Source organism: Molothrus aeneus, chromosome 1 (assembly GCF_037042795.1).
Source record: "Molothrus aeneus isolate 106 chromosome 1, BPBGC_Maene_1.0, whole genome shotgun sequence".
Taxonomy (NCBI): domain Eukaryota; kingdom Metazoa; phylum Chordata; class Aves; order Passeriformes; family Icteridae; genus Molothrus; species Molothrus aeneus.
This window is the reverse complement of record NC_089646.1, coordinates 79,346,950-79,635,307: the sequence shown is the minus strand read 5'-3', so window position 1 is coordinate 79,635,307 and position 288,358 is coordinate 79,346,950. Positions and strand designations below refer to the sequence as shown.

The window sequence follows — 288,358 nt, the reverse complement described above, 5'->3', positions numbered from 1 at the left end:
CAAGGTCCTTGGGATTTTCACTCAACAGACTGCTTCAACAGTCACTTCCCATTACTCCTAAAGCTGTATCAGACTTTCATCCTGGCCTGTTGCTAGATTAAGAGATTAATTAACCTTTCTGTTTATTTCTCTGTGTCTCATTCTTTTAGATGTGACGCAGCACTTCTCACTCAAAGTCAAAAAGAAAATTTTGGTTTATTTCTACAGGTGCAGGCATTTTAAGATAGCTCTTTGGCCACATATTTCTCACTAAAGAAAGACTGGAAGCTTGGTTCTCTGCCTTTGGTAATCTCCAAGACAATACTCAGCTGTATCCACATTATCTGTGAAACTGTAAAAGCCCCACAAAATTCCAATGGAAAGTCAGGGAGCATCCTGCTGGAGCTTTTATGTTTACCATGCCCAGCATGTGGGTCCTGAAAATGCCTTTGGACTGTTTACCTGTTTTCCCACCAGAATTTCAGTAGTCTCAGTTCCACTTAAAAACTATATGGCAATAATCATGATCCATCAAAACAGGAATTCAAGATCCTCAGCTAGATCCTTTCTGGTAATGTAACTGCAAAGAATATAGAAATTCAGAGAATAAATAAATGCTTTATCAAAGACAGTGAGTCCACACCAAATTAGTCTTCTAGCCCAGTTTTTCTTATCTTCTGTGGTTCTTTACATATTTGATTTTTGTTTTAGAAGAAGACAGAAAGGATAGTCCATGTAAGCCATGTACACACACACTGAGCAGTAGAACACAAAACACTTGGCTGTTTTATCTACATCAAAATCCTTCTTTTCTCAATTGTCAAATCACACCTAGAACTACTATAGAAATGTGTAATCTGTCGGTAGAATCTCACACTACCTATTTGTAAGTAATGTTTCATTCTAGATTTATTACATCTTGGAAATTATACTCTGCTATTAATTTCAGATTTCTCAAAGGCTCGGGCTTGCTTGCAATGCTCTGAATACATTCTCAGGGGTCTGCTTCTCCTGAGCTTGTATATGTACATGCCCTGCTAAGAAGCTCAATAAAGAGACTAAACTCTTTTTTACATGAATCTGTGCTAGTGGTCCACAGGAGCTACAAAATAAAATGAAAGCATGTATTATACCATTATATTTAAACATTTACACAGTAGTCCAGCACTGGGGTACAATGCACAAGATAGATGTATTGCTTGAAGGATTTCATAGACATCACTACTAAAATGCGCTATTTGACATTACTCATCAAACTGTGTTTGAGTAAGGTGCTTTTTAGCAATATAGCTGCACTCAGGATAAATTAATAATTCTGTCTCTAATTCTGCTGAAACTTTCTGTTTCTAAGCATCTATATTGCTGCCTTGCCGAGATGTACTGCTCAAGTAATGTCATACTCTGAAAATGAAAAGCTTGGTCCTAAGGCCATTCTCAACAATGGACCCCATAAATTTCCCTTTTGATTTAAAAGCATACCAGGGAAAGATATTTCTTTGGGTGTCTTTCTTTTTATGGATCTGAATTACTAGTATGAGTCTGGTTGAACTTAATAAACTGATCTAGGAGTCTCATAATTACCAGCTACTCTTATAAAGTAATGAATTTTGTCACCCTTGCAGATAATTTAATGGTGTGACATGGGAAGTCTGCATGCAGTGGGTTAAGATATTACTTACTGCTGTTAGCTGGTTGACTTGGCCCTCTGTCAGAGTTGCCAAGACCTAACTGAGACTTGAGCCATGGCCTCTGCATCTCCCAGCCTGTTGTCTTGTAGCAGAACCAGCTGCACTGATGGCATGTGACTGCCTGGAGCTGGCACATGAGTCCCTGTCTGTTGACTGTGGGAAATTGCAATTGCCGTGAGAGCAGCTAAAAGAAAAGTTGATCCTTGCAGTTCCTGAAACTGTCTCTGCTAGTTTTGCCATTGAATATTAGATTAATCATATGTAAAATGCCAAAAAGAAGCTTCTTGTTTACTGCTGTCTGCACTATATCAGGTGTTGTACAGAAAATCCTGCTACAATGAATTAAGACTTTCATCTGTTTCTTCTAGAAAATAAAAAAAAAAAATCCAAACCCAAACAACTGTAAAGTGAATTGCTTTCATAACATATTACATCAAAAAAGGGGTTAATGATAGTAATGCTGATTTCTGCCATCCCACCACCCACAGGTTTCTATTACATATATTTATACTATAAAGCTGCCATTCACTTCTCTAAAATAGAGATCTCTCAGTTTTACCCTCCACCAGGATCTAAGTATTCCACCTCCAGGGTTCCAAGGTATAGAATCTCCCTCTCTTTTGAAACTGGTGTCTTATCTGGCAAGAGAAGAGCTTGAGAAGTGCAATGTCTTATTTAGCCAACAGATGATCAGCTAAATATGCCTTTTCATGTATGCCTTCTGTGTCCAAAGCATAGTGAACCCACAACATTCCTAGCTCAAGGCAGTACAGTACTATAAATAAATTCCAAAATTCAATTTGTGACTTTTCTTCAAGCTAACCCACTTTGAATATTTTAATATTAGGCTAGACAGAGATAGAGAGAAAATAGATTTCAGGTTTCAGTTGTAAAATAAGTGATTTTTAGATCTTTAAAGACAAAAGAGGTGCTGGAAGTGAGGACTTTGAAAACAGAATTCATACTGAGTCTCTAGTGCCTTATAAACTTAGTTTGAAGTACCAGACTCAGAAAGCAGAAAAAAACCCCAAAGAACATGTGTGTTAAAACAAGCAAAATCTAGAATACCTTTTCTTAAAATTTGCTACTTCTTGTAGCTGTGAATATGTGACATTTTCAAGGAGTCATTATTCTTTGTATTTCTACATTTGCTTTTCATGGATAAGAAATAAATGTACATAGTTGATCTCTTCTTTCTATATATACCACACCATTTCTCTCAATTTCAATTCATGTCACCAAATTTTTCTTCTTGTTAACACCTTTTTCCATTTGAAATTTATGCACAGCTTGGTAGAACATTTTCCTGCATAAATTTACTTTTGCACTAAGGCATACAGATCATTTATGGTCTACATAGAACAAGATTTCATACAGATTTTTTAACCATCTATTCTCTGATTTTTTTTACTTTTTCACAGGTCCTATGTCTCCCTTCTATTAAATACTGTGCTGCATCTGACCCCATTGCTAAGCTTTTCCATTTCCTTGTGACAACGGCCAGGATCTCAGCCTTTGCTGTATGTGAACTATATCACCCAAGCTGAGAACCATGCTGAGAATTTGATGGAGTGGAAAGAGTAAAGGTATGAACTATACATCTGAAGCATATTTGACCCAGTGGAAACACCAGCAATAATCACTTTTAGGTGCCCTGTCCTCATGCCTCTCTCAGCTGGGGATGTTCTGTTCTGTTGCTGGAACTCCTTCTGGAGTTGGTCATAGCCAAGTCCTTCACCTTCCATCACCTTCAACTTTATCATCTCCACTGTCCTCAGCCTCACTTCCCTTGAAAAAAAAAATAGTATTTGAAAGCCATCTCTCAAATCAAACTGGAATAAGGGGTGCAGGTGGGGGGAGAGGGGGGGAGGTGGTTCTTTGACTTTTTTCTTACTATTTTTATTTCTCATTAGGAAGACCTGAAACTAATTTCAGAGATATTGGCATGGGCATGTTTGCTACACAAAAATAGCTTAAACAATTAAAATGTGCTGTTAGTCAGATCTGGATAGGACAAATACTTGATTGAACTTTCATACCATAAGAGTAGTCATGCTGGCTGACAGAGAATATCTCCTGAGGTGATAGACATTGTTTAAGTTAGATGGAGGTGTTGCAATATCTGAAAATGTTGAGTTCTTCAATTTCCATTAATATTTATGTGTCTAATAGGAAGAAAGATCAATAGCTTTTTCTCCGAAGGCAATCACTATAGAACTAAAATTAATTACTGAAAATAAAATAATTACAGACAATCTTATTTGTGTTCTGGACAGCTAATGAGAAAGATCAAGACATAAGTCAACAATGTTTTCTTGTTTCTGCATTGACTTTAAAGGCTCTGATTGTGGCTCACAGATACATGGGATATATTTTAACTATTAGTACCTATATCCTATTCTGCATTACATCATTACTTTTTATAACTAGCCATTCACTTCTTCTCTCTCTCCTTTCTCCACTCCTTTCTTCTTCAGTTCCTCACTTTCCTCCACTCTCCCTCCCTCTTTCCCTGCCCCCATTCATTCTTTCTCTTCTCTTAAATTTTTAATACATTTCCCCATAGATATTTAATTTATACCCATTATATGTACTATATTTGCTTGGCTGATAAATGGTCTTTTTTACTTCTGCTTGTGGAGATGGGGGAAAAGAAGAAATGAGTGCTTTTCCCTGCACCTTCTCTGTTGGTGAATATTGAACTTGCAAGGACTTTTGATTGTTTTTGTGATCAGCAGTAATCACATTTGCAAATAAAAGCTCCCTGAAAAACAACTTACTAGTGTTAAGTAGGCTGTACATTGACCTCCTCTATCTTTAGATCCACATTTATCAATAACAAATCACAAAGAAACCTAGATTGAAGCATTTTCCCTTCAGGAAAGAGAGGAGATAATGATTTGCCTATAAAATTTATGTATCAGACCTAACCATCTCAATAAATTTATCTTTCCTTCAGAGGAATTGTCAATTTTAATCAAATAATTTGAGGCATCTCTGATAGATATTCTACCTCTTTTTTTAACTACAATGCAAATTAAGTGTTTCTCATAACACAGGGGAAGGAAAGATAAAGGTGAAATGGACAGAGACTTCTAGCATGATATTTCAGTCTGAATATCATAATTGCTTGGGGCTTTCTTTTTAACATAAGTCAGCAATTCTTGCAGAAGATTGTTTGAGGAAAAAGCCTTGACATAGTAATAGGAGGAAATTTAAAATCTAGTTTATAATAGGAGGCTGGTCCCGATAGCCTCGAAAACTTCAACCTGGTACTTGATATAGATTGAAAGTTACATAATATTGTAAACTGTACATGAACAATCATTGTGACAAGGAGAGGGAAATTAAACTGGTATATTTAGGACTTATAAAGATTTTAACACTTAGCCTCAATTTATTTGATGGACACTGAAGGGAACGGTGTCCTCTTTAGCTGTGTCTGTTCTGAAAAGAAATACCAACATGTCTATTGTACTAATTGTGTGATTCCTGCTGTTTCTTAGCCTTTGCCAGCACACTCCTGAATATATAAGGTAAAAAGACATGAATTACTGAAGAGAAGGAATGAATAGAACAATGACAGCAGAATTGCTGGGTTATAAACATAGCCACTTGAAAGCTACCGTCCCAATTTTATTTGTCTAGAAAAGAGGACCAATGATTCTTTAAATCATTCCCATAAGTCTCCATGTTATTTTCAAATTGTTTTCCTTATTGATTATCTTACATAAATCACCGCAGTGAATTTTTTTTTAAAAACCTGTCAAATATGTAGTTGGTTTTCACCCTGTTGTGGGTGTATTTTTAGTTGAACTTAATTTCTTTGTGAGACATGATGTTAAAATAATAATTGCTAAAGTCTACATAGGTAAAAACAGTAGGAGTTTACAAGCTGGCAAATGATTTATAGAAATTTGAGCATTTGTTCTAATTGACTATCAAATGTTCTTGTGGTTACTTAATATATTTTATCTAGTTAAAAAATGGCATCATGGTATTCTGCGATTTATTGTAATATAAATAAAATTCTTTAGTACAAACTTTTTCCTATTACAGAGACAGAAAACATTTCATACACTAGCAAATAAAATGTTGCTTTAAAAAGAAGCTGAGGCCAAAAAATAAAATCAGTATTTTTTGACGTTGTGATAGCAGATTTCAATATTTTTTAAGGTACCATTCCAAATACAAAAGGTGGTTTACCATGAGCTTGTACAGTGACAATTTTAAGCTTGGCAGTTTGGAAAGACATTAGTTTTAAAAGGTCTTAAATCAAACACAAGCTTTTTCTGGATTATTGTAGCTCAAACATTGTTTCTAAAATTTGACGGCTTGAAGGAATTGTAAAATCAAAGTATCTCCTTAATCTTTGCAAGTTTATATACATTTTTCATGAGTATTTTCCCTAGTGTCAAGTGAATTTCAGTGTAATATTATCACACAGATGAAAGCTTTATATAACAGGATACATTGATGCTAATGCTCATGAAAAGCTCCCAACACCCTGTTTGCCCACGCTGGTCATGCTGCTTCTGGTCATTCTCACTGCCCCAGGGATGATCCTATTTGGGGGGGGGGGGTTGGCCACCATTATTCCTTACCCAGCCCATGCTTCATCAGCCTCATGCTGCCAGCTCCTGGCAGGTCTCAGAGCTTCCCCCACCCAGTACACTGCAATCCTCCACAGGTGGAATGTACCTGCACCGGAGATGATCACCTGGGCAAGGTATGTGTGTTCAAATGAGTCCTTTTAGATTGGACATTAGGAAGAATTTCTTCACAGAAAGGATGACTGGGCTTTGGGATGGGCTGCCCAGGGAGGTGGTGGAGTCACTGTCACTGGGGGTTTTTAAGAAAAGGCTAGATGTAGCACTCAGTGATTGACAAGGGCAGTGTTTGATCATAGGTTGTACTCAACCACATTAAAGACCTTTTCCAATCCAGTTGATTCTGTGATTCTGTGACTCTTTACATTCCCTGTGATTATTGTCCTGTTTTAATTGTGCTGTTGTGAATCATAAATAATGCCTTTTAGCTTTACACTAGTGCTTGCAGTTGGTATTTAATAAAGATAAAGCCTTTTCAAGAGGTTAGGCATCTGATACTAGGTTTTGTGCAGCCACATTGCCTGCTGATTTAAGCTACAAGCAAAAAAATGCCTATTGTATAACTGTTGAACTGAGTGACTTCTACATTTACATGATAATAATTTTTGAAGTTAAGATGATTTTATGCTCTCTGATTTGTTTCCAATCAATTGTTTTTAAAGAAAGAGGAATAGTTTTTGAATCATGAATAAAAGTCAATAAGTATCCCAGTCTGTGCACAAAAATACATTTAAAAGACAGAAAATTACTTTATCTTCTCAAAACAAGAGAAACTGTTTAAATGTCCCAAAGACAAAGAAAAAAATCACTTTTTAAAATTTTTTTTCTAAGAAAATTCTTACGTGAAAACGCTGACATTATAAAAGCATTGATTTCTGTTTGAGGAACTCTAGTTTTGATTCCACTTTTTTGAGAGACAGGGAAAAAAGAAATCTTCATTTGTACTCATCAGAAAACATTATTATATGAATTTTACTCTCACTGTTGTTTAAAATAGCAGTGTATCTGCTCTTAAAGCAAATTCAGATTTACACCCTAAGAATTCTGTATTAAAAAATCCTTTTTAAGGTCTCAGTACTGCAAAATTGCTATCTTGGTGGTTTTAAATAGATGTAGTTATATGTAACATTATCAGCAGAATTATGACAAGAGTTTATATCAGAAACAACTAGTTTTATTAAGTGATGATATATAGCATAGAAAACGTCTTTCTAGAATAGCTTTGACTGTAAAAGATTAAATACTCTTTTTAAAATAAAAGGTCTAAAATTAATGTTTTCCTGCATGTATGCTAGGTTTGCAATGAAGTCTTCCATGGGATTTGAAGCAGGTAACTTAGTTTCCTTGACATATTTATACTCAAAGATTAACAATCATTTTTGCATCATTTTTTTAACCCCAGGAGCAACTTAGAGACAGTTTAGATCTATTATAGTGCTTATAACGAAGAGATTTGTTTCTAAGCACACATCAGAGAGTATCCCACCTCTACAGGCTATTGGTAGTGTTTCTGCTTTCCTGGCACTTTTTTTCAGTCCCAAAACACCATGACCAAATTAACCACCACTGACAAGATAATTTTGTGTATTTTAATAGCACTAAACAGACTCAGTGGTGATCAATTTGCAATAGTATCAGTGGGCCCAAGATTGCAAAAAGTATCTAAGTTTTGGGTATGAAAAAAATCTCTCATTTTAATTGATGGTATGCTAGAGGCAGATAAGTATCTCCCTATAATGTCTATGAAAGTTGGGAATGCACTTTTTTATCCAGAATATATATATATTAAGTATCAAAACCAGAGTGAAAATAATTTCTTTTTTAAATCTTTGTGAAGTTATTAATTATCTTTATGTGTTTTTCTCTTGGTAAAATAGATTGTAGCTTGATTATCTGAGAATATTTACAGTTATATCCAAATCATCATTACTGACATTTTAAAGCATCTTCTCCAAAAGGTTAATTATATTCTGAGAGCTTTTTAATATTTCTGTCACTTTTGTTGTTTTTGACCAGAATGCTACTTGAAGTAGTTGGCCTAAAACTGTGGAATTGTCACATAAAAAAGAACTTCATTATTTTGAATGAAATCTGAGTGATGATGTAACATATTGTGTAGACATTATTCACACACTCCCAAATTTGGAGAAAAAATGCATAACTATTCTTGGTGGAGCACAAATCTACTTTTATTTACATTTGTTTAACACAGCTTTTTCTGCAGCAATATACATATATACATGTAAAGTCTGTCTTAAACTTGATAATTGCAAACCTTACCTATTTTCTGTCAGCATGACAGTGTGTTTTCTCCACTATTAGGATATGGATTTGAAACGTACTCAGATAAAAGAAAATCCTTCCAGAAATATTTTCTTTCTTGTAGAAGAGGAAGCTGAAATACAAAGTTTAAGTGACAAGGATGAGAGTAGGAAGAAGAAGGAAAACCTATATGCTTTAGGGGAGAAGTAGAAAGTGCAGGTTCAAACCACCTTTTTCTTTTCTGATTTGGCCCCTGATGTGACTCAGAAGAAACCAGAGTTCTTACTTTAGAAGTTGAATCAGAGTTCAACTTTTAGAAGTCTTCTTTAAATATTGGTGTCCATATTGAGACAGTAAGGTCACTCATAGTTTTTGAAAATAAGGCCTTATGTGTTCCAGAAGCAGTGCTGACCTGAATCATGAAGTCCTTTGAAAATATTCTGGTTATTCTGATGCATTTTTTGTGCAATTTGCTTTACTGAAAAATAACTTGAATTTACACTTCCCTTTATTGATAAAAAATCACTGAAATACTGAAATTCAAACAAAAATTTGTGGTAATTCTTCAAAGAAAGTCAGGAAAAAGACGAGGAAGACATGTTTCTGTATGATGAAAAATGTATATCAGATCAGAAGTAGAGTGTGAGTGTAAATTTTGCAGGTCTGTTTGTATGCATCAATGCACAAGACAGCCTGGATGGCATTTACCCCAAACAGATCATGTTAAAGTCAATTAAATCATCATCCAACAGTAACTTGGAAATTACAAAGAAGCTTTTTAATTTAAAAAAATACTCAGATGGAAAAGTATAAAAATTTATATCAGGAAATAGAGCCTTCAGAGTGGAAACAGCACTGGTCAATACTTGGTATGACATTGCCAGAAGACCCCACATTATTCTGCCTTATCCAGAGAGAGACAGTTCCCATTGGAAGCCATGAGCTCCCACAAAGACTGCACTCTGCTATTTACTTTTCTCATTCCCTTCATCTCTGCTGCTTGCTGGCCACTGCCACCAAGGGTGTAATCAAATATCACATCCCCAACTAGTTCTTCCTTTCTAGGTATGGAGTTATTCCTCGCACTCTCAGTATTCTTGATTGTTGGCATTCCACCATGTATTCCCTTTAGAAGATATTGGAAGGATTAAAACACCTCATAAGAATAAGAGTTATAGGTGATTCTTGAAAAACCAATGAAGAGAAGGAAAAACAAGCAAATAAATAGCTGGCTTCTCTTAAAGATGTAATGACTAAAATTTCTTTGGGTCAATTTCCTGATCTGAACAGTTACCTATTTTCTGTTCCATCAAATCTCCAGTACTTGGAGCAGAGATTTGGGCATTGGCTTCTAAGAATATTGTGGCAAAATGTCTTAATCATCCCTTCTTCTTTAACCAGCTTTTTTTCTGAGATTCCATAGCAAAAATGAAGGCACTCTCATAGACAGCTCACCTAAGACATGTTACACTTTCATCCAAGGCTATGATGGGCCCCAAGAGGTCATAGAGGCAGAGCATACTGGCAGGACACTGAAACTGTCAACAGGTTATCTGGGCATCTCAAGGCACAGCAAACTGTCCTGCTGAAATAGCAGTCAGTTCTGTGACTGTGAGCATAATATGGGAAAAGAATAAACTGAAGCTGAGCAGAAAAACTTTAGTACAGTGTTAGAGATTTCTCTAAAGACAGAATAGGAACAGAAGGGACAAGAAGGAATAAGTCTGAGGAGAAGTATAGAAGTTTTCTTGCTATTGTAGTTTACTTGTATCATATGTCTTGTCTCATGCCCTTTTGTTACCATTCTGTTTCCCACATCCAGTGCTTGGAAACCATTCTCAGTCATCACCCCTGAGTGATTGATCTTTATGGAAGTTTTGTTGGTTAACTTTTCACTTGGAGTGACTCCTTGCTGTGCTGTATAGTGCAGTGTGATGACTCGAAAAAATGAGAAAAATCTAATGATTCTACTTGGGAAGTACTGAAAAGCTTAGTTCCTAGAAAAAATGAAACTGTGGCATGTAGAGACTGATTAAAAATGAAAAACAAGATTGTGAGAGGACTTGAACTGTACTGCGGCCAGAATGTGAGCATTTGTGGACAAAAGAATTACTGAACTTTTCCAAATGTTCTCCTAATATTCTCATAGCCCATTCTTGCCAACTATCTTCTTTCTCAATATCACAGCAATAAGACAGCTGAAAGTGTAAAAGTTAAATTCAGGCAGTCTTACCTTCAAGACCCTTTATATTTTCTTATATTCTTGACAGAAAGGGAGTCTCCTGCTCCTGCTGGTTCAGATTCTCTGGAGTAACAGTTGCCTTTTAATATTAAGGACAAAACCAGAAAAACAGGGGTCTCCAAGCACTGTCATATGCATTAACTTGAGTAAAAAGAAGTTTCCAGCTTTTATCATGCCATTTCTGTCTTCCAAACTACATTAATTTCTCACTTTTTAGAAACTGTATTGTTTTGATCTGCCACAGTTGCATAAGACATCTCAGTTGATGTCCCCTGAAGGAAAAAGATCTCACTGGAGGGATTTCTGCCCTTTCTAAATCTGTATTGAAGATGGACTGTACCTGTCATTCTCATTGTTAATACTTTTGGAGTAGAAATTAAGACATTCTGAGAAGGAAGCATATATTATTTAAGCAGTTAGATGGCTTTTTGCAAAATTGGCTTGCACTGGCAACTGATTTGAATACACAAAGACTCTTCTTGTGATTCTACCTAGTGAGAGAAAAATAAACTTTTCAGAAAGGAAAAGAAAATCATACAGAGGGTATAAAATGCAGAAAAGCAGAATGTCAAATAATTGAGAAATAAATGAGAAGAGAAAGACAATGGCTTTCCTTTCAAGGAAAGTCTGTGACCAAATTAAGTGGATTCTACAATTTGTGTTTAGACTGTTGTTTACCCTGTGGGGAAAATGACCCTTCAGTTTGTTGTAGGACTGGACCCCTGAGGCATTCCTACAGTCAGACTCAGACTGATACAGTCCTCCTACAGAAGGACTCAGCTGATATCCACATGTAAAGGAAAGGGAAAAGGCACCATTCAGTTACCCAACTCTGTCACTTCTGACTTTGTCTACAAAGGCAGTACTTCTGAAGTATTTCTGAATTATTTTTATTGTCTGCAGTGCACCACCTTTGAACATAGCCTTAAGGCATCTGTGAAGATGCTGCTCTGGTTTATCAGCAGAGAGAGGAAGCCAGGGCTAGAAAATAAATGCCTTGCCTACACATCTACTTATGTGTATACAGTTAGCAAAAAGAGAGATGCTTAACTAGTTTTTCACAAAGAGCTTGTAATAGATCAACTCATATTGGCTGGAAATATTTCTTAGTTATGACAAATTATTTTTATTATCTAGAGAAAGATTAGAGAAAGGACATTGAGTAATATTCCTGAAACACATCTTTGTTAGTGACTCCTTGACTCAGTCTAACCAAGTGAGAGCAGGAATAACTGCTTGCACAGTTATTATTCAAGGCTTTAGGTATTGTCATGGTATCATGAAATGTTGAATTTTTTTAATTGCAAACTTTAAAATTTACATGTTTTAAAGATCTTTTTAAGTAGGAAAATATAAATCTAGAGAACTAATGGAAAAATTTATATAGGTATTTATGTTTTAATACCATACCCCACAATGCCTATAAGACATTCTTTTTCATCTTCATCTCAAAAATTCAATGAAAGACCTGTTGCTTAAACCAACATGAAAACTTTTTGCCCTTGGAGATGCATATTGATGAATATAACAGCTCTATTTCTTCAAAAGATAAGAAACATGGTATTGTGCTGCATTTTAATGGTCTGAAATATGAGGTGTTCACCCTGGAATTGATTATTGTGGATTAGATTTAGATATCCTGGAGAGAAGGTGATTTGAAAGCTTGATTAATTAAATGAACCCATGGTTTGTCACCAAAGAGTGATTTTTTTTTATTAAATTGGTTTTCTCCTGCCTTCTTTAAAATTTTATTTCCACACTGTTCTTACTCATTAAAAAAATGATTATATAAAAAAGAAACTGTGCTGTTTATTTTTCCTTTGTCCCACCTTTATTCTTTTGTTGAAAATGTCTTCAGTGAATGAAGAGATTTCTAATAATTTTAAGACTTAAATAATTCATGGTATTTACTAAACAGGAGAGACCTGGTTGTGGACTTGATAACTTTGTTTCTAGTTTTACAACTTGCCTGACACTTAATCTTAGCTGTGGTCTTTTCATTTCTCTCTTCCCATTTGTCCTTTTGCCTTTGAAATGGGAATAATGACACTGAGAATCTTTAGAAAATGTTGTGGCATATATGGATAAGAAGAAATGTGGTGGAGTTAGGTAATATTTTTAAAACATAATGCCATCAGATCCCAGCCTGCACAACTAAACCTCTGTGCTTCATCTTTCACGCAAGACTAAGAAGTTATCAGCACCACAGGAGCCTGGCTCTTTTTTGTACTGTTCTCATCCAGAAAGTTTTTAACAGTAAAAGACTGAGAAAATATGTGCTCAAATTTTCTTCATATTTTTACCTTTTACTTTATACTTTTTCCCAGGGATACTAAGAATGCAATGTACACCAGATTTGCATCTTCAGAAACTAAATAGGCAAAGTCTTGAACTAATTGCAAGAGCAATAAATAAAATTTAAGCTTGGCAGCATAGGTTGCTGCTTTGAAACCTGAATCATAAGAATATACATAATATGCATAATATTAATCTGTATTAATAGCAATATACAAGGATATTTTAAAATACGTGTGAAACCTTTTCTTCAATGCCCCCTAGCAGCTTTTATGGAATAAAGACAAGTGAGAACAGATGCTTGCTAGGAGTTGTTATCAGACTGAATATTAGATGTACAGAAACCAGATTACATGGTCCAGCTGTAGATTATTTTTTTCTATCTTGTGTTCTGAGTTCTTTCCTCAACCATCAAGTTACATATTTGTCCAAGATACAATATTGGAACAAAGGACATATGGCCTGAATCACCCTATAGAATGAGCAATGCTGAGAAAGTTTGTTAGTTAATATAAGACTAAGTACAGGGGGGAAAAGGAAAGAAAATAAAAGATGGGAAGGGCAGGGAGAGGACATGACATGACATACATAAACAAAGGAATGGAGGAGAGGAGAGGAGAGGAGAGGAGAGGAGAGGAGAGGAGAGGAGAGGAGAGGAGAGGAGAGGAGAGGAGAGGAGAGGAGAGGAGAGGAGAGGAGAGGAGAGGAGAGGAGAGGAGAGGAGAGGAGAGGAGAGGAGAGGAGAGGAGAGGAGAGGAGAGGAGAGGAGAGGAGAGGAGAGGAGAGGAGAGGAGAGGAGAGGAGAGGAGAGGAGAGGAGGGATGGATGCAAAAAAAACCCCTCAAACTCTTACTTGACATCATCTAACTGATATTTATTATCTGAGATCCAACCAGTTCCAAAGCAAGGTCAACTGCAGCAAAATTCCCCTCCCATGTTTTATTGCCAAGTGTGATATGATATAATATGATGATATTATTATGATTATGGTATGATATGATATGATGTGGAATATGGTGGGTTGGTGCCAGCTGTCCCAGCTGTGTCCCCTCCCAGTTCCTTGTGCAGCCCCAGACCCCTCATTGGTGAGTGGAGTGAGGAGCAGAAAAGGCCTTTTCTCTGCATAAGTGCTTCTCAGCTGTGACTAAAACATCCTTGTGATTTTGATGCTGTTTTCATCTCAAATCCTAAATATTTCCCCATAAAAGCTACTATGAAGAAAACTACCCCTAGCACAGCTAAGCCAGTACAAAAAGATTTATTTCCTGGGTTCCTGCCTTATAGGAGAGAAACCAATATTGGCTTTCAAAAGACAGAAAATAAGTAAACAGGAAAGAAATAACCCAATAAAAAATATAAATGTAAGGAATTTATATTCTATCTTCCCCTTTAATTATTGCTACCATACACATTTGCACAAGAACTCAAGTTCTCTCCCTCTCTTTGCTGATAATACAAGCCATGAAAAGATTATATGCCTCCAACTAAATTTCCAGCACAAGAATGTAAGGACGTAGCAATAACTAAGAGCAAAGTAGTTGACATGGCAACAGCAAATAGCCAGAAGATCTTGTGCAGTCTCTCAAGATGGAAAAGTTTCATTTTCCTCACTAAGGGAAGAAAGAAAAAATATCTCTGACTTTAGATATTTTGTTACATTGTAATACAAAAAATTGAATTGCCTCATGGCCTGTTTTAGAATTAGCAGGGAATTATAATGAAGAGCAGTGTTCACACTGTAAATGAGAAATTATTTACTTAGTGGCTATGTTCATTACCATGGTTTGCTGTTGACTTTAGGTATTTGAGATATTATATTTGCCTCAGTCTCTAAGGATATATGGATAGGCAATGATAGATGAAGGTATAAGTCTTCTATGCAGACTCAAAACAACACTTACTGGACCATTCTGTATTGTGCACTTTTCTCACAGTAATGCATTAAGGATTAAAAAATACCTTGCAAATATGAATAAACGCTGTTTTATTAATTTCCTGTCTATATGTAAAATTTGAAAGTCTACTCCTGAATAATGTGTATAAATTTTACTGTATTAAAACAAACTTCCTTTGACATGAATAAAAGAGTAATCTTAGAATGTCCTTAGAATGATCTCAATTGCCATCTTTTGCCATGATTGAAAACATTTACTCATAAAATGTCTCCCTTTTTATTTAATTAATCTGCAAATTAAGATTCAACAAAAATAATATTTTAATATCCTAAAGAAATTCATTACCTACTCCATGTTCTGATGTGCAGTACTTTCCTTTAAGCTTGATCCAAGTCTCACTGAAAGTAGTGGGATACAGTGGATTAAGTGTTTGCTAAATAGTTCTATTGATTCCTGAAATGCTGAAGTTCATCATTAGTGAAAATGGTATCTTAGACGGACTTCTGAATTTGAATAACGTTGTGGTGGATAAAAAGTCTACACAAGACATACAAACGTATTTATCTTCCTGGTTTTGCAGTTACATTGTGTTTTAGTTATATTTTTTTAATTGTAGAAAGAAACTACATCCTTGCCTGTTGTTGTACCTTTTTCTACTCAGGGAAGTAATTGTTAGTAATTGTTATTCTAGCCCAGTTTCCTCTTTCTATTAACCAGGTGCTGTTGGGGTTTACTCCCCTCATTTTTTTATGAAGTATTTTTTTCATTATTGCTAATTGCATTATAAAACTGGCTTTGAGAAAACTAACACACACTGCAGAACAGACAGGAATATTGCATATTATGCAAAAATATGGCAGATAACAGTTTTACATTTTTCAATACAATGAATAAATACTAAAAAATTCAAACCATTTGAGTGAAACATAATTTCAGGAAGACTAGCAATTCACAGATTTTCTACTGCTGTCACTACTGTATGTTTTGTTCACTTCTGTTGCTTCTGACAAGGATGATTTCTGGACAGGTATTGGGAGACCCAATATGTCCTGAATAGAATATCTTCTCCTGACTATGTAATATTAATTCATTTTCAGTGAGAAATACCACAAAATAAGGAGATATTGTTCTCACTGAGCAGTGGCCTGCCACATTTTAGCAGAGAGATTTTTCCATTTCCATGTATGGATGAACTCTGTTTTGCCCATATTTGAATGTTCATAGGAGTGGGAGCTTCTGAATGTGTAAGACCTGTATCTTGACAAAAATTATGGTTTTTGGCATAGATGGCAATGGACCTTCTGAAAATCAAACTCAGGTTGTCCATGTAGTTGCATTTTTTAACCTTACTGGACAATTTTTTACCTGAAATCCAATGGTGATTTAGTATTTCTTAGATTATAGTGTCTACATAAATAATTCTAGTTATTCATGTGTATATAATTATGTAAATATATTAATTACATATAACTTTTGGCATTTATATTCACTACTCTACTATTTGGTGCTCAAAACTAAGTTGACTTTGACAGCTACTGACTGCCAATTTTTCTTCCAAATTCTTCCAAGTGCTTGGCTAAAACAAAAAATTCTTATCTATACCTTTTTCTCCTGTCTTGTCCTCTCCTTTCCTCCACTCTCCTCCCTTCATATCTCCTCCCCTTTTCTTCTTGTTAATAAATGAATACTTCATTCTCCTATGAGAAGCTAATTTTATTAAAATAGATATTTTGAAATTCAAGACAAAATAAATCTGTGTAATTCATTTAAGTCTGATATCTAAATAGAAAGATTATTTTAGAAATGCTTTTAGAAAGGGCCTAAATAATTCTCAGTAATATCTAATGCTAGTATTGAAATTGCTACAAAATGGAGCAAAAAATTACTAAAAGTAAGACTTAAAAAGAAACACCTGTCCATGGTGGTCCTCCAATGACATGCGGTGACGTAGGAAATTTTTGTTCATCACAAAGACATCAGTGATTCATCTCTTGTTCAGAAACTTCTTGAAAGAAATTGCTGTCTTATGAATTTGGCAAGCTTCAGCTCTTATCTGAAAGAGGATATCTAACATGCTCTTAATACTACTGCTACTACTAAATACTTCTTACTAATGCTGCTACTTAATACTTCTTACTAAGGATTAAAGGGTCAGCCCCACTCAGCTTCAATCATAGCAGTCACTGGCACCTGAAGTCTAGGAGCTACTATTGGCATTTAAAAGACATCATGGTAGGTTGTTATTTTTAAAATTAAACAGATGAGATAATATTTTTTTATTTTCATAACTCTTCGTTATCTAGGATTTGCAGAAAGTTCATACAAAATGAAGATCTTAAAATATATATTACATGGTCTTTGGAGGACAAGTTGATTCTTACCAGGGTTTTAGTTGTACATCCAGGGAAAATAGCACTTTTGTGCAATATCTTCATTCCTATGGAGCATGCTTCAAATCAAAATCCTCCCTGTCAGGAGACACACCTGGATCGGTCATAACTCTGTGAATGCACAACATCTATAAAGGCCATCCTGAGCATTGTGAAATTCTATGTGCTTCAATGGCAACAAGAAACAAATTGAAGCAGCCTTTATATGGTCCAATTACAACTGCCTGAAAATGGGAGGGCAAAATAATCCTATGGAAGAAGAATCTTACAAGATCTTGATGGGCCACCACCATGTCAAGATACCACCTTCCAATTTGATAAAATGATTTTGAGCCACAATTTCTGGCTGGTCCCTTAGAAACCATGACTCTGACATTATCTGTGAGATCTTTTTCTTTCCTATCTCTTCAAGACAGCTTCAATCCTTTCATCTCAGAAGAAGATTCAGAGCGAAGCTGTTTGTTACTCTAATGAATAGTTTCCATAGACCACCCTTAACAAAGTTAAAGAAGGAGTCTATGACAGCTGCAGACAAGTCTGTGTTTTTCAGTGGGCCTGACCAGTAAGTGGTGTAGAGATTTAACAGCTCAAAAATTATCCTTCTGTAGACTGCGCTTTTCACTTCTTTTTATTTAATTGAGAAAATTGTATATGTTAGGAATAGTGTACTTGCACAAGTGTTGTCTCAGAACACCAGAAAAATGGGAGCACTCATAAAAATCTACTACAGTGCTCTGTATACATACTGAAGTGACCAGTGCAGTGTTTTGGCTTGCCATGGAATTACAGACTCACTTACATTGAAAATAAACTCTAAGATCAACCATTAACCCAACAAGAAACCATGTTCCTGAGTGCAAATCTAGACATCTTTTAAACATCTCCTCAGAGGTTTAAAAGTGACTCCACTCCACCACTTCCTTAAGTAACCTATTCCAATACTTGACAACTCTTTCAGTGAAGAAACTTCCTAATAGCCAAATCAAACCTCCTCTGATGCAACTTGAGGCCATTCCCTCTTGTCTCATCTCTTGTTCCCTGGGAGAAGAGATCAACCTTCACCTGGCTACAACCTCCTTTCAGGTAGTTGTAGAGTGCAACAGCATCTCCCTTCAGACTAAAAAAACCCAGCTCCCTCAGCTGCTCCTCATGGGACTTGTGTTCCAGACCCTCCACCAGCTCTGTTGCACTTCTCTGGACACACTCCACCAACTCAATGTTCTTCCTGAGTTAAGGGGTCCAGAACTGGGCACAGGATGTGAGGTATAGCCTCACTGAGTAGAGGGGAACAATCACTTCTCTGGTTCTGCTGAGTGCACTGCTGCTGATATGGGCCAGGATGCCCTTGGCCTACTTGGCCACCTGGGCACATGTTGGATCATGTTCAGCTGCTGTTGACCAGCACTTTCAGGTCCTTTTCTAGCAGGCAGCTTTCCAGATACTCTTCCCCCAGCCTGTAGAACTGCGTGGGGTTTGATTTTCTTGTGATCCCAGTGCAGGAATCAGCACTTGGCCTTAAGGAACCTCATACAACTGGCCTAAACCCATCAACTGGTCTAGATCTCTCTGCAGAGGTTCTGTACCTTCCAGCAGATCACCACTCCTGCCCCTCTTGTTGTCATCTGGCTAAGAGTGTACTGGATACCCTTCTCCAGATCATTGATAAAGATATTAAACAGGACTGGCCCCAAAACTTAGCTCTTAACCCTGTAATCAGCTGCCAAACAGATTTAGCTCCCTTCATCACCACTCTCTGGGCCCAGCCATCCAGCCAGCTTTTTACCTGACAAAGTGTACCAAGCCATGAGCAGGCAGTTTCTCCAAGAGAATGCTGTGGTAAATGGTGTTAAAGGCTTTAATAAAATCCAGGGAGACAACATTCACAGCCTTTCCCTCATCCATTAAGCAGGCTACCCTGCCATAGAAGGGGATCACATTGGTCAAGCAGGACCTGCCTTTCCTAAACCCACGCTGGCTGGGACTGATGCCCTGGCTGTCCTGTACATGCCATGGGATGGCACTCAAGATGACCTGCTCCATGACATTTTCCTGCACCAAGGTCAAGCTGACAGGCCTGTAGTTCCCCAGATCCCCCTGGCCTTTCTTGCAGATAGTCGGCATGTTTGCTTATGTCTGGTCATCTGGGACATCCACAGTTAGATAGGACTGTTGGGAAATGATGGAAAGCATGTTGGTGAGCCTTTCTGGCAGCACTCTCAGTACCCTTGTGTGGATCCCCTCTGGCCCTATAAACCTGTGTGTGTCTAAGTGGTGCAGTCAGCCACTGACCATTTCTGTTTGGCCTGTGGGGGCTTCATGCTACTCCCTGTCCCTGTCTTCTAGCTCAGGGCCTGGGGAAAACTGGGCTTACTGTTAAAAACTGAGTCAAAGAAGGGCTTTGGCCCTGATTTCTCCCTGCATAGCCCCACTACACACTTTTAGCCCTCCTGAGTTGCCAGTCCCTTCTTCTAACGGCCATAACTCTCCATCTGTTTTCCTGATCTCTGGTCACAGCCCTTTGTGACAGCCTGGCTGATCTTCCTCCACGCTGACCTGTCTTTCAGCACATGCGGACACCTGGCGCCTGCACCTTCAAGATTTCTTTCCTGAGGAATGTCCAGGCTTCTTGGACTCCCCTGCCATTCAGGACTGCCTTCCAAGGGACTCTGCCTATCTGTCTTCTAAAGAGGCCAAAGTCTAAACTCTCCATAGGTCTAGGGTAGCAGTTCAATTGACCCATCTCCTTACTCCTCTGAGAATCAAAAGCTCTATCATTTAGCAATCGCTGTGCCCAAGATTTTCTCTGACCCCTGCATCATCCTCAAGTCCTCTGTTCACAAAAACAGGTGCAGTGGACCACCTTCCCTAGCTGGCTCGTTCAGCAGTTGCATCGGGAAGTTATCTCCCACACGCTCCAGGAGCCTCCTAGGCAGTTTCATCTCTGTTGTGTTGTATTTACAACAAACATTCTGTAAGTTTAGTCTCCCACAAGACTTCTCCCAGATGCACCTACCTCATTATTTTGGTTGGGTGATCTATAACAGACTCCCACTTTGTGGGTCTTCCCCCTGATTCTTACCCATAAAAAGCCAACCCTGTCATGACCATCATTAAGCTCTAGACAATTAAATCACTCCCTAACATACAGGCTTACCCACCACCTCTCCATCCTTGCCATGATCCACACAGGAAGAAAACAGGTTGTATGTAAACTTCTTTTCTGTGCTCCCCTTTTTTAATAATACAAGCAAGCAATTGACTTTCACCTCTAACATGCTGCTTTGCATTTGATGGAAGTGAGTTCCTCTGAACACCATAACTGAATCCCTCTGGTGTATTTGTGTCCATTTGTCTACGCAACAGCCTTTGGCAGACTAAAAAGTTTTAGTTCAGTGGTTTTCCTGCTGGGTTGCATGACATATTTCCAGATGATTTACCACACAGCTTCCTTTACTGTGATGAGGCATCATCTGTTACTCTTCAAGCAATTGTACTTCATGCTGGCTGCAACTTCCTGCTGGGTTTTGTGACCAACAAAATTGTGAAGATTCTGAAAAAAATCCATAAGTGTTTTCTGAGTGTTATTGCTTTATATCAGATTAAATTTGCTATGATTTGTGGATTGTCTAGGTATACTCAAAATGGTAGATGAGCTACAAGAGAAAAAAAAAAGCAGCAACATACAAAATATTCTGGTAATATTACAACAGAGAGAAGTAGACCAAGAAGAGATTTTTTTGATCATAATGAATTCAGAGTTGTTCACAGTGACTGAATAAACAAAAAACCAAGATTTGAAATCTACAATTCAGAATGCAGTAATGCCTCCAAGGAGCAATTGCAAATACAGCATTAAAATGACTCATTGACTCCTGTGTATTGACCTAATATTGACTTTACTAAAGATTAAGCTTCCAAAAATTGGCTGGGGAAAGAAATAGAAGCATAAAGATTTCTAACTGGAATATTTCTGTGTATGGGTGAATTCAGCAAAACACTGAATGTTGTTTACCTTTATGCAAAGTTTCTCTGTATCAGTGTCTCAGCCTCTGATGAACTAAAAGTGATTGTTTCTGAGCAGATGAGTTCATTTTGGTCTGTTTGTGTATATTCAGAAGGGAAATCATTTGAAAGAGAATTCTTATTTTGAGAGATTATCTACACTAACATCCTCATTTGAATGGCATGCTGGCAATTTTCAACAGTTCCTTAAATTATTTGAACGAGAATCACATACAATACATTTGAATCCTTAAATAATTTACAATATCATGAATACTTAAATAAATTAAAATTTAGGTTGGTTTCATTATTTTATTTATTTGATGATGAGGAACACAAATTCCTTTATAAGAGTCTTGTTGCTTGAGGAGTATACACACAGAGAATGAGAGACACAGCAATCCTGTTTTCAACAAAACAGTTATTTAAATAAATGCATTGGAAAACCACTTAGAAATCATGTGTGTTAGGCAAACTGCTAACTCAGTATGAAATTATTTTATATTTTTTGTGGGTATGACACTGCTGCAAGCTAGATATTCAAAATCTGTAGCCACTGCAGCAGTGGCCTTGTTCTGGCCCATATCAGCAGGAGGGAGTGTGGGATGGTATCCTGTTATTCAATACTGCTTTAAGTCACTGCCAGAGGCAGGGAAAAGGAACTCTGTTTCTCCTTTCTGGGAAGGAGGCGTTTCATTTTATGGTGGAACAAAAGCATGGTACGGTGAGAAACCTGTTGATCGTTACTCATTGTGTTGGTGAGCATTTTTGCTCGTAAAACATTCTCTTTTTTGGATATTCTTGTTATTAATATTGTTGTCACCACTATTGATTTTCTTATCTCATTGATGTTTCCAGTAAATTGTTCTTACCTCAGTCTCTGATTTTTGTCTTTTGTGCCAACAGTTCTCTCTGGTCACCCTCCTGGTAGGAGAAAGGGGGCAGAAGAGGCAGAAAAGGGAGTGAGCAAGTGGCAGCGTGGTTTGGAAAGTCTGAGTGGGAGAACTAAATAGGGGAGTAGCATTCCTAAATCACGACATGCAGTAATTGTTACTTTAAGTGAATTTTACCATTTTATTTATGTTAAGCTATATTTATTTTATGCTTTTCCACCCTACCAGAGATTTCTTCATTTTGCTCAGGATGGCACTTTTCATATTTTAAAAACCAAACAGTATAAGAAATACTGAATCAACTGAAAAACTGTAGTCACTTCTTCATAGTGGGAGGGAGCTGCGGTGATCAGTGAGTTTGCATTCTATCATTCAGTTTGTTTTAGGTAGGAATTGTTAATTGATGAGGGATTTGGATAATAGCAAATGGAGAATAAAGAGTCATTTGCTTTTATTCCAAAGGTCAATATGAGAGCAACCCTAAAACACAGAAGTGTTTAGAAGGAAAGGAAAGTGAAAAACTCAGTCAGCACAAGGGATTTGAAATAGATCAGAGATGGAGAAATAAAAGCCTTTAAATGGAAACTGGCTTCATTCATAGCAGAGAAATCAGGTTTATTTTTAGGCAAAACATAAAAGGCATCAGAAAAAAATAATGTGGATTAGGGTGCAAAGAGGTGATTGCATCAGAGCTACTCTTTACAATAGAAATGGTAGTAGGCCATGAACACCTTAGCAAATGAGCATCACACAGGAAAAATTTAAAGCTATAGAGCAGGTGCACATTACTATGATTATCTGCAGACTTTTCCACTTCATAAAGCTGCTGTTATAATGTACTGTTCAATAACATCTCTATCATAAACTTCTTAACTGGGGTTACAAAGACAGTTTTTTTCTCTAAATTCGTGACATTTACTGTTTACTTCTCTGTTCCTCTACTAGGATTTTGGTAATGGTTTGCATTTTACACCTTTTTTTTCCAGTCATATACAATGAAGGTTACCACAAATAACAATGGCTGTTTTTAGCATGCATCCTCTTCACAAGATATTTCTTTTAAGGCTGGTAAATTGCCATTTCTCATTACTTCTGGAAAAGTGTTTGACTACCCAAAGTTGCATACAAATATTATCAAATAATCCAGAATTATATTAGTACCTTTCCTGGGATCTGCATTTAAAAGATTTCCATATTTATTTATAAGGTGACAAAAAAGAAACGCATTTATTCAGCTTTCTTTTTTTTGTCTTTTTTTTAATGCCTGATTGATGCCTGAAGTGATGATTCTGACTTTGCAATAAGAGTAGCATCAAAACACGCAAAATTTTACCAGCTGCTTCCACCAATTTAAATTCAACTATTATCTGTCCAGAAGAATGTGGTTTACTACCCCAGTAGAGACAAAACAGATGCAACAGCATAATGGGTCCTTGTTCAATGCCATTGCTGTCCAGCAATTTTGTCTCTTGACTGAGGATGTGATGCACAGGAGCTGCTGAACTGTACATTACCAGGAAATATTAACAAGAGCACAGCTGGTTTATTCTAGACCCATAAAGCTGAATTCCTAGTAAAAATATCTCATCTATATTTCATCAGTATCAAAAGCAATCAAAGACTAACCATATCTAAGGGTACAGAATGACATTTTATTCAATGTCTTCAGATCATTAATTCACCCAATCCTTTTCAGTTTAAAAAATGCTGAAATATTTTTTTGCTAGTTCTTAGCTACTTAGCAAAATGGTATTCAGTATGAGGAAACTGAAAATATCAGTGTGTGTGTCAGTACCTATCACTAAGAATTAATTAGGAATCTTTAACCACTTATGACATTTAATGCTAGGTTAAAATTATTGGAATGGCTAATTATTGTTTATATCTGACTGTAACTATGTAAAAAAAGGAGCCCTATAGCAGACAACAGCTAAAATGACAGCCGGTTCTCTCTATCTTGTACTTGTAACCAGGCTGAATTTGCAAAGAGCTACTGTTTCCACTTATAATAAAAAAAAACCCCAAACTGATAAAATAGTGAGGTGTATTAGGCAAAACTGTGCTTAACCATTAGTTCACGGAAACTAGTAAGAACGGGATTTCTGTTGAGGAGTCTTGGAATACCTGGTATTTGGAATGCAGTATCAATTTGATCTTTAGATGTGTGTACACAGATTACTGCAATATAAAAATAAATTCCTTCAAGAAATCTTTTGACATACCATTGGGCTAACATAATTCAATTATTTCCTGACTTTTGACATCAGGTATTACTCACTTTAAGAAACAATGTCAGTCACAGAGATGATACAGGAGTGTTTTATCTTTAGAGGAATTAAGTCCTTCTCACACTACTGCAAACATCCTTTCTTGTTACCAAGACACTGCTTTGATTCTTAATTGACCTTTCCACAGGTATTGTGTCTGCATTCTTGTGAGCTTTGTGTGGCTTCAATGTACCAACATGCAATATTAAATTAGGATGTCAACTTGTTCATTTCTTTCCTTTTCTGATGTATGCCAGTGAGCTGTTCACAGAATAACAATTCCATTGTGAAACACCCTACTAAAATCCTAGAGATGATTTTAAGGCAGAAATTATTAATTTTTATTATGTAACCTGTTTCATTCTCAACAAAACCATGACCACAATTATAAAAGGACCTTGCTTTTCAGTCGTGATTTTTTTTCGTTATAGCATACCTATTGCCTTTCGCGTTGAAATGAAGCATGCTGTAAATGATGCATGAAATAAAACATGAAATTCTGCTAGAAAATGACTTTTGGAGGGAAAAAACTCCAGATTACTAGCATTCTTTAAAAAAGAAAAGAATTATACTTATTTCTAGGATTTATAATGCTGTGAGTAAAATAATGGTACTGGGAATATAAATGAGAATTGATTAAGTAAATGACAAAGAGACTTAAAGCAACTTCTGATGAAAAAATATTGGAACAGATGACATTTTAATAGATACCTCTATAATAGGTGTATAAATATAAATTACTTTACTAAGCATTATCATTCTTTATTATTTAGTTACATTGTAGAAATAATCCTCATGTGATGTAGATATTAAAAATTGTACCTACTATTGTTATACAACCAGAGTATTGCTTTCTCCTTTCTAGAAATTCCTTTGATATGCAGTCTCAAAGGAATTGTAAATTTTTTATAGATTATTATCAAATTATAATAGTTACTATAATTAATTATTACTAATATACACATTATTATTCATGCTATATTACTACTATAGGTAAAATTACTAGAAACTTCCAAATCATTTCTAATTTTATAAAAAACACTAAGCTTTTTTTTTTCATTTACCTTTACAGATTAATATTTGATTTGATTTGATGGTAGAAAACTATTTATTAGTTCTTAATGAATACCTGAAGGAGTAGAATTTCTCTTTCCTAAATATGATTATTAGTCTATAAAATGTATTTGGATCAACTGAGCATGGTGAGCTTAGGCTTTCATGAAAGCTAAAGTGACTGGTGGTTGCAATGTTGATTGCTAGGTGAAAATTTTCCAGCTAAATTTTTATTTTTTATACAATCTACCATATGATGTATGTACATATCAAACTCACAGCTCATTACTTTGGCAGGAATAAGGTGGCATATCAGATTCTTTTTCAAAGAAGTTGATATGCAGACTGCATTTTGGTTTTATTCCCATATTTTAAATAAATGGTATAATGTTTCACACAATATACTTTCCATCAAGTTAAACAACATGTACAAACTTAAGAGCTAGTGACATGAAGGTGGCATTAATTCCTCTTTCCAAGTATCGTAAAATGTATATTGACACATCTCAAGCTCAAATATGTCTTTAAAAGATACAGTCAATTAAGTTAATTTACCTTCTTGGAGCACTAATTGAACAAATTAACATTATAAGATTTATCACTTAGTTACACCATTAACTGAGAATTTGTTTTATTCTATATTTAAAATAGTATCTTAAATTTAATCTGGTTCTGAATTAGTAAATTATTTAATTATACAATCTTCTCAATACTTTTATAACTTTCTATATGAGTAACTAAAATATTAGTACTGGCAGGTAGAAGTATATATAAGCATATAATTAATATAATATTATAAAATATTATTTGAATTATAATATGCATAGGGTTATTTTTGAAATGCCCAGTAAAATTATCTGATATCTATTTGTATCATATGACATAATCTACCCCTTCAAAAATTAAAAAATTTCAATAAATATTCTAACTTTATTTCATGTATTGATATGATGAATTGTTGACTGTTATAATTTGGAGTACCACAAAACATCTGAAACAATTCACCATGTCTGTACTCAAATTTCTTGATTTCATTAAGATATGGCAAGTTAGCAAATTTCTGTTTAATGCTGTTTAGATACATGATGCTGACTCATAGTTAAGAAAAGTGGCTTGAGACAAGTTCACATACATGAAGATTTATTAATAGGGAAGCTGTGTTGAAGGAAAATTAAAAACAAGAACTGGGTGAGAAGGTAAAGGGAGAGAGAGGAGGGAGATGCTGTTACTGCTGTCTGGAGCATGATCAAATCAAGGGCAGGTTCTGCAGGCTGGCGCTGCTGACAAGGAGATCTCTTACAGCAGCATTGTTGGAGATGGCAGGTGGAAGAACAGGGGAGTAGCGACACAAGAGCAACTGCATGAGAGAGCAGGGGAAAAACTCCTCTTGATGAAGAGGAAGCTTGAGTGAAGGGTTATGGAGCTGCACCTGGGAAGCAGCCCATGAATGGGCAAAGACCCTTACAACACAAAAGGCAAAGCCTAAGGCAATGTACAGCACATCTCAAGCCAGTGGGGACTGGTTGTTACTGAAGCTAAAGCTGGTCCTGAAATAATTCAGACTATCTTGGTCTGCATGTGATTCCTGGCCAGTTTACGATCATATATAGAGGGTACTGTCATTGTAGTCTGTGAGCTTGGCTTGGAAGCTGTGGAGGAGGATGGAGAAGGGCCGCAGGTCTCACCCCTTCCCTACAGACCCACCTCCTCAGCTGTGCCAGAGCTCTGGCCCTCTCTTCTGAGAAAATAATCCTCATGTCTGTCACATAAAAGAAGCCTTCACACGTGTGTGGAGGAGAGGTGACTGATTCCGACTTTACGTTCATTGTCAATAGTTACTGCATAGAATATCTGATTTCCCTAAAAAATCATGTCTAGAAAAAACAACGTATACAAAAAAAAACCACATTAGGAGTAAGTGACTCAGCTACATAATCATACTTATAAAACTGACAGTGTTTAACGTTTAACAATGGATTTTAACAAGATTTATTTGTTTTCTCTTTTAAAGCAAAATTTTAGGGCAACTTTCTGTAAGGAGCTGTGGAAAACAAATTCATCTAATGGTCTTCTGGGAAAAATGTAGAAAGACTGTTCAAGCATGACATTATTCTGTTATTTTGGGTGATGATACATCCGTAAAAGAAAAATAATCAAAATGCTTATGAGTCTATCTTCTTTAAAACACTCAAATACTAGTTTCAAGATAAAACAATACATCTTTACAGCTACAGAGATACCTGAAAATAGCAATCCCTGTTGTCTCATTTAAGTTGCCAAAGAGATGGTCATGTGTATTTTCTGTCTAAGTCACTGACATGAGTAATTTGCTCTTTTAGTAAACGAGAAAGTGTGAAATAGATTTTGAATGTTCCTCCTCCATGGAACTTATGAGACCTATGGGAAAAAGAGAAAAAGGATTAACATCAGGTTTCTGAGATCTAAAGAAGGCTTTGGATTGTTAGGGATTTTGTGGAGGCTGTTTCTGACCCAGGACTGCAGAAGTCCTTTTACTCTCATCGTATCACATTCAAAGTTTTTTGGGGCAGGTCAGGCTGACAGAGATGCTTGTGTCCATGTGCAGCAGAACACCTTCTTGAGCTGTGGGCATATGTACTGGAGCCACCCTAACATTTTCAATTTCGTATGTTATTGCTCAGTGCTGATCCACCAGAAAACAGTTGCTCAGATGTCCCCTGGGCAATCAATCCCACATGTAAAGAAGCCTGAGGACTCTGTTGTTCTTATATCAGTGATGGATGAAAATGTTGGGTATATGTATAATAAGGACTGTTCCCAGGAACAATTAACTCTCCTTTTTTACTCTGTGAATGGGCAGTGTGTGAGGGAGCAAAACCTGCTGCAAATCCTGGTGTCACTCATGTCCATGCTGTCTGTACTTCTAAGGTTCCAGCAGCCTCCCTTTTGCCTGCATCTGAACTTCCTCACTCCAGGAACTCCTTGGTGGCTTTGCCTTAGACAATGAAATAAGCTGTACACATTTGGGAATTGAGATATCACAGGAGAACAGCAGAGAATTTCCGAAAAACAAGAATTCAAATAGATCTTAGTCCTAATGCAATTAAGCATCTTCTCAAAAGCAAAGTTGTAAAACCAATACTGTGTCTTCCAATGCCAACCAGCAATACATTGTTCCATGCTGCTTTTAAATAGTTGATATTTATTCTTTAAAGAGTAAGAAAGCAGGCAATTAATTTGTTAATGACTTTTAAATATTTAACATATATCATTATAGTCATATTGAAATATGATGTTCAATTGATACTAACGGATAATTAGGACACATACATGGGACTTTTAATCCACTCTACAGGTCACTTGGATTTAAAATTATAATTTGGATTAGATAATTATACTTCAATGTCTGTTTTTGGACAGGAGCAATTTTCCTTTTGGCAATGACAAGCAAGCTGCTTTTTTCAAAGAAATTTGCTTTGTTCTAACATGGGGAGTGTAAGTTGAATCTTAACAAATTCTGTTTGACAGAAACTGTCTCCTCTTTGTGCACACATCTTAACTCATATCCTAATGTTTTTCTTGCACCTCTATGTATAGTTAGAAAGCAATAGAGAAAACTGATTTCTCATAACTCCCTGAATTAGTATAATTCAGATAATCAGTTATCTGATTATATTCAGATAACTTTTAGCTCTTTTCAGTTCTTGAGATTAGAATACTTTTCATTTTTTATTTAGGGATTATTGTGCTTATGATGCTCTGTAGTTTGACTTCTGTAAGATCAGAATATTAATTTGTGCAGTAAGTGTCACAAACCTTCTGTCATAAGTATCTTCTGACTATCATAAATTTACTAGTTCAATTTTTTTCATTTAATGGATCTGACTTAATTTGAGTGTGAAATGTTTTGGCCTAGCTGTAACCCACCATTATAGGTGAGAGTAAGAATAAAAAATCACTATACTTCCTGGTACTTTTTAATAGCATCTTTCACAGTGTGAAGAGCCTAACAATTTTTAATTCCCTTGTCCTTCTGACCTATTCTGAACTACCTCACTCCCTATTTGCTCCTTTAGTCCTGTATTTGTTACATGTAATTTTATCATTTACCAAGGATTAACATATCCATACTTAAATTTCTCAGAAAAAAAATGAAGGTCAGGCCCCACAAAGAAGATAGGTTTAAATCAGCTATTTGGAGTAAATCCTTCACTATGAGGATGATGAGGCACTGGAACAGCTTGCCCGGAGAGGTTGTGGATGATTATTCCATCCCTGGAAGAATTCAAGGCCAGGTTGGATGGGCTTCTGAGTAACCTGATCAAGCAGAAGGTATCCCTGCACATGGCAGGGGTGCAGTTAGATACTTTTTAAGGTCTCTTCCAACCCAAACCATTCTATGGCTCAACTATTACCAAGGATTATTTTCAAAGTGGACATAACTCAGAACTGGACCTGATTTTTCAGTTCTAGTGCTTTTTTGAAAATCAGTAGGTGTTGTAATGGCAAAAAGTATTTTCCATTGTGCCATCTTGCTTGCCATATTTCATTTGGTATGTAAACCAATGCTTAATTTTTTAATTGTTACTGTCTAAAAAACTTGTTAATATTTTTGCCAATTAGTTTAGTAGCAAGAGGCATTTAAATAATGTTCGGTGAGAAGATTTGTGATTGAGAATCAATATCACAAAACAGAATCCACAACACAGTAGTTGGAAAGACTACCTCATTTTCCTCCTCTTCATCTTCATTTTTCAATTATAAATTGTGGCAATTGGTTAATACTTCCTCTGATGGCATTTTATCTTTACCTTCAGAGTTTAAAAGGACTGGAAATTATTTTTTGTCTGTTTGTTCTTTAACTTCACATATAAAAGATGCTATATTTCATTTTTAGAACCTCACAAACGGAATTTAGATAGTTATAGCAAATGATTATGTAAGTACTTTTAGAAAGAGTAGATCTTGTGAAAAGATTCAGTGAAATCTTGAAATCATGGGAGATAACAGCTTTTCAAGTCCTTACCAGCTAAAGTTATTCAAATATCCAATTAGCATGATGAAATACTATTTTTCTTTTACTTAAAAGAACAGTTTTTAAGATTTCCTTGTCTGACAACAGTGAGATATTCATATAGAAACAATATAGTGTAAGTCAAATAAATCATGTGATGTATGTAAAAAACTGTGAAAAGAAAATTATCTTCAAAGACGTAGAAAGAAGTTTTATAGCAATGTCTTTCACAATGTAAATACTCAAAATTATGGAACGGTAAATGATCCTTCATTTTGGGAAATTTTTAGAGGCATTATTTTTCCACTTGCTGTGACTATATGCTGAAACTATTACTCTGTGCTGGCATTAAATGAGACTTGCAGGAATCTGAGTTATATGCCCCATGAAGCTTCCTTTAGAGCTGTTGTCACATCACTTCATCTTCTTATGAACCAGTTTTCTGCCTCCATAGAGCCATGAAAGAGCTCACACAGACAAGAGAAGATCTCTTAAGACTCGAGTTATTTTCAAGACTCAAAGCTCTTGAGTAAATGTAATGTGTTTTAGAGACACCTCTGCTAAGCCATTTTTCCACTTACATAGTATAGAATGGAGAGGAAGATTCTTATGGAGCTGGAAAAAAACCCCCATTTAATACAATTAACAGAAACTCAGAGGGAAAATATATTCCAAAGGAATCTTTACAGAAATGTGGGCTTGCTGTGTGAATCTGTAGTGACATGTTTGCAGTATGTTTATGTTTTAATTAGTTGCTTTCTGTGATTTGTGATAAGCAATTGATGATCAGGTTCACGCGTATATCTGAGCCTTTCAACACAATTTTGAGAGCTCAATGCCAATGATCATTTTACAAATCTCAAATTTTCATAGTAGGGATAGAGACAGGAGAAGCAGATCCTGCCTTCAGAAATCTGTCTCTATGTTAGCACTGAATGTATGTTTTGGTTAGTTAATAAAAATAGTCTGTACTTTCAAAAGTAAAAGGAAGAACTGAAGTTTCATATGCAATCTGTTATTTCCTGAAAAAGTAGGGGCACCAATTTTATTGTCTAAATTTCATTCTTTAAACCCAAAATTTAGCTATTTCAGAGGCATAATAGCAATTTGGCTCTTCAGCTCTTTTCCTGACTCTAAAATGGAAGTATCAATGTGTAGTGTATATGAGATGAAATAGGAGAAAGATGAAGTAGAGACAAATAAATATTAATACTAGAAATATTTTCTTTTTTTTTTCCATTACATTAAATACCTGTCAGCAAGTAAAATGAATATTTTTAATAAGAATCATGACAAAATTTTATTAATTTTCTGTTCTTGCTGTCAAATTGTGAGAACAATATTTCTGTGCTATAAATGATGTCTGCATGGGTATCTCAGATAATCTGTTTACTTAAATGTTCTTGAATAAAGAGAAATAGAATCAAAGTTATTAAAGTTGTATAATATTTTCTTCATGCAATAATGACCATATAATTACAACAGTCAGTTATGTAATTATATTTGTGCTTTAGCTTAGATTTCATGTAAGTGTATGCAGTAATTCAATTTCTTCTGCACAATTATGCAGTGTGATAAAAATTTAAATAAATATGCTACAAAGCAAAATGTTAATAAGTTATTAGAAAGAGAACTTGTTCAGTCCAAATTTGCTCAACCATCATTTGCTTAGTTTATTACTGCACTTTTCCCTTTTATTACTCCCAAGAAATTAGAACAAACTTTATGGGCTTTCAAACCTGTGATTTAGTTTATTATGTAAACTATGCTACATATCCATATTCTGCAGACATTCATTATTAAACAGCTGATTCTTGGACTTAATAAGAATAATTTCTTGGGACCATCTTCATGAGCTCTTCTGTTAAGGATACAATCATTGGTCGTGTTCATCAGCGTATTGCAAGAAGGTGTGGAGTAAAGAGAGATGATGAGGAAGTCACACTTTCATTGGACAAGTGTAAGAGGCTGTGGGATATTTATTCCTGTATAAACCACAGAAGTTAAAAAAAAAAGAAAAAAAAAGTAGAAAAAGCTAAATTCTGTAGACAGCATAGGCAAATATATCTCTGTTTCAAATTATTTTCATTTGGAAGGAGGTTCAGAGATTGCCTCCTGAAGAGGAATGTTATGTTGGAGGCTCCATGAGCAAAGTAAATTAAGAGGTGAGTAGAGACCAAAGCACGCTATAAAAGCTAACAGGATTTTTGGAGATCATGCTTTTGGACATGACAGCTAAAGTTTGAAGAAGTCCAGTGAGTGTGGTTCAGATGTACCAGTTGAGGAAATACTTTTTCTTATTGCCTTCATTCTTGTTCAAAAAGTACATAGTTGAAAGCACATTCAAAAAACAACAATCAACTTTAGAAAACAAGAGTGAACAGAAACAGAGTCTGAATATTCTATAAAAAGATCAGAAAAAAGAATGCAAAATTCTATTGTCCTTGACACACTTTATCTAGAAACTGATATAAGTGAAGGATCTTCAACATGTTTCACTGTTTACCGAATCTCTATAGATTTCTTAGGAGATATTCTGCAAATATAATGGAAACATTACTGGAAAAAAAATCTGAGGCATAATGATTCTCTGTTATATTTTTTTTCTCTCAGCTAGGATTTTGGAAAATATTTTAATTGACTTTGCCTTAATTTAGCTCACTGCAAAGACTGATCACATTCAAGTTGAGATTCAAGGCACTGACCTGACTAGACTTTCATAAATGTTCTTCTGGTTGTGTATAACTATTTTTTAGAGGGAATTTTCTTTTCATGTTATGATCGATTTTTTAAAATGGTAGTTAATAGCTATAAGGCAATAGAATTCCTTCCCTAAGAAGAATAGTGAAGTGGATCAAGTTAAGGTCATTTTATTAGAAAATGCTGAAAATACTTTCTGTTATTTTACTTATTTAAGTCCTTATTACTTTATTATTTAGAATGTATTATCTAATTTTTTTATCATATGGTAATTTTTGAGTGTTTGGCTTTGTAATTTGGATTAATATTCTTTGAAGATTCTTATTTGTGTATTATTTCCCATATTTTAAGAAAAGCTGCCTGACAATAAGTAATTCCATGGATTGACATCAAAATACCTTCCATCAAAACCATGTCATTTTCTAGGAGCATCCACCCTTGCTACTGTGCAAACTAAGCTGTTACCTGACTTTTGCACCACTGTTGAAGACACTTAAGAGATTCCAATTATGGGAAAAGTGTTTGGTTCATGCAGCTTAAACAAAATTAGAAGTGAAGTGTTTTATTGATTTCTTAATGATACATAATTAACCTACAGACAGTGGATGAGGATCAACATCAACTTAGCAAGATGATCCGAGGGATTGCAAAGGGTCAATAAACACCTACAAATTTGCAAAGCGTGCTTCCATAATTATTTTCAAAAATTCTAATCTCAGGCACATGCAGAATGATGGTAAATCACTTCTCCCTCACAGGCAAAGTTTAGTTCCTCACTTCTGGGACTGTGGTTTTGCTACTTGCAGATGCCTCCTGTGGGAGCCATTCATAGTCTCATTTGTGTCAACCTGTGCAACCTAAGCACCACACCTCCATGTTTTTTGAACATCTCTGTTCCTCTGTGTGTGTTTGTGAATTGATAATGGTATGAGTTTTGTAATCATGAATCTGAAATTAAGTCACTGTTATAGCAAATCCCATTGAATCACATTACAAATAGTAAACTGTTCAATGATTAAGTGCTACTAAACCCTTTTGCACCCTCAACTTTTTTGTGTCTGTATCCTCTGTACCCTTGCCCTTTTGCATCTCTGGTGTCTGTGTAAATCATTCTAAATTGATTCTAATCTGATTTTCCTAAGTAATTCATCCAAGTAGTAATTAATAGAGTGAACCTCAGCATCTAGCTTTGTCACAAAGTTGCACTTCTGCAAATTCATACTAAAACCTGTTTCTTTTGTCAATACCTGCGATGATGATTCTTTAGGTAGGCTAACCCCTCCATCATGAACATGCATGATAGACACTGCAGCACCTCTCAACCCCCTCCCTCTATTCCTGGGTCCTGTCCTGACTACATCCATCTTTAAGATTTGAACTTGGTTCAATCTTTGAATTAGGCTGAGCCAGTTGCTAAAATATCAGGAAGGATTGCCTTATGGAGTGTTTCTTTTTTTATTTTCTTTCCATTTTTGAAGTCCCTAGGTGTGAGCACAGCAATGGGGTTTTTTGTTTATTTTTTTCTTTGTGTCAGAAGTTACCAATCATTTAACAAAGTACCTTCTGCCACTTTAGTGACTGTCACCAATTGAGAAACACTAACTCACCTGAAGTATCTGGCCTCTGGTTAATTGGAGTCAATTAACCCTATCTGAACACTGAGGTTCAGAACTTGCTGGTTTTCTTCTCAGGAAAGGTTTTCCTGCTGTCACCTTATAGAACAGTAGAGAACTCTGGACTCTTTGGAGCTTTTAGCACAGTGAACTAAGAAATCTTTTACGGGGTCAGTATTGACACAGCAGTCCAATATTTGAACTGCTAAGGTCCAGGAAGACATTCAGAATGGTGATCTGTTTATCATTGCTAATTTTATTAATGACTATGGTGTTTTAACAAGGTTAGCAAAAGATGCAAAGGCCAACTCCTGGCAGGGTTTCAAGTTTCTCCTTGGACTGCAACAGTGCATAAAAAAAGACAGCAGTTTCACAGTAGGAGAACAATTTTTTGTATACTTAGCCTTAAAGCAGCAAACTATTTTGGCTACACTTGGAAGCATTTCACAGCCTTATTTGCGGACACTTATAGAGTAATAATCCTAATGTTTCCAGGTGTGGGGTGCCTGGCTTTGTCTAGCTCTCGCTGCTGGACCAAAGGCTGCAGCTGTGGTGTTTTCACTGCAGAGATACCTTTGGCTGGCTGGGTGCTGCAGCTGGGCACTCGGAACAAATCCAGGCAAAGTAGGAACTCAGTTTACCTTTGGCGGAAAAGGTTCAGGCAACAGTGAAGAGAAAAGGAGCGGGTTCTATCGTAGAGTCTTAATCCAGAGTTTTATTGCAGCATGGTAAACCTCTGAATGTGGTAACAGCTCACAGACAGACGACCGGACCGCATGCTCTCATCCCCTTTTAAGCCCCGGGGACAGGGGGAGGGGAAGGGACAGGTAATGGCCAACCAGGTGGGAGGAGGGGAAGGCTCAAGGGATATAGACGCTAGGACAGGCCAATGAACCCAGACCAGAGTAGCATCTTTTGAATTTCTGCCAACCACACGATGCCTTGCTGGAATGTTAAGATTGATGGACAGCTCATAGGCAGGAGGGCAAAAGGGGGAGGGGGAAGGTTGGCACACCTGGGGGGGTTGGGATAGGAGAAACAGGAAATCACCCTGCAACAGACACTGTAATCTACCACCTGTAATCACATTTATAGTGTCTTCACTCTGTTAATCTCTTTATGATAATAACACCTCTAACTAGCAAACCAGGCAATCTTCTAGCTCCAGCTGTATGAGCAGAGGAAGAAACACTGTTAGTGAACAATTTAAGACCCTCTGTCAATAATTGGAAGTGTAAACATCAATTAAAAGTCAACATTTTTGCCCCATAAAATCACCTACAAAATAAAATGACTCAGCACTCTGTCATTTCAAAGGGTTGTTGAAAATAATGCATTATAAATTATCCCCCTGCTTCAGAAAGCACAATCTCATGCTTTATGAAAAAGACTCATCAGAGAATTTCTGTGATTAGTTTTAGGTTACTCTGAAAATGCTCATCCATCTTTGTAGTGGTAGTGATGCCTCAAGTTTTAGCTTTTATATTTTTCAGATTCTGTACTGCTTTGGTGTGTAATTCTGAGCTTCATATTGGGGGATAATAAGCTCTCTTCATACAGTAGGTAGACAAATCAATTCCTTCTCTACCTGGGGACCAAGGACAAATGATCCAAATCTCAGACCCAAAAGCATAAACAACGGTGGACTGAAAAGAGAAAAACAAGAAGGATGGGGCTTCATAACCTAAAGCTGTAATTGGACAATTAACTCCAATATGCAAGTGGATCAGAACCTATAAAATTGTGAGACCCCGTGACTGGTTGACCATTTTGGGTTCATTTTGGGTATAGCCCTGTCTGGGCTCTTGTGCTGCCCAAGGTGGATTCATTGAGGTCTTCTAATAAATCCCTACTTTATTCTTCAGCTCTGTCTAGCCTCTGTTCTAGGTCAGCCTTCACAAGGCATCCATTTCAAAAATGTAACAATATTTCTTTACATTAAACTTAAGATTCAAATGCTACATGAGACAATCTTTAATATTTGTTTTTGATTTTTGAGTCATTAAGATAATTCGAATAAGAAGTTTAAAGTGCCTGACTTTTACTTTAGGGTTGTGTTGCTAAGAAAAATGATTTTCCATGTGCTCATTTACTCCCATTTTACAACTAATTTGTTCGCATTTACCTTATTTAAGGAAGTATAAAGCATAAATGTTCAAACATCAATTGCAATACCGACATTTTGCATATGTCTGGGAAAATTAATTCCTTTTATCCATGTGTAGAATATTTTGAAAAAACCACGCTCTTGACCAGACTTTCTGTTTCAAATATTCATATTTAAATTCCATTTGGGATCATAGTCTTGTAATCTGTTGGAGATAATATACAAAATTTATATATTGGATCAATACTGTACCAAAAACAAAATTTAAAAGGAAATAATACCATAAGAATGAGGAATGCTTGCAGTTTTGGCCTGCTTGTTAAAAACATCTGCCAGCAATAAATCAGGACTAGTTGAATGTAGCTTGTGAATGAACTGGAATACTTCTGTTGCATGATTGGTATTTGGTTTGTTTTGTTTTTTAAAAAGGTGAGAAAATGGCTGATGAAAAGGACATGTAGCGTGGTGTGAAAACTCAGTATTATTCCCTGATTGCATTCATAAGAACCATCTGAATAGAGGAACATTGTTGCAGTGCTTTTTCTCTGGGTTTAAAATTATTAAATCAATTACGTTTATTTGCTAGTATGCTCAGATCTACTCCATTATTGCAAGGTATAGCAATTAAAGTATAGAACAACCAATTACTTCTCATATAGAAACACAGAGTTCAAATCTTGAAAATCACAGGTAAAAGTGTATATTTACAGTTACTGTGCCTTTTTTAATTCTCTTAAGACTGGGTTTAACTGGCTCAGTGAGGTTCTTAGACACAAGATAGACAACTTGGTTATATTATGTTCCAAGATTTTTTCAGTTATTTGTAGACTACTCTTTTGTTTAAATCACATCAATATTTCCTACCTCAAAAAAAATACAAACCAAACAAAAAAACCCAAACATTTTTATTTATCACAGTAGGTACAGGAAATCAGTGTTTAGAACTGAGAATTCTATTATGAATGGGACAACACTTCAAGACACACATGACAAATCCTTACTACTTTCTTCGAGTAGGAGCACAATATGGCAGCAGTACAATGCTATTCCCATTCCAAATGTGCACATCACCCAGGGATACCAAGATTACCACCTGCTGCACTGGCACACTACTGTATAAATTTCCTTTTACCTTCTAAAATTAAAGCTCATCAGTCACAAGTGCATTTGTTACTATGTGACTGATGAGTTTAGGTGGGTCCTCTTTCCCTTTCCTTCCGTATATCCACTAATCTGAGAGTAGCACAAAAGTAAACAAAACAGGTAGGCAGAGATGTACTCAGCATTAAAACTGAAGTGATATTAACTCTGTGTTTTTCAACTCAGATGAACTCAGTTCTGAGCTGTCTTCTGAATTCAGTTGAGTAAAAGGACTTTTTTTCCTGCAGTTATTCTTACATGATGAGTCAAAAAGTTGCAAGTGCCATCTCTAGATTAATAGAAAATGTTTAGTTATACACCATGAGTATTTTGTGCATCAGACATGGAAATGAAAATAGACATCAGCAAAAGGATAAGTAAATTAGACATCCTGCAGGTGTTGGGTTTTGTTTGGGTTTTTTTTCCCCCTTCGGTACATAGCCACAAAATCTATTTTAATTTTATAACTGAATCTACATTTTAAAGGTTCTATGTGAGGAAAAGAAAAATCACCAAGCCTGTAGGTAGATGCACAAAACTCCAGGAATGGAAATGATTCTTCTCAAGAGATAAGAATAAGAATTTCTTTTAATAAATGCCACAGCTGACTATCAGTTTTGCATGAGAATACGGACCAAAAAAAGTCCAGAGGAAAACATCCAGTCTTTACAAGACCCTCCTTAATGTGCGTGTAACTAGAGAATTTGGAATAAACAAGCTGCAGGTGATAAAAATATATTTTGGCTCACCAGCATCTTGCTGTTATGGGGATTTCTAAACACTCACCATCATCTTACATCTATTGAGCCTTTAGCTACTCTTCCAAAAAACTTTAAAATCTCAGCATGTTAGAGAATTGATTTTAAGGTGCTGCATTAAAATTTTAAATCAGACAACTCTCGCATGTAGAAGTGCTTAGAATTTTACTGTTAAGTAGCTCACCAAATTGCTGAAAAACATAAATAAAGACAAATACAGCAAATTAATGTATTGCTTAGTGATTTTAGCTCTCACATTTTTCTGGGTTTGGTATTGCCAATGCTCAAAAGAAAAAGTACAATGTATGAGTGACTGCAACAAGGACTGTAGTAACAGAAAAGTAGATTACTACTAAGAGAAGAATATGTGTACATCACATTTTGGGAGTGTAATAGAATTCTAAGTAGTAAACCTACAAATGTTTAATTCTAAGTAGTAAACACACAAATGTCAAAGCACACCATAAGAATTTTTTTATTGCTACATTTAAAAGTTAGAGGAAGTGAAATCCTGAAGATGCTATTTCATTTATACAATGCAATAAATAAGTTTCTAGCAAAGTATACAAGATTAAAATGAAGGTGAAGATTTAAAAGAAAACTGATTATGGAGTGGCACACTTTCCACCTGGAAGAAAATATTAATTGAAAAGAAACTGAAATTAAAGAGAGAAACACAAAAACCTTTAATTCAGAGTTATGGGTTATGGTCTTAAAACTATAATTGTTGAAAGGCATGTAGTTCAACAGACTGTAATAGGACTCTGCTGATTTCTATCCAATAAAGATTTGGTACATAAAGTTAAATACCAGGTTATCATAGAAAAATGAAAAATGATTGTCTGCTCCTTTCCTCTTGCTCTTACAGGCATTTCATGTTGATAATGGGCCTTATGTGAAGTACAACAAATAAATATTATAACCAGCTCCTTCTAAACAAAGATAAAAATTGCTACTCTTTCTGGCTTATGTGCTATTTGAAACATATGCTTCAGGAATTCAGGAGTTTTAGCATGCTTAGTTGTTGGAAGGGTACTAGCAAGAGTAAATCCAGGGGGATGTACATGAGACAGTTGTTGAAGATAGTGTCCAATAACCAGTTTTATGATAGCAAATATGTCAGGTTTTTTTACAATTTCCAGTGCTTGTGTTTCTTTCTTAAGTGATTTCAATATATGATGTTAATGAGTCATAAACAGACCACTGAGAGCAAGCACATGGCCAGAGCATGGTCTTGTAGGTTGTCTTCAAATTCTGTCCTGAAACCATGACACAGGTAACAGACAAACAAAGGGAAGCATGAGCATTTCCTGTGATCTTGATTTTTTTAAGATTAAATATACTGGGATTATTTTTCATTTAATATATTAGTGGTTCTTCTACGCCTCAGGCAAAGCCCCAACATATGCAACACAAAAAGGACCTACCTGTGTGGAATTTTTAATTTCAAGTATTTCCCAGATATACATCATTTCCCTTAACAGGACATGTTTTGTTCTCCTTTTCCTATTTCTTACTAACCACATCTCAACAAGCTTGATGAGTGGGACCATGGAAATCTTATGAGGTTTAACCAGACCAAGTGCAATGTGCTACCTGGGTTGGGAAAACTCCTGGTATCAAGAGGGGCTGGGGGATTAACAAATCAAGAACAGCCCTGCTGAGAAGGACTTGGGGCTGCTGGTGGATGAGAAGGTGGACATGACCCAACCATGTGGACTCGTAGTCCAAAGAGCCAATCCTGTCCTGGGCTGCATTAAAGCAGTGTGGACAGCAGGGGAGAGATGGGATTCTGTCCCTCTGCTCTGGTGAGACCTCACCTGCAGTGCTGCATCCAGCTCCGTGTGCCCTGACTTGAGAAGGACATGGACCTGTTGGAGTGAGTCCAGAGGGGGACCATGGAGATAATCAGAGGTCTGGAGCACCTCTCCTGTGAGTAAAGGTTGTGGGAGTTGGGGTTACTGAACCCCATGAATTGCACACAAGCTGTTTCTAGAACTTGCCAAGATCGTTTTGGATGGCATCCAGTCCTTCAGGTGTGTCAGCTGAACCACTCAGCCTGATGCCACCTCCAAATGTGCTGAGGGCGCACTTGCTCCCATTGCCTATGTCACTGATGACAGTACTGGCCCCAGTACGGACCTCTGAGGGACAACACTTGTCGCTGATTTCCATCTGGACGTTGAGGCCCTAAATTCTGCTACTTCATTTGTTCTTCAGTAGTAATTGGAGACCTCAGACACACCATTTTCATCCAAAATTTCATTTTCCAAGCTGCAGAAGATAACATTTCTCTGACAAAACACATTCTATCAATTACCCATCAAATAATCTCACAAACACTACTGCATTTGCTATTATGATCAGATGATCCATATGAAAAACTAGGACTAATTTCACAGTATAAGTGAAAAACCTTTTAGTAGGATCCCTTCCATTATTTTTAATCTTGTGGGGTGTTGCAGGGTTTTTTATCATATCTTAGCAACAACAATTTTTTTTTCCTTTCTGCGAATAATTTCATTTTTGCTCTCTTTCTATGTGACCACAATGTCTGTAAGTGCTGATACTTTTGAAAATGAAAAGAAATTAAAAGAAAGAAATGTCTGTAAATGATGATACTTTTGAAACACTGCAGCAATTATAACTGTATCCCTCTAATTACTGGGAAAAAATAGTCTAAATCCTCAATCCTCTTTTTTTTTAATGAACCCTGAGTTTAGATAAATTATTATCTTTGCAATGACACATATTTTTCATTAATAATAACCGCAGTGCTTATATTTGCAATTCTGTAGGATAACTATTTTTGAAGCATTTTTCAAATATACTTATTTTGCATTTGTCTGCAAAGCAATTTGATGTAGTATTGTTGTAGCACAATAGCACATACTGATGGATTCTGAGGGATTTATTTTTTGTATTTTTGTCTTTTACATAAAAATATATTGCTTTCAACTGCTGAATTTAACATTGAGAACAAAATACAGCCACTAGTTACTGTAACTAGTCTCCTTTAAAAAAAAAAAATTAATTTATTTAGGCCTGCAATTCTATAATAAAAATTAAAGCATTTAAAACTTGGGATTTCAGGAGTAAAAGTGAGCAAGACACACTCATTCTGCAGTAGAAACAAGTAATCTAGAAAAATAACTCCATAATACATACAGCAAATGATATATACTTTTAACAGTACCTTGGATATCTTGAAAAACATTACAAATTTCCTGCAGTATAATTTACTGTGTGTGGTTTACCATAGAAAAGGAACAGGAAGATCTAATGATCAATGTCATCACAATTGAATAGCCCTCAGCAGGTCTGAACAATGTAATTCCACAATTTTCTGTTTGGGTACAGTTCTCAGACTAAATCTGTCAACTTTTAATAACAATAATATCCCTTTAAAGCAATTCCCAGCAGAGATAATTCAAACCTGTATTTTTTGTGGACTTCAAGTCAATAAATCCTGATAGCATGACTTGCAATTATCTTTGGTGAGCCAAAAAAGGTTTCCCCCTGAGAACAAACTATCTTTCCACTTTATTAACCAACATCACTATTTTTCCCAAATGATTCAAGAACAGAAGCCATGACATTCCATACATTTGTGAATATCAGAAAATCTGATGTGGTACTAAAAATGCACAATTTGTAATTAAATCTATGACATTTAACAGAAAATTTGCCATTGATTTATAGAACATCAGGTCTCAACATTCTTCGACTTGACTAATGAAAGCACCTAAGTTCAAATTGTACTTAGGAAGCTTCACATTGACACAACCACATAATTCTAGTTGATAAATTTCAGCATCAAGACTCTTAACTTTACACTTACACAATCAATTTCCAAAAGAAACTTAGGAAAGCATAAACTCCTTTGCTCATGAAGCAAGGATACAAATCTAATATTGCTATTTTGCCTGGTTCTTGGAGTAACTCTTGACACCACTCTGGGTAATTCCCCACTGAGATATTATTGACCTTTAATTGTCACATAATATAAGCCTGGGTTTTGCTTCAAGGTTTCACGATTTTCTGGGATTTGCTGATTTCCTGTTTTTCCAGGAACAGATAGTGTGTATTGCTGTAGTGAAAGAAGAAAGTAATTAAAGATCCAGACAAACAATAAAGAATTGTTTATTTCACAGCATTCCAATGGTAAGTTCAATAAAGTGATCCATGTAGGAAAAGAAATATTATATTACAAAGAAAAGTCAGCTGGAAAGTTCAAACCCATTGTGATATCTCAAAAACCTCAAAACTCTTCTGTTGCACTTTAACAAGAATTGCCAGGAGCCTAATTAAATTTTTACAAAATATTACAATGCTTCTTGAGGGTGTAAATTGTTGCTGCTTTCATTTTTTTTTCTGGTGTAAATATGCTGCTTTTCTCTTTGCTAAGGAATCGAAGGAGCTCTGCTGGAAACATCAAACTTAAAGACATAGCCTAGAGTGTTGACATTTCCAATTTGACTTCTCTTTTTACTCCAGAATTTATTTATCTGCCATTAAAATTCAAGAGGTTATGCTAAAATTTTCTTCTCTATCATGAGGTGCAACTATAAAAGCTATATCCCAAGAGGTTAACATTAGGATGAAAACTTGTTATTAAATGGCATGTTGAAACACATGCAGGTTAAAACTGAAATCCTTCCTGGTCTCTTTTACTTTATCCTTTTACATAAAACCTATTACTGATTAGGAAACTAACAGGCAAATAATACAGAAATGACATGGAATCTCTGTGAAATCACAGTATCACACCTCCAAATGTAATCCAACAAAATTTGCTATTGTTAGACGTAAAGGTATTTGCTTCAGGATGTCCAAGAGAATTTAAAATTTACTGTGAGAATAACCAGGTGAACATATGCACCATTAAGAAAAACAGCTAATCATATGCTGAATATTTTCCATAAGCAAGAAATTAGATGAGTCTTCTTATACCATACATGTCCTGTGAAGTTGATCAATATGAGAATTACCCCTCATTTCAAATTAACAGAAGATTTAACGGGCTCTAAGGGTATTAAGCTATAACAATGTTGGAACAAATAAACTTGCATTACAAACTTGCGATTATATTTGAAATTCAGACATCTACTCAGGAATTTATTTAATTCATGTAATATACATAAAATATGAAATATTCAAACAGAAGATACCTATTCATAAAAAGAAATGCCAGTCACAGATTGGAAGATTACAAAAGAATAAATATGGGAATGAAAATTGATCACTGTGGGAAATATTGATGCAGTAGACAACAGTACAGTAGAATAAGAAAATAAAAGGATTTGCAGCACAAGTGATACCAGAAGTTCAGATTCTTATCTTTCATTTGAAAGAACAGTAAAAAATTTAAAATATTAGTAGAGCAGTAAGTTAAAGTTGGTTAAATTTGAAGAATTCATAATAATATATGTCTTAGTTTAAATGGGTAAGAATCAAAAATTAAGCATATGAGCACACTTGTACACTATTCTATCATCCCCATATTAAGAAAATTAAATATTCTTCTTTGGAGACACTAAGTAAACAAAGCTTAATAAATGCAAATTTCATACTGAACTGAAAGAGACAGCCATGGATCACAAAAACACATAACAAAAAAAATGGATTTGAAGGGCTTCAGCTTCATAGAGCAGCTTGGTATTCACCCTGATGAGCCAGAGCTGGTTGAGCTTTTAAGATGTCACCTCCAGAGGGTGCAAAGCACAGCAGTCAGAGAGGTAAAGCTCTGTCTCCTCCCTGGGTGGGAGCCCAGTCGCCTCTTTCAGAGTCCTTCCTTGTAGAAGTGCAATCAACTGTCTTAGAAGAACTGCCTTCTTTCTCTTCAGCTTTCTCCTGACTATGTTAACTGGGGCTTTTGTAAGTATGGACAAATACTTCTTGCATGGTTGTGCCTCTTGAGATTACCTTAGGAGCCATTTAATTTTCTACCTCCCTAAACAAGTATCATACTTTCACACTATTTACTCTGAGATTTCACTGAATTTCTATTTAAAATTCAGATAGTGCAACTTCTTTCTTTTCAATCCAAAAAATCCAACTAGATTTTTGTTAATCCTACTAGATTTTACTGAAACTGGTGTCTTGCTAAACAAATGAAAAGAAGAAGCAAAATCTTGTCTTGGGTAATTGCATTCCAAGAAAATACAAAGAACACAGTAAGCCTCTGAACTGTGTTGAATTCTGCAACCAAAGAGCGTCTAGAATAAGAACATGAGATTGTTTATGATATCAGCAGAATACATATAAACACCAGCTATTGGAAAACCTTATAATATTAAGTGATGCACTTTGCAAGGAGCTATGTCAGAGTAAGGAGACTTGAAAATCAAAAAGACGAAAGAGCCAAAAGGAAGGAAAAAAAACAAAAGGAAGAAAAACTGTATTATAAAACTTGTGGTTTAAAACTTGATATGTTATTTTTGTTGGGGTTTCAAGATTTTTTCCCTAATTTAAATTTATATTAGCTTTAAGCAGGATTTATGGTTGTCCAGATTAAAATACTCTTCTTTCTAAAGACTGGAGTACTTCTTAACTACAATATTTCCACTTTTTTCATTTAAATCAGAGCAGCAAATGCTCTGTAGTAGTGTTAAACTGATCCTTGTAGTTCAAAAAGTTCCACCAGAAGCAAGAAACTGAGGCTACAGGGGGAGCAAAACATAAGCAATCATATAGACAGCAATTATATCTTAATTTTAATGCTAAAATACCCTCCTGCCTTGGAGGACTGTCTTAGAAGCAAAATTAATTTGCAAACATCTGTTATCTACAGGACAGAACATGAATTTTCATCAGAATTTAATTCATTTAAATGTTTATTATGTGTTATTTAGTACAAGCTGACTGTTTAGGAAATGAGTTGGGCTACAGCATTGATTTTAACCTAGATGTTTTATTTCTTTATTCTATAAAAGCTTCTTTTATTCTCCCAAATTTGCCCTGAACCAGGACACTATGTGAGTAAATGTAAACTATGATCTTGCTCAAAATCAGAAGAATTGAAGATGTAGTAGTGTGCTTCTCAAGTCAGGTAACACTTAAAGTATTTAAGGCTGCTTTAAATTAAGTTCTTCATCAAAGCACTCAAAGTACCTAAAGATCTAGCCAGTCTGAAAAAAAAAAAAAAACTTAGAAGATGTATTTCAAGCCTCAGACTGGTGTTAGACAGGATTTAGTTCTTCTGAAGAAAAATTTAACTTGGTTGATTGTCATAGATGCATAAAAACTTAAATGTTAGAGAGAAATACCACTAAATCTCAGTTAACTTTGTAGGACAGCATTGGAAGGTAAAACCAATCAGGATATATTTTCTTAGGTCTGTCAGTGTGAATTAATGGATTTCTGCTATGGCTTCTATTAGTCCATCAGAAAAAGATAATTTAATAGTCCATGGAAACAAAATAGATTGATTCAAACTTTCCATTAAAATAGAGTATTCATTTGTCATTAAGGAGTGTCAACAGAATAGGAGTCAGTACTGATATGAATTCACCCAGGTAAATTAATTTTAGTTTATATCTTCTGAACAGAGAATGCCAGCATGAAATTGACCATTTAATTAACAAATATTGCACTTTACAGAATCAATCAGCTTTTTAAGAGGATCTATCATTTTATTTTTTCACTTGTTTGTACCTTCACAATCATAAAATTAACATGATTATGCCAAAAGCACAGCCTCATTAGTCCCCTCAGGGAATTAATTAACCTGTTTTATCTAGGAAACAGCAATAACGCTCATAAGCTATTAGTGTCTGTGTTTAATATTGCCATGTAAGTCCAAAAATATAATGAATTAAGTCAGGGAAAATGAGGGAAAATGAGGGAACAACTTTATCTTCTGTCTGAATGAAAGCAGAGACTTCAGAAAGTAAAAATTGTTTCCTTTCAAAGGATGATATGCATGAAGGTATATAATATCCTTCCCATATATTATGAAGAGTTTAACAGAATTTTATTACTTAACTCCAGCTATTGTCACTTTCATAAATCAGTAATCTAAATTCGTGAAAAAAAAAACAAAAAAACCCCACTGGTTTATTCATTATTTAAAAGCTTTGGAGTAAAACTGAAAAGCTAATAATTTTGCAATATTAATTTTGGGTTCTTCCCAGAATGTTTGACCTCACTGAAGGCAGACCTTAGGTAGGTAACAAGATGTGAGCAAACAGTTCTTGCAGAGCTCTACTTTGGCCAGTGTTGCATACTACAGAATCCCTCCTTTTTCCTTATAATAATTATAAATTATTAGAATTTATTTAATAAAATAGTTATTTAGAAAAAGGACAAGGTTAGCAACAGGGTAAGGTTAGCAGATAAGATGAATCTTAAATCTTTGGTTTCTTGCACTGTGGAGAAATCCAAATTATGAAACCTCAAACCAGAAGCAAAATAGTCACAGCAGTAGAAAGATGTACCTACTAGTATTTAGTACCTTTAGCCCCCTGTCAATGATGCACTGTGACAGAGACCCTTGCTTGGCACTAAATTGGATGTCATCACTCTGTGCTTCTCCTTGTTACCGTAGAGGAATGACCAAAAGCAGCATAACTTGCTCTGGCTGACAGCACAAATGCTGAAACAGGTGTGGATCTAAAATAAAAGAGAGAAAAGAAGAACTGAGACAGAAGACTTTGCTGGCTTGTGAGCAAATGGTTGTGGAGGGAAAAATGCATGAGAGAAGAAATGAAAAGGTGTCCAAGCAACAGAGCAGCAAGCTGCACATTTATATTCCCAATTCAAAAATCAAATTTTAACCAAGAGCTCATTACAGCCAAGATGTCTACTGGGAGCTGTCACCCCTTTGACAACTGATGATGAGAGTACAGTTATTAAGTCAGTTGGCATTCATAAAGCTCCAGAAAAGTCTACTGGCTTATCAGGTCCATGCCACAGGGAGCTCTTACTGCCTTCTTTACAGCAGTTCTAAGAAATAATGAACTCAGTTTCATTCTGGTGCTTTCACAGCAATTTTTGGTGTCCATTTCTAACGGCATAGAAAGATGCAATGTGCATAAATATTCTATGACTGGATTCAAGTTGAACAACTATGACTCTTGGCTCAGGCTAACACAAATATCATCATATGTATAGGCAATTCATGATCACCCATCAAAAAGCTCAACTCCTTTTCTTTGAGATGTACTAGTATGGCACCATACAGACACATCTGTGAAACTTTACACTGTACCTGACAGTTTATGCTCATAGTACAAGCAAACTGTGATGTGAAATACTTCCATTCTGAGGCTGGATTTTTTATAATTTTTTTAAGATTTGATCCTATAGCTCAAGTAAATTCAGCCAAGTGCAGGAAACCACTCAAATACTTCAGATACATGGAAAAAAATACCACTGAATCTTTAAAACAGTCACTAAGAGTTAAAATGATGTTTAGCTTTATTTACATACAATATCACTCAGTGTGGACAAAATTTGAATCTCTTTAATTTTTCTTAAAAGCATCCCTCCATGAATTAGTTGTTTAGCTAATCTACTTTAAATTCATATACAAATAATTTGAGTTAAAACTCTTCATACTGTTTAATTTTATATACAAATGCTTTTCTTTATTTCTTTCACAAATTTAAAAAAGCTAGCTAATTAACCACCACTCAATAACTATGTTTCATATGCACACATATTTATACATCTATATTAACTTCATTTCTTCCTCTTTTAAGAAATAAATCTCATGGACTAATAGAACTGTTATATTACCTGTAAAATTACTTTCAGTGTTCTGATTTCACCTTTAATAGTATTTTCAGGATTGCAGATGTCTGACAGAAATGGTATATTCAGTTTTATTTCTGATGTTAGTGTGCTTCAGTGCTGAAGCCACAAAGCTCAATTCTGATCCCCAAATTAGTGTGGATTTCTGGAGGCGAATTTTCACAGAGAAGAATCCAGCAGTAAGTGGGGCAGAGATAGTTATTTCCAAATGGAGAAATGAGCCCAAAATAGAGCTAGCAATTAAAGCTCCATTAGCTCGAAACTTGTTGTGCCATCATCATTAGAGAGTTCATAACAACAGTAAAGAAAATTCTGTGACTCAGAGCCCCATTGGTGTTGGCTTTGAAAAGTAGCCTGAGGTAGCATTTGCTCAGACACAATCATTTTCTGCAAAGAAGAAAAAGTGCAGTAACCTCCCAACAAGAGTGATGACCTCTTCAAGAGTAAACTCATTTGTTCATCATTAAGATGGCAAAAATTGCACCAATTACTTTGTCCCGTTGCAGAAAGTTGTCATTTTAGTCACAGCAACTGCAGCAGTAATCACAAGCTCATGTAAATTGTGTTTATCTGAGTTATCTGTGAAATTATATATTAGATTATCTAATAAGCTATTTACATTTTAAAAACAAATAAAAATTAGATATGCATGTAAAAAGTCAAGTATCAAACATTCAAAAAATAATTTTCTTATGAATAACTACAATTGAATTTATTATCTATCTCTTCCAATAGAAACTTAAAGGCAAAGTTGACAAAATTTGGCTTTGAATAGCAGATTTGCTGGTAATAAGAAATAAAAAGAGGAATAATAAAAAAAAAATCAAGGGAAAGCCATTGTTAAACCTTCCCTGGTGAGAACTCTGCCTCAGTAACTCATTTTTACTCTTCTACACTGATGTTTTCTCCTATTACAACTCTGTTGGGAGAGTGTCTAGCATGAGAGTGGGTGGTGATATGGAGCACTTTTCCCTTTTTGGTTCCCTTAAGACTAGGGAAAACTTGGAGTCTCTTTGATCAGTCTTGATTCATGTGCAAATGACAGCCCTCTATCATTCAGAATTCATTCATTCGTATCACATATTCATCTTCTCACTGACATTGATATCTGCACATTAACATTCAAAAAAACCAACCTAATAAATGCACAGGCTTTGTGTATGCCACATTAGAAATTGAACAAATGTTAAATTCACTTACAGAAAACTGCTAAAGACTTCCTAAAGAAAAACTCAATTAAATTAATATGAATTCCAGTTACTGATCTAGCAAGCCCTTGAACCATGCATTTGCTCAAAAGACTTCCTACGTCTCTATTGATTCTGAGACACAAGGAAGTTCCTGGAAGCGCAGAAGATAATGATCATAAATAATGGTGATTCATTAATCTCCACTAAGAATAGCAACTAGTTTTAACAAAAAAATTTTAAAAAAGGACATCAGTAGAATTCCAGTAGAATATAATTCTTCACATTGCTGAGAGAGACTCTGAAACCTCTGCCCAGGAGGATTTTCAATGTTCAACTGGATGACACCTTGCATGATTGATCTTACTGTGAAGCTAGCCCTGGCTTGAGCAGGGGATTGGTAAAGATGACCTGCTGAGATCTCATTCAACATTTTTTCTTACTTTGAGTCCTATGATCTGGTTTTTTAGTAAAAAATACTGTCCAAGTTTTAAAATAAAAGAAAACAATAAATTGAAGAAATGGGCTGTATATTTAGAAGTAGGTATGTGTGTAAAGCAAAATTTTTCATTCCTAATTTCCAATGGAAATAGTATGTTTTAATACCAAAAATAACTCCACTGCTAACAGCTATGTCTGAAACAGAAGTTTGAATAGCTACAAACAGAAAAAAAAGTGTATGTACTGCTGCAAAAGTTGAAATGGTGAGCATGAAAAGCAAGAATTCAGAAATCCATTCCTATTCAATATATGAAGAAAAAAAGTAAATCTAACTGAACAGATATTTCTGCAATAGGTGAATGGAGGAATATGCACGTGTTGTAAACTGCTCCACAGAATGGAGCTTGTATGAAAACATAGAAATTGAATTAATATATGTGACAAAAACATGAACAGAATTAGGCCAAAGGTAACACTTCACTTATAAAATTACATTTAATTGAAATAAGGAATAATAGAAAGAACACCATGGACTATGTCATGTCAAACTGGGAAAAAATATGAAATTCAAATAAATTGTCGGAGGCAAATGATGAATTATAAAAGAAAAAAACAGCTCAGACTTTCTGTTTTCTCTGTTACTCAAAGATTTTTTTTTCACAAATATTTTTCCAAAAGGGTCAGGGCATTTGCTGAAAGAGCAGTACCAAGCTCCTCTTCATCAACTCACCACAATGTCGAGCATCAACTGATACAAGCGTCAGAGCCTGACCAGAAGAGGACAGAAAATAAACAGAATGAAAAAAGAGGTAGATATCAACATCAGCCAACAAGAGTATGCATGAATACCTGCTCTTGATGCAGCGGGAATTAGCTAGCACTTATTGTAACTGCATATTAGGACATCTCTCTGTCTCTTGGTAGGTGTAGCATGTATTTTTGCTTAAGTATACCTGTAACCCAGTCCTATCCCTTTTAGTATGCATCAGCACCTTCCCCCAACGTTTTGCTTTCCTAGGCTATCCAGGCCTAGCTGGAGAAAGAGGCTGAAAAGGTATTTAGGCCAATTTGCTTTATGTAGCATGTGTTACTTAATTCATCTCACGTATGCTACGCTCAGGGAAATAGCTGTGCTTCAGATGTCTTGATCTAATAAATGTTTATGCATACTTAGCCTTGGCCTATAGTTTCAGCAAAAATTTATGCTCTGTGTGAAAAAGAAATCTAATCAAGTGCATCTACTTCTTAAATGTATATAACCTTATTAAGGCTTTATTACCAGCTGCAGGGTATTGTCAATAATCTTGAACATTCCTAAGACATTCATGACTAAACATCTCTTAAGCTGTGAGTTGATTGCTACCAATCAGCAAGTTTGCAAGGGCTATGATTTCAAAATTTAGAATAGGAATATTAAACTCTTTCCTGAGATTTATAATTACAGAGGTAAAGTAAGCCTCCTACCTAAATGGCTTTTTATTAGAACTTTTAAAAAATTCTTGAAACCCAGTGGTAAGATTATCATGTATTGCTTTTGCTCAGAATAACCCAGACACTGAGAAAAAAATTTGGTGGTGTTTTGCTCTTTTGCAGTATTATCCTCTTTCATTATACATACTGAATACTGCATTAAATGTATGGAAAGTAGTTTTATTTTGGAGTTTGTGGGGTTTGGATGTTTGGTTTTTTTTCTATTGCCATACTTGTAATGCATACATATGTTAAGGAATTATTCTTTGTTCATCTTTTTTATTTTCTGCCTCCAAAATACAGACAAGCAAAACTCACAAACAATTCAAAAACAGAGAACAAAGCATGGATATTTTAGGCTAGTGTTTGCAGAACTATCTCCCTTAGGTGGTCGCCAGGATGAAAAACTAGGCCTTGATATTTTGTTCTTTCTCTGTTTTTTGTATGTCTCATTCTCACTGGCTGTATATTTGACTACAATTTTAGGCATTCAGTTCAGCCAGTATAGCTGCCTCTTACTCATATCATAAATCTGACCCAAACAAGACCATTAGCTACAGAAAAATTAGGAATAAATCCTGTTCCTCTGGACAGCATATGGCCCTTTGAATAACCTGAAGGTCCTTTCTCTCTCTAAAACCTTGTGCTTTTCATGATATGTACATTTCAAGTTTAGCAAAGAAAGAAAGCAGGAGTCTTCTTTCACATTATAAAGACTTCTATTATCTTCAAAGCTGATCCAATTTATCCATTATAAGTGAAGCAGAAAAACATGACATCTGATGGTCTAATTAATATAATCACTTCCTAATAACATGGTTTTGCAAGTTCAGAGTTTACTTTCATCGCCCTTTGTGCAAATAAATTTGATAGATCAAATGTTGACATGAATCTGCAGAAATTGTGATCTAACCAAAGCCTTTTTAGCAAGTCATGAATTTTCTGCTTGAAATCTAATCTTGGAGGAAAAAAAATCTGAATTTTTTACCCTCTTTCAGGATGTGAGCTGAAAGCAAAATGGAGTAAACATATAAAGAATTGTAGTTACTGCTTTCAGCTGTCATTTTTCACCACTTGAAGCTCTGCATTTAGTGAAAAATTCTGAAGTAGCCTCTTACAAAACAGAGGAAATGCTATTATTTATCATTATTCATTTGAAATAGTCTTTAATAGAAATAGTTATACTCAAGTTCTAGTATGGTAATGTTGTAGCCAGCCTTTTGAATTATATTGGAAACAAACTTTACCTGTTAGATGCATCTTGGATACCAAGTCATCTTCTGAAACTTAGCTACACCACATTTCCAACCCTTCCAGGCTTATATAAGTGAAGAACTTTGCATAAATATATTCCAGGAACTGAGGGAATTCTGAGGAGAACATTTACTTCATTATCCACGTCAGTCCAAACTCATCATCTTGACTCAAAAAGATCCACATGATATTCAAGCAGTGACTGTCATGAAATTACACTTTAATGAAACTAATACTAAATTATTTCATTGCAAGCAAGGAAATATGTTTATTTTAACAAACCCTCTGTCGTTGTTTAACTAAGTCCCACAGATTTGCTCATTCACTCCCCAAGCCCAGCATCCACTGATTATGTATTCATAAGATTGTCCATGTTATGTCCATGCCTTATAATATTATAATATCAAGATTTGCAGTTAGTGAAGACTGCCTATCTTTGACCTATTATCATGGTAGTCTCAAATTACTGTGAAATTATACACAGTGGCAAGGAGAGAAGAGGCTGGGCAGACCATGATTTGTGAATGATGCCTCCTATTCTGAAAATCACTGCTTCAGTTCCTCATTCTTTTCCTTCTTCCAGGACTACAAATGAGCATAACAAGGCAGGTTTTTACAAACAGCTGCTTAAAATATCTGTTTTTAAGGCCAGATTAACAGGGAGAAAAAGTAAGGTAATATGACTCTTTAGAGACCACCCACTTTCTCTGAAACATACCCTGGGGCTTACTCTAGGTCACAGTTCTGCCTGCACTTTCAGGACATATCCATTTGGAATGTCCATACTTTCCTGTGGTAGGCCACTAGTCTCAATCATCTTGACAATCAGATGCACAGAGCTGTAGTGCAAAAACAGGTGAAGACAGTTCCTCAACCTACAATAACCTATTTCTCAAATTTTGATGCTTCATGCTCCTTTTTCTGCAATGGTTTTCATTGTCACAAGAAGTTAAATACAGATTTTCCAACTTTTCTCAAATCTGAAATATTGTGTGTTTACAGTCCCTCTCAAGACTTAAGATTTTATACATAAAATGTGTGTTTTATACACACCTTTAATGCAATTATAAACTACACATAGATTCTTCTAGTCCCTAATCTCCTCAGTAATGTCAGATTCTGCAAGAAGCTGCATGCAGCTCTTTTGACTCCAGATATAGTGCATATCATAGCAGAAGAACAAGTACCTTTGTTGAGAGAGACTAAATTCTGATGTGTCTTGGGCATTCCTCCTCTCTTTAACTATTATCATATGGAAATGCAATAATGTTCAGCCTTTAGGAAAGGTTGACATATTTATGTCTTCTTCATCTAACATTAGTTTTATTCCACAAACTTTCATTTCCCTTTCATGAATATTTCATGAATATTTCATGAAAGGGAAATAATGGAGAAAATTCTGTCAAGTACAGCAAGGCTGTAATTGATAGCTGTTACTTATTGACAATATTGACTGCAAGTAAGTCAGACTTATTTGCCCAGTCAAAAGCTGAATTTTGAAAACCATATGAGCTACAGTATCCTGCAATTGAGCAAAATGTAATTGACATGGATCATTTAGCAACAGAGAGTTACAGCACTTCAATTTGCAGGAAGGGAAAGGACTTTGATTCTCAACACAGCAAGGCACCAAAAAAGCTTTACTTACTTAGGGGTCAGGAGGCACAGAGGTCCATGATAGTTCAAATGATTTTTTTTTTTCTCCCTACTTCCACTAGCCAATTCATCTAGAAGATGCTTTTCTTCCACATCTTCAATAGTGGAAAGAAAACATATTGCTCTCAGAACAAAAACTGCATCCAGAAAGCTTGAATATATAAGAGATATCAGGAGAAGAGGCTTAGTAATTAACATGAGTATGCTGATGGTTCATGGCATAAGACTCTACTAGGAAATACAAAATGACAGAAGCTATTGGCACAAGTCATGTTTTAACAGTTTAAATGAGAAAATCTGAAATCTCCACTGTCTTGTATCACTGACAGTGCAAGAAAATGGACTAATTACCTTTCTTTAGAAAGAAAATAATTGCAAAAGTTTGTGGAGCTCATTAAATGCTAGTTGATCCCCAGGAAGCCTTGACTGGTTTACAAAACTTCTGAATTCCTTGAATGTGCCTACAGTAAGGAAGAAAAAGCAAACAGACTGGATAGATAAATTAAAATATATTTTTTCTCTCTTGATGATTGTTAGGGGTGGAGAGGAGTGGTTTTTGGTTTGTTTGATTGGTTTGGTTTGGTTTGTTTTTCCTATGCCTTCATTTGTGAGGGCAGCCAATGTTTAAGACCACTGCTAATGACCAGTGCAAGTGACAAGTGCCACCTGTTGATGATATTGTAACAGCCTGTTACAGCTGCAATATTAGTGAGTTCTCCTTACTTTTGAACACATTTGATAGCTCCCTTGTGTGTTACCATCAACCCTGAATTTTGGAGCCATTTGTAACTCAGACCATATATCTAGATTTTTAAAGTGCTTTCTGAGCCTTAGAGCTTTCCTCTCACCTTTGAATCTTCTGGAGTGTTAAAGACAAATGAAAGTTTGGAAAAAGGGTAGCAGTCAGAGTCTGAGCCCAAGCCCACAGCCTCGTTTAAATTTGGTCACAGACCTGGTCCCTGACCAGGTCTAACTGGGTCTTTCAAGGCTCTGGTGCTCTCCCCATTGTCAGCTAGTCCACTTTGGGTATGCTAGTGAGGCACCACGACACAGACAGCAAGATCACAAAGAACAGAGGAACAGAGTTTAAGAACATAGGACAGACTACAGTGATCATGAACACAGCTCGGACTAACATATATGGGAACCAGCAAGCAAGTTAAAATGGGACTGTGCACTTTTGTCCTCTTTATTTCCATTTTCCCATGTTTGTTCCTCCTCCAACCCAGCCTGATCTCTCCCTTCCCCTGCCTTTTGTTCCACCCCAACATCATAGAATAATTTTGTACATTCCCACATTGCCCCTATAACCTCCCACTATAAATTTCATATAATCCCACAAGTCTTCTCAAATATCTCAGGTATAAACTTCCCTTACTTATCATTTACAAAATATTCATCTCCAAGGCTTTGAGTTGCTCCCTCAATCCCTCATCTGAGATATGCTCCTTGATCTCCCTTATCTCCTGTGTCTGTGTATCTAGGTGGGGTTTATTAGTCCTTCTGTTTGTGGTGGTTTGTTTTATCTTGACTATCTATTAATCATATATGTCCATAAACCAGATATTCTTATATTCCAAGTATCTACATATGCCTTGTAATCTGAATATCCATAAGCTTCTTAGTGTCACCTGAAAAATGTGCTTAACAACACTAAGGAGGCTTTGGTAACATCTCTCACTCTAGTGACATCTCAGGTTTGACACATAATCTTTAAATACCCATTCCAGGTTTGTTGTCAGATGCCATGAAGTTTTCCTAGGCCTTTGTGAACTCAAAGTTTCTGATTTGATATGACACACTGACTTACAATGCAATAGCATTCTTCTCTACAGGTATCTTCTGCACTAGAACAGTGTTTTGTACAAGGATGTGAAACAAGACATGGAGGTAATACAGAGCAATAAGGTTTGCCTTAAGCAAGGGCAAGTGACTAGTATACATGCCAAAACAGAGGGAAGTAGGAATATCAAGATGTCATAAGGTTGAATGCTAGAGAAAGCCACAAATTAGGTCTAATTAAAACAGGCTCAGAACAGTGCAGTGGTTTACAGGGCTGTACTATTATCACTGCCATCAGATACTCTCTGCACCGCTTAGTGTAGAGATTGTTGCTGTAGAATTACATTAATCAGAAATAACCTGACTCAGAACACTCTATCTTTCATATAAGAAATGTGACTAACTCAATCTCATGTCCAATCTGCAAACAAGAAAAGGAGAGCTTTTAGCAACTAAATATGAAATAGATTATCCTAATCCCATACCCAGAAAACTCTGATCACCATAGTATAACCTTACCCATCTTCTATTTCCTCAGCTGAGCCCACTAACCAAAATGACTGTGTGCTCCTTTGCTGTCTACAGTTTCCCAGCTATTGGTTTCAGTCTCATGCTACTCAGTGCAATACTTCAACCTCAGCATGAGAAAAGTTGCTTCAGCACTTTAATGTCTTTCATTCCCAATACATTCCTAGCTCAACAAAAATACCCCGTGACTGTCAATATTTCAGTCCTGAGAATCCTTCAGCACTCCAAAATGTTATTGTTACAGATCATACCTTGCTGCATTACACATCAGACAGCAAGGCAGCTTGCATCTAAACAAAGCCAGAAGCCACAAATATCCATCAACACCAAAGGCAATATTGGCACACAAGCAGAGGACTCATTTTCAGGTAACACTGAGTCCAAATTTTGTCTGAGCATTAACTAAAGGGGCATTGAATCTGGATTTGCCAATGCCTTTTTTGAGAGGATAGTGCTGGATAAGGTGTTGAAAAGATGGGCCAATCTGCAGGTGCCTTTAACCCTCTGTGGCCCAGCTACAATTATGGATGTATATATAATGTATTTCACAAAGGCCATTGTATAAATTTAGAGCTGGCTATCTCCAGGTTATGCCAATTTATCCCTAATTAGATGCATGTTTTGCTATGTCCATTTCAAGGGCACAGTCATCAGCATGCATGATTACCTTAATGATTCTGTGGAGCACTGTAGTCCATCAGGATAATTGGAAGCACATTAATATTCTAGAGTGCATTCCCTCACTATAGAAATATTCTTCAGAACATTTAAGAAAAAAAAGGACACTGCTGTATCCCTCAAATACTTTGATTCAAAAACTGGAAGAGAATCAAACATCACAAACTTTGACCTTGAATATCAGGGGATGGAAGAGATTTATTTTATCATAAAAATTCTGTCATGCAACTGTAAAACACTGAAAAAAAGCTACACTATAAAAAAATCCTTTGTTTTGGAAATCACCCCAACATGATCACAAACTGGGAATCTTTATGCTAAAAAGTATTTTGGCATCTATCAGAAGGGAGTAGCAGGAGTGGGTTGCTCAGTAAAGAGAGGTGGCCTGGCATCTGAGTGTGACAGCAAGCCTGAAAGGAGAGTACCCTCACTGGCACAGGCACAGAAAAATGGTACCGGTACCACATGGTACCCACAAAAGCTGAGCAGAGTGAGCCTGAGGATGGTGATGAAGCTCAGCTGAAGGCCAGTGATCTCCAGAGAAGCCCATGGTGATGAGGCAAGTCTAAGGTCATCCAGGAAACCAGGGTGCAGCAGGACCAAGGCCAGACAAAGGCACAGCTGAAGCATTGCTCAGACAGATCCAGTGGGGAGAGCCTGAGTGTAAAAGCATAGCACAAGTGAAGGGGACACAAAGCTTTGGAAACCTCTTGCTCAGATTTGTAGCTAACTCAATGCCAGATGGCACATCAATTTTTTTCTGTAGATCAGGCAGTCAGAACAGAAGGATATGGAAGAAGGATGTTCACTGTCCTGACAGGTACAGTCAAGAGTAACATAGTGCTGTTATTTTCCCATTTGTCTCTCTTTTAAGTTTAACAGACTATGACAATAGGCTAAAAACTATAGTACATTACCCATTTAAAATACTTTTGTCTTTTATAAACTGCTTTTGCTATAGGGCAGAAGTGACAACAAAGCATTTCCATCACTCTGGTCTTTCTTAAAAAGACCTAGACTATCTGCTGAGATACAGGTGCTGTAGATTGAGCAGGACACAGTATTTCCTAGTCATTCCAGCAACTGTTTACCTAACAGAAAGAAGAAACATAACAGCTCTGCAGGCTCCAGTTGATTCAAATGTTCTATTCAACACTTCAAGACACTAGAAAGCAAGACCAGCAGCTATGGTTTCTCAGTTGTTCCTCAGACCAGGACTACTGATAGCCAATATTAGCATGTAATTAACATAAAACCAAATATTTTTTATTACAGTAGAAACCTCCCCCTTAAGCTCATACATACCACAAGATAGCAAGATGATGACAAAACACTAACTTTGATTCTTTTTCTTCTGCCACTGGAATCAATATTAATATTGACCCTTGAGTAGGGATTCTGCCAACCTATGAAGCTCCTCATAAGCCGTAGTTTCCACTGTCTTTTTATTACCTACACAGTATAAATTGTCCAGAGTTGTCCACTCATGATCTATTCACTCATACTGCTTGCAGCTCTTTGACCATTTCATATCCACTACTCAGGCTGTTATGCTTTAAAATTTTGACATCATTGTACTGCAGCCTTAGATTTCCCCCAGCATTCACATGGCAGTTAGTGATTTTCATGAATTCAGAGTTATACAGCTGAAACCAACTATCAAGGATTTGATTTAATTCAATGTTTAGAGTCTGGATAGACTCTATTTTTTTTTCCCTGAGTTTAAATTTGCTCCACAGTAGAAACCTCAATGCCATGTAAGCTTTATAAGCACTACCAAAGATGAAATTAAATAGGGTGTAAATATTGTCTCTAAATGCATCTAGAAATGAAGCTACTCCATCAAACAACAAACAAACAAGAAAAAACAGCCAAGAATTAATTTAATACAGAACATGTCATACAGCTAACAATCAGAACACTCAGGTACCAGAACAAACTTGCAGGGGAAGAGGCAATACAAAAATACCCCATAGTTTTTGAGAAGATCATAAATTAATTTATTTAAACAAACATATAAAACCTGATGACTGCATAATAAATACTAGACTTAACTGATAGGTGAAAATTTTGAGTCCTGTCTGACTAAAATATCACATAACACTCTTCCCAATTTCTGACAATAGTTCTGAAGAATTGAGTCCTAAGAAAATTCCAGGCAAGGACGGAGGGGGCTTGTCTTCTAAATATTTAATCTAAGTGGCTAATGCTGACCCTTCCTTTTGCATGCATTAGAATACTTCTGATAAGTTCATTTTTAAATTTCTATCATTTTAAAGGAATGGCTGAAAGTTGTAATCAATATGAAAGCAACTGTTATTTACCCTTGACTCTAATATTATCAAAACACACATCACCACAGCACTATTGGCTTTAAAGTATGACAGCAACTCTGAAAAAAAATGAAAATTTCAGGCCAGTTTCCTAATCCAGGCTGAATGCAATAACCTTTGTCCAATTCACCTGTTGCTCAAATTAGATAACCATTGTGTATGTTCCAGTCTATTTCCATAAACTTATACATTCTTACAAGACCTATATGAACATTTCTACTTAGATATATCTCCATTCCTCCATTGAAATTTCTGCTCCTTTTGGCAAGAATAGATGATGAAGTTTAAAAATGATGCTCCTAGTCAATGCAGTATTTTCCCCTTGTAGCTGTGCAGGTTGCACAGTATTTTATTGAACCTTCAAAATATTTAATGTTTGTCTGCATCTGTCAACAGTTTTAAAGACTATCAATTTGTCAAAATATTTAGACTATAAATATGGAAGTTGAGGAAGCAGAAGAGAAAAAAGTAAGAACAGTCTAACATTTCCCACAAAAGCTAGAAAAATTTGTAGTACTACAGGGCTAAATTAAATTAAAAGGTAATAGGATTAGTTATTATTAAGGCATTAGACCACAACTTCAAAATTTTCCTTTTTGATCCAATTCCTCACCAACTGAGCTAATAGAAACCAAAACCATGGAGATGTTATGAAGGGACAACAAAACAATCAAAGTCTACATATTTAAAAACAATAGTATTTTAAAATCAAAATAAACCAGAACCTAAATAGAGTTGGAACAAAACCTAAGACTCTGGAATTTTAATTAGGGATGGGAAGGTGGAGAGAGTCCTTGTTCTCATTCTAGACATTCATGTCAAGCTCTTCTGAAGCAGCACTACATCTGCCAGACAAGTTCACCACCACTTAGCTGGCACAGGGCTTAGGGGAGCAATAGACTGTTGGAATTTCATTATGTTGTCCACAGTGAAATGCTAACATCAGACAGCCATATGCTGCCATAAAAAGTTTGAGAGCCAACAAGTGCTGAACAAAGCAATGGGGACACGAAGTTATATCGCAGCGTGTGTGTCACAGGATTCTGAGCCATCGTGCACCTGCAATATTGGAAAACAGTACAGGATGGAATAATTACATCATTGAGCAAACCGTACAACGCCAGACGGCCATAAAGGAGCATTTCCTCTCCTTCCCCATACCTCTTCTTCCCTCTCTTCCCTTGGGAAAATTTACCATTATCTTTTGCATAAAACTCCAACTGTTCTATGCAATATACAGCAACAAAACAAGTTCCTTCTCTCATCAGAATATATGGGCTTCAGCTGGTATCTAAAGAGAAGATGAAAATTCCATTTCTAACTGAAGTATCTGCATTTACTGGAGCAGAACCAGCCACAGGGCAAAGTTTGTAACCAATCCACAAGAAGAAGGCCACATTTATAGCAAGCCCAGCTGGTCTCTATTAGCGGCATTGCCTCTATCTGGCCCTACTTTAATCGCAGGGGTTCACAGAAGTTGCTATTAAAAACAAATCGTTAACATTTGACACAAATTATGATGCTTATTGTTTCAGACCATTTCCCAGAAGACATCAGGCAAAGCCACATTTCTAATTTTCCTTTTAAATTGCAATGTCATATCAGTCAACACAGCAAGCAATTAAGTCTAACATTTGATCAAAGTAAACACAGACTTGCTACCTTTACCTTGGTTATTGAAAGAAAATTTTAAGTAAACATTTAAGTAAGCAAACACACATTTAAATTATTTTAAGAAAAAGGAGCAAGAGACAAAAATCTCTGTGATTTGTGGTTCATTAGAAGCTGATATTTGAGGGGCATTTTTATGGCTTCTATTTTCTTTGGAGTAGCACATAGCATTTTTGCTTGAGTAATTATTGTTTGCAAGAAGTAAACTAGATATCTGGCAAAACAGGGAAGCAGGAATAAATGCTGAAATTTTTCAATAAAACAAAAATCTAGCATTTTATGTGAAGATTTTGCAAGTCTTTTGTATCTTAGAAAGAAAAAAAATATGTTTATGTCTCTCAGTTGAGGTTCTAGAAAGTTCTTTTTCTGAGCTGGCTATCCAAGAAGCCATTGGCTAAAACCAGCATGTGTTTGCATATATAATCTGTGCAGGCATCAAGGTCTGGACAACTGCCTATAGTTTTTCTTGTTATGATGTTCCTAGAGTCACCATGTTTAAGAATAGGACTCTGTGAAAGTCCAAGGGTCCAGTTCCATACCTAAACCCCTTAAACCCCCTAGATGTATAAGGATCTTTGCCTTTTAATTTAGAGTTTAATGCATGGCAAAAGTTATACAAATACAGAAGAGATTCACTGCTCTGAGAGCAGAGACAACAAAGTTGATGCAGATCAAAGAATTATTTAGGTTGAAGGAACTTCTAATATCATCAAGTCCAGCCACAAACCTAATATTTCCAAGTACAACACTAAACTATGACTCTCATTTATCTACACGTCTTTTAAATACATCCAGGCATGGTGACTCAAGCACTTCCCTGGACAGTCCCTTCCAAATATGTTATAAAAGGACCATTTATAGAGCAGCAAACAGAATAATAGGTGCTCTAATGTCAGCAGCATATTACATGGCAATTTATGTCTATGAACATGGCAGAGGAGTTTATCACAACCTCTAAGCCTGTACATCCTGTTATTTCCATGTCATCAAATTCCCCTCTATGAGAGGCTTCAATGTGGGATCATCAGGTAATTACATTCCCTCTCTAGTACTATCTTTGAATATTATTCTTTTCTGGCAATAAGTAGGAATAGGTTTCTTTTTAGTCTCCAAATATGGTTTATTAAAATTCTCAATTTTCCACAGTATTACTCTGCAGTTTCAGGTGTTGGTTGTTTTATTTCTGCCAGGATATCAGCCTCATCAGTTTGAATTCCTAAAAGTGGGGCAGACAAGACACAGTACCACTGCTAAAAGGATATTTTTAAATTTTAAAACAAAACTCAAGTTATGTTGATTTAGCTAGGGAAGAAAATGAAATAGAAATGCTGCTACTCTTCTGCTTAGTATTCTGATTAACTTCAGGAGATGTAAATTCTTACATTTGACTGTTGAGGAAAGGTCTTCATGTATCAACCCAGATAACTCTGGTGACTGATCCACATTAAATTAACAACTTAAGAGTACAGCAATAGCAAAACATTGAGGAAAAAAACCAAAAAGAATTTGTGGATTAATCAAAGGAAATATATGCTGAAAGATACTGTCATTAAAAAGGTCAGGAGAAAGGCTCTACATGGAGGTGTTGTCTCACAGGACAATTAAACCAATCTAGCAGGCAGCTGCTGTGTAAAGTGGTAGTCCTGCCCTCTCACTGTCCCACACTCCCACCAGGAGAACACCCCATTTTCCTCATATTTACATAGGTAAATACATACAGTTGATTGTATGGCAAGACAATCCTGGGAGCTAAATTATGAAAAACTGATCTTAAGAGAAAAAAACAACAACAAAAAATTCAAATAAAACGTAAAAGAAAATCTGAGAAACAATCTCTTCGGAAAATAATGGTTACATTCTACATATTGCCTTTGTAACTTCTGGAAAGATTGTTCCAGGTTGTCACATGATTTTTCAACGGGCTTCGGAATACAGACAGGTCCCAGCTGACTGGAAGCAAATGCCCCAGTTTTCAAGAGAAGCAAGAAAGCTGACCCTGGAAAATACAGGCCTGTTTCAGTCTCACTTCAGTTCTTGGTAAGACTGGGGGGAAGATTATTCTGGGAATCATTGAAAAACACCTGAAGGTAAACACAATAATTGGTCACAATGCAAAGTTCGCCAACAATACAAATTTGGGCAGAACTGTTGACTCCCTTACAGGCAGCAAAGCCCTGCAGAGAGAGCTCAACCAATTAGAGAGATAGGCAATCACCAACCATAGGAAGTTTAAGTGCCAGATTCTGTACCTGGAATGGGGCAACCCTGGATATATGGACAAAAGAACAAGAAGCTGGAGAGCAGCACTGCAGAGAGGGACCTGGGGGTCCTGGTCAATGTCCGGTTGAACATGAGGCAGCAGTGTCCTTGCAGCCAGGAGGGCCAACCCTGTCCTGGGGAGCATCAGGCACAGCATCACCACCCAGGCAAGGGAGGGGATTGTCCTACTCTACTCTGCACTGGGGCAGCCTCACCTCAAGTGCTGGGGGCAGGTTTGGGTGCTACAATATAAAAATTACATTAAGATCTTAGAGAGCAGCCAAAGGAGGGCAGCAAAGATGGTGAAGGACACTGAGGGGAAGCTGCATGAGGAGTGTCTGAGGGCACACGGTCTGTTCAGTCTGGAGAACAGGAGGCTGAAGGGAGACTTCATTACATTTACAACTTCCTCATGAGGTGATGAGGAGGGGCAGGCACTGGTCTCTTCTCTGTGGTGACCAGTGACAGGACCTGAGGGAGCAGCATGAAGCTGTGTTATGGGAAATTTAAGATGAGCATTAGGAAAAAACAGTCTTCTCCCAGAGGGTGGTTGGGCACTAGAACAGGCTCACCAGGGAAGTGGTGACAGCACCAAGCCTGACAGAGTTCAAGAAGAATTTGGACAATGTTCGTAGGGGCATGGTGTGACTCTTGGGGATGACCTGTGCAGGGCCACAAGTTGAATTCAAGGATCCTCATGAGTCCCTTCCAATCCAAGATATTCTATGACTCTAGTAGAGATTTTCAGCCTGGTGACAGAAGATGAAGCATTGCTTCAGCAGAGCGCTGACACGCATTGCTCTGACTGATGCTGATGTTGATGCAGATGAAGATCTAGGGCAAAATGCTATTAATTTATCTTTAAAAAACCCAAGAATGAATATTTTTATTGTTTTCAGGAAAGATCTGGCACAAAGATTTTCAGAAAGCAAGTTTTATGCTGTAAGCTGCTTTTATTAGAGTATGGTGGATGAGTTCACTGAAAAGATTTGGAATTACAATGAGGAACATTTTAACTCATAACCTTTTCTTGACATTCTGTTTGCTCTTAATCACCTATACTTCATTTAATATCAGAACTATGCTTTCTTAAATATCATCCTGCATATTCTGTGGGGGAAGGGGGAAAGAGAATGTACATTCTGAAGTGAACTCAAACAGACACACTGGCATTTGCACAGAATGTCAGATGTTGGGAGAAATCAAACACTACATTTCTTCTTTAGCTGTCAGTCTGGTATTGGTACTGTTTCTGCTGCAAAGATATTTCTAGGAAGTCTACAATTCAAAAGGAAGGGAAAGGGTGAAACCATCTTAAAATATGCGAAGACTGTGATAATCAGATGTTGGTTAGTCTAAATGGTCTTGCCTCTGATTTTAGCATGGCATTAAAAGTCACAGGGTGCACATTGGCTGTCACAAGCATGATTCTGCTGGTGCAGAGTGCTGGGCAACAGAGAAATCAGTTATTGCTTAGCCCACATCCCAGCACAATAGCTGCTGATGGAGATTCTCTTGCAGAAGATGTTTATCTTCATGTTTGTTGTACCTGAGCATTTGTCAGATTGTCAAAGCAATTGGCTATATCTAAGCTGCAGTGATAGAAGAGGGTTCTGTTCAGCCACAGAGACAGAATAGTAAATGACCAAAAGAAGAGAAACATGGAACTGGCTCACACAGATTACCACAGCACACATAGCCTGTCAGACACGGGATGATTTGCCTTATCAAGTATTCATTAAAGGATGTTGGGGGACTTGGTGGAAGAAAACTCAGTTGGACAGACAATCTGCACACACTACCTGAAAAAAATGCCACCTAAATCCTCAGTAGAATAGAGAACTTGGAATAAAAAATTGTTTCTTATATATAATTTCTTGTATTAGTGATGCCAAGGCCTGATAGTCCACATCCATTTATACATTTACAGAATGAAAGGTGATATAGTACTTTTGTATGCTATAAACATTTGCCTACAAATAAAATCAGTGGAAGATAATGCAGCAGTCGAAAGGATATCGCTATTTTATCTCTTTTAGTATTTAATTGCAAGAGTATATTCAGAATATACCTCATGTTTGAAGCTGCGAATTAAATTGCTCTAAACTCAAGTAGTTAAAGGATTTATTTTATTCTTCTTTCAATAATTTGGTGGTTAAAAATGGCTCTCTAGTAACACTTTTAAGGCAGTATTTATGGATATATTAGTACAAGTTAGTATAATATCTTAACTGCTACTGACACAGATGACCAGAGGCAAGGAAGCCAACTTCTTTCTATTCATCCAATATTGAAATTTGAATATTCAATATTGATACTTAACTACCTTTCACAAGAAACAACTGTTCTTCCCTGAGGCCTGCAGCAACTTTGCCTCAGTTCTATACCAGACATCCCTGCTCTAGTTCTCAATTCCACAAGGAATTACAGCTTAAATGAGCCAAAAAGCTTAAAAGAAAACTTCAGATATGTATCACCATTTCTCTTGCAGACCCCTACAGCTATTATTCCATATGGTTGCTTGTTCCATAATCAGACATGCATGTACTAAAATTACTGTTAAAACTGTTTTCAGTACCTCAGCAAATTTTGGCTATAAAGTTTGCTGTTCAGTTCCGTAAATAGCTAGTTGACCAGATACAAAGGACTTGCATTTCCTGTGCAATAGCCTAAAGGATTCATTCTAATAAACAAACACTCACACACACCCCAAAATCTTTATCTATCTACACAAACCTAATCTTCAGTAATTTAACTATAAGACTTGGAAGAGTTGCAGAAAGTGATATCCAGCTATAAGAATGTTTAATTATATCTTGAAAACAAGATGCCATCTGTCTCCTACAGAAATGGCTTCTTTGTTGTTTCATCTATTTTCCCCCAACATTTAAGTTGGTGGAGAAAGGGAGCAGAGGCTGGAATGGCTTTTTTGATTAATTTTATACCAGCATGTCTTAGGGCATGCCCTGATCTATTGAGTTCCTTCCTTTTATGATTTCAGCTTTGCTCTTGCAAATCATTCCCACACTTTGCACCAGCAGAACAGTAACCTTTAGCTTTTTTAGAGTAAAGCTGTAGAGAATCAAAGTACAGGCAGCAGTCAAACACTGCACTGACATTTAGGAAGCAGATGATGCCACTGGGGAGAAAAGGCCCTCACAGCAAGAGTAATGCTGCTAAAGTATCTCTGGAAAGCTACCTTCCAGCCACTTTAAACCAAATGGATAATCCTGCCCAAGGGCATGGTTGCCTGGACTGTGGTCACAGCAAATCTGTGTTAAACTATTACCACCCTGGATATCTCTCCACAGCACTGGTGGTGGCTGCTCCATCATATCTGTTTCACCATTCTCTTGACAGAGGGCTCTGTTATGGTTTGTTTTTTCTTCCAATCAGTTTATTTCAGAGAAATGAAGCTGAGAACTGGTAGACAAAGTTTAAAGATAGGAAAACCAAAAATATTGAAAGGATACTTTCTCCAGTGTAGCACAGAGAAAAACAGAAGCACATGGGAAAGGAAAGAACAGAAATTACTTTAACTATGTCTGTCTTAGATAGAATAACCCCCCTAAGCAAAGAACTAAATCTCATTCATGAAATTGTACTTAATATTCCTCACACTTCAGGGAAACTACTGTGTAATACATAGTCCCTTATATTTTCCTAAAATAAATTACTTTTAAATGTTTAAGTGTTTTCACAATATACAGAGATATAAACATTACAATCTTATTGACTATGGTTCTTGTCTGAGTCATTAAAGAACTACAGCAATATTACTGAAAAAGAATTTCCTGTAAAAATACACCTGTCTTCTTCCAATGGAAAGAACATGCCTGTCTCCATATCATAAGCTCTATCTTTATGTGTCAATGGCTTTTACAACAGTCAAAAAAAGAAGTCCTTAGTGAGAAGACCAAGATTAAACACTTAGTTACATCCTAAACCGCCACTAGAAATTTTACAATAGTATGGCACAAGGCAGAAGGAAACAAACAAAAAACCCCAAGGCTCTACTCATGTCAAAATATGTGCAAAGAGCATCTACACAATCCCCTGATATTAATGTGCCACCTTTGGTATTACACCACTTTGGAATATTAGGACACTTTGCCTAGTTTTTTTATTCAATCTAAGCAGATAGACAAAGGTTTTCATGTTCAAACTTCCTTGGGAACCACCAGAATAAAATTTGATTTAAGATTACCAGTCTACCATTCAGTCCTCAGAAATTAAAGAGCTCTTGTCAAAATCTGTTCGTTCAAAAGCTTGGTAGTTATGACGCAGTCTTGCAATATTTATATTACTGCAAGGCTGTTATTCAAGTGGAAAAAAAAGAGTTAAAAACAGGTCTGGGAGAATAATAAATCATTGCTTGTCAGTAGAGGAACAAAAATTGAGAATGACTATGCATCTTTACGAAATACTTTTCATTATATGCAAGTTTCTGCATGTATGTACGTGGGAAGGAAACCCAGGATCATTTGTAACTGCATTTACAAATCAGTTGTAGATTCTTTTCTTTTCTTCTCTTTTCTTTTCTTTTCTCTTCTCTTTTGCAACTTTGGTAGAAGATGACAAAAGAGCGAACAGTGTATAAGGAGATTCATCTAACAAGCAGATGTATGTGAATTTACTTCAAAGATAGAAGTTAACAGAAACTTCTCCCTGGCAAAACCTTTTGTGACATCAAATATAACAAATGAAGTAATTTCCAGTCAAACACATGCACAAAGCTTTTGAGTTCTGCAGATTACTAGAATTGTTAGAAACTAGGTACCTTTCTGAGAAAAAAAGTCATTTCAAGTGAGCCTTTCTGGATACAGAGTGATATATGATTATCCATATGCACTGTACTTTTCTGGTGTTTCGATGAAATTCTTGGGAAATTAAAATCTCAAATGGGACAAGTATCCTTTTACTATTTTTATATTAGACAGTCCTTTCGTACCATTTGCAGGCTTACTTTAAAGCTTTCACTCACAAAAACAACAGGCTTCTATCTACTCCTGCAAAATCACCTTCCTAAAGGTCACATACACAAAGTCACCAACTGCATCCAACTCAAAAGACAGAAAATCTTCACCTATCCTCTAAAAAACACTCTTTTGTAAAAATTATAGTGTTAGTTTAAGAGATAACTAAATCCCATTAGAATACATGTTAGAAGTTACCTTTTGGCATCCTAAAAGGAGCATCCACAGACACAAGCATTGAGTTTTCTAGAGTCAGCAAATGCCTCTTGCTCTAACTTCATGTAGGCTTTTTCATGTTAGTGCATGGAAATAGAGCAGCTCTTCTTCTGCAAAGTTTTTCAAAAACTGTCTACATCATCATCATCATCATCATCTAGTTCTCCTAATTGCCTTCCACAGCCTCATCAGCACTTCACTAAGTGCACACTTATCCCTCCAAATTAAGAGGATCAGAGTATTGTCTCTAGCTTTTTTGCCTGCCATCTTGCCTTGACTCTTTCCTGTCTTATGAAAGAAGGCTCACACATTTCAAGTGGATGAATCATTCATGAAGTTGAAGTTTCTATTCAGTTTCCCATCCAGAGTCACCAAAGCCAAAGCAATACATATGCATGGCCTATATAGGACATGGTTTTTCAAGGACAATGAGTTCCTAAACCTCTTCATGAAAGAGATTCAGGATTCAATAGTAAGTCCAATTATATCATATTAAAAACACACACAAAAAAAAGCAAAATGAAAATCAATAAACTCCTTCCAAGATATTCTGATCATTTCTGTAAAAAGTAAGGAAAGGAGTGTGCCTGCATAAGATATGACAGCTATGTTGTGCCTTGTGAAATATGAAAAGTGGCATTAAGCCTTACCTAGATGTTGATAGATTAAAAAACAGCATTTCACATCAAAATGGTTAATTTCAGTGACCTTTCCACATTTGGAAAGAAAGATGAAAAAGCCTACATGAATTACACTTGTGGGCAACTGACAAAACCAAGGATTTCATTTTATGAAACTTCAGCAGCTTTCTTAACATGCAATCCCCTCAATAAGGACATGAAATTCAGGACATTTGCTGCCATTTCAGGAATTAAATGACAGCAGCTGTAGACAGAATATCTGTTTCTGTACTTTATTAAGGTCCAAATCTAAAGCTGACATAGTGCAGTAAGCTCTTGACAAGAGATGAAATTGCAAGGTTGTACCAGCCAAGGAGCCATGTCTGTCTGCTTCATTTTTCCAGGGATGACTGCTGTCATGAGTTGATCATTTTGTTCTCCTATCAAACTGAGTGGCAGTGGAATGCCTGGTTCCATTTGTGGAAGATATTTGCACTGGGAACACCAGCAAGCCAAGGCAAGAAAATATTAGCTGATACAAAGATTACAAAGAAGTCTGAGGAAAAAAATGGGTTTTTATCATAGTTATACTTTTAATAGCTACCTCATATCAGACATAAAGAAAATTCCAGGTTATTGCTATATTGTACTATGTAAAAATACAAGTTTGTTACTTAAATACAACATTGGAAAAAAATTAAATAAAACCCGAACTGATTATGTGTCCAACTCCTTCACTTAGAAAAAAGCACATTTGTGCATCTCAGTCATGAAATGATCGTAACAATTACCAAGTGAAGTGTAAACACGCTGTTGACAGCAGAACTATCAATAAAGCAAGGAAAAAACTAAGACTGGAAAACAGTTTGTCAGAAACACAGGCACTCACACACACATACATATGTAAATAAGCACAGTGTGAACTTTGCTCTGACTACTGTAAAAAGTTTCTATATCATTAATGGATGACACAGAGTACAACAAGTGCTATGAATGAGAGATTTGGCACCATTATTAAATCAACAGGTCATACACTCTACATTAGAAAGGGCTTGTCCCATACAAATTTCAGCAGTAATTGTAACTGAACTGTACAAGTGCATAGATTCCCCCAGTTCAGGTTCAGCTACTATGACTAAGCTCCCCAGGAAAGACAATCATGTCTGTAAAAGCAAGATGCAACCAATATGTAGTAGAAATTCAGAAGTCATCCAGGAAAGAAAAAGAGATATCTCCTACTGCTCAAGAGAAAAGTATCAATAGTGAGAGAACAAAAAGAAGTACATAACTGTTTCTCTTTCCCTGACATAAAATGATGACTTTTATGAACATGCCCTTAGTGAACTTCTATGTGAAACTTTTTTCTAAACTTTTGTTTGAAACTGCAATCAAAAAAATCTATCTTCTCCACTCTGATAGACAATTCTTTAGAAAATCTGGCAGGAACAATGCCAAAGTTAATTTGCATGTCATGGTTCCTATAGTACAAGTATCTCCCCCCCTTTTTTTTTTAATTTGCCATTGCCAGCAAAACAAGCATTAGCATCACTGAAAAAGCCTGTTTTAAAATAGTAGCTAGCTTGTCCTTCCTTCCTTCCTTCCTTCCTTCCTTCCTTCCTTCCTTCCTTCCTTCCTTCCTTCCTTCCTTCCTTCCTTCCTTCCTTCCTTCCTTCCTTCCTTCCTTCCTTCCTTCCTTCCTTCCTCCATCCCCTTTTTTATTTTTACTCAGAAAGGAAGATTCTAGTCATTGAAATCTGACCTCTGCTGCTCCCCTCTCAAGTTAACATGGACCAGCTGCCATCTGCCTGCTTATTGTGATAAAACCAAAGATGTTTTTAAAAATGCAGCATGCTTTAACTGTGGAAATACATAGAAAAAGTAGAACAACACTTGCCATTTACTTTCTCTCCTGGAGTCCATTCTACTGATCAGACAAATAATTATTCCAACTAAATTACTGAAAATGAGCATAAAGCTGTTTTACTAGCCATTCAAACTCCCTGTGACTGCTAACATGTTTAATTAGGTCATTTTGACCACAGATGAAAAATATAGTCATTTTGTTGAGATTGCATATAGCTCAAAAGTGCTTGTATCCTGCATGTTCTGTGTGTTATGTCTCTGGAAGGAATGTAACCAGCATCACTACTAGGCTTCTGAAGTGAGGCATTCTCAGAAACACTTCAATGTGAGGAGGAAAAAAAAAAGGTCAAAATGGTTAATATACATGACTTTTTTCTAAAAAAAGAAGGAGGTAGATGAAATATTCAAAGATATAATGTGCAGATTATTTATAATGTAAAACGTTATAAAAGCTATAATCGCTAACTAAATTCAGTTTTAAAATATTCTAATAACTTCTATCATGTGTGCTGAGTGCACCAGTTCCTCATGGATGTCCATTCAAGTTACATGATCTCCAATTAATGGATTCTACAGATGTTTTCGATTTCCTAGCTATTTTTTTGCACAGCCTTCCCTCCCTATACAGTCACCCATACAACTGGATCATTGCAGTTCCACAATAGTTCCCTGCCTAACTACACAGACAAATACTAAATATGTGACTTTTCTCCTATCATTCAAGGCATTTAATAGTCACTCCCATAGCACTCCTTTTCATTTTGCAAAGTCATAGCTTTCCTTTTTTTTGGACAGTAGTAGCGGTTTCGCATTTAAGAGCTGCAGATAACAAAAGAGAACAAGTGGTGTATCATTGAAATAACAGAAAAAAGGCTCTAACTTTGAAATAATCCATCTTTTATCATAGGTTGTATTTAATGGGGTCATATATTGTTTTTAGATAAGTACGTAGTATGAACAAGATATAATATATGAGCATATGTGGGAAACACTCAAATTCCCTCACTAAGCAAGCATATTCCAAACCAGAAAAAGCTGCTATGGAAGAAAATTAAGGTATTACAAAGCATTTTTCTGAAGAGACTGATTACAGCAACATGCAAGAAACTGTTACAGTAACAGTAGTTCTGGGGTTAGGGTGGGAATTGAAGCCTAGGAAACATCTTCAACATTCAGTAAGGTCTGTCTATGATGCAAGGAATTGCAGCCAAACCTTAAACCCACTCCCAAACCCATGAAGGATATCTGCAGTTCTAGGTACATCAATATAAGAAGGACATCAAAATATTAGAGTGTGTCCAGGGCAGCAGAGACAAGGTGGTCTCAAGGACAAGACTTATGAGAAGTGCCTGAGGTCTCTTGGCTTGCTCAGGCTAGAGAAAAGAAGGCTGACAGCGCCCTCATACAGTGACATTTTACTCTCATTACTCTGTAGGTCTGTGTGAACACTAGCTAATGCCCAGTTGGACAGGAAAGAAGTACAGGGAGAGTTTTGAGTACCATCAAAGTTCTTTCAAAAGTTGGATCATGGCTCTGAGGGATTTGAGGGTCTAGGGGAGAACATCTTCTGGACATTAGGGTGTAGGTACCAGCCCCTGGTTCAGCTGTGTGCAACACCAGCTACCTGAGAGTCATGATGTGCATGCGTGTGCAGGTTGCAGCTGGCAAACTCCAGTCTTGCTCAGGTGGAATTGAAGAGCTCCTCTAACAAACTCATCTAACATGGATGCATGCTTATGTGAATGCCATGTTTATGAGGGTGCAGATAAAAGCACTGTTCTCTGTCTGTTTCAGTCTGTGTGCCCAGTCATAGGCACAGTTTAAGCTGGGGAGGGGGTGTTTGCCTCACTACAGCCTGGAGAGACAGAGCTGCAACAGCCTTGTTGATACACGAGGAATTCCCCAAGCCCAGACTCCTGTGGGCATAGTTACCTCTAACAGAATATAAGACAGATGAGAAAAAAGGCAGAATATAGAGATGATTGGAGTCACTATTAAATATATTCTATAGAAGAGCCAGAGCCATTCTATGACAACATTGCTAAAATTTGAAAACTCATTTTGCAGCCAAGCAGCTTCATCTTGCATACCACTGCCAGTGAAAAAAATCTTCATTTACCCAAAAGAGCTGCATAACAATGTCATTCCTTACAGGATATCAACTTGCAGCTTGAAAAAGCTTCTGAAATGTGGTTAGGAGCAGAAGTCAGAGACAGATTGGGCTGGGTGTATGCATCAGGAGTCCTAGGGCATATATTAACATGTAGAAAATCAATGCTGAAATACTTGGACAAATGTGTAGAAAAACATCCTCTGTTTCTAAATACATGGGGTTTTTACAGTCACTTTAAAACATGTGTATGTTTCATTACATCTAATCCTTTCTATTGTATTCAAAAATACAAATAACGAGTACGTTTTCCAAAACCTGAATGTTGATTGAGGAATATATTAGAAACTGGCATTAAATATTAAGTAAGGAGTATAGATTTGTCAATTGAACCATTTTTAACAGTGTAAGAAGTAAATTAACTTCCTAAGTGTTGTAGAGTGAAAATTTTAGGTCTTTAAAGTCTGTTTTGAACAAAACAGCTCATTCATAATTAAGTAAAGCTTTCTTGCCGTATAGAAAAGTTGATGTTAGTGGAAAAAAGGGGTAAGACCAGATGGAAGCATTTCTATGTCTTGGCATGAGTAATGTATGAGACAGTTGAAGTAAACATTTTGATGGATTTTCATTTTGTACTGTTACAGTGTCTTGTCACTTTTGCTATCAATATAAGTCCACTATACAAAAAGTGAAGGCAGCCTCACGGATGTTTTTGTATCTCTGCAACTTGTGATGACCCCTTGCCTTCAGGCTGAGTTGAAGAGAAATTATTTAGCATTAATGCATCTTTATTGCACTACATTTATAAAGTAAACCAAGTGGTGCTTAATAAAACAAAGCAGCTGAAGCTGAGGGCTGGAAACTCACACATATGCATTAAGGGGACTTACTCTAGACTAACTCTAGTCTGGTCTGCAGTCCAAATTGGACTGCATCTTCTGGTTCAGCCCCACGAGAAAGAAATACTGCTCCCCAGTAAGGCACAGGAAGTGCTCCAAGGCACAGAGAGTGGGGACAATCAAAAGATTTGTTTCAACTGCACAGTTGTGAACTGATCTGAAATGATAAAGTAAACACAATCTGCTTTTCAAATTCTTCATTTAATGTCAATGTCCTGTTAAGCTTTTTTTCTTTATGATGTGGACAGCAAGCCTGTTTTCCATTCAAATGTTTAAATTTCCTGTCCTGTCCTAAATTATAATAGCTTCAAATTGTCATTTAGATGGGATTCATTTTACCTACTTTTAGCTGAGTGAGATTAACTTCCTAATATCAGTCATCCAGACTCCACTGTCTTCTAGAGAGAAACACACCTCAAGATGGAGATTAATTTTAGGATTGAATGGATCACTCTCAAAGTGCTGCTTTCTCCACAGGATAGAGTGGGAGCCTCAGCCTGAAGATTTCTAATTTGTAAGGGTAGGTCATGATGAAAACATTTTCATAATAAGTCATCAGAGCCAGTTTTGAAATCCTTCCTTATTATAATAGTTTAACATCAACTTGCAAGGTAACCTTTGTTATTTTCTTAAATTAATTTGAATTATTTATTAATTGGAGTCATAAATTCATAGAATAGCACAAGTTGGAAGGGACATATACAGATCATTGGTACAACTCCCTGCTCCTTGCAGGACCACCTAACAATAAACAATATGACCAAAAACATCATCCAGACACTCACTGAATTCTGGCAACTTCAGTGCCATGACCACTTCCCTGGCAAGCCTGTTCCAGTGACCAACCACCCTTTCAGTGAAGAACTTTTTCATACTGTCCAGTCTGAACCTTCCCTGACACAACTTGGTTTTATTTCTTTGCGTCCTGATGCTTGTCACCAGAAAGCAGAGATGAGCTCTTCCCCCTTCATTGCTCCCCTTGAGAAAGTCACAGAACACAGAATTAGGATTAAATGAGAACACAGGACAAACAGTTTAAGCACAAGAGCTGTCACACAGGTTTACCAAGCAGCAAGCTGTTCAAACATGACCAGACCTATTTAGCCCTTGTCCCTCTCTTTTCCCATGCCTGTTCATCCCAACCCACCTGGATCCCTTGTTTTCCAACCCTTTGCTCTTTCCTCTAAGCCTCCCATAATACACTATGCACACCAAAATTCCTTTCCATAAAATCCCCAAATTTATGACTGACCCATTGAAAATTGTTTTTTTCCATTGCAACCCCTAGCAAATCCTATTTGCCTCTAAGTTGTCATTTTAAACAGTTCTCTAAGGAGAGCATTTCTGTCCTTATGTCATCCTGGGGGATTTCATACCTTTTGCTCTCTTTGGCTGGCTGTAGGAGGAGCCAACTGAGCATTTTTTATTTCCTCTAGTAAGGTACATTATTTCTCTGCCTTTGACACTTCCCATGTGTTTGTGTCTAATTTGCTTAGTAAGTGGTCAAATAATTGTAAATATCCTAATGCCACCAAACTGCACAGCTTTTTCCACACAATCACCAGCTTTAAACACAATTATGTAAACCTTGCAACTGGTGGACAAGCTTGGTGCAGACTGAGATGCAGCTCTTCGTTCTTCATCTGCTATTGTTACAGTGGGTGCAAATTACTCAAAGGATTTTTTTTTCCTTTTCTAGGCTCCTTAATTCTGATGATCAGATATTGAGCAGCAAAAATCCCCCCCCCAATCCATATGACTCCTGCAGCATAGGCTCTTTACCTCTGACATACCTGACACACTACAGCACTTGAAGTTTGGGAGGAGCTTGCAAAGGCTGTCAGTGCTGGCTGCAGCATTTCAGAATCAGAACATTAAGTTCCATCAAACTTCAGGAGGCCTTCTGAGTGCAACCTTTATGGTTTGACTGACCATGACTATTTATTTAAGATTAGAAATAAAATTTGTTCAACAGAAGTTAATCTTGGCATTTTTATTTTTAGTATTTTGAGGTTTTTTATAAAACAAGATCAAACAAGTGAAATACCAACAACCAATTCACTGTCCTACCCAGCATCTTCCTCTTACACTCTGTCTTTAATTCCTAATTTATTTTATTGATTGAGATAATTATTTCATTGCTGAGGAGTCTGACTCATTGTCAGAACATATATCACCAAATCTACACAACTTTATGGTTTATGATCAGCTAAGGGACTTTATTTAACTTATTCCAAGGTTGAAAAGACATTGTGAGAAAGTTTTTTACATTTATTTTCATTAACACATCCTGGAATAAATTACTGCTATATCTATCTAGTGCAGACAGGGATTCTGGCTTGAAAATAGTTTTTCAAAATGAAATTGCAGAAGCAAATTAACTACTTATTTTACATAATTTTATTTCATGGTGGGTTTTTAAAAATTAGTGTTATAAAATGAGATTAAGTGCTATAAATTAGGGTTTCAATATTTAACATCTCAACAGAAAAAATAACCATAGTTAGAATTAAATATAAAACTTATGATTCATTCAAGTAAAATCCTGTGTAATCACTTAATACAGCATTGTACAGACCTTCAGAAAAAATTTAAAAATACAATAGTATATATTAATAATAATTTTAAGATCATAAAATTTCCCAGTTTGGCGAGGGGTAGGGGAGAGGGAGAAAGCAAAAGAAAAAAGTAAAGCTCTGAAAGACACTAATGTCAGGGTCTAGTTTTGTATTGAGATCTGTGTTATAAATACAGGTAGCTCAAAACCTTTTTTTCCAGACAAATCAGCCACCATCTGTTGTTCACAGTTATTTTGCCTATAAAATAACAACAGTTTAAATGGCCATTCTGAATGGGAATAGTACTTGAGTTGACATATACAGCCACACTTTTCAAAAACAGTTGTTTGAATTTGCATGTAATAAGGAATTAAAAAATAATCTTTGTATTTACTCTTTTCAACTGTTTTTGTTGGGTGGTCCTTTTTCTTGTACATCTGTAGCAGTTTTCCTCACAAAAAAAAAAAAAATTGTGTATATAAAAAAGAGAGAGACCTTGCTTTCCAGTATAATTTCACTAATATTGTTGAAGACACACTTGAAAAAATGTAGAGAAATTTTTTATTCCCTTATAAAAACCAGAAACAGTACCAAAGTTTTAAAATGAACACTCAAAATAAATATTCCATCCAACATTTAAGTAATTAGCCAACTGAAAGTTTTTATCGTACCTATTTCAATGTTTTATCTACTACAACTTTTTAAATATAAAAAGGAAAAAACTTCTGAGACATGATTTGGGAAAACATGGGTCAAACTATTCTGACTGCAGAGACTTCAACAAAGTCAGATTCTCATGGAATTCAATCTTCCCCCAAGGTAACTTGCCTCTCTCCCAAAAACAATGTAAAAAATACTGGTAACATTAAAATGTGCGTGCAGCCAGGCAGTTTAGCACAGGGTTATGCTTCAAGCACCAAGCAGACATACATAGTTTCATCTAGGGTCTGCCAATTATTTTATGATAATGACAATGAAAATGCCCCAAGAGTTCGAAACCTCCACCAGGAAATTGGTGATACAGGAGGAAGTTGCAAAAATGCTCACATAGGACAGTTCAGATACAATATTTGACCAACTTTCAAGATGCCCAAGAGTGGGAGAAGCAGAAAAGACAGCTCTGTGTTGGAAGAAAGGCTACAGTCAAGAGGGCATTTTGGAACAAGCTGTCTGTGCTGCCATTATTGCACAGAACTCTTGACAAACTGCAGTCATGGATTTGCACATGTTATGATTCCAATGCAGCAAGGTACATTTAAGCTTTTACAGCCAGCTAACAGCTGGTGCAGCTGAGAGGTGTGAGTAATTTCTCAGCTATACAAACACAGGCTATAACATGGAAAAAATTCAACCAACTTAGCTTCTGCAAAGAGCTCCCAGATAAGCTGGGTAGTAGAACAAAAACTGAGTAAATGACATATGTGTGGGCTTCCAGCAGGCCAGTTTAAAATAAAGTGGATGATACCACCTGAGGATGGTCAGGCCAAGAAGCTAAGTACAATGTGCTTCTACAAATCCTCTGAAAAACCATTATAACTTCCCCAGAAGCATAATTTCAAAGTGCTGTTGTTCCTGCAACCAGCCATGGGCAAGAGGTCATTTTGCACACCATGTTGCCACTTTGGTGAGTGAACCAGCCTTAAGGCAAGTCCTCCCACACAAAACATTAAAAATTCATGAAAGTATTAAATATGGGATCAGACTAGCAGCAACAGAATCCAGAAAAGCTTTCATTCATTCATTCATTTATTCATTCATTCATTTCAGTTTACCTAGTTCCCCAGGAACTGTCCTATGTGTGGTTGTATAATACATATTGGTTTGAGATTTTTCTAATTTCCCTATAAATATCTTTGGTTTTAATTTTTAAATTCTGTTCTGCTTCTTTCAACTTCACAGCTAAATTTGTAGAGATTAATAAATAAAATGAACATATAACATTTTCAGCTTTGATTATTGTTTTTCCTATAAATATCCAGTGGGAACGAAATCACTTAGTAAATATCTCTTTGTTTTCATGTTAGTATATTATTATTTGAAATTTTACTCAGAAATCACTAATAATCGGTCACACCTATTATGTCTCATTATTTGAGCCACAGTTTCATTCAAACACTTCCCCCTTCTCATGCTCCCACACAATCAACAGCCCATCAAAACTTGCACATTTTTTTAATCCTGCACAAAGTGTGCAGCTAAAATTCACAGTAGTAACCTACATCTAATTACCAATTTTTCATGGCTAGGATTTGAGTAAAACAAACAAACAATCCTAAACTCAGTGAGCTCTGTAATACATATCTCAAAAGAGCTATTAGTTTGTGAGAATATGTGTGAGAATAGGCCTTACACTGGAGCCATGGGTACCATATACTTCTAGGGCCCTGAGCAGCCTCATGTCAGGCTGAGAAACACAGGAATAACAATTATGTAACTATACTAATTACAGTCATTCAAACTGCACCACTTTCAAAAGTAATGGACAAAATAGCTGCTGAACATCTTCCCTCTCGTTAGTGCATCTTCCTTTTAACAAACTTTCTTGTAGACTGATTCCTTAACATTATTTCAGTTGGTATTTGGATGGTATTTCACATTTTTGGCAGATACAAGACTTAAGTTCATTTATTAGAACATGTTTCTGACTTGAATTTTGTCCAATAATACTGTTATTCATCTAAGAATCTTGGATGTAACAGTCATCTATAATTCATGAAGTCCTCACTACTTCACTGACTATAACTGCTGCAACAGTAAAAAGTACACATTGAATATTGCTCACATAATCCAAAAATAAAATGGAAAAAAAAATCCAAGACATATAAAGAAGAAAAGGTTCTTAGAAAGAGAAAGGAAGGATGTGTTCTGCACCACTATTTATTAAAGATCTGCCAAATCTATACCAAACTAACAATTTTTATTTTTTTTTGTAGGTGGGACTGGGTGGAAGTTAAACACAGGCAAAAGACTAAAACTCCCCCTGCTTCCTAGCAGTTATGCTTTTGCTGAGTGATAGGCTCAAAACCTTTTTTATGTGCAAAATGAAGAATGTCAGGAATGAGAGAGAGAGAGTCACCTTTGTTTTGGATATTTGACTGTTCCAATGAGTCACCACTTTCTATAAACTGCCTTTCCTGAAATAACGAGTAGAGAGCAGTGTCCTTCTAGTGTGACCAACCTCGTGTGTGCAGGGGAAAGTGTGTATATGGCTCAGCCCAGCATAAAATTTAAAACTGGACAACCAACAAAACAGTCTTTGAAAACATTTGTGCTGACTTCAACCCATACTTCTTGCCTGTGACTGGAGATATCTGGCATCAAGTCACAGAGTTTGAGAATAGGAGTCACATTTGTATCATCATTAAATTATTTATTGTGATTGCTATATTACGGTGTGCATTGCTGTATGCCTCTACTAAATAAAAATCCCATGTTATGCAAAATATAGTAAATTTTACAGTGAACATTAAAACTTCTTTGTGGAACATCTAAAAGAGCCTGATTAGAGACAATTGCCTCTTTTTGGCAACAGCTCACCCTTCACATGGAAAAAATGGACGAGGAAGAGGCAGGGACTCCCAGCAAATGAAGAACAAAAGAGGGTCAATGGAAGAGAGAGCCAGGCCAGCAGCTCCTGCTCAACAGGGCAAAATCCCCAGTATGGAGCTGCAAGAGTAAGTGAGCAGGCTGTGGGGCATCAGGGAGGATGGGGGGCTCAGGACCAGCACAGCAGCCCTGCAGAGATGAACACCTCAATCCCCACGCCCCAGCACAGAGGCAGCCAGGGTCTTTGGCCCAGGTCCCTGCCAGGCCTCCCCATGGCAGCAGGGGCTGTACCAAGCTGCAATGAGTGCCCAGCCACGTGGAAGGTGGAGCACAGAACCCATGAGGAGAAACTTACAGAGCTGGTTTACATCAATCTGGAAAAGAAAGACCAAGGAGGCTTTCTCAGTTACCTGCACTCTTCAGGTACCCTGGGAAGTGAAGGAGAGGACGCAGTCAGGATCTCCTTGCAGCTACACTTTGAAAGCACAAGAGATCTTCACTGCACCAAGGGGAGGACTGTGCTTCTCATCATTTTCCCAGGAGATGAATTCTGTGTTATTTTACAATTTTCTAGAAATTGCTGTCATATTAGAGAAGATGCAAAATAAAATCACAAAGTTGTTTTATTCTCTAAAACATAAAATAAAAAAAAGTGATTCCCTTATGTTGGAATGTTGGGGGACACAGATGATGGACTTTGGACCTGGTTAACATAACGTATTTGATAACAGGAGGCCTTGGCAAAAGCAAACAGAACTTTGAAAATTAGACCTAGATTGCAAGAAGATTAAATCAAACTGGTTTACCAGAAAAAGAAAATCCCATCAAACTCTGCAAGCAAGAGATGTTGTTATATGCATAAGTTTGTGTAGGTGATTTTAACCTAATCATTGTAATACACATTACTAGTCCCCCTGAAATAGTATATAAGCGTTTGTACATTTGTATCCCACAATAAAATTGGATTCTGATCACCGAGTCAGTCTCCCCATCTCTCTCCATCACCGACACCCTTAATTTCAAAAACTGGACATGAAATAGTCAAGAAAGAACACACATCATTAGCCACTTTGGGATTCATTTCTAAAGTTTTTTCTGTGTTTCATTTATCAGATGAGAGGGATTCTGTGTTTCTTAGATCTGAAGTCTCATTCATCAGAAAGCATACATCCCTTTGGAACTGCTTCCCAGACTGCAGCATCTAACTTAAAGAATCTTCCCTGGAAATTTACTTAATGTGTGTATATCCTTCTACATTTCCTGTAAACCAAAGCACCCTTGATCAATGTGATCAGGATATCGACTCATGAGTCCCCTGCTAGTGTAACACCACCTGACAAAATACTGGTGACATGAAGAAACATTTTTGAAGTGCTGACTGCCTCAGTAACTGGCCTCTATTATGAGTTAGCTTGTCAGGGCACTTATGGGGCAGATATATTCCTTCTGGATAATCTGGTGAGAAAAGGAGACATTAATCACCTCTGAGTTTATGAGTCTCAATACATACATTTTTCATGTCAGAAAACTGTAGAAATACTTATACAAACACATCAGTGCAATGAAACTCAGCTAACTGCTGGTTTCATTGAGACCAGATATAATGGGAAGCAAGTGATTTATGGGGTGACTGAATGATGGACATAGCTGCTCAGGACTCCCCAACTCATTAAGGAGACATTTCTTTGGGAAACTGAGCAGGCTGAAGAGAAAGCTGCCTAGAAGTCAGGAACTGGATCACTGTGTAGTTAGGTTCAAAGAGAAGCAGAGAGCATTGGCAGGACCCTCCTGCTCCCCTGACAGCACAAGGGAGCAGCATGGCATGAAAAGTGACAAACAAGCAGGCTGGCCAGTATCTCCCGAGAGCAGAGAAAAAAATCAATATGTTCCCATCAAAACATTTCTTCAGAAACAGAAAGTGTTTTTCTTATGGAAGGTTTTCAGTGGTTCTTCCTACAGGGCCAGGTCATTAAATTTGTCAGATGTTCCCTCACTGTTTTCACAAAAAAAAAAAAAATCCAAAAACGCCTTTATTGTAGTTATTCCCTTTTCTCCTTCTGTTTTTATCCTCCCTTCCTGGATCTTGAAATTGAACACCACTCTATATAAAATGATTCATAAATGTTAATCAGAGGACATACATGGGGAACGAGAGCACAGTTAATGACTGCTTAGAGAAGGATCTATTTTATGGGAAATTAAATTATTTCATTACATTATTATTATAAGTTGTTAAAATTAAAATTAATTTTCATAAGTATTGTAGCAATAATAAAACAATGTCAAAATGTGTTGTCTTTGCACTTTTTTAATACAGCATGAAAACTTATACCAGGAAAAATGGTCTCTTCAACACCAAGGTGTGGTTTTGTGCTAAGAGAACCAAAATTTTTACATAGATGCTCATGAAAATGCAATGATTTCCAACAGTCAGAAAAATGCCAAAAGTATATTTGGCAGGGACTACCACACATTTCCATTAAAAAACCCATTAAGTAGTGGACTTATACCCCTTTCTATGCAGTCAATCAGAAGAAAATGTTTACCAATATTCTGGAAAAGAAAAACAGTATCATAAAGCCTACAGAACAAAGCAGAGGAAGAAATACAATATTCTATTTTCATTTACTTTATTAATAGTGCTATTTTATAAATCTTCAGTAGTAAAGGAAAAGAGCTAAACCACAAGAAATTTTTTACTCATTAAACACTATTCTCACTCAAATTCTGATCCATCAAGCCAGGTCATAGCTACGTTTAGCAAGTACTCCCTCTCCTCATCCTCAGAAAAATACTTCAGTCCTACAGAGGAGTCATCTTTTTTGTTACTGTACATAGAGGATTATGCTCGTTTACATTGCCACACACAAAACCCTGTTTGCATTGGGAAATCAATTTGCAGAGAATAGATGTTATGATGCACAGCTAGAGAAAAAAGAGAATGACACATCAGACAGAGTCATCCTGAAAGAGGTCTGTTTCTACAGTTTGTATCAGTAGTGAATGAAGATCAACTTAGGAAACTCTTCTATTTATACATGGCATGATATTAATTTCTAGACCAGAAAGTAAGAAGCATTTCTGGTAGAAATATCCATCCAAGATTTACAATGTCATTGTTTGCTGACGGAAAATACCGTAAGACAGGGAAGGGTGAAGAAGATGTGGTATTATGCTACATGGCAGAAAGTGAAAAAAAAAAAAAGAAACAGAAAAAAAGACAGAGGCAAAGAGAAAGAAAGAAATGCATGGATGATTTTAAAGAAAAAAATAACAGAAGGACAACTGGCAGCTTGTTATGCTACTGTAAACAGACAACTCTCAAGCATTCAGGCTGAAAATCCAGTTGCTCTGCAACAGCACATGCTATCTGTGCTTATAGTTTGCATTTCCACTGAGATCAGACTCCATTTTTTCTTTCCTAAACTACATTTTCAAATCTTAAATGTGACTACAATGTCTTAGATTGTTTTCCAAAGAAAAGGGAGGATACTAAGGGAAAGGTTGGTTTTTTTGCTTGTTAGTTTTCCAAATTTAATAACTAAAAATTATCTTCCAACAATTTCAGCATTGCAAAGTCATCTTATAAAATCCTTTTTCATCTGTTAAAATTTGATACACGGTTAGAGCACAAATGCAGCCAGTTCAAATAAGGTTATCTCAACTCAAATCAGTTAATTCACGTTCACAAGCTGCTAATCTGACCGAAGAATAGGTTGATGGAATAGGGATGACCTTGAGATAGGAGTTTCTTCTAACTACAGACATTCTATGTATTTGAAAATATAACAGCTTGCACCTAGCATGCAAGGACTATATGCATTTTGTATATAGTACTTCTTAGTATTCATAGAAGAAATTGGAAATTATGCAGACAAAATTAGGAATAATTAGTCCTCAATGTCAATGTGCCTGTGTCAGCAACTACAAAGCTGTTATTCCTAGCACCTTACCTTCCATGACTTTTATGACCCTAAAAGTATTAAGGATTTTTATTATTTAGCTGAATTCAAACTGACTTCCAAAACTATCCACTCCAGGTCTATTTCAAAATTCCACTGTTCCCAGGCAATGCTGATGGTGGCCCTTAAAACGTACATTGGAAGAGAAAAAACCCAAGACAGAAGTGCAAGTTTTCCATCATATCCCCACAGAATAGACTAGAAAACAAATGCACTACCAACATCATTTTATGATGGCAGTTCCAGTTCTGCCACTACTGGGATAGTTAATACCTTTCCACCTAATTAATTCAGCAGGTTAAGGGAATAAATAAACACATGGGGGGGAATCCTTTTTCCATTGCCTTTCTGTGTTTAAGCTAACGTACACAAAGAATAAGAACATAAACTTTATTCAGTATTCTGAAGATAAGAACTGCTAATTTAGTTTTCTTAGAATTTTGAAATTTGAGAAAAATACAGTTCTATCTTATAGAAACAATGATAATGATTTTAATGCAGGTTTTTTTTTCCTGTATTGAATGTAGTATGAAGCATTGAAACTATCAGGTTATTTAGGCCATCTTAATCTAGAAGAATTTCAGGGAGGGAGCTCTTAGTTCCAATTTCATTCTGCCAAATCTACTAGAGCTGAATTCTTTGTCCATAAGGTGACCAGTAGGATTGTTGTCTAAGCTGGACATATTCTCCTTATTATTGACAATATGCCAGAAGAAATAGAATTGAATGGGGAAAAAAAAATAAAATAAAACAAACCAAAACTTTACAGAAGAAATCACCTCAAGCAGAAACACTCCCATAATAATTTTAGGTTTAGCTTTAGAATCACTCTGAACTGGTAAAATTTTGGAGCTCTCCATGCATCTTTGAGTTGCACTACTACAAAAGCTTTCCATTTCAGTATCTCCATAGTTACTTTTCACTCAAATGCAGCAATTCAAGACAGAAAAAAATTACTAAAAATGCACATTTACTCTATGATCACAATTCATTGATACTGCAGCAAGGCAATGTCTTAATCTATTTTCCTTTTCAGTCCATGACCTTGCAATGCAGTTTCCATAAAGTATGAAGAGTCCTTGCATTACAAAGGGCATTTTCACTATCAACATTTTCCTGTCTGACTCAACAGTAAAACATCATTCAACATCCCACTGAAATCGGTTTTATAATACCCATATACATCTGTAGCCTTTCCACAGAACATTCTGCAGTGCTAATAACAACTAGTAACTTCTCATTCTTCTAAAGAAGTTTAAAACCTTTGTAATCAGAGAGCAAATAGAGTCATACTTTTACATCTTATTTACTTAAAGCAATATTTTGATATAAAGCCCTACATGAAAGCCCCTTTATTCATATGATCAAATCAAAAACCAAGATATTTAGGACTGACTCTGCTAATAATGGCAAACACTGCAACATCTGCTCTTGAAGCAGCAAAAAATAACAGACCAGAAGTTGGAGTTCTCAGAAACATGACCAGTTTCTCAATAATTTTACACTTATTGCCAACTGCAGTTCTGAAGGGAAAGATTGGTGTGATAGTAAATGGTTTTAGCCTAGTGGTGATTAACATTGGGGCACACTTGTCCTGCTGAAAGCATGAAGAAGCTTATTTGTCATTAATTTGAAAGGCAAATGGTCTTGCAGTTACTGAATGGTAAAAAAACATCTACAAAGGCAGTGCTACACTATAGTTAAGGGAGAGAACTCAATATTAGAAACACATTGTTTCTAATGTTCCATTAAAGTTTATGACAAACTTTGTTCATTTTCCTTTGCACTCTCATTTTCTCTAGAAAAAAATATTTTCCTTTCCAACGTCCACACCCAGGCATTAAGAATTAATAAGACTCAAAATCGTGTTGAGTTTCAGGTGGGGGAACATTGAATTAATGTGGGAACATCTCACTCTGGTAACAAACTCAGATTGCTTCTAATAAAACATGATTTGAGAAGACTAATTAGTTGACTGCTCTGAAATAAATAAGACCTGTTTGCCAAATAATACAAGCCTTAGGAAGTTCTGTCTCAAGAGGCCTCAATGGCATAGACCAGTGTACAGTAATTTTCTTACTGCAAGGAGGTAGTCCACTCTAAAATATTGACTATTTACTTTAAAAAAAACCCCAAACAACAAAAATATCACCCTAGCCCCAGTCAAAGACACTAAAGAAGAAGCCCAAGGAGATTCATCATTGAGTATGGTAGAGTCACTGGTATCTATGTTGCCAGCAGCAGGGTGCATATAAGGGATATCTTTCATTTAAGTAGAAGAGTTGCTGAGACAAACCAACAGCTGGTCTGTGCAATTCCTCTCCAAATAAATGTGTGTTTTTTGGCTAGGAACTAGGTGCACTCAAGTGCTGTGAACTTGAAATCTTCCATTTTGTTGGTGTTTTTTACTAAATCAGTATTCCCCAAGGCGTTTCCCCCTTTTTCTTCTTTCAAGATCTCATCACTCTTTTCCTGTGTAGAATACATGAAGCAGTTCAAGAAAATTTACATGGTGATTGAAAACAGAATGGCAAATACATACCTACAAAGTGAAGAAAGCTATGACAGATTTTAAGCTGCTAAAGCATCATGTTTTTTACAGGATGGACTTGAAATAAATGTTCCATTTAGTAAGGAGCTTTACTTATCTCAAATAACTGTATCATGACCACTTTGAAAGTGAGAAAGGGGATGGAGGAAAAGCAACACAATTGATTTGGAAAGATCACTTTCAATAAAGGGCAGCAAATTTATTGGTGTACTATACCTTTTGGTTTTGAGGGTGTGGTAGGGAGACACTATTGAGAAGAGAAAATGAAATTCTGAAAATGAGTCTTTAAAAGATGGATAAATATAAAATTGGACTTTAGGGTTTTTTTACTTCAAACAGGCCAGATATTCAGGGAGTTAGTCAAGTTGAAATTCAGAAAATTAAATCTCTTATCTGGACACACAGACTGCAACACAGGGCACAAAATTAGGGAGTGACGTGGACTCCACTACTCAACAGTCAAAGTACTGAATATTGCTCAGTATCAACCATTAGGTGCATGAAGATTTTCTTTCCCACTATTACTTAGATTACAAAAATAGAAATACCCTGTCCCTTCATCAGCACAAGCCACAAGAGCAGGTTTATAATTTTGATATCAGCCAACCTATTTTTTTCTTCTCTCAAATCACCTGTTAACTCCCTTAAAATATGTGCTAAAATATGGAATAATGTTTCATTCATCTGTGACTCACTGCAGGATTCTTCATAGCCAGCACAGAGCCAGTCTAATGGCACAGATCTCACTCTGTTTGTCAGCAGCTTCTGCACAGCATCCCAGCTGCTGTTGTCAGCTGCTGTGTGAGCCTCTTCACCCATTCAAGTCAATAGTCACATAACGTAAAGCTTTAAATATGTATTAAGTTACTTCTCACACTACAGAACTCCTCCACAAATTGTGTCAGTTTCTTAAATGTCTTAAAGACATTAGCCCAACATTAGAGTAAGATGCACTTATTTAATAGTCCTCCAGGGTCAGTGACTTGGGTACTTTGCAAATTCGGAGGCCACTATACCAAAGAATTCTTTGAGCTAATTATTTATATGTTCTGTCAGTTAAAAAAAAAATAGGAAAGAATCAGCCTTATTATGATCTATCCATTAATCTCATAATAATTATTCATCTATGTATGGGTTTTTTTTTCAAATAAATCAGTTTACTGCTACTGGGTTCCAAATTCAAATGGACAAATGGCAGATCCAGATCACTTGGTAAGTTTATAATTCATTCATTTCCAGATGCAGGTCTACTGATTCACTCACACAAGATCTTCCTCTGTGCTAACAGAGCAGCATCACAGTTATGCCAGCTCATGCAATACACACTGCCCACCTCAACAAGTTCTTGAAGAATAATTAAATTTGGCTTTTCTTTCTTTTCCCATCAAACAGGAGGAAACATAAAACATGACAAACACCATATAAAACTCTACATACTACCTTTTCATCCAGACTCTGAACTCCTGTATTTTGCTTTGAATCTCATTTTGTAATACTTTATTCTAACATTTTGGGTTTACTTTACTAATGGAAGAACCAGCTATAAAAAATTTCACCTATTTTGTCATTGATTAATTAGGTCCTTTCAGTGTCCTCAGAATTTTATACAAGAAGCTAAAATAACTTGAACTCCATTTGGCATCCAGGCTGTTAAAACCCTTCAGTTTTCAGTCTTTTAATATATATGACATCATTTCTTATATTCATTTTACAAACATGGAATACATGTTACATTTTTGCAATGCCTATAACAATTACCTTCAGTTCAGTAATAATTTCTCTTACTGAGCTACATGAACATTATTCAAACTGAAGTGTTCCAGATCCTAGCTCTTGTCATTAATTCACATGATGACTGTTTTCCTTCCTGCTGGTACCTGTTGGTTTTAAACCCTATGTCAGTTTTGATTCACATTTAAAGAGAACTAATATTCCTGTGAGATTTTTAAAAATCATATTCTTTTCCTTAAGCTATTTACTTCATTTATGTTATTATTGATAGTACATTCTGTTAAGAAATAATTCAGAGACAAAAAATCTGATGGATCTTCTATGCTGTCTGGATTTTACCAGTCATTTTGAGCTTCTGCACAATGGAATCTTCCAGATAGCTTCCTATAAGCTGCATTTGTAGAAAAAATGCCTGTGGTTTTGGCGTTTTTTTCTTATCAAACCTAAAAAAATAATAAATGTTAGTGATTTGTTTAAATCATCAAACCTTAGAAATAATAAAAATTAGTGATAATAGGCCTTCACAGAAGATGAAAAAGCAAATGTTTCTGTATTTCATAGCCCAGGAGGAAATAATGTGAATATGATTGCTGCTGCTGTGAAGAAAATTAGCTAGAAATAGGCTGCATGCACCCCATGTACCAGCACAGGACAGGTGCTTTTGCTGTATTGAATCTGGAGAACTGTATTGATTCACAAGTGGTGCAGAAGAAAGGCAGTGGGTCACACAAGCTGCCTCCACAGAGAACAAGTGCAAATTTAGTACTATGTCACTATCCATATGCATTTTAGAGATAAGATTTTGAAAATCAATTCGTTGACTAATTAAAAAAAAAAAACCTGCATCTGATACTTTTGTCTGGAAATTGGACTTTCTCACTCTCTGAAATCTTTCTTTGTGATCCTGAAGGGGAAAACAGGACATTAGGATGAGTACATTAAAGAAATGCTAAATGCTAGTCAGAGTACATGAATTTAGGAATGCCATCAAGAGTTAATTATTAGAAAGAAATTGCTGAATTCTCTCACATAAATGACAGTTCCCAGATCTAAATAGTCCCCATTAATGTGGCATGATTCAATAGCCCCCATCCTGCTTTTGAGCCACAAAGTAATCAGGAAAAACATACTATGTTTGGAGGAGAAAAAACACAATTTCTCCTGCAAGAGCTTTTTTGTTGAGAAGTACCTCTTTAGATATGCAGGCCACACCTAACTGTACTCTAATGGAGACTGATTTATAAGTGGAGCACAGACAAGTAGCCAGAAAGATCAAAATATATATTTAATACTTCCTAGATTTGTCACATATCTTCTAAAATCATACATACTTGGAAACAGAATGTACAACCTATTTTTGTAAATATTATTTAAGAAATCAATGATAACATTTAGTAGACATATATTACTATTTCTCTATCATAATCTGGTCCCAAGTGCCACAACATGAAATTTAGACAGCTTTAGAAAGGAAGCTATTGTAAACATACACAGACTGAGAATGTAGTTTCCCTGGCAACCAAAAGATCTGAGAACTCATTCCTTCAGGTTGCAATTCTGATTATGAGCTTCCACATCTGCTTGCATAGGAATGAGACACCTGGGATTACATTTCTAGTGTGATGAGTGAGAAATTAGAAAACAATAGACATTACATATATAATTTTGTGCAGTGATGAAAATTAGTCTTCTGTTGTTCATTGTCATGGACCACCCAGAATATCTGAGGACACCAGTATTCATATCCTGACTAAGCATCCAGCCTTTTCCCTACTTTCCTTGTCAGGAGCAACACCTGTAAGGAAATCAGTGCAGATGCTCTCTTGCTTTTTGCTAACATGGGTTAATGGACTATTTTGTTAAAGAGATTGTAAGCAATCCTTTCTGTTAAAGCAATATATAAGCCAGAGGAAGGAGGAAATATTCACATTAGATGGTGATCAGGAAAGAGCAGGCACTTCTGTTGGCTATTTCCAAGAAAAACAGGTACAAAAAAAATTCATTTCCTGTAAAATTTTGTTTTATTCTCAACATGAACAAAGCTACAACTCAGCCAGCTTAGATGGAGGGAGTTACTGCAGCAGGATGCTTTTATTCCCTAATGTCTTCTCTGCAAATATTCAGTGTTTGCTATATGCAAATGACTTTTTATGGATGCTGTCACACCAGCAGGGGTATTTTGTTCAGCCCAACATCTACAGGGAAACTACCTCAGCTAGGCTGTGACTAGTGTGTCTAAGAAGTGAATTTTCAAGACTTGTATTCAACATAATTGACTCACTCAGACAATCCTCCATTAGATCAGCTGAAGTTATTTGATTTGCTATCATAATATCATAATTATTGGATTTGATATCATAATTCTCATAATGACTTTTATAAACAAAACAATGTTTGAAGGGGTTGTGGGTTGGTTGCTTGCTTGCTTCCAAGATCATTTAATTTTCTTTCATGAGGCAAAATGAGTGGAAAAATTATTTCAATATTACTCCTTTCTCTACTAAATGTGTTCTGTTTCCCTCTGAACACCTTTTCATTGTAGATTTCTAACGTTGAGAAATGTGCAGTAAGTTTTTGAATATATAACCAGGATTATCCAAAGAAACTGTCTTGTGAACAGTAGTATTCCTAAAAGCCAGCAAGGTTTGCTTTTTAATTTCTTTGACCTCTTTTAGTTAAATTTATAGCATTTTACTATGAGTTTTTGAAAAATGAGGCTAAAAAATATTTATGATACCAGCTGTGAAATTTCAGCAGCAAGTTTTCTAACATACAGAACCTTCAATGCACTCTACCAAAATAAAAAAGATGACCACCCAAAAATCCGCATAGATTTATACCATGATTTAACATTACTTTGACTTTTACTCAAGTAATAGCATACCCTCAAGTTTTCACCTTACTTTCATGCTCAGACTGACTGAAAATTTCAGACTTTTCAGAGTAAGAAATGCATTCAAATTTTAACCATTTAACCATTTTGATCACCACTTACCACTCTGCTTGATGGCACACATTGAAACTGAATACTGAGCTTCTTTCCATGCAGCAAGTGGAGCCTTGCACACAAAGCAAAGAGTTCATCTACCTGAAGGTTCTTATCAAGTAGTTTTTCTTTTTGTGGCCATAAATACAAATTAAGGACTTACAATGATTAATATAACTTCCCATTATGTAGACTACACATCAGTACTAATAGAAACAAATAAAAATGTAATTTTTTTTTTTTACAATAGAATAAATATTCTGAAAATTCGAGTGCTTCATATTATGCACCAAACTTTGCTGTGCATTCTCAAGATTTGAACCTCCAGAATTTGTTTCATAGAGCAGTGTAACTCATATCAATGTGGGAGGAAAAGCAGCTAAATCCAAAATTTCTAGGCAAGCCTGACCCAAAAACTTTGCAACCTCTCACACTGAACCCTCTTTGCATGCCACTTAGATAACACTTCATAAGCTATGAAAACACAAATTCAATCAACAGTAAAAATTTAACACCTCTGGTTTTTATTTCCCATCTTTTAAAAATCTTGTTCTTAACTATACTGCCAAATGTGTAGGCAAACTTGAAAGGAGCAAAAAATAGATTCTTAATAGGAATCCCCTTAAGGAACAGGATGACTGTTATGTTGTCTTAACATATTAAGCAATTTAAAAGGAAGAAAATAGTTCACTGTCCTCATTTCAGCTGGGATAAAAGTAATTTTCTTCCTAGCAACTGGTACAATGCTGTGTTTTGGATGTAGTATGATCATGATGTTGATAACAAACTGATGTTTCAGTTGGTGCTGAGCAGTGCTTGGCCTAAGGACTTTTCTGTTTCCCATTCTCTGCCAACCAGGAGGTGCACAAGAAGATGGGAGGGAGCTTCAGCTGACCTGAACTGGTCAAAGGGTTGTTCCACAGCACAGAACATCATGCCCAGTACATAAACTGGGAAGACTCAATCACTGCTCAGGGAAAGGCTGGGTATTGGTCAGTAGGTGCTGAGCAGTGATGTTGTGCATCAAGCATCTCTCTGGAGTTTTATTACTCTCTATTTTTGTTGTATCTTTTTTCATTACATTATTGTTGTTGTTGTGGGTACTGCTGCTGTTATTGTTATTATTAAATATAATTTATATATATATATATATATATATATATATATATATATATATAACATATTGGTGGCAGTAATTATGACCATGCAACTGCACAGCACATATTTGCTAGCTGGGTTTAAATCACAAAAAGTTCAATCAGCTCGGGCTGAGTATATGAATAGTTCAAACATTATGTCTAAATTTAGTACCTCTGAAAAGAGGTACTCTTGTAAGAGCAAAAAGATTTTCAGAGATTACTCTTCAATGTACAAACCTTTGAAAGTCTCAAATAAAACCAGGGACATCTAACACTGAATATATTAATACATATGGTTTATATTATATTTATATATTATTAGATATTTATACTATATAAACTTATGTTATTACATTTATTTCTGTATTAATGTAATGTAATATTTTATCATATATATAAATATATATATCAATATATCAAAGTATACATTGCAAAGAACTGCTCAGAGCTTAATTTGATTCTAATAATTAAGCTGAGAGAAAATATTTTTTTTTAGCAGCAGGAAAGAGCAAGAGGAGTACCAGTAAGGGAACATGTGAGATTCTTGGCACATTAGACAGATGGGCACACATATTGCCTGGGGAACATTGAAGTCTAAACTGAAGTTTGGAAAAACTACAAGGAATTATAAAATGAATAAGGGTTAGGATGGCAAGAAATACCCTCTAGGTGCTCCCTTGCCAGCACTGGAGAAATCATCCCAGGCCCCTCCAACCTTGGAAGTCATACACAAGTGTGGTTGGAAGAAAAACAGTTGTATTGTCCAGCTTCAGAATACATCAGATATAGGACTTTCAAGCTATAGTTAGTACTTTTCATCTCAGCTCTCAAATAATTTCATTGCATCACCTCCATCCCTTCCCAAATCAAAAACACACCTATTTCTCCTTTTTCCAGTGGCACAAGTTTGGTTGATTTTCTAGTATGATCTGCTATTTATGATATGAATTGAATGTGCTGCATATAAATATTATCCTACGAATTTCTGTTCTGGACATTAATTCTGCTAAGATAATTGCCCCCACCCCCCACCTTTTATTTTCTACAGTATCCTGACATTTTCGTGTCACCATCTTGTTAGTGATGCCACAGGTGAAGGTGGGTCATCTGCACAAATATGAGTCTGCCTTTTTATTCTGCAGCAACCTGAAACTCCTCATGTTGTTACCTTGTTAGTTGTGCCACAGGTCAGAGTGAGCCATCTGCATGCAAACCCTAATCCATAACTCAAAGAAGTTCCTGGATTTTAGAAGAAAATAAAGTCAAGCTTTGCATGTCCCCTGAAAATTGGGACTTAAGAGTTAGCAATGGATGAATTATTAGTGACAAATGCATACTTTTTAATAACTTTTCTGATACTTAGTGGCCTTATGCAGGCAATATCAAAAGATTCAACACCTCAGTGTAGTCATTCCTACAACTGTTTGTTTTTCTAGCAGATTTGTCTTACTTGGTCCTGCAAAAAACTGCTATCCATTTTCCTGTCAAACACAATTTCCTTTAGTTATACCAAGTGCAAAGATCCATCTAATGCAGAAATCTGTTAACATCATGCTGAGTATGGAACATACCAAACAAGCAATGCTGTTTTGCAGCCTTTGCATTTAAATTTAGGTGTGGTTTCTAATGTTTTGGTGACTGAAATCTGCTTGCTTTAGAATTTCTTCAATCCATTTCATTGAACTGCTAATAGGTATATTACATATATACATATGTAATATGTATATATGTAATATGTATAGGTATATTACATATATACATATACCCCAGAGCTAAATTTTTACTACAAGCTGAGAAAGTCTTCTCATTATTTAGAGAGCAGAGTTTAAATACAGTTTTGGTTTTCATAGCTGCTTTTTAAATCACAGTTTTAATTATCTATCCTCACACTCGATCAACCTGAAGTTAGAATTAACACATTGAAAAAATTTGGTAACAAACAACCAAAATAAAATCAATGGGCATGGCAGGAGGTATCAGTCAACTGCTGTTGTCACTGGGCAAGAAGAAGAAGAATTATCTGCACACATACACCATACCTGTCAAATCCTATGCAAGCTGTCATAACAGCTGCTATTGTTGCAGAAACTGAATAGGTGAATATCTTCTTTTGAAGTGTATCTTTAGTTCCTTCAATATACATTTTGCTTAAGTTTAAGGTCTGAGACGTGGGATAACATGAGGTCCTCAACTTTGGCAAATCACTCTAATTCTTCATATTCAAGGAGAATGAAGGTGAAGCAAGTGAAGTCCACCAAAGAGATGTCCACAAAGAACTTTGGTGTTACAGACATCTAATTAGATCTTTAAGGTCTTAAATTCTCAACGGGACAGTATCTGATGTCTTAGTCACCAAAAATATCAAATCTAGAACATTCATATTACTGCATACAGTTTTTTAAAAAATACATGCATAAAAGGGGGAAAATATCTGCTTATTTCTTCATGTTGGAAAAGTGCAGCTCAGGCTGCCAAGTGACTCTTCTAATGGCCTTTTTTGTGGTTGGATATTTTTGCACAGCTTTATTAGATGCCTTCCCCTCTACCCTCACTTACTATAATAGTCCAATTTTCTCTGATCAGGTTCTTTTAGATACTTAGAAATTTTTACATACACCCCTAGGATTAGGTTGGTCACACATCATACACATATTTTTGCTACCTATGCATACCTTGAGAGACATTTTTAATTTTGCTAATGCGATAATATGAATTACAAACATTTGCTTTGTTTTTGTCTACTGTAACATTGTTTATCTGATGTTAGAAGGTTGTAGTTTGGTAGCAGGAGGGAAATTGCCTGTTATCTTTGCTCTAACTGTTGTGCTCTGAACTGGGTTTAAACTTCTGTGAAAGGAGAAGATGGTAACTTGCTTGAGATGGCTGAGCACAGGTAATTACAAGAGAGAACAGATTGAGGGAACAGGGAGAGAAGAAACGACAGATGGTGTTATCCCAAGTAAGGGAGGGTACATAACACTAGCAGAGGTTTAAATACTTTACCTGGACTTGCTTGTTCAGTTGCAGTAACTTTCCCTCCATAGTATTTTGTGTACAAGAACCTAACCATTTCATCAGTTTACACTAAAAGTGATTCCAAAGATGCAAGAGTAACTGAGTAGGCAACTCTTTCTTCATTTTTCCAATCTAATGGTGTAAGATCTACGAGTTAGCAGCATGCCTAGTCCTTGAGAAAGTGCTAGATTAATTCAGGAAATTTCTATCAAAGTAGATGAGCACCTAAAAGGAGGCCTACAACATCATTCTAGGCACTCAGACAATCACCCATAGTGTCTATAGAGTTTTGTCCTGTGCCTACCTTTTAAAATTTTTATCTTTGAGCTCCACATGGAAAGTTTCTCAAGGATTTTCATTTTGGAAGATTCATCATGCTGGATGGAGTTTTGCTTTATAGCTTCATAAAAAGGCATGGAGGCATGACTGGCAACTACCAACTTCTATAAATTTTTGGGGTCTTCTAGTTCAAAATGACATTGTTTATGGTTCAGTGAAGACCCATAACTAGGGCAAGCATTTCTGAGCTATTAAACCTCATCACATCATTCACAAAAATACAGCCTCTGACATTGCATTCAACTTTGCATTTCATACTTTGTATGAAATCCAATATTCATATTGTTTTGCACATATTCTTATTCTGCCACCACAGAGGAGAGTCATGTTAATTCACCTGCTCTGTTGATCAAAATTTCCCAAGCCTTATAGAAACAAACCAGCTTTGAGTACACATTTTAAATGTTGAATATAATTAATAGAATATTTCAAAAGAACCTACATACTCCATCCTATAAAGCCTGAAGTTATATTTTTTAAGAACACAGATGGCAAATTTAAAAATGGTCCTATTATGACTAGATTTTACTGTCTGGCCAAATTGTTGCTGTCAAGGTTTTTAATCAAGGTAGAAAGAATTCCACTGTACAATTACACAAGGGTCAGTAGAGGTGAATTCTTTTTCTCTGTCATTATTTTTGCTTCAAATGACAACACACAATGTATATCACTGTCTAATTAAGTGATTTTAGGGGCTCAGTAACATCCCATCTCCAGGGAAGGGAATTAGATGACCAACTGATTTATTTTGTGGTCATCACTGTGCATGCTGATTTCAGTGCATCCTTATAAAAAAAGTGCAAAATCCAAAGATAATGAAACAGTGTGTTTTTTCATTGAAATAAGCAGAAGACATTTTTCATGGAACAATGGACTGTAACTGCCATCTGATGTGAGAGGGAAGGGACTACAAGCTTCAATCCAGCTGCACACAACCCTGAAAAAAAGGCAGGAACAATATTAGAAAGCCAAGAGTATGCCTTTCTCTTACCATTTTAATAAACCTCCATCTGTACCATAGCTTCCACAGTTGCAGAGATCATTTCTAAAGGGACAAGGATACCACCTACACTGGCGGAAGCAAAACATAAAATAACATCTGGAACCTTAAATCCCTCTCAGGTACCTAGTTTGAGGCAGACTAATAGTCATCCTCCCCAAAGAGAGAGGCAATAAAACTAGAAGGAAAAAATTAGAATATGCATTGAAACAAAAACAGGGGAAAAAATGAAAAAAACCCAGCTTTATTTTGCTACTTTCACATTAAAAACTGTGAATTCCTGCATGCTTATGCTCTAAAACATGCTTCAATAATGAAAAAGAACTTAAAAGAACCAACATGAAGATAATGAGAAACCGAAAGCAAGAAGTTAATGGAGCAATTCAAAGAACCTTGTTGTATCTAAAGTTCTTTGAAGTTTACTTAAGAAAATGGTATCTGGTCCCCTATTGATGCCCAAGTGATCTTTCTTCTCAAAATTAAAAGTCACAAAAAGCATGTTTTCCTTCTTTTCCTTTGTGAAACACTAAACCTGCCCATTTACTGATTTGAATATAAACATACATATTTCACTTTTCACCTCCTAGATAGGTGGTGAAAAGATAAAAAGCAGTGTAAAGATAAAAAGCAGTTTAAAGAACTTTAAGAAATTAAGCACAGACCATTTTCCAAATAAACTAAGAGATTTATTTGCATAGATATCCAAATATCTATATCAGCTGGTCAAAATATTTTTTTGCTGTTAAAGATATTAATGCCTGTATTTCATTCTAGTACACCAAAATGTTTTACTTATTAACCTCTATTTCACTTAGAATTATTTCAATGATAACATAGTACAAAAGTCTGGCACAGAAATAAAATTGTGTCTTCCATAAATATTTTATAAATAGGTATATTACATATATACATATACCCCAGAGCTAAATAATTTACCACGTTAACAAACCTCTGTAGGAAGAAAGGGCTTTCATTTAGCAAAAAAGATTAGTGGGACCATAAACTCTGACACTTTAACCACTTTAACTCATGACAAATAAACAAGACCTTCTCTCCCATGTCACTTTTACAAGGATTTGCCTATTAATTCTTTCCAGCAAGAGAATTTCAATGAGTTTTTTGTGCTAATTTGATTTTTTAGTGTCACTGATATAGTAAGCAAACCCAAAATCTGAATACTCGACTGAATTGGAGGAATGAGTAAATGAATACATGGTACTCTACACAACAAAGCTGTTCAAACATTTATTCATTTGTCTTATTCATAATCTGTCCTAAACTATGAATCAAAGTTTGTGTCATCCCAGATATTAAAGACATGGTTTTACCTCTTTATAAATGCCAGTAATTTTTATTTAAATTTAATTTTTCCTGACAGCATTTTCATAGCATTAAGAGCTATTTTATGGTTCTATAAATACTTTATATGTTTTACAACAATATTTCCAAGTGGCTAATTTCCTATGCACTCTCTACTTTTCCACAAAGCTTTTAAGTATATGGTATGTGTGGGTAACTTACAGTTTATTTGTTTCCTCAGGTTGGTATCTAGTTTAGTGGCAGTATTACACTAAATGACAGAGTAGGACATACTGATGTCAAGTTATTAGACTGGAAACAAGCCTGAAGATGCCTAGAGAGGATCTGCAGCACTACATCTGGATAATTGCTCTTTTGAGAAGAGTTGTTTGACAGCCCTTTGACAAAATGGTTTCTGAAAACAGCTCTAAGTTATTAAGCAGAACAAACACTAGCCAACCCTCCATGGGATAGGGCTCTTTGTTTGCTGATTTCTCTTCTCTGCAGACATGGTAAAAGAAGCTACATGCCATTTGTGACATGCAGAAAAGATCTATTTGATACAGATTTTGTATATCTCCACAGGCTAGGAGTCTCTCTTGGCACAAGCAGGTTAATTTTTACACATAATAAAAATTTGTAGGAAAGAGGCAGAATGGACTCTGACCAGTTTCCCACATACTAACAAATATCAGTTTTACAGAAAGCTAGATTTAGATTCAAAAAGCTCGGAGATCAGAATTAAGCAGAACTCTCCCTATAGCAAGTACATCCTTAACTTTCCTGATGGATCTGGATTTATTTTAATTTTGCTTCGGTTCTCTAGAAAATAAGTTGGAACTAAAGAAAAGGTCTACTTATTTTGAATATATATTTTTGAGGGGTTTTTTAGAGTTTTAAACTTTTTTTTTTTTAAAAAGAGGTAGTGAAAGGTTGATTTACATAAAAGATTAATAGCACAGGGTCAATAAAACACGCACATGATTCACACTGGTTTCTCCCACTGCCAAAAACTACTTGAATCTTCAGTTTCTCCCTCTCAGGAAACTCTTCATCTCATTTTACCTATTTATATCATTCAATTTTCTATGAGTGTCTAATCAATAAGTAACTGGATTTCCAAATCTCTTACTTCCCTACATGATCCCCTAGCCATGAAACTAGATCATACTCATTTTTACTGCTCAGATATAAGCACTTTATGAGATGAGACAGAAATCTAATGACACAGGTTGAGAGAATCCCATTGCACAACCAATAGAACCAAAGTCAAGAAAAACTGGGATACTCCTTTAAAGTGAGGTATACTACCTAAAGAAAGAGAATGACTTTGAAATAAAAACTCCCATATTCTGGAACTAATGCTAAAATTTCTGAGAATTTAAGTGAGAAGTAATACAATGTCTCTAAAAACTCAAATTCTTTGGAAAATTCAACCTTAGCTTACATTTAGTTTCAGGATGACAGAAAACCTCTGTCCTAACAGCACTATCATTTTCTTTGTATCACATGACACTGTGGTCAGTGTGGTTGGTCATGTCCAATCGTGTCATCTCTTGCAATAGTGATAACCATATAACACAGTGCTGCCACAGTTGTCATGGAACATCCTTAACAGGACGTGTTCTAAGACACATTTCAAACACACACGGCTGTTTCCAGCCATTAAGGTCTACCAAGCTGCCCACCTCAATGGCAATTAAAGTACTTGAAGGAAAAACCACTTGCTTCCTCTGCTTTAAATATGCACATAAATACGCGAAATTCCTAGCTAAAGTCAATCAGAACATAGGAGTGATATACTAAATTCAAAAATTCTCTTTGTAGATTTCATTTTCTCCTATGTTGAAGGAAGCTCAACCCATAATTTTCTGAAGGTTTCAACAGATTTAAGTCAACCAGAAAAAAAAGCAAAATAAACAGCAGTATTCATTAAACACTATTCCTTTTACAAATCTGTATTTTTACCCCTTTTTCTCACATGATTAACCACCTTGGATACTCCATAACTGAATGGAATGAACATCATGGAGAACGATAATGAAAAAAAATCAAGGTAAGTTATTCTGAAGAAAAAAGTATTTGGATTACTGACATTTTGAAGAAATATATTATCCCTATTCCCTACCTCTTACCACCTCTACCTCTAAACATCAATGTACAAAACATGACTAGAACAAAAAGAACATTTTATTTCCACCAAAGTAGTTAATTCTAGTTATTTCTGTTTAGTGACAAGAATGCATTTAAAGTGAAAATAATGGTTCTGAAGAAAATTGGATTTTTCATTTTTGGAAATGACTGTTAAATGGGGATATTTGGCCATCACTATTCAATGCATTTTTTTCCGCATTCTGCCCATACCCACCTGAATTGTAGAAGCTACCAGGGCTTGAAGAAAACCAAAAATTACAATAAATTATATATGATATTCATGGGAAAGTCATAATGCATTTTACAACTGTGTTTTGCAGCAGAAAGTAATTAGAAATCACTGTTGGACAGCAAGGATACAATAGTTGCAATGTGCATCTCATGTTACTTTCCACAGGCAAAAAGATACCTAAAGGCCTTCCAAAGATCTCTTCTATATCCTCCAGTGGCTGGACACACAAAAGCAGTGATTACAGCTCAGAAAGACTTTTCAAATGCAATCTGAAACCTGGTTATGATTGATTGTCATTAATATTACATTGAGCGCTTGCCATACATTTTAATATGGTATTGATGGAAGTAGCCTGAGCTGATCAATACCGCAGCTTGCTCATAGTTATAGGTGTTATGATTGATACAAATAGCAAAGCACTTGTCTTTTTCAGCACATAGTCTTTCCAAGCAATCCAGGAACAAAGAGCACTTACTTTCACATGCTCTGCATATTAGAGTAAGAAAGTGAATATGAAGTTCAAAAGGCGTCACTCCATTCTTCTGCTGACAGACCACAAGGAGGTTCATTGGAAAACTTTGATAGAGAGAAAATAGCACAGAGGCAATGAAATATAGCAACTGTTTATTTGGACAAGCAGAGGCCTCATTCTACTCTGAAGAAATGTCCTAAGAAACTATTGTAGTCCAGCTATAGTCTTATCTCAGTAGACTCTATTGTTGGGAAGCCAGGCAAAGTATGTGCTGTACATTGAGCAGCAGCAGTAGAGGTCAATATGAGAATTTTTACATTGCCCTGGGATCTAACATCATCACCCAGCTCTCCACCTTTTTCCCTCATGCATTGAAACTTCCCTAAAACAGTCTGCAGGATATTTTGTTTGCTCTTTCTTTTCTCTTTTTTTTTTCCATTGGACGTGTAGAGACTGTAGACAGTTGAGGAGCTTCTGCCAAAATTATGGCATTAGTAAGTGTTTCAGATTTAATGTGACCTAAAACTGACAGGGTAGAAGGAGGAAAAAATGTAAAAAGGGCAGGGATTCCACTGTTTTCAGCTGAGGAACTATGTTCTACTAATAACAACCCTGGTTTTGAAAAAGTCTTTAAAAATATAACTGATGTAGGAGACCTCAAATCATAACTATGACCAATGTTTCCAGACTTCTTCATTTGTTGAATCAACAGCACATTAACAGAGACAGCTTTGCCTAGCAATACTGTGGGCAGAATTATCACTGATCATAAAATTTTAAAATATTTTTTGTCATTGGTTGTATCAATAGTAATGGAAATAATATTCCCGTAATCATAAAGGTATCATTTCAAAGGCACCTTTAGTCCATTCTCCTGCTCAGTTAGTCCATCTGCAATTCAAGTCAACTGGTGCTTTTTCTATCAAAGTCTTGAAAAGTTCTAAAATCAAGATACTACCTGTTCCACTGCAGCACTAGTCTACTATGTAAATGTTTTCTCCTGATGTCCAACATAAATCTCCCAAGGTGCAGCCTGAGAGTGTTGTCTCTTGATTATTGTTTACCTCTGAAGAGGAGAGTTATGTATACCATCTTTGTCACACTTTCAAGCAGCTGCAGGCCACATTTGTAGACTCCTCTTCAGTACAATAAAGAAGCCCACTTTCCTCAATCTCTCCTCGTGGGATATTTGTACCCCAAATTACAGTAGTAGTCCTCCAATGGACCCTCTCCAGCTACTCAGGACTGTGCTTCAAGCAGGGAGCCACATCTGGACACAGCAGTCCCTGTGTGTCTTCATCAGTGTCAAGCAGAGAGTAACTTCCTTCAAAAGCACTAGCCACACTCACCCTAAGGAGCTGGAGTGCATGGTTTGCCTTTTTTAGGATGAGAGTACCCCGCTGACTCATATTTAGCTGGACACCTACAAGAGTGTCCAGTTAATTTCCAGCAGTCCTGTTTTTCCAACAGGTAGTCATCAGCCTCTAATGCATGGATTATTCTACTGCAGGTAGAGATTTTTGCATTTATTTTGTGTTGAAATTAATATGTTTCTGTTTTTCCAAGCCTCAAGTTTCCCAAATTCTGTCTTGACTGAAGTATTGGAGCTTATGTCAGTCATTTCACCCCATTTGCTGTCATCAACAGATCTGATAAAAGGGCAGTCTGTGGCATGGCACAGGCCAGTGATACAGATATTCAATTACCTGGGCTTCAGTATTGACCCCAAGAGCACTCTGCTTCTCACCAGGAACCAAATTGATGTTCAACCAATGATGGTCACATTTTTTATATAAAGATCCAGCCAATGTTCAGTCCACTTAATTATCCTTATTTCCCCTACATACTTCATGAGCTTCCAAGTGAAAATACTGTGGCAGATGGCGTAAGAAATTTAACTGAAATTAAGGTATATTGTATATTGCATGCACCACTCTTTCAGCTTCCTCATTTCAATGCAGAAAGTAATTACGTCAAGCATGATTTAGCCTTCATAAGTCCATGTTGGCTATTCTTTACTATCTGTTTGCCCAGACATCCAAAATTTAGACAGATATTAAGAGGATGCAAAATTACTTCATGCAAAAACTTACTAAAACTTGGATAAATTTGGCACTCATTGCAAAGAATGGACAAATCCAGACAGGTTCTGAACACTGAGAACAGATAATTAAACCATGAAATGTGTAATGGACTTGTGGGATGTGACTATTAATACTGGATTGTTAAAATGTATATCGCCTGAGAGAATACTTTAATGCTAATTAAGTTTTATAGCATGCCATAATTCTAATGACTCATAGTTCAGTTACAAGAAAGAAGAGCATTTGCTAACACAGGCACTTACTCATGCTAACTCCATTGCTCATCTTAGAACCAGAACCATTTATTGCTAGCATTAATTATAAGCTCAAATGATTCTTTTCAACCTAAAACTCTCTTTTAAAACCAAGTCTCACACATACAGCTGTATGGAAGGAAATTTTTTTCAAATTACTTAGCTGTCAGTCCCAGATCAAGTTGTGTCATATGATTGCATTCATATTCTTCTCCATGAAAATCTATTTTCATCTTAAACTAGGTGGTCTACCTGGTAAGGCTACCATTTATGCTACAGCAGCAAAGATAATGAGCAACAATTAGAAGGCAGGTGTTCAATACAGCTTTACTAAGCTTCCTGACTATGTAGACAAAACTTGCTCGCTTATGCAGCTCAATAGACCATTCCAGAAATTTTACTCTGATTTCACAGTGAAGTATTTCACTTGATTTTACCTGAAGCATCATCATTTTTTGCAGTATTTCATAAGTGAGACTACATATGGCACATAAACAGAATAATAGTTAAGTTATTGGTAAAATAACTCATAAGTGCAGTTACGAGGGAGATTGCCTTGTTCTATGGTATAATCCTGGCTGAAGACAAGTTAATGTCCTGTTAAGTTATAGGATTGGGCAAAATTTGGGGTGATCACTTTGGAATAAGAATGACAGCTTTCAGAACCCAAATTTGAAGTAAAGTGAAAAAGAATAGAACAAAGGACTGTAGTGCAGGAAAACTACATTGATACAAAACTGATGCCTGCCTTTTCTACAGGAAAACCAAACTAACGTAATAAAATATATATTTTTCTTATTACAGAATAATGAGAATCACCACACTGTGAGTAGGAGTGGAAGAGAAAAATCATGAATCAAACCTTTAGCAGAGTTAAAATCCCCAAATATTCAGGGATAAGCAATATGAGTTCAAGTGACTATATGGCAAGGCCAACCAGGTCAAAACACACAAAACAGCAGAAACACAGCAGAACAGCAGCAAACTGTCAGAAGGAGATTTTTTAACATTAGACAGTAAAGGCCTTATGAAGCTTCCTTGGTTTTGCTGATATTTTTCCTGAATAATTTTAAGAATTACAGAGTTTTTTTCTTGGCTAGCAAGGAGAGAAATCATAAGAAAATTTTTGACAAAAGAAATTCCTAGCACTAAAAGAAAACTTAGCAAAATAGATGCTGGGAGTTTAGGGAAGCAGGAAAATATTGTCATTCAGAAGAATGTGTATACTTTACCTTCTAAAATGTGTTAAAATATATCACTGCATAACCTTTAGCTTCCAGGTTTATACTCATTTAAGAAGAAAGTTCTACTTGTCAAAATGTGATAGTTTGGGGTGGTGTTTTTTTTAAGAAATCAAGAAGTTAATTCTTTTTTCTAATCACCATCTCTAAGTATTTAAACATATAGTTTCACTGAGCTAATCTTTGGCATTCCAGTCATAGTGATGCTACAAGATGTTCCTGTGAAGAAACCAGCAGAGAAAGAAAATAAAGAGGTGTAAGAGGAACAGAGGAATGAAGAATGACAAATAAAACTCAAGTAAGATGTGATAAAAAAGTTCTGAGAAAAAAAAAATTGGTCCAGATTTGGAAAAGACCTTTCAAATATTTGTGTTTTTTCTAAAGACAAGGAAGTAAATAAAAGTCTAAGTGAAAGAGTAGAGGGGAACAGGAAAGTTTCATTTCTTGTTCATAAAAAGTCTCCAGTAAAGAGCTGTATGCTGCAGTTCCTTCTGAAGAAGAGAAACACATGAAATTATGTACTTTCTACCATTTGACTAAAGGAGTGATCAGTCAAGAATAAAGCACCTTTTATCAATTGTTTGGACATTTAAATTTACATTTGTTACCTTTAGCAGTGACTACAAATTACACTGGAAAATCAGAAAGATAACAGATAAATTGCCATTAAAAATTGAATTGTCATGAAAACAATGTTTATAAAGGCCTTGTGCATTCATTTGGAAAAAATAATTTCTAATCACAGGTTAAGGACTTCCTACACTTTCAATTTCATGACTAGTATGAATGACATAAGAATCTGGGTGGTTTTATCCTCTATTCTTATACTGGGCCATCATGAAGAAACATTGATGCTTAAGCTACCAAAATCCACATGCCTACTCCTCTTTGGAGACTGCAGTCATCAGGTAGACCAGCACAAGACATTTTTATTACTCAATGATTGGAACTTTTTTTTTGGTAGGTTCTTTGTTCTCATTTCTACTTTTCTTCATTTCTACAAGACTTTTTTTTTTCCTAGTAGCTAAAAAACCCCAATTCTTAAAGCTCATATAACAGGAACTTTCGAAAAGTGGTTTAGGTTTTTTTAACACTGAACTGTCTAATTTTTAAGCATAACCCTCTCATAAATGACACTTTAAAGACGGTTTTCCCTTATACAACAAATATGTTTGAAACCTACACAGAATACTAGACTTTTCCTTCAATGAAAAAAATCTACAGATGAAGAGTATGAATGAATGCCTCAGTTCTTGCATAGTCTTCCATACTGCTTACTATTAGTAAGTTTCCAGCTGAAGTACCATGTTCAGCTCTGTACATTATATGGAAAAGACAGCATGTAAAAAAAAAAAATCAGGATTTTTAAACTATCATAAAAGGCCAAATATTCCCTTATATCTTCTTTATTAAAGAAGACAAAGGATGGTCAAGAGTAGAAGTTAGTTCTTTGGGTTTTGCATTTTAAATATATATATATATATAAATATATATATATATACACACACTAACAACTCTAAAGCATATGAAACACTGAAAAATGTTCCTGTGTATCAGATAGTAATATTTCCAGCTGCTACAGCTTTTTACATACTAGATAAATTCTGCCATGATTATTGAGGTAGCTGATGTATCTTTAACAACCTACTGGATAGGAGTTTTTAGTATTCTATTTTTTTGTTTTGTTAGCTGCATGAAAGAACAAGAATCTTTCAACTGATCTCTCAGTTCCCCTCAGCAATTACTTTGTGACTCCAAAACCATCTAAATAGAAAAATAAGTAATTTTTTAAAAAATAATTTTAACCCCACACAATCATTTTATCTGGATTTTAAAAAGCTCAGTTCTCCTAAGGTGACCACTTTAAAGTGTTAGGACATAGTAGAAAGACTATCAAAATCATCAAATATTCCCTCATTTTTGTCAATACAACTAACACTCTAAGCATTTCTATCTCAGTCCCCTGTCATTCCAGGTGAGCAGATCAAAGAATCATCACCACAAACTAATCAAACACCACCATAGGATTTAATATTACTCCTGTAGTTCAATTCATTTATCTTATTAAAAATCGATAAGCTTTCACACTTGGTAATGTGCACCATAAGAGCTCAAACTTTACTTTTTATATTGCTCAGTTCCATTCTTTGTATTATTCCAGTACTTCATAAAATCTACTTCCTTTTCTATGAAATCCTAGTTTATTGCTATAGCCTCTTTTTCTTCCAAGAGAGTAAATTATTCCCAAAATCATAAACAAATTTTACTTTCAGTCTCATCACAACCTGTTATCTCCATTGGAATGAATTCAGTGATCGTTTTAAGGCCAAAGCTGGGAAACATGATTTTCAAGTGACAATTTGGAAGTTTCAGAGCCACCTGTGAGACCCTTTGATTTTATTACATTCATGTCTGAATGCTGAAAGACAACCCTAAAATTTAACTGTACATAGATGACCGTATTTTACTGCAATGGATGAATTTTATATATGCCACATGTTTTTTCTGTGTTCTGCATTAAAAAAAAAAAAAAGGAAGCATTATTAGGTGGGTGCATCTCATTTAAAGAGCTTCACAATGTAATTATGGTCAGTTGAGGTAACTCCAATTATTGTGCTGATAACAGTGAATAAACCCTTTTGAGGGAGCTGCAAATAACACAGCATTTGGGAAGCTGACTAATAGACAAATTTAAATCTGAAGAATTTGTTTTCAAATATATTTACTGAATTCTAAATACACTGCAAAAAGACTTTAGAAAATAATTTTGGCAGCCCAAGTTCATAGTAAGCAAAAATTGGTTACATCTTAAGATTAATTGCAAAATGGCATATAAATAGTTTATTGATTGCAAGGCCATTTCACTGGTGGAGCAGATGATTCTGTTTATTCTCATTCTAAACTTCTGATCCAGTCTGCAGTCATCTTAATAGAACAATACACTCCTATACATTTTTTAATACTTGATTATTTTAAATGGCCCAACACCATTTCAAAGGAAATAATACTTAAAGTAATTTTAACTTTTATATATTATTTATTATAAAACCTTTCAAAATGAAAAACCTTATGATTCACCACAGAAAACTCAGGAACTGATAATTGTTTTGTGCTTTTCTATATTTCCATCAGACACATAACAATCACAAAATCCAGTATATTGATGATATTAAAAGAGTGACTCTTTATCCCCTATCTGTGTTTGTTATTTTTCACACACAATGAAGGAGGAAGATTGATTGCATTCACTTCCTGTCCATTTTGTACTGATAGAAGCAAACTATTTTGAGGCAGAAAAACTGACTTTTATAACAAATATTTCAGCTATGATGAAATATTTCTATTTTTATACAACATGCAACATTTACTTGCCAAACTTTTTTAAAAATTTTTAATCTATGACTGGATCATTAGATTGATTAGAATATTATTTTTCATGTCTTTCTGAACAATTTCCTTGTTAAAGTTTAAATAAGTCTTAGTCTGAAGAGACTAATATTATCTCTTATTTTGCTTATTTTGCTATTCACCCATTTACAATTTTAGTGATTTTACTTTACTTTAAAGAAGCCATAAGCTGGAAAACAGAGTAAATTACACAACTGTCTTGCAACCTCTACATTGCACCAAAATAGCTACAAAACTTGATTTCAAAGCATCTCTGTCTCCATCCCTTCTTTTATCAGGAGAGTATCATTCACTTATTTCCATTAAATCTATTAATTCATGCTTCTACTACACGGTATTTACGACTCTGTATAGTAGTGTTTACATCATTTCATTGATTTCCATTAGCTTCAAGAAAGTAGAATTGTGCTGACCTTTATATGTTCAATATTTTTATTTTTAAAATGAAACCTACCACTTCAGCGAAGGCTTCCTATCTCCACCAAAAAAAAAAAAAAGAGTGAAGAAAGAAACTAAAGGAAGTTACACCAGCAGAAAAAACTGATTGATAATAAAACTGACGGGGATACTTCACAGCCTTCTTCAATGTAATAAGGGCTGGCCTAGCCTGCTGACTGAGGAAAGAGCAGTTTCTATTATCTACCCTGGCTTCAACAAGGCATGCAGCACTCTGTCTTATAAAGTGCTCACTTAAAAAATTATGAAATACTAATTGCATTAGTGAATGGTGAGATGGGTTGGAGACTGGCTGAACTGCCAGGCCCAGAAAATGATGATCATTGGCACAAATTCCAGCGGGAGGCCAGTCACTAGTTCTGTGCCTCAGGAGTCCTTGACAGGGCCAGCACAGTTTCACCTCCTCATTAGTGACCCAAGCGACGAGAAGAGAGCACACCAGCAGCACCTTTGCAGATGACACAGAACTGGCAGAAGTCGCCAACACATCCAATGGTTTTGCAGCCATTCAGGGGACCTCAACAGGTTAGAGAAAATAACCCCTTGAAGTTCAACAGAGGGAAACAATGCCCTGCTCCTGGAGGCTCCCAGCACAACCGAAACCTTGGCACCTGTGCTTGGTACAATGGCAAATGAGCTGCTTGACAGCTGTTACCTCTCTCTCAAAGGCCTTGGAAAATAGCTTTCCAAGGAGTAACTTGCCACTCAAGACATGGCATCCCTAGGGACTCATTACAACATGGAATAGAGTAAGTTTACAATAGAATACTCTCAAAATCAATCTTCTTTATTGTGAAATAAGTGACTACCTAACATCTCAGAATACGTGCCATAGTCACATAATCAGCTTTTCTAATTCATAGCACTGTACTGTGAGTGCTTAACTTTTAAGTGGTGCATTACATTTCATAATGGTAGATTAGACTTCCAAGACATTTTGATCTTGGAATAAAGCTTACTTCTTTTTATTCATAAACCTTTGTTAACTGAACACACACACCTTCTCAGATACTTCTATTTAAAATCTGCATAGAGTGTATTCCATTTCAAACACCTAAGATAAATTTAGGTTATTTTAATTTCTGGTCTCTTCCCTCATCAAGTAGTAAAATTCAAATTACCAAAAATATTTTTAAAAATTTATCTAAATGCTATACAATTTTCCCCTAATATATAAAATTAAATATGTTTTACATATTTGTGGTGTTAAGAAAAGTATCTGTAATACTTTAAAGGATAAGAATCAACTCTTATTTGCTGTCTAATTTTAAATTCAATATAAATGTCTAGTCAAATATTTACACATAATTGGAGAGATTGCTTCAATGTAGTAGTAAAAACCATTCACGAAGATGCTATATTTTCCTAAAGATTAGAAACATGCATACAGAAATATTTGGAAGTACTAACAATGTTTAATTATATTCATGTTGCAGTGCAGCTGAGTCTTTTATCACCTCTCACTTGGATAGCCTCTCACTTGAGGGCATCATACTTAGTTTATTAGCATTAAAAAACAAACACAGAAAAGCTGTCATGGAAACTCAAACCTTCAAATGGGTGACTAGTAAGTCATATTCAGTATCTTTTATTGGGGTCTTCAAATTCATTATTATTGGAGTCTGACACAAGCAGTATGGTTTATTATTACTACTTTATGTAAACCACAAAGAGTTACATTTATTAACATATTGTCTTATATGTACTAAAATGTTCATATCCACATATGCACAAAGAAGCTTAAGCAACAAATTTTCCCAGGTTTTCTAGAAAACCAACTGGACTCTACAATCATATTTCAGGAAAATAAATATTTAAGTACCCAAGGGGATGAGATTCTATATTTTATCACCCTCACATTGTTTCAAAACCATACAAAATAATAACATAAAATTTACAGAGGAAAATTATAAATTGAAATATGTAATAAAAAAAATATTGTCTAGAATTGAATGAGGCTCAAAAGATGTAATCCTTTTTCTGGTACTTTAGCATGCAAATTTGGGGTCGAAATCAATTGCAAGTTTCTAGACTTGGTATTTCGGAAAATTCCAATGAGGAGATTTTTTTCCACCACTTTCGTTTAATCCAACCTTTTAAAAGAAAATGTCTAGGTACATTTTTACTGTTGTCCACATCAAAAACTAAACAAAACAAAATAAACAAAAAAATACTCCTACAGTGACTTCCTGGACTTTATATTGTGCAACAAGAAATGCATCAATCAAGTTTAATGTAAGGAGAATTACTGAAGTCACAAATGTAATATGCAAAATCTCATAACTTTTAATGGGTATCATAAAGCCTTGTACGTACTCACCTTCTGCCTCACTACATATGCTTAGAAATAGTTAAGTCTATCACGGTGTCCTAACAATAAAACAGTGACATAAATGTAATCCACTATTGCAGTAGTCCCAAATAAGTCAATTTATAACTGCCATTACTTCCAGTAATTGTCCTGGCCTTGCTTGTTTTATGAGTCTATAAAGCACGTCAACTCCAGCTCTAAATGAAAATAAAAATTTTAGGAACTATAAATCAACGTTTGTTTTCTGGAATGAGGTGAAGGGATCCCAGAAAAGCAAACTTTTGAGAGCAGTCTCTTCAGAGGAATATAGATCAGATTAGACAGCAGGCTGCTTCACTTCCTCTCTAATAACACACCCCACCTGCTAAACAGACTTACTTTTTCTCCGAGTCATTAATACTCCAGAATAAAGTCTCAGGAGTAGATGTTAAGATCTTGGGACTCTTTCCAAGGCAGATGCAGAAGACATAGAGGAAAACTATGGTTGTCTTCAAGGTAGAAATCAGGATATCAAGTTCTACATTGATTGGTACCAGTAACTGAGGTAGATATTTACCGTATAGCATTGAAATTAAAATAAACCCTCAACTAAGCAAAAACAGACAGAAAAAATCGAGTAGTGGGTGGTGATGCTTTCCTTGAAACTCATTCCAGCTGGCTCTCCAGCTAAAGAATGCTAAACATTCCAGAGACAGTGCATATGTGCACGTTACATGGAAAAACAAAACAAACCATAATAATAATAATTTTTTAAAATCTAATAGTCACTAAGTGCTACTGTCCTTCATTGATTACAGGATCAAAGAAATGAGTTCATGAATGGAAAGACAAAACTGGAAATCTGAACATGCATTTGAGTCAATCACCTAGGCCCGTGACAAAAAAAGGAACTTTGGGAGTCCTACCTCCAGAATAGAGTTCATTACTACTCATTGAAAGATACTTCTTGGGAAACTGAAGGTTCAGTCTTGTGAAGACAGCATAGCAACGCAAGATTTTAAGTGCCAGCAGATCCAGAAGACCAAAACAACCAGAGACAAATCCAACAGTGTCAGATTCAACAGTGAGAATTTGCGATCTAAGGAAAATGTGAAAAACCTTTTCATTTAACACACAGGAGTCAAAGAAAGACTGCATAGTGAATCACACTACAGATTCATAAATTTTAATTGGTTTTGAACATCAAATTCTCACAGGTAGTATAGGTTTTGAGAATGAGATCTCATGGCCTGAATAAAGAAAAAAGAATTTACATTACTTATTCTCAATTTTGAAGAAGATATTTTTCTGTTAGGAGAAAAAAGTGCTTTTGCTTTTCTCAAAAGATACAGCTCCAATAAGAACATAACATTAATATTCAAAGTCAAAACCAGACAATGATACACTGGTGACTTTTTTTTTTTTTTTTAAGTATTGGAATGCTAACAGGGTATTAACCAGGAGTAAGCACTAGTACTTCATTTACAGTCTTATTTCTATCACAGTTTAACTGAGCAGGGAACATGTAATCTAATCCAAGGAAAATTGACATATGTCCCCCAAGAGGAGAATTTTCCTGGCCAGGAAGAGCCTTATCTAGCCTTCACTAGCTCCAAGCAAAGAGAAAGAGCTGAATATTTGAAATAATTGGTAGAAGCAAATAAAGCAAACAGTTATTGTCAGGTACAAGTACTAAACAGTGAGAAACACATGTGAACTCAGGCAAAAATAGTGCTAAGATTTTTATGTGGTGAATTTTGGCAAGTCTTTCTACTTCTTTTTTTTTTTTAATAAGCTTTTTGGTTAAATTATACCTTACCAAAAATATTTCTGCAAATACACCACTTCACATAATAATATTTTAAAACCAAAATAAATATTAATGCTTGAAAAAAATAAGATTTTTGAACACAATCACTTAGCAGGTCATCAAAATCAATTGATAAGTGAAGAGACAAAAAAATATATCAGATAATAAAATCATGTCTTGTTTCAAACATATTTCCAATATGGTTCTGACATATTATGTATATCCTGACCAATACTCTCCCAAATAAGTTAAGACTTTATTGTCATAGTGCCAACCGAGCTACAAAGTTGCTAGTCTTCTTTTCTCCCCAAAATTGAATGATGTAGTGGAACATGAAGTCAAAGGACATTTAATGTATTTAAAGCCTTGATTTCTATTAGACATTCTAAAAATCTCTAATAGAAGTTTCAATTTAAAACATGATGTCTAGGACACAAGAGGAGGAAGCAATAATCAAATTGAATCTGTTGAAGACTTTTATTCTTTTGGAAGTGTTGGATAATTTATAAAAATATAGAAATTAAATGGTCAACAGATGTCAGATGTATATAATGACAAAGCAAATATTTTTCTAGTGTACATTATTCATAGCAGAGAGTCCCCTTCAAATATCTGTTTTTAGTTATTAAAAAATGAAACATTTAAGTTTAATATGAATTGCTATACAAATTTCAAGTATACAGTAAGGACAATTTAGGCTAACTACCCATGCTGAAAACCCTGCACCTCATTGGAAGAGATGGCAAGGTGGAGAAAAGCAGCATGTAACAAATTCTGCCAGGAATGCTGTCTGACCTGTTGTGTTGTGAGGAAAGGGCTTCATTTAGCCTACAGAGAACAGCCTTAAATGTGGCCATATATTATTTACTTTATGGCACTGTGATCAAATTCCAGGAAAAAAAACACCTTTCTGACTACCATGATATTAGCTAAGCATTGTGAAGTGCAAAAACAATTTAGAAATTAAAATCTATCCCATTCTCTACTATGCTAGACTATACACTGCTACTTTCTCTCCTTCCGCTCATATTTAAACATCCCACCCCCAAAACATGTGCGATGCATTTTAATTTAAAGTTTGCACAGCATCTGTTTTGGTATTCAAGCAAAGAGCAGTATCCACTCCCATTCCCTCCCACTGAGTCTATAATTTCAGTGTCTTTTCCAGGCCAGAAAATTCACAAAATCTCTGACAATAGGGACCATAATTATTGACCTAACTGAATTTTTGTTCTGCACTTTTTACAGCATATCTAATTTACTTTCAGAAGAATGGTTGTGCGTTTTAATTTTGACACAAAATTACTCAATAGTAACGTTTTTGAGGCATCATATATTCCATTTCCTTTCTTATGAAGATGCCAAAATAATGTGTATAATTAGTTAGCTGGAAAGCAAAGTTAAATTTATGGAAAGTGACCTACTAATGTGATTTTGTAGTGTAAATATTATACAGTGTTTAGTTGCACTCACAGAGTTAATCAACACTGTCAAGCTCCCTATTTCTTAATATAGCAGCTTTTTACAATGTCTGTAAGAGTGAGTAGCAATCAAGGCTTTGTTTTTTGTGTATTTATTTATTTATTTTGTTATTTATTTATACCTTCCTCCTACCATTCTTCAGGACAGAGTGAGGAAAAACTTTTTTAAAAAGACATTCTTTCACACTTGGTTGCTTCAGTAGAATAAATAATGTTATTTCTTTTCAATCTATCTAACTTGTAGGAGTGATAGAAATCTATGCAAAAAACATTAATATCTTTGCTATTCTCTGTTAACTGATAATGACCTAGTTTCTTAAAATAAAAAAAAATAAGGATTTGATAGTTCTTCAAAATTTAGAAAACAACAGTTATGTTCATTGTCAAAATTCATTACTGATAGGCCTAAATAACTATGCTAGTCTAAAGCAGTAAAAGCAAGATAAGACTTACTCCCTGAAAAATGCACTTAATTGTACACATTTTAAGAAAAGACACTACCGTGCCTTTTTTCTGTAAATGGTATTTATGTAGGATTTCATTTTATTATTGTCATCTTCAAACTGAACAAAATACCCTGCAGACACAGAAAATTATTTTTCCTTCCTTACTCTTATGTTTTAATTCAAGAAAAATAGACCAGTGTCATTAAGCTTATTTCAATTAGATTACTAAAGCTTTTGACATGAGAGCTGAGCAGCATTCTGACATTTGTATTCTTTTACTAAGAATTGACCTCCCCATTTTTCAATATTAGTCACCTTAAACATGAAATGTACTCCAAATGTGACTTGCAGGCCAACATTCTTCTCAAAAACTAGAAGCACATTTAGAAATTTGAGGTTTGGTTTTGTTTTTACTTTCATAGCTGAAGAAACTGAAGTGCATTCTGGCCTATTGAACTTACATCATGTACTATATTTACACGGTTAATAATTTTTACAACCACTTTTCATTTCTTGAAAATGTCAGATTCTAGCAAGAACATTGATATCATTCCAGACTAGATATAAAGAAGAAGTCATTTATGTTGAGGATGGTGAGGTACTGGAAAATGTTGCCCAGAGAACTGATGTATTTCCTATCCCTGGAAAGATTTAAGGTCAGGTTGGATGAGGCTCTGAACAACCTGATCCAGTTGAAGATGTCCCTGCTCCTTGCAGGGGGTTGGACTAAAGGATCTTTGTGGGTACCTTCCAAAGCAAAATAATCTATGATTCAGTGCTTTCTTCTGAGAAATGCTTATCTAGAGATCTCATTTACATGCAGACTTCTCACTCATTCAAAATTACTTCTGTAGTCATAAAAACAAATTAATCAATATTCTCAATGTATAGCTGCATGATTTTTGACTTGAGGATGAACAATGCAGGTCATGTCTATCGACTTACTATACATTATTGTTTGTTGAAATATGCTTCTACTTTCTCTGCGAATATAATGCAACAGTACATTAAAACATTACTGCTGCAACAGTATAAATATCAGTTCGGATCATTTGGAAGCGATGCAATTTTGTGCACACTTGCAACAGGTAAAATTTATGACACAGATGTATGTTTATGTCTCATCTCTTGGAGAACATGTTTAACAGGTATGTATTTATCCTTACAGTTTTTTATTGGACCTGGTTGATTTCAGAATTTCCTCACTTGATACATGCTATATCACTCCTTGGAACTGTGGTGAAATTTAAATTTTAAGAAATCCATTGTAGATAAATCTGTCATATGGAAAATAAGAAATTTCACTCCAAGATTTCCCCAGACAGGGTGAGAGAGTGAACTGGAACAATCTATTGCTTTCCAATCCTGCCTGAATTCACTTACTCCATAGTACCAGGCAGAAACCTTCCCATCTTTATCTAGTGTAAAATGAAACTAACAGAACTCTCAAGAATTGTGAGATTCAGTGACATGCTTTCAAGTGCTCATGTGCCTCTTTCTGCTGTTTCATTTTATTTTTAGTCACGTACTCTCTAGTTGTAATATTTACCTTTTCAGATCTTTCTCCTCTTCAGACGCTTCTTCTTTCTTTTTTTGATTTCTCTTATTTTTATACATCCTTTGTCTTCTCAACATTTTCTTTCCTCATTCTCCCTTCTCTGGAGCACCAAGTGCGCCTGGCCCTGTCCCTGTGCACTGCAATAAGCTCTTGTAGGTCAGACTGTGCTCAGTCGGAGGCCCCTGTTTTGCACCTGGGTAAATTCTGTAGTAGACAACACCATGAAGGAACTATTTACATCTTTCTCTGCAAGCCTTGAAAGACTCTTTGTATTAAGGAAAACAAAATCTAGCACTGGGGCAAACACCAAAGCAAGTTTTTTTCAGACATGTTGAGGCCTCTTCTTATTCCTTATTTTCCCTATTCTTCTTGAGTAGCTATCCAACCACCACCACCAGAGAGAACTGTGTCTGCAAGTACCTGGGAGAAGGGTCTCCTTTCTAACCTTTGTCCTGGACAAGTCCCTGGCCCCCTACTACAAGACTTTGTTGTAAAACCCTCTCTGCTGCAACACATAGCTGGAGATTAATGTGTGAATGCTGCAGAGCACATGCCCGCACTCAACAGATCTTGAGCAAGCCCCTCTACACACACATTTCTGTGCTTTCTTCTCTGGATCTGCCCCTGAAGGCAGATCATTGCCACAGATAAAGTGAGGGACAAGCAATACTGGGAAATCTTCCTCTTTTCCAACTGTAAGCCCTCATCCAGATTTCCTTGAAGAAGCTGTTTTTCACAGTAAGTAGTGTAAGAATTTTAAGAGTATTTTTAAGTCAGCACCAATACATTCCAGGGGTTCACATGCCACCTCCTGCTGATGGCAGAATGGAACACTACAGCATCGCTTCTCTGGCCCAAGCACTGACGGGGACCTCATCTTTGTAAGACAGGTAGAAAGAAAACACAGCTTTTGCCCACATCATGCAGCAGCTCATGAGTTCCCTTTCAAACCACTGATATAAAAACCACTTATATATGGACAGCTTGCAGACAGCACTGTGAACTAACACCAATCCACTGTAGTACTCAGTGGGATATGAGCAGTTAGGCAGTAATTGTTCCCTGCTCAGTGATTCACCTCATAATCAAAAAGAAATGTATATGGTAGGTATATCTAAGAACATTATAGTTGCCACCAAAGCAGTGAACAGCCTTGAAAAACATCTGCATTTAAGTCCTGAAAGAGTTATTAATTTGTCAGCAGGCAGCACATGTGACAGAGTGAGATAAGTCTGTGCTGAGTTACAATATCTATTTGCATTTTGCTGAATACCAGTCTGACCTTGTCTACAGAATCTGCTCTACTGCATTGCGGTCACTGCGCCTGGAAATTCATTGAAGGAGTATTGCTAAGAGGCTTCTGGGACTGTCAGCTTCACTACTGGCCCACCTCCAAGAAACATTTTTTTTTTTATGATCAGGAGAAGTCAGTAGGGGAAAAAGAGAAATTACAATTAGCGGTGCTGCTGTTTCTTAGACTCAGCATGAAACATCAAGAGGACATCATATCTAAAAACACAGCTCCTCTGCAACAGGGGCAACCATTGCAACAAGTAAAAAATACATGAAGGAAAGAGGACAGGGAAACCAGCTCAAAGCCCCTATCAGCAGTGAGTCATGCTAGAGGATGATCTCCCCCAAGATTTTAATAGTTTTCAAGTGCACACATGAACATTCAAGTTCAGACAGAACTCTCAATGAGTAGGAGACTTATTTCTAAGCTTTAAATTACATCAAGCCTGTCACACATTCCCAAAATAGATTGCACTAGAAAGTCGAACTACCAACAGCCTGAGTAAAATAGCCTTGTAGAATGCAAGACAGATTAGTTCAACTTTGATTTCAACATCCAGAGGCAGATATCAGCCCAAAAAAGTGCAAAATTTGGGTGTGTGCTAGAGGGTCCCGAAGCTATCAACAGTGACTGCACTTTACTGAAATGGTGAAAAAAACTGACAGGCTGTATAAATAGAAATATGAAAGGTGGAAAACATGTATGACATCAAGAGTCTGAAGCATCCAGCTATGCACTCTCTGATGTATCAAGGGAGAAGAAGGAAAAACTGTGGGGATATGATAGGGTTGACAGCCTGAGCTTTTGCAACAGTGGATTGGATGGAATTGTAGGGCTGGCTCTCCAGTAGGTGGGACTGAGCTATGAAATTTAAATGAGTAGTGGTGGAAATGCAGGTCTGGGAGGCCTTGTCACAGAATATCAGGAACTCAGAGGCATGAACATGCATGTCTTAGAAACTGCATTTCAGCTTATCACACAATCTCTGAGATTCTAAAATGTTTTTCACCATCTTTAATCTTCATGTCTAACATCATTTCACTCTAATCAACACTGTCTTCCATAATTCCCCAGTTACTGCACTCTGTGATGTCTGATTACAGGCTCACTTAGGTCAGTAGTTCTGCATCTCATTAATACACCTTTGTTATTTAAGCCTATGGGATTTATTTAGTTCTCCATTATAGCACTGAATCTGAAATCAAATAAAATACACATCTGGCTGACTGCTCAACCCCTTCATTGTGCAGATAATGTTCATACACAACAAGGTTTTTGACCTAGGCAAATTTATCTTGCATGCAGAATAAGGTTCATGGAAATGATCCATAACCAAAACAAAATGTTCACTTTATAAAATTATAAGGTTTTTTTTTCACTTTGTATACAGAACAGCAAAAAGACAAAAGGAATGTCATACTAATATCTATATTAATTGGTCAAACCATAATTGACTAATAAGAACTTCATCAGCTGTAGCAATCTCTGATATATTTCCTCAACCAAGATTCTGAAAATTCTAAAGAAGGGCTGAAGTACTGTGGTGAGAAATATCACACAAATATGCACCTCTTTTTTTGTCATAATACACACTGTTCTAATGATTCATACATTACATTGTAGAATACCACTGTAGATACTCAGTCCAAAATAAAAAAAGCAAGAGTGGATGTCAAGGTGAGTCTATTTCACATTTATGCTAGACTTGATCTGCTTCATCTAATACATGATTTTAGCATATAATCAGATGAGAACACATGAAAAATTTCAGTGTTTTGAAAAACTATTGTTACTACCTTGCCATGGTTTGAGTGCTTATAGTAGCAATGTAAAGCAAAATATGTCTTCTTTTAAAAACAGAGAAATTGCTATATTTTAGTTCAAGGACTAAAGACATTTTATTCTCCATGCACTAGTTACCATTTGTACAAGCAGAGAGCTGCAGAGATGGTAATCAGAACTTTAAGGATTAATATAATTCTACTTCTGCATGCTGCTGGCATTTCAGTGGGTGTCTTCTCTTTTGAATAACAAGATTGCTTTTGCCACATTTCAAAGAACTGCAAATTCCTATACCTAAATCACCCCAGTTTTTCATGTAATAACTTGGAGAAAGAATTTGTTAGAAAGTAGATTTTACATCCTGAGCCAAAGAGGCTGGATTCTGAGGCTTTTTCTGTCTCTGCTTTCTATACTTGCAGGCATAAATAGGCACCTGTGTTAATTCTTTTTCCACCTTGTATTAAAATTGCCATAAGAAAGTATTTTTGGGCACTGAACTCTGAAGTCTTTTCAACTCTGTTAATTTAGTGAGTCCCAGAATCAGGAGCAGAGTTAGCTCCAGTACCTGGCATCATCTTTGTTCTCCCTCTGTCCTAGAAGGCCAAAGAATTCTCATTTGATAATATTCTTTCCTGTTTGTATTATCAACTAACTCAGATATCAATACAGCCTGTTCAAGCACTTTTGAAGTGTGAAAGTTAACTTCCTGGCTTCTGTGGAAGCCAAATACAACCTTGTCCTCATCTTTTTTATGGCCAAGAGCCATAAACGTTTTTCTTCCAGTTTTGGAAAAAAAACATCCAAATAAACAGCACAAGATCCTGTCAGTGTCATTTGACAGAATTTCATTTCTTCCTGTATGTGTGTGATTTCAGGTATGTTGAATAATTTGCTTTTACACCATCATGCTTTACCTACATGTGCTAAATTTCAATGCTTATTAAAAAAAAATAAAATTCAAAGGGAACCAGTTGTCCCAAAAAATGTGGGAGGGTGGATTGTTTCATACAGCATCTGAAATAGTTGTGACATTTGATGTTTCTGCCATATCACAGCTGTTCCTATATAGGGTAATGTACAATTTTTCTGGAGGAGGATTGTCAAGGCTGACTGAATTAACCTAGAAGCATTGTTCCCTTAGGTTATAAATTTCTGCAAATCTAAAGCATGAAGCTGTTTGAAAGAAAGAGGAAAATCCCAGAACTGTAAGCTGTGTTGGTAGCCAGGAAGGCTGCTCTTTGATACTGTCCTTGAACAAACCAGACAGACAGAAATAGGATGGAGACAGAATAGTCTGAAGAACTGGACACAGAGAAACATAATGAAGTTCAACAGGAGAGTGCAGGGTCCTGCACCTGGGGAGAAATGATCCCAAGTACCAGCACAGGCTGATGTCTGACCCACTGGAGAGCAGCTTTGTGGAGAAGGACCTGGGGATGCTGGTGGATGACAAGCTGACCATGAGCTGGCAGTGCCCTTGTGACCAATGATGTCCTGGGAAGAGTGTGGGCAGCAAGTGGAGGGAGGTGATCCTGACCCTCTTCTCAGCCCTGGTGAGGCCACATCAGGAGTGCTGTGTCCAGTTCTGGGCTCCTCAGCACAAGAAAGGCAAGGGCCACCTGGAGAGGGAGCAGTCCAGCAGAGGCCAGTTGGGTTTGGAGCATCTCTCATGTGAGGAGAAAATCAGGGAGCTGGGCCAGTTTAGCGTGAAGAAGAGAAGACTGAGACAATATCCCATTAATACATATGAATATCCCAAAAGCTCGCGCCAAGAGAATGTTTCCATTTTTCTTCCATCACCATCTCTTTGGTGATGCCCAGGTACATGATAAAGAACAATGGCTATAAATTAAAATAGAAGAAGTTCCATTTCAATATGAGGAAGAACTTCTTTACATTGAGGGTGGCAAAACACTGGAAGAGGCTGCCCAGGGAGGTCATGGAGTCTCCCTCTCTGGAGACACTCAAAACCCACCTGCACACGCTCCTGTGTTACCCACCCTAGGTGGCCTTACCTTGGCAGGGGAGTTGGGCAAGATGATCCCCAGAAGTCCTTTCCAACCACAGCAATTCTCTGATTCTATAAAATACAGCCTAGAACTACACAGCTTCATTAGAGTCTTGACAGTTAAGTCATACCATTTGCATTAATAATGTCCAGGTATCAATGCTCATTAATGCTACTCCTATGATTCACAGTCTTAAATGGAGAACAAACCAAGGTAAAAAACAAAGGGGGCTCTCCAAGATAAGACAACACTGAAGCAAGAATAGTTCTTATCTAATATCTTCCCTGTTTTTCTGTAACTTCATGATATGTACAGGAACAGCCCTGGAGAATATGACATCTCTGGAGTAATTTTGCTCTTTTCAAGCTAAATATAGATGGATCTATTCCATTTCTCTTAAGGCACATAGAAATTTTTAACCTGCTCATTCGTAGGTTTACTGAGTAAGTTGCATGAGAAGTAACCTCTGAGGGACTACAGTAATCTAATAGAGTTTTTAGCTGGTCCTTTGGTTGTGGTTTGGGGCAGTGGGGTGTGAAAAAATGCTGCTGTACAAAAGGTTTATGTCTATCAGAGACTAAAGAAAATCTGCTGTCTGATAAGCCAGACAACCTCTGGCAAATCTTATAAACTGTTCCTTTCTCATTTATTGCCCACTACAAAGTGTTACTCTTTGCCACCTATCTTTTCTGATCAAGAAAACAAGGCAAAATTACAAACCACAAGTTCATGCTCAGAGTATTCACCCACCTCTTCTCCTCATATCACCATAGAATTTTCCAGTTTGTGTATCAGAACAGTTGAATAGACCTCTCTGCAGAGAATTCCATATTGAATTGCTTGTTGAGGTTTATTTTCATGTTTCTTTTTCCTTAAGTACCAACTGGTAGCACCTATTAAGAAAAGTTTTAGTATTGTGAAAATTAGCATATTGCAGTTCACCATAATGCTACTTTTAAGCATGCCAGAAGCGAAGCTGGCATTAAAAAGCTAAAGCCAGGTTTTACATGCAGATGTAAAAACCTGAAAATTGGTATTTGGCTAAGGACTTTAGTAAGGATTGTCCTTCAGAGACAGTTAATTTTGTCTTTGATCAGCTCCCTATGCATAAACTCTTATTCCAAATGTGTTCATTACACTTCAAAAAATGGATTAACTTAATTCACAAAGAAAGGATATGACAAAGAAAGGATCCTGCAACAAGGTAGACAGACAACAAAATGAATCAAAAAATGAAGAGGGAGAAAAAGGAACCAGAATTGACTGGGATCCAAAAGCAAGTTAAAAATAGATCAGAGAGGTTTTCCCGCAGAAATGGCAAGAGGCAGGTGGAAAAAAATAAATGTAAAGTGAATAAGGAATATTATCACTTCAGCAAAGAGGATGACCTCTGTGATTTCCTAGAAAAGTGACTTGATTTAGACAAAGGATTCACCCATGTGACATGAGGGTGAGAGTGACAGAACTTGTTTTGTAGCAAAAGCCCTATTTCCTCAGCTGCGGGGGATAGTGCAGTCATCCTGACAGAGAGGTACATGTGAGGAATAAACAAACTTTTTACAGTAAACAGTATAGTCAGGATTTGGCTGTTCTGAATTTTGTATCAAGCTTTTAATTAGGTTTTCCACAGGTGACTGGCAGCTGATCTGGTGCTTGTTAGAGAGCATAGTCTGCAGAAGGGCATTTGGAAAGGACTTTCAGTGTGAGGTATCACAGAACACTAAACACTTTCCCAAATCAGGTTCCAGACCCTTCTGCTGAGTATTCCAAGAAACTGGAGTAATTTTAATTTAATGTCCTAATAAATTAGGAAGGGTAAAAATTAGACATCACCTTACAAAATGAGGTGCTTCAAATACATTTGTTGATATTTATGAAGAATTGGTCACTATTAGAGTTATTGCCATAGAAAAGCCAATTAAAATTTCAGTCTTTAAAGCGAAATTTGCAAATATTACACTGCAAAAAGACTGAAATAGGCAGGAAAATCCTCTATGCAACTTACCCAATACACTGTAACCATTTACAAAGTCAAGGAGGAGAAGCTAACAGTAAATATTGCCACCTCAATGATTTTTTCAGCATATTTAGGCTTCAGGAGTGGATTCCAGATGCACAGATCATCAATTAAAAGAGATTTCTAATCTCACTCTGATCTACACAAACTTGTTCAGAAAGTGCATTCAGTTATATCATTCTGCAAGAAAAAAATTATTTTTCATGTCTACTATCCTCTTGACTAATATATAATTTCTTATTATTTGCTTTTCTTCACTAGAAATTTCATTTAACTCCCTATTTTCAACAGTCACAAGTGCATATTTAGAGTACAATTATCCCAAAAGCTCATGTGCTCTGCTATTCAAAAAAACCAAAAAAAAAAAATCCTAACAAAAACAACAAAAAAACCCACACCCAAAACTGAAATTATTTGTCATTTAAAAGACTGAAACAGCTACAAAACATAAAGGGTAAAATCCAGTTGTCATTCTCGTTCCAAGCACATAAATGATCAAGAGTTTGTAGCTGTAGGACTACCCATTACAGTCACTCAGATAATTTTTTTCTACCCAGTAATGATCATTACAATATCATTTCTCAGAGGCAACAAGAATTAAGGCACACCATCAGCAGAGTTCACTTCTGCTGACTTTACATGGCTGTCGCAGACATCTTTTCACTAAAAATCCTTTCTTTAGGATTTTTCCTTCTGAGAAGCTAAGAGCCTCAGAGTCAGAATGTAAACAATGGTTATCTGCTGCTGTGGAATGCAACAGGTCCACCTGTGATTGCCCCATCTTGGATGTTTATAATTAATGGCCAATCAAGGACTGAGCTATCTCGGACAGAGTCTGGGAGAGCTGCCTTTGTTATCATTCTTTTCTTTTCTATTCTTAGCTTAGTTAGCTTCTGAGAAAACCTGTCCTTTCTATTTCTTTTTAGTATAGTTATAATGTAATATATATATATCATAAAATAATAAATCAAGCCTTCTGAACATGGAGTCAACATTCTCGTCTCTTCCCTCATCCAAGAACCCCTGTGAACACAGTCAGACATGGCCACTAGTAATTAGAGAATAATGCCATAAACTCCTAGGTATCACTCAGCCACCGCGTTTCTGCTCCACAGTAAAACTCTCTTTTAGCCAAAAGAGTATTTAGCAACCTTAGGAAAAAGAGTGCAAAAGGCAGCAATTCAATGAAAAGTATGTGTGTTATTAACAAAGCATGCTGACTCTTTTGCCCAATGTTAATTTTTAGAATTCTGCATACAATTGTACAGTTAAGTACAATTAATTGTACAGTTCAGTCATACATTGGTTATGTCCATAACAATTTTATTTCACCAAGAGCTACACACTAAAAATTCACTCTACACTTCTTTCCATATGCCCGGTTTCAGCTGGGATAGAGTTAATTTTCTTCTGAGTAGCTGGTACAGTGCTGTGATTTGGATTTGATATGAGAATAATGTTGATAACACACTGATGTTTCAGTTGTTGCTGAGCAGTGTTCACCCTAAGTCAAGGATTTTCAGTTTTCTATGCTCTGCCAGTGAGCAGGTGCACCAGATGCCAGGAGGGAACATGGCCAGGACAGCTGATCCAAAGTGGTCAAAGGGATATTCATACCATAGATCATTCCCAGTATATAAACTGGGGTGTTGGCCAAGAGGGATCCATCACTACTTAGAGACAGGCTGAGCATCAGTCAGTGGGTGGTGAGTAATTGTTCTGTGCATCATTCATCTTTTTTGGAGTTTTAGTACTTCCTCTTTTTGTTATCTCCTTTTTCATTGTAATTACATCACTGCTGTTGCTGTTGTTAGTAGTAGTATTTATTTTATTGCAATTATTAAACTGTTTTTATCTCAACCCATGGGTTACCTGGTTCTGATTTGATTCTACTACACATAAAACTAACCAGGGGGCAGGGGAGTGAGCCAATATCTGTATTGTACTTAATTGCTGGCTAAGGGTAAATCATGACAACCTAGCTGTTTATCAGAACCTTAAAAGAGGAAAGTAAATTTTTTATCTGTCTCACTTAAGAGGAGAACCACTTTCCTCATCAGCTAGTGATTAGATTACTTAAACTTTTGGCAGATGTTGCACAGACACTTAAAATCAGTTTAGTGCATTTCTAAATTCATGAAATGAAAATGCAAGAAGTTTAACATTTAATGTTTGAAGCAGAAATCTGATCAAGGCAGAGATGAGTAAATGCTCATGGAAAAGTTTAACGTATTTTGTGAAAGAATAATCCATGTATTAAACTTCCCTTTTAAAAAGAAATAAATATCTCAGGAAAGCACAAGTATTTTACAGGATATGAGTGATATTATTGAGTGATAAACTTGACTTTAAAAAAAATTCACCTCTGAAAATCGTGTTTAAGCTATGTAGAAGCTGTTACAAATATGCGTTCCTTACTGTAACTTGAACATGCCATGTTGAAACCACTGGCTGAGATTCTATTACCCATATTACATGGAGGATCCACAAAACAGTCCAAAAAGAGACATAAAAACATCCATAAATTGTTAGGGCTGCCAAATCAACACTAGCTTGCCTACATGCCAGCTAGTCTAGGCTGATGCTCACTGATGACCACCATGGACACACACCCACACACAATGTGCATGCCCTCTTCTCTCCCTTCTGCTGCACAGACCCTTGGGCTCTGCAACCCATGAAGAACTCACACCAGCACACATTCCTTTCCACATAGGAAAAAGGTGTCAGAGAAGGAGCAGTAGAGAAACCTCTATGCACTGAATGTGACACCCATTGCAGCCTCACTTAAGAGGCAGAGTGTGACCTGTGGCAGAAACAAGGAATTTTTATCCTTAAAAGCTCTCTATTAATATTTTGGTTTCAATTTATGGAACTTGCCATCTATAGTTTATTCAATTTTTGTCATTAAACCCTGAATTAACACTACAGGAACAAAGCCCAGCTTCGAGGCCTTGGAGGCCAAATGGACATCACTGAAGTACCATGTCATTGAAAAGGAAGTTTCTAACATAAATTCATAGTTTAAAATAGTTTATAAAATTGATCATTTCCCTTTTCTAATTATAAACTGACAATTAATTTACTCTTTACTGACAATTCATTAACGCTTTGATGTCACACAGAAACAAAGAATTGAATAAGCAAATTAAAACACTGGGTTACACAAAAACATCCTATTGTTCTTCACTGCAACTAGGTACTTACCCACAGGGTTTGTTCCAGCAAAGGCATAACAAATAGTTGCAACCACATGAATCTTAAGTAGAACAGATTATGGGTTTTGTACATTGCATTATACAGACATATTTACAGATTAGAAGCATTTTTAATTTTTCTGAATTTATACGATCAGTACTTTTAAGCCTGTAGAAAATATTTTTTCACAGACACTAAGACTGGACTGTGCATTTTTTGAACTTTGAAATACTGAAATTTACAAGATAGTAATCTATTATTTTTTCATAAATTTCTATTCAAGAGCAACCCAAAGTTAGACTCATTATTCAAAAAGCCTCCTCTTATTTTCAAGCAATCATAAAATGTTGTTATTAAGTATTTGTGGAGAATCATAAAGCTCTTGATTCAGGGAGTCTTGCCTTCTTTTTGACCAGGCAAATTAGTTTCTTTTTTCCTTTATCTTTTTTCTGTATATTGAAGAGAATTTTAATAAAACCCTGTTGTTCTGTTGGAAGTTAAAGAGCTCTGTGTGGATGTACACAATGCCTGGACATCTTGCAACTGAATGCTTAGAATGTGATCTTATGCAATGTAAAAGTAAAATGATGTTTCTACAATGTAAAACCAAGGGAGACAATTAGCAGATTGTAAAGATTTTCCACACCTTTTATCTCAGCAGGCCCAGTCTCTAATGATAACTAATAAATCCCTTTCACAGTCAATGCTTGTAAAAAGTCTTCTTCATAATTCATTTTTTTACAAAACAATTACCTATTTCCCCCCACACACCCCACAGTTTGAAATGTAATTGAGGACAACATCCCTAGGAATCTCATTTACAAAGTGCTTAAAGAATCATCTGAGATCAAATACTGTTAGGAATACAATTGAGGCAGCAGCAATTCAGCTTTCTTCCATGCTGGAGAAAGACATTTCAGAAAAATAAGTGAGGTCAGTATATGAGGGGGAAAAAAAAATTTAAAAGAGGAAAAGAGAATGACTTCTTCAAAGAATGGTTCCAAAAAAGAATGACCACAAATTTAAAAAATAGTCCTGAAGTTTTAAAATCAAACCAGTTTCAGCAGCTGTAATGTCTTTAATCTTTTTCTATGAAATGACATTAACTTACAATACTGGATGATCAAGAAAAAGATAATAAATTCACCTGGAATGCACTTCAGCACTCATAACTGAGGCATCATCCATAGATGTATCAATTATAAGAAGATATTGCTATAAGCATTTGTCACAATTTCTCATAATTTTTAATTTCAAACTACTGTTTGCCATTGCAATTCATTTTATCAATTCATCTTTTAACTTTTTTCAAAATACATCACACATCAGACACAAAGCTATCACCATAGAATTATTTAAAACACAAATAATTACAGTAATAAAAAGGAAAAGGCTTATGAGCTGTTACATTTATGAAATAGGGAAGCAACATTATTTTTTTCAGTCAGCAGTGACATAACAATAAACAAAACCCAAATAAAACTGACCAGAGACACAAATGTAGGACCAGCACCAAAAGTATTTATGCATGGAAATGTGAACATATTTCCTTCAGTCTTTCTAACAGAACCTGCAACTCTAGGTTGCAAGAGCACTGTGGAAAACACCTCCAACTCTGATTTCCAGATCATTGGGTAAAGAACAAAGGCATTAAGGAAGCAAATCTTTCAAAGGCCCACAAGTAGCACCCTACCTCACAGACATTTAAAAGAAAAAACTTCTAAGTGATGTGTTATTGGTAGACACAGTATTACAAAGCCCTCTTAAGGTTAACATGTATTGTATTTGCAGGGCAGCCCTGACAAAGGCAGGAATGATGCATCTGACTCCATGTTCTCAGAAGGCTAATTTATTACTTTATTATACTATACTATATTAAAGAATACTATACCATACAAAAGAATACAGAAAAGATACTTACTGAATGCTAAAAAGATAATAATGAAAACTCTTAACTCTTCCCAGAGTCCCAACACAGCTTGGCCCCAATTGGCCAATGAGTCAAAACAACTCACACCAGAATCCAATCAGGCAATCACCTTCGGGTAAACAATCTCCAAACATATTCCAGACAAGCACAACACAGGAGAAGTAAATGAGATAAGAATTGTTTCCCTTTTCTCTGAGGCCTCCCAGCTTCCCAGGAGAAAAACCCTAGGTGAAGGAATTTTTTCAGAGAATGTGAATGCCACAAACATGATAATTCTTAGAAAAGGACAGTAGCTTCTCCTCTAGAAAGCCTCAGGCTACTCTTTGAGCCCTTTAAATCCTGCACTTTTAGAATGAAATCAGCAGTGGAAAGCTATCAGTGTCATATTTCCTAAGAATATTGGCTTCATCATGAGAGGGATTAGCAGCTGAATGTTCTTTGTCTAAAATTTTATTTGTTTGCAACTATAATTATGGAGAGAAAAATTGAAAGGTCAAAATGGCTATAACTAAGGAAGTTATTATTTCCAGTCAGCTCCTCATAACAGACTGGGTGACCTTTCTTAACAAACATGCTGTTAGGTTTATCTCATTGTAGGTCATCAATTTAATAAATTATAAGTAGGTACTTGGTCATGTACTGTGTCACAGGTGAAGAAAAAATGTGCTGCAGAGAATGAAACTAAAACCAGTAGCAATATCCACCATCTTCAGTTTTACAGAAATGCCCTAACCATGTGTTTGCTATTTGATCTCTGATGTATAATCAGTGATCTCCTCTTTGGTGATAAAGACTGATTAATGTGTGGAAAGTCTCCTTCCCACACCCACAAAAATAGAAGTCTACTTCTCAGGTAAAATAAAGCATTTAAGGAAGCATTTGGGAATATCTTAGAGATGCCAGTTGGTGAGTTTGAGCTATATAGTTGACAGTATTTTTACATAGACTAGAGATGAAATATAGTGCAGAAACTCATCATGTTTTGGTCACAACTGAAATATGGTATTACAAAGACAGGTGTCAGTCTTCAGTTGCTTGCAATTTTGGCAAAGTTGCACATCCTGAAGAACTTTAAAAACACACACTCCAAAATTTATGTCTGTATCAGATAAATTTTAGGTTACCTGGGCCTCTCAGCAGTGCATTGCTGAAGCCAAAATAACACATACAAATCTTCCATAAGAAACAGAAAGTGCTAAACTTCTGTTTAAAGTTCAGGGGAATTGAACACAGAAGGAATATCCATGAATCTGAAGGTGATGGGATGAGGGAAAATGGGATTTCCATTGTGACTTAAACCAAATGTAAATTAGTGGGACAAGAAAATAGATAAGAGGGGAGACATAATTTACCAGGGCCTCCTGAGTCACAGCCTCCTCTTCAATCTCAGCACTTTGCTTGTGCCAAAAACCTTTAGTGAAACCAACAGTTGTCCCACTCTGTGGGAACTTTAATACTACTTACATTTATTAAAACATTTCTGAAGATATTTTAGCTACATATGAGGGAAAAAAAAAAGAGAGTAAGTAGAAAAAAACACTTCTTGGTTCTTCTGATTCTTTACCCAATATAGTATATTGTGTGATGATATCATCAGACTTGAGAATTTGAGTGGCTCTTAGACAAAGATCCTGTGTATTTGTCAAAAAATATGTTCTGCCACTATGTATCGTGAGACAGTGATAGATGAAAACTCACTGTGATTTTTTTAAATTATACTGTCATTCCTACAAATCTTTGCAAAGTTCAAACAAAAAGACCTTTTATTCTATTTTAAATTAACACTTTAGAATTATACAATTATAACTCCATTATTCAAGCCGACAAGACTAATAAAAATTTCAAGGAGTTACTACCATACCACTACCTTCACCCTGCCCTGACTGTTCAGTTTTTCTCTTATCTCTGTTTTGTTCTTCTTCCAGCATTATATTCTCAGAAGCTGCATTTTGCTGTTACCATGGAAAATAAAACTCCCTTCAGCACTTTATTTACCTACCCACTCCTTTTATTAGTTTAAGTCTAACTAACTGTGCCCTTAACCTCACATATCTTTAAGTGTAGAATCTACTTTGAGAATGTGGCTACTTTAGTTCATTTTGTTGACCATCTCCTTTCCATCAAAGGAAGCTGAAGATGAGACTTTGTTGTTGGAGTTTAAATTTTTGAAGTTGACTCACTGAAGACAAAGCTAGCATAAATCATTGCCTAAGTGATAGAGTCTGTATAGATCTTTTTCAGCTGTATAAGCTTAAGGACTGACTGAGAATCAAAACTTAAAAGCTGATAATTATACAGAGTTTTACAACAGTAACACCTGAAGATGCTCATTATATCACAAAATAGAGTGTACTCTTCGGTGCATGTACCTAACAGCCTTTCTGTCAAATGTAGCCTTATCCTTCTTTCTTTATGCAACAGTACATTCTGGATTTCAGAAACAACAGAATAGCATTTGGAGTTTGCTTCTGCTTTTAATAACCTTAGAAAAATTCTTTTTTAATTCATCGTCTTGGTTAAATATTGCAAAGATTAAAAAATTACTATGAAAAGGTTGCCCCTGGAGATTAAGATATTCTATCGCAATATTTTTAAGCTAAACTTTGAATTTTCCTTACCAGGTAAAACTGCATTTGTAAAGTGCAGCTGACCAGATTAGCACACTATCTCTGCATCTTGTTTATAGCATAAAAGTTGACTACCCACAGAGATAAATAGTACCTTTCATCTCTGTCTCTACAAAAATTTGAATGTCTGGTAAAGGCATTTTTTAAATTATTTGCTTCAGAGATTGGCATTTCAATCCTTGAAAATAAAGGTTGGGGAATTGACTAAAAATCAAAGGAATGAATTTCAGTTGTCAAGATTTTTGAGGTAGGAGCTTGTCATTTGTTTTTCCAAGCTAATAAAATAAATTATTATGAATAAAGACTTGGTCATGCTGCAAATAGCATATGCTAAAAGATTTACAATGACTTCATAATTTATGCATATCCTTATGTTACACAGGGAATATGAAAAACCCCTTCATATGTGTTTACCCTGAAGACCAAAATTTGTTTAATGCACTTCATGGCACAATATGCTATTCTCAATATCTTATGTAAAAACAAATAAGAACAGAAATTTCTAAATCTGCATCACTGAGTACTACATACACCCAGATCATGCAAATAAGTGACTTTATTTCTTATTCATATTCATATCATACATTCTATCTTCAGTGATAATAAGGTCTAAAGACAAACAATAATAAAAAGCTCAAGTCCAATGCTTCATGAAGCAGTCCAGCAAGGCAGGTAAAAGCATAACAAACTTAACTTTGGGGTAATGGTGTAACTCCTTAAGAATATGCCTCATACTCAATACTCAAGAAGGTTTCAGTTGCACTCATAATGAGTTGCTTGCAATTAATCCATGAAATAACAATGTGGTTAAGGACATGACCACAACAGACATCAGGCTCAATACTCAAAAAGTCTGAGAAACTTCATGCATAAGACAGATATGAGACTCCTCCCTTCTTCCCAAGATTTCTGGTAAGTGAAAAGCTCTTTGTGAAAGTTCTGTGCCACATCAGTCCATAGAATACTATGACATAGAACTTTGATATGTTCTTCAAATTGTATATGTGCAGTCATGTATATGAATTTAAACATGCAGTGTTTGAGACACACAAACTGGACTACAGCTTGAAGCAAAGAAATGCCAAAGTGTTACTGAATGTATAATTTTGACTATCAATTGTGAAGATTGATTTGTTTGCCTCCCCCTTTTTTCTCCTCCTTTGTGACCATTCTTCACTTTAAATGTGAACAAAAGATACCAAGGCTTTTTTTTCACTGAAGCAAAGATACCTCTCTTTGAACTGCTGAGAAAGAAAACAACAAGTGCTATGAGTCAGTCTAAAGCCTACCTCTTTGACACTCGGAAAAAAAAAAAAAGAGGGTTTAGAAGCAGTTCACACATCTCCAGGGCCTGTTTCAAGCTTTTCTGACTTTACTTTAACACCAAGGTCAGCATCGTATTTTTCATTCCACAAATCCCATTCCTAACTTGAATGAACACTGAATGGTTTTGTATGCTGCAGTATCACCATGATTTATCCACCACAGACTTCTTTTCTCACTTATCTGGACTCAACCTGGCAACATGACTAAGCACTGTCTTTACAAATTTGCATACATACACAAGGCTTTTTGTCTCTAGAGCTTGTGGTGAGTGTCCATGAAGGCACCGAGGCTGTTGACAGCCGAGGTCTGATGATTTAGTCAGGTTTGAGACTGAGTATGTACAGCAGAGCTCCAGCTGATGCTGTCTTCCCCGCTGCCATTCTGGCTTTGCTGATCAGTTTGGAGTCGGTACTGCCAGAGATTGCTTTAGCACAGTATCATATGATCAGTATATTCTGAATGGCAAAGTTTGTATAAATTATACTGGTTCAAATTATGGCATGACCAGGGTAAAGGTAATTTATATTGTGTTTATTTTTCACAGGGATTAGAGTCTGAAACCTGCAGATTTTGATTTTACCCCAAAGTGGCTAAAACTAGCTTGCTGTACTGTATGAGATTCATGAGCAGCTTTTCATTTGGGTTAATAGAAGGTATGAAGAAAGGACATAATGTTAGGTTAAAACACAGGATATAAGAAGTTTTGAAAATGAGTAAAATTATCCAGCTATAAAATTTTGGTTTGAATAGTTTTGCTAGAATATTCCCTTTTCATTATTAAGGCAGATTGGGATATGAAAAAAATGTTGAACCTCTTTGTGGGGTAAGTACAAATAAGGTCCTGATACTGCTCCTGAAAGGAAGAATACTGCTTCCTGAAAGGAAATATCAAAGCCATGTAGTGATTTGAAACTCCCAAGACTTGAGTCAAAACTGAAACAAAGTCAAACTCAATATTGTGTTGGGTCTGTTTTCCAGAAATCAGCTTGTTGCAAGTATGACATAATGCAAATAAATCTACAAGCAAATTAAAAAATCCAAACATTAATTTGAAGGGTGGAGAACTACTAGGAGATTTATTTTACATTATTATCAAAACATCCACTCTCCCTTTTGTAATTATATTTCTAAAACTAAAAAGACATTGCTTTCTTAGTCACAGAATCACAGAATGGGTCAGGTTGGAAGGGACCACAGTGGGTCATATGGTCCAACCTCTCTGCTTAAGCAGGGTCATCCTAGAGAATATGGCACAGGATTGCATCCAGACAGTTCATTAATATCTCCAGTGAGGGAGACTCCACAACATCTCTGGGCAATCTGCTCCAGTCCACGGTCACCTGCACAGTAAAGTTCTTCCTCACGTTCAGGTGGAATTTCCTGTGCATCACTTTCTGCTGTCTTTTCTTATCATTCAGCACCACTGAGAAGAGCCCAGCTCTATCCTCTTGACATCGTCCCTTCAAATACTTACATGACTGTAACTCATCTTTTCTTGCGTCTGAACAGGCAAAACGTTCCCGGCTTGTCTTCTTAAAAGAGATGCTCCAGTTTCTTGACTGTTTTTGTCACCTTCTGCTGAATATTCAACATTTACATGGCTAGAAACAGGAACTAGCAAGGGAGAGCAGGGGGACAAATCTGACAGAGGGACAAATTCTGCCTCAAAACTTCTAAGCCCTGAGAGTGGATGATTGATAATGACCTAACAACACCAGCTGATACCAAATCACTCTTCATTCATTAGAATAATTTACTCGCTTTTGTAACCATCAAGAAAATACAACATACGTGGATTTTCACTGGGTGTTCATTAGGAGAGAAAAGTGATATTACAAAAAAATGAACTGCACAATTTCCAGATGTCTTTTTTTCCCTTTATGTTATTTATACACTATTTTCTTATTTGCTGTCCTGGCCAACCTACTAATTTAGTTTCATCAGTGATTTCTTTTAAGTACAAATTCTCTCACTAATGCTAGACACACATTTTTCATTCCTTGAAGAATTTTATGCCCCACTTCAAATTTATGCTTCCAACCCAACAGCATTGTTTAGTTATGATCAGAAATGCAGTAACTTATTTTATATTAAATGAAGGTCCTGTAGAGCCAGGTAAGAAAAGATGGAGGATCAGGTGAAAGAAATAAAGGAAAAACCCTTGGATGGCCAGCAGCTGCTAATTATTAAGAGCAGTAACATATATTGTAATAAATGTGCATACATTGCTTTTCTAAGTAACATGGATGCCAAGAAAGACAAAATTGCTGGAACCTTCATAGCCAGCAGGATGCAGGCCAAGCACCTTTTAATGTATCAGCCCAGCACATTCATTTATAGCAAGTTTGACACTGCACTGTTTGAATAGGCTCTTATGTCATAGATAAATATTCCATGTTTGTAATATGAGGTACCCTATAAAGAGAGACTTATTTCCTCTTTCAGTGAAAAATGGATAAGTAAAGCCTATTATTCACCACCTAAATGGCCACCAGCCAGTGGCTAACAGCTAGCCTATTTGATCATGGAGTTGTAGCTTACTGATATGAAGTCATATTTCATGGCAGCTCTTGACTGAGAAAGAGAAAGAAAATGCAGGGCTCACAGGAGGGCTTTTGACAGTTGCTGCCATGAAATGTTTTCATTTGTCACTATGACAGTGAGCAACAAGATACTGACTAAAAGAGAGGGCACGAGGACAAAGCTGTCTTCAGCCAACTTTCAACTGAGCCTTGACACACAGACACATAAACACACTTGGGGTTACTTAAATTTTCCTGATTTTGCTCAATAACCTTAATAAACATTTGTATTTTAGGTAAAATATACAACTGCATGTTACTGATGCTGCAATCATGAATAAAAACAGTTGGTGCAGTCCAAATTTCATTAAAAACTTTCTAAATTTAAAGCATTGGTATCTTTAATGACAACTTTTATTATGACTCCTGGCTTGTTTCCCATGATCAACAAAGTTTTCCAGAGCTTTTCCCTTATTATGATCAACATCATCATTCTTATATCTTAAAAGCTGCTGCTTTTTTTTTTAATTGAAAAAGAGGAAGTTAATTTTGCATTTCTACAGAACCATCTTTCCCATTCAAGTTTAACAATGCTTGTTTTCCAACACCTGAGGTAATTTCCAACACAATTTATTGTCCAGATAATGTTTAAATCATTGAAATAATCAAGAAAGCAGTAACCTTAACCAGATACAAAAATTCCATGAACTTCAACATGAAAAAAGCAGACTTATTATCTCTTGAACATCATTAGCATCATGCCAAGAGCAGCACAATATTTAAAAGTTGTCTTACCTGTTCCTTCCACTACACTTTGCATTATGCAAAACATAAAGCTAATATAACCTTAACATTTCAGTAATATTTTCTACTCAAAAAATCAGTTAAGGTAGCAATACTCAGGTTTTAATTCAGGTAAAAAAATGAAGCAATTGATAAGCAATTCTTGTGCTGTAAAATTGCGAAGATTTTCTTTTATTTCCATAAGGACAAAAGCCAGTGTCTGATGTCATTTTTTCAGCCTTATTTTTAAAATATCTTTTATGTTCATCAACCTACTTCTAAAAGCAAGCCCTTGCCTATCTCCATATTTTTTGTTATTCTTTTTAAGCATTTTCCACCAATAGGATATGATCCTGTTCTACAAATTATGATCATATCTTTTAAACATTCATTGCCATATCACTAGCCTTCTTAAAAGCTAGTAACAACCTTATTTGTTTTCCTGAAAACTTTGAAAAATGCAATTTATAAGCCTTTTAACAGAGGTCTAGGAGAGTAAAAGAAGTCATATACAGAGTCACAAAGAAAGTCAATTGAGGTGTTCATAATCTCATGAAAGGGAAAGGAATGACTAATGAGCAGATCTAAAACGTGTAATTAGAGCTTTGTTTACAGAGATTGGGGGAATTTCAGTTCTAAGACCTTAAATTAAAAGGAAATTGTCACTAACCTTTGTAATTGTAAAGCTACATGAACATCTGAGGCAATTAACTATGCCCAAATAAGCCTAGGATTAATATTTGCCCTAATCTACAATATATGTTGCAGACATGGAAGACAAAAGATCAAACTGAAAAGCAGCCTGCTTAAGAGACATAATTTGGAGGAACTGGGGCTTCTTTCAGATAGGATTTTCTTTGGTACAAGCATACTATTTTGATCTTGTACATTACAGCAGGTGTTACAAAAACTGGATAACTGAAGAGCAGGGCTGTGAAGGCTGTCCAAGCTGGTAGCTGGGCTTGGTCACAGCCAAATGGTAACAAACAGAGCTTAAAGACCAGAAGCAAGATGAGCACAACTGACCAGCTCTCTCGGTATGAGTGATACCTGGGATAAAACATTGGTCCAGTCAGAGGACATGGAGCATGACAGGCAAATTTTGAGTCAGTGCTTGCTTTGCAGATGAGCCACAGAGAAGAATTTTAGATATACTTTGGAAGCAGAATGCTCACCAGATTCTTTATCTTCCTGCTAAATGTATTGGGGGAAAAAAAAAGGGGGGGGGGGGAAGTAGACGTCAATCAAGTTATTTGATTTTCCTTTTAGAGGTGGAGATGAAGGAGATTATCTCACTAGTGTCCCACAATGTTCCAGCTTTCCTGGATTGCTGAGTAGGAGTGCAAAACATTGTTTATTAATAGAGACCTCCAAAATCTGTATTTATCCTTTGTTGCTCCCTGTTAAGTCTTGAAGAAAGGTAATGCAAAGAAATACCCAAGATTATAATGTTCCTGACCCTAGAGTTCTTTCTTACATGAAGTACTCCATAAGCAGGAAATTAACATTTACCAGAGGACAAATACTGCGGAGTTTAAAGGTACTGAGTAGAAGTGATCTTAGGGTACAACCTCCACTGTTATCCTGCACATCAGCAGTTCCAGGAGACCTAGTCATTGTCCCAGCATCAAAGCTGGAAAATTGAAAGTTAGTGGAATCTCACATAGGATTATTTTCCTTAATAAAGATACCTGAAAATGTGAGAGATCTCAAAATGTTCCATTAATAATATATTGTTTATAGATTCTCCTAAACTCACCCAGCAGAATTTAAGTCTCACTCCCTGACCATTCTGTTTTGAAAGAAGTGGAGGAGCCTGATACCCTTTCCAAGAAGTTGATCCAGAAAAGGGTCAATATAAAAGGGCCTAAAGCATGGTATAGCACTTGCCCAAATAACTTTCAGATTGTCATCATTACTCGGCCAATGAAAAATGTGGTCATCACCATCTCTTCATACACTTTCACTTCATGCTCCTATTTCCTCAAATGATTTTACTGTCTGCTTCCTGAGCCTGTCTCTCCCACGCTTTCATCAAAAACTCTTTTGCTCTGCACTCCTCATTTCCTTGGATCATTCACTGTATTAGAGTAGCTTTCCATTCCAAATGGAGAGAATATGGAGAATAATTTCTCCATTTCAATAAACACTTCAGAGGAAGCCATTTTAGAATAGGAAATTGCTCCCAGGAGCACAGACCACTTCTCCTTCAAATAAAATCTGGTTTAGTAAAGGGGCTGGAATTATCTTTAACAACTTTATTTAGAAGCTGATATAGAGGGGGAAAATGGAAAAAAAACCTATATGATCAAATAAATATATCTCTACCTTGATTTTCATTTATCTTACCTCCATAAAGAAACTGGGCTTGGTGCCAGCATTACTATGTGAAATGGCTTTTCTTCACATTCACATTCAGCAAAATCTCTCTTGATACACAGTCTCAGAGGAATCTAATATGGATTCAGTCTTCCTCATCCTTGTTACTCATAACCTGCAGGCATTTTCTTTTCAATAGTGTCAAAAATCCAACAATGCTAATAAAAGGTGTAAATTCCTGGTACAAGGTTATGTGAAGTCTAAAACACAGGTACACAAAATCAGCCCACAATAGTATAGCATAACTTATGATTCATTACCCCGGGTCTGTGATTAGCCAATATCTGCATGTGATTATGGTGGTGTCCTTAGTTATTGTTACTTGATCAAAAGCACACTTTGAGACTTCTCATCCTCAGATTAAATGCAGGTCAGTTTCAACAGAGGATTGGGAACTGCCTTACTGAATTATACATGTTGGGGAAAAAAGTAAAAATTCAAAATCAAAGGGCTTGACCCTGCTAAAGGTACTAAACAACCCTTTAAATCTACTGAACAGATGATGTCCTGATGCAGAAGCTGCACTCCTAGTGAGCAGCTTGAACTTCCTAGTCAAGGGTACATCTGTGCTAGCAAAAGCTTACCCTATACTTCCCAGTGCCAAGGCACTGGAGGGTCTGTGTGTCCCTGGGACCTGGAATGCCAGGGACTCGGCAGGGTGGGTCATGACAGGGTCTGGAAGCCAGGATTACAAACCCACTGGGATATTTTACATGTTGATAATTCATTGATGCTCTTCCAGTTTCTCAGAAAGAGAAACCTTGTCAAAGTTGAATGAAAAAAATTTGTAAGGTAGCAAGGTACTTTTTGCTCCACAGAGCCACTGAAAATGCTTTAAATGTTCCACCAATAAGTATGATTTCAAAACAGATTCAAGATCTTCTGTCATGAAAAAGCTGGATATCTGGATCACAGTGCCAGCTCACGCTATCTTGGCACAGAACCCTATATTTGGACACTGTGAATGGCAGTTTATGTTTGAGGCCAAGCAAGGGTCAAGTTCCTTGCTGTTAACACACCGTAAGTCAAACTTCTTGAGCTTTGCCCTCAGAAATTTAAGCAACAGTCATTATCCATGTATATCTGCCTGGCTTCAGTTTATACTCTTGCTTTGTTTGCCATTTTAAACATTTGCCTCATTATTGGTATCATTATCGGTGGTAAAAAAATTCAAGCAAGTTCTTCATCCTCAGAAACTACCTATATTGGTGTAAGAAATGGTCATTCAGATAACACCAAATTGGAACTTCTTCACTAGATTGAGCTCTCTAACATAACATTTATCCAGTCAACATACTCTTTGTGTTGAATACATTTTCTAAGATGCCCATATCTGCATATGAATAAAAACAACATTTTCACAAAAGAGAGTAAGACTTAAGAGCTAACACAACTGCAAGAAATACTGCAAAGCACAGACATTTTCCCTTACCTATTTATTGCTAGCTACATAATTTTAAAATATTTATTACTGCCTATTTCTTTTCTGTTTAACTCTAACATTTGGGTTTTATTTTAAAATACATATACTTCATTTTGAGTGTTACATGAGACATGCAAGAGTCAGTATGTCATTTTTTAAAAGGTCTAGCTAAACATATACTGTGAGAGAATGAAGGCATTTTGCTTAAGCCTCAGCTAAAGCTACTTTTCTTCTGCAACAGTGTGTAGAAGCCATACAAGAGGATAATCTCCAGCACATTCAAAAGTGTGACACCCTTAATACTGACAGAAGTACTTTTCTTTAGCTTCTACAATACAGCCAAATGACAGAGGCAGATTTTTTAAACTTCTGATTGAAAGATAGGCTATTTAAAGCAGCCTGGGTGTTCTGGATGTGTGAACATGCACCTGTGCTATGAGCAGAAATGTTAAATCAGGAGCTTAATGCTTATAAAGGGATTTCACCCACTTAGATTAGCTTGTTGAACTAGATATATGTAAGCTCAGAGGTTAATGAATCTTGAAATGGAGCTCCACATGACTCAGCAGACAATACTGTGCCTGTTAAAGCCGTGCAAGCAATTTCTTCAATACATAGCAAGCTTTTCCTTTTTAGTGTGTTTTATTACTACTGAATGAAGATGCTCATTCTTCATTGTTGGTTCCTCTTCGCAAACTTAGCTGACTGAGTCTTTGTCCATCTGAGGAAATGGGGCAGCTCTCAGAACCTTGTGAACCTCCATACTTTTCCTCTAAATCTCCATAGCATAAATCATCAGAAATTCAGTCCCCTGCCCTTCTTCTGGGGTAACAACAGGAGCCACTGGTGACACTCAAGCACATATAAACTATATATATATATACATATATAGCATATATAAATGCTCCTTCTTGATGCAGTAAGCTTGCAAAATACACTTGCTTCTCTTCTTCAGAATCTCTATCATGCAACTATGTCTGTCTTAGAAATAAATATGAACCATCTGGTTTTACCCCAGTCATGTTGGTTTCTTCATAATATACTGATGCTGAAAAGAAAAAAGGTCAAATCTTGCAAAATAAAAGTAAATTCCAGTCAGTTCTGATGAAATCAATGCATCAATATGTGAGGAAGAGGACTAGGCTGCTGAAGAATAAAGTCAACTTGCAGGGACTATTTCCTCACACTATGCCTTGATTAAAGTGCACAAAATTTTTCAGTCTTTCACTCACCCTTCACCTGCTTTCTTCTGCATCAGAGAAATGTAAGCAATATTAAGCCTTTTTAATTTTTGCTATGGTTTAAACAAAGGTTTTCCTGTGATTAGTCTACAAGAAAATTGCACGTTTTCACCCATCTTGTACTAAAAAAGGAATTTGTTGTAACTATTTCTAATTTTTTAATATAACCACCTGCTTAGCCTCTCACATACATGCCAACAACTCACATACCTAGTCAACAACTGCATTTGATACTCAACCGCAGCAATAATCACCAGCTTTTTTAAATCCCTATCTCTCTCCTGATTTAATAATTAGTGATGTTCATGATAACTTATCCACACGTTATAAAATGTATGTAATACACGTTATAAAGAGCAATGTAATTATAACCAAACCTTCCCTTCCTCCTTGTGGCAAGTGAGACCATCACTACAAATAAGCACTCAGCATCAGTATCAATGTTCAGTGGCACAAACAGCAAGAGGCATTATGTCAGCAGCATCTGATTTTCGTTACTGCATGCACCATTACTCACTTAGCTTGTTGCGCTTGCATCGAAGCCTCTAAATTTGCAACTTGCCTATTCCACTGTGCATTCATTGCCTTTTGCTGTCACTTCAGCCTTGTTTGGTAAGCCCCAGCACTAGATAATTGATTACTCTCTTCACTATCTCTTTGTGCGAAGAGTTATACTAAATCGAAACTGTCACCTTTAAATTATTGTGCAGCCTTCACACTTAGGTATTAGTATGTTAAAGTGCTATCTCCAATCTATACTACAAAGTTTATTGTTTTAATTAAAATGCTCCCCATGCTCTCCAAAGGAGATGATCCTTGCTTTCCCCTCACTGGTCTTTTATGAGTCATAAAATTTTCTAATTACCCCATATGATTTTTGGAATTAATTCACCTAATTTGACTTACTCAGTGCTACAGTGACTTCATGTATGTACAAGTGTACAGACGGTTCTATTTCATCAGCGAAACATTGTCATGGTCTAACCCAGGCAGCAGCCAAGCCCCAGGCAGCTGCCACTGGCCCACTCCCCCACCAGCAGGATCAGGAAGATAATTGAAAGGGTAAAAGATAGAAAAGCCAGGAGCTGAGATAAAGATAGATTAATGGGAAAAGCAAAACCCATGCACACAAGTAAAGCAAAACAAGGAATTAATTCACTAATTCCCATGACCAGACTGGTATTCAGCCATCTCCAGGAAAGCAGAGGTGCATCAAATTTAATGGTGACTTGGGAAAACTAATGCCATCACTCCAAAATGATATCATATATTCATATGTGTCTCCTCCCATGCACCTCCAGCCCCCTCACCAGCAGGGCAGTATGGAAAACATAGGAGGCTTTGGGTCTGTGCAAGCCCTGCTCAGCAATAACAAAAACTTCTCTATTACCATCACTGTGCTAACCACAAATCCAAAACACAGCTTGACATTAGCCACTCTGAAGAAAATTGACTGTACCCCAGCCCAAATCAGAAGAAATTTTATTTACTGGAATATGCCATAATTAACTTTTCCAGATGGAACATCAATAGAATTTTTCACTAGTATGTGTTAACATTACAGTGACTATGATTTTTCACCTTGCCTTTTGTTGGGTGCTGAGATTTGACTCTTCCTGTAACTCGCTGGCTGAACAGGTTAAGTGAGGAAAATAATATTGTGTCCGTAATCTGAAACATACAAGCATTTTTAAAAATAAAATTTTAAAAACTATTATTCGATTCTTCCTTATGTTTAATAACAACGCTAGTGTAAACCCTGGAAATTTGTGAAGCCTCACAAAAAATAAGACTGCTGTTACTGTTCAGATACCAAACTATTTCCACAGTGTTGGGTAGTAAGAAGCAGCTAGAAACTACTGCCTCTTACAAGGGCTTCAAGATATTTTTTTCTCCCTTAAGAGCACTTAACAGTGCTGAAAAAGGGTTCCAGCCCTCAAGAACAATGATAGTGAATTTTAGCAGAGACATTCAAAGGTGGAAGAGCCGTCAGTTAGAGCACTGAAAAATTTACAGCAGAAAAGATAATATCTCCAAAAATTAGAGCAGAAGGAATTTTTTCCTCTATAGGTAGAATCCTGCTCAAGCTGAAGCCTTCTTGAGGAGTATAGCTGCTTGTTTCCTTCATACTGTTTTTTCCTCTCAGCTGACCACTGATAACTTGGCTGTAGCCATAAGCAGTTCCAGACTACGTCCTATGTCTTTTCATCATTGAACTTGGTTGCCTCCCTTCTTAAGGTATCTGCTATCATGGCAGGCCTGTATATTTCTAAACTCTACCATTGTTTCAGACATAAATGTCTCATTCTACATTTATTGTTACTATCTCTATTATTTTTTTAAGTGTAATTTTTGTTATTTTTTTATCTGTTGTGTTTCTGTTTTGCAATAAATGTCCAAAAGATGTTGCCAAAAGATTACTGTCAAGATGGAGGACCTTGTGAAATGCTTGTATCATGTATGTGGTTGATAGCATATGGAGACAGGAATAAGTGCCTGTACTGAAGAAGCTTTTAAATCCAGCCTTACTGGAGTAACAAGCCAATGCTCAACCTCTTCCTTTCTTTCCCCAAGCCTACAGCTGTGAAACCTTTGACTGGCTGAACTAAACCATCCTGCTTATTATGACTCTATAAGGAATTGCTTTTTTTGTGCAACATGCAATCATCACAACACACTCCAATTAAACCCTTTCTAGATACTATCAGCATCACAGTTCTGATTAAAATCTTGTGCCTTGAAACACTGTACTGTTTCAGCCAGTATTTATTTACTAAATCAGAAAGAGAAGCCCTCAAGTAAGATGAATTACTTATTTACAAATAGTCTAAACAATGCACCAGTAGGATCCAAACTTGTTATTACCTAATCAATCTGCAAATACTCAGTGATGAATTAATACAGCAACTTCATGTTTTTCAAGGACAAGTGGAAATGAAAAAGAATCGGCATCAGCCTGAAATTTATCAGTTTAGAGAACTTTTTGTCAAATTGCTTTCATATTCATCACATTTTAATCTTCTCTACTATTTTTAAAATATATCTTTTTCAAGCACAGTTATGTTTAGCATTTTTTGATAATGGAAATATTTTCTAAAGAAAAGGATAATAATTAACTCCCTTCCACAGAAAACGTTGCTTGAATGGATTTATGAAGCATCGTATCTGTGTTAACTAAATGATAGGACATTTTTCTCCAGATAAGTAAGCACTTTTTTTGAATAAAGGAAAAAAGTTATATTATGGAAGTAGTACACAAACTATTCTAACTTTGAGCTTGACATTCTGGCGTATTCCTCTTAAGGATAATTTCTTCTGAATGACTACTTCTGCATATTTGAATTTAGTTAAAAAAAAGTCAAAGGTTCTTAAACATCAGATAATATTTCTTAAAGTCTGCTTTATTTGCTACTTTCCTCTATGTTCTCAATAGTTGCTCACTGCAAGAGGAATTATTTGGGTGAGAAACAGCTACAAACACCAAAATCTTTAGTTCACAGTCTCTGAAGGTTCTTTACTTGCATAGTACTCCATCTTGCTTTAAAAACTTCTATGTTTCCCACAGTTTTCTCTCAAAGCACAAAATACTTCTGCTAGGCCATTTGATGAAACTAACATCCCAATAATTGGGATAAATATTGTGATTTCTCACTACTTTCCCTTCCAGAGCCTCAAATATGTATGATTTGAAATCTGTCAGACTGCCTATGTTTCCTCTTGACCACTCACAGTGGGCATTTTCTTGGTTTGTTCAATGTAGATCATTCTTCTTGATTAGAATTTGGAATGATTCTTCCTGTAGCACGTCTCGAGATGTGCAGCAAAGAACATTTGGAGTTTGTATCCAAATCTCCAAATCTTTTCCCCTCTACTTCCATTGGTATAATTAATGTGTCAATGTGTATTAATAGGGTGCCTCCTCTCTGTCTTTCTTCCTAGTTTGAAAGAGCTCAAACAATGGAGAAAAAAATAAATAATAAATATATATATATATATATATATATATATATAACATATACCATTTTCTCCATAGTTTGAAAGAGCTCAAACAATGGACAAAATGTTATATATATATATATAAAAAGACAAATACAAACATCTTTTTTTTTCAAATAATCAGTAGTATACCACTTTACCTGGTAAAACTGTAGCCACCATGACTTTGCTCTGTAGTCTAAGTATATTGCATGATGACTCAGATGTTGGATTATACACCATCCTAGTCATGCTTCTACTGCAGAGACACAGGTACGCCATCTTCAGAGTTCCCTTGTCTGCCTGTATTTCATATTAATGCTTTATTAGTTCACATAGACTTTGGAAGGATAATGACAGTAACCAAGAAGATATTTGTGGTGCAGAAAGAAGCAGCTTTTAATACGTAACATGCTTATTATATATTTTGGCACAGACCTAGGGAAGTAACATTTACTTCCTAAAATATTGACTCTTCCTGTGGCCAAACTATTTGTGCATGCACGTGTCATAACTTTATCCGAAACCTACGGATAGCAACAGCTAAGGCTGAAAGAGTGCTATTTCCAGGCTCTTGTCCTCACACATTATGCCACAACCTGATTATGTCATTTTATATTCTTTTGGCACAGGTTCTGTGCATCTATCAGCAGAGGAATAGGGCTTGGAAGTCAACAGCGCACTGTCAAGGAGGCTGAGAAAATGGGGTGACAAAGTATTGCATCCTCTTGCTGCTGTGTAGATTGAACACAAAAGATGTACACCACCCTTTTCTCAGAAAGCACCTCAGAAGATGGAGGACATGTTTAATGTCTGTGATGAACAAAGGAATTTCTTGAAGCTGTTAAATACATAGTCCACTGAAGGAAGAATGGAAGCTCTAGAAATTTAAATAGATTGAATGACTAGTGACACAATAAGTTTTCTTCACTCCAGTGTTAGACTTTGCTGCAGGCCATACACAAAGTTTTTAGTCTGATAACTAAACAGCATATCCCAATTCAAACTGAATTTGGGCACCAGTTGACTTTTTAAGAGTGCAAATTTACAAATACTACAAGATAACACTGCCTGCAGCCCTCACACAGAAGGAGAACTTCACCAGACACTGGGACCTGATCCTCAACCCCCTTCTCTCCAACGATGCTCAGTGCTTGTTCACTGTTCATTGTTGGAGAGAAGGGGGTTGAGGATCAGACCCTGCCATTTTGGATACTGCATTTTCCCAGACTAAGCACTAAACATCCACATACAAGTTTCTGACAGCCCAGCACCTAGAAAGTGAAGGTAGTCATCACTATATACACATTACTAAGACTTCTGCACTTCCCACATAATCCTGGAAAACCCAAACCAGCAGCTAATATTAAAAAGTCATAATCTAAAAAATGCTACCCTCAGTAAGTCACAAACCACCAAAATCTTACCATAAAAGAGTGTGACTTTTAGCAAAGGCTATAGTGTGTGGAGAGATTAAATATTGCAGTTCACCATAAAGTACATCCCTGTGTACAGATTTTGTCAAAGCAAGCTTAGTTTTAAACTTACAGTCATATCCATATTTTGCTTTATGCAGTCAGAAGCTACCTGAAAAACAACAAAAATTTACCTCAGATTTACTGATTGCTCTGCATGACTTCCCACAGCCAGATTCTTTACCTTTTATAATGAAACAAACCAGAAAGAAACTTGGCAAAAGAAATCTCAATCCTACAACTCATATTTTAAGGTACTTATGAAAACAGTATTGGTAAGCATTATTTTCATTATCAATATTAAAAAAGAGTCTCTATTATTTTTGAGTTGGCCAGTAAGTTTACATAATTTTTTTATCTATATTTTCAGTAAAAACTTGTTTCTCTCTTGGATTTGTTAGATAAAATACATTCAAATAGAAGAGAAGCTGGCCTTATTTTTTTTCTTTCCTCACCCTTGTTTATTGCATATATTGTCTATAAATATTCATTGCATTGTTTTTCATCAATACAGAAATATCTAAAGTATGAGTGAATTTCTAAACTGTTGAAAACAAACCTCTAGACTGATGAAAAATATAGTTGATATAACTTTACAGGATGTAAGCACAGTTCAGGACAACTCCATAATACTTTCACCAGCCCCTTCAGATAAGGAAAAGTAGTTTACTACCTGTCAAAGCTGCTATCATATGTCATGGTAATGTAATTAGCATTTGTGTCTACCAGTGCCTCATTAGGGTAACCAGAGGCAATTCCACTTCCATGTCACAAAAGCGGACCGGGATTCCAAGTAACATAGATCCAGACATACTTATCTCTGTTGATGTTGCAGGAAGTTTCCCAACGTTTCAATTCCTGCTACCATATTCAAGACAGTGGGACATCTTCTAAGAGAGGAACATATTTGTCTCCAGAGGTTTCAAATGGCTCCACAAATTGTTAGCAAAATAAAACAGAAAAGAACATCACTCCCTCTCTGTCAGGAAATACAGAAGAGTGATTGCTGAAAGCCTTTGCATGGAACATCAATACTATAAACCTGTAGCCCCTCTGGCTATCAGTGCAACCATCACGCTTTCTCCATCTTCCAGATGGCTAGGGATGGGAAGAATGCTAGAGAGGGATGTATTTCTTAGCTGCAAAGTAATATTACAGCTAGGATAAGTGGGTAGGGAACCAACAGATATTTTCTTTCCTGTTCATTGCTGAAGTTTCAGAAAGTTAAAAATTGCCATATAATCCCTAGTCCTTGCTAAAAAAGTCTACATCGCCTATAATGGAACAGAAATGCTAATATTCCTTAAGTACTCTGAATGGGAAAAAATTATACTAAAAATCATCTTGTGTGCTTTAAGAAAAAATTCATGCTTTTTTCACCTGTTACATTTCCAAAAAATAGACTTGTTGATGGGGAAAAATCCACCAGCTGTACTATTCAAATATCCCAAAAGAATTGAAGAGAGGCAGGGAGGAATTCTGAACACTGATAGTTTCACTATACAATGCTAAGGTGCAGCATTGGAACATTAGCTTTCCCCACACACTTCATTCCTTGTGACATTTTAAGGCATAAGGAATATAATGTATACACAATGTCTTTATTGTCTTTAAGACTAAATGCATACCTCTTGCCTTCAAATTGCACAAGGGCTTCATAAAGAAAAGTTTTCAGGAACATCAGACAATGTGCTTCTAACTCCTCAGGCACAGCTTCTGTCTGTTAAGTCTTCCTAATGTAAATAAACAAAAATTTTATGTTACCTGAGACTGTGTAGTTTCAGAAGCAGATTCACATTATGTACCTTTTGCCCTGTCTCTCTTGCTTTCTATTACAGTGAGACAGGTTAAAAAAGAGAACATCCATAAACTTGCAGGATCAGTTGAAATTAAAACTTCATTTGCTTGCAGCCTTGGCACTCAGGTCTCTTTCTAGTCATTAGGAATAGGTGCATCTTACCTCAGATAAGAGGATGTACTAGTCACAATTTACCCAAAAACTGAATTAATTGCACAGCTTCCCTCCTTGCTGTCATTTCTTAGTCATAACCCTACTTTGGCCACAGTTTTCTCATCAAAATATGCCTTCAACTTGTTTCCATTACAAAGATCTTCAGAAGACAATGTATTTGTCCTGTTCTGGCCCTGAGCAGAGAGAAAAACTATAAAATTATTTAAGTATTTTTAGGTTTAAATTTGTACTGGCCTAATCTTTAGCTACTATAATTTTAACTCTGTAAAACCTAGGTAAGGGCAGACTCAAGTGATATTTATTTTGAGAAACATTTGCTACCAAACATTGTCCCTGCCAGCATTTTAGGAGTTCTTCGTGTTTCTTAAGGTTAAAGATGGAGTCAAACTGATAGTATGACTGTACTGAATCTTCCACTCACAGCAGGTCCTTTACTTTTCTGTCTCTCAGCTCCAAGGCCTAAATTGCACTGATCCAAATGAATCAACTCATTACCTAATTTTAATCTTTCTTTGTCCAGCAGCTTTTTATCACTCATCAGCTTACCATGAGATATCATGAGTGATGCCTTTGATGACATTCGCAATGAAAGGATACATCACCAAAAAGACTAAATGTCTGTGAAAATGAAATTTGGTGCTAATTTTCTTTCCCTTAAAAGCTGTTTCTAATGATGACTCTATGCCAGGTTCTTTCCCCAATTTCTCCTTCTATTTTCCATTCAAAAGAGAAATTTTAATGAAGACAAGACTTTCTACCAGTGTTCAGGTGATCTCAGAAATCTGTTTGCATTAGGTGAACATGAATAATCCATACTTCACAAAGGAGAAGCAGGAGTAGTATCCCATCAGCAGGCAAGGACACAGTGAGTATGAAATAACATGTAGCAAGTGAAGTCAAGCATTATGATGCCTAGTGACATTTTGGGGGGAAATAGAGCAAAAAACCCATGTTCAGTACAAAATCAGTAACAGTGATATTGCCAGCAAAATGTATTACTGAAGTAAACTCTGCCAAAGACAGTATCATGAACCAGGCTTATGAGGGCTGGCTATCCTAACCATGAGACATTATGCAAAACAAATAACCTTTTTGTCATCAAGGATAGCATGTGAGTCTCCATTTTAATTACCATCATTCTCAATAAAGATACATCAATCTACCATTTTCACTCTTACCAGGACACTGCTGTTTCCAAAAGGTAACATTACAAGTAACAGCAGGAGGCTTTTGCTGGCCTAACTGTAGCTTTTGTATTGTCAGTTCAAAATTCCTTTCATAGCTTGCGAATTTCTATTCTTTTCAAGTATTTTCTGAAGCCCACTTCATCAAAGAATGATTGAGCCTAGACAGTGGTTTTAGATTTTCTGATTAATGCTGAGGTGCCTTCATGGTTAGTGTATATATTTCTTTTCCCAGTGTGTCCAATTATTCCTGTTATAATATATGGTGAGGGTCTCACTTCAAAGAGAATTTCAGTTAAGCTGTGTCTTCACAGATTTTTCTGACTTTCTAAACAATTATCTGCTATCTCTTGGTTTATGGGAGCTAGGAACACTGTGTGTTAACTGGGTCTGTAAAACTACAGCACATTCTTAAACCTGCTTTTGGCAACACATTTTTTAACATGCATTATAACAAGTTTTCCATATTACAGTTTCTTCCAAGCATAGAACTCATTTGAGAAAAACTATCAAAATATTGAAGCTATGCAGCAAATTATACCTCTCAAAATTCTAAAGGTCACACTGTAGATTTTTAATGAGCTTCTAAGCCTAAAGCAAATGGCATATAATAAACAGTGGATATGGAGTATTTACAGTTTAATAAGGAACCTCAGATGCTCATGGTCTTGGTACTATGTGGCCACTGTATTGCCAGAAGTTCATTATACATTTGGCACAAGATGGCACACTGGCAAGGCTGGCATGAGCATTTGTTTCAACTCCTGTGCTGATACTCCTCAGCCCTGTTATTCCTAGTTGGTCATGCACAGTCATTTCTATTGTAAAACTTTGGTTTTCTGCAAACAGCTGAGTTTTGGTCCTGCTGTATAACTAAAACAATCTGGGCTACAAACACTTTTCTTGGACATGCTTTCAAAGCTCTATTTCCTGCACTGAGGTACTAAATTTTTACATCTTCTCTTCAGAGAAGGGGATCTCTAGTAATTCAGAGGCAAATCTGTATATCCAGAAGCCTTCATTAAAATGAATGCTGGAAGTGTGAATTTTTTATGCTGGCAGGAAATTCTTGGCATCTGTGAGGTTTCGTTGGGCTGAAACTGCTCCTGTGCAGGGGTCAGAATTCAGCCACAATGGCACTTGGTGGTGCAAATCAACTCCTCTCACCTCTGAGTTGCTTCATCTCTATACTACATTCTATCTTGGTTGCATTAAGAATTTTCTGGAAGCATTTTCTCCATCAACAAGATATTTGAGATGGGAAAATTCAGTTTCATGTTGAAACACATTCTAAACTGCAAGGCTGTGGGATCTGATTGACTAGTAAATTCTGCAGCCTGTGAATAAAAAAAAAGTAGAAGCATAATTTTGCTGTTTTGTTAGTTTATAAATTATATTCAATATTCCTCAGAAAAATAAAAGGCAACACATGTGGCCAAAATTCAGTAGTCAAATATAACACAGAAAATAGGACAAGAAGATATAGCATGCCAATTTTCGCTGGTAGCGCATTCTTCATTTTGATTTCTCTCAGATCTTTGAAAAGCAGTCCATTAACTGTTAAAATTTTCATTACTCAAAACACTTCCCAAAAGCTTGCTGTCAGGCATCTGCATGCCTTTTAGGTGAAAGTGCATCCATCTGAGTGCACCCGTGAGAACACAGACTGAAAGGCAGTTCTTTTCATCAAGTTTAGTGAGCTATGGCAGGAAGCTACTTAACCTGTCTGATTGTATAATATCGATTAAAATAATTAAAGGATCACTGCTCCATTGCACTAGAGACTTTAGATTGATATGCATAAATGCACACTTAGCAGCGAGGTTCAGGATACCACCATATCTAATATTGTTTAGATTTACTTCCATTCATTTTTTCATTGGCCTTTTTTTGCCAATATAAAGGTTGCTACCTGATCACAATTAACCATGGCTTGTTTAGCTAATTACTCATGATTATGCCATTGCTAGGGAAATTTAAATATTGTAGGGATTTTTCTGTCTCAGAAATCTGTTTCTAAAACACCTCCTCTAATCAAGCAGCAATTATGTTACTCCCCACTAAAACCATGAGCATGTTGACCCAGCTAGTCATGTTCTGGCAAGCACAAAGAGAAAAAATACATAGCAACAGTGACTACTCCATAGAAACAACAGGAACAAAAGAAAATCCACAGAAACATTTCAAATGCCAGCATTTGGTCATTTCACTGCCATGGGTTTTATTACTTCAGCAAAACAGATTTTAGAAAAAAAAAAAAAAGAAGAAACAGTTCAGTTCTGACTGAAAGAATAAATACATTGTTTGTATAAAAATGTTTAAAACTATTTCTTTTTTTTAGAAAGCTTAACACTACAAAGCTTAACACTGGTAACAGATTGGGAAACTGGCCAGGGATAAGTTGTCTGAAAGAAATAAAGAGGCACAGAGCTCATTACTGGCTCCCAATTGAGACTACAGAACAGCAGCAAATACTTCAGGGTAATTAACTGCCTAGAAATTATCTTCAGGGAATTCCACAGTAATGCCAACATATGGGGGAATACACTTATAACTGCTAAGTTTCACTTCCGCTCTTCTTCCAATAAATTCATATCAAGATACAGGACTCACTGGAGCAAAGTCATGCCATGCAAAAGCACCCTACAGTTGCAAAAAGCTACTCTTGTTTCCAGACTCCTGTGCTGATTTTGTTACCTCATTTCTTCCCCTACCTCATCTGTTAGTTATCTTTCCTGTTTTCAAGCCTTAAACTTTCATGTTCCCCAATCAGCTCGTATCTCTTCCTTCTTCCTCTACTATCACTTGTTTTTAACCATAACCTGGGTTTTCCTTATGTTGTCCCCAACCTCTTCCATATGCTAATCTTAGCTTTACTCCCCAATCCCCAAGGAGTCACAAGAAACTCTTTATATTGTGGATAAAGAGTCTCCAGTCAGCATAGTGGAAAAGTCAGAGGAAACCTGAAGAGTAAATTATCTGCAAATGCTAATAATAGCCCTGACAACCCTGCACAACATTTGTAAACCACAATTACATCTCAACAGTAAAAATTTGGCCAAGATATCCCCAATTGCAAAAGTTGTAATCTGCATGAAGTATCAAATAAATTTCACTATCAGCTATGACTTATGTTGCCCTTATAAGTGGAACCAGCTGGAAAGAAATGTGTTTAATTGCTATATTGCTTACTCAGTCAATGTAATTCCAAGATCTTCTATCAAGCTTAATACTTGCTGAGTAGCTTGCAGATGCTCAAATAACCACTTTCTCTTAAAGATTCCTCTTGTCTTGTGTGGTCCGCTGTATTCAATTTCTGTACTCCCTTACAACGTGCTATCATCTTATGCAGTGCTTCTTAAGGAACCCATAGAACTTCTTTTAATAAAATACAAATTTCCTGCTGTTAGTTGTAGTATTCAGCATATAATATTCAACATGTTATGGCTGAATAAAGCTCCTAGCTCATGTCCATTCCAGATATAATCATTTTAAGTACTGCACTTGCTGCATTACATTTCTTAACTCTGCTTTTAATTTTCATTAAAAATAGTAAAAGAATAATTCTGTCTTGCAAGTTTTCTATAGTTAAATTGCCAGTGTCTATAAAATTTCCTATCTGTCAGTACAGTAGCATTTTATGCCTCTCAAAGATAAGCTGAAGCTAAGCTGTAGTAGACTGATTTGAAAACCATATATTTTTTTATTTATTCAAGTACAGATCGCTTGATTAGAGACTACCCAAGACAGAGGCTGGACTTGTTTTTATGAAAATACAAGATGCAAGCTTCCATACAGTCTCACTGTAAAAATTATCCTTTTTCAAGCATCAAAACTAAAATTCAAACATCAAAACAACATCAAAATTAAGTACTTTCATTTTTATAAACACTTCAGCATGTGCCCGTAAGAACACATTCAAGAGAGGTTATATCAAGGGGGTTGTCCTTTTTCTTTTTACACAGCAGTCATAAAACCATTCAGAATTTCTCTGTTTCTGTAATATACTTTTTGTCACACTCTTGCATTAAAAGAGTGTGACAAAATATATAGTAACAGAGACAGAGAAATTCTGAATGGTTTTATCACTAAAGAGAGGAAAATGACAGAAACATGGAACTCTGGCACTTTGGTTTAAAACTTAGATTTCATTCTCAAAGGAATATTAAGTTTGCCAATGATACTAAGCTCGGAACAGTTACTGACTTCCTCAAAGGCAGAGAGGCCCCACAGAGAGACCCAAACAAATTAGAGATGGGCAATCAGCAACTGTATGAAGGGCAGCAAGGGAAAGTGCTGGGTTCTGCACCTGAAACAGGGCAGCCCTGGGTGTGTGCACAGACTGGGAATGAGATGCTGGAGAGCAGTGCTGTGGAAAGGAACCTGCGGGTTCTGGTCAGTGGCAAGTTGAACACAAGTCAGCAGTGCCCTGGCAGCCAGGAGGGCCAACCCTGTCCTGGGGTGCATCAGGCACAGCATGGCCAGCCAGTCAAGGGAGGGGATTGTCCTGCTCTGCTCTGCACTGGGGCAGCCTCACCTTGAGCGCTGTGTGCAATTTTGGGTGCCACAATATAAAAAAGACATTAAGCTCTTAGAGCACAACAGAGATTGTGAAGAGCATTGAGGGGAAGCTGCATAAGGGGCAGCTGAGGTCACTTGATCAGTTCAGCCTGGAGAAGAGACTGCAGGAAGACCTCAGTCAGGAGGAGAGGAGGGGCAGGCACTGATCTCTTCTCTGTAGTGACCAGTGACAGGACCTGAGGGAATGGCCTAAAGTTGTGTCAGGAGAGATTTAGGCTGGATATTAGGAAAAGCTTCTTCACCCAGAGGGTGGTTGGGCACTGGAGTGGGCTCCCCAAGGAAATGTTCACAGCATCAAGCAGGACAGAGTTCAAGAAGTGTTTGGACAACACTCTTAAGACATGGTGTGGCTCTTGAAATGTTCTGTGTAGGGCCAGGGGTTGGACTTCCATGACCCTTGTGGAACTCTTCCAACTCAGGATACTAAACAAAATGTAAATAACATGCATAATATGCAAAATAACAACCAATCATTTTAAAATGAAACCTTTTAAGCCAGTATCTTCAGTGCAAACAAGTTTTGATTTTTTTCTCTCCAGAAAGTTCTCCTGTATTCAAATGTATGCATGATTTTTCTGACTTCTTTTGTTTTGTTTTCATTTTTGGCTCAGAAGAGTGTCTATAAAAATTATGTCAATTACTTTTATTGTGCCAAAGAAGCAATCTGCAGTGTTAAGACACTTCTGCACTAATTATCTAGTTTATATTTTACAAAACTTTTTAACACTTTTTTATTCAGAACTCTTACAAAAAAATTGCAAAAAATAGGAGTCATGAGCCATGCTCTTAAATCACCTCAATAAATTCTTTTATGAGCAGAGGTATACTTGGAACTCAAATCCCAAGATTTTATTCTACTATTGAAGTTCTCCATTATGACTAGCTATAGCAGCAAAATCAATTTGAAGAGCTCAGGAAGCCGGAATATGCAGCATTTAAGACATATTTTTGCATACAAAATTACAGTTGAACCAGTTAAAGAAATCAAGGTTATTTAAAACAAGTCAAAACTTTATGACTTGATTGCAGTCAGTTTATCTGCTGCGAGATTTTCCTTCTTTTTTCAAAACCTACCTGCTACAAAGTTACACTCATGAAACAATTACAGGGTACCTATGGAAGCACAAAATCTCCTGAAAGATGAGGGAAAGCTTGTCACCTAAAAAAAAAAAACAGAGCACATTTTCTATAGGATGTGCCTCTGCTTGTCATATTCCTGAAACTAGATGGACTGCTTCACAGAATGGATGTGGCAATGAACTGAACCTGTAGGTCCCCAGAAGGTTCCCTAGCTTGGTATGCCTGATCTCAGTGACAACTGTTCTCTTGCTTGGGACCTCCTGCACCTTCTCTATAATTAATGACATTAACTCTGACACCACAGTGTTTCTATACATGGCCAGCCAAATAGACTTCACAGAGCTATCATGATACACCTGCAATCTGTTGTTTTTTTTTTTTTCCATTTGCCAGCAAAATCGATTTCAGACTTTTACAATAAGCCCTAGAACATTTCTTACAATATTAGAAAGTATCTCATATGGTGTTCCATATGAACATTTGGTGTTCCAAAGCTAACTATGGAAAGAGAAAACAATTGCACTGTCAGTGCCATTATTCAGGGCACTTGTATCAATGTTGGATTTAAAATAACCCCTTTGTTATAAAATAACCAGTGTTAGCATGATTTGAAATCTAACTAATACAGCCAAACCCTACTATAGGCCACAAGAAACACTGCGCTATATACACCACTTGAAACATTTACAAACTGTTAGTGATGTTTAGCCCTAGCATAATTCATTAAAATCTCATGGAGAATAATTTGAAGGATCCTGGTAGTATTTATTGTATTGATTTACACACTGTGCAGGATCCACTCAGAATGTAACATGCTACATGAAGCTACTTGATCCTACTCATTAAATTTAAAGCAGGGAGTGGCCATATATTGATGCCCAATCTGAGAAAAAAAATTAACTTTATCAAAAGCTAGCACAGCATGAAAATATACCTCTTCTTAGCACAAGCTTCTGAAAAAGCAAGTAAGGATGGCTATGGTGGCTTTCAGGATATTTAAATAAGATTCTTTAAAAACATACAGGTGGAAGATTATCTTAATATTGTTATTGTTGTTGTTATCATTATTATTATTACTACTATTATTCCTGTGTTGTTATGCACATAATTTTATAAGAATTGTGACATCTCTTTCACATACACTTATTCATTCACAGTTTAAGATACAGAAGATCCCTCTCTTGTACTATTGACAGTGATACACCATTTTTCACATTCTGAAAAATTACATTCACTAATTTTTATACTCTGACAGTTATTTTTAGCACAGATATTTTTTTGTTTAAAGAAATAATAAGCTTTTTCTTCTCAAGTTAAAAAAATGAAAAAAGTTTAAATCATTATAGAAACAAATAGAGAACTCATACTGCTTCTTTACTGAATTACCATTGAAACGATTTTGAGGTCATGGGTTTCTTCTGTTTCTCGACAAATGTTCCAGCTATGGCAAAGGCAAAAGACATTTGTTCTCTGTCCTATGTACCTTAATCCACTAACAAAAGTCTATGTGATCCATAGCTAAGATCCACAGGGCTCTTCCCCCAACACAGAAGTTAAATGCTGCAGTGGTAGTGATAGTTCAGCACTATCTTTAAAGCCATAAATTAAACACATAAAGGTAAAAATAATTATGTTCAGTGTTTTACTTCTTTAAAGGATGCATCTTCATGAAAATTTGCAGTAGCTGAATATTTCACACACTTAATATTGCATAGCCTTAGATTTGGCCAACTCATTTTTATTGAGAGTCTTGCTTGAGCCTCAGAGGTCATGATTTCTTGCCTTGTAGCATCGCTCATCTCTAACTCAACAAATTTCATCAGACACAGAGAATGAACTTTTCAGCCTCCTCAATAAGCCAATACCTATGCTTTCCTGCTTAGAGGCTGAATCAGATCCATAAATAAATACAGAAATAAGCCTCACTTTCCATGGACAGTTGCCTAAGTCACATAACAATTGTTTCCACGTGGATACCAAGCATCCATTGTGAAAAATAAAGAAAAAAAGCTATTCAAGGGAGCATCATACATCAAGGATTTTAGAAACTTATTTTTCATATTTGTATAAATGTATAAATGTATATTTCATATCTGTATAAATGTGTATATATTGAATTGTATAAAATAATGCACCCTATGTGTGGATTGTATCAGTTACATTTTATTGCATATCATGTAGTAGAAGCTGCTTGTTCCCCTGGAACAAACCATGGCTAGTATTAGAGAAGTTCCAGGTAGAGCTAATTTTTGATTATAAAAAGGCTTTTCTGAGCTGTTTAGTTCCCTGCTGTTTGAGAGGCAAGGCAAACCTTTGCAAACCACTGTTAAGAGTAAGCCAAAATGTTTCAAAGGCAGTAGGAAAGGAAAGCAAGGTTGTGAGAAGCTGATCTATCAGCTAGGCCTTATCAAAAAATAAAATAAACACCCACTATTGAGCCCAGCATTAGCCAGAATAAAGTGTGCCAGTGGAAGATGACATCTGAATGGCTGGCGAGCATAACTCCCTTGAGTGTGAAAGCAGATGCTATCTTCTGTGTCAGACCTAGCTGAAAGCTAGAGAAAATGCATAAATTTTTATCAATTAGTAGAATAAAGAATAAAAATAATAATTTTAAAAGGCAGAATTTCTGCATGCCTTCGGAATAAACAACAGAACAGGGTAACACACAGGAAATGGAAGAGAAAGATATTCATGAGAGTCTGCAGACCTCACGTCTGAGCAGATTGGGTATTTTGAAAAGTTCACTGAGTGATCATTTTTCTAGCTTACAGTCTTTCTCTTTTACTGCCTGAAAGGCAGCACGTAGTCACTATTCCCCTGACACACAATGAGACTTTGTACATATGAAGAGCAGCTTGACAATGAAATAAAAACAGAGCTGATGGCATGGGAAGCACAATAACACTGGTTTTCTAGGTAAGGTTAACATGAACCAAAACAACCGCTTAATATGCTTTAAGATATCTGCTACATGCATGAACTTTTAACTGTTACCTGCAACTTCCTTTATTAATTCTCAGGGGAAAAAAGACTTCTGTTTCTGGACTACTCTGCTGACATCTAGTGAGCCTCGGTGACAACAGCTTCAGAAAAAGAGAGGTGGTATCAGAGCAGCTGTTCTTTTCATTCCACTCGCAGTAAAATGTCTTATATGGCCATGTCTGTGATTCAGCAGAATGCTGAATCATACATCAACTCAGAGAACACTGTAATACTAATGAGAGGAAAATGTAGAAAGATGGTAAGGAGGAGAAAGGGAAAAGAAGCATAAAGAAAAAAAGTGATAGATGCAGTCTTTCCCTAACAGAATTAACACCTTTAACAAGGGTGAATAAAATTTGCCACTAGTTGTGACTTTCATCTTTTGCATTCTGTGTTTCACATAATTTATTGGGATATCTCAGTGTCTGTAACTTCAAGTTAATGACTACTTTGTTGTTTGGTTTTAATATAAAACATAAACCACAAGCAACTCCTTATTATTGTCTTAAAGTTAATTGCAGTATAATCCTACCATTACAATAGCATAAATATGTCATTTTATCCTTGGAGTTGTTTGGGAGAGGGGCAATTTCGCATGAGATTCTCAGCTTCAATAGTCGCTTAATATCGCCTGGGAAACAGGCATCAGTAAGATGAGATGGCATTTTTTGATGTCAAGGAATTCTGCAACTTACAATGAACACAAAAACAATTTAAAAAGAAAAATCAAACTTCCTCTTTTCAAAAGAAATTGAAAAAATGAATGTAAGTGCTGGCCTCTGATAACAAAGATTAATAAGATCACATTTTACTTCCCTGAAAAATGGCTCCAAGAGGTCACAGTCATTACTCCTGCATAAAAAATGTGAGAACACATACTGCCACCAGCTGTCATTAGGTTGGTCTCTTGAGACCTGCTCATCAGGAATTTTTAGGTTTCCCTAAGAGAATTTCCTATCTGCCTTTCTGAAATTGTTTATCTACTTAAGACCTTACAAAATGCACAGGTACTTGGATGCTTAAAAACACCTAAACAGAGAGATTTAGGCTTCTCCAAGCTTGCAGTGTAACAAATTTAGGGTAACTAAACTTCACTTTAACAATATAAAAGAAGCCGCTAAAACGAACACTGTGTAGTTCTTTGCATCATAAACACAACCAAGAAACTAAAGATTGCATAAGCTGAAAATGACCACAAAACAAGAGAGAATATAGAATTCTTTTTGTGGAAGAAATTAGTTAGTGCCTGATTGAGGGTGTTTTTCTTACAATGCTGCTCATGACAGCAACTGGGCTCCTCTCAGACACTGCTGAAGCTCTTCACTGTGGTACCAAAAGTCACTGCAGCTTCCCTTCCTCTTCAACCTGTTTTCTTGGCTTACACACTTCAGCCAGTCAGAACTTAATCCTGCATTTAAATGGGAAGATTAGTCACTTTTTTCTTTCTCCACAGCATAACAATCAAAATTAACATTTCCAGATAGACCAGAGGATATCTCACTTGAGAATGCTCTGGAATTATAATTTTAACTCACATTCTAGGTGCTGAATCTCTTGAGACTAAAAGCTGATTATGTCCAAAATACTTATATGTCTATAATTTTTATTTTATGCATGTAAGATTGCAAGTTATCTGGGGAAGATAAAATTGTTCAGATGAAACATCAGGGTTTTATATATTTTTGCCCTGCAACTTTATTAGAAGAAGTGTAATTAAGCATTCAGACACAGACCTTAATCAAAACCTCAGTCTTTAAACAGTTTTCTGATAACTGCAATTAACTGTCTATAAGTGTAACAGACATTTTACTTTATAACTACATGTAAGTGTGATTAACTGAACTTTTTGATATATAGGTCAGAGACTGCCACTTGATATATTTTAATTCTAAGAGAAATTTTAGACTCATAGTACTACACAACTTAAAATCTTTTAAGTTCTTAAGTGTTTTTTTCTGCTGCTAAAGTTCAAATAAATTCTCTGTCATCCAAAAGTAAATTAAAATTTTCACCTTGTAAAAAGAAAAGTCTTATTACTAAAAGCATGCTTTTACCCTATACTCATTTATTATTTTTCATAACTTATTTGATTTGGCCTGAGATGCTAAAGATTATTGTTATTAGTTAATAAAAAAGTGAATAATTTACTAGGTCTTTTACTAGACCTGTAGTAATTGTAATTGATATATCCAAAATTATTACTTCTACAATTATAATTTACAACAATAATTATGGAGTTTAAATAATAATCAAGGAAATAAATATTTCCACTTGGAAAAAAAAAAGTGAGAAGAAAAACAAATCAGACAAGATCATTTTACCCAACAAGTTCAGGAGCACAGCTGCTTTTCTTTCTAAAGCATTCACTACTTAGCCTCAACCTTGTTTAGATGAATGACAGAAACTTCTTTGTTCTCATTTCAATTGTCTTGATCCCTCCTCAGATCTCTCTTATCTCCACTTAATGCAGGGAACAATTTCTTCTTGAGAAAAAGCAGGAAGGGTTTTTATCGTCTGTCTCATTGCCATAGCTTGGCTTGTGAATCCATCAGGTACAAGACACAGCAGCTGCAACAAAGCCCTGAGCTGCTAAAAGTAAAGACATTTGTAGTGTTTTGATGTTTTTTAACTGTCAGAGCCTTTTACAAATACCAACAATATAATCCTTGGAACATACCTGATTTCCATATATCCAATGCACTGATAGAGGAAAAAGGAAAGAACCTGATGTGACTTCATTCGCTGACAGCATCCAAATTCCAGACAGGTCCAATTCCTGAACACAAACTGTCAAGTACTGCTGCTTTCAGTACAGTCATAGGTAATGTGAAACTAACACACAGTCAAGCTGTTAGGACAATTCAGAATGGTAACAGAATTCTCAAAGCTTTGGTACAGTAATTGGAACCACAGCGTACTCCTGAAATTTTCCTATCTAGTGTGAGAAAAACACAATATACATTATACACATCTAACTTCCCACACCTGCATAACATATTGCAAGTCTCAGTATCTGTCTTGTAGTTCAATACCCAGGTGGCATTACAAACAAATTTTATATCAAATTTAATTTTATATCAAAGGAAGTCATTAAAAAAATTAGCAGTCTTCATTACAATGCAGCAAACAAACAGCACATTAACCAGACTAAAGAGGCAGGCACACCACCTCTTTATAGACACTTTATACATGCAAAAAACACACTTTTTTAAAATTCACTTGAATAAATGCTTCTGGTAAAAGCACAACAGTACAAAACTGGGAATAGGAAAACCAGTTGTCCTATTGAACTTATAATACCTGCTCCTATAACATATGCATTTATAAGAGCCAGACATATACCAGCTCTTGTGAAAGAAATCTGCCATAATATTGACAGCAATACTGGGTAGACTCCAATTAAAGGTCACTAGCATAATAAAGAGACTGGAGTGTCCCTCACACAAGGCAAGCCTGAGAGAGTAGGTAAGCCTGGAGAAGAGAATGCTCAAAGGGAATCTTATAAAAATATCCAAGTCCATGAAGGGATGATGTAAAGAGCACAAAGCCAAGCTCTTTTCAGTGGCACCCAGTGATAGGACAAGAAGCAAAGAGCACAAACTGAAACACAGGAGGTACTGCATGAAGATCAGGAAACACTTTCACTGTGAGGGTGACTGAGCACTGACAGAGGTTGTCCAGAGCACATGTGGAGATTCCACCCTTTGAGAAATTAAAAATCTACCTGGACACAATCCTAGGCAGCCCACTCTAGGAGACCCTACTTGAGCAGGGGATTGGACAAGATCAATAATTCTGTGATACCACAACATCCCTTAAAAGTAATAAACCGACAGATCATTTTCCTTAAAATTATTTCAATAAGTAGACTATTGAGTAAAATATTGAAGTGATTCTGATCCATCCCAGCTTTCACACATGGTCTTCCCCTTTCTCTTTTACCCCCTTCTCTTTCTCCTTTTCAAAATCAAGGACTCATTTGACACAATGCAAAAGAATTTCCTATTCATGAAGTAAATATTCTGAGATCTCTGTATAAAACTTCATGGCTTCCCAACTGACCAATTCAGTAAAATTTAGTAAAAACTACTGCTCATCCAGTGAATACAGCTACTTCCAGTAGCATTATTATTGCCTCTTTAATTTTTAAATGATAAAGCAAGAGATTCACTGAAATCTGCCTAAAAACAAAGCCCAACTCAGTATTAAATTTCTCACTTAGTATGTTGGGTTCAAGTACAACTTTTATTATGCTGACATAACACAGTCTGACACTAATGCAAATTGATCAGATTTTTGTGATCCAAAGATCACCAATCAGCATGTCTCTTCATAAGGATTTCACTCCCATTATATTCTGACATATGCCCTCCCATTGTGAAATGTCTTCTGTTTTGCATAGATCATGAATTTCTTAGTTGGTTTCTCCTTTTATCCAAGTAACAAACTCTTTGTTTGTCAAACATAACTCACCTGAAATAACTTACTTTGAAAGAATGAAGAACAGCTTTATTTGAGAAGGATTACTATGTAGAAGTTGGAGACCGAAATGCAAAAAGGAAATAATACTACAAGCTTCACTACACCACAATGCGGCGTCAAGAAAAATGCAAAGCAACTTATTTAATTTGTAAAATGAAGTAAACATTTTGTCTTGGAAGGTACCATCATTTGAGCTTCATCTGCAGTGATTATTATTTTGTCTCATCTGCGCATTTTACACAAAGTATTTTAAATGAAACAATACTGATTTATGCAAGTAATAAAATCATAGAATGGCTTGGGTTGGAAGGGACCTTTAAAGGTCATTTATTCCAATCTCTCTGCAGTCTTAAACTAGATGAAGTTGCCCAGAGCCTCATCCAATCTGGCCTTAAATGTTTACAGGGATGAGGCATCTACCACCTACCTGAGCAACCTGCTTTAGTGTTTCACCACGTTTATTATAACAAAATTTCTTCCTTGTATCTAGTCTAAGTCTACTCTCTCCTAGTTTAAAACTGTTATCCCTTGTCTTACAACAACAAGCCCTACTAATGTTTTTTCTCATCTTTCTTATAAGCCCATTTTAAGTACTGAAAGTTAACACAAAGGAATTGATTTATGAAAATGATGGCCTGCAGGAGGGACTTTTATTGAGCACATACTTCACAAAGCATTTCTAAGTGCGCACACACTCTTGTCACAATCTTCTACAGTGCTTATGAGCTTCATAATCAGTTAACATTTCCTTTCCAAGTATATATTAATCAGATTAGAAAATATACTGAAAGATAAGATGAACCACTTACAGTGCTCTTCCCAAACTAAGCTACTACTATTTTGCTGGCATTGCAGTTCATGCAGAGAAAGAGGGAAAACAAATTCAGCTTAAAGAGAGGAAAGCATAATGTGATATTTAATATAGTAAGTTAAATAGGTCAGTTAAGAAGAGATTCCAGGTTACATTTTTCTGCAAAAATTATACCTTTTATACTCAAGAAATGGAAGGTGGTGGGGGAGACACCTTGCAGGAGGAGCTATATATATTGGCTGCCACTCTTGTGGCAGTTTAACAGGGAAACTGAAAACTTTATTTGCAGGCAACTCATGTAAAAACAGTGTCTTAACAAGTTACTCTGCCTTCTGTTCAATCATGTTAACCTCTTTTCACTGATGGTTCACAGAGTTTCCTAACTCTTCTTTTTCTGTGTGTAGATTTTCTTGTTCTAAGATAACACCTTTGGAGAAAAAAATCATGTTTTTACATCAGCAAACATCTGTTGTTTTTCTTACCAAAATAGGATAGCTCATACCCTCTGACAGCAAAAGCTAAAATAACTTCTTCAGTTCTCCAAGCGATTGCAATGCAAATAATAACTCTACTAAAAAGCTAAAGGCCAGTATCCATTTAAAATAACATCTCTATCTAAATAATATTTTAACTATGCCTTTCTTCCCTCTTTTTTTTCTATCAACTTTTCCAGTTTTGATTCAATAGCTCTTTGTTTTGGACATTTGTTTAAAAGATTGAATGTGCAAGTAAATATTAAGAAATTTTTAATTTTACATGTAGACTTCAAGGACAAAGTGAGATTGGTAACATATTTGTTTTTTAGACTTAAAAGCTCCAATTTTAATTACATTTTCCTATATTATGACAGAGACTCATATGATCACTTACACTGGATGTTTTAATTTTATTATAAGAACAAAAGCTATAGAGTAGTATAGCCCTTGGAAAAGCTGCATAGTGCAAATTAAATGCCAGAAGCTCCAGTAAATGGGAGTATCTTGGGATCCACAAACACATGAAGAACACCTTCAGCGTTGGTTTTCTAAGTGTTCTTTGTGTTCCAAAAGCCTTTAGATATTTGTATACACCTATAATGTCTGTGTATTGTGAATGTGAAAGCTAAAAATTAAAATGTGGTAATATAAATACTAGTCAAGCATTATTTCATAATTCATTAGGAAACCACTTAGTACATCCAGCTCTGAGTAATTAAAATAGGATAACTGTCCAAGCAAGGAATGACGAAAAGAAACCCACATAATAAAGAAACACTGAACTTTCTCCAATACTGATTTAATTACAAAAAGAAATTAATGAAGGATATTTCAGAATAAGAAGCAGTTTCTTATTAATCCAATTTTTGTACCTATACCACAGCAATGTACTTCTGATTAAAAAAAATTCTTTTCAGTGATGACAACCACACTTACTGCTAGTTTGGAATTGCATTGCCTACTGTATTTGAAACTTGAATTTTGCTTTTTCCTTATAACTTCAAAAGTGCAACAAATCAATAACTGTGAGAAAAGTGACTTAGGAGCTAAGAGGAATGAGTGTAGGCATAGAGCTTAAAGAAAAAAACCTTTTCTGAAGAGAAGTTCATATAGTAGTACTACACCCTACACAGCACAGTACATATTTGAAAGATTAGGTTGCATATTTTAAATACTCTAAAATTTATTAGGGATTCAAAGCACTATGATGAAATTCTATCTGTACCCGGTTCAGAACATTATTTTACTAATAATTTCCAAGAGAAAATTGCATAATGTTTGTTTTTAAATATTCTCCAAATACATGTATTTATCATGCCAAATATGAAAAATTCATATAGAGAATACCTTCTGTAATCCTGAACTCCTCCAGACCCTTGAATTTATAGTGCTGCATGCTTAATAGCAGCATAATTAAAGTCTGTGAATGATATTTCTTGACTAATCCATTCAGTACCTATAGCAGAGCCAAAGAGTCCTAGACATCCAATTCTACAATACACAAGGTTTAGTTATTTTATTGATATTCCTTTCCACTGAAAAATTTCATTACCCATTTCTACTATGAAGATGAACAAGAAACAGCTACCTTTTCCCCCTGTTTAAGGCATATATCATGGAACAGCAAAGACAGGCTGCTTGGACTGGACAGTGGAGCTGGAAGCCAAGAGCCACGGCAGGGTGGGCAGGGTAAAGCTCTCTCTAACAAGGACACAGTCCCATGGCACCTGAACAAAAAAAGAGAGCAACCAGGGCCAGCTAATGTATCAACAGCTGCCAGATGGGGCTGTAATAACAGGGCAGATCTGAGGTCAAGGCAGAAAGATGGGTCAGCAAGGCAGGGCCTGAAGAGATGATGATAACCAGACAGTGCTGCACAGATCAAGGCAAGGTTATAGTAAACAAGGCAGGTGTGATTCAAGCTGCACCAATTGTTTTCCCAGCCCAGGCAGTAGACCTCTCGGAGAACAGGGTATGCAATCTGGCCCTTGACATAATACTACATTTCAATTGCTCATTGAACTTTCCCCTGCCTCATTTTTCCATCCCTGATGGTGGTTTTGCAGACACCTAAAGAGATGATGCCAAAACTGTTACAAAAAGAAAGCTAAAACAACAGAAATAACAGTGATGGCCAATATCAATTGTTCCACTGACCTAACAGTCTTTGAAATAACTAGGAACACCAGTGTGGGAACTACTCTTTGCCTTGCTATTTTCATAGAAAATCACACTCTGAAAAAAATGTGCACAGTCCCCTCACTGAATTACTATTGGGTTTGATGTATCCATTGTATCTACAGTAATGATAGTACAAAAAATGCCCATTTGAAAAGAGGTATTTGAAGTGCATGTGGCTTGGAAATTCTTAGTATGAATGACTTGCACAAGGATGAAATATGTTCATCTTCTTCAGAGAGGAAGGTCTTGGTGAAAGACACGAGTCCGTGGCAAGTTAGAACTCCAGAGAGTTTCCGGAAATCTCCTGGAAATTGGAACACAGTGCTTCGAGGTTTGATGAAGAACACTTCAACCCTTCTAACTTAATTTATTGCCTAGTCTAAATTAAAAGTATTTCCTATAAAAGATTTTCACTATTCCATTCATATCATTGTGAGTTATTTAAAAGAAAACATACTAATTCAGACAGGGAAGGACTGCTACAATCAGAATTTGTTTGACAGAATCAATGTTCCACCTAAGTTTTATAAGTGATTTGACTGTGGAAATGAATGTTGAAGTCTCCTGTATTGATTTGACATAAAATTGAAAACAGTTTCTCCATTGTAGCTTTTATGAATGACAGATGCAGCAGGAATACCAATTCTCTCTGCTTCCTCTTCTGAACAAGCAAACTTTGGGAATGGTTAGTGGACCACTAAGATACATGAACTCCTGAACTCAGCAACAAAAATACATTGTTTTTTTGATGATTAAATAAGTGTGCTTGAAGTGTGAGGCCCATAATGTCCAATTAAATGGACCTGCTAATATTTCTCTTTTAAGATTAATTCCTCCATTAAAGGTTTTCTATGTAAGCCACCAATAAAGCTGCAGCACATAAGCAAAAAAAAACGGAGACATTTTAAAAAAAAGGAAGAAGGAAAAGGAGGGGAAGGGGAAGGGGAAAGCCCCATCTAATAATAACACTGATGACAAGAGACTCAACTCTGGTATAGTAGCACACAAAAAGTACCCATTCATTCTCATGTACTGCTTCTGATCCATTATATATTTATAAGTCCTGAGCTAGATGGTAAGAAATTTTGGCAGCTGTCAGATGCTTGTTTTCCTATGCAACACAATGAATTTGTTGTCCAAGTAGTGAAAAAAGCATGATATTTTTCCAGCCTTACCTTCTTTATTTATACAGCAAGCAAACTATCAACTAGGAAATAAATCTTGGAACATAATCTTGAGGAATTTTAACTAATATTAATGAGCAATAGGGCTTAGTTTTCCATAGATACACAAACACAAAAAACCCCCCCAAAAAACTAGCTTTGCATTTACCTTCTTGAAGGTAAGTTCTGATACAATTTTTACTACCAAAAAGTAACAATGTTCAAATCAATTAATCTTTATTCAAGGTAAAATTAAGCACACAGGAGGAGTGCTTATGCACACATAAGTGATAGGAGCACTAAATATTTGTCAGGATTTTTCAAAGACACCAAAGTTAATGTCACTATAAGATGTAGCATTTATAAGCCTATTGTATATGTTTATTGAGAATAATTTTATAAAAACATCATAATGGAGTCTATGATTTAGAAATAATATTTTTAGAAGTGTTCCACTGTGTATGTAACCACATAATAATGTTTGCATTGAAAATCAGAAAAGAACAAAAGAACTCCTGGAAACCTTTTTTTTTTAGCATTACTTGACATCACAGAGAAGTGCTACTCCACGGAGTACCCAGTGCTCTGGAGGCTGGCGGGTTTTAAGATCCATAGCAGCAATGAAATTAAGGTCTGTTCGACTGCTCTTTTTGTAGACTGGACATGAATATAGACGTGGATCTTTTGCAGCTGAAAAGACAGAAGAGACATAAAGAGCAATTAAACTAAGTTGAAAAAATGGGGCCCTAAGTGGTTGGTCATAAGGAAAATGGAAAACTGAACCCAAGTTCAATAGTACTCTGCTTTCTATTTGCTACTGCCAGTTGAAGGACATATATGGTTTGAAATTTCTTTAAGTTTAACATGAGCACCTAGGAAGTGATGCAAACCAATATATGTACATGGACACTCTAGAGTAATTAGTGCTCTTATTAGTTCAATCTGCCCACTGAACATTACTTCTTATCAATGTATTATGCCAAAATAAAATTTCCCTGCTTTTGACCTGGTAACTTTCAAACTTGGTTTGAAATACATTTCGTATTTGAGAGTACAAGTCATCAACTACTTCACTGCAGAATTAGAACAGTAGTCAAGTCATGCTCAGTACTTCTGTATTCATTATTTAGTATCTTGGCTGCTGATCACACCTTTTATAAAACATTAGCTATACAAAATAGCATGTTAGTAAGATTTGCTTTTAGAGGCGGGATGCTTTTCAACAGTTTTCCAATTTTATGTCACGCAGTGGATTATTCTAGTCTGTTTTACATCCCTATTCAACAGCATGTCCTATTCTATATGCAAAAACTCATCACATTAAGACAAATTACACATTTTCACAGCACTGTCCTTAAGCCCCATAAGTTTACTTTCCTTTCCTTCATTCCTTTACTGCCTCAAAGACAAAACATCTCCCACGACCTTACTCCACATCTTGCTTGCTTCCATGAGCTCAAAATCAGACTTTTCCAGGAAAATAAAAAAGTTTTTATAAATATACAGATATATATATTACGTGTATATATATATTTATATATATAAAAACATATTATCTATAAACACAATATATACCTGTATATGTATACACATGTGCGTGTGTATGTATGTATATAATCCATGAGTATCTTGTATGCTGTATATACACACATACGTATATTTTATATATATATATATAAAAATTACATTCAGTTTTGGCATGAGTGAAAGATTATTTAGATTTATATTATGGAGGCTACAGAGATCACAGAGTTTATGTATAAGAAAAATGGCATTTTAGGTCTGGGACATATATTGTCAATATGTACAGCTTACCTGTTATAAAGTTCTTAACACCATTAAGACCACGTGTAGAGACCTATCTAAATATTAGGAAAAGTGCCTGCTATCAATTATGAAGCAAGTCTGCTTCAGTGGAAGTCTAGGGAGTCCTCCCCATTGAAACACATTTGCTATGCATACAATGATATCAACAGCCTCAAGAAATCCCTACAAGCCCAAAAGATTTCAATGCAGTTAAATGAAACATTACTTTGAATTCAATGGAAATAACATCCTTTACAATACTGTTACTTACTGTTATTCTCTGCATATATCCTTATAACTGGCATCAACTCGAAGAGCACCTTGGGCTTAGATTCTGTCAGTCTCATGTTTCTTCTGTCCCACCCAGCTCCTTCTAAATACAGCCCATACACGTAGACACCTTCTGAAGGAGGGCTTGTGATATCATCCTTCATCCATTTAGTGACTTCGTTGCACAGTACTACACTGTCAAGAGCCCATCCTTTGTTAGCTCTCGTTATTTCCTGCCCAAACCAGACAAAAGTTAGGTGATAAAATTTTCACATGAAAATTTCACTGCTTTTTCCCAGCAGTTATTAGAAATAAATTTTTATGGCCATAAAATATCATCTTCAGTACAAAAAAACCCCACCAATCCTTTACAATATCTGCGTTCACAGAAGTCTGACTTTTCTCTAAGGGAATGATGGCATGGCACTACAAGAAAGCTTTCAGTACTTTTGCCACTATACTTGATTTTAATTTCTTTCTATTATATAAAGTATCTAAAAACCATACCAAGTAACACAACCACTGGTAGCACAACCAATGCCAATGGTAGCCAGCTCTTGTGAACACAAAAATTTCACATATTTGATGAGATGAGAAAACATTACCTGCATGTGGTAAGTGAAACATATTTTCTGGGGTTACCTTCCTTTTTCCTGCACCTCTACTCTTCAGTAACTGTATTCTTAATGAGTAAAAACTCACTCAGCTATAAAGCTATGTAAAGAGACTGCAAAAAAAACTGTTAGTTAATGCACTGGACAACACTCAACTCTCAGTTGCCCAGTTCTTTACTATGCCATGCAAATAAGTGGCAAACCCAAGTTTCATCCTGGTCTTCCAATGGCTTCAAAAATCTTTCTTTGAAATAATTGGAAAGAATGCTTGCCCTGTACTGCAGTTACATGGATGATCTAAAAGAACTCAAGATTTATAGCTAAGTGATCATTGTGGATCTTTCTCTTTCTCACATTAAAGCCCAGAAACTCACTTTGGTATTTACTTGGCCTATTAGGCTGTTACATGTCCACAGTTCCTTTTTACAGAACCAGAAAATTCTGTAGTTTCCAACTGTTTTGGATCATGCTAGTAAACTGGGACTGTCTTTTGCATCCAAGCTCATTGCATGAGCTTGGATGCAAAAGACAGTCCCAGTTTAGGACTGTTCACACAAAAGAAATATTTTGTTACATAATTCCAAGGCTACATGCCTGAAATTTTAGATCACACTACCCAGACCTCAGAGTAGGAGGGGATACTTTTCCTACATCAAAAACCTTCATCCTCTTCTCCTAAAGTCTGGGCTTTTATTTTCCTGAGGTCCCATTGTATTTTCACCTGAGTATTCTTTTTTAATTTTTCACATTCCAGATGCTTACTGTCTCCAGTATGTCCCTTTATGCTGATCAACACAGTCATTTATTGTTTCCTTTTGATGTAAAAAAGTTGCTGAGCAGCCAACATACATATATTAGCAAACACATCAAATATCATACTTCTATGCATTAATAAAGGAAAGTCTTTCCCACTTCCTGAAGAAAGACTTAATCAGCTACTGAACAGCAGCAGTGAAATGTAAGACTAATTCTGAATAGCTTTTCAGCCCAGTCTCCAGTCAGGTAAGTACTGAACACAGAACAAAAGGGGGGGGCAGGGGAAGGCAAATTCATGGGCTTAATGGCCATTCTCAGAGATATTGCAATGGAAACATGAGACTTAATATTTTTCTAGTCTACCTTAATAATGTTGTAAGGTAGCCTCTACTTATTTGGGCCTTGGTCAACACAAGACACATAATTTAACACATTAGTGGTTGTTATACTAACAAAGTACGTGTGAAGGGAGAGAAGTTCACTCAGGAAATGTTAGACAGTCACACATTTTCCCATGTGTATAAACTCATCCTTCAACAGACAATACATTTTATTTTTAAAAGTATGTGAAACAATAAGCAGAATAAGACTTCAAACAGAATTTACCTGTCTCACTGCAGTTAAAAATCCTTGAGGATTAAAAAACCCTGTCATCCAGAAACAGTTGGGTCGACTTTCAAAAATCCACTTGTAAAACTGGTGGTTTCTTTCTAGAAGCTCAGTAAACCAGAAACCAAGTGTACTGGAAGGCCAAGACACCTAAAAACAGTAAACACATTTTAAAATAGCATACTGATGTCAAGAAAAGCTACATCCTCCCACAGTAATAAACAATACAATATTAGCAAAGCATATTTGAAGATCATCTATCATAACTTGAATCTGATGCTTAAACTTTGCATCCCACTGAAACCTGAAGGAAATTCTTTCTCTGTTTAAATTCATGTCTACTATACCATTTACATGTTTAATGCTCTCTGTGGAATTGTCCATTTTATGACATTTTTGCAAGGTTAAACAGCTGTATAAGCTAAAAAGAAAAATTGTATACATGTCTTTATAATTCCAAGGTCAATATATCAAGACAACGTAATTTCTGTAAGACTGTTCTGCATTTTTATTCTTCTGAATAAAACCTAAGGAAAGCTGAACTTGGTCTATGGGGAGATATAGCTGTATTGTGAAGTTGTGAAGCATCTGTTTACATCTAGGATTTCTACCATGAAAACACTTTGTCAGTAGAAACAAAACAAGCAAACAACAACAACAAAAAAACAAACACTTTTTTCTTTAAAAAAAAAAAATTCTTTCCATCAGTTGCTGTTAACAGGTCTAATTATCCCTGAAAACAATTTCTGTGGGGAGAGGCTGAGAGCTGGGATTGTTTAGCTTGAAGAAGAGAAGTCTTAAAGGAGGCTTAAATATGTTTATATCTCGTGTGGAGGAGAGAAGAAGATGGAGTCTGATCCTTTTCAGAAATTGGAGAGAAGGCAATGGGAACAAGATGTAATGTCAGAAATTCTGTTTCAACTTAAGGAGTTTTTTGTTTGTTTGGCTGGTGGTTGGTTGATTTTTACAGCGAAGGTGATCAAACAGTAGAATGGGTTGCACCACTCTGATTCTGAAGACTCCTGGGAAATCTGATTTAACTGAGCCTGCTTTAGAAAGTGTGATTAAACTACTCTGTCTCCATAGGTCCTTTCCAGCATCTACTATTTTGCAATTATGTGGCTATTACTCACAGTGCGCTGATTTTGTCAAAGATGGACAGGCCACCTCTACTTAACCCAGAAAAGGATGTCCAATAATTATATATGTCCAATAAATAACACCATCTTAGTCACTAATATGGGTGTTAATTTTAAAAATCCATCATCACATTTTAAATTTCTCTCCTCTCTCTGGGTTTTCATACTGCCAATATGTAAAAATGGCACATAGCTGCATCCTTCACATTCATTTCAATTTTCATAAATGAAAGAAGGCTTGTTTTGAGTATGTTTATTTTAGCACAAAATCTATTCCAGCAGTTGCACAGTTCTGGTTAAAATTTCTGAAACATAGTTTGAAAAAAATGTTTACTCTAAGTCTAGCAGTTTAATCTAGTCTTCAGAAATAGCTTTTTTTATTTCTTTCCAGAACAAGTGATGTACACCTACCTTTTTCCAGCTAGCAGGAATCCTTCCATCATACATGCAGTCTAAAGCATCCCTCAGATTTTCACTCATAACTATTGTCCCATCAATGGCAAGTTTTAGATCAGTCAGAGTGCTTCTCACTAAAGAAATAACTCTCTGCATTTGTTCTATCTCCTGTCGCAAAAATATGTGCATAGGTTGAAAAGGTCCCATGTTCTTTAGTCTTTCTTTTACCTGTTGGTAGAAAACCAAAGATCCTCCAATAGAAGTGAAAAAAACAAAATTGGATTTATGTCAATGTTAGGCCCCAATATGATCTTTGAGACATAACAATTTATTTATGAGCTTAAATGGTCAGTTTGGCACCCCTCTTGAATTATCTGTGAGCTCTCAGGAATTATCTGTGAGCAAACACAGGATTTGTTCCAAGAGAAATCTGTGATGCTGAGACTGGCTATGTTTCCAGTCCAAGTCATTATTTAGTCTTTGAGCTAATGCCACTTAAAGAGCTGGTAGGCTGTTCAAAGAATTCAGCTTTAGTTCCAACAAGAAGTTCCAAGGTTCTTTTTGAACAAACCAATCAAGAGTAATTGCCCCAGCTACTTTGCTCCAACACAGCAGCAATGCCTGGGAACTATCACAATATCAGGCCGTCTTGTATTCCGACCAAACTCACTGATACATTTTTAATCAAAAGTGTTAAAGTAACAAATAAACAGCTGCATTAACATAACTAGAAATTTTATAGTGTCAACAACTTCAGTTAAAAGCTAATGATCCTACCTCCCCCATAGTGCAAATGACAATTTAAGCAATAACAGGTTTAATATTTCTGAAAAAGTTTTTACAAAAGCACTTCAGCACACATTTAATGACTTCATTATAAACATTAATAGCTTGGCCACACTTCTTTAAAATACAAAGTATTGTCTGCATGAATTAATTCAAACATGCTTTTAGAAAAGTTTTTGGGGTTTTGGGTTTGTTGGTTTGGGGTTTTTTAATCCATAAAAGGCAAGATGGAGCAAATGTTTTTGCCAGAATTTCATTAACTCACTTCAAATGGTACATAATCAGCAGGAAGTTTTTCCAGCATATCATCAGCCAGTCTGGCTACAACTGCCTCTCGAGTTTCACCTTTTCCACCAGAACTATCTTTAGGCTGAATACTGAGGATGGTGTCCAATACATCTCTGGAAACTTTACTTTGGTAGGTGATATCTGCATTGGGATGCAAACCAAACACCTCTGGTGTGTCATAAGCAGGAAGGCTCTACATAGTAAAATAGAAAAAGAGTACAACTGGAGATTTAAAAGCTAATCATTAAAAAAAAATTCCAAACAAAAAAATCCCCAAACAAAAAAAACCCCATAAAACTCAACACACAACAAAACCAAATAAAAAACAGGAAAAAAAAAAACATGATTACTGTTAAGTAACAAGCTAGATTTCTTCAAATAGCCTTATGCCAAATAACTTGCTGCGGTCTATTTGTCATGCCCCAGGCCAAATCACACCAAACAAATTGTGTTTTAACAACTATACGCTATATTAATAAAAAAATTTTACTCTCATATATCTAGACCTTTCATTTCAAAGGTGTTGTACCCAATGTCTGGACTCCATTCTTTGCCCTCTTTAATAACTTTGTGCCCTTAGGTATGTCCCAGAAGCAAAACGCATGAAAAAGAAAATATATATTACTGTCATGAAGATGATAACATTGATAATTAGTTGTCACTAATAGATGCGCAAACTGCTAGAAATCAGTTTAAAAATCTGTGAATGAAAGACAAAACACAGGTACACAGAAAAAAAAGAGAAAAATTATAGGGAATCAGGAGCTTATGAGAAACAAGTGATTAGCTTTCATTTACCAACCTGTATGTACTGAAGGTATTGATCCACCACAGTACATTTGGGTATGCTGTATCCTTTGTAGAAGCTGAATTCCTGACTGAATGTGTTTTCACTGAACCAAATCTTTACAAAGGTGTTCATGAGTCTTTTGTCAAAGTCATCTGTCACACGACCACCATACTGGATCTCACCTATCATGTAACAAACAGTACTCCAAGAGATCCCCTAAAACCAAGCAGAAAGCACTGACTTCAGCTAATCCCCTTCTTATTTACTTAGACCTGCCTTAGTAAAAACAGCTGATGTACCATGTCTGTCCCATTTGAAAGAACGTTACTTTCCTATTACTTTTTCATTATAGTCTTGCATTCCCACAACACCTGCAAGGATTTCTCAAAATAGAATTCACCAACAAATTCAAGAGCATCTTGAAGATAGCAAGGTTACAGATATATTTGAATTCTCCTTTCACTTAAAATGCCAACTGCAAATTGCTCTGCCACAGACCTCTCTTTATGACAACTGACAATATGAAAGTGAGAAACACAGGAGACATTCTTGTATAATCATTTAAAACAACTTTTGATTTCTTCATGCTGCAAAGTTAGGTGGGGGGGGGCAAAGCTTATTTTTACTTGAAATAGATTTAAACAAAATAGTATTTTAAATATCCCTTTTTAATTAATTGACTTAATTAGAATTGAAAAGAAGGTCGATACTGCTAAGGTTTATATTTCTGAGATGGATGGAAAGGCTTTTTTTTTTTAATGTAGAGGTTAATACAGAAATTAAACATGCACTGGATTAGAAGTCTAAGTCTACTTCTGTAGAGACAGATATACTTGAAATATTGAATATTTTTGGAAAAACAATAAGTTAAAATCACTCCTGTAGTTCAGTTATTAGGAAGGACCTACATACATTCCACTACTAGAAAGATCCATCATCTTAATCCACCTTTCCCACAAAATCATTAATTACCTTCTTGGTATCCATGCGATTCAAGTGGTTTTGAACGAACTGCACTGTAGCATTGAAATCAGCTTGATTAAACTCATAGGGAATATTCCAACCCAGAGAGCCAAACTTGCGTCTTTCCTGAACGGTGGAGTGCAGAAAGGCTACAGCATACAACAGTGGTTTCCATTGCACCATTTTACTGGCATCTAATAAATCCTGGCTGACACCTATTGATTGCAAATGGGCTTTATGAAAATCACTGTAATTGTCTTTTTCAAAATTACTTCAAACCAGTGCTAAAATATCACTCTAGAGATAGTCGCTTGGCTCTCTGCCTCTCCCAAGGGTAAATTATTGTCCCACAAAGTGTTCTGTGCTGGAGACAGTTTATAGCATGTTATTAAATTGTACAAATTAAAAGAGTAAACTTCAGGGGGAAAAAACCACAATTTACTAATAGTTGAATTCACATCAAGTTGCTTTCTGCAGAGAATCTTTTGTCCTTTATTTTATGTAGTGTAAAGAGCACTTGATAGCCAACCATATCATTTTTCTGCCAAAAGACAGAATATTAAAAAGTAAAACACTTTGAACTGAGATACTAGAAGCCAACATGTGAGAAAAGAAAAGGCATTCCCTGTTTTGTTATCCAATTAATTCTGACAACAGAACATCAGCAAATCATCTTAATTTTCAAAACAAAAAACTAAGATGTGCCTTGCATCATTGTGAACAGTTCCTCATATTGGCTTATATTTACTACCAGTTTAACATGACCACACAATAGCAACACAGTCCAAAATTTAATTTTAAATCATTACCATTCTAGCACTCACCACTGTATGTTCTCTTTAGTCCAGCTCTGAGCCCTTGTGGTGGTTCATTGGTAAACTTAATCGACATTTGAAGAAGGGTGATGGGGAATTGTTTGTGAATGTCAGTTGTCATCCACAGCCTAAAGCTTTCATGGACAGTCTCTGTCTCTATTACAGTGTCCATTAACTCATCCAGAAAGTCAAGTCCAAGGTGGCAGTTTTGCAGAAGTGCCCAACCTCCCTAGTTTCAAACAACAGAATTTTAAAAGTTATCAATGTTGTTCAAAAACTGAAATCACTCCTTGAGGGGAGTTAAGCTTTGGGCTGTTTCTTCTGAAGATGGTGTTAGCTTATTTGGTTTTTTTTACCTGAACAAGTGGTTCCTACTTGTCTCATCTGGTCTTTTCAAATAGTCTCTACCTTTTCCATTTCAATACATTTAAAACATACCTTGTCATGACTACAGTGCTGATAGAAACTGATAAATTTTGACTTACATAAGGGAGCGCAGGAGTAGCTCCATAGAGCAACCTGCTAAACCTTGTTCCTCACAAGTGTCCCAGGCTTGGAAAATAACCAAATAAGCCTACAGAACTAATCTACTGCTCTCAATCAATAGCAGTCAAACTTTCTTATATGAATTACCTTATTTCTCATATAGGCATCTCACATACCTCTTCCCTAAGAGGGCTTGTGAGACAGTGAGGGAATGTAACTGCATTTCTCTTAACTAAACAAAAGCTGTTCTTTTCCCATCTTTTTGAATGGGTTTCTTCCCATTTGATTGATCAATTAGTTCCTTATGAGAAGTTAACAAGAATCTGAAGCAGAACTAAAACAGGTTATAAAAAGAAGCTCATAGCACAGAAGAGTAAGAGCAGTATTTTTACATCAGCAGGCAGAGCAGTAGTATCACCTGATGTGCAAATCATGTCAAATTGGAACATCTCACCTTTCTCATATAATTCCTCTTCCTGTAAAATGCCTGAGCTACCAGGCTGTTCCTCACAAGTCCAAATTCAGACTACAGCAATATGAAATAACTTGCTATACTACCTTGTTTTTCTCAAGTTTATATACCTATCAATAGCATATTTGGAATTCATTTTCTTCAATTAACAAAATACATCTATATTACTAAAAATAAAAAACTGAAAATATAATCTGAAATGCCTACAGAAGAATATTTACTGGTAATATAACCAAAAACCAAAAGAATCGATTCAACTATGTTCATCAGTCTGCAATCAACTATAGAAACTCCATTTTACATGAAAAGCACTCATTTTCAATGAAAAGCATCTGCACAGTATCAAGAAGCTTGTTGTGGCAAATTGAAGGAGTGTGAAAATACAGTTCTCTTGCTTAGGACTCTTATATAAATAAATGTAGGGGTTTGCATCAGCATTAACTACCCACCAAACTACATTATCTCATGGCAGGATTTTTATTTCTAAGTGTTTAATACAGAGAGAAAAAAATTCAGATTTTTGTTGCTTACATGAGCCATTGTCTGCTGTAGAAGTTTACGAGCATGGATTCCTTGCCCCTGGCCCATGGAAACACAACACGTTTCTGTCTTCAGTCTTTTTCCCAAAGCAATAATTGAGTCCGTAGGATCAGAGCCCATGGAAAGAAAGCATATGAGGGGAGTACGTGGATCTGACTCTTCCCATGTTTTCTCCAAGTCCAAGATGACTCCCTCTGCATATTTTTCCCCCATAGTGTCAGTGATATATTTTCTTGCCTATATTAAAAAAGGGTAAATTTAACTTGTGACCTAACCATTTTATAATGCTTTCTTCCCAGTGTAAATGCTACCAAAAATTCAACTGAATACCAAAGGTGGCAAAAAATTTATATCAAAAATAAAAATACACAAGTTATTTTTAGATGTCAACACACCATACTGTCTTTGAAGGTGTTATTTCTTATAGCCTTATACAGCCAGTTAATTTTTTTTAATAATTATTATATTACATATATCTGCATGCATTGTTTTATATAATAACTATAATTAGAGTATAATAAAAATAATAACTTCTCTAAAAATTTAGAAATTTTTTAATGATTTAAGGATATCTCCATTAGATAGTGTAACTCTTAGCATCAAAATCTAGAAAAATAGGAGAAAAGGACTAAAGAGGGGCTTCAAACTCTTAAGGCTTTCTCACCTCCACAGTTAAGTAAGCAATGAATTAACAGTAGTAATGATTAAAATAACTATCACTAAGTGGACAATCCAAAGGACCAGGTAAAAACCATCTCTTATCCCTTCTTTATTTATCTTTAAAAATTCTAGATTATTGTTCTTTTTCACAAAGAAATAGAAAAGGCTCTTTCAAACAGTCTGAGATGATCTTTCTGGTACTCTTTCACCCCACACAGCTCTTGCCTTAGATAAATCTTCACTTCAATACCTCTGGGTTACCTCTCAGAGACAAAAGACATAGAGCATTAAACATTTGATAAAGTATCAGTTTTCATAAAACCATCAAAAGATGAAAGTTTACCTTGCCCCATTAACAGCAGAGAGGAACTAATCTTATGTCTTTCAGACGCATAGCAGACATCATAGAGATATTTTTTATACAGTACTGCTTAACCTATTGACTGAAGTTACACCAATAACTGGTGAGATTTTCTCTGAATCCAATCACAATGTCTAAAGATATGCATCAATAAAAATTAATACCACACTTCAAGTGATGCATTCCAATTTCAGAAAGTCATCATTAATTGCTCTGAATTGCCAATAACTTTATCATTTTTTTGTTCTTTTGTACTGGAGAAGAACATAAAAGTTAAAAATAGGCTCCTAGAAGATTATTTTTCTTTAAAAAAGGTCTATTTAATAAACTTCAGCTCTGTAATTTTTTAATAGATGTCTTTAAATTGAGAGCTTTGAGCTGACTTTATTAAAGATATTTCTAAAGTGGTTCTAATTCTTCCATGCAAGAAATAGTTTCTCAATTAAATCGTTTTCGGTTTTCCCTCAGCTGGTCTAGTTCATTAAAATATTTTTTTACTTCAGTCTAACATGGGGACACTTCTAAAATTCTAGTGAGTAAGGAAGAACAGCCAAAAGTATCTTCTGAACTAATAAAGCAGATCTGGATAAACACATATGATTCCAGCAGAAATCACCACAGTGGATAATATCCACCAGAGTGGATAATATTTGTTCAATATATTGGAATAATGATTTTATCACTGCCCTTGTAACAAATACATAAATGGTCTGAAAAGAATTTCAGATAATACAACATAAAGGTCCATTACAAAAAGGTGTTTACCATTATATAAGATAGCACAAAGTTGCAATCTGATAACTATTACTCTAGTGATACCTAAATGGACCATTCTAAGCTATATAAATATACCTGAGCTATGGTCCTGTCAGGACACCAAGATCTGATAAGAAGAAGATGTCTGAAGGAGTCCAGAGATTGACCATAGCCACTAGGAATCAATTCTTCCTCAGGATTCTTACTATCAAACCAGACTTTCCACTGTTTCTCTTCTCTGGAAATCTGCAATTATACAATCAAAGAAGCAAATATCACTAAAGAGACAAGTCATATTTGCAGTGCCACTAAGTCACAAAATTTTAATGAGAGTCAGAGACATGAAATGCACACCCAGACATTAGTTTAGAGATATTCTTCCACAGATTTAATAAGGCTATTGAAAATTACAGGAAAAATTTCAGATTATAAGCATGCTATTGTAGAATGCAGCACCCTGGAGTATTCATATTCTGAAAACAGGAGCTACTAATCAGTATATTATAGTCTGATATAACAGTATAGCTGTGTCAGAATATGGATAGCTAGACACAGACATAGCTTTGAGAACAGCAAGTATATAATTGCTCTCCACATGAGAGAGCATGTGGAACATGTACCTTCTCCCTGACGTTTATTCCATGTAACCAGAGAAATACTGGAAGAAGCATCATAAAACATAGTGTAAGAAAGAATAACCAGAATAAAGTTGTAATGTATTAATTGGGTAACGGCAAGTTGAATCCCAATCCAAAAATATTACAATTTTATAAAGTGTGAACATTCTACACTCTTCTTATTTTCCTGGGGGTGGTTGAGTTTTTATATCAATGTAGGTTGCTAAGCAGTCAGAGCCATAACTGTGGCTATCTGCTGTCACTTTTTTTTCTCTTCCATAAAATAAATCAGTTTCCACCATATGGCTTGACTGCTACCAGGCAATTATTTGTTAAACAAGAGATCAACTTTCAAAAGCTCTTACGTACTTGATCAAGAATATCTGAAAATTCTTCAAGCTTACTGAGCTCCACCAAGTTCAACCAAGTCATATCCAGAATCCATTTAGCCGGCTTAGGAGGACAGGCTTTAAGGTCTAGGGAAGCACCACCTGCAAGAAATTGAAATTAGTTATCAGTACTGTTGGAGAGACAAAGAAAAATAAACAAAATAAGAGGGAAAAAACAAATATAATAATCCAGGTTTTAAATCATGATATTACAGGAGTTTTCTACCTTACAAAACCATGCCATATTTCATTAAGCTGAGTTTGCAATTTGGTTAGTTTATATTATTTTTTTAATATTATGTACCCCAAACAAAAGTATTGACCAATTTCTATTTTGAGGCTTTACTGGCTTTTTTTTTTTTTTGCAATGTGCCTGGAAATAAAGGCTTTTTGGGAAAATATATTCTGAAGATTCAACATGGAAAAATTCACACATATAATCCACAAATAAATGCTGCCTGTAAACTAAGTCTCTTGAAAAGCTAATCCAAAACTGATCCAAACTTTTAAGTGAACTCAGTACTTGTATGCAGTTAAGACCAAAACCATGACCTTGTCACATGCAGCTGAGACTCTGATGTTCTTTTAAAATGGTAGCATCATTTTCTGCTCCTATTTGCTGCAGTTGCTATAACATGTTTACTACAATAATAATTTTTTCTAAGTTAAACACATACCTGATGGTAATTGAGCAGCAGACAATATTCCTTTCAAATTCTCATGATTACAAAGATATATTAATCAATATTCATTGTGCTGCTATAAATTAGAACTGCCATACCATGTTGTCTGTCACCAGATCAGAATGATAAACATGTATTCTTACAATTCACTGGTTTCTCATGTGCAAAAGGAAGGAGCGTGCTGGCTAGAAGATACAAATACATACGTTTCCTATAATAATAATGTGCTTTCCTTATAATTTATTCATAGTTCCCACCTTTAATAAGTGTCAGAAATTCTTCATGCTTCACTCTGTTTCTTTGTATATCAATCTTCAAAGTAAGCAGTAATGTGAAAAGAAATTTGTGCTCCTCATAGAGTCCTCGGGCAGCATATTTGAATACTTCATATGTCATATGTTCAATAATATTGGTAACCCTCTTGCTGGTTATAGGGCTCTTGGTAGACCTGTTAGAAGAAAGGTCCACAATTTAAAGTTGATTTTCTTAGGCTTTATAAAAGGGAATACTATGCAAAAGGAAAAAGCCATAGATCACTATTTTCAGGACATGAAAAATAATAGATCACAAATAGAATATCAGACAGCAAGCTGGCAACAACTTCCAGATTGAAGGAACAGCAACAACAAAAAATCCTGTCTAATTGAGTGTTTTGGCCCAGCTAAAAATCAATGCAGTATAATGGGTTTTAATTATATAATAAATTTTGAAGGACTGTAAGCACATTAGAAGGGTCTTTGCCTTGCTGACAAAGTTTTATGGGTATTTAAGCTGACAATTCCTGGTCAGGACTGTAAGAAGCAAGAGTCTTCTTTCTGATATTAGTTTACAATAAATCTTTACTGTACTACAGGCACCTCCAGGACGGGATAAATACAAATTATAATTATCATTAGCTAAATTACCTGGCTAGGGAGCGGTCAAAGAGCCCCAAAAACTGTCGAAGTGATGTCTGATACATGACATTGACCATGCTCATCTCAGTGATAAGGAAGTACAAGATGCTACCTCGAGTTGCAACTGAAGAGTGAGAAAGACAAATTTGTTCAAAGTAGAAATGCAGAGCAGAAAAATTTAACTCTCCAAAACATGTACACTGATTTTAACACTAATGATAAACTGAAGATCCTTGAGTTCTCTATTCTTTACTGCCGGAAAAATAATAAAATCATTCATTTCATCCTCATGTACACATCAGGGGAAAAAAATATTTTCTGTAATTAATGCAAACTATGTAAAGTCCAGTTTTCAAATACAAGCATATTTGGAGATCTGCAATATTGAGATCATCAGCAGAACACATAAAAATTATGGCTGTTTAAAATAGTTTAAGTATCCAAACAAATTTCTTTTTACAGACTTTTACAAGACTCATATAAAAGTCAAATGAGCTATATTTATTGATTTATATATTGATTTATATATTGATATATATTGATTTAACTTACCCAGCACTGATTTAACTTCTTTTCTGTAGTCATTCAGTTTTAAATGCAAAGGTTTTACAAAATCTGCAATGTTTCTGGTACACTAACTGTCCCATCTACACATTTCGTAGATTGCAGGCAATTACAGAAAGCTATTTTTTTCCCCTGTTTTTCTCACATTTTTACCTGTCAGTTAAAAGACTTATGAAATTTGTTGACTATAAGAACCAAAGGATAAACAGTGAAGTATTCATCAGAACAGATATAGAGAGTACTTAATGTTATATAAGCTCTGTAAAAGAATGTCAACATGTTGAACTCAAACATATACTTACCTAAACACCCTAATGACTGATATGCTTGTTTATAGAGCAATGGGAAGTCTACAAAGAGAACAATTCACTCAATTTTGTAAATTCCACATGAGGCATAACATTGACTATTTTCTCCATTATATCTCAACAGGACATCTCCTGGATACATTTTACTTACAGGAAAACACAGATCTCTCCCACCAATTTTGCTCTTCCTGATCTCATCCCCAATTTCTCTTACTCTAAGTATTGATGTTTTAAAAATAAAGTCTAGTTATTTGTCTTCTCTGACTACCTTCACTCACCAGGTCTGTACTCTTCGCGGGCTGAATTGATCTGTACTTCAGTTTCAGCAGAAGTTTGCAGTTTCTGTGTTACTTCTTCAGCAGTCTTCTTAGTGTTACTCAATACAATTAGTAGAGTCTCATCATCTGCCAGAGAACTCTTAGTGCTTGTAAGTCGAAATAAAAGGTTATCTTCTAGGTCTTTAATCCTCCTTTTGTTCAAAGTCACGTCTTCAATAAGATCAGTTCTTTCTTTCTCTAATTCCTGTTGGATTTCATAGTAATATTTGGGAAACAGAAGAGCAATCAAAAATAATAATAAAAAAATTAGTTTAAAAAACACCCATCCTACTAAAACAGTGTAGGTCAAGACTAACTGAATTAATTTGAGGAAAGAATTCCGGTGGTACTTCTAACACAAGATATATTGCCAGAATCTGAACCTGCTACATAAGTAGGCATTAACAAATAATTTCTACAAATATTATGGAAGATGCTTGTATAATGCCCTAAAAGAACAACAAGTTCACAATTGTTTGCCTTCTGTTTCAGAAAAGAAAAAAGCAAACACCATTCCAGACATAGGATTTAATTCCCCTCCATGTAATCTTATCCTTATTTATGCCTTGCTTTACAATTGCCATATTGAAAACTTAGTCTCAATAGCTATGCTTAGTCATCAAATCAAGCATCAGATATTTTAAGAAGTGCCAGTATTCCTCCATCAAACAGGGATAATTTCAGCCTCTCACTAAAATGCTTCATTGATTAAGAAAGTATGAGTTACTTCACTAGAATTATTTATTTTAGACATTTAGTAATATAATCTGGGTGGTTTATGTGCCTAGATTCTTTTCCAGTGCCCAAATATAGAAGATGGATAACTGTTAATCAAGAGTTTTACATTAAAAAAACAGCTATTTGAAATCTCTAGAAAAATATTTTTCAGCTATAACAGTCCTTTCAGTTCATTCTTAAAATCAACCTTTAAAAACTTAATATAAATTAGTCTCTGAGAGATAAAAATCCTTTACTAAAATATAACCAAATATTTCAGTACAGTGAAGTAAAAAGAAAGAAAAGAGAGAGAATGGGTTAAGAGGTTTTTGTAAGAGAAGGTCAACATGAATCTTACAAATGAACAGTAAGTGAGTCAGTTGGTAGAAATATTTGCTGTCTAGATAAATACTTCACAAAGTTTACAAAAGTCTGAATAATTTTAACAATGTCTCTCCAAACTTGGAAGTTCCGTGTTCACTCTGTCATTGTCAAGTCCATTTCCGTGTTGCTTACTGCCTGCTAATATTCCAGAGAAATAGGGACAACACTAAGAAATACATGACCTCTCATATAGCACCTGAACCCTTATCAAGGCTTAAGAAAATGTTTTAGTCCCCTATTTGAGTAGGCTCCATTTATACAGCTTTGAAAAACATTTGTAACTTTTCAGGTTTTTTTTTTATTTTTTCCACATTCTAAACTTCTGGTCTTCTCAACCTACATTCTCCTCCTATATTCCTAATTCAAGCAATTATTTGTTTTAAAGAATGCCCTTTGACCTTAAAAAGGAAATAAAGTGTGGGATCTCAGCACATCGTTCCCGATGTCCAGAGATGCCAGGAGAACCCTTGGGGGGGTCTCGAAAATCCTGGAATGTTGCCAAGAGTGTTTGGTGGCTTGATTTTGATCCATCCACAGAAGTAACAAGAGTTTGAGGACATGAGAATCACTTTAGAGTGAAGGGTGTAAAAGGGACACATTTAGAGGGTGAAATATAGACTTTAAGGTTTTTGGTACAGGGGGGTTATGGAGACAAGATGGAGGGATCAGGGCATGTCTCGTCCTTCTTCTTTCTTCTTCTTGTCCTCCATCTCCTGTGGTGATGTTGGCACTTGGAGATTGGTTTATGGTGAAGGTGCACTTGCTAACATGGGTGAAAAGCATTGGAAAATAAAGGTAAATATTATGTACGTATATTTTAGTATAAAAAGACATGACCGCCCCGTGGGTGGTCAGAGAGTGCCTGTGACTGCTTGCAGATCAGACCTCTGTTGGGCAGACAGAAAATTTTGTAGATAAGAAACAATAAACAATCTGAAGACCGAAAAGCTGAAGAGTCCAGACTCGTCCTTTGAAACGCGTGCCACCCAAGAACCACTCTACCCGTGTCGGGGCAGAGACAGACAGCCGAACCCGACAATAAAGAAGAATCATCTTATTATTATCAGATTTAGAGTTTTTTCTTGGTATATTGAAACATCATAATCATCATCAGGTAGAAAATATTTAGTGGGACAATTATTTTAGAATAATGCAAATACAACATAACTTATTAAAAAGATTCTGGCAAAAACTGATGAAAATACACAAGAAAACTACAGTTATCTGCATTTCAATCAACTGCTGCTTTGTGGAACTGAAGAAAAACAGGTAACAGTTTCATGAAGCATTTTTTCATGCAAGTTTGATGAAGCAGAAACTTTTCCCTAAAGAATAGCATTGAAAGAAAGTTATCATCCAATTAAATATCATAATTAACATACTGCACCAAATTAAATTGCATATTTTGCTGAGCTCAGTTAGAAAATTTAAACATAGTTTAGACTTCAATGCTTCATAAAAACAGAAAGCAATTCTCCTCACATGAAGAGCCTGAGAAATAAGTTGGAAATAGTTACCAAGCTAAAATGAAGCAACCCTAGATGAAAACCTTAATGAAAAAAAATTTGTCTATTAAGCTCTTAAAATGCTTTTTGCAGATCAAAAAGTGTAAACAGTTGAAAGTTTTCTTCATATCTTGAAAAATTTCCAGTCATAGCACTAAGGATGCAGAAAAAATAAGCCAAGTTACCACATACATAAATTCAAGGAACTTGCACCAGAGGCTATTTCAAATCCAGTTTTATGGAGTTCCTTTCACAAGCAGATGACACTTTACCAACTGTACCAAAGAATGCTATTTCTTGTTAATATTCATAAAAAATGAAAGCTGCTACATAGCTTATATCATCCTGTCACAAAGTGATTCACAAGTAAAGAATTTGCATCAACTATTCCTTACAAAAGTTGAGCTTTTTTCCAGCAAAAGTCTTGATAAATGAATGCAAAAGTTCAAAAAGCCATAAAGAATTACTGAATATTATAACTCCACTACTAATCTGACTTACCTATGACACTAAATAAACAAGTTTTTTTGTCAAATTACATAACAGCCAATTTATCAAAATAATGATATCATTAGAATATCATAAGTTATACTACCTTCAGACATATATCAAATCTTTCGAATCCTATTATTCCAAGAAATATAGTAGAAACAAATTTATACAGATATACCAGCTGCCCCTGACCTTATGCTTCACTTGTATCTTGCAACTGGTTTAACATTCTGGTGGAAAATAAGAAATCAGTACCAGTGTTCCTATCAGTAAACAGTTAATTCTGTGAGATATATGTGACAAAGATTCTTTTAGTGGGCATAGCAGACAACAGAGAGACTTTGCAGAAACTTTAAATACCATGCTGTAAACACTCCCATTTCTTGCTGGAGGTCTAAACCGCATGCATTCTAAGACCAGAACCATATAAGACATGGTAGAATGGGAAGAAGGATAGAAATGTGCATAAAAATCTTGAAGAACTCTGATTTCAGATAAATACTCTCTTCCCTTTCTGGGACAGAAATTCCACACATACATTGTAACACTGGATATCACCAAGCAGTCATACCGCTCAAATCATTTGGCAAACTGTCTCACAGTAAAATAATTCCACCACTCTCCTACCAAAGGCCACAGAAGGTAGTAAGAATCCAGACACTTATGTGAGAAAACCCCAAATTCCCAAAGATGCATCATTAGACATCATAGGAAAGTGTTTGGATGGTGTGATGTATTCAAATTGACTCCTCAGGAAACCTTGAACCACAAGGTGTATAAACAGAGGCCAAGAAAACTGCAACATGGTAAGTATATTCTGTAGAAGTTCCCCTGCCTGTTAAGTGGTCCACTTGTAATTTATCTAGAGGAAATATTCCCCGGTAGTTTCAAACAAAACAGTAGTGAGTATAACACTCTGAGAAGCTGGTAGAGAAAGCACACTATGTCCATTTATTAGACATTCCCACTTAGTGACAAAGAGGCCATTGAATAGTAGAATAGTTTTAATTTGGAAGGCAACTACAGAAATTACCTAATTCAACCTCTGCTCAGACCTAAACAGCTTGGTTGCTCAGGGCAATGTCCAAGTGAAGCTTGCACCCTCCCAAGAACAGAAATTCCACAAAATCCTTGATTAATCTGCTCCTGGGTTTGACCACTCTCAGTGTAATTATTTTTTCCCCTAATATCTAATCAGAATTCTTCATGCTCCAACCTGAGTGTTACTTCTCCATCTACTTCTTGACTCCTCTGAGAAAAGTCAAGCTCCTCCCTTTTCTGTGTCCTCCAAGCAAGCATACAGCAACAGCAATGACTGGAGGAATTTGATAAACTGTCTCCTGGAGGAATGTACTGTATTTCAAGGCCCAAGAAGTGAATTTTGGCATAAGGCTTTGTGAATATACACATCACAGCTTGTTTTAGATAGACAGTGATAATTTCATTACAGAGTGGGTTGACAAGCTGTCAGTGGTTGAAGAGAAGCTGATGGTGCAATGAAGCTGTCTGACAAAAAACAGACCTTAACAGATTGAGTGTGATTTCTCTCATGAGATCCATGCACTGTTTGGGAATGAAATGCAACTACTCAATGTGAACAAGATAACTGAGTCTATTAACAAGAAAAATCTTACGCTGGTGGGGCAGAGGGAGGTGTTGGAAGGATGGTAGAACCTCAACAGATGCCACAATAAGGAAACAAAGATATTTCTGTCATTCCTCTCTAGTGAAGGTAAACTGGAACTATTGCCAAAATCTCAGTAAATACACCAATAAATGCACAGTCATAAGTGCATAGTGTTTCTTATGACATGAACATTGCCTGACCTTATAGCTACAGGGATTAGCTGTTCCATAGTTTAAAAGGTACCAATCAGCCTCCCTCCAGAACTGCAGCTTGATTGGGACTGGCGTCTTGAACCTGGACTTCCTCAACTAATATATCTGCAATGTCAAAAGGTATGTCAGTAGGTAGCGCATCTTCCCTTGGAGCAAGGAAGTAACTAAGTCTGAATTCTTTGCATTAGGTTATGTTGTCATGAGCTCCAGGGTTTGTAGACAGAACATCAGTTTTGATTTCAGGTCCTTTTGCTTTTCACAGGCCATTCTCATGAGGTTATAACTCATTGAGGCAGGAAAAATAAGGTTAATACAGTACAGTTGCAACAATAAAGAAACAGAGAAACTTCCACATGAATGAGTCAATTGCTTCTGTGCCACTTTTTAAATCATTACAAATAGGTTATATTAAGAACAATCACAATAGAGAGAGCCAGAAAGTTACCCAGCAATATGGGAATAGAGAGTAATAAATTAAAGTAAAACATTCTACAGGTAATGTAAGAAATACAGACAGGAAAAGAGATACAATAAATTCTTTTACCTGCTTCTCTGTGAGAAGGACTCTGCCTAAGAGTTGATTTTCAAGACCTTTCATGGTTACAGTAAAGTCAATGATGGAGGTTTGAGCACTAATTTCAGGAGAGTAACATGGATTTGGCAGTTTTGTAGTAATGTAAAGTCTGAACCCACTCATAACATCCACTTCCTTATCACCAACTTTGACCTCAAGAAAAATTTTAAAAACAAGTCTTGAAATATTAAGAGCCAATAAACACTTTTTGAGATTGCATATAGGAAAAAAGGTTACATTTTTCTGCTTAAAGGCATAAAAATCCAGTTTTAAATCATACATCTAATGCAAACAATTTGTTGAGACCAGTCAAGGACCACCTTAAATGGCCCATTCAAAAATTATTTCAACTTCTAAAAATTGTCATAAGCAAAGAAATAAGGAACTCTATGCATTAAATATATAAAACATTTGTGAACTTAAACCCTACCTTATTTTTTATTTCATTAGCATTAATCAAGTTTAAATGAGTTTAATTTTTTACAGTCCTATATTTATTAGGAGTTATTTTGCTAAGGAGAGGTTGTTTGGAGGGGAAGGGAGGAAAGGGGAATTTCCATATGTTTGCTCACTTGTTTTATTTTTACCTTGTTGGCTGAACCTGTTTTAATGATATTTCTTTCCAAAACATTGTCAAGTGCTGGGTCCAGCTCTTCTCCAACATCTTCTACTAAAAGAGGTCTTCCCAAAGAAAGGCTGTCTTCTAAGTGGTTTCTAAAATACTTGTGATTCAAAGAAGTGATCTGAAAACAGAAATGCAATACCTTATGCCCTTTTACCAATCTTTTTTTTAGTTTGATATTTATAAATTATTTCATTTTCTTTAAAGTACTGCCAAAAGCAATGAAACTGTGAGTAGACTAGTATTAATACAAAGATTGTGAGCTCCAGGAAAGGTAAAATCAGCCTACGCTGTTACCAGAGCTCATGGAATGCAAAGTTCTATTTTTTAGCTGCCAAGGTAGAAGCAAAGCAGTGCTAAGCACTTTCAATTTTGATATCCTATGAGTGCAACTACTCAAGAATTTCACAGGAAAAATTCACAGGAACCTTTTAGCACCTTCAATTTTATCTTGGATAACATCTCCAAGTCAAACTGCAGCAGGGTCGATTCCAAGATAAGTATTTTTCTGTGGTTTTTTTCACCCTTTAAAATTAGAGGTTTATATGGAACAGGACCTTAATAAGCCTTTGCTTTAAATAGTCCCCACTATAACTGGGATTTTCAACATGTTCAAAGAGCACATTCAGCTTAGACTTTAATAAAGCTGTAAACAAACTAATAACCATTTTTATCATAACTAAGCAACCATTAAAGATTTCCACACCTAGATAATAATCCGCATGAAAGTGGTAGTTATATTCACAGAGCTACTCTATTATCACACCTCAAACTACTTTTATGGATTTTAGGGAATTTTTTTTAAGTTGGTTTATTGGTGTAATCATAATTGCATTAATTCCTCACATTTTCTTGTTTGAATTGAATTTGTGTATCTTGCCTCAGACTATACTTTGTAGCACTACATCTTCCCTGTATATTTGCAGAGCACTTAGCAGCTGACATCCATACTAAGACAACAAAAATTAACAGTAATTTCTGATTTAAAGAAGAAAAAATATCTCGCTGTGATTTTTCATTTATAAGCACTTACATGAAATTGTATTGATCAACTAGTTGGTGGGTTTTTTTCCTAACACTTACATTATTCTGAAAACATGTTTATTACCAGGCCTTGCCCATCCAGCCTATTTTCCAAAGTTTATGTTCCATTAAAATTAATTCATTAAACAAATGGACTCACTGGCGCCAAAGGATACACTTCCACCTCTAGTTAAATCTCAAATCCACTAAAATATATCTGAGATATTCTTTATATTCAAACCAGACTTTTTGTATAAATGTCATTTCCTAAGCATTAGGCAAATCAATGCTAAGAGCTTTTATGGATTATGAAAGCACAGGCATTTCTATTACCTGAAGGTCATTTCTTCCTTCCTTATTTTTAATCCAAATTTTACCCTGTGTTTGCGGATCAATTAATAAAGGATAACGAGATGCTTTAGTGACAATGATTCCATTCTGTATGGACAAGTCGTCGTTTGGCAATCCTTGCAGGTTCCATTCACTGATAGTTGGAGCATCAGCCAGCATTTCTATGAGGTTCAAGTTGTTACGGAAAGGAATTTTTCGGCTTTTCATTTCCTTTTGCCAGTCATTTAACAGCAGACTGCGGAACTCTTGGTTAAAAGGACCAGAATAGGACAGAAAAGCTGTAGCCAAGAGTACGTCACCTCAAAGAGAAAAAGGAGGAAAAAAAAAAACCACAAAACAAAGCATTAAAACTTTGCCAATTCTATTAATGAACAAGCTGTTTCCTTCACTAGTTGCTACATGTTTTGGCTGGTAACTGAAGAACACACTTTGACCCATAAAGAAGGCAAATCAATCTTTTTTCCAAGGCTCACTGCATGGCATGACAATGGTACATTTCAGTAGAGGCCACATTTACTTTGTTCTTACTATGCAATTGTAGGAATCAAGACATCAGCATCTGGCAGCTTGTTTAGGTCAATTCAACACACATGTAACACTATTCCAAACACCAGATCCTGTACAAGCAGGACATGGCAGAGAGGACTTAGTAATGAACTTTTAGTTCCATCATTTCCTTGTGCATTCATGGAAACAGGCTTAAACAACTGGAGGGGGGGGGTGTTGGTGGGGTGTGGGGTGGAACTCCTTCTAAGTACTAATTCAATTAAATTACTGTAAATCAATTACAGTGATGAGTACTGGTAATAAAAACTGTCAGAGACATCATTACGGAGGTATTAAGTGTGACAACTTTTAATATCCTGTTCAGTTTCAAAATTTTCCCCCTAAATTTCATGACACCATAGTTTGAGGGGGTTTTGTACCTCTGAAATAAGATTGCAAAATTCAAACTGGAGAAGATATCATAACTTTTATACTGAGCCCTAGTATTTTTGGACACTTCAAGTTATCTATAAAATAAATAGGATGAATCTGTGGGGAAGGTATCCCAGATTTTTAATAAGTTAATACACATGTATATATTATAGCAGTAAATAAAACATGACTTAGTTACTATAACACAATCCATACAACACAGCTGCTTTTTGCAGCCTTTCAAGGTAAAAAGCAGAGAAGAAAGTTCAGCCCACAGTAAATGAGATAAATTTCATTTATTGATTTAACTAATGAAGCAATTATTTATTACAAAGTACTTTAGTTTACAAGTGCAAATTTAAAAAATAATAATGACCTTCTAACAAGCAAATTCTTATGAACATTAGTAACTGCAGTTAAAAATATTGATTTCTACATATAAATGTCAGTGCCTGAGTATCAGTCTTCCTCACCTCAATATATATTCTCAGTCATACACATTTTATTGGCGCTTGCTAACACATTACTCTCTTTGGATTGTTATCTACAAATATCAGTCAAGTTAAAATTTTAGTGTCACCACATTCACAGCATCCATTCTCTTTTATTTTTAAATATGAACTTTAGCGTTATATCTATTTTTCATCTAACAGGGCTTTAGCAAGGAAATTAAAACAATTACGTTCATTTTTGAAACAGGGATCTAAGATACAAAGGTTGATGTTTGATGTTTCAAATGTTTCCAGTTTCACTAATCATAATTCAAACAACTTGATTCCAAAATCAAAGGTTTGGATAAAAACTTACCAACCAACCTCTTGGTTTGCATGGCAAACTCTTTACTCTGTTCTGTCCACCTCTCTTTTTCACCGGCTAAACCACTTATAAGACTTGAGGCAGTTTGCATTTTATGTCGGCAACGCTCAGCATCTTCCAGCAAAGTCTAGAGAAAACCAGCAAAAGAAATTGTTTACAGTCATATATCTGATAGGCCAGAAAAAATCTCTACACCTCATTAAACCAGTAGATAAACAACAGGTTAGAAATGTATTCTTAAACATCTCTATCACCATGCAGAGGAAAGTGAGATGGAAAAAATATATCAGGACAAACTATCAACATCTCCCAGAAACACGACTCAATATTTCTTTTTAATATTTCTGTTCTTAACTTTTATTTTGGTGCAGTTGTTGAATAGTATGTAAAATTCTTGATACTTATTCATTCTGAGGAATTCCACTCAGAATTTCAAATACAGTATACACATATAGCATACGTGGAACTTGAAGTTACAGTAGTGGGCACTGAATAAAGAATACAAATAAAATAATTTTTGATGGGGGGGGAGGGAAGAGGGGAGAGGATCAGAGGCAAAGGAGAGTGGTAGAAAGCAAAGAGGCAGTATTCAAGTATGATCTATCTCTTATCTGCTGTCCATCAATGAGGAATAATAGTGAAATTGAATGAACATATTAAGTGTTCCTTAAAGCAAGAGTAGAAACTTCTTTTCTGTGAAGAGCAGTTCACCTGCTTTTCTCTCATTGCATTTTCATACTCTGCCTGCACAATATCTAATTCTTCTTGCTTGGCTCCCAGTTCTTCTTGAGCTTTCTGCAGATCCAGCATAGCACTGGTTAGGCGTTTCTCCTGAATTGCTAAATTAGCCTATGGAGAATAAAAACAGAGAAGTGTATTCATACACAGAGAATTTCAAAGTATTTGCTATAATATATTTCAGAAAGTTTTCCTCTACTACATTTCCAAATCAAACTCTTCAGTAGAGATTTCATAACTCAGCAAAACCTTTTATTTGAATTTTACAACAAACTAAATTCTTATTTCAGATAGCTGCACTTGAACAGTTGGCTTAATGTCAATTAGAAAAAAAATAATTAAAAATACTTTTGGAAATGCCAGTCATTCTTCATGTGACACAAAAGTGTGTCTGGCATGGCTTGCAGAAGAGAATGATGCCTCTAGAAGTCTTCTTGATTTGTCCAACCAATATTCTAGGCTGAAATACAAATCTTGCTCCCTTCTCAGTCATTCCCATTATAATACAAGCTATTCTCTGTTAAAAATACTTGACCATGTTCTTCCTGATTTTCATTCTAACTACTTAGGCCTGGTTTTTGTTTTTTTTTCTCTTCATAACACTGATGAAGAGTATCTGTACAATATTCTTATGAACTGAGATCTGGAACATTAACAGAACCAAATCTCAAGGCTTTTTTCTACTTAATTCAAAATTAATGTAGAGCAATTGCAGTAGTGTATTTAACTAGATGATAGATGCTTTAATCCCATCCAGTAGGGGTCCAGAGGCCTAAAATCACACCATGTCTTTCATAATTTTGACAACTCAAATGTACAAGTGGAAGTACATTTGAAATATATTTTATTGTAGAAGTACAGTGTTCAAGGTAATAAATTTCGAGAGAGAGAACCACCAGTTAAAATAAGGCAGACGAAGCTTCCCACACATTAAATCCTCAAGTGCAAACAGGTGAGGATGAGAAGGAGCAGAATATGCCTTTGACAGATATACCTTCAAAGGTAATACTTCTTTGTTGATGGAAAAAAATACTGCCATAGCTTTCGTCCATGAGCAAAGGCCAGCAACATTCCCACATACTCTCTTAGCTGTCTCAATGTTGTAGTCCACCATTTCAAAATAAGGGCTCAAAAGTTCTACCACTTCTTCATTAATTGTGTCTTTCTGAAATTGCTGAAAAAATTTTTGAAAGTGCAAGTTACAAAACATATGCAGTAAGTGTAAATGATATTTACATGTACTTCAGAACACATAGAACACCAGAAAGATCACAAGTGTTACTTATAAACAACTTATATGAAATTATTTGTCACATGTATCTTTGAGACCTTTACAAAGTCATTCCACTGTTATATATACTTACAAAATGGAAAAAAGTTTGCTTTTATTTATGATCTTTGCTATCTCACACTCACTACTCCTGTTAGACAGCTAATAGTTGTTTCAAAATATCACTGGTCCTGCTAAAAATTTCATTTTGCTTAATACAGAATAAGTTCTAACAATCTTCAAAAAGAAAATGAAGAGCTAAACTCTAGTTCAAAAACATACATTCTGCAATTCAGTCCTTTCAAAGGTCAAGCCATCTCTCTTACCCTTAAATTACATTGTCTAATTACTGGAATGCATTTGATTTTAAAAGAATTTATTTTTACTCTTTTCTTGAAAAAGCATATTTTTCCTTTTTCCTCCTGAAAAGCTCTCAATTTTCTCCCTCAAATTTATTTACAATGTATAATGAAACCCAATCCCAGACAAACTTGAAAAAGAGCTCTTCCCTGAAGCACAAATGGGTTTAATTAAGCACAAGCAAAATTAAATGTTGAAGTCCTATAGAAAATTAAAAACTTTTACAAGTAGATGCAATGTGAATACTACATAAACAGCATCCATGCCACCACCAACCACACAAAGCTGGTCAAGCCTCCTACTAGACCAGTGACAAATTGAGTAAACTCAAAATGCAGAAATCAGGAATGATAACACTCAGTGGAGCAGGAATATATACCATTCATTCCAATAATGTTTGGGTTTTTGATGGAGAGGCATAGCGTATGATGTGGATTATCCTACATTTCATGGACTGTCTGATGGGGCAGAGAGTGTGATGCAAAACCCTTTGAGGTCTGTCTATCCTTCAGGAATTTTCTTCATACTTTACTGTTTCTTGAGATGTGAGCTCCCTTCTAGCATCTAACAGGTATATTTCAGATTCCACTAGTACTGCTCGTGGCAAAATATCTTGAGGCACATCCTGACTATAAAGTCAGCTGAGCAAAGATAAATATTATGCAAGATCAAGATAGATAAATTATAATATTATTAGTTTAAGTTACGAAAAGGGATTTGTTTACCAGTTAGTTAGTCTTTCCATTGCCCTAGACAAATCCTGTGAACCAAAAAAAATCCCACATTTTAAAAAGTCCTGGTTGTGTTCATCTTAATAACCATCTATGCTTTTCCAAACTAGAGCACAAGCTAAAATGTTGAAAATTAATGAAAAGTTAAATACCAGAAAAAAAGGTTTAATGAAACAGATAAGTAATGGCTATCCAAACCAAATGCTTCAAGCTTTGAGTCATTTGTCACCTAAAACAATTTCATTACCTTACTTAGGAAAAATTATAGTTGATTTATAACATGAATTTGCAAGTAGGATTAAAGTTTATTTCATTCTGATATATTTATTCTTAAGCCCTTAACATTTCAGATCTATTGTGTGATTTCCCTCGCACATTTGCTCTCCTATGAACGCCAGAGAAAACATTGTCCCTTATTTTCTTACATTATAAAAATAAAATAAATAAAAAAGAAAAAGGTTGCACAAGCACCTGCAGGCTCTGTAAGAAGTTCCCTGTTGTCATCAGTTTCAGTGATTCTTGCCACGATGGGACAGTACAGCATTTTTCCTGATCGATTTTGACGTGGTTGACTTTGCGCTGGAAGAGCAGCAGCACGCAGTCCATGATGCGCATGATGAGGTGAGGCGGCCGGCCCAGGGTGCGCACCGTGGCAATGTCTGCAGGTTTTATTGTCTAGGAATTGAAAACAAGGGGTAAAGCAATTATGGCTACTGTTTAGTTCATAAAACATGGAGCATAAGCTCACCAATAGTATTAATCAATGGGAGGAAAAAAAATATATATGTTATTTTTACCTCTAAAAAGCATGAAGCTAGAAGAACCCCCTCATCAGATTTTCACTACTAACTCCTATCAACTCCTAGGAAACCTCAGCACAGCACCTTAAAACTCAAAACTACCATGAACAGTTTTGACAATAAAAAAGAGCAAACCAGAAATAGCTTGAAATTTTACTTGTTTTTTAAATGCGAACAAATTGACCAGAAACTGTGTCTAGAAAGGAAATACTTTCTGTTTGTTGTGGTGTGATGTCATAGCTTGCCTAAGTTTTCCTGGTCCTTCCCCAGGTGCCAATCACCTCTTCTTTCCCCTACCCTGACCCCTGCTGAGCACTGTCTGTCAATCCTAGCATTCCAGAAGGGCATCAAGTGATTGGCAGAGTTCAAAAGATGCTTCTCAGCCCTGGGGACATTGGGCCATACAGGTGTCATTTGTCCCCTGAGACTCCTCCCCCTTACCTGGTTGGTTGCCCCTTCCCTCCCCCCCTCTCCCTGGGGTTAAAAGGAACAACCACCACACGGTTTGGTGGTTCTGTTAGAGCTGTTACGAGATTCAGAGGCCTGTGGGCCAGGAATAAAGTTCTGGATCGAAACCCTACAGCAGAACCCAACTCCTTTTCCTTCACCTCACCTTAAAGCTTCCCCGCCAGAGGTAAACCTGAGCTCCTGCATGCCTGGACTTGTCCCAAGTGCCCAGCTGCAATATCCAGCCAGCCAAAGGTGTCTCTGAGGTGAAACCACCACAGCTGCCACCTCTGATCAAGCAGCAAGGGCCAGACGAGCCCAGGCACGTCCCATCCAGCTATATTAGTATTTAATTCCAATACTGTTGACATCCAGCAAATGAAGGTGAATTAAGGAAACCAGTGAGAAGGACAGGTATATGTATATGTTTGTACCTTCTAATACATCTTACCAGGAATATTCCTGGTGTAGAAACAGGCCTGCAAGAAAAATATGCTATAATAAGGTATGAAAACCCAAGGCCTAATAAGTAAGGCTTAATAAGCCTAGGCTGTAAATATAACACTGTAACTCATAACCCTACATCATGAATCAGAAAAGACTTATCAGAAAAGTCTGCTGAAGATGTCTCCTTAGAGGAGAATTGATTTGAGCAGCAGTTTTTACTGCACCCCATACAAAGCAACAAAACCACTGAACAATGGGAACAGCTAATGGGCAGACCCACTCCTACAACACACACAACTCTGAGCAGAAGCTTTGCTTATTTACAGGCAGTTTAATCAGTCCAAGTATAGGACAGCCCAAACAGTAAGCAACAGAATACTGTGAGTACCATGACATCTTGCTTCTAGCCTAGCCCATGCCTCACTGGGAATTCATGAAGGCAGATTTTAATTACTTGTGTCTTTACTTCAATAAAGGGACTTCAAAGCACTGCAGACTACCCAGGTCGCCTTCCCTCTGCCAGCCCTTTGCTTCCCTTCAATATTTTGCTGCTTGTTGGGTTCAGTGTGCATCAAATAATTCACCAGAGATTTTCCAGATATCTGTATGAAAACTTTACCCAGTGTTTCTTAGTGACTATTAGGAAATTCAGCTCAGCCTTATTTTGCTAACATACAAATTGTGGCAAAATTTTTACATTTAAATTTTATTTATTTATTTACTTGTTTATAGTTATGCATTTAATGTGCTATTTTTATTACAGGGCAAAATGCAACAAAGTTTTTCTGAACTCTGACAATTCTTACTCAAACTGATCTCACTATATGTTTAGAAATGCTTATAAGACATTGTGTACCTACCTTTCTCTTAATGTAGCATTTATCATTCTTAAAATATATTAAAAATTGAGTAAAATAACTAATCACTTTTTCTTTTAATCTGGTAATGACCTTTCTATTTATCAAATATTTTAATAGGCATTTATCTACTTTGCAAGCAGAATTCTACTATAGGAATCCCTAGCTTGGATTTGCAAATCTATAGTGATTATGAGATTCATTTTTTGAAAGATGCAGACCCATACAGAGACGATTCTTTCTTAAGGGAATGAATGAATGAATGAATGAATGAATGAATGAATGAATGAATGAATGAATGAATGAATGAATGAATGCTGAGAATACATAGATACATTCTGCTAGGTCTCTTTTTATGATAGTTGGCCTTTCCGCTTTAGACATAGGCAAAGCAATTTATTAGAGAAAATTCAAAAAATTCGAGATTAAGCCCAAATACTTTTTCCCATTGAAAAGTTTTACAATAATGCCACTGTTGCTTTTTCTTGAAATCAGGTTTTCATTTATTAGCACCCTAAATTTCAAGAAGAGCAGTACTGTTTTGGTTCAGCCATTTCAGTCAAAAGCAGAAAGTAACATTTAATAAGATACAGATCTAGACACATGATAATGGTGCCCTCTTTATACTGCAGATGCTGACTAATTAACATTACTTATTTTTTCACTTGTCAGAATGCTTGCCTACTACCAGGTTTGCTGTTTTGTTGTCGCTAGCTCTTTAACCTTTCTCCTGTGGCTATATATCAGGGTCCTATAATACAAACCTTCTCCCATACTTCACTCTTCCCAGCTGTCAGGTCATCAACCTTCATTTAGACTTTTGCACTCTGTCCTTTAAGCATCATGGCAGTCAGAGGCTGTTAAACATCTCTCACTCAAAGTGAAGTCTTACATTCAGAAGATCCATAAAAATTCTTCTACACTAGATTTCAAAGCTAATAATCCCATTCTTTCAAATCAGTCTTTAACCATCACAACTACTGGCAGCCTCTCAAATGGAAAGGTGCAATTTCCAGCAAATCTACATAAAACCCTTTGAGGTTTGTCTATCCTTCAGGTTTTTTTCTTCATACTTTTCTATTTCTTGAGATATGAGCTCCCTGCTAGCATCCAACAGGTATATTTCAGATTCCACTAGTACTGCACACAGCAAAATGTCATCCTCCTATAAAGTCAAGGCCCATCCTCCTATAAAGTCAGCTGAGCAGACAAAGATAAACATTACACAAGATCAATCCATATTAATCTTTTTCATTCTTAAATGTATGGACATTCTATTAAAAAAGCTTTACAAGAAAAGTATGGTGAAGAAAATGAAGTCTTGATAACGCTACAGCTCCTAAGGAAAGATTTTTTTTTTAAAGACGGAAAATAGTGGACCAGAAAACTTATTGAAAATGCAATTTCTTTGTAAAAACTTAAAATAGAAGGTTTGGATTTGGATGAAATTACAACTGATTTTACATGGACAGCATTTCACTCATTGCACACAAGTTGTTTAATGATAGTATCAATATTCAGTTACTAGTCCAACATTAACCTGCGGCACATGCTATATTCAATTATAATTTCAAAGAAAGTTAGAACTTGCCCTTTTCTCAAAACTGACTACTTTGGTTGGTACTCATGTGAAATAAGAAAAACAAAATAGAACCTAAAGTTCAAAATGCATATATTTTTTTCTATCAAGTGAAGAGCTATGGCAATGCACCTGAAATTTTGTGTTTCAAAGACATTCACCTTCTTAGTGGTAATGTTACACATGATCCAAGTACTAACCTGTAAGGCTGCCTCTGCCTCTTCCAGAGCAGGCTTGGCAGCCTCCAACTTCTCTTCAGCAATGGCTTTGTCAACTGTGATACTGTCTACAATAGCTTGGGCTTTGTCTTTCACTTTCTGAACATCACCCTTCACATTCTCAGCAGCCTGTGCTTTTACAGTAACTTCTTTCAATACCTAGAATGTGAGAAAACCCACATGCCATAAGTTAAAAGAGGGGTTTTTTTGCAAAATCATATCTGGTAAATTCCAGAAAACTCAAATACCATAATTTTCTCCAAGATCCTTTCTTTCCAACATTTAACTTCATTTTAATTTTTTTTTTAATAGAAGGAATAAAAGGAGAAAAAAAAAATCAAACAGCAATACACTTTGAAGGCTATACATACCATGTCAGCTTTTTCATTGGCAATTTGAAGTTCCTTTTCTTTTACCTCCAGTTCTCTGCTTAGAGCAGCCACTGACTCAGAGGCCTCTTTCAATTTTTCCAGACCAGTATTTATTCTGAAGTTAAAAAGCAAAATAAAAAGCATCTCATTCACTATGTAATTTACACTCTACTTTCCAGAATGAATATATAGAATGAATATATAGAATATACAGAATGAATATATAGAATGAATCACATCAATCAGAATGAACAATTGCAAAAGATGCTTTACACAAAAAAAAAAACCTTGGACAAGAACTTCTACCTTTCTGATATCTTCAGAATCAATAAAGTGGACAATGAAGTACATTAATAAAGTTTTTGGCTTGAAATTTTACCCACTTCTGATCAAACAGTATGCGTTTATCATTGCATAAAATCCTACATGTTGGTTCTATAAATGTCACTGTCCCTCTTGAGCCAATAATCAAAGAACTGAGTTCTGTACAGAAGAAAGCATTTTCTGATCACCAAAATTCTGAAAATTATAACCAATCAATATTTCTTATTTGAAGTGGAAACTGAAAACAAACCAAGACCAAGCAAAAGAGAGAAAAAGAAAAATAGTCTTGAGATAAGACTTCTCCGATTCAGCATTAAAATGCCCCTTCAACAGTGCTTTTTTTTTCTATCAAAAACTCTTCACTTGGGACTTTCCAGACAAGTTTAAAAGGCCTCTACAGAGACTGCTATGACAAAGGCTATGCAGTATTTGGACAGCTGAACAAATATAGGAGAACAGACAGTGTAACCCCTGACAAATTCAGACAGTGCAACTAAGTTTAAGTGGAAGAAATTGGACTAACTTCATGAACTAACTTGGTAAATCTGAAGGTAGAAAAACAGGGCAACACCCTTCTGTTTTACAAGCCTTCAACCTTAGCATAACTACAGGTTTCAAACTGAATTTGACTTTGAAGACAAAGAATGTTTCAAAGCCAAATAAACAAATAAGCCTTTCTTTAAGGTTTCCAGCTCTTACTAACAATCTTTCAAAACTGAGAAGGCAGTTTTTCTTAAGGGTGATACCAACTGATACACTAATTGCTAATTTTACATTATAGTTGGGTGCTTCTGACATGAAGATATATCTGCAAATAGGTATCATAAGTTTAATAAAGCATCTGAAAATAGGAATAAGTATATCAAAAGCACCTTAATAATGTACAAGTAAAAATCTCAGGAGTTTAAGTGAGGCTCTCAAAACCACTTAGGATATTCCTTATGTGTTCATAACAGGAGGTTACAAGTGTTCAGCAAGGAAATAAAAGTTGCCAACTGGCAGATTAAATGCTATTATCAATATATTATGAAATTAAATGTAGATGTCTTCTTTCACTCTTTGAAAATACATGGGTATAATTTATATTCACCTCATATTCCCTCTACCTCTATTTTTTCATTTTTCTCCCCCCCCAAATATCTATAGTCTTTATCTTATATGACAAGAGTAACTATAATATTTTAATAAATTACACCTTCACATAATTTTAGGAATTAAAAATATATTTTTTTTTGCTGTGCAAGGAGACAAGCCATGCATTGAAATGAAGCATATCAGAATATACCTACATGGGGAAGAAAACTACAGAAAAACAGAAGTAACCTTAGTAGTTTACCTGTTTGATAATATTTGCACTTCAGCATGCTTTTCTTTGTATGTGGTTTTATATCCCTGAATAAAGGTCAGGTAGGATTTGGGAGTCACATGTGTAGAACGTCTGTATCTTTGAAAGTAATCAGAACACTTTTCTGCCACTCCATCCTGGAATGAACCCATACACTGCACAATTTCCCTCTTTGTATCAGCAGTGCAGTCCATATCAAATGAGGACAGGAAGTGTTCAGACACTTAGGAAAGAAAGAAAGCCTAAATGTAAGTAAATATTTATAAAAGCATCTTAGCTAATAAACAAGTCACTATAAAACAAGTCAGCATGTAGTATCTTGGCTTTCACCCAGCTTCTGAAAACCCATTCTGCTTTACTCTTCACCATCAGATTCTGAATGTCAATAAAAAGTATAGCTAAGGATCTGTCATTCTTCATCTCCAAGTGTGCAACTGCTTTTTCACTCTGAACCTAGCTGCTACCTACCAGGGACTGGGTAATCACAGCCTTCTACTGTATGCTCTATCACAGATACATTCACAAATAATCTCTTTCTTTAGTAGCATCTTTGCATTCTTTACAAATACTTTTAAGACATCTTCATGGGGAATTTTTTCTCTAAACTGTGTTCAAAACCATCGCTCTGTTAGAAATATTTTGACAACTTAATAAAACAGGCATTAAAGAAGAAAATACCTACATCAAATTTTAGAATCAATTAAGTTTCTTCTGGTAAAATTCAACACAATTAAAACAGCTACATGACCACTGATCAGAAAATTATGTGTCTGCAAAGATAAAACCTAGACGTACCTGCCACCAGCGCATCCTTAGGCCATCGGCTGAACCAATCTATAGTGCATCCAGAAATGAGAGCAGGGAACTTCAGGGCCCTATTTCGGAATTTTTCACCTACTGGTGAAAAGCAAAGAACTACATGCAGGTTCTGACGGACTCTGGCCATGAAATAGTCATACAGAGCTTCACTGGTTGGAGGTCTTCGTGGATGCTCCTTTTTGAAGAAGGGAATGAGGTCACTAATGATCTCATCTATCTCATCACGTGCAAATAAGTTTGACACCTTTGGGAAGAAGGAAGATTTTTCATGTTTTTTGAGATGATCCAAAATAGAGGATGTAGCAAAAGGTTCTTTTAATACACAGCATTGTAGGAAGGGACATACATCTCAGACACTAAAGTTATTAGTACCCCCCCAACTCCTTTCTTGAAACAAGTTTTTAATTAATTGATTCCATTAAATAGGTTGAAATCTAACTTTTTGCAAATTTTAAACCCCACATTCCAATAGCTTTCATTCCTTCTCTTTATATTCTAATAACTAGTAGCAATTACTCTGAAACATAACTCTGAAATAATAAATAAGTAAATAAAATCAATAAAATCCATCCATTCTGGACATGAATTTACCATACAAAAATGAACTGCACAATAATAGTTACTTTAACAGACAACTTTTTAAAACATCAGTAATATTTCTCGAGTCTAAATTTTATTTTTTTTAAGCTGTTGTCATGTCCCTTGAGCTAGCTTCGCTCAGTCTAACCTAGGATTCTGTAGATTTTGTAGACTGCATTCATTTTTAATAATACTCTAATAATAAGAAGCACTTGAGTTCTAGGTTTTGGAAGTGTATTCTCTGACTTATATCAAAATATTCAAATAAATTCTGTTATTTTAACTCAGAATTATGATTTTTAAAAAACAGAAAATTGATCATCTTACCTCGCCTGATGACAAAACATTGTTCAAGTATTCCAAGAAAGACTCATCTTTGATCTCATTGTCTGTAAAAAGAAAACAGGTGCCTTTGCCTTGCAGTCCTGCTGTTCTGTATAAGAGTTTCAGATCTTCCATCAAATTTAAAGTGTTGTATGATCTAAAAAAAAAAAAAAAAAAAAAAAGTTAGTTGAACAAATACTCATCTCTTTTAAAAAAAGTCTTCTGACAAAAAGGGTAAAAAAACCCAAGCAAATTTAAGTTAGAAACAATGTCTTGGAACTTAAGGCATAAAGGGCATAAAGGTGCTTATTTCAAATACATCCTCTGATGAGACCCACACCAAGGGACATTCCTACATGAGAAACTACAATTTCTTCTGCAGCCAACATACTTGCAAAAGATTTAAAATCGTTTCACTTCACTAAAATGACATTTGAGTACCAAAATTGACCTGTCCTACAGACAGCTGGGATGGCATTCATTCTGAAGCATTCAGAGGAGGATTTATAATTTTTTTTTTATCTTTATTTCAAAAGAAACCACACTGGGTTGAGCAATGTGAAATAAGGGAATAATGTACTTGGAAAAGGTTATCAAAATACTTATAGATACCAAGATCTACCAAAGTAGAGGGCAGGGATAAAGATTCATCTTCCTCAGATGACAGTATTTCAAATATTACAAGATTAATTCATAAAGGCCTTTTGGACAGATAACCACCTAAAAATATTTTTAGTACCATTTAATGTACTGAGTAAAGACACAAAGATAACTTGATGCTGCCAATACTCTCTCTTTTTGTGAAGGAAACAAAATAATTTCCTACTCCAAAGATAGTAAAAATGCACAATTATTGTAGAAAATCAAGCAAATCAAGCAAGTTTCAAAGGATTGTCATGTCCTTCCACTCTATGTGACAGTGATCAGACTACACTAAGCAGAGCATGTCAGCCTGGGTTTTTTAATAGGAAGACTTAAAACACAAAGTATTTATTTAGTTAAATTTCAGGTAATACTCACCTTGTCAACATTATCTGGAATGTGTCATAGCCAGCTATGAAGGATGCCAGTCTTGTCAAGCTCTGCTTTCCTGAGCCACCAACTCCAACCAAGAGAGCATTTCCACGAGGAGTGCGAATCACACGGGAAATCTGTGTAATATACGAGTTTTTCATTGCTACAATGTGTAAGAGTCACACATCCAAAAATTCTATGCTACTTTATTATTAAAGTTATATTAGAAATGAAGAACAAATTAAAATGTTAAGGTTTACTTAAAGGATTCTATATTACTATTAATATATTCTGTGGACATTTGCACTTTGCAGTGTTTACTGTTGACCTGTCAAATAGAATAGCAACCATTTGATTCCATCACTGTGTATGTTCAGTTATCAGTAGAATTACATCTGCCACAAAGTGCAAGTAAATCTCAGCTGTGATTTCTTAATGATGTGCTATCACAGCATGAGGGATTATCAAAATTGGGAAGGAAATCATTTCCCCAATACCATGACCTCTGGATAACTTTGGTAAGACTCATCTCATTGTGACCTGAAGGACAGGTTGTCCCAGGCATGTTAAATTCAGGACAAAGAGTCTTCAGTATTCTCTGCAGCAGGTAATAATGCTGCCTTTATAATGAAACTTGTTACAATTCTCATTTACTTGACTGTAAAAATGCACAGTATCAAGTACGAATATTTGATCACAGTGAAACATCTCCCAGTTAGATCAACATTTCTTTCCCACTTCATTATTTATATTTTAAATCAAAAGGCAGTAGCTTCCTACTGCTCCGCATTTCCCCTCAATTCAGGACTGTGCAATGTAAACAAACAAAGCCTTTAGAATTCAGAGCAAAAAAAAATTCAGTGGTAACTGTGAACTGCATACAGCACTTGTCCTACTGCCCACAGCCAAAAAACAATGCCATGAAACATGGCAGCCCATCAGTTGCAAGCTGACAGATCCTCGCTCTACCCAGAAGAGCCTACATTAATATCCAGAGCAGCACAGAGCCAATTCCCTCTCAAAGACACAATAATACCATCCAGCTGGTTAGCAGCTGGTCTCCTCTGTACAAGCAATGATGCACGGGATTGGCTTCTGTTCTCTTTATTATCTTGAACAGTTCTTTGATGACTCCAGAATTCCATCATATCAGTAAACAACCTGGGACGCTTACTTGCCCTTCCTCTGAGTTACCTCTTTCTAAGCCATTAAAGATAGTCATGCCAATTTCCTCTAATTTTAAACCTATTTATTTTACATATTGAATGTAATGTATTTGTTATTTTCCATTGGTTAACATTTCATAAGAAAGATAAAATCAAGTACAAAGGCTTACTCTAAGCTTTATTATTTAACCAGAGAAAGAAAATTTAATTTGCACAACATCCTTGCAATATCACTGATCATTTCAATAATGGCTACTACATCTGTTCCAGGCAGAGGCACACAAGCTGTTAATTGGAAACTTTGCACTCTATTTAAGATATCCCTCAGCTTTAACTCATTCAAGCCATATTATGTCAGCTCAGATTTGGCATTACCTCAACTGTGCCTATCTCACTTTCTCTTAGACGCTGTCTCAGCTCTACACAGTTGTTCCTGTTTTCAAGAATTTAAAATCATAGAAACACTTTTTATCCAAGCAAAGCATTTTGCATAAAGCATAAAATTATCATTTTATCCAAGCAAATACTAATAAATTATTTCAGGTATTTACCATCTAACTACCCAAAGATATTTCTGATGACAGGTGGCTGTTCAGTGAAAAAAAATGTATTGCATCCTAAACTTATATAGTTTTTTTCTAGAAATAAATGAGAAACTTATTGGTAAGTGTGATGATTTACAATTGTCCTAAAGAAATCCAGAGCAGAACATCATTAATTTTGCCATAAACCTTAGAAAGAAAGAGACTAATTTTGTGAAATAACAAGTATTAACGCAAAAAAAAAATTTTGAAAACCACAGATGCAATGTGTTTGTCAACTATAATTAAATTTAGATTGTTTTGATATTTAATATTGTATTTGGGGGGATGATGCAATTACATATACAGTTCTTAATAATTTTAAAAAATACCAAAAACCTCAGTATTCAACTTAGACAATAGGGGTTCTAGTGTTAAAGAGCCTTTGTATGAGGCCTATTCTGTGTGAACAATCATATCAAGCTATGCTGTGCTGAAAGTTATGGTCAGCTCCAATCCATACTCAAAAGAACTTTAAAAGTAGTGAGCATACTGTGGATCTACAAAAGAATTTTGGACTACATTAATTCCTACTCTGCTGTGCGTACTCCTTCAGAAGCAACCAATTATGTCTTAACCTGAATTTCATTTGACTCATTCAAAAGACAGGAAGGGCTCCCAGAAGAATTAGGAGGAAGGTTGAAATAAAATTAGAATAGCTAGCACCATGATCCCACCAAACATAAAAGATAGGTATAATAGTTCCATCTGGTGCATTTTCTAAAAAGTTTTTAATAGGTTTTAACAACTAGTCACAGTGTGACAGATCAAATATTTGATAGCAATAAATTAGCTGCTGCAGTTTCAGAAGTAATTTACCTTGATTCCTGCATACCTCTACTCAAAAGAGATGTGGGCAAGTGAACAACAACAAATGGCAATCCAGCAAGACTGTACCTTGACTAAATGAACCATGGCATCCTCAAAGAAAACCATGTCCATTCCAGTACCACGAACATTCTCATTGTATGCTTGCAAAAACTTATTTAAACGATCCCGTAGCTGATGAAATGAGAAGATTGGTTCATAGATTTTGGGAATATCTAAGTTTGCTTCCTCTGGTTTCTCATCTAGAACAAAAATCAAGTAATAAAACCTTAGCAGTTTAAATAATTGACAAAGGTTCAATGAGGGGACAAGTAAGTAAAGATAACTGGAACTTTCACCACCCAGAAACAGGTTTATTATACATAGTATTATATATTAGATATACATACGAGAATGCTGAGTACACCCTGCCTGCAAGAAATGGTAATTTCAGCAATGTAATTTTTAAAGACAAAATGAGAAAAAAACTAAATAGTCGTCTTTATCTAAAACTTGAATGATGAAAAATGGTACTTGTTTAGGGTGCTTGGAAAAAAAGTAGCACCAGAGAATGAAGGTAAATAAATACTGCAGTTAAAAAATGCAAATAATCTTTTCTCTAAATGAAAAACAATTTAAATTGATTAAATAATTGCGCTAGAAAAAATGTGCTCTTGAAATTAATAACTGCCACAACAAAAAAATATATTCACCGTGATTAGCATAAATTTGTTTCCTTAGGTGATATAAAAGGCACAAGTCAACTCTCAAAGAAAGGAGGTAACAATGCTGCTGCCTCATTTTTCCATTCATAACCTTAACCATGCTGAAAGGTGACATGCTTTCATTCATAGGAATTCTTACAGCAAATAAAATTACAGAAAAGTTGAGATCATCAGGGACCTCTGAAGATCATCTGGTCCAACCCCTTGCTCAAGATGAGCCACCCAGAGCTGGTTCCCTAAGACCATGATCAGGTGGCTTATGAATACCTCCAAAGACAGACTCCACAATATCTCTGGACAGACTGCCACAGTGAGAAAAAAAGAAAAAAAAAAGTGATAACTGATGTTCAAGTTCTTAAATAGATTTTATCCAGTATATCTACGTCTTTCTTGTATTCGGGAGCCCAGACTTGGACACAGCACTCCAGGCGTGGCCTCACTAGTGCTGAAAAAGGCAAAGGACAACCTCCCTTGGCCTGCTGGCTGTATTTCTTCTAATGCAGCTCAGGATGCCACTAGTTTTTTCTTCCTGCAAGGGTACACTGCTGGCTCATGTTACTGGTGTCAAGCAGCACCTGCAGGTCCATTGCTGCAAAGCTGACTTGCAGGTGGGTGACCACCAGTGTATACTGGTGCATGGGACCTTTCCTCCCCACGTCCAGGACTTGTCACTTCCCTTTGCTGAACCTTATGGAGCTCCAGTTAAGTTATCTGGGAGCCAGCACAAACTCTGGCGTATCAACCACTCCTCCTAGTTTTGTGTCATCTGGGAGCTGGCTTGAGGGCGCACACTGCCCCATCACCCAGACCACTAATGACAATATTGAGGATGACTGGACCCTCTGCTGACACCTGGACCACTAATGACAATATTGAGGATGACTGGACCCTCTGCTGACACCTGGGACACATCATTAGTTACTGGTCTCTGATTAGACTTTGAGCCACCGATCACCACTGTCTGGGCTTGACCATTCAGCAATTTTCAATCCAACTCACTTCTCATACAGACCATATTTCGTTAAAAAATACCTGGCAAATCTCATTGAAACAGTGCCAGCAGGCAGACATCAGGGTTGGTCATTTGGATTTCCTCAAAAATAATACTAGTAGAGTACATTTTGCTCTTATTTACATACATTTAGCTCAATTAGTTTCAGGATTTTGTGATCTATATATGCTACAGGATGTATTTTTCCAGTTATCCTAAATCAGTTGGTTTTGCTAAGCCTCTTCTAACTTGCTGAAGAAATATATAATTCAGAACATTATCTCTAATTGGTATAATTAAAATCAATGAAATAAATCATCCCAGTAAAATAAGTATTTCCCTAAGACTTAGTAAAGCACTAGAAGCCAGTGTGAAGGTAAGGGACAAAAAGATGGGAAAAAGAACTCCAACCTCCAAGTAAACTCAACTGTACTTAGAATACTGTCTGTAACTTTTTTCTTCTTTCAAAATTTTTCTCCATTTCCTTTCTATTGCACCTTTCTAATGCTCATGCAGTTTCAAAGGAAAAAACAACAGAAAAACAATAACAAAACAAAAACCCAAAGATACATACTTAAAAACATATTTTAAGAAAATTACATTTCACCACAGAACCTACTCTCTCAAAATACACAAATTATTAATACTCTTTCAGCTGTTCTTTATATTGCATTTTTTGTTTGCTCAAAATCACCTTAATTTCAGAATTTTTAGCTCTATATTGCTTCTGCATATGAACACTCCTCTAGATTAAAATCTAATTAAATCAATTGACTTCTTATTCTAACCTGTAAAAGCACTGGTTCAACTAAAGGAGTATTCCCAGTGGAAATCGATTTCTTACAAGTTGAATAAGACATTTAAACAAATTACAGCTGATAAGAAACTAATAAGAAATACATCAAGGACTTAAACTGCAGTGATACTTTTACAGTTTTGAAAAATTTAAAATAATTACATCATCTAAATTCTGTTTCTACAGTTTTATTATTAATGTCCAAGGACATTGGATAATCAAGTAAAAAACCTAAGGGCAGACTTTTCCATTATTTAGAGAGGCAGCCAGCAAAATGTATTATTTTAAAGTCTTGCTCAGTCCCAAGATTCATAATCACAAGTAGTAAATAACTATCTCAAAACCAACTGATAAAAACACCTTGGAATAGGTGGAGGGTCTTGAGATCACTAGCACCACAAACAATTCCTTTGAAGCTAAGATCTAAAAGTTGACCAAGATCTAAAAGTTGACCAAGATCTAAGTCATCATGTATTTCTCTCAGGGACAAATATATTGTGCTTTTACAACCCAGAGACAAAAATATTATCTAGTACCAGTAAACATATTACTAATCTGAGTGTAGGGCTCTTTGAAGTCAATGTCAGATGCCATTCTTAATATATTTAAGAGCTTAGAAATCAAGGTCCTGCTCTTACGCTTCCACCATAATGGGAAACACTAAATGCCATTATAGGGACAAATAAAACAAAATGATGCTTGTTACTATTTTCATTTAAAGCAAAAAACAGAAAGGGGGTTCTCAAGGCTCAGGACTTAGGTTAGGTCCTGAAATCTATTGAGGGCAAAATATAGCCTTTCTATATGAGAGTCTCCTGCTTTGTATTTAGATGAAGTTCCATGCTAAAAGGCACATTACAGGACAGGTGTGTTTAATCTGTCACCAAAAAGGCAAATAATTTTGAGAAATACATTTATCATTTATCAAATGTTGAGAAATACATTTATTTTTCAGTCCAATATGATGGTTTCTAGCGTGGACTTAAATTTTCGCCTTAAAGATCACTCCTCATCCTCTCAGTGCACATTCTGACTTACATTTCAGTCTTCTCTACACTGATGAAATTTAGGAAGTTATTTAAGGCTGTAATTATTTCCTTTCTTACACTAGTTTACTTTTACTTCTATTTTATTCCTTCCAATGAAATATGCCCTATCCTTTATTCTCCTTTTGTCACTGCCTTCTGTCTACTTCAATTGTTCAAGGAAAGGTTCAAATAGTCTTGGCCATTCATGCCAGTCTCATTGCTCCACTCTCCATCATTGCAGTGATACCAACACAGATAACTGAATCATCTAACGACCTTCCCTAAACCCAAACAAATGTTTTCTGTTCTTTTGCAACAATTGATAAATATTCCCAGGTCATTTAGTGAGGTCAGTGACACCATGTTTTTGTTTGAAAGACATAAAGGTATTGGTATAAGTCACATGGGTTTTTAAAGATGTTTAACTAGCATTCAGGAAAATTTGAATTAATAGTCATTTGTTACATTTAATAGCTACTTCCTAAAGAGTATTGGATTAGCTGAGAGACAGTATTTTTTTAATCAGATTTCTAGGGCATGTTTCCTACATTGCAATCTTTTATCTACTACTGCAACCCCACCATTTCAGGTCATTCATAACAAATTTCCTTGATCCTTTTGGAATAAAAAAGACTCATGCTCACTATTTGGCAGTTCTATCTTTCTGCCACACCAATTTAAATGAAAGGAAGGCTCTCCTATACAGACACTGGATATCAATACAGACTTAGAAATCCCATTAAGATAAAAATTTGCCACAGCTGGTAACATAGACTGCCTTCAAAGCCACTGGACGAAACAGACACTTTTCATGCATAAATTTAGTATGAATTTTTACAACATATTTTTCATAGTATCTAAGATTATCATATCCCCTTGCCTAATATTATAATTTCCATGATTATTAAAGTAAATCTTTACCAGTTCTTGCAGGTGCATCCCTTAAGAAGTCAACAAAGAATGCATCTGTTTCACGATTCAGCAAAGCTTTCAGATCTTCAAATTCCTCCTCAATGAGTTTTGCCACAGCTGTGTGAAACCAATCAACATCTTCTGAGGTTGTGAAACGATCAGCAATAACACACTTGCATTCATGCTTCCACAGTTTTATCAGCACCTACATACAAAAAGGAAAAAAAAAATTTAAAAAAAGGGAGCATTTTACAGAATCACAGAAGGAGAGCAGGCCAGGTTGAAAGGGACCACAGTGGGTCATCCTCCCTGCTCAAGCAGGATCATCCCAGAGCACATGGCACAGAATTGTATCCAGATGGTTCTTGAAAGTCTCCAGTGAAAGAGACTCCACAACCTCTCTGGGCAGCCTGTTCCAGGGCTCCATCACCCTCCCGTTAAAGAAGCTCTTCCTCATGTTCAGGAGGAATTTCCTGTGAATCAGTTTCTGCCTGTTGCCCCATTCCTTGGCACCACCGAGCAGAGCCTGGCTCTGTCCTCCTGACGCTCTCCCTTCAGATACTGACAGACATTGATGAGGTCTCCCCTCAGTCTTCTCATTTTGAGTCTGAACAGGCCCAGCTCCCTCCGTCTCTCCTCTTAAAAGAGGTGCTCCAGTCCCTTAACTGTCTTTGTAGTTCTCTGCCAGGAGACATGCTCCAGGAGCTCTATGTCTCTCTTGTACTGAGGAACTCATTTGGCTTCCGAAAGAACTATAGCAAGTTTAAAGCTTTGCCTTCATTTCTTAATTTAAAAATAACATTAACATTTAGAAAATAAATAGTACTGGGGAGTTCTTCAGAAGAGATACCTTGAGCTTCTTATTCTGCCCAATAGCAATTTAAGATTATTTTCAGGTAACTATGGAAGAAGCTTTAATCTAGTGTTCCAAAGTAAAGTGTATGAAGATTTTATTTCCTCAGCCCTAAAACCATATCCATACCAGTTAGCATGTTTATGTATTGATAAACCACTTTTCTAACTGGTCATTAAGTAGCAGATGGGTGAAAAAATAAGCATCATGGCACGAATAATTTCATAGCAAACACAAATAGCAGTTTCAATGCTACAGCCAAAGTAGTTAGAGAATTACAAAGAAGAATGTTTAAGTGTTTATATTATCCCTTCTCCAAATTCAATATACCTTTAAAGTCCCTCCATTTGGTCACAGGATGAAGAAGGAGAACCTGTCACGCTGTTAATACCAGCAGCACTCATTTTAATCCTATGCTATTACCATACGGTAGTAGAAAAAATTCCAGGTACTCCTTGAAGACCTTTGGTTCAGCCTACAGAACTTTGTGCAATTGACACATCAAGTCTCAGAATTAATATGTAAATTTATATAATAGTATTTTGACCAATTGGTTTTTACACTTCAAAAGACATTAATTGTGTATATACAAATATATATAATCTAAGTACTCCGTGTTATTTGCTGCAGAAACTAAAATCCTTTCTGAAGTTTAAATTTTAGATGCAGTAGAATTCAGGAGCTTATTCAACAGAGATGCACATTGTACGTGAAGCAATTATATAACCCCAATATTCAACAAATTTTATATGTTTACCATAAGCATTGCTTTTCCAGCACTATACATATTTCACAGCTTAAAAGTCTAAATGACTTTTCCTTAAAATAATTAGAAAAGGAATTATATTTTACTGGAAGAAAGATAGATTATGGAAAAAAAATATTACTAATACTTGTTCCTACTTCTTCCTTTTAAACCATAAGCCAAGAACTAATTGTTAGACAGAAATTAGGCATTGATTGAAAGTCTAAAGACAGTTCTGGAGAGGAGGAACTATTCAATTTTTTAATCAATAGTTGAGCATTTTCATTGGGTTAAAGTAAGTTCATTGCCTCTCACTTATTTTCTTACTTCTTTTAAATGAACTAGCATTTGTCAGTAATAAGAAAAGCAGATAGAAGCAAACTGTTGTGACAAAAAAGGGGGTTTTGTCATCATTTTGAAACAAAGTTGACATATCAGTTGGTACTATAAAACCCAGACTAAAACACATTTGCCTAAAAAACCCACTAAGGTTGCATTTTTTTTAAGCAAATTCAAATGCCAGGATAGACTCTCATCCCCTTTCCTACACTAATTATAACCAGGTCACTGATGTGCTGCACTTACCAGTGGTTCATTGATCACTTCCGATGTAGTGTTCAGCATTCCTTGCCAAATCCTCGAGAGGTCTCGAAGGTTGAAGACATAATGAAACTTGGCTGGCGTGGGCAACATCTTTAGCTTGGTAATCTGCCACAGTCTGCGTGTCAATGGAACCAATTTGGCTACTGTTTTCTTCACGTCATCTGAAAATCCCCGCTCATTACAGTAGTGTCCTGATCCAATTACACCTGTGGAAAGAAAAATTGCCAAATCAAAGACATGTTAGCACAACAGCAGGTGCAATGATTGTCTGAATCCTCTGTTTCTTTTCTTTTTCCAATCCCAAAAAACTTTTCAAATTTGTTAAAATGGCTTTCCAGTGTATATTCAAATTTTTATTCAGCCATTCTTAGCACCATTCTGCCACCGGCTCAATGGTTATTTAGCTTTTAATTAACGGCACATTAAAGTGTTCTTTTTCTCATAAAATAGATTCCACTGGCCTTGAATGACTGATCTCCTGCTGAAATCAGTATGATCCCATTCTTTGTGAAAGTCTAGTCTTTAGTCCCTTATTCTTAGCAGCAGTGGCAACTGAGCAACTGTCCAGCATTGTCACTAAAACAATAGCTTCATGTCATTCTTATTAAATCTGAGCATACCAAGAGCTTCAGAGATGTGACTGGACATGAAAAATTTACAGATTGATTACATTGCAGGTGGGGAGTGATTACTGAAGGAAAATGTGCTGGTAAACAAAACAGGGGGAAATTAGGCCTCAATTTTAACAATAATGTGTACAAATAGAATGATAAGGGAAAATCAACTACTATTTTAAAAAATGAGATGAATACAAAGCAAATTTCCCTTTACCAAAAATTTTGTCAATGGAAGAATTGGAAGGCAGAGTACAGTTAAACACTGAAAATTGTCTCTTCAGCCTCTGTGGAATGTCATTACGACCTCCCCCAGGGTGGATCATGGCAGCCAAAAACTGAATGTCCACAATGTTGGTAAATTCACCAGGTTTTTCCAAGTTATACAGTCCTTTCTGTTCCATCAGTTGCCTAACTATCTCATTAGTGACCTGTAAAACAACCAGGTTTTATATAAGACAATATTATACGTACAACTGAATGAAATACAGAAAATACTTAAATGTTTGAAATACCTAACAAAGAGTATAACGCTATCTTGCCCCCTATCCCTCTGTTTATTTCCTTCAGGATAAAAATGCACAGCAGGGAATAAGAACATTTGGTAAAATCTAAGGATAAAAATCGTGGGAGTACAGGGGTACCCTCATTTAGAACTAACCATTCACATGACAATTTACTATCACTTGAATGCTGCATGATTTCTATTGCTGTTGGAAACACTTCTGCCTTTTAAAACAAAATTTCCAGTTTTCTAATTAAGCCCAAACTAATGTATCTTTGCATCTTTTTTCAATCAAGCCCAAACTAATGCATCATGTTGCAAATGACACAAAATATTTGTATTAAGTTTCATATGTAACAATCACAAGCATGTTTTTCAAGATGAAATAAAAGAACTACTGCCATACAAAAACATGCAAGACCTTTTTCTTTAGCCATAAAGGGATACCCTACATTTCTGTTTGACAAGCCGAAAAAACTCCACAGAGAGTACATCCTATAGCTATACTCCTATAGAAATTCTAACATTAATTTCCAAAGCAATGTACTTCAGAACAACTTTGTCAATATAAATAAACATTACTTCCATTTTGTCTGAAGCAGAGAAGACACTTCTTACATCTCAGGTTTCACAGTATTTTAATTATTGCCCACAATCTCAGTTTGCTATCACAATTTGTGTACCAAAGACTTCTTATTTTCAATTATAAAATGAGTGTTGTTAAAAAACATTATTAAAATTATACAGGCATGTTCTAAGGAGCACTCAAACTGCTTCTTGCTGTCAGCATATTATGTAGTACATATTATGTAGTACTTTAATTTTAAACAGTCTTTTAAAATTAAAGTACTACATACCAATTTTACCCTATTCTGAATGACTGAGAAGCCAATTTTACAGCGCAGCATAAAAACAAAGAAAACTTTTTGTCTTTTTTTTTCTTCTTTCACAAACTGACCTGATCTCCCCATTCATTGATTATGGGCATGTTCACATCATCAATGAAGACTGTCATCTTTTTGCCTGCAGGTGGACCATAAGTTGGGCCCATGCGCTTATCCACATAGCTTTCTATTGTACGCTGTTAAAAAGCAATTAGCAGCACAGTCACAAACAGCACTTCATTTCATACATGATTCAATCACTTAAACATGTTGATGTTCCTGTTACATAGAATTTTACTAAGTGAGGTTCAGACAAGGCATTTGCTGGAGGTAATTGCACTAGTTCAACTAGAATATCTGAAATCTCAAGGTATACAACACCAGGCTGGTGTCTACGGTAGAAAACCATGCCTAACACTTTCATAAATCTGAATAAGTTTCAAACTTTTCTTTCATTTTATTAATTTATCAGCAAAATTGATGATTTCTAGCAATAAAGATTAAATTGAAGATGTAATTTGGAACACTTTTCCAGCAGGTATCAAAATATTTCATAGAAGCATACATCAATATTTAAATTCACATATATAAATACACTTGATGAGAAAATTTTGCCTAATGGTAGACTTGGCTCTACTGTTCTTCTCATCATCTTTCCATTTCTCTGCTCTTCTTAAGTTCTAGTTTTTATTTACTCTATCATAAGTGAAAGTTTGCTTAAGCACACATAATTATTCTTCAGTATAAACCTAAATATCTGCATTCTTACACTATGCCTAGGCTCCAATCTTGCACAAGTGGCATCGGGTAGACCAAGATTAAAAGAAGCTAGAGTAATTTTAAAGCACATGTCATAACAGAATGTTTTGATCTAGATTGTTAACAGGGAATTGACTTAGTCTTGCACATCTATTTCAGATGTCCTGATGATCAGAATTTCACCTATCACCAATTAAATCTACATTTACATTTTAAAAATATGTTACTTTTTGTTTATAGCCCAATAAATAGAAGAAAAAATCCTAAGGAAATTAAGACCAAAATTACGTGTTTGTATATTATATAAAATGTTAGTAGTTTCTACGATACTATACAGGCAGATGATAGGTGATTCATCAAGCTTCTAGACAGCACTTACAGTCCAGACAGTGCTTTGGCCTGGCATACCAAACTGAATTAAAAATATTCCCCAAATACATTGCCAGGAGATTAAAGACCCTTGAAATAATTCACATTAGATTGGTAGAAACTTGGACAGGCAGTACAGTTCAGGATTTAAGCATTCATAATTGTATGTAGAGCAGCTGCACTGCATGTGTTACTTTTTTAATGAGTAACTGTAATGACTGAAACTTAAATTGCAGACAGTACATTTTTAATGACAGATTGTTATGGGTAGCACTTATTTTACCCATGGTGTTTAGTGAAATCTAACAGCTCTTCCCAGTTAGTGAGAACAGATATATTTGACACAAAAACATAATAAGATGAAGATAATAATAGGCATGTTATTGTAGAAGTCCAAGAACAGCTCAATAGCTACTGAAAAAGTTGAAAGGAACGATTTTTTTACAGAAATCTTAAAACATGCATTAGAACACTTGGACTATTTGAACAGGTGCTTTTTTATTGTTCAGAATCACTTCCAGAAGCATCCTCCTGGCAAATTATCAGAATATTCTCTGAATCCAACTATCTTGTATGAGAAGATTAATCACTACTATACCTGAAAAATTAATGGGGTTGTTGCAGATGAAAAATTCAAGCTCTTAGTTACGTGCCTTTCAGGGTTATATTTTGACATAAAACCTTTGATTATAACAGTCTTTGCAGTTCCTTGCTCACCAATTAGTAGGACAGCCTAGACAAAGACAATATCGAAATAAGATGAAACACAAGAGCTCGGAGTCTTGGCAAAGGCTCAACAGTCCCATTTAGCTTTTAAACAGAAAAGAAACTAGCAAAGTTATGTAAAGTGAACTTTTCACAGGAGACATGTAGAAGTAAAATAGTTAATGTCTCATAGATTTTTGCAGGCCTGACTAGTTAAAAATATTTGCAGTTAATGGTCATGTCATCCAGCACAATCACACTAACAAGGAAAGGAGTTAATTATTTGAAAAAGGGTTTAATCATCTAGAGACTCAGTATCTGTAAAATTTCAATTGCTTATGTGACACAGTTTTGGTGAAGAATAGCCTATAGCTACATAAATTCTGTAACTGCCCCATGCTGGCAAAGTTCAATTAGCAGAGTCAGACATGAGCCTCCTGACCTATGTGCTTCTCCCTCTCCCATCAGTACATGAAAATATTGGTTCCATTCTGACTGATCTTGGCTGTAATTACAGTTATTTCCACTACAGACCAAAGGGGTGAGGGGAAGACAAAGTCTGGAAACAGTGACTATTCAAGAGTTCAAGCATATTTGCATGGAAGTATTTTCTGGAAACACCATCTTATATCTAAAAAAAAAAAATTCCTTTTCACTAACATAATATTTCACTGCTAATCCAAAACTTTTGTCATGTGTTCTTTTGGCAGTGTTCTTTTTTGCTTTAATATGAACTATAGAAAAAGTACCTTGCCCTGTTTTGCTATGGTTTCAATCAGGAAATCCATTCTCACATTGTCAACATTAGGCACAAGAATTGAGTCATACTCTGGGGTGCCACTACTGGGATATACATACTCTTCAACACATGTATTCCAGTGCATCCATGTACCTAACAGGAAAGAAATTAAGTTAATGTTTTAGAAATACTAGGCATCATCACTTCCTTTATTTTCCATTCAGTTCCCTGATCTGTCTATGCTTCTGTCTCATGTATAGCAATCCCTCTCTGTGTATTGAGACTAAAATTTATAGAATCATATAATCATAGAATCCCTCAAGTTGTATCTAAGAGGCTTACTCCTCTTTCCTACATAAATCTTGACAACAAGGATTATATGTTCACTTGACAATTCATCATCACAAAGTCCACGCAGCTTTTGTACCAATATATCCATATTCTGACTTTTCACTGGAAATGGAAAAAGCTAACCACAATACCACCAATAAAGTACAGCCATAAAACAAAACTTTAAGGGACACAAAAGAAGACAAGCTATAAAATACTTCTGAATTGATTCTCTGAAAAAAGCACAATTATAAAATAACTTTTAAATTTTACCCCATATCACCCTGCTGAGTTACTAACCATCGGATGCCACATAATAATCAAACATTGTGTCTTCACTGCCTTCTGGGATACAGGGAAGATCAAGCTTTACTGTTGCATGCTTTCGAAGCCAGTATTCCATTTTGCATCTGTCCTCCAGCTCTAGCAATGCTCCTACACTCCACATGAGAGAGAAGATGTACAGCCTTTCCAAGTATTTTGGAGTCAGTTCCCCACCTTGCTCCTGAAGGATTGAGTTAGGTCTTAATTTTCAACAGCCTGAAAACTCTACTTGATAATCATTAGTAACATAAGGTTAGAAGTCTTCGGTCATATATAAATTTAGAGACGCCTTTAATGATCAGAAGAATCAATATAAAATAATAACAAATTACCCAAAAATAAAAAAAGGAAAACTGACAATGCATGCTCCATGTGTTTAATATAAACCAGTGCTTAGCATCAAATCCAAATGTGAGATTGTGAAAGAGGTCACATCCCAACTATTACTTTCTAAATAAATATAAAGAATTCCTTGCTAATCTGCATCTCTTTTGACATTCCAAGTCATCAAAGAATCCCTCTCTACAAAACTTTGTTACTTGAAATTATCTACAATATGTTAAGTATACATAAAAACATTCACACTACCTACCTTAGGTGGGATAAGGCCCTGCAGCATATTAATGCTCTGCATAATGACAAAGGCTTCCAACATCTCAGTCTTGCAATGCAGAGACTGAATGCTGAAACGGTACAAGTCTGGGAACAATGAAGAATACAGCTGACGTAGAATTTCTGCCTCTTGGAAGGCACATTTTTTCAAAAATCCCTGTTGCAAAGCATAAATTTAGTTTCCAATACAAGTCTCAGTGAATTCAAGTACAGTAATTCAAGATATTTTATTTATGATGCAAAACCAAAACAAGAAGAAACCAAAGAAATGCTATTGGATAAAATTATAACTAACAATAGGCTGCAATTTTATAGCCAATTTTATAATGGGGAAAGAAAGGGAAGTTGGAAAGGTTACTTTACAGTGAAATGAAAATAATTTTGCTTATGTAATCCAAATTATTTTTTTAAAGTTTATTTTCTTTAGTCTGTTTCTATCAATAAAATATACTAAAACTATAAGGTTATGGATTAAGGAAAACTAGTTTCACAGAACTCTTCAACACAGCTAAATTTAGCCTGCATCTCACTTTAAAATGAGGAAGTAAATCATGAGTGACAATGCAAAATAAAATTCCTTTCTCTGCAGCTGAATCTTTAGCACAATTTTAACATCCAAGAGATGGTTGTCTGCAAACTAGGCAACACAAGGAGGCAGAGCTGTGAGAACCTAACACCAGCAGGCCCTATACAGTGTTGTAAGCACAGAAAGGAACAACACAAGTGGAATCTCAGGGGAGCCACTGTCCTGGATGCATAATTTACACTTACACTTTCCTGGGTATCCATATTAGTTTTAAAAAAATCTGAAAAGTAAAACTTGGCAGTAACATACATAAGGCACTTGAGTTGGCTGCATGTATTTGCACTGATAAAACTGAAGTTTTACCAGCTAATGTTTTAGGAAACTTGTTAAACACTTTTTTCATAACAAGACTACAAATATTTTGGACTTGGCAAAGGAACTCATCAAACGAATTAGTGACGATTCTCAAGTGTTGCAGAGACCTGTGACTGAACAGAAAATTCCATATGATTTAATATCATTGTAAATGGAAAAAGCTTCAGGCACTACTAGAAAAATACAGTATCAGCCCTCTGCAGCAACTCTTAGTTCTTCACAAGCAGCAAACCTCCAGGTTTGCAACAAGTCAACAGGACACGAGTGTTTCCAAGACAGGAAGGAATATCCGACGACAATCCCATAGCTTCACTTTTCCTAGAGGAGCTCCACTGCCTCCAGTCCCAAAGGGAGGCACCAGGCACTGCCTGGCACTCAGGGCTTGGACTACAGCATACTGTCTCTTTTGAGTTCTGTCTGGGCTGAAACCTATAATTTGCTAAGGACACTGGTTCTAGGCAGTGCCACAAGCCAATTTCCTCTGTTGCCAGACAATTCAGGGATTTAGGGTCAAGGAATCTGGTTATAAACAGCAAGTTATATAAAACTTACAAGCATGAGAACCTTTACGGGTTTAAAAAATAAGAAATCTGAGAATAATATAGAGTAACCACTACAAAAGGCTGATATCTGAATGTTAATGTGAGGCCAGCTGTATTTTTATAGGATTAAGCTGTATTTTCATAGGACTAGTTAGGCAACACTAACTAGGTGAGGATTAGTTGTATTTTCCGCTGGTATCCTATTTGATTTAGAAAATGAAATGACTGAATGAGACCGTGAGACATTAATCTTAAGAAATATTTACAAAAACTTGTTCACGTGATACATACTAAAATGGAGGGCAGTAAAATTTAGTCCGTTAGCTCATAGTAACTTATAAATTTTTGTCTTTTTAAGTCTGAAAAACAGGGAAACAAATACACTACAAACTCCTGGATGGTGTTCCAATTTCATAAACAGAAAATAATTCCTATCTTAAAATTAAAGCCCATATAAAAATGAATTTTAAAGCCCATGTAAAGGAATTTAATTTGGGATTATAGTGAAATATACCAGACATTACTTGGGCTTCAGGGAAAGTAATTATCTGTATGCTCACAGCAATCAGTATCTTAGCCATGCAGGAGAAAGTTTTCATTTTTCATATTCAGGAGACAACCATGTTTATCACAGCAAAATAATGCTAACCAAGAATTCTCAACAAGATGGCCTAGACAAGAAAAAATGCAGAGAAAAAAATAATATTTATTTTAATTTCTTTTTTAAAGTGCTAATCCTGAGTAGTGTACTTCACTAAAATTTTTTAAGGTAATATAGGTCTTAAGGGAAGAAAATGAGAAACCAACTTTTTTTTAACTGCTATTGTCTCTATTGTTTTCTCCACAGAAAAGAAAACTGGAATTAAACACTGAAAGCTTTGTTTAAGTATATTACTGTGGAACATTAGGTAGATTCTTGGGAACTTCCATGTTTCATCTTTACCAAGATTTTGCTACGTGAAAAAAAAAAAATTGTCTGCTCAAGTCTCAGAATTTGTCATCCAATATATTGTCACAAGCATTCTGTCAAGATTAGGATTTATTTTTACTGGGTTTTGGAAGATAAAAGATGACATATAAAAGAAAAAAAAAAGGCTTTATAAATCACTTTGATATATTCTAATATGTTATATGCTGGATTTTGACTCTAAAACACACCTGAAACATGTTCTGTTTTTCTGAATTATTCATTCCATGCCAGAGAGAGAGAAACTACTGCATAGTTCTTCAGATACTTTGCTTCTAGGAATGTTAGCAGACAACCAAGTAACAACATCGATTTAAAAATTACATGTTTTGATGCTGCATTGACTTCTTTTCTGGTTCTAAATCCCAACTGCAATAAATTTTAAGAAATATCAAGAGAATTCCTATTTTCTTGAGGATTTCAAGTTCCCTGAATCAACTTCACTCTTTTCTCCTCCTTGGTCTGTACTAAGGGCTACCAGGTAGTTTTAAAAACTGAGTTGTCCTTCAATTGTATAAAATAATTCTAATTACAAATTTGTCCCAAAGTAAATTTACCATGATCTTAAAAGTGTAATATGTTAACTATGTTCCTTAAAAAAATTATTCACTCTTGCATAAACGACCAGAAACATTGCTATTTTACATACTGACCTAGAAGTTTATACAGAGGAAAAGGGATTTCATAGCAAAAGGCACAAAAAAAGGTTCTACAGTAATAAGAGTGAAGTGTTGAAGAAGTAGCCAGTAAAACTTTCAATGCGTATACAGACACTTAGCTGTTCTACCTCAAGGATAGGACTCCAGGTGAGAACTGATGAGCTGATGAACACCATGCCATTTCTTGAAACTGTTGCTGGAGAAGCATTATCAATATTATGAGGCTCAAAGACTATTTTGCAATTTGGCGCCATAGGTATCCGATCACCGTTTGCTAGCGTTAGAGTTCTGTTGTCATCCAGGACAGAATTAAGGTTCTCAATCCAAATAGCATCTACTGGACCATCAAGAACTATCCAAATGTGGTCACCTACAATGCAACATAACAGACAAAAGCAGCTATGGATGAACGGCTAGCTTCTTTCAAGGACCAGTTTCTTATTTCTGCAAACAAATTTTTAACAAATTCTGAATTCATGCACACAGCTACAATCTCAGCTTTTAATACAATTACCGTTTCTATCACTCAATTTCATCTGGGTACTTCATTTTGTCACCTATTCTTAATAATTATCCATTCTTCAGTATATAAAGTGCCATCAGCATAAGTCACGAGTTTTAATACTCCGAAAGAGTTTTATGGATCCAGTCTTCAAGACAGTAATAAATAAGGTTTATTTCAAGTTACATGAAATGACATAAAGAAGATAACAACTACAGATATATTTAAACACCATTCATTTGTTTTCAATGAGTTTTATAAATTTAGAGAAAAATATATGAAAGGAACACTTGAAAAATCACTCTTTCAAATAGCATGCACACTGTCATAAGTAAAAGAGGTCCATTAGGGGAAGATTCTTGTCATTTGTTCTGTTCCTAAACTTGATCCAGCTTCCTTGGAAGTTTTTTCATTGCTTTCCATTTGCTAATTGAAAGGTATTTTAAAGCCTGATTCTGTGTCCTAGGAGAGTCTGGGTCCGTTTTCCTCGCCTCACATGGGTACAGAGCAACAGATCCTGGCTGGAAAGAGATCCCACCTTGGCTCCTGACTGCCCACCCCTTAGGAGGCAGGCAGCCCCACCATGCATTTCTAGACAGCTCCTTAGCTAGCGATGCTCCTTCTGCCATCAGAGTCAGTGTTTATTTAGGTGGCTTGGAGGGTTGCTAGCATTGAACCAAGGAGATATGAAACAGATGATAAACTTTTTATATGAGGGATTTTATAGCTACAGTTCAGGAATCTCAAGCATGAGATGGTCAGGAGTCTGACTCATAAAGAGATATTACAGAACTCTTACAGAGTAAATCTGAGGAAGTCATATGGGTGTACTAATATATATTTCATCTTGAAGGAAAAGATAAAAATTCAGTAGTTAATGCCATGTTACATTCTCAAGGGTGTTCCATTTCTAGATTTGAAACAAGCCTACCAAAATTAAATTGAAAAGTATTTTCTATTTTAAAAGTATCTGTATTTCTCAAGACTAAGAATTTTTATATTAAATAGTGCAACAAGTGTTAGGATTTTTTTACTTTTTCTTCTAAGGCATAATGAAAAGATCACATACTAATTTTCAGACAAAAAGGAAGCAATAATCAAGCAAGAATCTAGTAGCATCAAACCCTCAAGGACACTCATTTAGTTAAAATAACAGCCTACAAATATATGTCAGCATAATTTTAGGCAGAAATTGGCTGCCTAAATAGAATTGTCTAGTGCCATTTGAGATGGACTAGGATATGTGAAGGGCTAGCTGTTACGACACAACTGGTTCCTTTTAAAATGGCAGCTAGAGAACAGGTAGAAATACTGACAGCATCAAAATTTTTCTAGGATACCACTTATGGGGCAACTGACTTTTACCTTCCATTTTCCTTCCATCTAATATACAAAAGGGCCTAATATACAAAAGAAAGAATTCAGTAAGTGCAGTGAAGTGTTACACTACACTGTTTGAACACAAAGCATTTAGAATAGAGACTATAAAGGGGACAGAAGTTCTTCCAGCAATTTTCTAATGCTTCCATGTAAGTAAAAAAGCCCTGTTACTGTGTGTAATAAAGTTTTCCTGAAGCTTTTTCTTTTCTGAGGATTTTTTTTGTTTTATTTTAAATGGCAGCCTTTTTCAGTATACCTGTATTAGGTCTAGCTGAGCTGGATTTCCTTTCCCCATAGCAGCCCTAAACAGTGCTGTGCTCTGCATTGGTGGCTGGAAAGGTGTTGATAACACACCAGTATTTTGGATACTGCTGAGCAGCACTGGCACAGCATCAGCTCTGTTTCTCAATACTCCCCACATCAAGGGGCTGGGCTTGAGTAAGATCCTGGGAAGGGACAAAACTAGGTCAGCTGACCCAAAATATCCAAAGAGATATTCCATGTCATATGACATCTGCTCAGATATAAAAGCTAAGGAAAGGAAGAGGGTGGGGCATCTGTTGTTTACAGTGTTTGCTTTCTGGAGCAACCTCTCTGTGTGCTGAAGCCCTGCTTCCTGGGAAGTGGCTGAACATCGCTTGCTGATGGGAAGTTAAGAATAATCCTTTTTTTTCTCTTTCCTTGTGCTTATGCAAATTTTTGCTTTTACTTTAGTAAACTGCCTTATCTCAACCTGTGAGTTGTTTTCTGTTTATTTTCCCTCCCATGCCCAGCTGGGCAAAGGAGTTGTAGTGCAACTTGATGGACACCTGGAGTCCAGACAAGGTCAACCCACCACAATACCTTTCTTTGCTTTTAAAGTTTTTCTCCAGAGCGCTGAAAATATTCCATCTGTCCAATCATTTGTTGCCACATCAAGGCGTCCAAACATTTGTGGAGCAGTTATAGCTTTAGGATTCATCCTCATTTCACGATGTGGCTGTCCACAATCTATGAAGCCAGACCACCAGTTAGTTTTTACATTTCTTTTCAGAGGTAAGAGAACTTTGACAAACTCAAACTCATTACACCCAAGTATATGCTTTAATATGCATTCATAATTATAAGAACATCTGTATTTATTTGAAAAACTTCTCTTGCTATACAAAATTCATTATTGGAGACATCAGAAAAAGTAAAATGAAGTTCTGAAACTTTTGAATATTTAATTCACATTTCATAGCTTCATCGGGAAGAGAAAAGCAGCAAGATGAAATTTATTCAAGGTTTAGTTTAATATTTTGAAGGCTTATCAAACAATAGTGCTTTAAAACATTTGGCTTGGATACACATTTTTAAAACCCATTGAATAAATACCAGATAGATGATTGATTATTCTGCCCTTCTGTGCACTTGCCTACATCTTAGAACAGATAAAATATACAATATTGGCATATTCTTGTGAATTCTCTTGCACAGAAAAATTCTAACTAGCCATACCATGACCACATAACCTTCATTTTTTATCTCGTTAGCAATAGCTTAAAAACTACAATGCTGGACATCTTTAAAAAACCCCAATATTAAAGCATAACCAGGAGCCAGTAGTAAGATGTTGAAAGAAAGAGCTGAAAAAATTACCTATTTTAAAATAACTTCATTATAATCAGATTTCACTAACATGTAAGATAAAAGCCTGCCAGATCATGCATTTTAACGTTTCATGAGGTTGTGATCTTCTCAAAGCTGAGAAGATCAGCTTTGAAAAAAGTAGTGAGGTGACTTTATCTTGGTAGTAGTTCACATCTCAGTGCTAGAAAAATAAGATAGGAAAACTGTGCAATGCAACTTTGTTCTTTCCGGCTTTTTTCCTAAATGGAACAATCACTTCCATTGCAATGTAGAGCTTACAGCGTTTCTTAAACACAGCACATTACTGCATGTATGAGACTTGCTGAACTATTTTTGAGCTATTTTTTACAGAAATTATTCACTTCTGGAAAACCATATAAGCAACTTGTGAAATGGGGTAACACAAGCTTACCTCAAAAGACAGGTTTTTCTCCCCAAGCTATGACCTTTTATTTTAATAAGATCGAGCAGACATTCTTCAACTAATATATTTGTTTAGAAGTACAGATGACCAAAAAAAAAAAAAAAAAAGTAGTCTTCAAGCCTCCAGCCAGGACACAAAATTAACGCTCTCAAAGACTTTTTTTCCCCTGTCTTGTCTAAACCAGGAATTTATGGTTATAAAACCAGTTATTTTATATTGCAAAGTTCCTGTCTTATGCATTGTATTCAAAAAGACAAATACTTCTGATTAGCAAAAGGTTCCAGCATTACCTCAGCAAAACCCAGGAGACGCTTTAATCTGAGCTGGCTGCCTAGACTGTATTCCTCTTTCTTAATCCACCTAGAATAAGAACTTCTCATAAAAGTATGATAATATGGACAAAAGGACATGAAGTATATGGGTTTTAATGTCAGATATTTTTAAGCTACTTGAATAATTAGTATCTCAACATACAAACTCATTCTTCCAGTAATATATTCTCACAGAGAAGCAATTGAGGCTTTCTGAAAAGAAACAATGGGGCTTAAAGTTTACAGTGTAACAGTTCAGTAACAGTTTACAATGTAAGGACTAACATTACCTGTCATTGCTTTCATTAAAGTGTGGATGCAGGTAGTTTTTCCTGCACCACTAGGTCCTAGTGTCATCAATCCATGCCTTACTCTCTGGGTTTCAAAAAGCTGGATAACTTTCAGTTTCCAAGGAGGATGACAAACAAGGCCAGATTCCTCCACCTAAGAGACAGTGACAGAAAACCAAATTACTATTCTTTCAGAGCACAAAATATATTTTGATGCCTTTAGATATAGACAGATAAATAGATAGATATTGATATATCATCAACAGATCATTATACCCTTTGTAAAGGCTTTGTGTATATTAAAAAAAAAAAAACTGTTGGAAAAAGGAGATATATTTGGTATTCAAATATGTATTCAGAAAAATAAGGTAAACCAGCCTCCATGTACATTATAATCTATTAGATATACCTATAATATATCTATAATATATATATATATATATATACATTCTATTCTTAAGTTGGCCCTACTGAAGTATTACAAACACCTAATGGGAAATTAAATAAAAGAGATGTAATTTTAAGTAAATCTTTTCTCAAATTAATATTCTAATTGTCAGGACTTTAGATAAATAATAAATCCTGGGTCACATAAGGCAAGCTCATATACATGCATTTCTCAAATTGGACCCCAGTAACCATGACTCAAGAAAACTACAGGACACTATAATCCCAATTCAGTGATCTGAAGAATAAGCTTAATAATACTGTGCCAGTGGTAAAGATTTATGGAAAAGTTTAAATAGTAAAATATATATTGCCAGCTTGATAGAGTCCACAAGAATTTTCTTAGATGTCACTTCATGACAATTATGGCAATTATACCAGAGCGCCAGAAATCATGAGAAACATCACCTGTTTGTCAATGGCTGCTTCAAGTTCAGGATAGCCTGCTTTATCAAGCTGGATATCTGGAAACAGATCTTCAATTAAACTCAGAAATAAAGGTTCGTCTTCATCAATCTAAAATCAGGGAAAATCAGGGAAAACAAAAATCCACAAAGACTAAAACCAGTTCTATTTATTTTATCAACTTTAGAAAGAACAATCCCTAAGTCCTGAAGACCTAAAGAAATGCTTGAGAACCTAAGGAACAATCTATATAATCCTCTAGGTGCTAAACATTAGAAGGACACAGCATAAAGAGATCACATGATGCTTCCATTTGTCAAAATAAATCACTAACATGCAGAATGAATTTCTTATAGTAGATTTTCGCAATAAAATTTAGAAAATTGTCTATTTTATTTGGTGTAAAGAAAAAAAAGATGATGTATCACAGCAGCAGAAGAGGGTTGTTAGCTATTTAGACAGGTGAAATGGTCCTCATTACTATGAATAACAGATTCTTTCAAAAGAGTAACTAAATACTTAAGCACAAAGTTTCTAAAGAAGTTACTGCATAGACATCTACTTACTTCTAACAGTAGCAGGAAAAATAAGTTAAAAAATTGTGAACAATTCAAGGTTAAGCCCGGGTAGAAAGTCAAGCAACAGAAAGCTCACTCCCTCCTCAGTCCCACACAGGGTACTACGAGAAATTTATCGCCCTCACAGCTAAAATGTTCCACTCGGAGAATGAAACATTTCCAAGCTAGCTTCAGTGTAAAGGTCACGTACAATCTTCTAGAGATCACGTAGCTCCAAAGTGCAGTTTAAATTATTTATCAGGTCCTCAGAACTTACCAGTTTAGACAGGTTCATATCTCTCAGAACACGCATGACGATGGTAGATTCAGTATCTGTGGGATTTGCTCTTTTTGCTGCTCCCAGCGTACGCAGTACAGACAATATATTCCGCAAGCCAAAATCATAATGCACCTAGAAGATATGTGAAGCTTGGGAAGATTTTCCCCAAGTTAATAGGGATGAAATAGTTCTTATTTACTATTTAAGGCATGGATGAATATGTAGGAGAAGTGGTACATGCATTTCAAATGCCTCCAAACACCCATCAACTATTCTTTGGCTGTATGACAATGACCAAATTCACTTTCCAAATCTGCTACCATCTATTAAAATCTAAGATGTGACAGAAAAAAAAAAATTAATCATAAGTTATTTAATCAAGACAGAGTTCCCAAGGACTATTGAGAAATACTTTATCAGTATTATTTTGAATTCTCTGTGGCCCTTAGAAGCTGAGAAATATCTGTACAAGCACAGGCAGCACAAACCAAATGCCTCTCAACCCACTCTGTAATATCAACAAAGGCTAAAATTAATATTTTATTTGTCTCAGCCATCACCATGCACTAAAGCTAAATCTTAATAATAAGTGGCAATCTGCATGAAAGCCCCATCCTTGCATCGACAACCTGCAGCAGAAGTTAATCTTCCAGGACAGCAGACGGCTGCATTACTAAACTGCAAGTGTCTCTTAGCTTACTTAGTGAGCATGAGCCTTTCCTTATTCTTCATACAAATATTTTGTGATTTCACAGATAGTTTTTCCCTAAAATAATCAGGTTGCATCATATGAGTGTACTACCTGCTTTGACAGCTGTTCTTCACACAGCTTGTACAGTGTAAAGAATTTCCTTGCCAATACAACATTATCAATGAAACCACAGCTGGCCAATTTAACACGAATTATGATCTGACGATCAGGAACCATCATAGCCACTGAACGGAAATTGATCTTCAAGTTTTCAGGAAGTTCTTGCCGTCCAGCATATCCTGGATTCTGGAGAGGAAAAACAGGTGTTGAAGTTGAATGTACCTTGCACAAACAGAAGAATCAGCAAATGAATATGCCATTTTGGTAGTAAAAATAATTAATTTGCTTTAAGTCAAATGTCAAAATTAATTGCCATGCAGACTTACCACCATATCTCTACAGAATTTTTGCCTCTTTTATACCCATGGGACATGAAAAATGTTCCACCTAAGCATTTCAAATCTGAGTTTGTCTTATAGGTCTTATTTTTACTGGCTACTCCTACCTATATCTTTATGGCAATTTTTCTGTAATTGTAGCAAAAAGCATACTTTGGGAGACAGAATTTGGCATGTAGAAGATAACTGAAATTGAGATAACTTGTATTTATGCCTGCAAATTAAATGCCTGCATTTTTTAGTTGCATGTGCTTGATGCTATTGAAACAAGACCCTGTAAACTGTGTTTGTAGCAATGCTCAATGTTCTCAAACCATCAGTGAGTTAGTTCTAAGAACTGAAAGATGTAAGAGTTAGCAAGTACCAAGTTAGACTTGATTATTGTACAGTCCTCACTGGTATATTAGAACTTACTGAATACTTACCATAGTAAGAAAAATGCCAAATTCTGGGTTCATTTCTACATTGTCTCCATCAGTAAAAACAAACATTTTTTTATGTTTCTTCTTACATGTCAACACGATTGCTATTTGCTGTGCAGCTACTGATAGCACTGGTAAATCAATACGATTGAATTCATCAAAGCAACCCCAGGAGCCAGACTGAGCCAGACCTTCAAAGAGAAAAGCAACTAAGCATATAAACATTATGTTTTTAAAAGTTTTTGGTGCAATTCACAAGCCAAAAATTATGTTAATCTATCTCGGGGTGGGGGCATGGGGGGAAGGGACGGAAGTGTTTATTTTTGAGGGTTGGGAAAGGAACAAAGAGTAGAATTTTAATTCCAAGTAAGAAATACAAACTCAAAGTCCTTAAGATTTTCTAGCATATTATGTTCTTTGATTTTTTCTCTTTTTCTTATATCTTTAATGTTTTCCTGTCCCTCTTTACCCCCTAAAGAAAAATTCCTCCAGTAATTCTATGAAAATGTGACAGGCTGTCAACAGCTTATTGGACATATTAAAATGAACAATACAGTTGCATTTAGAAGCTGGAGGTCAGTCTATTCCAGAACTGTATTTTTCCTTGGATTTTGTGGGAAAAACAGAACAAAATCATAGATATAGTCACTTGCAACAATACAATAGTTAAGAACTTCCATTTGGTCTCTTATTTGACATCACCCATGACTAACAGGTATAAATTTCAGATGCTTAAAAAATGTCATCTGCACCTAACTTCAGTGAGCTCTGCAAATTGTTTTTAGCATATCTAGAACTACCCATGCATTTCCTTGTACTGATACAAACTTCAATATTTGAATGAGACAAAACACTGAAATCAAAACTCAGCACATCCCACCAGTTCAGCAATAAATTTCATACATTTTCTCTTCACAGCAGCAGTTCTCCTTGTGACTTTAAGTCATTTTAAGTGACCTTATCTATCCTTTCATAAATTGTGTCATGTTTTCATAGCATTTCTATTTACTGAAGACAGTGTTGCAACTGTATTTTATACACATAGAAAGATATTAATTACTTGCATTTATTAAAAGGCTGAAACCATCTGCCTGTTATGTTTCAACCTTGTTTCATGGAGATGTCCTCTTATCCTTTGAAACTTTCATGTAGTTCCTAAAATATCTCAGAATATAAAGGACTGACTTATAAAGGAGCCTTATGAGGATCAACAAGTAGAACTGCTGACTCCTCAAAGGTGTATCTAAAATTCAAACCATATATCCATATATAAAAGATCATTTTATAATTTCTATTTAGACACCAACAGGCTTGAGACCCAAATTACTTCCTTGGAGAGCTTGCTCCAGTGCTTGAACACACTCTCAGCGAATACCTAGCTTGAATTTCACCCCATGCAGCTTCAAGCCATTCCCCCATATCCTATTATCAGACACCAGAGAGATTAGCACCTCCATCTCCACTCACCCTCACGAGGAAGTTATAAACAGCAAAGAGAGTACCCCTCAATCTCTCAAAGCAAAACAAACATGGTGTACTCAGCTGTTCCTCTTAAGTCATGTCCTCTAGCTCTTTCACCTTCTTTTTTGCTGTCATTTGGATATATTCCAGTATTTTTATATGTTGTTGTACTGTTGACTCCAGAACTGCAGAGTACTTGAGATGAGGCCACTCCAAAGCTGAGTACAGTGGATCACTTTCTCTGCCCAGTTAGTTATACTGTGCTTTGTGCACCCCAGAAAACAATTGACTGTTTGGCCAACAGCTTACCTTTGGTCCACATCTTACCTTTGAAGATCCTACCAAGTCCTCGGAAGTCCATCTGGTCTGAACAGTTGAAGACCACTACATATTTTCCAAGGCACCGTCCCATATCTTTCACGGTTTCAGTTTTTCCAGTTCCTGCAGGTCCCACAGGTGCTCCACCCATGTTCATGCCCAACGCTTGAGCCAAAGTGATGTAACATCTAAATGGCAACAATCAATCAAGCTGCAGCAGAGGGATTTCTGTATAGTGCTAGAGGAACTTATGCAAGGTCTGATTTAAAGAAGAAAAGGGAAGTGCTGAAATGATATTCCCCTAATTACAATTTAGATCAATAAGGACAAAACCCCTTCACTTGGTTTCTGATGCAGGGAATATTAAGGTTCATTTCATCACACAAAGTGAAAGAACAGATAATCCTCAATTATCAGTAACCTGAAAGATCACAAGAAAGGAAGAAAGCAGATACAGAGATGCTGCTTAATCTTAGTTTTAATAGCTTGGATACTGAGTTATTTTGTCTGGAGTAGCTTTGAAACACATTATACTGTGGAGTACAATAATGAAAGATATCTAACCTTTCCTTTCTTGTCCATCTTTGAAATTTGATCACACAGTGCATCCCATTTTCATAAATGAAACATCTATGCATAATGCAGCAAAACACCAGCTAATAATTATATATAAAGACTAGCTTTAGAATTTTTTTGTATGGAATAGTTAAAAAAAAAAAAACACAACCAACCAACGCCTTGATTTTGCCAATGATAGGTTATAAAGCATTCTTTGTGCTATTTGAGTTAGACAGGTAGATCTCTCTGTTAATAGGATTGGAATTCTTTCAACATCCTTTTTGATCAAAGATCTCCAAACTACTGCAGCTGAATAAAAATTGCTTTTCCTGTCTGTTCTTTCTTAGCTCTGAAAAGAAAATTAGCATGTCTGTAAACACCTACTTTTGTCCTGTATCTCTACATATTTTATCTGTTGGATATATCAGATCCTCAGGTATCTTGGCTTCATGTACATAAGAATGAAGGTCACTTACATTATGTGACCTTCAGGACACATATGGGGATCAGTGCAAGTATGTGGGAGAAAATAAGTCAGACATTATTCACATTAAAAGGCACAGAAACAAAAAATATTTAAGCATTCCATATGAAAGTACTGACTTTGACAAGACTGTGAAGGATAAACTCTGCAGAGATCAATGTGCATCCAACAGGAATGACAAAATTGCTCTTGTAAAAGCTGAGGTTTGGCAGCAAAGAATAAAGGAATAAAATTAGTCTTTTTCACCTGTCTGTAAGAGGTGTTATGACAAGCCTGTCAGTACAGCCCAAGAATTCATTCTGGTATGTGAAGCTCACATCAGTGATCTTAATCACCATTTTATCAGAGTCTTCATTAAAATAAAATCTACATTGTTTCAGCCACTCAAAGTCCGTAGGGCTCTTGATACGCATGCAGCACTAAGAGAGGGAAGACAAGGCTGTGGCATTCACGGCTAACATTTACTTTCACATTTATATTACGTCATCTAAGTGGTAGATTCAAAGGCAGCACTGCAAACATAGTAAAATATAGTGGATAGTGGAGAATCTATCTGGATTTTTACCACAAAAATTGTAATGTATTATTGTTCAATCGCATACTTAGGCAGAGGAACTTCAGATTTTAGACAAGTGTGTCAAAAGTCTAAATACAAATTAACGGTCCATAAGCTTCAAACAAGAGTAATTTCAGTTTAACCTTAAAATAGCCATTCCTTTTAGTCCTCTGTACCACTTTACTTTTACACGAGTCAGAAGTACATAATGTGATATTTGATGTCATAAACTGCTATGAGAATAGTATGAAACCACATGCATATTGGGAAAAAAGATATTTCATGGCAGTGTCATGGTACTGATTCTATCTAAGGAATGCAACAGAACTGAGAATAAGTCACAGTTGCTCTATCGAATATTAAAACAGGATTTAAAAAATCATTTTGTTTGTATCTAAAAACTACACTTTACATAAAATGATTATACTAGAAACAAACGATTCTACAATTAAAAGATAAATGCCTGACTATTAATAATGGACCAAAACTAAATAATTCTTTTCTTGGACAGCTTAATTTCAGAATCAGGTCCAGGACTTCCCATAGGTAAAAGGGCATGCTAGCTTTAAGGTTGATCAAACTAAATGCATTTTCCTTATTTTAGCATCCTGTGTCAGCATGAGAAGGTGTAAAGTGATTTTAAAAATTCCTAAGTAATAATTATGTATGCTATTGAAACTAGAACAGAGAGAATACCAGCTTCAATCTTTTTCCTGTACTATAACTCTATATTTATTTTATTTACTTGTAGAAATTCATTATGCAGTCCAGAAAAAGGAAAATTACTTGCAACAAAATGTATGAGGAAATAGAAGTCTCTAACTGATCATGCTACAGAGTAACTATTAACTTTAGTGGACCAACAGGAAACATAAAATTCTGCTACTGCCTGGGGAGAGGAAAACCCACTGAATTACCTAAAATTAATTAAGACTTGGTTGAAGCAGCATCTGCACTTTAATAATATTCCAGGACACATAATCATTAGAGTAATGAAATTAAATGTTTATCTTATGAGGCAGGAGTTCATAGGTATCATAGTATTTTCTTATCATTTCACATTGTATTATGTGGAAAACTCCTTGTAATTCATTGTTAATTTTTTAATACTTACAAGACGATCAAAAATGTCCCTCTGATGCACATGAACAGTGATTAATGTCTCATATTTAACTCGCTCAAATGGACTAAGGTCCTTTGTTGTCATAGCTATCAACATGTTCAGAAGATCCAGGAAAAACTGGTTTGTCTTACGCATAACTTTTTTATCCTGCTTGGCAAGAGTCAAAGCTTCTTCTGAGTCTCTTGTCCAAATCATTTGGATCCCCAATAACCCGACCTTAGGAAACACAGAAGTATATGCTTCATAATCTTTTTTCTTTCACCTAAAATGTACATTCACAGACACAGAAAAACTAAAGAAATTTTTATCCTACCATAGGTATAAAAATTACTTTCCATGCATTCATACAGAGGTCATGTTTTGTGTGTCCAGCTGCATTCAAAAACCCATAGTTAAGCCTGTACCTCAGTCTTGTAGATACTGCCTACAGTGCATTGCTTATACAACTGCTCCATATAATTTACAGAATATATAAAAATACTATAGGTTACAAATATACTTTATATAAATAATAACTAGCCAGTGAATAATTACTGCTTCAATTTGAACTATTTTTAGAGTAATTCACAAAGTCTTAATTCCATCTCCAACATTCCTGATCACAAGCGAAGCTTCTACTAAAAAATAATTTTCCCTCAACAACACCCTCAGTTTTAAATCTTTAGCAACACATAGCATTATCCTGAATATATGAACAAACATACAATTTTACTACTTTTCCTTCAGCAGTCAAGTACTAAGCTTGTAAAAAATAGTGTTAACTTCATTATGTTAATTTATTGCATTCAGCTTCCTTTTTAAACAGGAGCTTTAGGGTAAGTGATCTTCTTTTGGGTTCACCTACGTGAAGCTGAAACTTAAAAGACTGAGATGATTAAAATAAAATTAAATGCTAGTTTTGTATTTAACACTGGCTGCAGCTTTGAATGCTAAGACAAGAAAAAAACTGATAAATATCAGGAAATAATTCTTCATTCATTTAGCAAGGATATTACCTGGGCTGGATAAGTAGAAAGAAATTCAGTAATCTCGAAACTTGTTTCCTGGATGTCCACAGCTGCCTGGCGAATAACTTGATGCAGTGATAGCTGGGATTCCTTCAACAGAGAGCTGAGCCAAACTTCCACATTACCTTCAGCCATTACAGGTCTAGTCAGCTCTACAGTCTCACCCTCTCGTGAACTAATTGACAGTATACGATCATATACCTAGTAAAAGAAAAAATATCTTGTGTTTATAGATACATTATTTATCCTTACAATAATTCATGTTTTCCTGCAATCACTCCGTTACACTGATTTAAGTAACTAATGAATTATATCAACTTGTTCAATGAAATGTAAAGACTATTAAATCATTATTTTGCTATGCAGAAAGGCTTTAAACAAAACACTGTCATGAACGAGGAGACAAAAACTAATATATTGACAATTTCTGAATCTCACTAAAGTTTCAGTGGCAATCCTGTGCCATGTGCTCTAGGATGACCCTGCTTGAGCAGGGAGGCTGGACCAGACTACCCACTGTGGTCCCTTCAAACCTGACCCATTTTGTGATTCTGTAACAACATCCACTTTGCAGTCACAATAAAGAAAGCCTTCCCCCATTATTGGTGGGTCAACAGCCTAACAAAATTTACAGCCTTAGAATCAAAAATACTGAAAACAGAAAAGTTAAGGAACATTGACAATCAAAGAAAAGCAAAAGCAAAAAGCATGGGGAGGTAAATTAGTTTCTAAAAAAATGCATACATAAGGAGAAAATATTGCTATCTGTTGTTGTAAAAGGTATAAGAAAAGTGTTCTTAAAACACTGCGTGTGAAGGTACAGTAAGGGCAGGTCAGAAACAGGAGAGACAGTATATACACTTTTTCTTACAATCAAAACATGAATGGAAAAACACAAATACAGGCAATGTAAAGATACAAATAAGCTCATAAAGACTCAAAAGTTTATTTGTAAGGAAGCCACAGAAAAAAGTTCAGTACATAGGTGGATTTTCCTGAAATTTAAGGACTGGTGCAAATTTTTGGTTTGCTATTCTACATGAAGTTTTACTACATCATAAATGAGGATGTGAAAAAAATCTTAAACGAAGAAAGCCTACTCAGCATCAAATAGTTAGTGAATAAAGTAAAACAGCAGAATGCCTTATGCAACCAAGTAGCTCTCTAATTCAGCAAGTATGACAAATTGTTAATGAGAAGGAATGTAACTGAGGTGTGTGCAGTACATACCCTTTCATGGAACCTGACGGTTTTAATGTTGTCAAACACATTCAGCAGATGTGCCTGTATATTGTGAGAGTTGGATGCCTGGCCAAGAATTTCTAAGAGAGCAGGATCTGACACAAAGAAGAATCGTGGAAATAGCAGGCGCTTTTTCTCCAGGTACCTGCATTTTTTAAAAATTGGAAGAGAAGCCAGGAGGGGGTAGATGGTAAGTGATTTGGGTTGATTTCTACATCCTTTCCTCTTTAAAAGTGGTATTTCTCACAATTTATTATACAATTTTTAGCTGTAGTAATAACAATTTTCATGCATCATACACTCGTGTAAAGCATCTGCTTTAAAGCTATTCTCTTATTATCAGAAATCATTGCATGCAAAACTTTTATTATTTGCTTTAATCTAAACACCAATAAAAAGAAAAGAAACTAAACTGAAATAAAATATTTTTACATTAACTCTTTTACTTGCCATTTATATGTCTCAAGCTGAATGTCTCCCAGATCTGTGAAAGGTGTGAATGGGGCACACAAATCTAGACTGCCTTCTGGATTGAGAGTAGACTGAAACCAGCTTTGGTTTCAACAGAGATAGACAGTGAGTGACACCTTAGCCACAAATGAAATACTTATCCATGAGTTGGTTTCTTTGTAGGTGTTGTACTATCCTGCTAACTTGTTTGCTCAGTTCAACTGCCTTCATAGTAGAATAAGAACATGATCTTTCAAAGTTCGTGGGACAGTACTTGAGCAATTGCTCTTTTCCCAGTTTACACAATGCACAACCATCTGGCCAAGAACATGGTCTCGTAGTAATCTTACCCTGTGAGCGATTTCTGACAAATTTCAAGCTGCTCCAGTAAATGTGGCAATAATTGTCCCATTATTTCATCTCCAACACAGCACTGAACAACGTTGGGTGTTTCATGAGCTCGGGTCATGATCCTTACCCAGGATTTATCAATGTTAGAGAAACGCTTTGCTTCCTGTTGAAATATGACAGTGAACGTGGAATTGAAGAAATGGAGAAAGGAAGAAAGAAGAGGGAAAAGGTATCTGCTTCCAGAACCAGCACCCAGTAATCTCAACAGCAATCTTCTCATAGTAATCACATGTCTTCTAGAAATATTTTAGCTTAGACACAATTCTTTCTGCTTACACAATAGAGCTTATTTTATACTTGGCTGTCAAGCCTGCTATGTACTTTCTCTTACATTTCTAGAGAAAAAGACAGAAAACTCATACTTGAATTGGAGCTTCAAAGCTGAAGATTTTTTTTTTCTAAAACTAAAGCTCATTTTTAATTTGAAAAGCCATGCAGGAAAGTTTAAGATAAGGATTCCTGGGTACTACTATGCTAGTGGTAGGTACTACTACAGAAGGCTACTACTAGGCACAATGTTTAAATACATATTAGTTAACAGCTTTACAATCTAGAAATCAAAAGATCAAACAGATCACATGATTTTCTTATTCTTTGTCACACCATGTCTTCCACTGGCACTGCTTACCCAATTTCCTAGCAAGTTCAGTTTTGTTAAATACTAAAAGAAATTAAATTTATTTTACTGCATCAATGACATCACAGTACAGTTTTATTCTTAAAATGTTGATAAGAAAACTGAAAAAAGGCATGTCTAGAAACCTTTGGAAGCTGCCTTGCTATATCACCACCAATAAAAACAGCTTCTAAATAAATCCACAAGTTCTGCACAGTCAGCCAGTTCTCAATTATATCCGTTGTGTTGGAAAGATAGTGCACCCACTTCTGAATCTGTGTCTTGAATGGTGTATTGTATCTACAATTAAAAAAAAAAAAAGGCATTCTTTATTTCAAGAAAAAAACAAGAATCTTGAAAAGCAGCATATAAGCGGACTAGTTTTTATGCTTAAAATTTTTCAATTGAAAGTATAAAAACTTAATTCAGCTAGTTGGCAGCTCTAAATCCAATCAGCTCCAACTTGCTGCTGAGTACACAAGGTGCATAGCACAGCTCTGATCCAACAGAAATAGGGTGGGAGCAAGACTTCAATTTCACTCTAAGGTAAAGGGACTACTCAACATCCTGAAAGCTGTAAACTCAAGAGTTCCTGAACTCTCCTAAACTCCTGCTTTTGACCATCTGCCTGATGATCAAGTTCTGTGTTCCTTATTTATCTGTGTATTTTGGCATGTGAAACCAGACTAACTGAAGCTTGCTCTAATTGGGATTTTCAGCACCTTTGGCATGAGGCAATGACCTATCACAGGGGCAGAGTAGCAGTGCCTGTCACACCCATAGTATGCCTGCCATAGCCAGGCAGTGTTCCCTCTTGTGTCTCCACTTTCTTGCATCAATGAAAACTTTTCAGCTGTTTATTCAGGAAATCCAAGCTGCAGCTACATGTTTTCAAAAGAATTTATTGGGGAAGTAAACTAGATACAATAAGAACTAGCTCAAGGACAAGCAAGCTCTTAGGTTTTATCTAGATGTTTATTTACCTTCTTTTCTGTGATAGATTTGTTCACTAAAAGACTTTTACTAATATTTTTATCTCTCCCCCCATTCCCTCCCCTGCTTTCCTGTTACCTGTTACTCATGAGAGAACCAAGAATCATCAAGCTGTCCTCCAGGGTAGCAATTGTTTCTGACGTGCTGTCACCTCTTAAAAGAAGCTCCCCACGAGTTTTAAAGTTTGCAAAGTTAAACATCTTGTTATCCCATTCAGCTGTCACTTGTTTTAACTTCTGCTCAATGTCTCTCTCCTTCACAGCACAGGTGCAGATATCCTTTTAAATAAACAGGATAGCAAAACAAGATATGAATCCCTCAAGTCCCTGGTATATGAATCTAGCTCTTCATTTCCTTTAACACTAGGTAACATTAGGCTCATGAGCAACTATTTATTGGAAAGGTCTACAGATATACAAACACCATAGCTAATAATCTGTATACCACATCCCAGTTTAATCAACTCTGAGGGGGGGAATAAAATAATATAGTGATTACTTTTCGTAAGTTTAATGTCACAATGCAAGGTACCCTCACAAATGGCATGACTTATAAAAAAAGAAGTTGACACCATGATATATTTGTGTCATAATTTCATACAAAAACCTGAAGCGATTGTCCATGTCTCTGTTCTTTCTACAGAAATGTTTTGATTTCCTTCTTGCTTCTGATACTCCCTATACTATACAAGCAAATTGTTAGTTTCAGCTTCCATATTTCTTCCTCCACAATACCTCTATTTCCTCTTTATATCTTAATAGTGGAGCTTCCATTATATTCCTCAGTTTGAATGTTTCACTCTCCACATCAAATCTGTGTTCAGTGAGATCCATAATCTGCTTCCAGTGCCGAGGCATCATTGCTTTACTTGACATGTGCTCAAGCAATGGGCAACATTCACTGAAGTCCTCTATGGTCTTCTTTAGGTCAAGGAAAGGCTGCCATTCCTTTACAGCACGAGGGAGTTTACGGCACCTACGTGGAGACAAAGCAAGCCTTTTCAAAAAGTTTCAAATACTCTTTCTTTAAAGCCACAGTATATGGTTTTAACAGGAGAACACATACCTTCCAAATTAGGGTTACCTTTAATTTGTAGTTTCTGCATGTGCTTCTCCATGTGAGAAAATCTGTTTCCAGTCTATTTCAATAACTGATAGCTAGGTAGGCAGCTACAGCCTCCCCTTAAGGAATGTAGCTGCATAATTTTAATAACCGCCTGATCTTCAAAAGTGATCTTCAAAACCAGTTGAAATGTTCTACATCTTGGTTTCATCTTTTGGTGAGACTGATGTATGCACTGCTCTGAGCTCTAGAAAAACCCTGTTCCTCAGGGTTTAATTCTTTAAATTTTTTTAATCCTGGTTTGATGAAAAGTTCAGCTTCCATGTGTATGCAATTTAACCCATTTTGTAGAAAACTATTCAGCAATTCACTAACTTGCCATTGACATCTAGCATAAATCTATCTCTCATGAACAACAATACTAAAAGAAAAAGGTGAAACTTTTCTTCATACAAAATAAATAACAATTTCAACATCTATTCTGAGCTTATTAAAAAAGGTAGCCAAGAATCTAAGGAATAATAATGCTCAGCATTTAGAATCTAAATTTTCCCTGATTTTATCACATTGGTAATGTATATATTTTTCAATTTAAATTCACATTTTTTATGTCTCACTAAATAAATACATGCTCATATATGACTATTGGTGCTAACCAATTATAATCATATTCAAGAAGTACTTTAGGCAACTTTAACACCGCAGCAGTTTCTCACCTGTTCTGAAATTCCATAAGTTCACTATTAATTTTTTCAATGTCTAATTCCGACCAAAGAATATCATAGTAGCCACTGATTGTGTCAATGACACTGTTATATAGATTATAGAGTTTCTGCAGCAGATTCAATTGCTTCTTTATTTCAAGCAAGTGAGGACACTGAGTAACTGGCAAACCAAAAAGATCTTCTCCACCTGCACAAGTAATATATTTCCGAAAGAGATTATCACATCGATTCTAAGAAAGAAAAAGAAAAAAAGTTAAATAAAATAATTAAATAATAATAAATTAATAAAAATTTAATAAAAATTACAAAATATTCAAGGTCTGAAATTATTATTAGAGCTGAATTAGACTAAAATCTAGGAAATAATAGAAAGATACAGAGAGATAGTAACAGCTTACACTGTCAACAGCTTTGTCAACAATTTTCTCGAGAAAAGCAACTTTTAGTTAGCTTGGAGGCACATCTTTAGAAGCTGACAGGAAAAACCATTTATTTCATGTGGCACAGTGACAGAACAATAAATGCTAAGACTGCACTTGAAAGAGGTGAAGCATGACACACAAAGAAATAAAAAGATGGATACAGAAAATTCTACCTCTCCAAGTATTCTGTGCAAATCCTATTGACTGTTGAAGGAAGAATTACTGCCATTAAAGCAGCAAAGAAAAACATAATTTAATTGTCAATTGCAATATAACTCCGGGAACATAGTAGGAAGTCAAATGAATAGCAGTATGGGAAAAGTAGAAGCATTAAAAGTTGTTATTGCAGGAATAGATATTAATAATGATACAAAGACAGACTTCAACCACAAAAAAATAAACACAGTAATGAACACAAGAATAGCCTATAGTCAAATACACTAAACCTGTGGGAAGACTCTCATCAGAATATTCTATCTAGCAATCACTACTCATTATCTGTGCAGCCTTTATGTTGACTCCTAAAAAATTATAGATTTTAACAGTATTCCTTGCAAATGCATAGAAAAATTCCAACATAGCTTTCACTAAGACAAAACAGACTTTGCCAAATGAGTAACCCTATATATCTATGAAAGTTCATTCAACTACTGAGATTCCTTTTCAGAGCCTTTATGTGTTAGCTCACTTGTAGTATTAAGTTATGTCTTAAAATTAACAGCACCTGGAATATAGTAAGCCTGTCATTGGCTTCCTGAGGTGTTAAACCAACCACCATTGGCCCATTCTAAAAGGAAAAAAAAAGACATCAATTTAGAGGTTGAGAATAACCACAACTTATTTCTAATCAGCACTTTCTAAATGCTAACCTCAAACACTTTTTCAGCCTCCAGATCCCCTCCCCAGATCAGATATCAACTGAACCAAGGGATGATAGTTAACCTTCTAGAACAAACACTTTTTTTAAAACAGATTTTAAAAAATCAAATAAGGCAATTTATTTTATTTTTAATGCATAAATTTCTCATTACACTGCAAAAGCTAGGAAATCAGAGCTCATTTTTTGAGTAAAAGTCAACATTACTTAAATGATGATGCATGATTAGTACACCTTCACTCATTCTAATGAAAAAGAATGTGAGAGCTTAAGTCACTTGTACATATATCAGAAAGAAAGAAGAGTTTTCTGATGCTAACATAGCTAATCATTATTCCTAGTCTTCACATTTGTTCATGATAACTAGATGCTTTTCAGAAACCTTAAATATCTCAATTCTTAATTTTTAGGAACTGATTACCAGCATTACTTACATCAGTCATATACAAAACATTAATCAAACCTGCCCTGAATTGCAACCCAAACACCATCTTAACAAGAATAAACCTATTCAACAGTAGAGGCCCATCCTATTATTTAGTCAAATCCAAAAACCTTTCCATGTTCCCATCGCTCTGAAAAAATTTCTCCAATACAATAAAATAGAAACACTTGCCTGATCATAATCTGAGTAGAACTGTGCACAGTCTTCAGTAAAAATCTTCACAGCATTAATAAGCTCTCCTCTGAAGTTTGGCTGCAAAGCAATGAGCTCATCCTGCACTTCATTTGCACGGATTAGCAGTTTTTCCCAAGTGTAGTGCAACGTGTCCACCTTCTCTGTCTCTTCCTTGGCAACAAGAAGATCATATTTGCTCAAAATAGCATAGGATTCCTGCCAGAAATTTGGATCAAGATACATAAAATGGCAACTTCACTTAATTTCATAAACATATGGAAAACATATATTTAAAATGCTACAATTTAAAATTTTTAAGAATGAAGGATGATTGGTTAGAAAAAGAAATTCTGTTCTTCTTGCATAGCCATTATCAAAATTGGGCAAACCAATACCAAACTGGAAGAAACATCTGCATTTTTTTCTCAGAGCATTGATTTCAGCTTGCACCACCAACATATGAACATTCTACATAGTGAAAACCCTTGGTGAATTTTCACTAAAACACAACTGACATTCACTTTCTATAAATTAGCACAGGGTAGGGTAGCAATAAACTTGTGGCAGTTTCATTTGAAAATTTTTTGTATAAAGTGAAATTATTTCCATTCATGCTTTCCAGTTTGATCAAATTGTAGCCAAATTTCAAAAATGGAAATGTAACTATCTCTCTACTACAATGCTGTGTGGAAAATATGCCAACTTTGCTTTCAAAACTGAAGCATCATTTCCTGTGCTTCAGGACCCAAGGCTCCTGCCTGCAGAATTGGAAGCTTATGAGCAATCATGAACACATCCGGAATCATGAACATGTCTTAGGAAAAAGAATTCTACTGAAAAATCAAACATGCATTTTGCCATACTATAGCATTCTTCAATAAATACTCTGGCCAGGAATGCAGAGAAAGAGTTACCATCTGTTTTTAAGCCTGCCATTTGTCAGATGTTCAGTAAATGCATTCTATCACGTTAACTTTTTTTTTACAAAGTCAGCTGCTTTTGTTTATTTTAACTTATACAGCTGCTAAAAGCAATCAATCTCGTGTACTCTGCTTATCATTAGCTTCTTACTCTTCTTAAGGCTTAGCTAAAAAAAAAAATTAGGAATCTCATTCGTTTTTATACACAGATTTCTTCCACAAATTAAGAAAAGATTTCTTGCATTAAATACCTGTATTCTCATCTTCCTCTTACCCACATCATTCAATTTCTACACTGTTCACTAAACCACATCTCACCTCAGCAAGTTTACATTTGCCCAAATCAGAATTTCACACAAAAAGGTTTACAGGAACACAACAAGCTTGTCACTCAACATTCAACGCATATTAAATCATACATTTTCAAAGTTCATTGTTAACCCAGAAAATAACAGCTCTCTTGAAACAGTACCCGTACATGCAACATTTCCACTAGCTACCTCAATGGGGCCAATTTGAGAGTCAATAGAGATTTGTAGTTCTCTGATCTCTTTCAAAGCTGACATGGCTATTCTGATATCATCCAGGTCCATGATGCTGTGACTTAACTTCTTGCCAGTTTCCTCTATAAAAGTCAAAATTGCTTCCATCTGTGTTCTGTACTTCTTATTGCAATGACACCCCAGCAAAGTCATCCAGGCTTTGGTTTCTGATCTCAGTGCTAGCTTCAGATCAGCTAAAAATATTGAACAATTAATAGATATTAGATATTGTAAATATTTGTTAAGATGTACTTTCAATCTTTTTAATTACATTTTTTCTCTTCAGTGCCAGTTCTGGTTTTTCAGCCTAACCCTTCACATACAGAGATGATGAAATCACATGGACACCTTGAAGTGTTTTATAAAATTGCTTGCAATTCATTATTGCTTTCCTCCTGTTCTTCTCAGAATTTATCATCTTTTCTACTGGAAAGATCATCTAAAAACATTGAACAATTAACAGATATTAGATATCATAGATTTTTTCCAGGATGTACCTACTGGTAAGATGAGGCTGGTCTCCATACTCATCATCTTGCTCATTTACCATTATATAAACTTCTGTCCTATACATCATTAATGAATTGATTAATATTCTCATCAAAGCCTAAAATCTTTTCAAAAATTAATCTTTAAAAAAATAACTTGGGGAGAAAATTAGGAGTCTAATTATGAAAGCTGAAGAAACAAAGTTTGATCATAGCACCGGTGAAATTGTTAGAAGGGGATTCAGTTGTCTCACTGCATGCAGCTGAGTAAGGAGAAAAGTAACATAAACTTATCATCTTACTCCCATGAAATATGTACCCCTGGGAATCAGTGACAGAAGGATGGGCAAACGTCTACCATCTACTATCCACCCCATAAGTGAGCAGATGTATCTAGGTGAGGTAATAAACTCCAGCTGAGCCTCACAGATATTCTTGTGTTAGTGTTTTGTTTGCAGCATTTACAGCTAAAACAGCGAACAGCCCTTCTCTCTCCCTTTCTCCTTTCCATTTTAATCTAGTTCACCCATCCAATACTGTCACATCTCTCCTCCCTGCTGGAGTCAGAAAGTACACATCTCTGGAGAAAATCTGAACTCTACCAGTGTACAGTGCAATAGCTCCCACGCAGATGTATTCAGGCTCAGAACTGATTTTCAGGTCCAGGTCTCGGAAATGCAGAATTTCAGATTCAAACTCATAGAGTGATGGGTTTCCCTCCATGAATTTATTAATGGTTTCCTCCTTGTCCCTCTGCCATATATGGTGGTAACAACTAAAACTCTCCAAAGCTGTAAGAACTTCCTGAAAGACATTTAAAAGTTCAAAGGAAGATTCTCAGCATCATGTATATAGCATGCATATAATTTCTTAGCAGCTGCTCATTAGAGTACACTACTAACTCCATAGTGGAGCAGGTTGAATCATCTCACTAAACAAAAGGTTGCTGGTAAATTTATGCTAAAGCAATTCCATTACTGATCACACAGTGTGCCAGAAACCCTATGTTCATCACATCCAGTTTGTCAAATTAGTTTAAACATTTGCCAATTAAGTGAATCTTCAGTCAATAAAATCATTGGAATCAGTAGGAAGTAAAGTTTAAAACTAGGATACAGTACACATGTCCTTCCCTGCCATTTCTTGAGCTAGAAATGGAAACCTGAGCTCCAGGGCCAACATAACAAGAAAAATTCATTCTGAAATAATGAAGCTATGAGACAATTTTTTTTACTTTAATTTCTACGCTTAATTCAGGTCTCTTTGATTTGAATACCATTTAATGAGTGTGAAAGAGAATTATTCTTTTGGTTCTCAGGAGTTGAGAAAAATGTGAGAAAGTTAAAGTTAAACCATCACTGCATCTAATTAAACAAGTAAATGAGAGATGAGTGCTACGAGAGATAATCCACATCATGACTTACAATAAATATAGTACATGCAGGCATTTAAAGCTGTCTAAATGATAAAAGTTTACAATATTACAAAATACCAAATACCAAAATACCATGATAACTATCCACCATTATCAACTACTCAGCATCAGTCTGGTAGTTATGCTTTAGTACCACTGAAGTTACAAGGTCAAAGATTTTCACATGGCAATATTCTTAAAAGACTGGACCAGCCCCAGAAGAAACTGATGCAGAGCTCCCTAAAGAAATACAATTTACTAACGAGTGCATAGAATAAGAACAAGGCAAAAAAATTATGCATATCCTTTAAAATATATCCTAACCTACACTAGCAAACCCTATGCAGCACTTTACAAATGCCAATCTGACAGCCAATTTTCCTCTAAAAACCTTCATACCCTCTTTGTAATGTGGCAGAAATCATGCTGGCTTCATTAGCTACACACAACACAACTACATTTAGAGTTTTTTTATGGTGGTTTAATTTATGCAATATTAAAAACCTCGTATCTTGGAACAGAGCACACTTAATCCATGTTACACTTTTAAAGCATATTTGCAAATTTTCAGCCACATGTTTTCTATCCACCATCCTAACTTTTTCATTATTACATTTAATTACAGCTTTAAATGCCTACCCTTATTACCCAAGGATAATAAAAGTAATACATTAATATCCCTCGAATAGTGATATTAAATTAACATCTCAGCTGTCTTACCCCTTTTGTAGAATTGATGGCACTGCTGAGTAAAGACACTAATTTAATAATTTCTTTGTTCTCTGAAGCATATTTGAAGTAGTTCTGGCTTTGCGCAGTATCAGATGAACTGAGTGATGCTGCATCTGATCCACTATCTATAAAAGAAAATTCAAATATAGAAGCAGGCTTAGGACAGACATACTGGTTAGGAGAAGTAAATTCCTACAGACAAAACTGAATGACATATTTTTTCAACAAGCATGCATTTTAAAGTTGAGTGTTCTTAAAGGCAACTAGAAGTCAAGGAGGCCAACACAAATTCATAAACATCTCAATTTTAGTGAAATTGTTCCATCTAAGTACCCTATCAAATTTGGAACAAGTTTCACACCAATCTTTCAAACAGAATCTTTTTTTTTCTCCCTCAAGGTTTATGCTCTATGCTTCACCTAAGTGATTCATCTATATATCAGCATTTGCTTACTTATATATCAGCACTAAGCATTTTTATTTTCTGAAATACCCCGCAATTGACAATTTGAAATACAAATTAACATTAACTCTGAAAAGAGGACCATAACCACTCCACGAAAAGGAATAAAGGTTTAAAAAGTCCATCACTTAGCAAATATCCACAAGTTTGACTTTATCATCATTTTTTATTTCATCTCTTGCAAGCCAAATTCTTAGTTTTGAAAGACTAATTCAACTTCTTAACCAGTTCTAGTATTTCTGTCCTACTTTTTAGGTGCATAAGAGAGAGCTAACATAAAAGGACTCAAATGTATTTTCTAAGTATCTCAGGTACAATGTAGAACAATTAATTCTGCTTCATTTTAAACCATTTCAGAGAAGAAAAACCCAATGAAAGATACAATCTTGAATTTCCTTGAACTAATGAGTTCATTAACCTAATGTCTGGTCACAAAACAGAATAATGAAAATCCTTTTAGAAATTCTAGTCTATTCAATCTTTTACACAATCCTCTTTACACCAATATTGCAATTTACATAGGCATTTTTATTCAATACCAGGTATTGTGAAAGTGCTTCTTAAAGGGTAAGCACAAGTTCTAAGATGCCATTTGAACATGCCAAATTACAACCACACTGGCAAATCACGAAAGATTATTCTGTAGCAAAATGACTATAATTGTAACCAATATAAATGCTATAACCCAAAGCATTAAAACTCTTCAAGAAGCCAAAAAAAATCCCCTTACTCAAATCCACAGAAGGACAAGTGGCAAACCTGCTTTCTAATGAGAAAGAGATTTCTTCTCTGAGACAATTTTAAATCTATGAGGTTGTTTAAAATCTATCAAGTCTACTGTTTTTGATGTATTTTGTAATTAATATCTTCCAATACATTCTGTATGAATCACATTTACCTAACATTCAAATTTAGTGATGTGAGAGTTTATCATTACCATGGATGCTTTTCTTTCCAGTCTCTTTCATTCCATCATCAGAATCGCTGTCTCTGCTCCCACACTGCAACAGAATAACTTTTCTCTCTGACACTTTCTCCTGAAGAGAAAATAATGCTTATTTTTTATTTGCAGCAGTTTTGCACCATTACTTCTAAGTAAGGCTGTTAAAGACACCAACCTTGGATATTCTCTCCTTACTCCAATGTTGAACTCCTTTCATTACTTTCACAATACTATCTACAGCTTTATTAAGTGTCTGCTGTACCTCATCCAAAGAGGGTGTCATGATAATAGTAGGGATAGATAGGTTAATATTAGTCCTAATTATAGGATAAGCACCTTTTTTCTTCTTAGACATACTGTGATTTTCTAAATAAAAGACAAAAACAGGAGACAAAACCAAAAGGCTGTTCATATTTTTTTCAAGACATCAAACTAGGCATTGTTTTGATATAAACCAATAAATATATCTCTTAATGTAGAGTATTGAGTGTAATTTCTGAAGGGAAAAAGAATTCCTGAGTAATTTATAAGGTGTACTGCAAAACTCCACAGCAGCACAAGTGAAAAGTAAGTGCAAAGCTATTTTTCTCCATGAAGCTCCTCTTCAACTTGCTCTGTAAAGCTAAATTCTGTTTAGCACACAATTTTGTTATGTGGCTGGTACTCCCATTAAGCATATTAAATTGGGCACAGAACCTCCTTAGAATCTCATACTATTGTATGCCTTATAAACTATAGAGACCAAAGACAATTGCCCTTATTTTCATTTCTTAAAGGCATGCGACAATAAAACACTTCAAAAGTGTTCCATCACCGTGCATGGAAATATCTGAAGGCAATTAGTAAGAGAAAAAAGACCTCTCTATTGTTTTTTTTATACAGTTTTATGTAAAAAGTAAAGTCAAACAGATCTTGTCAAGTTATCAAGGTCTTAATTTGTCAAGTTAATAATTGATAACTTTTAAGTGATAACTTATCAAGTTATCAAGGTCTTGTAGCAACTTATCTATCAAGTCTAGCTCCAAATATAATATTGGCTTCAGAACAGTACAGTGACTCCTAACAGCATTGTAATGACACTTTCTTACTGTCACAAGAAAAAAAAACTTTGGAAATACTCAATGTTACCAACGGTAACTTAACAAGAAAGCTTAATCAAAATTCCTTTGTTTTCCCCTCTTTTACACTTGAGAGTCTTATTTATACAGTTATGGGGTATTACAGTTACATTTTTCTTTATATAGCCTAAAAGAGCAATGCACTACAATGCAGCCACCTAAAAAGTTGATGGTGGAAGATGCATGAATGCGCTTGCGGATGGCCTCCAGAGCGTGTCGAGTGACTTTCAAAAGGGCATCAATGTTACGATCATTGAAGTAAGAAAGCAGTTCATTGGCTTCTTCCTCTAACTTTTCTAAATCCATTCTCTTCCTCTTTGCTGTAGGAGACAGGCCAGTCCACATCTCACTGGAATTTGGTGAGGAAGTCAAGCTTTTTGATCTTCTTTCCTCTTCTGTTGCTAAAACATCATAAATCCAGTTAGTTAAATGCACGTAAGGGACTTGAAAATACCATAATGCAACACCTCCACAGGTGTCTGAAATAATTTTAAGGAAGGGCAGAATTATTCATTTGCAATCTGCACCCCAGTGTAACAAGCCTATGCCTTATTCAGTACAAACTGGTACAATTATCATCAAAATTTAGATATTATTTCTTATTCTCTTTCTCTAGGAAGTCCAGCAATTGACCAAGGCTACTAAATAGTTCTATGGCATGAACCTTTCAATGTCCAAGTTAGATAAATAATACTGACCAAGTCTGTAGATGACAAATGATTGCTAGATTATTCATTATCCAGGCAAATCCAAAAGTCTTTAGACATTAGATGCTATTCAGTACTTCAGTCACCTAAGCTACAATGTCCCCCAACAAAAATTATCAGCATGAAAAAGAAACAAACACCAAGGAATACAATACATTCTTCTTACCTGTATTTTTGTCCTTTTTTTCACCACTGGGTACAACTGACTTCTCACCTTCTTTACTGACCTGTTCCTCAGTGTCAAGTAACATGTTTATCAGATCATTAGCAGCAGCTTCCACCAGTGAGCTTTTCAAGTGTAAAGTTTGAGAACCTTTTATACAGAGCTCCTGTTACCAAACCAAAACAATATTCACTTATTGTCACAATTCTCACGTCAATTTCACAGTCACAGCAGCCTTTATTAACACAAATGTCAAGGCCTAAGATTTGTGAAAAATCAAATCTATATACAACAATAATTATAAATTCGTTTGTTCCAAAACACAAGATCAACGATAGATCAACAAAGCATTATAAATGTCTTTCAATATTGTTTTGGCTTCTTTCTCAAATCACATGATTCATTAGTTGATATCATTAATCAATCTCTATAATGCTTAGTTTCACTAAAAGGCTCCCAAAAGCAATAGCTTCTTAATTCTCTTAACTTTCCAATGTAGGAGATTTAACACTTCTTTTAATCATTGCCAGTTTACATTAATTGGCTGTGCCATAATTAATATTAGCCAATCATATTTCCCATATACAGCTAAAAAGAAGATCAAAGCTACACAAGATGTATTTATTATTAAAACAAACACTAAAATTATCAACTAGAGAGAGAAGAAATCAAAGAATGAGATTAAATAAATTGAGAAATTAATTACAGTACTATGGATGTTTTTTCTCCCATACTTATAATAAAATCAATCAAGTATGCTTCAGCTAACTATAATTTTTACCAGCAATGGCCTTTTCATATTTTATTTCTTTGCTATATTTCAGTCAGCTTAAACAAAAATGACCACCTTTGCTAATTAAAAATCAATAATTGGAAATATTCAGACATTTCCAAATTTTAAGATAATCTTTGGGCTTCTTTATGGTTCTGTTGAGTTGAGAGAGAAGGCAGATGTGACTTGTAATATCACAGCAACACTAAACAAAGTACTCTGGGATTTTTCTTCTGGGTAATTATTTTTGTTGCAGCAATTACTTTAGAAACTTAAAGACACCTGTTAGGTGGCAAAAGTTATTTCTAGTCCCCTCTAATTAAAAATTACAGTAAGCTTACAAATTGTTACTATTTTCATTGTACCCATAACTGGGGTTCTTATACCACTTACTCTGCTAACTCAACTCAATTGGTCATTGTAATTGCTGTGTATGTGTAATTGCTATGTAGCAGTTCAAGTTTTCAAGTTACCATAGTGTTCAGAGAAGATTTTGTGCTCGCTCTCACATATTTTTACCTTACTGAATATACATTTTAATACCTGCCCAATCAGGAAGGTAGCAGCAGGATCAAGAAAAAAACTTTGTATTGTGAGGCTCACAAACTGCTACTCATTCCATATAATATTATTTTAAACTTTACTCTGTATTTAACAACAAGGTGAGTTGTTACAACGGCCAAAGAGTTAAAAACACTAAGACAATCAAAAATTTAATTTGTAATAGTTATTACTACAAGAGAAAAGAAATGGGGATTATGTACTTGATTTACTACAGTCTTTCTCAAACCAAATTTTGTTTCAGGAGAAAACACATTAGACATTACAAACTAAAACGCAATACCTTACCATTGCCTCACAAAATATTCTGACATAATAATGACCTTAATCAGCTTTCTAACCAACAATTTACATGTTTATAGTTAATTACCCTCAACATAAAAGTATTTTGATGGGGTGAAGGAAGGGAGTTTTCCCAGAACACCTTCACCCAGGTACTCCTGCATATATTTTGCACATCCCATTACCAACTCAGGAGAGTTTGAAATACCCATTACACAATCCTTTCCATAGTATTTACTCTCCTCAGGCAATTGCTGGAGAATTCCCTTATTTAAACAGGAATGATGACAAAAAAAAAAGATACTATCATAGAGGTAAAATTTTTGAGTGATATGAAAGCATAAAAAAAATATCATTCACTATCTGGCTTGATATTAATAATGAATAGAATAGAACATCTCAGCTCAGATCTCTTTGCATTTGGTACTTTTGTTCCTTTTTAAGATCCCAGCCAAGCAAGTGGGGATTTCCATTGTATCCCATGTATGCTTCATTAATTCTGCATTCAGAGTTTTTTGTCACAGACATCTTTTACAAAAAATCCCTTCCTTAGATTTTTCCTCCTGAGAAGCTGAGAGGCCTCAGGAACAAAATGTAAACAATGGTTATCTGCTGCTGTGGAATGCAACAGGTAGATCTGTGATTGGTCTCATGTGGTTGTTTCTAATTAATGGCCAATCACAGTCAGCTGGCTCGGACTCTCTTTCCGAGCCACAAGCCTTTGTTATCATTCTTTCTTTTTCTATTCTTAGCTAGCCTTCTGACGAAATCCTTTCTTCTATTCTTTTAGTATAGTTTTAATATGATATATATCATAAAATAATAAATCAAGCCTTCTGAAACATGGAGTCAGATCCTCATCTCTTCGCTCATCCTCGGACCCCTGTGAACACGGTCACAGTTTTTTATCTCATAAAAAAGAAAAATTTTTAAACTCAAAATCATCAATCTTTTCTTCATGAAACTTTTATCTACTAACTTTAGTCTTTTGAAGAAATTCCTCACAGCTCTGTGGTTCATCTTCTGGCAACATACAGAGTGGCACTCTATTCATTTCTTGAAGGACAGCATCAATACGAAATTCAACCAAGTCATTCACTTGATCAAGCAATAACTCCAGCCCAGCTTTTGAAGAAAACAGAAGATTCAAGACAAGCTTAAAAGTTCAAATTAATGGCCTTTGAAGAGTCCGTCAGTGTTGCTTTACCTCAACAAACAAGAGTGTTATCAAACAACCCAGAGTATCATTTTACCTCAACAAACTATCATATTCAACTGTATATGAATTCTGCACCTTAACCAATTTACTCCAGACATCTAAACTTTTATGGCAAGCTTCACCATAAGAACCATAATTAACTTTTTGCATAACTGGTACTTACCTAGCATATGCTATCTACATGCTAAAAGATAACTATAATATTATATAAATATAAACTATTGTACAAATATATATCTCATAGCTTTTTATATAAAATACAGAATATATTATAAATGTATATAAGATTAACTTAAAGGATATGTATTTCAAACATGAAGGCATTAACATTTAATTGAGTGCCAACAATGTTTCATCTTCTCCTATAGCTTGAACAAGTTACAACTTAGAGAATCTACTGCAAACAGTAACTTTCAGCAAATAAAATCTCTATGCTTCAAACAAATGTTAGAGGCCAAATAGCTAACAATAGTTAACAGAAAACAATCACTAGAATTTTAAAAGTTTAATAGCAATCTGCTCTCAATGCTGAAGCTGAAATAGCAGCTTCAGGTGCTACTTAAGGTGCCTGATCCAGACTCAAATTTCTTTTATTATTCAAAATTAAATTAAGCATAATGTCAGGCTAGCATCCAAAATGCACTTTAATCTGCCATTTCAACTGAAGAAAATTTTCACTATAACTACTTATTGCAATTTCAAGAAACAAAATCTGTTAGCTGTATTAATTAGGCTGAAGAAAAAGGAATTTGCTATGAGAAAAAAACCACATCTCAGTACAACATTGTGATAATCTTTTGAAAACACTACAAGCTCATCTGTTTTCTAAAGCTGTTGTTCAAGATGCATGTGCATTAGTTTTAAAGAGATTGATGTTTAAAAAAAATTAATATGAAATGCTATTGAGCAATGACAGTGCCAACTGAGTCAGTGTTTTATTCCTTGAGAAGTTGTTTTGTACATTATAGAAACAAAAAAGCAGGACTAGGAAAAGTCTGAAACCTAGGAACTCTTCTTAAAAGTAGATATCATTCTTTAAATTCAGAATACACTGGGCCTTTTGCACCGTACTTTATGTTTGGTGTAATCCCAACTGCCTAACATATACATTAGTAAATATTTGATGAACATACAAGACAAAAAGAAGGTGATGTTATAAAACAAATGTTTCATGAAATACAGGACAGGTGAAAATTCTGATATCTTTTATATATAAATCAATTAAGTGCAAATCATGTAGAGAACTGTAATCTCATAACTTGCATATGTACAGAACAAATAACCAGAAGTTAATGGAAGGAGGCAAGTAACCTACCTAGCTTAGAAAAAACTGTATTAATGTATTTCTCAATATTCAAGGATGTCCAGTTCAGTAACACTAGACCTGGCTGGATAGCATCATCTACAATTACTAATCGAGGAGCCATCAGTTGCTCAAAGGGGTGTTGTATTTTCAGTTTAATTCTTTTGTATTCTGCCAACATCACCTGAAATAAATAATGAAAATTTTAGTTAATATACACTGATTTGAACCTCTTCATGTACACACATTTATAACTTAAACTAAGAAAATTCATCTGTATGCACATTACTGAAATTCTTAAGAAGTTATAATTAACTGCTTGGGAAAGGTTTTCATTAATTTTTGCAGAAGTTCACTATTTGTTGCTCTTTATATCTCTACATACATTTGTTGCTCTGTGTGAAGCACTACTTCACACAGAAACCAATCTTTGATAGCACTGGTGCTGTGATGGAGTTAATTTCTTTCTCAATGACTCGCATGATGCCATGTTTTAGATTTGTGACCACAACTGTGTTATTAACACACTGATATTTTGGGTATTGCTAAACAGCGTTCATACAGCACTGAGTCCTTTTCTGCTTCTCACACTACTCTGCTGGTGACTGGGGACACACAAGACTCTGGTAAAGAATGTGGCCAGGACCCCAGCTGATTAATGGGATCCCATACCTATGACATTGTGCTTAAAAATGAAAGTTGGGAGAAGAAGGAGGGAGGGGGACACTCAGAGCTATGGTGTTTGTCTTCCTAAGCAGCTGTGATACTGCCTAGTTTTAACAGATTAATTCCTTATTTTTTTCCCTTGTGCATGCACCTCTTGCCTTCCCTATTAAATTGTCTTTATCTCAACTCACATGTTTTATATTTTAACCTTCAGATTCTCTCCCCCATTCCAAGGAGGGGAGTAAGGGAGCAGCTGTGTGACATTTGGTTGCCTACTGGGTTTAAACCACATAACAGAAAAATCTTGCAAATTTCAGTTGGTAAATGAGTGTTACAGAAGACAAAAAGCCCAAGGAAGACCTTCTAGGTGAACTTTCCAGCAATTCTAGTAAGATCAGCCTTACCAAAACTATATTATACTATTTTCTTTCTAATACCTCTTTAACCCACTGATTTAGTTTCATATGTTTGGCAATAACATTACAACTTAAAGACATAAAAACTTGATTACTTAGGGTTTTTTTTATTTATTTAAGAGTAGACCTTTGACTACTATAAAGTCATTTGACTGCTATAAACTTATAAAGATATAGGTTTCTGGACATCTATTTTTGAATTCCCATCTTGAGTCACTGAGAATCTTGTCTGTTCATAGGCAGATGAAATGATCTGAAGGACTTAAAAGACAAGAGAAAGGGAAGTTTCACTTCTTTTTAAACTGTTCCACAGACATCTGTGTAAAACACCAGTGTCAGAAAAACACAAAAAAGGCTACTCTGCTGCTTGCTTTACACTTTTAAAAAGTGGACCACTTGTTCCTCCCTCTCAGGTATTCTCTCAAAACAAAATGCTGACTAATGTTGACTTCATTATTGGATAAGAGATAAATTGCTTATCATTTAGAAAGCAAGCAACAGCACTAGGCATTTTGTAAGCTTCCTTTCCTCCCCATTCTCATCTCTGCCCCACACTCTGCAGAGCTTCCCCAAACCCAAGCATCTGCGAAGCAACTTCACAACTTCACAGAAAACATAAAGCCAAGAACATTTTTAAGTGCCTCAAGACAATCATACAAATAAGAAAATAGATTTGCAGATGTTTTCTTAGTGCATAATTGTCGATCTTCATTTATCCTCTTCCATATGTATAGAAGCCAGGCATCTTAATGTACAGCATACATACATAAAATAACAAATGTAAACCCACATGCAAATTGTTGACAATCTTCTTGTACCAGCCTCTCTGCTGTTGAATAACACTTGCAAATGGTGGAATTTCAAGGCACATGCGACCCATGCAGTCTGTTTCTCTGATTAAAGTTAATATTTGAGGGTCAAAATTCACAAATAATTCTCCTGTTTCTGGAGCTTTTACCAAGAGAGTTGCTTGAAGTCCTCTTTTAGTTAATTCAATCTGCAGGAAATAAAGTCATCATTCCAATCAGACAAGACACTACAACAAAATACTTAAGGTTGCATATAAATGTCACTTTTGCATATACTAAAATCAGGTACTGCTGACAAAGGTTGATACATTATACAAATTCAAAACCAAAATTTATTAACACAATGTCTATGGACTCAAATGCTTAATAATCTAACTGCTATTTATCTAACAGATATTCTCAAGTTGAGTCTTGGATGTTATAAGCTGCATTCCACAGTCCAAAATCAAATCAGAGCCATAGATTTTCTTGCTTCAACCATCTTAAATCTTAACCCTCATCTCCTTAGAACTTATTGCATATTCTGCAATAAGGCTGCACATAACTTCTTTAATGAATTAAATTATTCTTGGATAACCTCTTCACATATCATTTGAATCAACTTATCCCCATTTCTCCTTTTGCTTGTTTTCCAATAGCTAATAGACATACCAATCATAATGCTACTGGATAATTATAACCAACACCAGGGCAAATCTTTTAAAATACTAAAATGAATGGTTATTATAGATTTTTTCAAAATTCTTAAAAGCAAAGTATAATCACACAATTGATTTAACTGGCTTATTTAAATATTAGAAGACCATTTGTTCTCTATGTGGTTACAAAGGACAGCATTCCTTAGACCACCATACACTGAAAATTTGGCTGACACCAAAAAGCAATCCTGCCTTAGGCAGGCAAATTTTTCCTACATTAAAAAATTTGCTGCTATTCTTCTTTTCCAGTTTTTTCCTTGGTTGACGTAACTTTATTGTTCTTTATTCACTCCTCAAATTTCATCTATCACATTACATTGAGATGTAGCAAATTCTATGCCATAGTTTCAGAACCCATTGATATCTTTCAGTGCACTTTTTTCTTTTTCTATGGAACACAGAAAATTTGCATGACTTTTCAATGTCTAAAATATAGTTGAGCATACTGCTTGCTTCAGCAATATTATGTACTATCAAGACATTTTACACAGCATTTTTCAATAAATAATCTAATCAATTTTTGTGAATGAAGATGTCATGCTCTATCCACTATCATCAGTCTTCCAAGAAAAAAAAAAGTTCAATGGCTTTAAAGAGAAGCTGGTTTTTTTCTGTAAAGTTCAACAGCAAATCTTACTGTACTCATTTTTGAGCTTCATCCTCATTATTCCCACTCTCAAGTCTTCCTTTCCTGTTTATAATTTTCTTCTCAAGCAGTTTTCATTGTTAAGGTAACAGAAAATGGCAATGGAAATAAGGGGTACATCGAAGGCAGAAATTTTACACGGCCAAATAATTATAATAAATTTTACAATTCCAAGTAATTTATTATTTTAATATGTCCAATTTGAACACCATTTGCTATTAAAAAAAAAAACCAAAAAAAACAAAAACACCTTGGATTAACATGATGTTAACCATCCATTAACAAGTAGAAAAAAATAGGGGCAAAAAATGTTCAGAAATGACAGAAAGTGACACTAAGTTTAACATTTACATTGTACAGAAGAATAAAAAGTAGTAGGAGCGGGAGCCCTATTTGTGTTGGATTTGTATTCCCCACAGGACACTTGCCCCTCTCTTGTTTTTTCCTTTTGTTTTTTTTTCTTTTGTTCAGGAGTAGAGCAGGAGCTCCACCTTGTGTTCTGTGGCGCTCATGTCCACACCCGTGTGCACTCTTCTTGCCTCGAGAGCAAAAGCTGGGCCTGAGTTCCAAAAACAACTGGCAAATGCATTGACAGGCATCACACTACCTTCAAAACCACAATCCGGAGATTCTGATCCTTCTTTTTCAGCTTTGCAAGGCTGAGGCCAATTTTTCTATAAGATGTTTTTTGACAAGGCAGCAAAGAAACTGGAGGTGAAAAATATGCCAAAACAATAGCAGAAACTTACAGAGATTTTTGAGGCTTTAAAGTAACCCCTGCAGAAGCCATCTGATAATATAAAGGTAGTCAGAGGTTCTATGTACAAAACCCAAGATGGCAAAATGAGTCAAATGAGATTTAGAATTTAAGGTAAACCATGCTCTGAAGAATATTCAGGCTACCAAGTGTTCTGCCTGAAAGGCCCCAAACAACTCATTCAATGAGACATGTAAAAAGGGCTTTTGGTTGTTCATGTACTCATAGTTACACACATGGGAGAAACACTGACCAGGTATTCTCAAGAGATCAAAACAGCAAAAAAGACCTTACTGGCAACTTTAGAAAATCACAGAAATTTGGAAAAAAGTTTAGTACCATATTCAGTCAACATAAAACACTTCTCAAAGCATTAACTTGGCCCATCCAACTTCCCTAACTCTAAGCCCACTTGATTTTAAGTTACTCCAAAAATTCCAAGAAGGAATTAGAAGAAGATAAATAAAGACATAAAATATATAGATTAGCACACATGTAGCCATCAATTCCTGGGTTCCAGCAGTGTTCAGAGAGAAATTCCAAGAGAAGGCAGAGTCAAGACATCAGATAGCTTCATATTCAGCTTTAAATACCCTTTGTCTTTCCTAGGCCCTTCCCCTGGGTGGGACTTCCAGTCATTTGGCCACTCAGGAGCAGGGTTAGGGGCTCCAGAGGTGGGTGTGGATCAGTGCCTCTGGTGTGCCAGGGATTGGCAGGCAATGCAGGGCCGGGATACAGGCCCTAGGGGTAAGGTAAACTGTACCCCACTTGCCCCTTCCCCCACACAAATGTATCCCAAAATTGTCAGTAGGAAATTAAATTACTTTGTACTGGTTCTGATTGGGTTAATTTTCTCTGTTGGCATTTAATTTCCTTCACAGCAGCTTACGTGGTGTCATCAGATTTGTTATCAAAACAAAGCTGATAACACACGGATGTTTCAGTTGAGCAGTTCTTGCACAGCATTAAGGCCTTCTCTTGTTCTCACTCTGTCCACACAGTGAAAAGGTTGGGGGTGGGAGTGGGGATGAAGTGTGCAAAAGAGGCTGTGAGGGAACAAAACCAGGCAGATGTCATGAAATAACAAAAGGATGTTACAAAATAAGCAAAGGGATATTCCTTGCCATATAACATCATGCTCAGCAATAAAAAGGGAAAGGCAGGGGTTGAAGGGGTTAGCCACCCTCTGCTCTGGAATTAATTAGACATTGTTTGACCCACAGGAGATGGTGAGAAATTGCCTCTGCAGCCCTTTTTTCCCCCCTTTCTTTCTCCATTTCTCCTTCACAAACTAAACAACTCACTAGACCCACAAGTTTTCTTGCTTTTGCTTTCCCTTTCCTCTTCCCTGTCTCACTGGGGGTGCATGGGGGGAAGTGAATGAGCATTTGTGTGGTGCTTAGCTGCCTATTAGGTTTAACCCACAACTGACTCAAAGCCCCCTTGTGCACTGAGTATGCTATTATCTGTTCAGACTGGATGCTTTTTACATGTATATTTACAGAGTGTACCCATAGATTATCACTCAAAATTCATTTTGTCCAGAGCAGAGGAAACCTCTGTGTCTGCTTTCACTTTTGGCCAACCAGCTGACAAAACTCCTCTCCCCAGACATGATGATCTTGCACCAGTCAGAAGAATGTGGCAGAGACAGAGGGGCAGCTAAGCCTACCACTGGATAGTCATTATATGATTTTTTTCTAACTTCTTAGTTATAACGAAAGGTCTTTCAGTTGTTCCTAGAATCAGCTACAAGTACTACAGGCCCTATTTTTTTAACAGGAACACTTTTTTATAAAATAACTTTTCTTATTCCATCCCTCACTTGAGAGTCATCATAAGTCAGGTTAAGCATACCTGACTACTGCTACTAACCAGGGATAACACCTTTTTTTTTTTTTCTTTAAGGAATACCTTAATCAAAATCAGCTGGCTTACCTGCTGAAGCCATTCCCTGTGGTAGATGACCTCAAATTTCATAAGAACTTTTGCTACTTTGTTGTAATTGCGGATTATGCTCTTGCCATCTGGTGTTTGTAGAACTGCTGGATGTCTCTGGAAAGTCTCCATGGGCTCCTTGATCCTATGGAACAGGTGACGTGCCCACAAGATCTTGCCAGCTATTGGAGGCAGATTACGAGCCAGTGGAGGGTCCTTCTTGTGCCTAGTGTAGATCTTACAGACTGTTTCTATGTCATGGCCATAGTTTTGAAATATTTTCTGATACTTTTCGTCAATGCCAAGATTTGGGATTTGCAATCTGCTTAGAAAAATAATTAAAAAACTCCTTCAACACTTCTGAAATACTCCTAATGCATTGTTGGAAAACAGTTGTTCCAGATTCCCTTGCATGCTTTAGAAAATAACTACTTTGGCAGCAGAGTTTTCAGCTTGAACAAATGCTGTCACAACCTGAATCCAAGCAACAAAGATTTAGACCAGATGATAAAAGTTTCCAAGTAAGCCTACACATTTTCTGTTTTGTCACTGTTTTCAAACACTGGGCTGAAATTATGTGCAGCAAACTGTAACCAATTCACCACTAGCTGTCTATTCTATTAAACAGATTATAATACAAAAACTGACAGAATAAAGAGTGAGGCTGTTTTGCAACGATGTTAATTTATAAAGACAAATTTCACTGTTTCTTAATAAAAGCATTTTCCTCTCTTCTGACTGCATTGTGGTAACAAATTTAATGCCATTGTTCGAGCACAAAGCTAAGGCAAATATGCTAACAGACAAAGTTTTCCTGTACTTAAACTAATTTTGAAAGATGAAGTTCAAAGTCCACTTATATTTTGCAGTTTCTGATACAAAAAATATGGCTTTTATTCATTCAAGCTATTAAGACAACTCTTAACAGGGCTGAACAGCTGAGAGTAAAGAGGTTGAGTTTGGTTTTGTTTGTATTTAAGAAAATGCCTCCTGCTCTCCTCTCCCTCCCCCCTGCCCTTTCCACCATCCTCAATGTTTTATTTCCATTGCCTGGCAGAGTTTCAGCAGTCTAAATAGGACATATTACCTTTCAAATTTCTGCAACATACTCAATGCCCTTTCAGTGTTCAGAATACTTTCAAAGGTCATGTCCATGAACTTCCTTAATTGATCCTGAAGAAGAGTAAATAATTTTACATCAGATAAGTCCCTAAAACACACATCAGATATGCCAAGTATTATTTGACAGGGTTTAACACGCAGTATATTAGAAGATAATTTGTTTATGTGAAACTAATCTCAATAAATATTATTTTTTCCCTTTATTTCTTCCCACAATAATTAAACAAAACACAGCCAACTTGCAAGGCATTTTCTTTCCAAGTTCCCTCTGTGGCTCTGCAACCAGCAAAAGCTTCTGTACCCTCCAATGTTTCACCATGTTGAGAGGCCTCAAAGAATGCTTGCTTACCTCTCTGGCAACCAAAGCAAGACAAGATTTTTTTTTTTTCTTCTGCATATACCCTTTCATTTCCCCAGCTCATGATTTCAGAACTATTGGAAAGTTAATTATCTGACTTATGTGTACTACGCTCCTATTCACTCAATGAAATCACCCGTTTTTGTTATTCTTGCAGTATACAGTAATGAAAAATCCTTTTGTTGGAGGCCCTCAATGGTCCATTCCATTAAACTGGTCTGAAAAATAGTAAATGGAAGCTTCAAAGTGGAAATATATTGGAATAATTTTTCAATTTCAGAATACAAACTTTGACATTTGCATATTTTTTGTGGTAACTCAGAGCAGATAATAAGGATTCCTCAAAAAATTAAATTATTTTGTATCATAAAACCTACATGAAGATCATTTATGTCTTTGCAAAACTCTTCATAGTCTTGGTCAAAATCAGTCTTCCGCTGATCCAAGAAATCATAATGCTTATTCTTCATGTTGTCAACAATGCTCTAAACAATTTCACAGAAAAAGAAATTATTACCAAAAATGTCTCATGAAAAAGACTTACCACACCAAACATTTAGCACAACAGGCTGTGCATGTTCACATTTTACCTTTGCTAATAGCTCCCAGTGCTTCCTGAGCAATATAAGCAAACCCCTTAAAAGAAATATTTGCAAGAATCAAGTTGGTGTGATATCTACTCAAATTTCATTTGTATTATTTATTTCTCCTTTAAGTCAATTAGTACTGACAGAAAATTCAGACTTGCTTTCCATCAAAGACATTTTTTACTCATTAAACATTCTGTCATGCAGAAGTACATTTGTATAAAAAACTTGAAATTCAACAGAGAAAAATATTTTCACATCATTATTTTCCATGTCCTTTAAACAGCTGATTCCATATATAAATAGATTATTAAAAAAGCACAGTGAGATGCAGCACATCACCAGCCCACAACTTTATATTCCTGGCTTCTGTTACACAGCTGCTGTCTACACAGATGTAAGTATATCTTAATCAGCATCACCCTTGAGGTGTTACACACAGATAAAGGATTTCTAATGATAAACTACTATTCAACATCCTAGTAGTTTACCACAGTATAACTATGAAACTCAGCATATTTCCAGCTCAGCTGACTTGCATCATTTTGTGGTAAGTCAACTGAAATTCAGTTTCATTGCATTGCTGTGAATAAAAATTCCATCTTTTCCTTGAACAACAAGCAAATCCTAGATAGGGACTAAGCGTTAAAGCATAAAGAACAGCAAAATAGTTAACTCCTATTGTAAAAAAATTTTAAGACGTATAATCAGTCACATACCAACTATAGCTACGGTCCATGTCAAATACTTCAGTACCTCGGTTTTGTCACTTTAAAAAGAAGTGTGATCACTTTCCTGCCCTTTATAAAACCTAGGCAGAACCTTCCACATAACATTTTTTACCTAAGCATCCTTCATCCTGACACAATTGACTTGAGCTGGGTCTCACACAAAGTTCTTGTTTAAGGACTTGGGTGCTGCAATGGATAATGAGGTGCATCCTTATAAAATTTGCATCACAGCCTGGGCTCATGGTCACTGATGACATCTTTTCAGACACAAATGCCCCAATCAAATTAGATTCCTGTGTTCCAGCCTACCAAAAGACTACCTTCATTGTCATGATCTGAAAATTCTTAGCAACCTGTGTTGCTGAAAAGCCTGGTGGTACAAGCCTGGCTTGGAGAGCAGCTCTTGGAAACAAAATTTAGAGCAGTCCACACCTGTCCTGCCCACATGGAAGAGTCTCGGACTAAGCTATCCTTACAGCTGTGCCCTGGCCAATTCTCAGAAGACTGTAGAACAGAACAAAGCAGAAAACTGGTTACTGTGAAGGATGTATTCAAGGAATCAAAACCCCAGACTACAGAGGGAGTAAATCAAACCAGGAATGCAATGGTCACATTTTACACTACAGTTATTTCACTAAAGCACGCTGATTGACTCCTGACCATAAAAAAGAGGCAAAGGACAGAGTAAAACAAACTAGAATTACATATTTTCCTGTACAGACACTGAATCATATACCATCTCAAAAATCTGTCTATAAAGTCCACACATTGAAACCTCCTGATTTATTTCAATATTTAAAGGCACCATAATTATGATACTGCACTAATAAAGTTACACAGAAAAGTAAGCTAACTCAGGCTCAGTAAAAGCAGGAAAGACTCCATTTGGTAGAAAAGAAAGCTATCTGAGAAAGAAGGAAGGAAAAGAGCACAACTTAACATATTTATGTTCTTAAAAGATCTTGTTACTCAAGTCACACTTCTCTTAAAAACAGAAAAAAAAACTGTATAGTAATACTAATGAACAAAGGGGCACTCACAGCTAGCCCAACATTTGTAGAGATGGAAATGTAGCACATCTCACTTTTTATCATGATCATGGCACAACACCGTGCTCCCATTACTCCTGTTACAAAGTCACTCCACTTTGTTGCTTTTTTTCAATCAGCTTTGATTTTAGCATACTTCTTTCACATGACCACTGGCACCTTTTCTTTCATCTTGTTTGCTCATTTCCCCAGTAATCACATATTTACATTGCTATTATCTAGTAATTTTAGCACAATTAAACAGTTAATTTCTCTCAATAAACACTTCCCTAATTTTCATATTTTCTCATAAAGGTTCAAGTTAGACTAACCCAATATATAAAATCTAATGTGTACCTGATATTTTGTGATCATTCCTTCCAGTCCCTCTATCTTAGATTCCTGTAGAACTGAGTAGGTTCTCATAGTATTGAAAACATCTATTATCTTTACTAGACGACGATGAAAGGCTTCAAATTTTCCAAATATATACATCTCACTAAAATCAAATTGTCTTTCAGTTGGATTTTCTTCCAAATTCTCTTTTATCTTGTGGAAGCAATTTTGATACTCCTTAAAACAAGGAATTTTAAAGAATGTCAAGGGTATAACAAAAGGTACTATCTTTAGCTAGAACAAAATTTACACAGGTATTATCCTAATCTGATTGCAAGTAGGAGTTTCATCAATAAACAATCATGAACACTATAAAGAGAATAACAGAATTTGCCTCTGAAAACTAACCTATCAATGCTATTACAGGATTACACACTTCATCAAATGACCAAACTGCACATGTATGTATTTGTATATATCCTTAGCTATCATGAAATTCTGTTCCCTCCATTTCATAGCAGGGTTTGATGTGTTTACTGAATAACCAAGATGACAGCCCAGTTTCTAGAGATTGAAAATGTTTGCATGCTGAGCAGTTTTACTGAGTAATCAAGGTTCAAAAATCCCTTTCAAGAACAAATTACATCCTGAAGTTTTAATGCTGCTCCATAACAGCATCCACTTTTCATCCTGAATTCATAACAAGGCACAAACCTTACTCCAAACTTGCTAAATTCTTCCCAAAGTCAAAGTACATAGTCAACAGATGTGCTTGAAATGGTTTCTTTCAATAGTGGCTCTCTTTATAATAAAATGTTAATTCTTTTTATCACATTTATATATGCATATCCTCACTTGGAGGTATCAATACAAAGGGTCTAGATTTTGCTATGTTATTCCTGATTCAAATTTTATATTTTAATCTATTGAATTTCTGAAAGTTTCTGGAACTTATAAGACTCAAATCAATACCTCATTTTTCTACATATTTTCATGCAGCAACTGGACAATTTGATAGAAAAAGACAAGTTTAGTGTTCATTGCTGATGGTAAGATGTCATACAAATTTATACTAATTTATGCTAGAACTAGGCAAGATTTGTTGCTTCAGGAGGTATTAGGATGAAGCTGTAGTCCCGCCAGCACATATTGGGAATGAATAAAAATAATGCAGAAAGCCTATATGAAGCTCCCAATATGTACAGGGATATTACAAAAGACAGACAGGCTCTTCTTTACAGTTACACATGGACAGAAAGCCAAGAAGCAAAGGGCAGAAATTTAAATGGGTGAGGTTCTGACTGGATATAAGGAGAGAATCTTTCATCCCAAGGACAGTCAAACAGTGAAAAAGGATGCCCAAAAAGGCTGTGCAATCTCTCCATCCTTGGAGAACTTCAAGACACGACTGGATAAAGGATTGGGAAACCAAGTTTGATCTCATACTGCCCTTGCTTTAGCTTTGAGCAGAAGGTTGAACTAGATACCTGCTGAAGACCCTTCCAAGCCAAACTATCCTATAATACTATGCTTTAGGGGAAAAAAAGAACAAAGAAAAATAAAACTAAAAAATTATCACAGAAGTGTATTCAAAAAAAAAAAAAAAAAAACAAAGGCTGTCTTTCTAACTTTCTAACAGGTCTAGGTCAACTGAACAGCTGGATTCATCTCAGTTCACTAAATTCCCCTTTCTAAATGTATAGCTTGTCCACACATCTTTGGAATATACTCAGTTTAGTAACTCTCCTTGTTTTAATTTCTATTTCATAACTCTCCACATCAAGTGAGAAGACACTACATAGAGAAACAAAGGCATGAAAATCCAAGCAATTCTCTTATAAGCACAGTTAAGATAGACTAAGCATCAAAATTCTGTTTCCAGAAGATCAACAGACCAAATTCCTTGTTAGCTCTAGCATAAACATTCCAGCTCCAGTGGATATTTTTCAGTTAACTCATTTTTTCTTCACCATAACAGTGCTTTCCCACATAAAATTTTCCTATTCCTGCCCTCCTAAATATCACCTTATAGTCTGTTTCCTATATGTTCTTCCCACCTACCTGTTTAAGTCTAATAGCTGCTTGTAGCTTTTCCACAACTCTCTCCTGTGGTTGATCCCAGATGGTAGCTGTGCCGTCATTTGCTATGTAAGATTTACACGCTGTGATCATCTGATTGGTCACCTAAAAGCAGTTTTAACTTTGTGAAAAAAGCAGCATTCCAAGACAAAGCACGTCTTGCCATTCTCTCTCTCCCATTCCTCTGAGTCTGCTGACCTAAAGCCTGACAAACAGGGATACCAAATACGAGGCACATCGGTAGACTGTCTTCCTTGCAACACCCAGCCTCCAGAACGTGACATAAAAATGTGGTTGGTTAACTGTGCTCCTCCTAAGCCTACACATCTTGTACCAACCTTGAGATAGCATTGAAGGCTATAAAGTCATAAGTCTTTGTCTGGTCTGCAAGCCAAGGCAAAATCAAGAGCCCATGAGAGTATAAATAGTAAAGAATAGGTTGTCCTTTCTATCCATTTTCTTCTTTTTGCAAACATGTGGGGGTTTAAGGGCAATATGAATTTAACATGCTTGGTTCTACAAAAAAATCCCATTGATAACAGGCAAAACTTGTAACAAAAAATTCATAAACTAAATTGTCCTAAATTTAGGACAAAAAAGTCCTGAATTTGAAGTAGTTTATCACTATTTCCAATTCTTTATATGTTCAAAAAGCAGCATTAAAGTGACTGAAGTGCTGTCTCCCCAATTGCTTGGTTCCTTTGTGTTTTCTCTTGTACTCAAGCAACAACACAGAAAAAAATTTGGGAATATTTCTTTTCCTGCTGAGCACCAACCTTCACAAACAGTGAGGAGATCTTTTCAGAAGTGTTGTAATACTGAGAGATACTCTGAATCATTTTAATTGCATTTATGAGTCCTGGAATAGCATCCAGCATGGACGCCTGGAAAGAAACACACAGTTTGAACTCTGCTCAGTACCTCTATTACCCCCCATTATCATAACCCATAATTAGTGAATGCAGGAGAATAATGAACATGGTCTTTGGAATGGTTCTGTCCCTGTCTACATGGGCCTCTCCTGCAGAGCTGCCTGTTCTACATCATTCCCCAAGCTCTACAATTTAATTTCGGGGAAAAATTTTCACTGGAGTCTTGGCTGAAAAAATTCAGATCAGCAAGTGAGATTTGGTAGAAGTAAAGCCCTCTGCAAAAGAACTTTTTCCACAAAAAATATGTTTATATGCTCTGTTGCTAAACCTGATGTAAGCTTGCATGTAAAAATAACCCCTTCACCAAGCTTTTTTTTTGTTTTTATGGGTATCAATAACCCAATAACTTTTCAATAGAGAAACTCAAATAGCAGATTGCAAACACTGAAAGAACACGCTGTTCTAATATCACCCAGTAAACGGAAACAAACATGGTTGCCCAGACCACTCTTTGGAAACAATTTGGTTTTGGAAGAAGTTTCAGAGGAGAGAGAGGAAGCCAGGACAGGTCCAAGTTTTGAGTCTTCATGGCTACCAGTCATATTTCTTTGACTAGCAAGACACATACACAGCCAGTTTCAAAACCAGTTTTAATAAAATCAATTATTTGCCACCTATTTTAGCAGATAATGGGACAAGAAGACTCCTCCAGTCCTGTACTTTAGGGTGGCTGGTTTTGTTTATTGCATGTTATGCTTGCACGATCCTACACATTCTCATTATATAGTATGAGAAGGTGATTTATAATTTTGTCTTAATATTTACATAATCCTATTTATCTTTTCCCAACCCAAGAAGCTGAAAATTTCCCTATAAATTTTAGTCTAACCAGTACTTGGCCACCAAAATAAATATAAAAGTTTGTCTTTATCATAGCATTAGGTTTACTTTTCTTTATTTTTAATCTTAAGGAATTCACTTTCTCCCATAGCACAGAATCCAGTCTGTTCATCATAACTAGAGCTTTACAGATATTATGGTGTGAAAATAACAAGTACTTTATTTTGTAGCCAGAAACTCCCATTAATCCGCTTTTACGACAACTGCACAAAATCTCAAACTGGAGTTGCATTTGTAAAATTTTTTGTTTCATTTCCAAACTCATCTTACAGAATATATTCATGTTGCTTGTCTCAATACATGTATGTTGAGAATTCAAAAGTTCTGCTTACAGGATCACTATTGTATAATGGGTCATAGTATTTTTCCAGAGAATACAGATACTTCACATTATCTTTAGCTTCGTTTGCTGCGTCTGTGATGCGAATATCCAACGCTCGCCACTTCTAAGAACAGAAAGTTGAAAAAAAATAAAAGTATGCATTTGGGAAAAAATGTTTTGAGATCATTTTGGTTTGTCATTAGCTTCTAAATGCATTTGAAAGCACAGATCTTTTATTTCAGAATTATACTTGTTCACCCAAGAAGGGGTCCTTGTCTTGGTTCAGTAACTTGGCTGTGATCAGACAGCTGATTTACACCACTCAGCTAAATAGTCAATGGTAGTGTGCAGTCAAGTTGCTGTAAGATATATGAGTTATAGATGTATAATTATGGATTTGTTCCACATGTCATTTTGATGAGACAAGATTTTTTTATTTACTTATTTTCTGTTGGTGATGGGACTTTAAATTTGTTATGTCAATGTAAGAAGTTATGATTCCACAAACAATTTTGACAGGCACTGTAACAACATAAAAATGAGGCTTAAAAAATGGGGAGATTAATTTTTTGTCATTAAATATCCAGTTCATTATTTCAATATTCTGATTTAATTATTAACTTTTTAAATATTAAATTATTTATTCCTCTTGAGCCATGTGGATGAAGTACATTATCAGCCTTTAGACTGAGGGGATTCCCAGTCTTTCTCAATAAATTGAACTAGATTTAAACTTTATCTACTCAGGCTAAGGAATAGAGAAGGAAAACAAAAGCCAGAGATGTTTCAATGTTTTCCCCACCAGCACTGTTACATACATTATCAAAATGAGCTAGGGTATACAGAGCATTTCTAGTATTTATATCTCTCATAATTTAAAATAAAAACCTTCAGCAGTTTGGATTTAGCAGCAGTGAGTACTCCAAGCACTGCCTTCACATCTGGGCTCTTCAGCTGCTCCATAAGGTAGTGGAATTTTGACAATTTCTTTTTCCAATAATCAAGCTCTGCTCGTGGTCCAAGGTCATCTGCTTCTTTTCTCAACTGGTCATTTTCTGCAAGAACCTTTTATCATAAAGTAATGTGAGTGATGCTCATATTTTTTATCTGCAGAGGTAGCATGGATTGATTCTTCTTTTACAAGTGGTATTAACCTCGCCTGATAAATTACTTAACTTAGCCTCCACCTCATATAAGAAATTTGATTTTGCTTGGTCCTTTCGTTTCCAACTTAAAGAGATTCTGTTGCTTCTGTTCCAAGAGCGCTGTTACAGACAGTTACATTTTCTGCAAATCACCTGCGAAGCATGTTTCAAAGTACAAATGTGACCACTGAAAACAGGGTTCACTCAATTACTGTATTCTTTTTGTTTTCATTAAATCCATGGAAACTACTAACTGTTTTGTAGTTTATTAACAGGTAATTGTCAAAGACAGGGGACTAAGCTTCCCAAAGTGTGTATCCCATATTAACAAGCAGATGGAAAAAGCTCTCAGTAATATTTCCATTGAGAAGTAAAAGCACAAAAAATATACCAGTAGTACTTTAAAATAAAGAGATTGAACTCATCCAAATTTATAGAAAGGCAGCTGTAACAACAACAGGATTAAACTCGTCTGCCAAGATGCAGAGGTTATATTTCACATTTGTCCCATGTATCACCTGTTCAATTTGTTTGGTCCATTCTCTCATGCAGACTTCTATTTTTTCAAGAATCTCCATGCTGTCAGCAGCCATCAAGTAATCTGAAGGTCCTCTTAGAGTTTTAAGGTCATATGTTTCACATTTCTTCAAGCTGACCTAAAATAAAAGTGTAATAAAAATTAAATGCTGAATGTTCATGATAAATAACCTAGGAACTTTAAAAACTAACTCATTGCCCTCCTTGGGGTATCTCACTTGTTATATAGATAAATATATTTATTTATATTTATAAATTAAACTCGAGCCAGAGGTGGGAAATTCTAGAATCCAGAATCTGAAGAATTCACCAACCAGGCAGCTGTGCTCTCATGCCTTTTCCTTCACAAAACCTGAGTAGAAACTAACAGTTTGTCATACATTAATTATTCAACATTTAAGAGTGACCACAGCCATTGGGGAGTCAAGAAGTTAATAGCTCTAAAGAACTGGCCCCAGAATAAACAAGAACAGAAGCACCTACAGAACTATTGAAACTACAGATTGAAGCATAATGAGTTACTGATAACAATGAACAGAAGTGTTGGATTATCCTCCAATTTAACAAAAGCAAATTTTATGAGTAATCTACAGCAGCAGTTAATTCAAAAGGTCCAGAGCTAGAGACATTCTATAGCTAACTCACTTTCTATTTCCCACATGAACATACTACCTTTTCCAACAGACTTTGCTGAGTTCCTGATAGGACACTAACAAATCCTTCAAGGGCACGAAGGAAGTCCTGCTTAATATTGGGAACTTGCTGAGGTTCAACCCAGCCACGGTCCATAGTCTGTAAGGCTGGAATGAATATTTCTGATATCAACTGCTCAACACTTTTTAATAAGCCATCTCGACCTATATCCATCATATTAAAATTTACTTCCTGTAAAAGAGACAATACAAGGGGTCTTTCACCAGTAAAAACTTAGTTATATACATTTACATATGCACTCTCAAAAGTAAAATAATTTTTGTTTTTCAAATTAATTTGCTAGAATTTTTTGAAATTTAACACCTTAATATTTAGGTATTGACTAATTACTCTGCCATTACAGATGGTCTTAAATTTTCTTCCTCTGTACCCTTTTTCTCATACCAATGAAAAAGTTGCTGCCACAAGATAATATCTTTATTTCCATCCCCCTCCCTTTTTGTCCTGGTTCATTTAACCCACCTGTGTGTCCTTTTACTCATTCCTCCGTGTCAAGAGCTGTCAAATTGCCATTTGCCAAGAGCAAATACCCCATCATAAAAACAAATTTTAAACAAGATTATGTACAGAGATGAGCAGTCACTGACTTACTTGATAGATATTCTCAGTTGTGACTGGTTTAGAAAAACTAGATCTAATGAAGAAAATGCATACACCAGTTAAAGCAATGTCTTTTCCCTCTGTCACAAATACTTTCAGTTTCTTCTTCCTGGTCAAATGAGAGTTCATTCCTATTCCTGGAAGGCCAAAGTACTCTACAGATTCAAACAAAGAAACAATTAAGACCCATTGATCATTTATTCAAAGAAGAGTTTTCTACACAAACAGTTCAGTCATTATTTGTGCCTGAGTCCCAGTCTCTTGGAAGCATCCCACAGAACTATCCACAGAAAGTACACAGCATTCAGCGTCTTCATGGCACAGTAAGAAATATTTCATCTAGTTTTGCCATTCTTGCATCAAAAGCCTTTCATTTCTATTCATTTATTTGTTTTTTCTATTCCTTCTAAATAATGGTTCAGGCTCAAGGTCCTTTTATGGGCTCTATCATGCAGCTGTAGATAATGATCTCTTGCTTGAAAAAGAAAAATTAAAAATCAGAAAATGTAGTGATGCATATTACCTTAGAGAAGCTATTTTCAACTGTCCTTCCCCAAAAATATGTAAACATAAGGGAAAAAAAAAAGAAATAAATAGGCTGCTTCTGAAAACAAGGAGAAAGAGGCCACAGCAGATTCTCTGGGGCAAAAGCAAACAAACAAAAAACAATAAGGGAGTTACAAGGGAGTTCCTCGTCCTTTCTTCTTCCACCAACATGAATATACTGCTCCCATGTTCAGGCTGCTGGCAGCACTCGTAAAGGGTCACTAAGAAGAAGCAGTGTCTTTGGGAGTAAAATATTTCTCATATGTTTTGGTCACAAAAACTTGTTACTAGCTACTTGCTACTAGCTTTTCAGCATTACCTCAGAGTAAACTTGCATGCATACACATCTCAGTGAGGCACTACTACAATAAGATGAAAAAGTAAGTTGTTGATACCAGCAGTTAAAGGACAACATCCAAAAAGTGATAGACCCCTCTGCCCATTTTTTTCTTTCAGGTACATGACCATCTGCACCAGGGATCTCTGTTTTGGATCAGGTGGCCACCATAAGTTCCCTCCCCATCCTTCTGTTCACATCATCTTTCTCCCTTTTTTCACCACAGCTCTGAGTAAGTCTCATTTTCATATACCTCAGAATTACAACAAGGGCTCTGTCCCAGCAAAACACCTGACTCTGTAAATTTTATTAATTTGATGTATTTCCTGCTAATGAACTTGGGCTATCTTTATACTGCAGTAATGTTTCAGTTTTGCATGGTTCTTGGTAGTGAGGGGGCCACAGAGGTCCTTTTGTGAGAAGCTGCTGGAAGCTTCCACCATGTCTGGCAGAGCCAATCCCTGATGGAGATGCTGCTGGCCAAGGCTGGGACAGTTAGAGATGGTGGTAATATCTCTGTGATAACATATTTGAGATGAAAATCAAAACAAAGTTTGGGGCGCAGTTTTATATCCAGCCAGAGAAAAGGAGGTGATGAGAACATGGGGAGGTGCCCATGCTGGAGCAGTAGATGCTGAGAGGGGGGTGTGATCCAGAGAGAGGGGTCCCTGCTTCCAGGCTGGAGCAGCCTGTCCTTGGAGGACTGCACCCTGCAGAAGTGTGACCCATATTGCAGCAGTTTTGGGAGGACTGCTGCTCATGAGATTGGAACCACATCGGAGAAGTTCACAGAGACCCATCTCCCATGGGAGTGATCCCACAGTCTAACACGGGAAGGACTCCTCTCCCTGAGATATGAAAGCAAATCTCAGGTGATGAACTGATCAAAACCCCCACGCCCTCCCTCCCTGCCCTGTCAGTGGGAAGGAGGGAGGGGTTGGGGGAAGAAAAGGTGTTTTTAAAGGCTTTTAAAGGGCTTATTTTACTTCTCATGATCCTGCTCTGATTTAGTTGGTAATAAATTCACTTTGTACCTTTACATCAAGCCTGTTTTGTCCTTGGAGTGTTTTCTCCCACTCCTTATCTTAATTCATGAAACCTTCAATAAATTCTCTCCTCTATCCAGTTGTAGCAGGGGAAGGTGAGTGAGCAGCTTTTGTGAGTGCCTGGCATCCGGCCAGGGTCAAAGTGCCACAAGTAATTACAGAGGCAAGACCAGCAAAAGTCATCAGAGTTTTCCCACAATCTGTGGGAGTGAAGTAGGTGGTATAACCTGCAGTCTCTTTAGAAAAGATGTACTCTTACTGAAAAGGGTGCTAGCAGTTTTTAAAATTCACATGAATAGTGATCTTCAAAACACTGCAAGATATCAAACTTTTAAATGACACCTTAGGACTCTGAAATAGATCTTCCTGAACTCGGAGATACGGTCTCCTGCTCTGCAGAAACACAAAACTCCATGTACACTCCCTTCATGGGATCGTCTTCTGACTTAACACAAATGTTGGTTGATCCACATCAGGGTCAGAAAACCAGCTTGTGTATGAGGTGGCATAGTAAGTGCCCTTCCCAAGAGGGTGCATGCAATGCCACAAAAATTCACTTAGCTTTAGCAGTTAGTAGCTACCACCACAACTGAGATTTTTGCTTTGACAGCCTGTGAACCACAGCCCTAAACAATCAACACAGATAATTCTTTTACAAACTCTGCTCCACCTACAAAGGGAAAACGTACAGCATTTGTAATACTGCAGAATGTACAGCACTTGTAACACTGTCAGAAGTTTTACTGTCTGACAGTATTACAAGTGACTGCACTTACAGCTGTGGGCAAAGTCAGTCTCCAGCCCGCTCACTTAATCCCCACTGTCTTCTCCATCACTACCTTTTGTTTCTTAACTTCTTTTTCCTCCTGTGCATGATGTTCTAGGGACTTTTTCATATTTACCCAATGAACTCCTTACTGTGAATTCATTTGAGTTTTGCTTATGTGGTTTTTTTCTACTGTTTTTCATATTGCCTATATTTAGCACCAAGCCCCAAAAGGCTACCAAAATCATACCATACTGTAGTGTGATCTGATTGGTTTGTTGGTGGGCATGGGCAACATTCATTAGATTCCCAGGCTTTGACCCTTGCCTCACACTCTTTCATACTTTCACGACTTCATCTCAGGCATGTTAAAACTTGCTCCTCAGATTTCTAAGTTAGTGATTGGTTTTGTGTTCTCATTTAACTGTGTTCCTATGTGCATTGAAACTTTTTTTTTAAAGTTGCTTATATAATATTAAATAGTCTTTTCATCCCTTTTAGATATATACAGATTTACTGAAGAAAATGGACACATATATATACTGAAAACGTATGAAATTTAAATCTATATTTGTACACTCATCTAGGTATATGTTTACCTATGTATAAACACATTTATACAGCTAAGCATAGATAATTTTACAGGGCTGTTCATGTAGATCCAGGGTAGTCAAGTGGTGTGAGCTTCCACCAGCCAGTCACAGGCTCTGATAGGTCACAGAGCACCTGGCTGGTCCCAACAGCAGCAGCACTGGAGGCTCTGGGAGAGGAGACATGGGCAAAAGGAGGATGTCCTTGTCACAGGGGTCCTGAGCTACCTCCAGGGTAAGGGAGAAAGAGGTTTCCCCCAGAAGTGTGGAATATGGGTGCACTCGGTAAAAGGGTACATGCAGAAGGGATTTCTGGGTTAACACCCCTCCTACTCATAATGTGGGCCTCATGAAGATCCATTTGTCATGTAACAGGACCACCTAGATGGATGGTCATGTGCCAAGAAATGTGGATGGCTTCTAGGGCCAGTAGGTGGCATGACTGAAGGGGAGACGAATGGCATCTGTCACTGCTCACCTTGTGTGAAAGTCACCTTTTAATTATCAAAAACAAATTGCCACGGGCAAGAGCTGCTGAGCTCACAAGGAAGTACTTTCCTGCTTCATAGCAGCAACATGCAGAAGTGCACTAATAAGTTTTGGTAATTTATCAATTGTCATTTCATGAGCAAGGATCAATGTCTTGGTGTGACCAAACCTGTCTTGCTTTAAGTCCCAGTTTATAAGAACGTGACTATTTTCTTTTTCCTTGAACATCTGCTCAGCACAACTGTAAAATGTTGCAGGAGAATATAAGTTGCTTTACCTGTATCCATTACTTCCACATCTTGGTAGTAGAACATCAGATGACGCAGACCTCCAGGGGCCAGGAACCTGTTCATGCGCTCTATCTGTTTGAAATCATGTTGAGATAATATGTCATTGATTTGATTCATATCACAGCAACAGGGGAAGCCTTTGCCTATTTACATATTTATAAGCATCAAGAAAATTTAACAGTTCTTCATCAATTCAAGGCTGCCATCAAGCATCACTGAAGCATGTATTGGTAGTGCAGTCCACAAATCTCATGTATAGGCCATACAGGCTGAGGAAGAAACTGAGTTGTTTTATGATAATATGCTGATCCATGTCTCAGCATTTGAAAGTCTGGCCTCATCCACTATCTTTCTAGATCTGAGTCATTCTTCCATGTAGTTCCTAGCTACATAGCTATCTTTAGCAGAAAAGTCTCCTTCAAGTTCATCTTCAGAAACATTAGGTGGTACCATTTGTGCTTTCTAGTGTAGAAAAAAGGCTAGATGATCACCAGAAGCCGGAAGAAAGCCACAATTATCCCTCTTCCATTAATAACAAGCCTCAGTTACACCAAGATAATGAGCTGCTATTCCAGAAAATCTTGGCTGAGCCCTCCAAGATGAGGTCAAAACAACTATTACACTTCTCTCTTTCCAAGTGTAGAAATTGCCAATATTTTCCTCATCTGACAGCTATTCTCAGGCACTATGGTTTGCCAGGAAACCCATTTAGAGATAGAATGCACAAAGGCTGAAACAAATTCTGCTTTTTAATGTGCATGACAGTGCTCTGCACTACTCATATGCTATCTCATGAATTCATAGAAATGTTGGAAGAGACCTCTGGGAGGTCTTGAGGCCAGCTTCCTGTGTCACCAACAGCTCCAATCATCTAGCGCTTTTTCTAGGTTGAGTCTCAAAAACCCCAAGGACAGAAATTCCACAACTGACTTGAAGTAACCTACACCCATGCTGCATTATCCTCCTAGTGAAGAAGGGTCTCTTGGTGGCCATTTTGCAAGATGTGGCTTTATCTTTGGAGTTACCATCTGCACCCAGTGAGAATAGTTCAGTTCTGTCATCTTTACAAATAGTCTTCAAGCAGCTGCAGGCTACTATTTGACTGCCACTCAACCTCTTCTTCTCCCTCATCTCATACTTCATGTGCCCCTCTCTTTCCTACTGGTCTTCCACTGGACTTTCTTCAGTTTCTCAACAATACTAGCACTGAAATGGAATGCCTAAATTGAAGGCATGCAGATGGAAAGAGAATACAAGAGAAAACAAACCACAAAAAACCCAAACCACAGCCATGTTTACTTTAGTGTCAGGAAGTAAAATATCTACTTCCATCTACCTAAGCTTGTTTAAAAAGTGATATTTTTCAGTGTCTCAATATATGAGTTTGTATTAGCCCTCATGCAGTCACAGATCACATAAGCCATTCTATTTTGTCAAGTAGCTTCTACCTATTTTAATTTGCTGATCTAGATTGCAATACAGTCTTACAAATGCTGGCAACCTTATGGAAACAACAACATGCAACCTGCTGTGGACAGGACTCTTGAACCTGTCTGTGCTGTATACTCAAGGACTGGGAGACTTCACACTGTGGTTTCACTATGAAATACAGTCACAAGTTTTAGCATATTAACTATAATCACTGGAAAGGAGAAATTCTAATCAACTTAAAAATCAATATTGTTACAATAGGTCCTGGAATTAAGGACACTTTTATTCAAATTAATTAAAAATGCTGAAAAATATTTTTTCAAGGAGAAGACTTGAGTGACCTCAGGTGTGAAGTCTGAAAACTGTCTCACCAGGAATTTAATGGTAATATTAGTTCCAAAGTATACTAAGAGCTTCACTTTCAAATTCATCAGATTACCTGGTTTCCATCAAGAATAGCATCTTCTACTTCTGCTTTGTCCAGATCGACACAAGAGGCAACAATATCCAGTAAGTAATCATGTCTGCCATCCAGACGAGCACGTTTAGCCTCCCTCTCATCCTTGAGATTTTGCTGTTATTAAATACAAAGTGGACAAAGAAAAATTCACAATCTAATTTGAAGACAAAAATAAAGAAAGCTTTAAAATTTCTTTTTAAAAGTAAAGGCTATTACATTCAATCCACACTTGTGATCTATGGCACTCAAGTGAAAATTTTAGAAGCAATGTTTGTTACAATTTTACAGTTTGTTTCCAGTGTTCCATTTTCAGGTTTATCACAACATTTCTATCACAAATAATGTTGTACAGAAAGCTAATTTGTTGAAAGGCTTTGTAGGGAAAAAAAGTATTTTATATGTACAGCTCCATTATTCTGCATGTTACCTTCAACACCCTAAGTCCTTTGTCTCAGCTTTTCAGTCTAGTCACGTATGACCATCAAGTCAAGACAGGATTCTGACTGATCTTTGTTACTTGTGGAAGATATTGTAAGCACTTTCTAATAAAGACAGATGCTGCTGGAGGAAGCTAGGGTTTTATACATTATCTCTTTAATATAATGAGAAGTAAAACAAACCACAAGCCTCAAGGTACACAAGTGTTTACAAATGTGCTTAACTATAGCTATTATACCATTCTTCAAGCAGTAAGCCTACTCTTCTAATTAAATTGAAATCCCATATGTAACACACCTCATTACATTATAGACAAAATAGCCTTCTGGAATAGTTACTGGTATTATTGTGCTTGTGGGTTACAAGATTCAATATAATTTCATTTTCAAAAGAAATTTAGAATGATGTTTCATTGGAGGTAAATTCAATTCTTATTTCCCTGGTGATTAGGAGAAAACTAGTAACTTTATAAAGTATGCATAAGTGATTTATCCACAAGCTTTTGCAGAGCCAAAAGGACCTGCATAATATACTTTATACCCTTATGTAAATATCTTTCCTACTTTCTGAAGGAATTTTCAAATACCTGGAAAACTTGTAACTACTACCATGCCTTCATAAATGCTGAATGCATCTGAAATATTTTTCCATATAAAAGGCAAACTTAAAAATCCTATTCTTTACACAGATAGGTCTGAAGAACACAGTAGCATATTAATTTATACATGTACTTTGTGCTATTTTACCCCCTCATACCCTAACATAGCTTTCAGTTTCCTGAAAGTGAAGTGTCATCACAGGATTGGGTTTTCCTAAATGCTTTTAAACATGAGCAGAAATTTTCCTCCTCATTAGACATGCAAAAAGCAACCATTTTTTCTGAATCGGCTCCATTCACACTAGATGATAACAATAGAATACTCAAAACTACTGTTCCAGTAACTTGAACACAACGGATAGGGCATCTTTAAAAAAATAATAATACAAACCAATACTTTATCAATTAGTTTCTATTTAATACAGAAAGAAGCCTTTTGTTCTACCTAAACTACAGAGAGACTACTTTTGTACTCTGCTTGTGTTTCCAATATAGAGCTCCAGATCTATTACTATACAGGAGTACATCTTACACCGGTTTTTAAGTCATCAGCTCCACCTATATTGATGCTCTTGACATGTTCATAGCTTCCATTTCTTCTACAAGTTGCTATTTCTATATGCTGAAATCATGATCACCTTCTTCTCAAACTGAGCAATCATGCCTCAACATTTGTTTCTGGTTTTTAAATTTTTTTTAATTGCTGTGTCTCAAGCCATATAACAAATATACTAGCTAGTGTGCATAGCTGTTCATACAGCACTGGGCAATATTTGTTGTCTAAGTCCAGCAACAAGAATATTCATTAAGATATCACTGAACTTTAAAAGTCTAATTAACTTAAATTACTTAATGAACCATGCCTAGAGAAACAGGAAACTATTAACTAAATGGTAAAGCTATAGTTTTATGAAGAATAATACAATATGAAGATAAATACAAGACTTTGACGTGTATTTATCACAGGTCACTACTAGAAGGCATTTGTTTTGATATGTAGGATATTTCTATTTCTATGCAATTTCCACACCTTTTTCCTGAGAGATGCTACAATGCAATGCAAGAACACTCAACACAATTCAAGCTGTTATGCTTCTATATTTTGATGACTTATTTCTACAGACTTCCTTCCCAAATGAAGTGTTGCTTAATGACAAACTTGCACATTAGTTGTTGCAGTCATTAGAAGAGACTTCTGCCTCCCTTTTAGGATTAGATTGTACATAGAAAAGTAGAGGAAACCTAACTTCAGTGCTTTCAATAGAAACTCACTAGTTTATGTATTTAAAACACTAAGAGGCTATGCTGGAAACTGTCTGCCCAGTCTATCTTCTGAGCTTCCATTTGCATACTATTAAAAGAATAAATTTTTAAGATATTCTTTATTTAGGATTAGGAATCTCAGAAAACTAATTAGAAGAAAATGCTGAGCTTTCTACCTCTCATTCTTCCATTTCCCCTTTAGCTACCCTCACATCTCACTTCAAATCAGCATTGTGGCCATGGCCTAAGAGTTTTTGTAGTTTTAAATCCTGCCAGTATTCACTACAGAAGTACATAGGCCTGAAGAGAATCTATACCAAAAAATATTACCTAAGAATAGGCAGCTCTATATAATTCAGAATTTTATAGAACACTGAAAGTCTAAGATTTGAAGATGGAAGAATACTGAAACACACAGAGGATCATTTATGTAGGTAAAAGAGAAATTGCTGTTACATGCAGTAACACCAACATGCAAATCCCGAAAAGTATCAGCAGCAACTCTGATCATCATGTCCCATGATGGAGAATGCAGTATTTACAAGAGATAAATACTGTCTCCCTTAGATATCTGGAAATATTGTCCCAGTTTCTCATGGTACACAGTTTTTCATGTAAAGAACAACACAGGTAACACAGCCAAGTTTAGTTTTGGGTTTCTTTTACCACTTTTGGTTATGAAGGTAAGAAAGGTTATATGATACAGTCCCATAACAGATGAAGGTCCAAAGCTAAACTCATTAACTGAAAAGTCCTTTTCTGATGATTAGTCCAGTTACACATCTTTTCCTGAAGCAAGAAAAGGGAGAGATTCCTAAATCTATCTTTCATATACCTAAACCCATAAACCTCTCACCATCAGTCTGAAGAAATTATTTGAGATTAAATTAAATTTTCAAAAAGTTTTCTAGCTGCTAAAAAAGTATATATATTTAAGCAGTGGGCACTAAAAGAGCACAAGTCAGAGATTCAAGGGGTTAATTTTTTGAAATGAGAGGCTTAGAAACCAGCCATTGACTGTTGCCAGCTTCTCCATTACAGACTGTGGCTGCTGATGCAGACACCCTGAATAGAGTTACCAAGAATGTTGTTCAGTATGCAAGTCATATGCACACAAGATAAAACTTGTTCTGAACACTCTTTATCCAGCAAACAATGCATTTTGTTGTCAGAATACTGTGCATCACTGAATTTAGACATGCTGAAATCAAAGTCTTAAGGATGAGTAAGACTTTACAGGGAAGTTCAATAGTGAAAGAGTCAAAAAGTAACAATGTTTTATTGTTAATTTACTGACTTATCCAAAATTTATTTAACCAGCATGGAATTCCTTTGTCTCTCCTTTAACTTGCTAAGATGTTTTATATTACATAAGCCTTGGCCATGAATTTCCCTTCAAAAGTAAATTGCACCCCATTTCACATATTTTCAAGCACCCTGATTTTCAATTTTCAAGTCTCAATCTTTTTATTTCCTCTTTCCAAAAAAATACACACCCTAAAGAATTAGGGCAGTTCCCTTATCTAACTCTTAAATCCCAAAAATCAGAGCTTTGCACATGTGTTATCACATTGCATTAACTCAGGAACAATTTGCTTAAATAACCAGCTTTTAAAAATTAGTCTAAGTATCTTAATGACTTCTATAGTCTGTTGTGGTTTCTCAATGCTAAGCATTTCCTTCAAAACTCTATTCCCATCTTAGACATATGGGGAAAGTGAAGTTGCATTTCTATTTTCCTTCATGGCAGAGTCAAACCGTGTTTTGTTGCCACATCTAACATCAAACTCTTTAGTGTTCTAATATAGCATTTGCAAAATTAGACCATTACCAGACCATTGCAACAATCTGGGCAAGATACAAGCGCCACTAGCCAAATGCATAAACACCTCCCAGTGCAAATTTGCCTTTCAAAACAAATTGTGCTACTAACATCATCCACTTACGCCTATTTTAAAACGCTTTTTTTCTATGCCATTCCCCCTCAATACACACCTTTATTTGAATTATTAGTCTAAACCTAGTTAAAAATTCAGTTTTCCTTACCTTTATCACTCTGCCAATGCTTCGTTTCCAAAGTTGCTTTCTTCCAGCTCTAAACATTGTACTATTCGATATAAGCATCAAGCACTGTTTTTCAGGAACAGTCCCTAATCCATGGGGAAAGCTTCTACATTCATCATTTTGTACTCCCCCCAACGTTTTGTTTGCACTTGTTTCTTTCCTTTCAGTAGGAATGCCAAAATAACTCTGGAAAATATAGTAAGGACATGAAAAAATCCAGTACCTATTAACCTTATCTCTGTATTTAAAATTCAGTTGTAGTGTGCATACAAATTGCTAGAAAATTAAATTGCACAACCACAGAAACAAGAGATCTCTAGGCACCAGAATTTACTGCTTACAGATTAGGCCTTGAAAGTTACTGCTACCAACCACAGTGTTGTTAAGGTGGTACTGTTTACATGCAAACACGGCTGGAAACAATTCATCATACTCAAGGGCACCATAAGTATTTGCAGAAGTCAATTTTATAACTGCTTCTCTGATTTGTGTTTAGCCTTCTGAAGCAATCCTTATGTCAACAGGCATCTTTGTTTCCTTGTCACAGGTGACTGTTTAAATATACAGCAACAGTCAAGCAACTTTCAAATACCTTTTACCTACAGACTTGTAAATTACTGAGTTTTCTATTCATGCTTTTATAGAAGTACATTCAGTTACACTTATTTTTCAGTTGCACAATGGTTGCTTAATACAGAAATTTTTCTTCAGCAAGAAATGTTAGGTTTTTTCCTTCCTAAAAGGGCTTTAATTTTTTTCCACTTCAGTGACTGAACATAATCCAATGTCCTCTTCAAAATGCCAAGAAAAACAATCTAATTATCCAGTATTAGTAACAAGAAAACAGACATTTTACAGCTATTTCTGGTTTAAAATGTCCCTAAATATTTCTGCTTCCACTCATATCAATGTGAGTAATGTCTAAAAGAACTTGACAACCTTAGCACTGACAAAAATCACAAGGGGAAAAACCATTTTCCCTGCATTATCTACATTTTCCCACCTACTGTAGTCAAATCCAATTGTGTATACAAGTCTGAAAGAGAAAGACTGAAAAATTGCATTTAGGGTAAAAGTAAACATCCATAGATTTCTCTGAACCCTTTACAGGGTTATCGTTTAAAATTAAACACACTATTAAATATTACATATAAAGTTAATTCCTATGGATATATTCAAACCACTGAGGAATTAATTATTTACATTCTGTTGGAAGGAGTCCAGAAGAGAGCCACTAAGTTTATCACAGGACTGGAGCAGCTCTCTTGTGGAGACAGGCTGAGAGGGCCAGAGCTGTTCTGCCTGGACAAGAGCAGGCACTGGGAAGACCTTCCAGCACCTACCATTTCCTAAAAGGGGCCTGCAAGAAGGCTAGAGGGACTTTTCACAATGGCATGGTAGTGACAGGACAAGAGGGAATGGCCTTAAACTGCAGGACAGCAGGCTCTTCACTGTGAGGGTGGTGAGGAACTGCCACAGGTTGCCCAGGGAAGCTGTGGGTGCCCCAATCCCAGATGTGTTTAAGGCTGGCTGGATGGGGCTTGGAACAATCTGGTCTAGTGGAATGTGTCTCTGTCCATGGCAGAGGGGGTGGAACCAGTTAATATTTGAGGTTCCTTCCAAAACCATTCTCTGATTCTATACTTACTTGCATGATATATGTGATTTCTAAAGTAAAAGTGCAGCCCAACAGGCTCAACTTCACCCTGCAACAATAAAAGTTATTTAAAAAAAAATAAGGAGAAAAAAACCCTTACTTAAATCTCTTGAAAAACCAGCGAAAAATGATGGATCTTTTTCCTAAAATGCTATAAAGTCATAGCAAATAACTTACAGAATCACAAAATTATAAGATTTTTTTCTCTAATCTCCAAAAGTTATCTAGAGTCTTTTACTCAGAGCAGGTCCAATTAGAGTGGGTTGTTCAGAGATGTTTGCAGATTTAACATCTCTAAGGGTGGAAATTCTGCACCCTCTGGGGCTATATAACTGTGCCAAACATAACTTGACCATCCAGCATAAAGACTGTTTCCACCTAGCTGAAATCTGCCACGTTCCAGTTTGTGTAGGTTGGCTCTTTTTACCACAAACCTTAATGAAGCATTAATCAAGGGTTCAGCTCTGTTGTCTCTCTACCCTCTCATTAGACAATTAAAGGCTGCAATAAGATCTCCCCTTAGCCTTTTCTTCCTGCAGCTAAACAAGCAGAGCTCTCTCAGTACCCACCACTGCTTCTTCCCATTTTTCTACACAGTCATCCATCTCACCACAGAGGCAATCAGGCTGATCATGAAGAACATGACACTTGTAAATCTATGATGGCTACACAATCAGCTTCTTGGTGCTTTGTGTGCCATGAAATGGCTTGCAGAACCGTTTGCCCCACAACCTTACCAGGAGCAGATGATTGGTGTGTCACTCCCAGGATCCTCCCTTTTCTCCTCTTTGTAGACAAGAGGACACAGTCTTAAGCTGCATTAGGGGAGGTTTAGGTTGGACATTAGGAAGAATTTCTTCACAGAAAGGGTGACTAGACATTGGGAGGGGCTTCCCAGGGAGGTGATGGAGTCACTGTCCCTGGAGGTGTTTACGTGGGGGTGGCACTCAGTGCCATGATCTAGTTGATACAGTGGTGTTCAGTCACAGGTTGTACTTGATGACCTCAAAGGTCTTTTCCAATCCAATTGATTCTGTGACAGGTGCAACATTTGTATTTTTCTAGTTATCAGGAACCTCCCCAGATCATCATGGCCTTTTGAAGAGAGATGGGCCTCAAAATGACATTGGTTTCCTCTCTCAGGACCTTCAAGTGTATTTTATCTGCCCCCATGGACTTCTATACAACCAATTGACTCAAGTGCTCCCTAACACTACCTTTGGCTACCACAGATTATCCCTCATTTTTTGTTCACTATGCAAGGAGGCTTGAAGGTCTAAAAGAGCCAGAGGGCAAAACCAGCTCATGAAAACTGATTTTATAAGCCACTGAAAACTGCAGCCTTCCCATGTTCTTTGCTCCTTAGTTTCCTGTTCCCCTGAGCTGTGGGCCTACATTTTCTTGTGCTGTCAGTGTACTTAAAAACAATATTGTCATTTCCCTTTGACCTCCTCAAAAGTTTGAGCTCCATCTGAGCTTCCTAACTCTATCTCTGAACTCAGACATTGTGTCTATATCCTTCCTCCCTGATTCTATTTCATCCGTAGCTTCTAAGGAAGCTTGCATGTTTGCATTCATACCCTCTGCGTTCACCCATGTTGGCCTCCTACAAGGTCTCCTCTTCCTTCTGCACATTGAATGGCCAGTCTGTGTGTTCCAATGACGTTACACTTGCAGGTCACAAAGCTTTCTTCAGCCCTGTTTCCTACTAGGGAAGTCCTTCATGGGTTCCCACCAAGAAGATTCCCTCAAGAAGTGAAAAATCTAAAGTTCTAAAGTCTAAGGTTCTTTTGGTGTTTTAAGCTTCACAATCTCATCATTCCTGCAGTTAAATCTTCTCTCAACTTGCCCATTTGCAATTAGTTTTCTTGTTTGTAAATGGCAAGCCTAACAGAGCATCTCTGTCAGCTCATTTATCATTTGCAAAAAGAAACAGTCTCCGAATTCCAGAAATCTCAGTCATTTAAGAAACTTGGAATGCGACATTTTTAGAATTAAAATTGCTGTCAATCATGACAAGGATTAATCTAACCCTTGAAGGGAACCCATATATGTGTTGATATCAAATAATCACAAACCATAACCTTACACAGGAACTCTCCTTGCAGCTGTAATATATCCTCAGAACCTTTGAGGCAGCCTGCATTTACAGTACTAGATTATACACTGATATTGCTTAGAGTCATTCAAAGATCATTGATGTCTATGGAATTTAACTTCCCATGATCTTCCATCTCATTAAGTTAAAAAAAAAGAAAATGGAAAATAATGAAGTGGTTGAGACAGTACTTAACTGCCATCATCAGGTCACTGCTGTCCTCGGGTCAAAAGTCAGACTTCCAGCAGAGCCACTTTAATTAATGCAACCAAGCCAGAAGGCTGAGAAGAAATCTTTTGGTCAACAATCACTTGCCAGACTCTTATAACCTTTACCTCGTCTTTGGCTTATAAGCCACAAAAACAAATAATGCTCAGCCTTAAATATAGTTTAGCTGATTTTGGCTTAAACTGCTGTAAAAATACTGCTTTAGGAATTTGTTTTACATCCACTAGAGCATTAGATTGGATAGTGTATACTGGCTATGTAAACAGATCAAATAACCTAGGTTGGTTTTTTTCAGACTTTTGACCAGAACAGTTCTTGCTGAGGCAGAGCTCCTTGTTCTATCCCAGTACCAGATTTGACTTTCAGAAACATTTTTATAACTCAGGGGAAAAAAAAAAAAAGTTTTCTTGCAGATTTTAACCAACTTTAAAAAAAACTTCTCTTTTACCTTTATTTTCCTGGCGATACGCCATCAGATCTGTAATTTGCATTTTCTCTCCAGATGCTTCAGGAGTGAAAGATCCATTTTTAATAATTAAATTTAGACATTAACGAGGATCTTGTGTTATAACTGAGAATTCTAAGAATAATTTTAGTCTGTCATACATCTCTGGCTAGCCTTGGCTATGCTCCGCACCCAACAAGCATTAAGTCAGATTTGGGGTAAATTACTGATGTGCAGATGAGTAAAAAACTATGAAGCCCACAATCAACTGTGCTAGAGAAACACTTTTCAAACTAAAATAATGAGTTGTTGTACTATGTTAGGAATTATGAAAGTTCATTTCACAATGTCGAAAGACTTTGTTTGTGTTCCAGTATCAAAATTCGCATGTGTGGTAACATCAGGCTGGAGACCAGTCACTAGTGGGGTTCTGCAGGGCTCCATCCCCACAGTGTGATGGGAAGAGGAGTGGCAGACACTGCTCTCTCCTCTGTGGTGGCAAGTGACAGGACCCAAGGGAATGGCCTGAAGCTGAGTAAGAGGAAAATTAGGTTGGATATCAGGAAAAGGTTTTTCACCCAGAGGGTGACTACACACTGCACCAGGCTCCCCAGGGCAGTGGTCACAGCACCAGCCTGACAGAGTTGAAAAAGCATTTGATCAATG

General features: G+C 35.9%; 1 protein-coding gene across 1 annotated transcript; it reads right to left on the bottom strand.

Annotated features, from left to right (window-relative positions):
• Positions 1-167,714: 167,714 nt before the first annotated feature.
• Positions 167,715-283,303, bottom strand: DNAH5 (dynein axonemal heavy chain 5). The gene is made up of 79 exons (XM_066559747.1): positions 283,247-283,303; positions 278,881-279,015; positions 276,993-277,082; positions 272,938-273,099; positions 272,305-272,517; positions 271,614-271,751; positions 270,839-271,015; positions 269,961-270,074; positions 268,633-268,740; positions 267,839-267,961; positions 265,799-266,014; positions 263,473-263,580; positions 262,703-262,788; positions 261,616-261,937; positions 257,558-257,764; positions 255,698-255,869; positions 254,143-254,288; positions 251,552-251,714; positions 250,837-251,079; positions 249,736-249,926; positions 249,555-249,654; positions 248,143-248,267; positions 246,611-246,812; positions 245,479-245,714; positions 244,056-244,274; positions 243,287-243,349; positions 242,132-242,370; positions 241,088-241,328; positions 240,432-240,631; positions 239,507-239,660; positions 238,684-238,847; positions 237,872-238,028; positions 236,630-236,842; positions 235,626-235,850; positions 234,202-234,374; positions 232,923-233,101; positions 231,138-231,325; positions 230,366-230,560; positions 229,561-229,695; positions 228,730-228,837; positions 227,875-228,028; positions 226,082-226,228; positions 223,485-223,726; positions 220,268-220,444; positions 219,652-219,856; positions 219,032-219,174; positions 218,176-218,310; positions 216,524-216,646; positions 215,278-215,491; positions 214,429-214,652; positions 212,255-212,450; positions 207,884-208,056; positions 205,246-205,376; positions 204,229-204,382; positions 203,299-203,566; positions 202,495-202,726; positions 200,835-200,949; positions 200,446-200,622; positions 196,587-196,790; positions 194,749-194,928; positions 193,728-193,865; positions 193,008-193,143; positions 191,265-191,581; positions 189,874-190,029; positions 189,257-189,439; positions 183,737-183,980; positions 182,596-182,710; positions 181,948-182,138; positions 180,988-181,109; positions 180,098-180,247; positions 178,216-178,461; positions 176,736-176,955; positions 175,921-176,126; positions 174,961-175,164; positions 174,136-174,351; positions 173,100-173,312; positions 171,547-171,699; positions 169,572-169,803; positions 167,715-168,184 (listed from the first exon to the last, which is right to left on the bottom strand). Exons 1-79 carry the CDS (start codon positions 283,301-283,303, stop codon positions 168,033-168,035), a joined length of 13,875 nt encoding a protein of 4,624 aa, XP_066415844.1. The 3' UTR covers positions 167,715-168,032.
• Between the last annotated feature and the right edge of the window lie 5,055 nt (positions 283,304-288,358).

Coding starts and splice junctions, on each gene's coding strand:
- DNAH5 (XM_066559747.1), bottom strand. CDS start 283,303: ATGTTTAGAGCTGGAAGAAAGCAACTTTGGAAACGAAGCATTGGCAGA. Junction 266,015..267,838: donor CAGCTATTAGACTTAAACAG/GTAGGTGGGAAG, acceptor CCTTGTTTTAAG/GAGTATCAAAATTGCTTCCA. Junction 220,445..223,484: donor CCTGGAGTCCTATCCTTGAG/GTAGAACAGCTA, acceptor GCTTTGCAACAG/GGATTTTTGAAAAAATGTGC.